A 288,358-nucleotide genomic window follows, 5' to 3' on the forward strand; every position below is an offset into this window, starting at 1 on the left:
TTCCTAACATTTCCTTTCCTGTAGGTCAAGGATTCTTGTTCAGTGCTTCCCAGCACCTGGTCCTCCCCCATCTTAGACTCCTACACTTCACTGACGTGGCCTCATTTATTATTTTTGCTTAGCAAATTGTAAGCACCCTGATTGAGTCTGTTGGCTCATCTTTGTTTTCTATTCCTTAGCACATAGCATATGCTCGATAAATAAGTGTTCAGTGACAGAATTGCTTCATTTGGAATCCTACAAAGTGCTGCAAAAATAATTTTAAGGAGATTTTTGAATAAAAAAAGTTATGCTAGCAGACATAGAAATGGTGAACTATAAAGGACTAAAACGGATGCTGAAGAGGCGCTTTAAAGTGTACTAAAATAGCTGATAAATATTGAAAGCCTGCACTAATTTATTCATTCAATACTTACTTATCAAGCATATATTACGTATCAGCCACTGTACTAGGAACTGGAGATACAATCCTGAGCACAGTCTTCCAGTAAATTTGAAAAACAAAGTAAACAAGGTAATTTTTGAAAGTGATAGATGCCATAAAGAAGTGAACAGGCTGGAGTGATGGTAGAGTGATGTGAAGAGAAAAGTTAGCAGTGATGTGAGAGAATGGAAGGCACTTCATAAATCTCACAATTCAGAATCAATGGAAACTTGGGGTCAGATATTTGTATGAGTTGAGATTGTAAGGATCATGGTAGGAATGAGTGTTGAGTATATTCTGATTTGTGCCGTTAGGTAAACCACGTTGCCAATTAGAAAACTGGCTCATACAATTGTAACTTGGAATGGGAAAGGGGAATATGCTAGTTATTTTAGGGTCTGTTCCAATCTTCCTCCACCTGTCATACACCCCTAGGAGGCTGACATTTATGCAACATAGGCCCCTTTGTCCTCTGGCTTCCATTTGGTTCAGTCAATAGTGAGATACGGTAGAAAATGGGGGAGAAATTCTCCTGGACTCCTTGCCGAGATGTCCCCACAGGTTGGCTGTTTCCTTCAAGTGTTTTTATCAGTGTGGCCTTTTCTACACACATCTCTCCTGGATGGCAATAAACCTTTCCAGCCTTCTCCCTGCAGGCTTAGTGGTGTTAACAGCTCAGTTGTTGCCATACCTGAGTTACTGGACTATGCCTACATAGGTTGTAGGTTTTTCAACTACCTACACCTGTATAAAGAATATCTAAATCAAGCATTCTTAAGAGCCATCCAATTTGAGATAACTTGCAGTTTATTCTAATTGGAGTATGCCATCTGCTTCCTGTTGGTTCCCTGACTGACACTGGTAAATATTTCAAGTTTAGATCAATTGACTTCCTAACAGTGACATATCCATGTGAAATCACCTAATAGTCAACTGGAAAATATGATTCTGGCACTGGTAAGTGGGATCAAGCTAGAACCATTAAATTTCAAGGTGTCCAATATCTTCCTTACATCTCTCTCATCCCAGATGAGAAAGCAGGTTTACCCTTGTGATTTCTGCGGGGGGAAATGATGTAGGAAAGGACAGCCAGATCACCAGGTGGCACAGATCACAGACCTCCCTGCAGAATAATTTGACCACTGATGAAATTCTTTCCAGAGTAGTCTCTTTCCTAATAAGCTTTTGTACCCCTAGCTGCTTCTGCATATTTACCCACAGCCTCTTTCCCTTCATAGAATCCTTTCCATAAAATCCACAGGTGTTCCTGGGACCCGGGAGTCAGCAGAGCAGTACCAGCTGAAATTCCGCAAGGTGAGTCAGAAAGGTCTGTCTGGAAAGGGCTTTAGGGCAGTAAGAAAACAGGGACTTTGTGATTACTCCAAAGCTGAGGCTTGCGTCTGTTCCTACTTTTGAATTCCCTGTGAGAGTCCTGAGAAACAGATCTTGAGGTTATCAAAACATGCATCCCTTTTCATTGCCATGTACAGTGACATGAATACAAATGACGAGTGAATAGAATATTTCTTTTTTATTTTTTAGAATAAAAATGTTCTAAATTTTTCAAGTTGTGAGCTCAACAAATGCAGCAATCAAATCTGAGTGACTAATGGTCAAACAATGGCACCACTGCTTTAAAGGCAGTGCCAGGTTGGCATGTACCCTGTGGGAACCAACACTGCAATTTTTACGTATCCCTGTCTGCTTGCTCTGTTCTTTCACAACTTGTTTCCCCTCAGAACTCTGAGATGAATACCATCTGGGCTGCAATGATTTACTGCACTTGAGTTTCTCAAGTTGTTCCCAAAGTGCCTTTTTGAGGCTTCAATGTCTATTCAGACCACACTGATTGCACCCCAAAATTTAGGGTAGTAGAATTGGTGTTTCCAAAACCTCAGACAAGTCAATTGCAATAAATGTATCTTTAATAAGAGTTTCCATAACACGGTTGTTTATAATCTTGGTTCTACTAAGAAGGAAACGTACCTTGAAAACACAGTGGTTTAAAATTTTATTTTGGCAATATTGTCAGATTTAAATATAGATAACAGAGTCATAAAACTTCGTAAAACTATAGAACTTCTCCATCTAGTGCATATAATTACGTTAATGTTTCTATGAATTATATAACTATCTTGGGTATAATGGACTACTTAATATTTGCATATAATTTTAAAATTACAACAGTGGCAATAGAGACATAATTAGGTAAAATATTTTCTAAATATTTTATGTCTAGGTAAAAACAATTATAAAACAGACATCTTTCAGGTAAAATTTTCATTTGTAAACCCAGTTTGCTTTGGATATATGTATATAGTACATATTAAGCACAGTTTTTGATTCACAGCTTAGTGCTTTTTAACGTAAAACTTACATGTTTTATTTTCTATGGTTATACATGCTTAAAAGAAGTTAAGGAGAACATATTCTCCTGGTTACCCAAAAGCTGTCTATTACTTTCCATAAAATAATATTGGAAGACAGAATAATTCTATATATTTATTTAGGGTGGCAATCAAACAAAATTACGTTAAAATATTTTTGAGATTTCACTTGATTTTTCTAATGTAAGTTACATTGCTGGTTTTGCAGAAATTACATAACTGGTTTTGCAGAAGTTTATTTTTATAAGGTCAATATAATTAAATGCTTAATTACATGTGTTACATTCTTTTAATACTTGGAAACAAATGCAACTTTTACTCTTCTGCCTGAAAATTCTAATTTAGTGAATATTGAAGATAATATGCCTCTTAAGAGTAGCAGAAGGTATTAAAAAGGAAATGTAAACACAAGAAAAGGAGTAGTCATAAATTCAAAGGTGGAACACATATCTACAAACATCACAGACTCATTATAATATAATTATTTTAATCAATGGGATTACAGAAAATAGTAAAAGCAACTAAACTATATAAGATTATTCTACATGTTTTACATACATTATATAGTTTAATCCTGACACAAACTCTCTGCCAATTGTCGATTTACAGAATTAAAAAACAAAAAACCCTGATAATTAAAGAAGTTAAGCAGTTTCCCAAGCTTCAGAGCAGAAAAGTGGTAACTGAGCACACATATATCAGATTTCAGAATCTTCCATCTTAATATTCTAAGCTCTATCACCAGTCATCGCCAGCTGTAATTATGTGATTTCTTATACTTTAAAAAAGGACCAGGAAATACCTATTTTCAATAGTCTTTTCTAAAGTATTAACTTGCATGTCTGAATCACTTGTATGAGTTGGAATACTTTTACCTGTAATTAAAAATCTTAATAAAAAATACATAATTCCTATAACATAAATTCCAGACCAAAGCATCTGTAGGGTTGGTGAACTTAGTGGCTCAATGATATCTTCAAGGACTTGAATTTTTCTTTTCTGCCATGCTTACAGTCACTGAGTGGATGGTACAGTTCAGGATTTATTTGAAGATATAGAAACATAGGAATTCAAATTAATTGACTTAGTCTAGTCAGAATTGACCCTGAATTACCTAGGAGAAGGGTGGACTTCCAAACAAAATCTATTAGCAAGGATGAACAGGAGAGGGCTTTTGGGTAGGCAGCCAATAGTTTATGCTACCAATGTCTAGATTAACTTCATCAATTAGATATGAAGTAAAATGGCTTCAAACATAAATCAGATTAGTTGGGTTTAAGTTCTACTTTTCATTTTGTTATTTGGAACTAAATAGTCCACACCTAAGACAGTGTTTCTCTATGTTGAGACATCTATGGAAGTGCTCAAGTTCTACCAATTCAGAATTTTCTATTTACTAATGAATAAAATTTGTCTATTAGGAAAAAAAAAATGTTGATTGTTTTGTATTAGCAAAATAAATATTACCTTTTAATGAAAACTTTTCCAGAAACTTGGGGATCATTCATTCATTGAGAAGGAAAGAGATTAAAGGCTATGCAGCTGACAGTTGAGTTGCAGAATACAGTGAGTAGTGGAGGAATCACCATTGTCTGTGTTTCTCCTTGATGTGGTTTGGCTGTGTCCCCAGTCAAATCGCATCTTGAATTGTAGCTCCCATAATCCCCATGTGTCATGGGAGGCACCTAGTGGGAGGTAATTAAATCATAGGGGGTGGGATTTTTCCCATGATAATGAATAAATCTCACAAGATTTGATGGTTTTATAAAGAGGAGTTCCCCTGCACACATTCTTTTACCTGCTGCCATGTAAGACATGCCTTTGCTTCTCCTTCACCTTCAACCATGATTGTGATGCCTCCCCAGTCAGGTGGAACTGTGAGTCCGTTAAACCTCTTTTTCTTTATAAATTACCAGTCTCAGGTATCCTCATAGCAGCAAGAAAATGGACTAAAACACTCCTCTTTTCTGAAAATTCCATTCCACATAAAAGTACTCTTTAGACTACTCACCTGTTGATTAGATACCTTTGCCTTAGTAGCTCAGAAAGGGTAAAGGAATAAATGCTTCCCAGGTAGTAAAAAAGATATGCCAAATCGTTTTTACCATAAAGAACAGGAGGGGAGTGTTTAGAAGCCAAAGGTGAGATACAATATATAAAAGGAAACAATGGGAAATAAACTTCTAAAAAGTGGAAACTTAAAACAGTTGTTTGTTAGGCAGTCTTCACAGATACCGTATTCTCTTGGATGAATCAAAATTAGTCTCTGCAAATAAAAAGTGATAGGAATAAAATATTAGAATTTAAAGATATGTAGTAGGAAAGGAAAACAGAATGTGTTACTGCCCCTAACATCTCAATAATAGAGAAAGAACATGGAGATAAGTTTTGAGGAGTTTGACAGAATGAAATGATAGATTGGAAGATAAATATTTATCTAACATTTTCATGATTGCATTGAAACTTGATGGAACTGGGGATGGGGTGTAGGGTAGTGGTGAATAGAACTGGGAGTCCTTATTGGCAGCAATATTGAAATACAGGTGTATTGTTTATTGTATAATGAAGTGTTTTTCATATGAAGTAATCTGTTTTATTGTATTTGTTCTTATTTTAACCATGCAAATAGGTAATAAACAAAATGTTCTATATAATTATTCATTTACTTTATCATCTTAGAAATATTGCAGATTTCTTTCATCATAGTATTAATCTTTTTCTATTTTTCTTCTTCCTTTTCTCTCATGTTTTCTTTTTTTCATAACAATTAGGGAACAAGCTCAAGAAAGTTAGCAATAGGCAATAAATAGAATGCTCTGAAAATAGCTAACAAATCTAGCTCAACTTTTTTAATTTTTTATTTTCATTTTTTAATATGGAGTGTTGCTCTGTCCCCCAGTCTGGAGTACAATGGCTTGATCTCGTCTCACTGCAGCCTCTGCCTGCTGGGTTCTAGCAATTCTCCTGCCTCAGACTCCTGAGTAGTTGGGATTATAGGCACCTGCCACCCCGTAGGGCTAATTTTTGTATTTTCAGTAGAGATGAGGCTTCACCGTGTTGGTCAGGCTGGTCTTGACCTTCTGACCTCAGGTGCTGGGATTACAGGCATGGGTCACTGTGCCTGGCTTAGCTCAACTCTATTAGTCATTTAATACCCAATTATCTTTCACAAATACATTTTGATGGAAATAAACCTAGTGATGCTTATTGATGTAACAGATACAGGAAATGGGGAAAACCTAGGATACACAAGATTTTATTTTACCTTTATATTTATTTATTTATTTATTTATTTATTTATTTATTTATTTATTTATTTTTGAGATAGAGTCTCGCTCTGTCACTCAGGCTGGTGTGCAGTGGCGCGATCTCGGCTGACTGCAAGCTCCACCTCCTGGGTTCAAGTCATTCTCCAACCTCCGCCTTCCGAGTAGCTGGGACTACAGGTGCCCGCCACCACGTCCAGCAATTTTTCTTTTTTTTTTTTTTTTGTATTTTTAGTAGAGACGGGGTTTCACCGCGTTAGCCAGGATGGTCTCTATCTCCTGACCTCCTGATCCGCCCGCCTCAGCCTCCCAAAGTGCTGGGGTTACAGGCGTGAGCCACCGTACCTGGCTTTTAGAGTGTGATTAGCTGAAAAGGATAATATGAGTTTGATCTTTCTGTTTTTGTTGATACCCAGCTATATTTTAAAGTAGATGTAATTGTTCAAATATTTTTAATTGGCAGTTTTTATATGAAAGTAGAGACCCATAATAAAGTCTACCTCAAATTAGTGTATGAATGTTATTTAAAATCATGACAATAGAAGAAACCACTTAACAAAAAAATGTGATAAAAGATAGGAAATGACCAAAAAATAACTTGGATGATTACAACACTTAGTGGTCTGGAAGAGGAAGATCAGAAAGTGAGAAAGCAAGGCTACTATAAATGGTTGGCTAATGAGAAATGAAAGCTAGCAGAAGCAAGCCAAAAGTGTAGATATTCAAGATGGAGGGCATGTTCAACAATGTCAGACATTGCCAAGAGACTGAATAAAATAAGGTCTAGAATTTAATTTTGGCTTTGGTAGAAGCAAAGTCATTGAGATCTTAAACAGATCTTAAAGATGTGGTGGAGACAGAGGCCCAGTTGCAGTAGATTGAAGAGAGACTGAGGAATGAGGAAATGAAGGCAATGAATACTTACAACACTTGTGAGAAGTTTTGCACTCAAGAGGAGCATTACAATGGGTGTTTATGTGGAGTTTCTGTAAAGTATGAGGTCATCAACAGAATTGAGAGGAAGATGTTAGAGATGTGAGAAGAGATAGAATGTGAAATGGTTATCTTGGGGAATAAATTTACTAGGGATATAGGAGAAGCAATATTGCTAAGCCTGCCTGCATTCAAATCCTCACTGACTCATTTGTTTTATGATTTGGGTCAACTTACCTAACTTCTCTGAACCTCAGTCTTTTCAACTAACAGGGATATGTCCTGTTAATTTCCCTAACAAAGAAATTAATTGCACTTACCTTTCAGGGTTTGAAAGGAATAACTTTGTTAATATGTGTGAAGCCTTTAGTAAGAGGTATATGAATTTTCTACTAGGTAATGACTACAATTTCTCAAATCACCTGATATTTTTGAGACTTTTGGTCAAAAACACAAAATATGTCAGTATAGTTGAGTGATTTTTCTCCATTAGATACAGAGCGCTAGATTTTACCACAGCTGGAGTTTTTTTGAAGTAAGTTCGACGGAGAGAAGAAGCTGCAGCAGCAGAAGTTATCTACAAACGCATGGTTTAATGTTGAGCCCTTCTGGTGGATGATGGGAATACAGTAAACGGGTCATGGACAGTTAAAGATAGTTGGGGCAGCAAGGCATAGTGGTCTCACTGGAAATCAAGAGTTGTTGAAAGAAAAATGCTGGATTTGGAACAGGTAGTTATTAGGCATGAGCGGTGCAGGAGAGGGCTCTACTACCACCCACTAAAAATCTCTGTCTCTCTAAAATGATAATTTGGCAGCACCACAGAGAGGCCATTTCCTGATGGTCCACACCTGTTAACATCAGACTGTTAATTAAACACAGGCCCTAAGGAGAAGCACACTCCCTGGGCATGCGCGTCAAGAGATAAAACTGGTGCAGTATATTCTTTCAGGGGTACGCTCCACAGGAAGAAGGCCTCAGTTGGGCCTGCATATAACTTCCTAAACACAAGGCGCCTGCTCAGACCCAAAGGACAAGGAAAGTACTGGGCATGCAGAAAGCCCACCCTATGGAAAGAATCATGGGAAAGAGGTGAGTCTGTAAGTCCCAAGATTAAGGTTAAAGGTCCTTTTTTGCTGTCTTCTTTTGCTCTCTTTTCTTTCTTCCAACTTCAGTTACCTGATTGGGTCTCTTTCAAGAGAATTTTCCTTTCTTTCCTGTTCTAAAGCCTTCTAGATTTCCACTCATGCTCTGAAACTTGCCTTGGTTTCTTTTTCTGCTGTATGCCCCTCAGTTGAATTGTTTCTTCTGAGGAGGCAAGGACTGAAGTTGTGGAATTGGTATGGATTCACCTCCAGTAACTCATGGTAACTCAAATCTCTTCCACTGCTAACAGTCTGAGAAAGCTGGAAAAAATGGGGGATGGGGTAAAATCAATTTCAGAAGTTATAGTCACTAGAAGTGTTAGAATGGTCACCTGAGTTGGAGGGGGCATCAAGAGAAAATATAAGTGAAGTGGACAAGAACTAAGAGGTCAGGGTATGTATGGAAATATTAAAGCCACCAAGGATAAGAGTAGTGATATAAGCCAGGCGCAGAAAGACAAATTCTGCACAATCCTACATGTGGAGTGTGGGGAAAAAAAAAAATCAAACTTAGAAATAGTAAAATTGTGGTTACCAGATACAGGAGGTTGAAGGGAATAAAGAGATGTCAATCCTCAGATAAAAAATTGACAATGCTTCAGACCATGACACATCAATTAAATCAGAACTTCTAGGAAGAGGCATGGGTATCAATGACTCTAAAAGTTTCTCAGGTGATTATAATGGGCAGACAGAGTTGAAAGCCACTGAATCAATGGTACTCAAAGCTTGGCCTCCAGATCAGCAGGGTCAGTATCATGTGGAAGCTATTAAAAATGCAAATTCTCACCCCACCAGACCAATTAAATTAGAAACTCTGGAAGTGGAACCCAGAAAGCTGTCTTTAAGAAGCCCCCTAGGTGATTTTGATGAGGACTAACGTTTAAGAACCATACCACTGGGCCAACTGCAATATGGCTGGTGCCTGGACACTCTACCCCATAGTCCCATTAATTTTTGGCAGTTTCCTCCCACAGCTCATGTATGTCATGACCTTGAGGTGGGTTTTATATTCTTCTTGATTCCCTTTTCTGCTTCCAAAATGTGTCTCCTTATTCTGCTTCAGAATACCCCAAATCATTGAGGAGAATGTCATTAAACTTGGTTAGCTATTTTTTTTCCTTATTATCTACTTCACTTACTGTATTAGTCTGTTCTCATTCTGCTAATAGACATACCTGAGACTGGGTAATTTATAAAGGAAAGAGGTTTAATTGACTTGCAGTTCCACAGTTCAGTCATGGTGGAAGGGGAATGAGGAGCAAAGTCACATCTTACATGGTGTCAGGCAAGAGAGAGTGTGTAGGGGAGCTCCCCTTTATAAAACCATCAGATCTCGTGAGACTTATTCACTGTCAGGAGAACAGTATGAGGAAGACCCACTCCCATGATTCAATTACTTCTCACTGGGTCCCTCCTACAGCATGTGAGAATTATGGGGGCTATAATTCAAGATGAGATTTAAATGGGGACACAGCAAAACCATATCACTTACTATGCTTCCTATAATCTCCTCTCATTCATGAGTCCAGTGTTTGACTCAGTCCACCCCCTAATTCTTGCTTTTCTTCTGTAAAAATTGTACACATTTATGATGTATAATGTCTTGATATGCATACATGGTATGGAAAGGCTAAATCAAGCTATTTTACATATACCTTACCTCACATGCTTTGTGTGTGTGTGTGTGTGTGTAGCAAGAACACTTAGACTACTCCCAACTATTTTCAGTATTCAACATATTGTTAACTGTAGTCACCATATTTAAAATAAATCTCTTGAACTTATTTCCCTTGTATAACTGAAATTTAATGAGAGCAAGAAGAAAGTAGCATGAAGAGGTTAAAGATGTAAGGAAGTTTGCCAATAACCAGGAGTGAATTCCTGAAACCAGTGGAAGGATCTGAAAGGGCAAAGAGGAATGGAAGACAGGATCCTACTGAGAAACAAAGAGTGAAGAAATAAGCACAAAGCAGTGGTTGGTCTGGAAAGCTGGGCCTTCCCATAGCATTTGAGGCTCTCTTGGATTTGTCCTGGAAATCACCATGATTAAAGGATCTTGGAATAATTGATGTAACATAAGCTGGAATGTTGTGGCCTTCTGAAGAATTCAGAGTGGCCAGTCTTGCCCCTCGCTGGAGAGATCATTAGACATGAATTCTTGTTTCCTCATGGGGAGGAGAAAGGAAGTTGTCAAGGGAGAAGGAGAAACAAGCAGTGTCCCAAGCCCCTGCAAACTGTGACCTTGTAGATGTTGCACAATTATATGGTTTGAAGTACTATTCTTAGTAAGTACTAAAAGAAAATCTGCAAGTGATACTCATATTCAAACATAAATACAAAATCCTTTTTCAAAGACAATAGAAATGGATGAACAATTATCTGATTCCCTGATGCCCTGTGGTTGGCTATAATGGATTTGTTCAGTTGAAAATAGGCAACTGAAGGACAGCTAGGTATAAATAGGCGCAGTTTACTAAGCATTTCTAAAGCCTGCTACTACAGGAAGAAAACCATTTTCTTTGGGTCTGCTGATTGGTACTTGTTTCTACATGAAAAAAAAAAGTTTTAGTTAAAATAGGAACTTAGGTCATGTTTTCATCATTTCTTATTTAGAGTAATATAATAGCTCCCTAACTTTTGTGCCCATTTGCACGCTTGTCCCTCCAATCTGACAACTTTTTTTTTTGAGATGGAGTTTCGTTCTTGTTGCCCAGGCTGGAGTGCAATGGCAGGACCTCGGCTCACTGCAACCTCCACCTCCTGGGTTCGAGCAATTCGCCTGCCTCAGCCTCCCGAGTAGCTGAGTAGTTGGCCAGACTGGTCTCAAACCCCTGATCTCAGGCTATCCACCCGCCTTGGCCTTCCAAAGTGCTGGGATTACAGGCATGAGCCACTGCACCTGGCCGACAATTTGATTCTCACCTGTCCACGTATTATTTAAAATGTTTCAGTGGCTAGTCAGTGCTTTCAAGTTGCTGAGTAAATTACTTACCATAGCTCTAAAGCTACAATTAGCATAACTTAGTGATTGAAAGCACAGTCCTCAGAGCAAGACTTCATGGGGTTGAAGTTAATTATTTCATAATGATTAGCTGGGTGATTTGGGGCAAGTTAAACTGTGCCTTTGTTGCTTATGTATAGTGAAGAAATATAGTATAGTACCTCTTTCATAAAGTTGTGAAGATTAAATTGGTACATACAAAATGCATAGAACAGTGTTGGTGTGGAGCAAGAGCTCTATAAATTCTCACTATTATTAATGTTCTTCAGGCAGTTTCTATGTGATTATCCCTATCTGTCTACCCCAGACTCCTCTCCCATGAGGCTACTACTCACTCACTGGGTTCCAGCCATAAAGCACTTGTTTTCATTCATTAGAACAAATAGGATTCTTTTACCAGTGAACCCTGATATTAGCTTTATCATCCATTTGGAATCCTTATTTCTCTCTTCCACAAGTTAATTCCTATGTATCACTCAGAATTTAGATGGTCACTTCCTTGGAGAAATTGTCAATGGCCTCTGTGACTAGTTTGGTAGCCCCTCTTCTAGCACCATGTACCTCTTATTTAAAACAATTATTACATATGTGATCATATATTTGTGTAGTCACTTGATTAAGCTCTTTCCACCTCTATATCCTCAAGCTACATGAGGCCAGAGACCTATTCAGCTTTGCTCACCGGTATATCAGCAATACCTGGTGCAGTTCCTGTTGGAGAAATGCATGGGTTTTGAACAAACTAGAAACAATATTTAGAAATTATTATAAATTTGCAACTGCTAAATTGGGTGAACATGGGTTAAGTTCATAAGTATATAACAGGAAGTTTTGCTAAGAATTAACTTTGCTTTTCAGTCACATCCAAAATGGATTGGATTCTATGTTTGGGTATTTGAATCATTCAGCAGGAAGGAATAAGAAACAGAACTATTAAAACTAATTTACATATTTGTGTATAAACATTCATAAAATTGCTAACTGTAACCCGATTTTGGTTATAGATTATCATAATCATTAGGGACTAAGCATTAAAGTATAGGAATACCACCATTCATCTGAGTTATTTGATGTAATGCCCATTTGGACAGGCAGCACTTGGAGAAGTTGGCTTTTGCTACTGGTTTCAACTTTAGTTTTCCATCTTCCTTGAGTGACTTGGAGGTGAAAGTATACAAAGAATAAAAAAGTTTTAAGTAAATATTTTAGGAAAAGAAGCATAATATTACAAATGGATCTTTCTCTCTGTAAGGTCATCATTTTATAATGCCAAATTCTCATCTTCTGCTTTGCAATATGTTACTTGGGGATTTTTTTTTTTTTATGTTGTTGACTCTATACTTACTACAGTGGCACCTCTAATAATTCAATAACTTGCTGAACACAGGAACATCTGAGACAGTGTAATCAAAGAAATGTACAAAATGAGGATCAAAACATTATACTATTACTTTATAATATATTACATGATGCACCCAAAGATAGTAAATATTTTTCGGTATATTTATTCATAATCTGATCTCAGAAGACTGTTACTCCTGATAAGAAACATATCTTAAAATTACCAAGAAAGGTAACCCGAATGTTTATGCATATTAACTAAATCCCTGTAGAATAATTAACTGTTTTAACTTTGAATTCTCAATTCAAAGTTTTACTCTTTTTTTTTTTTTTACTCATCTCTTTTACTATTCTCCCTCCCCAAGAGGTTGTCTTTGTGAAAGGAGAGAATGCTGAGGTGTGCATGCTACCTTCTGGATCTTTGCTGCTCTCTGCTGTGGGGTGACTGTCTTTTCTGCTCTCTTGTCATACTGCAGCAAAGCCAGCTGAGGAGGGGCTGGTTCATCCTGATAATTGGGGTACCAGGGTTTCTTCTCATGGCTCCCAGTTTTTTGGCTTCTGTATACAATGACTCCTTGTTCTATGACTCTTCTGGCTCTCTGGAGAGGATCACGACTCTCCTGCATTCCTCTGGAGAGTAAAATAGCTACTTTCTCTGCACACTGATATATATGGTTGAAGCTAATTTCAAACCTCTCTCTCAGCTATGGCTTCTTTCCTGCTGCAGTCTCAGTGCCATGTTGATTTGGCAATATATTCAATATCAATGCACAGCTTTGCTAAGAGGCAAGAAGTAAGGCCCTCGTATACTAGAATTTCCCCAAAACTTAGATAGGTTTGAGTATTGGTCTTCATTTCTACCCTGAACCCAAGCCCATGGTGGGATCAACAATGGGTGGGATGGGATGGTGATGGGGGAGGGGGAAGTAATCTTGGAAGGGTTTGGGACAGGCCTACCCTCAATTTCTCCAATATTGAAAGTTCCTATCTACTGCAGTCTTTTCCTGCAACATATCCTCCATGGTTTTTGCACTATAATTTTAGTATGGTTTTACAACTCAAGTCTGCTAGAGTAGGATCATGATATGTACAAGGAAGTTTTAAAAATATAGAAACACTGCTAACTTGCTCTCAACACAGTGTGGCTCTCAATGCTGCTGTTTTTTAATGTTGTTGAAAAGACTAGCTTTTAAGCTGAAACTGAACAACGACTTCTTCATTCTAAGACAGTATGCAGCCTATCCTGGGGTAATGAATACTGTTGCTTCACTGTTTTTTAGAGTTGTAGAGCATCATAATTTAAGGAAAAAATTTAAATACCAATGGCTTAAGATTATCCATTATTTCCTATAACCTACACACAATGGCTCAATTAAAAGCTAGTTCAAATGAAAGAAATGAAATAAGAAGAAGTGAGAAGACAGGAAAAAAGAACAGGGTGCTACAGGGTATTAAAAATTGTACCTCTTTTCCTCTCCTGTATTATCTTAACTCTATTGCACGTAGAAGACAAGAGTGTTATGGTAGAGAGAACCTGAAATATAAAACCACCTGTAAGACAACACTTTTATAGACCTTGTAGGCTAGCTGCCTCATTATCATCTTTCAAGTCATTGTTATTGTCATTGCCACAGATCAATCAGAGAAGACCCCAAATCAAACATTTCCCCACATTTGATTCTATTGGCTGGTCAAATATAATCCTTTTTGTTAAGATCCATAAGAAGCTAAGATTTTTGAACTACAAGTAGTTGGATTCCCTTTAGTAAATGATTTCTTTGTATATCACAGACACTGAATCCAGTATCTAGATATGTTCTTTTTTATTACATAGTTGCTAGAAACCTTAGAGTTCCATTTGCATCTAATTTTTAGAAAGTATTCTTGATTGTACAGATTTTTATTTTTATTTTTCAATATCTGTTTGTATTTGCCTTCATTGTCACCATTACTTATAATAATACTGCTACTAGTGGTAAGTGTATAGAGTAGGATATGTTGGGTTATTCTACAGTAACAAGCAACAATGGAATATCAGTGGATTGCGGTAACAAAGGTTTATTTCTTGCTAACATTACAAGCCCATTACAGGTCAGCTCAGACTGCTCTATTGCCTTCACTGGGAGGCCAAGGCTGACAAAACAACTTTTCTCTGGGATACTACTAGGAGGAAATTAAAGATTATGACCAAGCATATGTTTCATTTTAAAAATTCTGTCTAGGAGTAACACGTCTTCCCTGATCGCACTTTGACCAAAGCAAGTCATATGGCTGTCTAAATCAGCAAGGCAAGGAACTGTACTCTTCCCCCAGAGAAGCCAAGGGACACCAGGGGATAACAATACAGTCAAACAAAATAGATTGCATTTACTTAAGTAATTATTCAATGCATCATTCATGCAATATTTATATATTAATACTCATCAGACTTCTGTTTGGTATGTCCTAGGTTTTTTTTCATTTTATACGTGAACAATAATGAGTTTAGAGAAACCAAGACATTTACTCAAAGTTATACAGTTGGTAAGAAACAGAATTGAGATTGGAACTGGATTTTTCTGTTCTAAACCCAGTCTTTACTCCTGCATATGGTACCTCTCCTGGGATAAAGAAGGGGAATGCATTTTTAAATATAAGAACCCAGTAAGAAGCTGAATGATCTACTTTACCATTCCAGTGTTAAGAAAATCCAGTTTGATGGCAGTGAGTTTTCCCCTAACCCTGCTTGAGGAATCAATTGCCAATGGGTCAAAGTAGCTGCTAATGAGCTAATAACCACTCAGTGGCAGCTAATTAATCTGCAACCTGGGAGCACCTATCAGTTGGTGTTCAGAAGACCAATAAAATAAGGGGTCAGCTGGGATGGCTCAAAGAGGTCAAATCCAGATTTTTGAAACAGAAAAATTATGTACATTAAATTATATATATAAGAAAATACCAAAGGGAGAATTAAGATTAAATATATTGCCTTTGTCTTTTTAAAGATGCCATCCTTTTACGCATGAATACAGAACTGTAGTCATTAGATTAAGTCACTGGCATCCTAATTAGCCAAAGACTTAACTCATTTTAGAATTATTGAATAGGCAGCTGTATAGTTTGATAAGTGCCTCTCCTTTTCCCATACACTGTGGTCCTTGGTTTCCCACTGTTATTCTTCAGAGTGATTTCTTATGGCACCACAGAGTGGATAATGAAACAAATTTTGGGACACTGTTATGTGTCAGTTCTTGTGCTGGACTCGGATGTGACAAAAGTCTGGCCTTTATAGAGCTGAAAGCCAAATGGAGGTGACTTAAACACGTAATTACACAAATAACGTTGCAAATCATTATTAATCTATGGCAGTAATGAAGCATTTTGGCAGCACATTCTATTTAAACTCTCTTTACTTGGTATCCTGAATTGGAAAGAAAATCAATATATGCAAATCATCACCTTGACTCTAATATTATGATTATACCATATAGCAAAAGGTAGGTATTTGTTAGTCTTGAATGTAACAATTCATGCCACAACAATTATACAGCAAAGATTTGGAAACACATTTATCAGAATTGAAAACTTATAAATTGAAGCTTGTCATTTTTGAAGGCTTAAATTTTTAAATTTTCTCATAAAATTTCAATAATAATTCATAAAGCATTTGTCAACATTCAGCAATTATTTTAAATATATTTATAAGTAAACAATAGGAAAATGCCTTTTGTTGATTAAAATTTCTTCCACATTTTCTTATAAGAACTATAATTATGTTACTAATAGACATCTTTTAAGGTCTATCTTGAAAATAAATAGTGTATCTATTTAAATTATTGAATAAAAAAGTCTTAAAATTTTCTGATTTCCAGAATATATGACCATGTATTAAGCTCATCCTTGACTGTCTTGATACATACTACGCAGCTTAGAGTAAAAGTTACAGGCCCTCAAACAGGTGGAACATAATTTTCATTTTCCTAATGTATACCAGAATCTACATTGCATCTTTCCTTCATCTGAAACCCAACCATTCAGTTATGGTAAACTGACTTGATGGGAAGTTTATCTTAAGACTTATGTAATTTTTGCCCCCTTGTGTATCATGGTATTTGGGGAATATATTTTCTGGGTATAACATATGGTGGAACAATCTTTCAGGTTACCTGTTGTGACCCTGAGTTTGCATCATGGGAGTAAAATATGCTTCCAATTAAAATTGTCCTATGGGGATGCTATTTTTTATGAATTCAGGGTAAAGAATAGCAAAGGAGTCTAGGCTGTATTTGACAGCTGGGCTAAAGCACCTTGAATCAATAAAATTCTTATTCCATCCTAAGTACTTGCCATTGTTTCACATTGTCATGATTCTATATAACTAGATTTGGAAACCTCTAATACAGGTGGTTGTCCAGATTAATGCCCAACGTTCTTGAAAAAGGCTACATACTGACAAATAACATCAAATAAATAATTGCACACAGAAGTTTATGGGTTCTGTTTTAGTTGCTTTGAGAGAAACTTAAAAAGATAATTTATTTTTCTAAATGATGCTCCTAAAAATAAGACATACAATTTTAACTTAAGTCTATATAGACCAGAGCTTATGGAAGTCCTATTCTTAAATATATGAATTTACTTTCTTACAACAATGATCCAGCCATGCACAAACTATTTCCTTTGTTGAACTCTGAATAATGCTAAGCCTGCTAAACATTCTACAGAGTCAAGTAAAATCTGATTGAGAGTGATTTATCTTTATTTTTCTTTATTCTTTCCTAAGCACAGTATTTCAGATTCCTCCATATTCAATATATCATTCAGTGCAAAGCAGGACATATTAATATGTTACACAAAGTCATATTAATTATTTAATACAGGCATACCTCAGAGATATTAGGGATTTGGTTCCAGATCACCACAATAATACAAATAACACAATAAAGTCGCATGGATTTTTGGTTTTCCAGTGCTATAAAAGTTACGTTTCTATACCATAGTCTATTAAGTGTGCAATAGCATTATTTCAAATAAACAATTTATATAACTTAATTACAATATTTTATTGCTAAAAGTTGCTAATGCTCATCTGACCATTCATGCAGTTATAATCTTATTGCTAGTGCAGAGTCTTAGCTTGATGTTGATGGCTGCTAACTGATTAAGGTGGTGATTGCTGAAAGTTGAAGTGGCTGTGGCAAATTCTTAAAATAAGACAACAAAGTGTGCCACATTGATCTTCCTTTCATAAAAAGAATTCTTCTTTCATAAGAGATTTTTCTATAGCATACTATGCTGTTTGATAGCATTTTACCCACAATAGAACTTCTTTCAAAATTGGAGTTAATTGGCCAGGTGTGGTGGCTCATGCCTGTAATCCCAGCACTTTGGGAAGCTGAGGCGAGTGGATCACCTGAGTTCAGGAGTTCGAGACCAGCCTGGCCAACATGGTGAAACCCCATCTCTACTAAAAATACAAAAAATGCTGGATGTGGTGGTGGGCACCAGTAATGCCAGCTACTCGGAGGCTGAGGCAGAAGAATCACTTGAACCCGGGAGGTGGAGGTTGCAGTGAGTTGAGATCCCACCATTGCACTCCAGCCTGGGCAACAAGAGCAAAACTCCATCTCAAAAAAAAAAAAAAAAAAAAAAAAAAAAATCCTCTCAAACCTTGCCCCTGATTTATAAACTAATATTCTAAATACTTTTTTATTTCAGCAATATTCAGATATCTTCATCAGATTCAATCTCAACAAACCATTTTCTTTGATCATCCACAAGAAGCAACTTCTCATCAGATCGTTTGATCATGAGATGAGAGTAATTCGGTCACATCTTCTGTCTCCAATTCTAATTCTAGTTATCTTGCTATTTCCACCACATCTGCAGTTACTTTCTCCGCTGAAGTCTTGAACTCCTCAGCCATCCATGAGAGCTGGAATCAACCTCTTCCAAACTCCCAGTTAATATTGTTACTTTTGTTTCATGAGTCACAAATGTTCTTAATCACATCTAGAAGAGATAATCCTTTTCAGGAGATTTTCAATTTTTGTTGCCCAGACCCATCAGGGAAATAACTAGCTATGGAAGCTATAGTCTAACAAAAAAAATTTCTTAATAAGACTTGAACGTCAAAATTACTTCTTGATCCATGGGCTGAAGAATAGGTATTTTGTTAGCAGGCGTGAAAACAACATTAATTTCCTTATACATCTCCATCAGAGCCCTTGGGTGATTAGGTACATTGTCAATGGGCAGTAACGTTTTGAATTTATTTTTCTCCTGACCAGTATGTCTTAACAGTGTGTTTAAAATATTTGTAAACCATGCTATAAACAGCTGTTCTGTCATTTAGTTTGTTGTTGCATTTACAGAGCACAGACAGAGTAGATTTAGAATAATTCTTAAAGGCCCTAGGATTTTTTGAATGGTCAGTGAGCACTGGCTTCAGCTTAAGTCACCAGCTGCATTAGCCCCTAACAGGTCAGTCTGTCCTTTGCAGCTTTGAAGCTAGGCATTTACTTCTCCAATCTATGAAAGTCCTAGATGTATCTTCTTTTGGTGGAAGGCTGTTTTGTCTACACTGAAAATCTGTTTAGTGTAGCTGCCTTCATCAATGATCTTAGGTAGATCTTCTGAACAACTTGCTGCAGCTTCTCCATCAGTACTTGCTGCTTAGCCTTGCACTTCTATGTTACGAAGATGGCTTCTTTCCCTAAACCTCATTAACTAACCTCTGCTAGCTTCAAGCTTTTCTTCTGCAACTTCCTCACCTTTCTCGGCCTTCATTGTATTAAGGAAAATCAGGGCCTTGCTCTGGATTAGGCTTTGACTAAGGGGATGTTGTAGCTGGTTTGATCATCTGTTCAGGCCACTCAAACTTTCTCTGTATCAGCAATAAGGCTGTTTCACTTTCTTATTATCTGTGTGTTCACTGGAGTAGCACTTTTACATTTCGTTTAAGAACTTTTTCTTGGCATTCACAACTTTTCTAACTGGCACCAGGGGCCTAGCTTTCAGCCTATCTGGGCTTTGAACATGTCTTCCTTACTAAGCATAATCATTTCTATCTTTTGATTTAAAGAGAAATATGTGACTCTTCTTTTCACTTGAACATATATAGGCCATTACAGTGTTGTTAATCAGCTTAATTTTAGTATTGTTTTGTCTCCGGGAATAGAAAGGCCCAAAGAGAAAGAGAAAACACACAACTAAGTTTGCCATCTTATGCAGGCATGGTTCATAGCTCCCCAAAACAATTACAATTGTAACATGAAAGATGACTGATCACAGATCACCAAAATAGATATGATAATAGTGAAAAAGTTTGAGATATTGTGAGAGTTACTAAAATGTAACAGAGAAACAGTGTGCACACATTGTTAGAAAAAATGGTGCTGATAGACTTGCTCAACCTCTATGCAGAGTTGCTACAAGCCTTTAATTTGTTTAAAAAATAAAAGAAAAAAAATCTGCAAAGCATAATAAAGGAAAGCATAATTAAATGAGGTGTGCCTATATATGGTCTTTACAATGCATTTCTAGTTTGTTATTATATCCTATTTTTTTCCTGGATCATATTTTACAGCTTTACCTACCGATTCACATCTCAGTATACATATCCAAATATATAGTAATTTTTGTTTTGCTATACTTGCCATACCCCTCGCCTCCAGTAGAATATCAATTGTATGACCAATAATGGGGAAGGAGTTGGAAATTCATCCCCTTCCTTCCACTACAAGAATCTCAAGGTAATTCAAAAATTAAAAAAGATGGTCATGAAGATGGTCATCATTCCAAATGCTCCTTAGCAGCCAGACAATTGGAGGAAGGAAACCAATGTCTTTCCTTTATATTTATTCAGCCCTAAAGAATATAAGTGTTGTTTGAGAAACATTTATTGAACTAATGATATACCATATATGGTAAAATTCCTGCTAAGTAATTTGTCTTTTGTAATTTATGACTTATTTTATTAAACAAATACATAAGTGGGTGAGTGATTGTTGTGTCTCAAACACCACAAGATCATAGAAATTTGAAGCTCTAAACATAATGTCCAATCAGCTGGCTAAATGAATTCTTCGCATATTATAATTTATGAGCTTCTTAATTGGACATCCAGATTCCTCCATTTTCCCCTGTGCTTCAACCACATTAGCTTACTTTCAATTTCCAGAAATGCATCATGCTTTCTCCTTCCAGAGAGTTCTTCCACATGTGTTCCCTTCACAAGAAATGTTTTCTCCCCTTCCTCTTCTACTATTTAACACCTTGCTCTTTCAGATCTCATCTCATGAATCATGTCCTTTGCATGGACATGTTTGGTTATATACTAGAGAATATGATGAACTTAGAGAAAGATGAACTTCTCCTTCATAGCACTTACTACAAGTGCAATTGTGCTATTTATGTCAATATCTATCTTCCTCAAGATTACTTATCTTGGTTTGACTCACTATTTGTCCTCAAACTCTAGCATCTATGGACAATCATGTACCATTTATAGATTTATAACATCAGTTCTCAGATCTTTGTCACAACACTCAAGTTGGAGAAAAATGAACTTAGAGAAAGATGAACTTAGAGAAAGAAGAAATTCTCCTTCATAGCACTTATTACAAGTGCAATTGTCATTGTATCATAATTTTTGTGATTCTCCCATTAGACCATTCCATAAAGAATCACTGATAAGTTTATTCACTGTTATATCCCTAGCACATAGCACATCCTTGCTCCTACTTGGTAAGGTTGACTTAAATAGTTGCTTTACCGGGGTTCAGTCTCACCCATGTTAATACATAGAATTATGATTTTGTTTGGTGTGGCAATACATCCAAATACAATTCTTGAAATCCCAGACTCTTTAACAACTAAGTGATTAGTTGTGATGTGACACAGTTAATGGCCAATGAAACTCAGGGTTCCTGGGAAACCAATAATTTTAGAGATAGACAGCAAGATTGCTATTGTTCCTTCTTCTGGCCATGAACATAAATGTAAAGTTTGAGTGGCAGCTATCTTGGAACCATTAGGAAATTAGTATGAAGATGAAAGCTAACCTCTTCCCAAGCTAACAAGGATGCTGAAGTTGAAAGATGGTGTTTATTATAGAGTGTTGTAAACACTCACATTGACAGGATGGACTTCCCCACAAAACTGGCTCAGATGTTGAGACTGATAATGCCACACACATTCCAAGAGGGTATGAAGAGGTAAATTACTCATGCATTAAACTTTCTGGAAAGAACAGGGTAGAAAGCAAAGCAGATCTAAAAATAGCTTGAGTGAAGGAAGGGGCAAGTGTCCCTGGGCTTTATTGGCTGGGGAATAAAGCCAAGGTGAGGATTCCTGCATAGTTTGAACTTTTCCTGCTGGTGGTCATGTGGTGGTTTGAGCTTCTCACCAGCACCAATGGACGGAGTACCTGGGCTTTCTTATCTTCTTGATCACATGTAGCACAGAAAGAGAAGGAGACCTGAAAGTTGTCAGTGGTTACCTACGCTTGTTACACAGGGCATTAAGACAATAACTGAAGTCATGTACTCTGTATTCTTATTACTTGCAGGTAAACACAATCGTAACTGTACAGTAAGTGCTCAATAAATATTTTTTAAATGATGATGAAATGAATGGGAAGTTATAAGGTAGTCAATGGCTTAGACTCTCAGGGTCTCAGTTTGGTGTGTGTATGTGTGTGCGTGCACACACACACATGCCCTTTAACTTTGGTGTTGTGGCAAAGATATGAGAACTGATATTATAAATCTATGAATACTACATGCTTGTCTACAGATGCTAGAATTTGGTGACAAATAGTCAAAACCAAGATAAATAATTTTGACAAATAGTCAAAACCAAAACAAATAATTTTGAGGAAGATAGAGATTGACGTAAAAATAGACAAGTACATAGAAGTATATAATTTACTAGAACTATAATTAAACTTAACTAAATTCTTTTAGAAACTCCTTTGTATTTTTCCACTTAAGTACCATTGATCTCCAATAATATAGGCTGGTTTAGATCTTGGGCTCCATTTAGTCTTATCTGGAAGACCCTGTCAAGTACATCAGATATACTTTAGAGTTACCCAGTTGCATCTATTCATTTGACCTGTGCATCTAAATTTATCAACTTACAGAGTGCACATAAAACTTGCACTGAGTTATCTTCTCAGCATTAGAGTATAATATCCATCAAGACAGGCATTGTGTCTGCCTTGTTTACCATTGAAATATGAGAACTTAGCAAAATGTTTATTTTATACATATGCATGAGAAACATTTCTTAAATTAATAAAATTCTGAATCTTATAGGCAAATAAATCTGATTTGTATTTGTGCTATTTAAATTATTTTTCAGGAGAACTTACAAATTTGTTCACAATTTATTATCTTGTATGTGAGAGTAGTCTAGCAAGAGTTGTTCAAACATCAGCTATATCTTGGCTACTTTATGCTTTGCTAGGACTCCCCATCTTCAGGTATTTAAAATAGTAATTAAAATGGAAAATTTCAAGAGCTCCCTTAAGAGGAAGTACACTCCGAAATTAGGAAAATGAAGGCACAGCTTTTCAAAACAGAATAATTTAGATTATTCAGAACAGGGCTTATATTTTACCATACACATCTAAAGAGCAACTAAAATTGTTAATAAAGCTTATAATAACATTCCCAATTTCTCAAGATAGCAAAGTCATGTCAATTACTTATGAGATGCTCTAATGTGTTAGACATCATGAGGGATACTGGGGATATACAGGTACATATTATATGGTCTCTGCATTTTAGAAACTCATAGTCAAATGAGCAAGGCTAACAGATAGCAAATAATCACACAAAAGAGTGATCAAATTTGAACAAATTGCCAAGGGAACGTGCTGGGTGAGTACAAAATACCTCAGGGGGAAGACTAGTGAAGCTCAAGAAATGAACATAAAGAAAGAAAGGAACTCAAAACTACTGATTTGTTTTGAGGGGGTTTGAACAGAGGTGATGAAAGGGAGGGTAGAAGTAGATACCAGGAAATTATGCTAGATGGTATATAGAATCTACGTTAGGATTGGCCTTGTGTACCACAAGGAGCTTATAAACTGGGGGAAAGTAAGTTATATTTGATTTAAACAAGATAAGTCCGACCACAGTGATACTTCCTACAAAAATGTTTATTCTTTAAATAGTTGAGATATAAAATGGAAACTTCACTTACCTGGGAATCACATTTTTAATAGTTCATCTTTATTTAGATAAAGAACATGGTATTATATATGGTTTATAAGAAATCTAAAAGTAAAATATGATTTTTAAACTAATATAGAAGTGAATGATACCTTTTCAAAATCACTGCCTTGCAACTCTAGACAACTATTGAAACATTCTGCCAGTAAAGCAAATGTGTTTATTTACTACTTACTGAAATTGTCTTAGAAACATTTGACACATTCTTTTGAATTAACTGGAAAGTAAAAATTTGTTTTTTCTTTGTCAGTCTGGATTTGATTTTTAGAAATAACGGAATGTCATTTGGACAAAAATCTGGTGAATATAGTAGACAAATAAATTGATAAATATCATGTTAACTAAATTAACAAGACAAATATGGTTAATACTGTCTTAACAATATTAGCACAATATAAAAACAAAATGACTCTATAGTAGTGACATTTAGTTTCTTTTATGGAAGAGACTCAATGTAATTCCAATTCTAAAAGATAATGTTATTAACATGAATGCATAGCTTCCCAAAATGACAACTTTGAAGGACAACCATGACTGCAAACATTAAATACCCAATAAAAATGGTGCACTGTTGTAGAAATCCAGAAGTTTCAGGGAACAGCCTCTAGTAAGTTAATAGTAAAAGAAAATTTCCAGCCGGGTGAGGTGGGTCATGCATGTAATCACAGCACTTTGGGAAGCTGATGCGGGAGGATCACTTGAGGTCAGGAATTCGAGACTAGCCTGGTCAACGTGGCAAAACCCCGTCTCTACTAAAAATACAAAAATTATTCAAGTGTGGTGGTACATGCCTGTAATCCCAGATACTCTGGTGGCCGAGGCATGAGAATCGCTTAAACCCAGGAGGCGGAGGTTGCAGTGAGCCACTTCACTCCAGCCTGGGTGACAGAGTGAGACTGTGTATCACCAAAAAAAAAAAAAAAAAAAGTAAAAAAAAAGAAAATGTCCAGGAGGTAGAAGAATACTAACAGGCTTTTAATGTCTGGATGGACGTATCTTCTATACATATGTACAAACCCCTTACAGAAACATGTCTATCCCCACTTACGCTCTATTTGTCATCACATGTTTCTCACTTCTTCCTCATGCCCATAATTCTAGCCTGAACTACTTTGGTCCTCAGATTCTTTGAAGATGTTTACAGTTGAGAAAAACAATGACATACTCTTTGATTAAAGGAAGGTCCATAGATATGTTTTCCTTTATACTAATGTGATAGGTACTGAGCATACAGGCTGTTATAAGAAGGAGATAGATATTGGCACTCTACAGCTTCCTTTCACCTCGGGAGTATACACACATTTACAGTATAAATTTTGTGAGCTGACTATCAGATAATTAAATTTTATCTAAACGAAGCTCCTGCAAAAAGCAGGCAGTGATTCCTTGTAATTCTGTGGACCTCTCCGAATGCTGCTAGAATGTCTGCCCAGCAATCCAATATATTGGCATTAGTGTACAGATAGAGGTCACTGTGAAAACCTTCTGACTGAAGGCACCTTTTCAGGATTCATGTAATTCAGGATAATGGTCTGGCTGGCTACCTAAGATAGTTTGCTCTGCTTCATTAATGACAGGGGTCTTAAATAACCAGCTGGAGAAGGAAAGTTTAGATGGAATGATCATCAGAAGTTTTGATTTAGTTCCTCTTAATTCCTAGAGGGGCATAATCCCTTTCATAAGCCATATAAGTTTGATACTATGGCTCAAGTCAAAGGAAAGGGGACCCTCATGGAAGCAAAGTACTCAACTAAACACATGGTTCTGCTTTATAACGGAACCAGGAAGAACAAGAAGAAAGCGGAAGCTTTCTAAGTAGTCCACCAAATTAATACAACTCATATGAAAACAGATGTCAAAATCTATCTGCTCACCTGTCCAGCTGCCAAAAGATTGAAACAAATTCCTAACATTCATGAAATTTTTGACTTTAGATGCTGCAGGATATAGAGTTGAACCTACTATATTTCTTAGATAAGTGTACTCAACAAAAGTCTCAAAACAAGTTCCTGTAGCAGACTACTGCCACATGAAATGCAGAAAAGAATTAGCTCAGCATGCACACCTCAGTGGTACAGCATAATAAGGAAAGCATGGGACTCTGGTGCCAATTTAAGACTATGTGGTCCTAGGGTTTGATGACGAGCTACCTTTTTGAGAATTATTGCAGGCCCTTTAAGACAACACACATTTTACATGGAACAGGATATAGAAAGAGAGCCTCTCTAATTTTTAACTCACAATGGAGGGGAAGTTCCACTCCAGGGCAGTGCTATAGGAAATGATACTAAAAATTATGATTGTTAACATTTATTGATTACTTTCTAAGTACTAAGCACTTTGCCAAACACTTATAAGCATTACTTCATGAAATCCCTCCAATAGCTGTATAAATAAAGGCTATTATCTGAGTTTTACAGGTGAAGGAAGTGAGGTTTGAAATTAGGTTTAAAGACCTTAGGTAAATTGAATAAGTTTGCATAGCCATTGAGTAATACAGCCAAGACTCAAAACTGGATTGTGTGCTTCCAGAGCCTAAGATCAGATGGTATCAAAGAAGAATCAATAGAACCCTGGTGGAATTTTTCTCAGACTCAAGCCTCCTGGAGAAAATCCTAATGATGAGGCTATTCATATGACTCTTTCAACTTATGAAGCTGGGAAACAGAGTCAAGGGAAGGAATGTGGCAGAGGAAATTGGCATCTGTTTTGTATACTTCACTCCTCTCGCAAGCACTGTTCACATTGGAAATGTAGGCTGGAAATGTTTGCCTGTTTGGATTATATGAGTCCTAGTTCAAAATGATGCTTTGTTGTGTGGATATAGGGCATACAATAAGCTAAATAGTATCCATTTTTTTCTCTACCAATTACAAGTGTGGTAAATCACTGCCTTAGAAGGTCAGTGATTCTCAAACTTTAGGGCTCCTCAGAATCCCCTGGAGGATCTGTAAAAACACAGATTATTAGGCCTCAACCCAGAGCTTCTGATTTAGTACATCTGTGCTGGAGTTTGAAAATTTGCATCTCTAGTGAATCCTAATTTGAATTCTAATGTGTTGATTATGTAGTTTGGATATGTATTTCCTCTAAATCTCATGTTGAACTGTAACCCTCATTGGAGATGAACCCTGGTGGAAGGTGACTGGATCATGAGGGTGGATTTCTAAAGAATGGTTTAATATCCTCTTGGTGCTGTCCTGGTGATAGTTGTTATAAAGTGTGGTACCTCCTCCCTACTCTCTCTCTTGCTCCTGTTTTTGCCATGTAAAGTGCTGGCTCCTACTTCACCTTCCACCATGAGTAAAAACCTCCTGAGGCCTTCCCAGAAGCAGATGGTGGCACTATGCTTCCTGTACAGCCTGCAGAACCATGAGACTCAACCTCTTTTCTTATAAATTACCTACTCTTAGGTATAGCAAGACAAGGATGGGCTAATATAGCTGGTGTCCTCTTACTGTCCTTTATAGTATACACAGATTCACAATCTGGATTTTATAGCTGACTCTGAGATGATGCCGTTTTCTCTGGATGAAGCTCTTGAGAAAAGCAGGTCATGCTGCTGCTGCTGCTGCTGCTCCTGGGATCACACTTTCAAAACCATTGTTCTAAATTGGAGATTTTCAACTAAACTTGCACATGAGAATTGTTGTATACATTTTTTTTTTTAAATGCTGATGCTTGAAGTGTACTACTCCAGATCAATGAAATCAAAATATCCAAGGGTAAAGTTCAGGCATCAGTATTGCTAAACTCCTCTCCCATCCATCCACTGATTAATCTAATGTACAACATGAATTGAGATCACAGAGAATAAGTTTGTTTATGTATCAGCGACAGAAAATTAAGAGTATGTCTCTGCTAAGACTTGACTCTGAAATACCTATAAATTGCTAAAGGAATTTAAGGAATACTGAAGTAATGAGGTCTTGATATCAAATCATTACAAAATTTTTATCTCTTAATAATATAGATGACAGCTGATACAACAGGCTTGCTTTTCTTTGATGACATATTACAGTGGACTTTTAAATAGGCAATGCAGTTCTTGTTTCTTTGATAGAGAGACAGGTTACAGAAGTTTGATGAATAATCTAAATTGTTCTGGCCATATCTGGAATGGTGTATTATGTATGCATGTGTGTGTGCCCGTGTGCATGTGTGTAAGACACATAGAAAGCAATGGCATGCACTTCTTAATGCCCATAGCAAACCTGATTAGTTGCTTATTATAGTTGTTGCCTCTTTACCTCAGGAAGGTTTCTGTTATTGATATTGTCAATTTGTTGTTATCAATTCCAGCAGTTTCACTTTTACTTTATTCTGCTTAAAAATATATGTATTTCCCTTACAATTGTGGTTTATCCAACATTTCTAAACATCCTCTTTGGTATATATATATATGCATTCATTCCTTAATTCAATCATTCAATATATAAACTGGAAAAATCCTAAAAATCTATTAAGGGCTCAGGAAATATATGTGTAGAGTTCATGCAGAATAGTTTCCTTCCTTCAATTCCCAAATGTTTGAATTAAACCCATTTCTATTCTTGACTCCGACTAACATTTATTGGTATTTAGTGCCAGACCCTAGCACTATGTTCTAGGCAATGTGGAACTAACAGTGAAGAAGATAGCAAAACCCTCACTCTCATGGAGTATATATTCTGTTGAAAAAAGAAAGAATAAACAAATAATAAGGTAAAAATTCTATAATTAATAATTAAATGAGTTGATGTGAGAGAGTGTAACAGGACTTACTTTAAACTGAGTTGTCCAGGAAGATTCATTAAGGAAGTAAAATTTATGCTGAGACCTCAATGACAAGAGGGAGCCAGTCATGCCCAGGGAAAAAGCCAGGAAAACAGCTTTACAGGCAGAGAAAAAAACTAAGGTAAAGGAAGGACCTGAGATGGATCTGAGTGTGTCTTGTTCCAAAAACAGAAGACAATGGGGTGGACTACAGAGCACAAAGTGAAAAATGGTACAAGAATTTTGAGTATATATGAAGCTTGAGATGCCTGTTGGAAACCCAAGAGGAGGTGTCAAATAGGCAAGTGCTTCTCAAAGTTCATTTGCATATGAGTCATATGAGGATCTTGTTTAAAATGCAAACTGTGATGCAGTGGATATGGAGTGAAGTCCTAGATTCTGTTTCTCAAAAGGTCCCAGGGGATGATCCTGCTGGTCTTGGACCACCTGTTGAGTTGTAAGGATGGAGGCAACTGTACATTTATGTCTGCAGTCAAACATAAAGAAGAGAAGGAAGAGGCCAAAAAATAAATAAGGCGGAGAAAAGAAAACCAGAAAAGAAACTTTCTTTAAACTGTCAAAGAGATTTAGGTGGTTTGTGTGGAGAAGGATACCAAATACCTACAGCAAGCTTTCTCATACTAAATGTGATTCAGTAGCATCAAGGTATTCATGGAAGTGACTCAGTACACTGACATGGAAGATATGTAACTGTGCTCTAGACTGTACTTGGAGTTTCTGACTACTTGCTCTGCCTTTCAAAGTCCATGGTTTCCATTTCAAAACAGCAATGCTTTCCCCTTAATTGTTACTATAAGCAGTTTGTAACAAGAGACACTTTTCCAAATATCTCAAATTAAGAACTGCATAGCTTTGTAAGAGATAGGAAGTCAGTCTCCTCAGAATATGGTGTACATATCCAGCTGTACATGCTAATTGGAGGTGTCCCATTACTGCCAGTGTCCAGGGTCATGTGCTTCATGAAGAGAGATGCACAGGGAGATGTAACTGAAAAAGATTCATAACCAGCTTTGATTTTTGTCTGCTCCCTGCATTTCCCCCAACCCCCAAACATTAACCCCAAAACAGAGAATTGCTCTTAGTATTCCTGCTCCAGAACCATGCGACATAGTTATAATCAGTACTTCTCTTACTTTCTTGAATTTATTTTTATTTCAATGATTTTAATGAATATTTCCTAGAAAGTTCACAACACTCATTTTTATGTTTCAATTTATATTCAAATTTACTCAAAGATAATATCACCCGGTATTATTACAGAAGTCTATATAAATACTAGAACTGACATTTCAGATCCATGTGTAATAATACTACCCCCATAAAATTTGCATAGGTTACAGAAATGTTTATCTTGAATAGTCCTCCTGCTCCTCATCTCTGTCTTTGATATATTACATCTTGCAATTTCTGGTAATCAATTCTACAATAGACAACATTTCAGCCACTTCAACTTTTAAAATAACCACTAAAAAATACACCAAAAAAATCATGTGATGTAATCAAAGCACCATGAATCAAAGGAAAATAGGTATTTCATTAACCAAAAATTATCTTAATATTCTTAGGATCGCAACGATATTTCCTTGGGCAATTTGAAAGTGATCTGAAAATTATAAAGGTAGATGATGATATATGTATCAACCTATTCTTATCATTGCAATTTAGACATCAGGACAAAAATAATAGCCTACAATTTCTCAATAGCTCAGTAACTCCTTGCTGGTTTTTACTATAACTGATGATAGGTAAAGTATGGTAAACTGGATGCATGTAACAAACATGGGAGGTCGTAATATGTTTCCAGGATATGGCATCTTGCCATTGGCCACAGCCTCTTGGAACCAGATAAAGTCACTGAAATAGTTAACAGATGTTAGCCATACTCGAAATATAAAAGTTCTATTGCTAAAATTATGTAGGGTCAGATGGAGATTTGGCTTTTGGTCCATAACTTAACTGACTTGGCAAATGAATAGTTGAGATCCAGAGGCATAATGCATAATATTGAGGCCACACACTGCATACTATGCAGGAGCTCATAAACTACTGACGGTTATGTACACTGTGTTAAGCCTGCCTGATTAAGTATTAACACAGTATTTGATACTTGGGGAAATATGAACTCAATTTTCCCATCTAAATGAAAAAGTTATTTCTATAAGAGCAAAAGAGACTTTTTTCCAAGTTCAAAATATGACAAGTTTTATTATTTATCCTCAGCTTGCAATTTACCTGATGACTGATATTGCTTTTTGTTGACTTAATCTATCCAGTTATAATCTTTTTTTGAAAAGGATCTCTTTTTTCTCACTCTTGTCTATTCACATATCAGAGCAAGTTGACACTAATGATTTTCAGATGAGTATTGTAACTGAAATTGATCTTCTCAACCGTAGGTCATAAATCCATTCAAGTCAAGCATTGAAGGAGGCTTGTGCTACTTTAGAGTTTGTGGTTTTATTCACAGCTTTGCAAATAAAGTCACCAGCTTCCATCACTTTGTATAGATTCACACCCTGGTGAGGAAAAGAAGGAATATCAGGAAGGCAGAGGGATTAGAGAGAAAAAAGATAAAATATAGCCTTTTAAATTTTATTAGTAGTTACTTAACCATTTAAAATTACTAAACAAAGTGGTGGTGGTCATTATCAATTTGGGGGCAACATTTGTTTTCATGAATAAGGTTAACATTTTAGATTTTTCTGCTTTATTACAGCATATCTTGAATCTGACCCTTGTATAATAATATAGGTAGACACACTTGAAAAACATCATAATTCAGGCTGGTATCTAGGGTCTAGGAAGGGCAATAATGGAACTACAAAAACAGTCTACAAAGCATCAGTGAAGGACAATCAAAATGATAATGTTTTGGAGCAGTTTATAGACAAGAACTGACTTAGAAAAAAGACTATCCTCTTTATGAAGAAACAAACTTGAAAAAGCCATAAGGATTACAGAAAAGGTGAATGCATATATATACACATATATATTTTTTAAACCAAGTTCAGAAACACTATTACTAGTATGATATTGAAGGAGGTAGTTGCAAGTGAAATAAAATGAAATAGTATTTAGTACACATCTGGAACTTATTCGCCTGAGAGGTTGTACTGTCTGAAAGTACAAATAGGATCAACAAAGGCTTAGGTAAATCCATGGATGACAGATATGCAGTTGGGTATAAAGGCCAAGTTCAGGGCATGCCTTTGGCTTTGGTGTAATGAAAGCGTCACTATCAATGTCTCCACCCAGCACTTTTGTTGTTACAGGAGGAGGCAAAGCATTAGGTGGATTAAGCACAAACTTGTCCTTACATGGCATTTCATAAGCTTCTATGCTCTCCCTCAATATGGACTAGAAACAATGTGGGATTAAAGTTGAAAATACTCAATTTTCCTTGCTATTATAAAGTACTTTTTAATATCTGTGAAAACTTGTGACTTTCATAAATAGACAAGTATAAAAACTCATAGGGGCTTTTCATAACAATATCATTTTAGAAATTGGAGACATTTCAATAGCGCCAATTACTTATCTCTTTAAGAATTAAAGCTATTTTATAAAATGATACTTGTAAATTTCTTTTTTTATTATAAAGTTGTTTTCAGGATACTAACATTTGCTTTGGTTTGAGAAATTTAGTTTTGTCGTGGTAATGGCTTTACGTGGGTATCTGTTTAACATCCTTAATCCAATGATACTTAAATTCTGTAAACAATTAACTTTGGATGCCTTTCACTTATAAATTATATCCAGCAAGTGTTGATAGAAATATTTTAGTCATTAATGTCTTTCTTCTCTTTTCAGTAATTCCATTTGTAACATACAGTAGAATTTGCTGATATCACACCAAAGAAGAATTTTGTTTTGACTTTTCTCTACCATTTTATTTAATCAGTAGATATCATTATGAAAACAACACTGCATGTATTCTTAAATCATTTTTCAGGTGCTTAATATGTCTCATGTACTATGATAGATTCTGGAGTTTCAAGAACCTCACATAGAATGTGGTTTCTGCCTTTAAGGTCAAGCAAGCAATGTAGACTCACAACAGAAAATTCTGTACCATAGTTAAAGCCACAAATAGAGATATGCCCAGGTTATTATGGAGGCAGAGGTGTGAGGCCACCAACCAACCAAGGAAAAAAAAAAGCAGAAAGGAATGTGTCAGGGAAAAGTGCCAGGAAGGGTGAAGCCTGATTCGAGGTTTATACAAAATGTATAGAAGAGGATGGAGGATGTATGGGTCACTGTATGTAGGCAGACAGATGAGCAGTTCAAGATATCTTAAATATCCATGGTGCATATGGATAAAGGTAAAATATACCATTAACCCTGGAAAAGGTAATAATAGGCCAGATTATGTGATAGAGCATAGGCTTGCTTTCAGGAAATTAGAATCCACTGATCAGTGCTCAAGCAGAAGTAGAGCCTATTCATACTTATATGTTAGGTGTAATCCTTTGATGGTAGCATGGAGGATGGATTTAAAGGCAAGTCTAGAGCCAGCAACCAGTATAGAGGATGAACACCCAAGAAAGAGATGTGCAGACCTGCATCAATGTAGTCATAGCAGAGGTAGTAAGGAAGGGACAACCAACCAAAATATTTTAAAGTCAAATTAGCAGCTTTGGTAACTGATTGGACATGGAATCCATAGTGAGATTAAATTCTATAGAGAATCTTGGTTTGTTAGCTTGGGTGACTAGTTGAATTGTGGAAGCTACTCAATGTGGCAATTCTTGGATGGTAAAACTTTTGGGAATAGACTGGACCTATTTGCATTTGGACTCTGGAGTTATGGAACATAACTGGTATATATGAAGCATCAGCTATCAGCTATGGAGTTCAATTCAGTCATCTAAATTGCTAAGAAAGGAGCTATTTATGCTCATTTTATGTCATTAGCTTCTGATATAAATGATTAAGATATGATATAAATGAAATCACATTTATTCTAACCAGAGAAAATAGGCAATAGCTGTTGGTGTTTATGGGTAACAGCTGTTGGTGTTTAGTGCCAAGTGAAATCAGTCTTTCAATAAATATTTATGGAGCATCTTTATACCACAGGCACCAAGTATAAAGTATGAATAAGCTGTCGTAATTGCTCTGTGGTTGCATGGGAAGCTAGACACATAAACAAGATAATTATATAACCTTGTGGTAAGTTCAGAGGGAATGCAGAGGAAAACATGAAAACACTAAGGAATGGGATCTAACAGTTTGACTTGGGGGATACACAGGGAGATGCTAGACGGCTTATTTTTAGGATGGTGGTGTCTTACTTTCCAGGCCAAATGGAATACAAGGCATAAGGCCATTTCATGTGGTAGTGCAAACCTGAGCAAGGGGTAGAAGTGAGGAATAAAATGGTATAGAAGTGTAGACCAGAAGCAAGTTCAATGCAGCAGGAGCATCAATGTAAGTAGAGTGAGGAAAAAGGAGGAATAGGAGCAGCAGAGAATTAAAAAAATTGTTTTACAATACAGGTGATTATTTTACATCACAGAAAGAAATTCTAAATGACTAATCATCTGTGATTTTTATTTTTTTCCTAAAGAAATCTGTTCTATAGACTAACAGGTTGTGTTGACAATCACAGGGCAAAACAAGGTGCTGAATTTGTTGGATGTGGTTACATAGCACGTGACTTTTCAGGTACGACTTGCAAAGAGACTATTCTTGCCATCCAGTGTCTCACATGCTAAGTATTACGAAGCTCCCCTCTTTCACTGATCGTTTAAAAAGTGCCCTGGGAGTTCTTCCAGAAGCTGTAGTTGTCACTGTGAGACAATCAAGATCTCAGTTTTCTCCAAGAAAAACATTCATGCAAAAAACAAAACTGCAAAACTCAGCAATCGTAACAGCAAAGACACAGGCTCCAACTCACAAAGTGTATAAAATCAAATCAGATAATACATGAAAAAGTACTTTAGAGGTCATGAAGCACTATAAAAATGTGACTTGGTAGCATTATTGGTGATTGAGCTATAGCAATGAGTTACTTTATAAAGACCCCAAAAGAATTTTTATTGCATTTTCCCACTGTGCATTTTAGCAAATAGCAAAAGTGTAGTAAAACGTTGACCTCAAAATTGCTTCCCACATCTGAGAAGCATTGCAATTTGGAGCTGCAAGGAATGCATGAATATTAAAATATGTTAAAGTAACTTACTGTATTGAGCCCCAGGCCATTAAGCATATATATCAAATCCTCAGTGGCTACATTCCCAGAAGCACCTTTTGCATAAGGGCAGCCACCTAATCCGGATACTGCAGAGTCCACCACATTGATTCCCATCTGGAAAACAAAGCAAACCACCTAAAGCTTGTGTGTTTATGGCATGTAAATTGTTGCATTTCGATTTAACCTGTGGTAAAGAGCAAATAAGCAAAATCTGAACTGGTTATTCAAACATATTCACTTACCCACTGTCCTCTAGAACAGTCCCGGGGGTGCTTATTTCTTTTTTTTTTTTTTTTTTTTTTTTTTTGAGGCAGAGTCTCGCTCTGTGGCCCAGGCTGGAGCGCAGTGGCCAGATCTCAGATCACTGCAAGCTCCGCCTCCCGGATTTACGCCATTCTCCTGCCTCAGCCTCCGGAGTAGCTGGGACTACAGGCGCCCGCCACCTCGCCCGGCTAGTTTTTTGTATTTTTTAGTAGAGACGGGGTTTCACTGTGTTAGCCAGGATGGTCTCGATCTCCTGACCTCGTGATCCGCCCGTCTCGGCCTCCCAAAGTGCTGGGATTACAGGCTTGAGCCGCTTATTTCTTTTATAGCTAATTTTGTCTCTGAGGCTAACAGAAACCCTGCTAAGGCTCTCTGGAACTAGAATAATCTTTGATCAAAAGAAAAATGGTGTTGTTCGTTGGTAGCAGCTCAACTGTAGGTGATGAAGCTCAGAGTAAGGTTAATTTACTCCAGACTTTCACATATTATCCAGTTCTCTAGCTTTATTCTAAAAGCATTTTATAAGCAACATGAAATATTTTCAACGTTCTAATTCAACATCAAAATGCCTTAGATGACTGGTATGTGTAGGGCGGGGGAGGGAGAAGTCACTGAGTTTGAAGTAAGATTTTGTGGGCTCACTTTACCCATTCAACTCAACCAGTCTTTATTGAGACATTCATTGTTTTGCACACAAAACTCCACTGCTTTGGGAGAAGGAAGACATATTTAAGAGACAAAACACTTGCCACCAGCAGTAACACCAGCTTACATTTTTTGGTTCCTCACTAAGTGCTGGATGCTGTTATTAACAAATTATGTGTATTAATTCATAGTTCTCCCCAAAACCCATGAAGTAGATACTCTTGTATCATCCATCCCCAGTTCACAGAAAGAAAACTCAGGTACAGAGGGAATAAACAATTTACCCAAGGTCACCATCTGATAGGTGAAGTCTTCTGTCTCCAGGGAATCTACACTCTGACTTGATTTATATAGCCTCTGGAAACATGAGAGTTGGTACATGATTATGTGCTTGGGGATATCAGAGGTGGAAGAGTTCTCTGTGTGCTGGAGAAGTTATGGAAGACATGAGCACAACAGGGTCTGAGAAGGGCCCCGGAGTTCAAATCTCAATATGAGAAGAACAGAGGCAGACATGTCATTCCTTTGTGAAAGGTAACAATTCAGTAATCAGAAGTTACAGTAAAGCCTAATCTGATTCTTCACTCTTGGGCATTAAAGAAAAAGTAACACGACCACATCTAAAATGAGTAGCACCTGGAAGCAGAGCTCTTGGTCAACCAACTAGATCATGGTTCTCAATCACAGGTTGCTGCTACATCCCCCGAGTTTTTGATTCAGAAGGTCTGGGCTGTGACTTGAGAATTTGAAATTTTGACAAGATTCTGATGGCTGCTGCTCATGTGGGAATCTCTTTCTCCCTTCCTTCCTGCCTTCCTTCCCTTCTTTACTTTTTTTTGATAAACTTTTAATTTTAAAATAGTTTTTGATTTTCACAAAATTTGTGAAGATTAAACAGAATTCCTGTATATTGCACACTCAGTTTTCTCTATGGTTAACATCTGTTACAGAAAACATTATTCAGTGATACTTATTAAAGCACAGCAAGGATGACTTTATTTAGGAACACTGCAATAGGTACAGGGACCACATGCAATGCAGGAGAGAGAGACTGTGCTCAAATCAAATACAGTATGGGCAAGTGAGAATTTATAGTGGGAGGGGGGGTCGGGGTCAGTGGATTAAAAATTACTAGGAGAAAACATCAGGAGTGAAAGCAATTCTGGCTAAACTGACCTACCAGGATTTTTGCTGAAGACAGGTCAGGGTGATCAGACATGACCTTCGGGTTGGTGGAGGAGGAGAGACCTAATCAGGTCAGGTGTTTGGATATTGTGTATAGGGGTTCTTGTTAAACTGATGTAGTAGGAATTGCTAAAACTGGATTTTCCAAGGAAGTGCAGAGGTGGGCTTAGGAGAAGTTTTAGAAACCTGACTAAAGTTTGGCTTGTCAGATCGTATATTATTATGGTATATTTGTCATAACTAAAGAACACATATTGACATGTTTTTATTAAAATCCATGCAATATTCAGATTTCTTTAGACTTTTAAAATGACATTTATAAAGACATTTTTAAGCATCTGTTCCGGGAGCTCACCAGTATACCACATTAGTAGTAAGGTATCCTTAGCCTCCCATGGGCTGTGACAGTTTCTCCAAACTATTTTGAGTAGTATAAGTCAAGTTTTTGTTTTGTTTTGTTTTGTTTTGTTTTGTTTGAGATGGCGTCTTGCTCTTTTAGCCAGGCTGGAGTGCAGTGGTGCTATCTTGGCCCACTGCAACCTCTGCCTCATGGGTTCAAGCAATTCTCTTGCCTAAGCCTCTGGAGTAGCTGGGATTATAGGTGTGTGCCACCACACCCTGCTAATTTTTTGCATTTTTAATAGAGACAGGGTTTCACTATGTGGGCCAGGCTGGCCTCAAACTCCCGACCTTATGTGATTTGCCCTCCTCAGCCTCCCAAAGTGCTAGTCATGTATTTTTTACAATGTCCTTCAGTATGGGTTTGTCTAAGTTTTTCTCCTGTTAAGACTGGAGTTATAGAGTTTTGAACCACAGAAGTAAAGTGCCATCCTCAAAGCATTATATCAAGGATACACAATATCAATATAAATTATGATGGCTGAGATTAACTTTTATTGTCTGGCTGAGGTGGTGTCTGCCAGGTATCTGTACTATAGTCTCCCCCCAGTCTTTCCATATTGTATGTTTTGGGAAAATGTCATTATGCGTAGCTCACGCTTAAAGAGTGGGGCGTATCTACACAAAAATTTGAATTCTTCTGTATGTAAAATTTGTCCATTCTCATATTTACTTATTCTAACATGTATTTATATTAGGGAGGACTCATAGCTAATTATAGGTAATTATTTTGCACTTTGGGTTATAACGTAATACCAGTTTATGTCTTTCGTTGCTCAAACTGTTCAACATTTGGCCATTGGGAGCTCTCTGTTGGCTCCTGTGTCCTCTAGGCATGCCAAAGGGACTGTGGGTTTTCAACCACTTTCCTAGAGTTTCCTTTGCAAGACTGAAAAGGATACTTACAAAGCCTCACAAAGGAAGAACTACAGTCCTTAAAAAGTCCTGGAATTCTTTTAGACCTAAGGCAAGTTTACAAAGGATAGACTGTTTTCTCTACCTCCATTTCTTCTTCTTATACTCTCCAACATGGGAAGTTCTCCATTGCTTTCTTTCCATTACCACATTTCTCACATAATGATCTGACAAGCTGTCATATTCAGCAGTAAAATATTCATACCTTTAGGACAATTTTCATTTACTATGAATCAAAGCAGTAAGAATGGGAATTATACTTTAGAAGTGAAATTTGTGGCATTGTCCACAAATAATATTTGCTTGGAAAAGGCAAATATTAAGATGTTGTCCCATCTCTGGGAGTCTGCCATGATATAAACAGGCAGGGGCATTTCTTTACTTATAGGTTAAAACTGATCTATTCAGTGCACCTGAATGTATCAGCTTAGGAGCCAGAACTTTCCATTATTCTCAATCCTGTCAACCCACTGGAATCACCTGGAGCCCTTTTCAAATGACTAATGTCCAGACTTCTCCATAAATTAATTAAATCAGAATCTCTGTCCTAGAATCTCCTCTCAGCCAGTGATTTTCAAACCCCTAGAGTTTCTTATCTATCTCACCCTTTATCAGTCCGGGGTATGGGTCTGCTTTAACTTTAGAGAAGCTTTGTACCCTGGGGCAGCAAACAGTTAACCAGGACTGGTCAGCATTTCAAGAAAAGCAGGTTTTGAAAAAATACCCAAAAAAGTATAAAGTAGCAAAAGTCAGAGGAATCAGCATGATAGGTGAGAAACGGCTTCAGCCCGAAATGTGGATGATTCACTTTTGGGATCTGGAATCTACATATCATGTTCCTTTTCTCACTACTGAGGATCAAGACCCCGCAACTACAGGAGTCCCAGAAGGGAAACTTGTTACCTTGTCAAAAGAACAGTTTTTAGTCTTAATTGGCCTTTTGGGAAAGAGTGAGGAAACAAAAGTCATTCTTCTATTTTGTAACTAAAGGCCAATGTAACCTATTGCTTGGGCAAAAGTGAAAGATTTATTTACAATAGAGAAACCAGTATTACCACAGAGGAACAATAAATGACCAATGTCACACTAGAGCAAATATAAATAACCAGTGAAGCCAAAGAAAAAAAAAGTTCAACCTCACATCAAATCAAAGATTGTGCGTGAAAACTGTAACACCGTATTTTACACTTTCAGATTGACAACAATTAAAGAATGCTGGCTTTGAAACAGTATAGCATAGAGCTCAAATATATAGAACACTCTACAACTTCAACAACATGGACTAATTTCACAAACACAAGGTTGCTTGAAAAAAGTCAGGCTCAAAAGAAGACATACAGTATGATTTCATTTAGATAAATTCCTAAAATAGGCCACACTAATCAAATCAGAAGTTAATAATTATCCTTCGAAGTGTGAATAAAAATGGACACGAGGAGAGCTTCCAGGGTGCTGGTAATAAATTTCTTGAACTGAGTCGATTACATTGATAGTATCAGTTTGTGAAAATTCACTGAGCTTATAATTTGTACACATTTCCATGTATACATTATAGTTCAGTAAATATCAGTGTCAAAGGGAGTGTTGCTGGAACTGAAGGTAAACAAACTAGTAGGAATATACAGTTAATTGGAATTCTTTGGGTGAGCAATTATTTAATAATAAATCTTCACTTGTCAATATTCTTTGTCCCAGCAGTTCCTTATCAAAGAGTCCTTTCTAGAAATATTTAACAAATCCTAAGAAAATAACAAAAATAAATGCATGTGGGTGACGTATATTGTATATTTGTTTTCTATAGGATATACAACACACACATATCTATATAAAGACTCATCACAGTATGTTTTTTTAAGAATGAATATTTGAGAACCATCCAAATGTCTCACAATGAAGAATAACTTTATGGTGTAGCTATAAAACAAAATGATGCTATTAAACTGTACGATTAAGGGAAAAACAGGTTAGAAGCTGTTATAACAGTACATAGAGTCATGATACAATTTTCTAAAAACAGAAAGGATTTGGGAGATATATAAAGTGCTAACGGTAACGATCATGGGTGCTGTGATTACAGATAATTTATTTGACTTTAATTCTGTCTCTGTTTTCCAATGCCTCCACAATGAATGCTAATTACCTACCTAAGCAGAAAAAGTAAAAAATTAAAAGTTTTTGGAAATTTTAGCCTGTAGTAAAATGACAGTAAATAAGTGAAAATGAATGTAAATAAATCCAAGACTCTGAATGTATTCATATTTTGCAATAATGGATCTTTCTAGGATCTAAGACTACAAGACTAATCTGCAAACATACTCTGGTGAAGGCAGACAGAATCTGAGTAAAAGAGGACTTGTAAAATGGTCTTTCTGACTTTTCTAGTATCAGATTAGCTCTAGACACAGATTATCTTTCAGTAAGCTCTAGTCACAAATTAATTGACTCAATTCTAAAAGCAGTATGTGGATTTAAAGTTTAAGCAATTTTAAAGAGTTTATTCAAGGATATATGACCTGTAAAGGAGAATATTAAGGCATCAGTTCCCTTTAAAGTGTCTCTTTTTTAAAAAAATCACAGTATTTTAAAAACATATTAATGCAATTTCCCCTAAATTCTCTATTAAGTGTATAATTTTCTTCTCAGAAATAAAACTTTTCTCAATGATACTGTTATCCTTATACTAAATTATATGCTTGTATTTCTAAACAAGATGCTTTGGAAATTTCTAATCATAGTCTTCTAAGAAAATGTGATTTCACTGTGTATGTTTTCTTCATATCTACTTCCTTATTTCATCAGAAATAATTTTAATATGATGTAAACAAGTTCTGAAAAAACTAGGAGGAAAAACATTATTTCTTTTTATTATTCTTTGTTACAAAGAGTGGGAAGACATTTTTACTTAACCATTAAAATCATATCATTGTGTGTTTGAAAATAATAGGCCACTTAGCTAATTTTCCTATATGAGAGACTTTCGGTATTAAAGGGTTACTCTTTGAAAGATGTTCCATTTCTCTACTTTTCAAGCACGATCACTACTTTCAGACTCAGGTTTGTGGGGTGTGTGTGTGTGTATGTGTGTAAGAACACAGCACAAACATGTTTGCACCATAGATCACAAAAGCAAAACAGTTATTCTTTGTTTTGTCTATTTTTGATTTTTGTTTTTGAAGAAAAGTCCATTTTTAGATGAGTAACCACAAGGTGGCAATATAGCACCAAAATCCACCAAGTTAAAGTCAAACATTTACAACCCCACTGTGTTACAGTCCCTCAAAATTGTAAATAAGTAAATAGTTTTATATTTATCAAGCAAACAGGTTTTCTGCATTTAAAATAAGGACACTCTTAACCTAATGGTGTAGGACACATGCAAATGTGGTTCAATATATTCAGCATATTTGTATTTTTCCTTTGACTTAAAGTGTTTATTAAGCACACTGTTTGTGCCAGGGTCTAGGGATAAATAAAAGTCCTGTAGCTCACAGAATTTAGCATTATAAATTAAAGTGACTATATATTTCGGCTGTTACCGAGAAGTAGCTTATGATTATCTAATGAGAAGCAACTGTTTCTAGTGCTCAGGGAACCAATACTTTCTAAATTATATACATATTTATTTATATATATTCATATATAACATATGTATCTTTATATATAACATATTTAAATATATAACATGTAACATACATAATATATACATATATTTTTATATAACATATACATAAATTTATATGATTATAACTCTAAGGACTGAGATGTCTTTGGCTTCTCCTTTTCTCAAAGTTCACAATTAAAGCTATTAACCCCGTGGCCCAGGATACCATAAACCTGGTGAATTCAGTTATATGTGCTCTGTCTACTTGAGCTCTCTGCATATGTGCTTGGACCTAAGGCCAGAGGGAAATGAATAAAATGCTAGTGGCAACTTTTTCTGGAGGAGAGCAAATTGCCTGTAGATATATCGTAAACATATCATGTCTGTACTCTAATCTTAGGTGAGCTCTGGGGAGTATTGATTCTGTGTGACATTCTAATGCTCAGATGTTGTTGATGTGCTAACTAAAAGTACCATCACTACTTTTTCTTGTTGCTATAAGATCTTATAACCCAAATAAAATGAATAAATATAACAATAAAGGGAGTAAAAAAATCATTTGCAAAATTTCTAATCTATATATTCATGTTTTCAAAATATTTTATGAAACCTAAAATTTTAGTTATTGAGGTTACCAAAGTCCCAAAAAACAATTAGAGCTGGATTGTTTTTGAAGTCATCTACATTTTTTATCCCCTAAGATCAGTATTTTCTTTAATAATCTATAGTAATGGTAGATTTGATTTAAAATAATAAAATTTCTGAAAGTGAAAATTATTCATTTTAACATGAATATTCATGTAGAATAAAATATCAAAATATGCTTATTTTCCAATATTTTTATTCTCAACTTTTCTCATAGCTAATATTCACTTACCAAAGGATTGAAATTACCCATACATGAAGTATCACTCGTACTCCAGTGGCCAGGCCAAATAATACTAATCTATCACAGCACCCTTTCCAATAAGCCCGGATCTTGCCTTGAGGTGCTTCTCAACCAAGACTCTAAATAGATACTATCTGAGCTATTGTACCACCTGAGAGAGAACCCTACTTGCCATTGATGTGTATTGGGAACATAATATATGTAATATGTAAGCCATAGATAATGAACAGTTAGCATACATGAATAATGTCAATGTTTTAGTAAACAGGAGCATATATAAAAATTGGTACGTAAATAATGGGATTATATATAGACGTAAAGAGAGAGCTATGTTGAGGAATGACTAAGCTAATGTTATTATTAATCAAAATAATTAGACTTCTCATCTTTAAAACCGGCTTTCCTAAATGCTTCCCTCCTCCTTGCCTTCAAAAGGAGATAGATTATATTTCTACCTTCATTGGATACATTCAAATTGAGACAGAAATGGGAGTATCTACACTGAAGGGAGTAAGAAAAAAAAAGCAAGTACATTTTCAATTTCTTTAAAAATATTAAATACTATTAGCGAACATTTGCTGAATTGCTTACATTTTCACAGGGATTGTACCATGTGCTTCACATATGATAAAGCTCCACAAAGTCAACCTGAAGTGGTCAGTAATGCATTCCCATTTTACTGATGAGTAAACTGAGGTTCATGAAGGGTAAGTGGTATGTCCTGCTTCATATGGTTAGTATGAGGCAGGGTAAGAATGCAAATCCAGGTTTAACAACTATGTGCTACTGCACGACATTAATAGTTAACAAAATACTGACTATATGCCACACATATTACTAAACACTTTAGATGCATTGCTTCATTGAATCCATATAACAACTCCAGGGGGCAAGGTGTGAATTAGGAAAAGAACATTGACAAATCAAAAAGCTTCCTTTTCTTATGAGACTTTCTGAAAAGTTTCCACACAAGTAAGCAACATTAGCAAACAACTTCAGACAGTAAATATTTGTTGTCCTAGCGATTGTATTTCTAGGAAGCTAGCCCAAGAAGACAGCCAGAAATACTCAGATTTATGTTCAAGGATGAATTTTTTTGTAATATTACTCAATATTAACAGTGAAAATAAGTTCATAGGTTAAATGTCCAAAAATAGAGACAGAGTTAATAAATTACATAAGATTGACTATTATGAAATAGTAAAATATTTCTGTATAATACAATATTATATATACAAAAATATAAAATATAAATATATAAACAGTACAACCTTATATATACACAAATATATGAAAAAATGAATAGGATAAAATGGAATATAAAAGAACATGATACTAACTATAGTTCCATTTATTTGTGTTTCTAGATTTTTTTCCCAATCCTTTACAATAAATATATACCACACATATATTTAGGACAAATGAACTTTATTAATAAAGGTCTATCTACTTTTTTTCATAGTCATTTCCTTCTTCTGCCACTATCATACCCCCAAAAGCATACTGGTCTATCTCAGGCTCACATGACTTCAATTCCATTCAAATTCTATAGATGATTCATCTCAGAATCATCTGCTTTTGCCTGTTGTTGATTGGATAATGTTCCTATCACTTTGCTTCTGTAGCCATCCATGTTCTCTAACATCTTGGCATAAAATAATTAGACCAGTGCTCCTCAAACTGTAATGAATATATGGTTTCATTTAATAGGTCTGAGGTGGTACTTGGGATTCTGCATCACTTACAATCCTGAATTATGCCAATACTACTTGTCCCCAGAACACACTTGAGTGGCGAGAGACAACAGATCTTCCTGGAAACATCTCAGATGTTAATATATCCAGCTTCAGTCACAGTGGCTCCCTCCTGCCTCGTGCAGTATTTCTTAGAATGGTATCATCCGACTATTGGAATCACCTGATGTCCTAGTTAAAAATGCAAAAAGGTAGAACCTAAAAAGGTGCTACCCCCAAAACTGATTTTTTCTTGTAAAGTATATTTGTTGTTTCAAACTCCAAGATGGTTTTTATGGATAAAAAAATTTTGAAAATTTCTAACCTTGTGGCTGAACTGTTTACCTGTGGCAGATAGAGCTAGTTCATTACCAAAAATCTGTTTCTTCTTCCAGGACCCTCAGCTAGCTGACATTACCAAGCTGCCCTGTACTTAGGTATGGATATGTGACTATAGTCTAGCCAATGACATGCAAGCAAAGTGATACAGGCCATTTCTAAAACAAGTCTTCTTAGAGACTACAAGCATTCTTCTTCTTTAATAGCCAAACGCAGATGACATTGAGGCCTTAGGGCGTGGTGAGCCACAAAGTGGAACTCAGGAAGCAGCCTGAGTTCCTGAATGACCACTTGGAGGAGACAACACACCCATTTACCAGGAACATGTGTGATGGGCTATTAAATCAGTGAGAAACAGACATCTATGTGTTGGAGTCATTATTCATTTTGAGGTGTGTTTTTATATCAGCATGGCCAATTGGAACGGATATGCCAATTGATAAAAGGTTAGATTAAAATCTGCCACTTTGCTAGCTGCTTTCTATGTGTTCCACATTTTTAACTTTTTTCCGCTTATCTGCCTTCTGTTAATTGAATGTTTTATGATTTTAATCTCTTCTGTTGACTTAATATTTAGATTTCATTAAATTGTTTAGTAGTTGTCCTCTCATTTATAATATATATCTTTCATTAACCATAATCTATCTTCAAATAACCAGTCACACATAGGGAAGGAGCTTCTAACAGTATGTTCTCAATTCCTTCCATGTAGCCTTTGTGTTCTTGTCTCCCTATCTGTTACTTTTACATGAATAAAGTCATAATATATTGCTACTATTTTTTTACTTTAGGTAGTCAGTTATCTCTTAGAGCAATCAAAAATAAGGAAAAGTGATCTAATCTTGACTTATTCCATTTCTGAGTTCCCTGAAGGAACCTGGCTAGAATAAAAATGGCAGAGATTCAAATCTTGGTTTTTGGTGAGCACTCACTTTTTGGAGGTGGGAGAAAGAAGATGAGTTAATGAAAGAGACAAGGAGTTCAGGAGGAAGTTCATTGTGACAAGCCAGGGTAGAAAAAGTTTCTCTAAATACATACCACAGTGATGAGTGCAACAGATGGTTAAGGAAAATGACAGCTGCGAAAATCCACTGGATTCATGCCATTGACAAATTTTGAAGTTGATCATTTCAGCAGAGTGGGAGGAGCGGGTAGAGCTGGCAGTAGATTTCACAACAAATGAAGCGCATACAGCCTACTGCTTAAGAAGTCAGTTTCAGAAGACAGACTTCCATTTGAACCTGTTGTGCCATTTTAACTGTGTGATTTTGAGAATATTGTTCAACCTCTCTGTCCCTCAACTGTAAAATGAGTATAATTAGCAGGCTTGTTGAGGATTCTATGAGATCTTTCATGGAATGTGCTTATCACATAGGTTGGCACATAGCAAAATGCTGGATTTTAAAAGTATATGACAAGGATGTAGAGGCAGGCAGAGGACATGTGATAAAAGGAAGAAGAGAGTTGAGGAAGAAGTTGAGGGGGGTATGTGAATAGAGAGACATCGAGGTTATGTGAGACATGTAAGTAGAAAACCATAAAAGACAGAACTAATTAAATGGAAGTAAGGAATGATGCCACAAACAGAGGAGAAAATTAACAAAGAAAAACTCTTATAGTTTAGGATGAGTTTTGGGACCAGGGCAGAAACAAGGAGGTGAGCCAGGAAATTAATAGAAAAAAAACTGTCCTTTGAGTTAGGGTGTAAGGAGAGACAATATATGTCCCTTAACAGAGAGATGTTAAAGGAACAAGGGCCCTGAAGCTTTTGTAGAAAATAACCAATCTCAAAAAGAGTAATTGAGTTCATTGGCTGAGAGTTCTACAAAGAGTTCATCTCATTTCTAGCTAACGCTTACTTCTTTTAGACTCAGCTCTGCCCTGCTCTCACAATAGTTTTCAGTGTGTGCACGAAGAGAGGGGGATGGAACTAATGGTTATGGGGAAGAGGAGTAGGAAGAGAAGGAGTGAGACCATAAACAATATTGTACTGACAATATCTATTCAGGTTGGAGGTCCCCATGTATTTTTCATACTAATCTGCAAATCACAGACTTTTACAACTAGATAATTTAGCCAAAATCCCTTATATGTTTAATGATTGATTGATTTAAAATGAATTAAGCCCCATAGTTCTTAACAAAGTGCTTTTGGAGGTTATCAAAAGTCACATAGGGCCGGGCATGGTGGCTCACACCTGTAATCCCAGCACTTTGGGAGACCGAGGTAGGTGGATCACCTGAGGTCAAGAGTTCAAGACCAGCCTGGCCAACATGGCAAAACCCTGTCTCTACTGAAAATACACAAATCAGCCGGGCATGGTGGTGTATGCCTGTAATCCCAGCTACTCGGGAGGCTGAGGAAGGAGAATTGCTTGAACTTAGGAGGCGGAGGTTGCAGTGAGCCAAGATCGCACCACTGCACTCCTGCCTGGGCAACAGAGTGAGACACCATCTCAGAAAAAAAAAAAAAAAAAAAATCAGTTATGGGCAATTATAGTGATGGATATAGAACTTAGGCCTTTCTGTTCCTGGAATTTCACTAGGAGGTAGGAGGTAAATCACTTCCAGTCCCAAGGTAGATGTTAGTGGGAGACCTGCCTAATGTTGTGAAAATACAACTAAATGTTAATAAGTTTTTTTAAAGTATATTAAAAGACAAAAGAATTGAAAACAGTGGTTCTGACAAAGAATGAGCAATGTTATAAATATTAATAAGCTAGGGATGGCTTGTGAGAATGTACAGACCAGATTTTTAAAAATAGTCAAAGCAACAGGCAGTGTATATTAGCTTCATGATGTCTGGAATTTCACTTTATCTCATTCCATTATACCTTCAGCATATGGCATAATACCCAGAACATAATAAGTTATTATTCAAATATTCTTGAAGGCATAATTGAACAAATAATGAATATGGCACAATACTGTATGTAATATCAAAATTAGGGTGCATATAGGTGCATATATGGTAAAAATTGAAGACTACAGCACTACATGTTTGAGGACACAAAAATAAAGGAACATTTGAGTGGATCACTACCTATCTCATTTTCTCCTTAAACCTTCTTCTCTTGGGAGTGCCTCTCATAAAGAAGGGTTTCTGGAACTGCTCAGTGACTTTTATTAATCTTGGCTGCAGCTGATTGGACCTAAATTTGGTCAATCACAGTCTTCTCACCCAGACTTGGAACAGACAAAGACAGAATCCATCTTTATAAGAGGTGAGATGTACAGCAAATGAGCTGTGGACCAGTAACTTTTTCCATGAATAATGAAGAGCAGAGAAATTCAATCTCTAGTAAAATGAGAAGTGAAGAATAGGTGAATCAAGGAAACATGGCCTGAATTTCAGACAGATTTTCAGTCCTTCCTAAGGTCCAGCTTCATTCCCTCACCAGCTTTGTTTTTGGAAGTGGGGACTATTATTATGCTTATTTTATAATTGAGGAAACTGAGACACAGAATTTTAATATCATATATAATGTTATATGTTTGGTAAAAGGTAAAGCCGAGATTCAGAATCAGGTAAAAAAGACTTCTAAATCTCTGTTCACAACTTGTGTGCATAATTTCTCCAAGAAGTTTCCATGAGACACCTCTGTGTCTTCATAATAAATTTTCCGTTTCTGTTTAAGTTAGCCTGAGTTGGCTACTGTTGCTGGGAAACAAATACTGGTAACTAGCATCATTAAGTTAATGACCTGGCAGAGAAGATATTCATTAATACAAATAACTTTAATATAAAGTAGAATGTGGTAGCTATTATGAGAATTATAAACAAAACTGTTCAGAAACACCAGTGAGATAGTTTATATATTTTGTAGTGGAGCAAGGAAGGGGAGTGGAGGAGAGGAGGGATAGTGAAAATGTTGTGAAATAGTTTGCCTCTGAATTGGGCTTTGAAGGATATTGACAACGGTGGGGAGATGGTGTGGGAAGAGGTATTCTACAGAGAAGAAGCAATGTGGAAAATCATACATACAATGAACATGCCAAGTATGTACTAAGAAGATTTTAATGAGATGTTTATTGTAGGGACTTTGGGGATATGGATGGAACACAGTTCCTGATCATGGGAGGCCCTGTGCCTTGATATAGGATATGAGCTTTATTCCCTAAGAAATGAAGGTCTGTCTAAGGTTTATGAATAATCATGCCATCATCAGCCCTTTGTTTTTTTTCTAATTTTCCTAGCAAGGGAGCAATAATTGAGATGGATAGAGGCTGAGAAATATGTAAGTAGAAACGTTTGTTAGAAAATTAGTGCAATACATCAAATCATTAGTGATGACTATTTAAAATGAAGCAGAAGAAAAAAAGATTGTTGTTAATAAATTGAGATACATTTATAAGGTAAAATACTGTCAAAATGAATGAGGAATGATTGAAGAAAGAAATACCATTAAGAAAGCACTGAGATTTCTAGCTTAACAACAACTTAGTAGAGGGTGATCCATTAACTGGAGTGGGTTATAGAATCATTTTTAGTGAAAGGTGAAAGTTGCTTTTTTGAAAATCATTATAGACATAGAAAACTGACTATTCACCACATGATGTTTCCTGAAGCATTCCTAATTATTCAAAACTAATTTAAATTCATGTTTATCTTTCATTAAATAACTTTTTTTCCACTTCCCCATTTGCAGTTGGAGTGATTTCATGTCTTCAGTAATGTTTACATGTATAGTTAAACATTCTTGTAACTCAAATAATTGGACTCCATTGGTTAGTAAAATAACTTACAAAGTGACACAGTGATTCCTGGGTCTCTAGAAAGAGCACAAGGCTTCCCATTTGCCGAGTACCAGGGGTGGGGGCAGGAATAATGAGTGATAGGAATTTCATATGGGTTTTGTGGAGCCCCATAACAAAGGCGACTGACTTGCTTTCAAAGGTGTATACTGGAGGGCATAGAAGACTCAGAAGCTCAGCATCCAGCTGACTGAGGTAACAGGGCAGCAAAGGCTGAGTGAGATACCTAGCCAGTGGCTCTCAGGTAACTTCAAAGAATACAGAACCCTCAAACCTGGCATAGAAAGCATACAACAATTTCCCATTTTCCCTAGAAGAGCTGAAAGATCACTGGTAGGTATGAGGGAACTAAAATCACAACCAGGATGTGGTACAGAGTATGGGCTAGAGTTGGGTGGATCATGGTTTGGGTACTATCACAAGGACAGAGCTGAATGGGCCAGATAGTCACAGCTCAGGGAAAACAAGGGAGGACTAAGGATGTTTGCAGACCAGGTAACTCCCCACTAATGCCAGGATGATACTTAAGCCCTCTTCAAACTTAGCTCACTCATAGGAGGAAGGGGAAAGAGAATAGGGGGAACTTGAAACCTGTTTTAAAGGAGAAGTGGCTAAGCAGATTTACACATGTATTCCATCATTTATTAGGAGACATCTATTTTGCAAAAAATATATTTTGCATATATTTAAACTTCAGAATTCATTAAACTGGACACTACTGCGTTTTTACATAGATATAAAATATTATTATGTATGATATAAAGTACAAAATATATTACAGGCCAGGCACAGTGGCTCATGCCTGTGTTCCCAGCTACGAGGGAGACTGAGGAGAGAAGATCACTTGAACCTAGGAGTTTGAGGCTGCAGTGAGCTATGATCACACCACTGCACTCCAGTCTGGGCTTCAGAATGAGACCTCCATCTCTAAAAAATAAAAAATAAAAACGTATAGAATATTTTATGATATTACTTCCTTATACGAGTATTACCATTCACATTCTTATTGTTAATTTCAAATAGCTCAAATTCAACTTGATTTCTAAATGACTTACCAAGGACCTTGCTAGCTTGAGACCCACCATTGATCAAAATATCTAACAAGATATTTATGTTAACAATGGTATTAATTTTTTTTAAGCATTGGGTACAACTTGGAGGAAGAGGGAAGACTGTGAATACATAAAATAATTTTTTTTCTGCCACTAGAAATAGTCCAGTTGAAGGCACCCGAAATGGTTCAGTTGAAGCCAGTTATTCAAAGAAGGTAGGAAAATAAACATAAAGTATAATTACAGTTAAATATGTAGAAGAGGAGCAGATTTGGAGAAAACCCGCATATCTAGAAAACATAATCTAATCCATGGTTGAGGCAACTGTGGATATTTGCCTTGGAAAAGGCTCAGAGATAGATGAGAGTTGTAGTTGCATAGTTCAAGATCATTATGTGGTCAAGAAAGCCGACATATTCTGTGTGATTCCAGAGCCAAATAGACAAATGTAGATTTTGGTTGATTATGGGGGATAACTCTCTAGCCATTTAATGCTGCCCAAACACAAATGGGTTAGCTTTCAGAATAATGATCTCCTTGCCACTGAAGTATTAAAAGACAATCTAAAGGTTGCAGAAGGAATCCCTTCTTCTGTTAGTGAAGCCATCGGCTTTGATGGCTCTAGGATTTTCTCCAGTCCTACAGGTTTCTATGAATACATATTGAAGTTGGTTTGCTCAATTTTATCTAATTGTGTCATCAAATTATAAACATACCCAAATAAAATTAGAATATTAAGGGCTTTTGCTATTATAGTTTTGGGGCAACAGCATTATTGTGATAGGTTCATTTCCTTGGCATCTGAAGATATGACATACAAATGCTAAGCAAAAACATAGTGAGAAGGTCACATGCATATAAGCTTCCAAATGGCATACAACCATGATGGCTAGTGCTAACAGTCAAGGAAAAAAAAAAAGTCATATAAGACATAACTTAAAACATTTGCTGAAGATTCTCATTGAGGAGTGCCAAACCCACACATATTTGGTGTTGTAGCAAAGCGGCCAAATCCCACTAGGCTTACAAAAGCTTCTGTATAACCTGAAACATATTTTACGTTTCTGTTTTAACTTCAACGATCCAAAATACCTGAAATTCAATGTCATCCTTACTTAAAAATGAAAATAGATAAGAGAGAACAACCTTTAGATATGAGTCAAATTCAAGTGCTATTTGACTCACAGGCTAGATAAAAAACACATGGGGTATGCAGGAAAATACACAAAATATTAATCATGGACAGATTAATATCTAAGGAACAAGAAGAGTCCTTTCTTGTCCATCACTTCTTTGCTCTTCATCACAGGAGACTGATTCCTTCAGGATGCATTTCCCCATTTCTCATATCAGCTGGATTCCTGCAGAGTTCAGCCAACAGTAAGCTCTGGTGTTAGGAAGAAGTCACAATATTTCCCACTAACAGCTTTAGATGGTATCTCAAGTAGAGCCCATATTTTCTTTGTGGCCTCCAATGCCTTCTGTTGACCATGGACAGGCCCGTCATGGTTCCAGCTCTCTCACAGTGACTCTGGATGCTGGGCTCCAGTAACGCTGCTTCTTTCTTTGTCCATCCAACCTATAGGACTCATTGCAATGGTGGTTTGCTGCTATTGCTAATCTCCAGGAGTGCCTCCTTAACAGTGAGGTAAACAGGGTGCAAATTGTAGGAAGCCACTCAGGAACTCAGTTGGTCAGCAAGTTGAAGATCATCAGCACATGAGAAAGAGTGCCTCCTAAAAGTTGTGTTCTAGTTACCTGGTTTGCCTTACCCTATTCTGGGTCCTGCTAACCTCTGGGATGCTTTTTTTTGTCAGATGTTCAGTTTTATACTTTTCCTCTCACCTGTGTTTCCTACATTCAATTATTTTTGTGTCTTCTGCTTTCTGACTGATCCCTGAAAAATCTAATCAGCCTTTCCAAGGAGTTGAATCTTGAATTATTTTCTACCAAACTCTTATCAAAGGCAGATTGAGCAAAGTGATAATAAACAAAGGCACTTTATGAGATTCACTGTCCATCCTCTTCTAAGTATTTCAGTTCTATCCTTATGCCAATTTCAGCAGAAAATTCTGGATCTTGTTAGCCAGACTCCTGCAGAGATAGCTTCCTTGAATCCCATTTTCAGTTTATTCAAAGTCGTGACAATAAATAAATATATACATACATACATACATAAAAGTCTTGTGAAGGATGACTTTCCATCCCCCCACATTTATTCTAAAAACCCCTACTGGAGACACTGTCCATTTATTGTACTACATTATATATTAGCCAGGATAAGTAGGTTGAGTTATTAAAGCCAAGAAAAGGGCTGGAGAGAAATTCATTGGTTCCCTTAAGTGAATTATAGATGAAGTTTGGTTGGTTAATCTTGGGAAACACTGAACCAGAGACTCCAACATGATCCTTCTTCCTGTCTCTTTCTTCCCTTCTTTCTTCCTTCCTTCTCTCTGTCTCTCTCATCATTTTTTTTCTTCTCTGTGTGTTAGCTTTATTCTTTCAAGTTGGCTATACCAAAAGTCACAGAGTTTTATATAAGAGAAAGGAACTCTTTTTCATAAGCTCTAACTAGAAAACTTTTGGGAGACTGATTTTTATTAACCCACCTTGAGTCACACATCCATCTGTGGACCAGAAATTGAAGGCAGTACACTAGTATACGAAAATTTCCCTCACTGGGGCCATGAGTGTACTTTGTAAGCTAGACATTATGGGAGGAAGGGAGAAGGATGCTGCAATTTCTAGGCCCTCACTAGAACCACAGGTTTGGAGTGATGAAGACATGTTTTCCTAGAAGTGGGGTATATTTTGAACATACTAAACAATAAATATTCACTAGATACCTTTTCTAGAAACTATTCAATATATTCTATTGAAAGTTTAACACCAGAAAAGGATTTATTTGTGTTAAATTCTCATGTTTTTCCTTAATCCTTAAGTCTTTGTTTTTAGGAAATTTAAAATGACATGTAATGCTTGCTAGTGGCAAGTATTCATCATATCATTGAACAGATATTTATTGAGTTCCTATATTGTTCTAGGTGCCACGTATACAGTAGTAGAAAATAAAGCATACAAAATCTATGCTTTCATGGAGCCAGTTTTTAGTGGGGAAGAAAAACACTTATGAAGGCTGAACAAGATAATGACGACACAGGAAAGCAAGTGACAGGGTAAGATGCATGTGTGACTCAAGGTGGGTTAATAAAAATCACTCTTCCAAAAGTTTTATTCAGATAAAGGAGTATTTGAGCTGAGACCTGAATGAAGTGGGAGGTTATCTATGAACTGGTCTGAAATAATAGTATGTTAGGCAAAAATGAAGACGGTCAGAACAAATGCTTTGACAAGGAGGAGTACTGGTGTGTTTAGAGAGAATTAAGGAGACCACTGTGCTTGGAGTAGAGGCAGTCATGAAGACAGTGTTACAAAGTAATATCAGACACATAGCAGGGATGTGTCTTATGAATAAGCATTTACTAATCAAGTCAGTATCATTAGTGAATCACTTTGGAATCCCCACTAGCATTTTTTAATGATAAGAATACAATAGGAAATATTATATATTTGTGCATTGCACTTTCTTCCATATCACAAAAGGCTTTGTTGTTTGATAGACTACAGTGTTTTGGATGAGTAAAGCACATGTACCAGGGAGTATGCTATGGGCCTAAGCTGATACAAAGCCATTAACAAATTAATTTTGGTAATTTGGGTCACATGTATACTTTCTTGTCCTATAAAGTATGTTTAAACAAAAATATCCTGTATTTTATAACAGAAGATTTTAGCTTCTTACTAGAGAACGCAATATGAATTTTGTAAATATCTATTAGTTGAATGAGTTCAAATTTCACAGAGCAGCCTCCTCTCCTGTCAAAATTAGTACAGAATGATAGCTTTTAGAACAGCATTTGTATTTATGTCAGCTAAAGAGTAAATCACGCAATCAGTCAATCTGTACTAATTATTCACTCACAAAAGGCTTACCACATTATCATATTTAAGATGTAGCCCTTGACTCAAAACAACTTAGAAGCTAGTGGAAAAGATACAACGTATACATGAATAATTAAAAGGGAGATTATGAGAGGTGTTGATTCAGGCCAACTAGGAAAATATTAAGAGTTTAATGGAGAAGAAAATTATTTTAGACTGTTTAAATTGAGTCAGGTTTTATAGAGGAAATGACATTTGAACTTGGCCTTGAAAAGTAGGGAGATTCTACAAGCAGAGACTGAGGCATGGGGAGCAGACCTTAAAAAATATAAACAATGTCAATGACTGAACTTGTTAGTAGCAGTTTCCTGTTTACTGATGTTTGATGTTAACTCTGACATAATGCTGGATCCCTCCTGCTATGTAGCACAATTTGGTACAAGTCTCCCAAAATCCTATTTAATAATTATTAAAACATATTTATTAAGTGGTTTCTATGTACAATCCACTGAGAGGGATACAAATAAGAGTAAGATGCAGTAAATTGAGATGTATAAATCAGATGCTCACTAGAATGAGTTTTATATAACCTTATGATGCCTATACATACACACACTTTTCAAATTTCACTCAAATGTTATATTGTTGAATATGCAGATATCCAGATAAATATATAGGTAGATAAATATATATACACACACACATATATATATACACACACACACATATGTATCTGGCTATATAACTCTGTATATGTGTGTGTGTATATGTTTGTATTTTTGTTACATTGTAGAGCAACTGTTTAACTTTGAATTCTCACTTTAGAGAAACTTCATTTCAGCTAATGTCTATAGAACATCTGTAAGTACTATGGCATTTCTTAATAAAAGTACGTCTGTTATTGCTCAGTATTTTAGGCTGGTAACTAATCTTTTATCAATTACTCACAGATCCCATGTGTCCAGGAGGAATATATATCAAGAGTTTTGAACCATTTAACAAATGCATGCGTGCCTCTGTAATATATAGCTGTGTTTTATAAATTTTAGAGAGGTAGGACTCTTCCAGGCAGTCTCTCACTAAGGATTACAAATGTAGAAAACTATACACAAAATGAAGTACAATAAAGTATAGCTATATTCGCAAAGGCTAATTTATTTTAATACATATAAAACCAAAAATGTCATTTATTTTCAAGTTGGTGTTTAGCTCTAAACTAAATAATTTACGTATACAATCAATTTATTTCACATTACTGGAGACAAATGCCCAGAAATTGAAACCTATAGAAAGCACTAAAGTTCAATTTTAATCATATTTTAATCTGTTTTTATCAACCACATCTTTATAAACATTATTACAAAAAGTACATGTTTATTATGTAATAAATCTTCATGTTTTTCAAGACCAAAAAAGCTCTTCTTGTAAATCATAATTCTAAATATTTTGTAAGTCATAGATTCCTCTGAGAACCTGAAGAAAACATGATATCCTATTACTAGGAAAAAATTACATACATAGACACATGCTTAAAATTGTATATGTTTATCTGATACATGGCAAAACACTTTTCTAAAATAAATCTATTGAATTCACTTAATTGTCATCCATATCTAAAGGTAAGGGGGACAGTATTATTCTGTTGTTACTTGAGCTCTATAGTCCAGATATACAACGTTTTTTTGTGTCAGTATTTTTTTACCCAGCAATTTTTGAAATTTAGTATGACAGTAACTTTTAATGTCAACATTGCTTATTTATTGTTATAACACTAGCAACAATGAAATATTTATTTGACCACGTAAAGTAGGAAATATCTAGGAGACATATAAAATATAAGACACAATATCTTTTCATGAAAAGCAACTTAATGTGTTTTATTAAGACTCTTGCCCTTAGGGTGCTGCTACAGGATTTGGAACAAAAATAATTTAACTCTCTGCCCTGAATGTAGGAAAAAAAATCTAACTTGTATTAAACAGCATCTATTTTGGAGTGCTTCGTTGACAAGCAATGTGAACATTCTAAAGAATAATGATCTACTATTTATTTTTTTTAGTAATCTAGACCGTCATCTAAGGAAGTAAAGATTATTTTTTATTGTTAATGCTTTTTTTTGAAGAGTCAAAAGAAAAAAATATGTGGAACCCAATGCTTAGCTTTCTGAAATTTACAACTGGGAGAAACACATATACAGCACTTTTAAAGTTTAAAGAAATGAAACAAGAAAGGCAAATCACATTGTAATTCTCCAAGTAAAATAATACTATGTCCACCAAATAGTATTGTTACCATGAAAGTCTGGCTAGAGTTTCAATGCCTGGATGGGGGAGACTGCGATCAAATATATGAAGATGCTGCTAAATTTGAAATACAGTAAGGTTTAGGCAGAATACTTGGAATATGGTAAGAATAAGAATATAACTGACTTATTTTTTCACGTTGCTTTGACTAGTAAATGTACCTGCTAAAAACTGGTTTGTTTTGGTATTTCATTTAAAATTAAAATCATCCTGTAAACAAGAGAAGGTAACCATGATTTTATCAGAACTTAAAGCACCATGAAATTAGATCAAGATATATGCAAAGTAATAGTTTGTATTTTAAATGTAGGTACACTTGATTTGACTATTTAGACTGAAATAAACTAAAATGTACTCAAGATAGTCAATAAAAAAGTGATTACTCTGGATGTTCCAAAATATATACCTGTGAAGAACTACTCAATAGCACCTTGCTAATGAAAACAATAATATCTCTAATTTTAGAAGAAGACAAGTAGCAGGAAAAAAAGAATATAATTCAGGTTGGTTGTTAACTAATATGGCAGTAGGCTTGTATGATTCATTGTGGTCCATATGAATGACGTTCCTACCAAATACAGCAAATCAACACCAAACAATCTTTCCAGACCATCATATATGTCATATATTCATGTGATTATGGGGCCTTTGGGTAATTCTAATGCCAAATTCTGTCAAAAATTAGAATAAATAAGGAAGACTATATGACAATACCTCATAAATGTGGAAATGTGGTAAGAAAGACTGCTTTGCTTCTCTGTGCTTACCTTTCTAAAACATGAATTACTCATCGTCTCAAATGCTACCATCTGCTTTCTTGGGACCTTCCCTTTCTTAAAACTCTCATCTTTATCTGTTGCAACTACATATGAAATAACTTCCTCCCTTCCTATGCTCACCATGTATGCTGGTTTTCTGTCCTTGGGTTTGCTCCCTTTCTCAATTATACCACATCTTAGCTGTCTCCCCTGCCCCCATGACCTCTCGAATTCTCCTCTCTTCCTCACATATCTGCCTTCACACCCTATTTTGGGAATAACAATTGCATGATTTTAATTTGTCCAGAAATTTAAATTTAAATTTTCTAGAGACTTAATTTTTCTAGCGACTAAAGTTTCAAAATATAACCCATATATATTGTGCCAATAGAATCTTATAAATTATTTAAATGTATCCTTGGACCATTTAATGAAAATGCCAGCCATCTTTACCTGCGCTTAGGTAAGCTGCCATAGAAAGGTCTAATAATTATTTTGAACACACTTAATATTAAACTACTTATACAAACTTCTTATGTTGTAGGTATAACTCACATATATCAGTTTTCTAGGTATTATATTGCTGCTATTCATTTCTACTATAGACTTCTCGGGAGTAGTTAACTGCAGACCGTGTAGACACAGCCCTGACTCCATCACAATTAAAAACATCGTTTATGTAAAGGAAAGTTGTGCATGAAAGGTACAAGGAATCTCCCCAGAACTGGAACAATATGTAGGGTCAAAACTCACAAAGGAGTTATGCTGGGCTTTTGGTGTTGAGTCCAATCTTTTCTTTTTTCTTTTCTTTCTTTTTTTTTTTTTTTTTTTTTTTCTGAGATGGAGTCTTGCTCTGTTGCCCAGGCTGGAGTGTAGCAGCACAATCTCAGCTCACTGCAACCTCCACCTCCCAGGTTCAAACGATTCTCCTGCCTCAGCCTCCCGAGTAGCTGGGACTACAGGCACGTGCCACCATGCCTGGCTAATTTTTTTCTACTTTTAGTAGAGATGGGGTTTCACTATGTAGGCCAGGCTGGTCTCAAACTCCTGACCTCAGGCAAATCGCCCACCTCAGCCTCCCAAAGTCCTGGGATTACAGGCGTGAGCCACTGCACCCAGCCCCAAACAGTCTTTAGCTGAGAAGAGAGATAAATGATATATGAAAAAGTGGCCGTTACAATGTGAAAATTGCATAGTTTTTAAAAAATAAATTAAAAAGATGTTATATTTCATGATTTAAGTTATTTACTCCTACACCTCAGGTTCCTTACTTTAGAACTCTCTACTAAAGAGAAAATTCCAGAAAAGTTATTCTAAAATATACAAATTTTCTAACAGCCCCCTGATGTAAAATAAATTCTAATACAACTGCTTCAAAATACAATAATAGAAATATAACATTTTTGGCTTAAAACATTGGGGCAACTGCAGACCTTCACGTATTTAAAACAAAATGTCTACTTTCTTCTTTTCCTCAATCTAGTAACCCCTAGGCATCTTTCCAGATGGAATAATCACGGAAAGAAAGTGAGCTTTGTTTTTTGTTCTGTTTCTGATTGAGCTGTCCGTTTTTCTGCTCCACATATTCCTGCTTTCCTGAGAGAACAGTTGGGATATACTTTCAGAATAAAATATTTTCAAGCTCTTTTGAATGTTTTAAGTCTCAACTCCAGGGCAATATTTTGTATGTAGAGAATTGTAAAAAAGGAAGAAAAAATGAGAATATAAAACAGGTGGAAATCCAGAAACCACCTAATGCTTTAGACTAAAATATCTTATTTTGATAATAGCTTGTTTCATTCCTCACTTGTTCATACTCTTTGAATTTAAAATATTAAATTGGTAAAGGAGCTCTGTAGAATTGCCTAGAATAACATTTTAAAAGTTATGCATGTTGAAGGTCAATAGCTGTGAATAATATTAACATTAAATTCCAAGAAAATTAATTCTTGTAATTTACTAATGTATAATATCAACTGAAAGCATAATTAAAACTGTCTATGTCATTAGATTTTTATAAAGATAATTTACTGTCTTAAAAAACTCACAAGATTATTTTAGATAAAAATATTAGACTCCTAGTTGCAAACAGAAATCAAATTGAAAAGGAAAAAGTGAAAGATGTAAAAATTCAATCCTGCAACCATAACACTAACTAATGTGACTTTTAGTGGTTTAATTATTTTTTGAGTTTGAAAGGCCATTTCTACTGCTAGGCTTCTGTGTACATGCATGGATTACCACCTACAGGATATTTTTAATCAATATAACCTACTACCAAGTTCTCCAAAACACAAGCAAATTGCATGACAATAATTAGCCTCACAGTTCTGAATTTAATTCAGATTAACAATCTATTCAAGATTAATGATTAAACAACGTCTCCTTGTAGATATCTACAGAGGCTCCCAAAATTTCCTACAGGTAAACTCAAATTCCTACCAGTTTAAGAGTTTTGACTCTCAGAGTCCAGGCCTTCCCCTACCCTTTCCTTCTTTCCAGCCTTTTGGAATTACATGTTGCTCCTCATCTCATCCCAGGCGCTGTGAGCCTACCTTGGTTTCAGGATAGAATCAGTCCTGGAGGCTGCTTTATCATAATTAAGTCTTTCAACCTGATAAGGCAAGTTCTCTTCTCTTGTTCTAAAATGTGTCTTGTTTACTGTGTGCTCTTTACTCCTTTTTGAAGGTTAAATTTGGTCATCAACTTTCACGAACAAGACTGCTAGGGATTTCATTTGGAAGTTTATAAATCAAAATCGGGGCAATTGCCATCTTTAAGATACCAAATTCGTTCATCTGTGAACATTATATATCTAGTCATTTATTCTGATTTATTTGTATTGCATTCAATAACATTTTGGAATTGTGATATACAAGTTTTACAGCAAAGGTTTTAGTATGTATTTGGTTTAAACACACACCTGGTTTCCTCTAGTACTTTATTGTTTTTGCTCCTAACTTGAATGTTATATTCTTGTCTTATGTTTGATTGGTTATTTCTCTGTAGAAACACTGTTATTTTGAATATTTTTAACTGAAATTTTGTCAAATGTTCTTATTACTATAAATATACACATTAATACATATGTCCATTAAATATAGAGCCATTACTGCACACACCCAAAAAACAGTTATCTTTATTGCAAATGATATGATAACCTATATGAAAATCAAAGAGAATACATTTTATTATAGATAATAAATCATTTGCAGATATAGATAATTTTTGTATTCCTAATTATTTTGTGTCATTTATTTTTCTTATTTTAGTACATTGGCTTAAATCTCTGTAATGCTGAAACAGTGATGGGTACCTTGCTTGACTTCTTTAATTGATACTATTTCTAAGAGTTAATCATTAAACATGATATTCATGGTAAGTTTTTGATAGATACCCTTTATGAACTTCAATTGGTTCCCATTTACTCTTAGATTATAAAATTTTGTTGTAAGACAGTGTTTAGTTTAATCAATTTTTTTCTGTGTTCCTTAAGAAATGTTTTTCTCCTCTAATCTGGTAATGGTCTGATTATGTCAATTCTCAGAGACTGAACTAATCTTTCATTTATTTCTGGTATAAACCTTACTTGGCAATGTATTCATCCTTAGGAGATTCCATTTTGTAACAGTTTACAATCAGTGACACTGAAACTCTCTCTTGTTTTCCTTTAGAATTTTTTTTTTCTTTTTTGTATTTCCATGTATATTCATCTGTGCTTTAAGGATTGTCTGAATCCAGAACCACTGCCCTTAATCTTTATTGTATAAGGATATTACTAATAGAAGTTAACAATTTTCCAAAGACATATCAAGGTAAAAATAAAAGTTTGCTGAAAGTATGGCAGACTGTAAGATTCTAGACAACATGGTCCATTTGTAGAGATCTTGATTTCTGAGGCCTGATAGTATTGAGATCCAGAACCCTGCAAGCCTCTATGGGAAGTGGGGCACGAATTTAAGCAAGATTATGCCTGATGGTCTTAATTATTTTGACTAATCAAGAGGCAATATCACTAGCCATGCAGGGGAAAACATGGTTTTGTAGGAAGCTTGAAGAGGGATGAACCTGAGAGCAGTAGTAACTGAAGGGAATGAGAGAGGCAGCATCAAGAACAAGAGCTTCGTCAAGTTCCACAGGAAACTGATGACCAAGTTCCATTTCTTTGAGCTAATTTGAGAATCTGCTTTGAAAATCTGCAATGACCCTTATGCTTTGCCTCTTCTATTTCTCCTGCCCCTGGCATAACTTAGGCCCAAATGTCTGCTCTGGAGGACAGTTATGCATTTAACAAATGTCTCTACATGACAACATTTGATCACTGGTCACCTAGTCACTCATGCAAAAAGTATGCAACTCAGCTGTTTCTTCCCTCTCTCTGGTCTTTCATGTTAAGTCAATCTTGAGTTCCTACTACCTCTTAAATGAATTTCCGGTATGCCCTTTACTCCTCTCTACTGTGCACACCTTACACTCAAGACCTTCAATATCTCTTTCTTGATTAACTGAAAGAGTCCATGATCTAATCTGTTTTGTCCTATGTTCCTTAAATCTACTTTCTATAGATTTACTAGAAAGAATTCTAAAACACAAATCTGAAGTGCAAATAGCATTTCCCTGCTTAAAACTCTTGTGGTCCTCCATCACCTGCTGGATAAAGTTCAAGAGTTTTACCCTTATTAGCGAGGCCTTTGAAGTTTTGGCATCAGAATGTGTTTTTCAGTCTCATCGTATATCATTGTCTTACATGACATAATTTTAGCATTGTTTAAGTTACCATTGTCTTGAACTTGATGCTTCAACAACATAATTATTTCTTGTAAATTCCCCTACACTGTTTCTAACCTCCGTGGCCTTACCATAATGTCTTTTTAGCCTGGAATCCTTGTCTATAAATTAGGTAATTCTTCCTCAACTCAAGGCATTGATTCTTCCAATAAGCCACATTTCTGAAGTGAAATTATGGCATCAACTAATAAAGGTCTCACTTTAAGAAGCTCCTGGACACATGTAAACACATTTATTCTATGTATTCCCACACGTGTAGATGAACTACATTGCCTCCATGTAATACAAAAGATATTATTTCTATGTGAATATTTTCATGTTTTTTGGCAAATGTTTCAACCAAATTCATTTTAGGCTTATGTACAAGCATGTGGAAATAAGTTGCCATGCCACCTGAGTGGATATTATTATATTGCTGTTCCACCTTATATCCAATCCCAACTAGAACTAAATTATATACAGATAAGAGCCAGAGTTCAGTTAAGGAAAATTGGCACACCTAGAAACAGAGAGCTTCTGAATTTTAAATCACTTTGCAAAGACCCCCAGAGTATACCCTCATTAAGTGCAAGTATGCCGTTCATTTTCTATCCCTAGCTCTGATGGCATCAAGTAATCATCTACAATTCCAAAGGGAAATTAAGTGAGTTAAAACAAATTGCTCATCAGGATATAGAAAATGGAGTGTTTCTATTGAAACTATATCTTGATAGTATTGAATCATTCCCTGAAGATAGGTGTTGAACATAAAGCATATACTATATGCTAGGCCCGGTGGTAGAACCTACGATCAACTGTGATGCACAGTCCTTCTCCTTACTAATGGGTGGTGCATTGATATGTAAATAAGCAGTGGAGATACTATGTGAACAGCACACTGTCAGGTGAGGTGCCATGTGGTACAGGAGCACAGCTTAGAAGCACCTCTTCAGGAAGTCTTTCTAAATTATGACTTAAATAGGCATTGTCCAGAGGTAAAGAAAGTGAAGTGCACCATACAGAATGCCTGTGTGAGGCCCCCAGTCCAGGGGATTTGGGAATGAGAAGGAGCATGACAGGAGACAAGGCTGCAGTAGCAGATTGAGGGCAACCTAACAAGGATTGGGATCTCTTTTGCAGACTTGATATTAAGGTCGCAATGGAGCCACTAAAGGCTGTATGCAGTACTTGAGTTCTGTCTAACGATGTACATTATAAGGTAACAATAAATTTAGGTTTAATGCTTTTTGAATTTTTAAAAAATGAATGACCTGATAGCATCTCCCAAATACAAACACGTCCCACCATAAAGTTATAGAACAACCAGTCAAATCTAGCATCTAGCAGAGAACAGTGCCTTATGAGAAGGTGCTCAATAGATGTTTGAGGAATTCCTGTGAGGAATACAAAAATGCTGTCATAATGAGATGTGTCAACTTCCAATTAAAATTCCTATCTTTTAGACTCAGGATTGAGAGAAAGCAGCCTTCTAGTGGAAAGGTAGAATGAGTGAATGACTGTTCTGATTTTAATATGGAGATTAGATTGACTGTTAGCTGGGGAAATGGAGCCAAAGAGAAGGGCAAGAAAAGCTAACATTTCTAGCGCCTAATATGTGCCCACATTCATTTAATCAACACAACAGCTCACAAGTATAAACTTCAAATTCAAATTTTGTTTTTTTTTTTTTTTTTTTTTTTTAAAGACTGAGTCTAGCTGGTCGCCCAGGCTGGAGTGCAGCTGCGCGATCTCGGCTCACTGCAAGCTCCGCCTCCCGGGTTGACGCCATTCTCCTGCCTCAGTAGCTGAGTAGCTGGGACTACAGGTGCCCGCCACCACGCCCGGCAAATTTTTTGTATTTTTGGTAGAGACAAGGGTTCACCATGTTAGCCAGGATGGTCTCGATCTCCTGACCTCGTGATCCGCCCGCCTCGGCCTCCCAAAGTGCTGGGATTACAGGCGTGACCCACCGCGCCCGGTCCAAATTCAAAACTTAAAGATGAGAGAACATGGAACATAGAAAAATTAAGTAATTTAAGAAGACAAAATCAAAATTTAACCATAGACATTTAGATTTTAGAGGTAGCGCTTGTAACTATGCTACATTCTCCTTTTTACCACCTAACATACACCAGATAGAATCAGGAAGAAAAAAAAAATCATGAGTTGATTTACCAGAAGCAATAGCAGAACTTTATTTCCTTTAATTCGCTTAGCTATGCACTTATTTATCTATGTGCATGTTTGACTAGAGACTACAAAAGATGTTTGGAGATAGGGGAAAGAAAATTGGTTGAATAGCGCCTATTTAGCAGGGAACTATGTAGGCCTCTATTTAATTGTGCAGCATTTCCTTTCTTCTCTAATTAGTTTTCTGAGTTTAAACCCAGAACTTTTGAGGTAGTATTTTGAAATTAGAACAAATATTAATGCTGAAAAGAGGAATTAAGTGGAATCAATAACAACTGGAAAAAAAAGAAAAAAGGATTGTTTAAACAACCAAAAGAAAATCATACAAGATAGAGACAACTTCTATAATTTGTTGATCTTGAAGCCTGACATTTATTTAAGAAAAGCCCATAATATGGTAAGTACAATTTTTTTGCTTCCCATCTACATATTCACACATCCTAATATATTTATGCAGTAATCCTAAAGGTCACTTATTGATAGCACATATATATGTGTATATATATGTATATATACTTATATATATACATATATGTATACTTATTTATGTATATATAAGTATGCGTACATATATACTTATATATATCAAGATAACTAACTTCATATACATACACACATATACATATATACGTATACATATGTGTGTGTATATATATGTATGTGTGTGTATATATATGAAGTTAGTTATCTTGATTTCCTTGATTATATGTAACACAATGGAAAGGAGGGAGAAAAAAAGAGAAGGAGAGAAGAAATGCTTGAGCAAGCATGGAAGTTAGCAAAGTCGCGAGGAAAGGAAGAGAGGATGAGGAAAGAGAATAAATGACTTGCTGCTGCTCACTGATTTTCACTGGCCTAATGGAACCAATGTAAAGGTGGACAAATTATAAAACTCAAGTGTAAATAAAGAATCCAGGGGGCTTCTTATGCATGGGGTTGATGCAGGTGCATATTCATCTTTTGGCACATTTGGGAAATGAAAGTTCTATTCCATATTCAAATGCCATTAAGTTATTTACAACTAGATCTGGAGGTTTCATATTTATCATCATGAAGTATAAAGCCAAGTGTCCCTTTTTCAGGAGCACCAAAGATTAACCGATTAGAATGTTTTCCACATGTCCATTTTTACTGTCAAGAGAATTTTAAAGAAGTTTTCCAGCTTCCGCAGCTGAGCCAGATGTCAGTGTGTCCCACAGTGTAATGAAATTGGCGGAGTAGCCTTCTCATGACCCTGGGGTTGTTTTATCAGGGATCACTTTAATGTCTAAGAGTCATTCCTTGCTGAAGACTCTAAAGTTTTGGGTCCAATCTGCCACAATTACAGAAATATGCTGACTTGGTTGAACCACTGAAACCAAGAAATATTTCTTACAACTTTTCTCACATCGCACTATAATTGTTGTTTGTGTTGGCACTAGAATAGTACAGGGTTTCATTTCCACTGTAAGTTTCCGGTCTCTGGTTTCAGAAACATCAGCAGAGAATATTTTACCAGCCACATTTTTTGTTGTGTAAACAGGTCCTGGTGATTTACTCTGTTGGTCTCTTCACTGTGTTCTCAAATGACCATGGTCTGAAAGATATCAGATGGACACTTTCTAAAATAACTTCAGGAGTTAGCACAATGTTTTTCAAATAATGTAATTCATAGCTTTGGTTCAGGAAATCTTGGCAAAAAGTCCTAAAATAGTTATATTGACATATTTCATTTTTTTCTTTAACTTTTAAATTTCTACTACCATTAATATAACAATTATATTTAAGGTAGACACAGTTTAAAAACACAATACAATAAAATGAACATAATTTAGTTACCATGCAGTTTATGAAGTAAGAGTATGTATTCTGTTTTCACACTGCTAGAAAATACCTGAGACGGGGTAATTCATAAAGGAAAGAGGTTTAATTAACTCACAGTACTGTGTGACTGGAGAGGTCTCAGGAAACTCACAATCATGGTGGAAGGTGAAGGGGAAGAAAGGGAAGTCTTATGTGGTGGCAGGAGAGAGAGCGTAAAAGGGGAACTGCCAAACACTTTTAAAACCATCAGTTCTCATGAGAACTCACTCACTAGCATGAGAACAGTATCAGGAAAATCGCCTCCATGATCAAATCACCTCCTACCAGGTCCCTCCCTCAACACGTGCAGATTACAATTAGAGATGAGATTTGGGTGGAGACACAGAGCCAAACCATATCAAAGCATTACAATATTTTAGAATCTCCATGTAAACCTTCCTTCATTGAATGACCCCTCTGTCCCAGAAAATTCCACTTATCATTCTCCTGTTGTACTTTAAAATGTTACAATACAATATGATTGGTAAATTTGTCTGTTTTTGGACTTTGCATCACTAGAATATTACTTTATTCTTCAATAACTTGCTTTGCCCACCCATTATTGGGTTTTTCAGTTCAACCTGTGTGACTGAACATAGCTTTCAGTATTCCTTGTCTTGACTCCATGATTTTTAGTTGTGTGAATATGGCACAGTTTGATCCAATTCCTTTGAGGTGAAAAACAGTTTCCGTTTTTATCATTATAAACAATTCTGCTACAAACTGTTTTTCTATGTCTTCTGCTGCATACAAGAGATTTACCAGGAATATACCAAGGAATAAATTGCTGGGTCATAGAGTACACACATGCTCAAATCACCAATATATGTGAGAGTTTCTGTAAGTCTACATCTTTACCAACACTAGATACTGTCTGGCTTTTCTATTTTTGCCAATATACCAGGTATAACATGAAATCACATTTAAGTTTGCATTTTTCAGATTAATGTTGAACATATTTTAGGTGACATTTGTGTTCAATTTTCTGAGTAATCCTGATGTAATTCTTTAACAATTTTTCTATTTTTTCTTTTTTTAAAATAAGCTATTACGTTTATAACATACATATAGAGAAGAGTACAAATCATAAGTATACAGATCAATAAATCTTCACAAAGTAAAAACACCACCGAGTCAGAAAATAGAACATTAGCAGCACGAGAAGTCCCTCTCACACCTTCTCCCTTATTATCCTACTCCCATGTAAACATCTATAACCATGGATTAGTTTTGCATGTTCATGAATGTTATAAAAATGTAATCAAACAATATACTTTATCATGTCTGACTTTTCTCATTCAACATGTTGTTTTGAAATTCAACCATGTTGTATGTAGCAGTTTTTCATTCTCATAAATGATAAATACATATATCACAATCTATGTACAATTTTTTTTACTAATGTGTATTTGTGTTGCTTCCAATTTGGAGTTACTATAAAGAATACTAGCATGAACATTCTTGAACTTATCTCTTGGTGAATATATGCATGCATATATTTCTATTGGTTATATACCTAGGAATGGAATTGCTGGGTTCTAAAGTATGCATGTTTTACAAAGTGGTGGCACCAATTTAAACTCCCAACAGCAATGTGTGAGAGCAGCATTTGTTCCACATTTTTGCCAGTACTTTGCATCCTCAGACTTTATAATTGCAACCAGTCTGGTGGCTGTGTAGTGGTATCTCATTGTAGTTTTAATTTACATTTCTCTGATGACTGGTGAAGTGTAATGACTTTTCATAACTTACTTGCTATTAATATACCTTTTCTGTGCAATGTCTCTTCAAGTTTTTTTTTGGTTGTGAAGTCCACTTTTTTCTAAAATTAATATTGCTACCCCAGCTTTCATTTGATTGGTGTTAGTATGTCATGTATACTTTTCTATCCCTTTACTTTTAACATACCTGAGTATATTAAATATTTATAATGGATTTTTTTGTAGATAACAAATAGTTGGGTCTTGCTTTTGAAATCCACTCTGGTAACCTCTGTCTTCAAATTTAGACCATTCACATTTGAAATGATTGTAGTTGGATTATAGGTGGGTTAATATCCACTATACTTATAGATGTACTATATTCATTACATTCTTTTTTCTCCACCTTTTTCAACCTTCTCTGGTTTTAATTGATAATTTTATATGATTATTTTGTACTTTATCTCCCAGCATATCATTTATACTTCTTAAAATTTTTAGTGATTTATCTACAGTTTCCAATACACCTTGTTAACTAAAGTCCATCTTCAAATAATACTATGCCATTTCATGTGTACCACCAGTACCTTGTAATAAAGTATCCAAAATTCATTCCTCCCATCTTTTATAACATTATTATCCTTCATTTCACTTGCCTATATGCTACAATTACCCTGTATCTTGTTGTTATTATTACTTTGAACAGTTAATAGGTAAATTAAGAATAAATAAAATAAGATTATATTTTATTTGCATATATTGCATCTCTGATTCATATTTTTCTTTGTGTAGATCTAATTTTCTGATATATACATACATAAGTAACCTTCTCTGTGTAGACTGTCTTTTTAAGTTTCTAGTAGGGCAGATATATTGATGATGAAATCCCTCAGTTCTTGTTTTTCTGAGAAAGTCTTTGTTTCTACTTCACTTTTGAAGAGTAATTTTATTGAATATAGAATCCTAGGTTGGTGGGTTTTTACTTTCAGCACTTTGATTACTTCATTCTACTTTCTAGTTGCTTTTGTGGTTTCTGAAGGACAGTTGAAATGCAATTCTTAACCTCATTTCTCTATAGGTACGGTGTTTATTTTTCTCTGGCTTCTTTCAAAATTCTCTCTTTATCTTTGTTTTGGTGCAGTTTGAATGATATGCCTAGGTGTTGATTTTCAGTATTTATCCTGTGACATTCTCTGAGCTTTTTGGATCTATGGGTTCATGGCTGTCATTAATTTTGGAAAGCCATTAACTATTATTGCTTAAAATATTTATGCTACTGTGTTCTCTGTTTCTTCTCCTTCTGTTATTTTAATTACATATACATAATGATCTCTACAGGGCCTTTTAAAATCATGTAATAGTTCTTGGATAATCTGTTCTGAATATTTTCATCAATTTTTCCTCTTTGCATTTCAGTTTTATGAAGTATCTACTGACATATTTTTCATCTCACTGATTCTCTCCTTAGCCACATCTAGTCTACCAATGAGTCTATCAACAGCATTCTTCATTTGTATTAGAGATTTTTTTTTTCTAGTATTTCTTTTTTATTCTTTTTTAGAGCCTCCATCTACATGTTTACATTCCCATCTCTTTTTTGCATGTTGTCTACTTCTGCCAATAAAGCCCTTCACATATTAGTCATAGTTAATTTGAATTCCCTGTCTCATCATTCCAATATCTGTGTCATATCCGAGTCTGATTCTGAGGGTTGCTTTGTCTCTTTAGGCTGTATTTTTTCTTGGCTTTTCATCTGCCTCTGATTTTGTTTTTGTTGTTAAAAACCTACACATTGTATCCGGTAATAGTAACTTAGGTAAACAGGCTATAAGCGTGAGATTGTATGTTTGTCTGGCTAGAAGTTTGGTTGTGTTTAATGTTTGCTGCAACTGTAACTGCCAGAGGCTTCAAATTTCTCTAGTTTCCCTGTCTTTGCCTTTTCTATATAAGGCAGGCTTTCCTAAGTATTCCTCTTCAGATGGGGTCAGCTTCGTGTAGTTCTTTCTGCTGTAATCCACTGTTACTAGACTGGAGCCCTTTTGGTGTGGTGGTAAGGTGTGAAAGAAGAGAAACATTCCTTAATCTTCTGATTAAATTTCAGACTTGTAGTGGGCCCGTGTGTTTTAAATGTTGACCTTCCCAAGTGTTTCTCCAGTGGTATCAACTTTTGTTTATCCCTTTGATACTACAGGAAGTCTAGTGTGGGCTGGAGAATGATGAATACCATTTCCCCAGCTTGGATAAGGTTCTAGTAATTTCTTTCTATTGAGAATAGGCCTTTGTAATGAAGAATATTCTGATAATATGTCAAGTGATTATTCTTTTCCCTCCTTGCCAGAGTCACAGAAAGGTCTTTCTCAAATTCTCACTTTTAGAACCTGATAGAAGGTAAGACTCACAAAATTAGTGACCCCCTTAACACTCTGGCTTCAAGGGTTTCTCACTTTTATGCTTATCCACACTGAAACTTCAGCAATTTGTCAAAATTACCAGTTAGGGAGATCTCAAATGTGCAGCTCTGGATTTGCCTCTCTCTCTAGATTTCAGGGCAGAAGTTTGCTCTTCAACCTCAGTTTTCTGATGGATCCAAGAAAAGTTATTTCAGTTCCATTTGTCGAGCTTGTCCATGCTATAAAAATAAGCGTGATTTCCAAACTCTTGACATTTAGAGCTAACATAGAAATTCAATGTATCTTTTTATGAGCAGAAAATCCTTATTGTAATATAGCCTGTTTATCAATTATTTTCCACTGTTAGCCTTTCTCATGTGCCATGTAATAAGTCTCTGTGCAAAATATTACTCTCTTGTTATTTACTTCTTTATTTAGACTTATAATCTTTGTGTATAATGATTAAGATTTTGTTTCTATGTGAATATCCAATTGAACTAGTACAATTTATTGAAAAGATCATGTACTTCTCACTGAATTATAGTGATGCTTTTATCACAAATCAGGTGACTGTATATGTTTGAATTTCTTTCCCAGCTCTCTTTTCTGTCTTTGTGGTCTATATGTCCATTCTTGTACTGGTATCACACTGTCTTAATTATTTTCACTTTATATTAAGATTTGTTATCTGATAACTTGTTCATACTTGAAATTCCCCTTTTGGATTGCCTTGGCTATTTTAGGCCATTTGCATTCTCACGTCAATTTTAGAATCCACTTGACAGTTCCATGCACACACACAGACCTACTGAGCTTGCATTGAATCTATGGATCAATTTTGTGAAAATTGATATTTGTTCAATATTGAGTCTTCCAAGACTGAAACTTATCTCTCCATTTACTTATATTTATAAAACTTCTCTTCATAGTGTTATGTTACTTTCTATATAGTAATATAACAAGTCTGTTAAATCTATGCCTTACTATGTTTTAATAATATTGCAACTGGATATGTGTCATTTCATTTCATAATGTATATTTGTTACTAGTATATATAATAGTACTGGTAATTTTTATATATTGTGCTTATATTCTACAATCTTCCTGAATTTATGTATTGATTTTAATAGTATACCTATAACTTATGTTGGAAGTTTGAATACACAATTATGACATTTGAAATAATGATAATTATATTTCATCCTTTCCAACTTGCACATTTTGTTCATTTCCTTTCCTTATTGCACTGGCTAGAAACTCCTACTTTGCTAAGTATGTCAAATAATTTTCTACATCATTTGAGATAATCATAAGATTTTTGTCTTTATTAATGTGGTAATTCTACTGATTGGTTTTATATGTTGAACTAGAATTTCTAGGATAAATCCAACTTGGTTGAAATACATTAGTCTTTTAATATGTCAGTAGATTCCCTTTGAAATATTTTATTAGGATACAGTGAAATAGATTTGGCTATGAGTTTCCTTTCTTGTAATAATCTTGTAGGATTTGTGATCAAGGTTATACTGGACTCAGGAAATGAATTAGGAGGGGGTAGAACAGTGGAACTCAGAGTGACTGCATCTAACATCACACTGGGGCCTCTACAACAACAGCTGCTCTTAAAGCAACTTATGAATTTGCTGTCCTTATGTGTAAGCTTTGTTTTAAAAAATTATGGGCAAAAATCCCCACAAAAATTGAATAGTAAAAAGTACTGGATGCTTAAATGTTTTTTAATGGGGGAATAGATAAGTAAATATATGAGTTACAGTTTATATCTATTATATAACCACTGAGATAATCATATCTTTACTATTTTAGTGTTTTAAAGTAGTGATTTCTAATAAATTTTCTAATGTTAAACCAAACTTGAATACTTGGAACAAAACAAACTTTTTTGTGATGCTATACTTTTATACATTAGTAAATTTGGTTTACTATTTTGTTTAGAATTTGTCATCAACGTTCATGAGTGGCAATACCCATAATTTTCCTTTCACATACTATTCTTATATGATTTTGGAACCAGGAATATATTACTTGTAAAAATCAAACAGAGTGGATTCTGTATTTTAACATTCTCTGAAAATGTTTATATAATACAGAAATTACTTGCTTATTTTACATTCAATGTAACTCACCTATAGAACATCTAGGCTTGATGTTTTTATTGTGGAAAAATATGTGAGCTACTGATTCAGTGAGGTTACGTTTCTTTTTTTAATTTCTCATAGTTTATATAATTTTACAAATTTTACATCTAAGTTTCAAATATGTTGGCATAACCTTTTCACAATAATCTGTTACATTTTGATCTCTGCTACATCTGCAATATTTTGCCCTTTTTCATTCCCTCTACCTTCTCACCTCTCCATATGACATCAAAATTAAGATACTGTGAAGTGGCTCATGAAAAAATTCAAAGTTCTACCAAAAATTAATAAAGACTTTCGAACAGAATTTGGTAAGAAATGTAGCTTACTTTCTACAGACATTTTAAACTGGAAAAGAGAAGTGAAAGGACAAATAAAATAGTATATATGAATAATCCTACAATTTTGACATGGTAGAAATTTTACACATATACTGAGCAGTGACTTCTTTGGAATCATAGATTAAAAAGGAAGAAATATATGTTTTAAAATAATTAAAAATGTATTACCAAAATATTGCATATAATCCAAAAACTAATTCTTAAAGATGAAAATATTTAGCAGAAACCTGAAAACAAATATGGATATGGATGAGTAGCCATGTAGATACCTAAACATTTTTCATATATATATTTATGTTCTCTATAATATAGCAACACACTCAAATCTTTAGTGAGGACTTCAGGTCAGTCTCCTTATCTTATGTGGAGTCAAAGTTTGTACTTGCAGTGGACACCCTGTTGAGCTAATTACCAAACTAATTTTTATTTAGGCTGTTCTCACATAGGACTGTACTGATTGGATGAGAATTTCACATAATTTTTTTTCATGGTAAATAGATACATTAAAGATATTAAGGAAGAAATCTTTCTCTAGAAATGTACTCTTTACTATTATGTTTCTAGCTAAATTCAAAAATGGAAGGCTGGGTGTGGTGGCTCATGCCTGTAATCCCAGTATTTTGGGAGGCTGAGGTGGGTGGATTACTTGAGGTCAGGGGTTTGAGACCAGCCTGAACAACATGGTGAAACCCATCTCTACTAAACATACAAAAAATAAGCCAGGCATGGTGGCATGTGCCTGTAGTCCCAGCTACTCAGGAGGCTGAGGAGAATGGCTTGAACCTGGGAGGTGGAGGTTGCAGTGAGCTGAGATTGTGCCACTGCACTCCAGCCTGGGTGGCAGAGTGAGACTCTCTCTCAAAAAAAAAAAAAAAAAAAAAAAAAAAAGGAATACTATGGGTCTCAGCATCGTTGTGCCTCTGAATTGTTCTCTCTCTCTCTCTTTTTTTTTTTTTTTTTTTTTTTGCCTACCATCTGCCAGTGAATTGAACTCTGCACAGCTTTAAGTAGTTTTAATCTTAAACCAAGTCTAAGCGGAAAGAAATCTCTCATCACCTAGTTGACACTTGCATTTTACAGCAAAAAGACTGAGTTTATGGAGATAGGGACCATCCTCACCAGGCTGGGGCTTCATACAAGGACTATTTACTATGCAACAGGGAAGTCCTGTGGCAGCCTTTCCACACCTGTCATGGGAACTTTAACTGTCAGGCAGTCTAAATCTAGTATCTGCTGAGAGCAGTTTTGCCAGTCCTGTTTTCTTAACCACAACACTTTAGACACATATAAACTACACATTTTTCCTTATTTTATGCTTGTATTTTGGTGCTGCCTATTTTGTTTGCCTTATACTATGCGGTAGGATATATCCGAAACTATGGTATGTGGTTTATTTAAAATATGGAATCCTAATAAAATCTGGACAGTTTAATAAATTTCCTGAATCATTTTCACAGACAAATCAATTACTAATCACGTGCCCCTTTATCCTACCTTTTTCATTTATGTAATCACAAGTGATCTTCATTTAATCTTATTCTTTCTCTTTATATTTTCCTTTATATCTATTTTTCATCTTTTACATTAGCACAGTAGGTCAGAACAATGTAGACACTCACTTAGAGACATTTAATGATTTCCTTTTTAGAATGAAAAAAGAAAACTTGACTTCAGTATGTGAAAGCCTGAAGGTTTAAAGGATAAGCAGAAAGTTAATTGCAAATGTGTGTGCATGCTGATTGCTTTTATTCACTTTAGCTTACCACAGTTCAACAGGATTTGTTATGAAGTCCAATACCCACTAATCAAATCCAGAATTTCTCTGCTTACTAAAGAAGGCAGTCTTTCTAATTGGATCTTGGGTTACTAGGAAACTCAGAATTCTTTCTATGAATGTACCATTTCCCATCCCCATTACCAACATTTTTTTTCTTCAAAAATTTAAAACAGGTTCAAATGCTTGCAGAGGTTAAAGAAGTGAGAGAGTTTCCCCAATGCTTTCTTTTAGTAGTTTCACAGTTTGAGGTCTTAGATTTGTCTTTCTTGAATAATACTCAAGAAAGTTATTTGCTACAGAGTAAAAGTGGACAAATTACATCAACTTAAAATAATGTAATTTTAAGGGATTTCATCTGCTTAAAAAGCTTCTGCATAGCAAATAAAACAACAAAGAGACAACCCACAGAATGGCAGAAAACATTTGAAAACTATCCATTTGACAGGGATTAATAACCCGAATATAGAGGAGCTCAAATAACTCTATAGGAAAAATCTAATAATCCAATAAAAATGGAAAAAAGATCTTCTCAAAAGAAGACATATAAACAGCAAACAAGCATATGAAAAGGTTCTCAACATCACTGATCATCAGACAAATGGAAATTAAACCTATAATGAGATATTATCTCATACCAGTTAAAATAGCTTTAACTCAAGGTAATAACAAATGCTGCTGAGGATGTGGGGAAAAGAGAACTCTCATACACTGTTGGTTAGAATGTGTATTAGTACAACCACTACAGAGAGTGGTTTGGAGATTCCTCAAAGTAAAAATAGAGCTACCATATGATCCAGCAATCCCACTGCTATGTTTATATTCAAAATAAAGGAAATTAGTATATCTAACAGATATCTGCACTTCCATGTTTACTGCAACACTATTCACAATAGCCAAGATTTGGAAGCAACCTGTGTCCATCAATAGACAAATGGATAAAGATAATGTTGTATATAGACACAATGGAGTACTATTCAGCCACAACAAGAATGAGATCCTGTTATTTGCAACAACATGGGTGGAACTGGAGGTCATTATGTTAAGTGAAATAAGCCAGGCACAGAAAGACAAACTTCACTTAATTTCACTTACTTGTGGGAGCTAAAAATTAAAACAATTGAGCTCATAGAGATAGTAGAACAATGATTACCAGAGGCTAGCAAGGGTAATGTCAAAAAGAGTGGGAATGGTTAATGGGTATACAAATATAGAGAGAATGAATAAGATCTAGTATTTGATAGCACAACAAATGACTAGAGTCAACAATAATTCATTGCAGGCTGGGCACAGTGGCTCACGCCTAGAATCTCAACATTTTGGAGGGCTAAGGTGGGTGGACTGCTTGAGTCCAGAAATTCAAGATCAGCCTGGACAACTTGTGAAACCCTGTCTCTACAAAAATATAAAAATTATCTAGGTATGGTGGTCATGCCTGTAGTCTCAGCTACTTGGGAGGCTGAGGTGGGAGGATGGCTTGAGCCAGGAAGGTTGAGGCTATAGTGAGCTATCCAGCCTGGGTGACAAAGTGAGACCCTGTCTTGAAAAATTTATTGTACATTTAAAAATAACTAGAAGAGTAGAACTGGAATGTTTGCAACACAAACAAAGGATAAATGCTTGAGGTGATAGATACCCCATTTATCCTTATATAATTATGTATTGTATGCCTGAATCAAAATATCTCATGTATCCCATAAATATATATAACTACTATGTGCCCCCCAAAATGAAAAATAAGTAAGTGGGATACAAGAGACAAGTGAGATCTACACTCTTAGAGTAGGCTCAGTCTGTGTAAGCTAGTGAAGGCATGCCCTATTTCAAGGGGCTACTTGCAAGTTAGTTCCGATCTGTTTTTTTGTTTGTTTGTTTGTTTTTGCCATGCAATAACATAAACTCGTTTGTAGACAAGTTTAAAATTAAAATTCACAATAAAACAATTTCAATATGAATTTTGACAATTTTGGAAAATAATCTTATCTATATCTATATATCTATCTACCTACCTACTTACCTACCTACCTACCTATCTTTGTGCACCAAGACCAAAGGGTAAAGCAGTATTAATATTTGCCATAAGATATTTATTTACTAGTGTTCTTTTTCAATTGAACATTTCAAGTTAAATGCTCAAGAGAGGCTCCTCCTTCATCCGCCCCTCTCTTACTGTTTCTTCTATTTTTTACCCAGTGAACATACGAATTTCCTCAAAAACATAGTGCTTTTATTTCCACTTCTTCATGAAGTAGTCACATCTTCCCACCTATATGAACTCACCTAGAATTTGAGACAGAAATACACTTCTAATACTCTGATTCTACAATAAGACACCATGATTTTAAGTAAGCAAACAAACACTATTACCACTTTGGCAAACATTAATATTTGTAAATCACAATTATTTTGAATTAACATGGTTTTAGGTATATCCTTAATCCTTAGGGAGTTCTGTGTCTTTTTTAAAAAGAATGCAAATGGGGCAATAATGAATCAGGGTAAAATTTAAAAAGTTGCCTTCACCTCTTTATTGAAGTTACATCTTAGCAAATAAAAATAGTCTTCCTTCTTTTTAATATTTCATATTTTTAGTGGATTCAGCTGTGGATATTCTTTTAAAATTACACTGTTGGCCCCCTTACAGTTGAAGTGGGTATTAACACTTATAACTCTAAGGTCTGTTATCTATAAAGCCTTGTATATTTTCAAAGGAAAGTGTTCCAAAATGTCTATTTAGAAAAATAAATAACATTTTCTTTCCTTTCAGAATAGAAACAGTATTCTTTTAATTTGGACCTTCAACTGAAAGCCATGGGTTTTGGTTACTGAAGCAAATGTTTCCTTTAAGAATGTTTACTGAACTGAAAACATTTTACTGAGAAATGTGAGCTTTATTTAGTTATCTGTAGTTACTGTGAGATCAAAGTAAAAGGAATCTAATTCTCAAAGCATCCTCTTCAAACCTCAACTTTTTTTACCTCAGGAAATTGATGTCATGAAAATATTTTCCATATCCCACAAGGAAAGATTCCCCCTAAGAAATTTCTCAAGGTATTCATATGCTATATATAAATAAATTTAACTTTTATATACAAATATAAGAATGTTACAAAAAATTTGAATGAAGGGAAGAGTGACTGATAGAACTCAAGGAAGATACAGTTCAAATCAGGAAGATAAATGAAACACATATTACAATGATCCCAATCAGAAGAAATCTATGGAATCATGGGCCTCCTATAGGAAAATAACCAAAGATTTCGTTTTTATACAAATAATAATCTGAATAAATTGAAAAAATACACCAGTTTCTTAGATGGGATGACTGAATATTATCATTAAATCAATTCTTTGTAAATTATGTATTTAATATAATGGATATTTGGGGGATGTGGTTTTGAACAAATTTAGTTTCAATTCAATTAGATGAAATATATATATAAATGATCAAGACGGATTTTATTTTATTTTTTGAGATGGAGTCTCACTCAGTCATCAGACTGGAGTGCAGTGGCATGATCACTGCAACCTCCGCCTCCTAGGTTCAAGTGATTCTCCTGCCTCAGCCTCTCGAGTAGCTGGGACTATAGGTGCCCACCACCATGCCTGGCTAATTTTTGTATTTTTAGTAGAGACGGGGTTTCACCATGTTGGCCAGGATGGTCCTGATCTCTTGACCTCATGATCCACCCACCTTGGCCTCCCAAAGTGCTGGGATTACAGGCATGAGCCACCATGCCCAACCAAGAAGGATTTTATTAAAGGACTAAGGCATCATGTTATGTCAGATTTAAAAGGTAATACAGAGACATATTCATTAAAAGTGTGGCACTTGAACGAAATAAATAGACTAAAGAGATGGAAAGAGACAAGATGAGTTGGGTTGAAATCCTGGTTCTACTGTCTTTCAAGTAGGAAACATTGGACAACTTCCCTAACCTTGCTAAGCTACAGTTATGTAATTTTTTTAAATAAAAAAGTTACAAAAATTATTTCATGGGATTGTCATGAGGACAAAATAGAATAACTCAGGTAAGACATTTTAAAAATTATTAATATCAGCTATTATTATCGCAAAATAGAAATTCCAGAGAGAGACCCAATTTAAACACAGTACGTGTCATGGATGAACATGCTGTATTAGCGGGGAAACAATGGGTTAGGTAATAAATGGATAAAAAATGTGTTTATATAGAAAATAGATTCTTATCTTGCACCTTGAATAAAAATAAAGTCCAGTTGGGTTAAATATTTTATTGTAAGAAATGAAGCCAAAGAAAAGATAGGTAGTCATGTATGTCTTCTTGGAGTATGAAAGTTCTTTCTAAGCGTAACTCCAAAAGCAGAAGCCATAAAGGGATGATAATGTGGACAATCCTTGGTCCTCATCATACATGACGCATTTATAGCATCTAACACCTCTTTCTTCTTGAAACCCTTTTTTTTTAGACTCCAGGGCTCGAGACTGTCAGTTTTCTCTTACTTCATAAATCAGTATTTCTCAGTCTCCTCAAACTACTCTGATCTCTTAAGGATGGAATGTCTCGGTGCCCCATTTATCATCTTGTACAGTTTACTGGATTTAAATATGATCTAAATGCCTCTTATTATATCCTCAGTGAAGACTTCATATCCCCTCCCAATTCTTTTATATGCAACTGTCTACTCAAAAGCTCCATTTAGATGTGTAGCAGATTCCACAAGTATAACATGCCCCAAACTGAAATTCTAATCTTCGCCCGCAAATATTGTCCACTCATAGCCTTTTCCATTTTGGTTGATAGCAATTTCATCCTTCCAGTTGCTCAGGTGAACACTTGAATGTATTTGCGATCATTTTCTTTCCCTTTTAGAAACTCTACATCTAATTCATCATGAAATCAATTCAAATTTAAAAATATACTTAGAATATGCTCACCACCTCTATAGCAAACCATCATTATTCGTTTCCTGGACTATTGGAATTGCATTCTTTCTAACTTGTCTCTTAATTCTTATTTTACTCCCTCCTTACAGTCTAGTCTCAACAGAGCAGTCACAATGATCCCTTTTGAAATGCAAGCTAGGACTGCTCAAAACCCTGAATTTTTTTTTTTTTTTTTTTCCATTTCACTCAAAGAGAAAGCCAAAGGATTTACAACAGCCTACAAGGATCCTCTCTTAGTCTCTTCCTTACTCACTTATCTCCAGCCACATTGGCCACATGGTGTTTGTTGAACACACGTTAGAATCTTGACTAACTATTCCCTCAGACTGAAATGTTCTGTTCCCAGTTGTGAAGTGGAGTAATACCCTCATCTTCTCCAGTTCTTTGCTTACATCTCTTCTTAAAATTGCCTTTCCGACCATTTAGTTAATACTGCAACCTGTCCCCTTTCACCACCCCTCCAAATTTCCCATCCTCCGTGTCTTACTGCACTTTCTCTTTATTTTTGGCATAGCTTTTATCACCAATTAATATGCTCTAAACTGTACTTCTATATTAGGTGTATGTGTGTATTGGGTGGGGGGTGTTTTTAATCATCCAAACTCCCCTGCCAGAATGTGAGCTACTTGAAGACATGACAATGCTTTTCATCACGGCTATGTGCCTAGAACAGTATCTGATAGTAGTAGGCATTCAAGATGTGTTTCTTAATAAATTAATAAATATAAATGTAAAACACATATGCATTAAAACACAAAAGCAAGCTTTGAAAAATAATCCTACCATATATACATACATATGTTAGACAGATACCTTAATATTTAAGAAATAATATATAAATAGCTCTTAAAATTTGTGAGAAAAAACATTTCAATACAGAGTAGACAAAGAAAAACAATTTAAAAAATACAAATAATCATTAAACATATGAAAGAACTGTTCAGCCCCACAAAACAAATGCAAATAGAAATTAAAGTGGCATATCAGATGCAAATCGAGTTGGCATACATTTTACATTATAATATCATCTCTAAGTGAGGTTTGCTGAATTTGGCAATATTACATAAACCTAGTGAGTGTATAGGCTGGAAATAGCCTTTCTAAAAACCCTTGACTTACATAATATATCAAAAAACCTCTAATGATCCTACATTTTCCCTGAAAATACATTCTAAGTAAGATGACTAAAATATGAGAAATAAGAATGTTCATTAAAATTATATTAAAATAACTGCTCCCAATCAAAAGTGGGATCAGTTAAATTAACATACACATTTAACATACACCCATGTAAGGGTAGGCTATGCTGGTTTTAAAAATCATGTCTGGAAAGGTTTGAATAACAAGAATGCTAATCATAGTATATTAAGCAAAATAAACATGCACCTCATGATTCCTATAACCTGTATGCACACACATGCACAATATGTATGTGTGTGTATAGACATATAGTCTATGAATATATATGTAATACTTATATATTAATACTAATTTTACTAATTTAGCGTGTTTCCTCTGTGGTAGAATTACAAGTAACTATTTTTTGTGATTTTCCATATTTTCTAAATATTTAAAAAGTATTTTCCAATAATTATTGGAAAACAAGCCAATAAACTCCACTACAACTGCTTTGGTCAACAATAAAGTAGTAGATGTAAAATGTAGGTTTCATAGTACACACTATTTTATTTGGTAGGCAGGCTTTCCAGAAGTCTACTTGCCCAAGAGGCTGAGATACGTCTAAAAATTATTCCCACAATATTTTGGAGGGCAGCTCTGCAGCATGTTTGTGGCCCTGTGGAAGGTGAACTCATAAAATATAGATTATTATCATTAGCAAACAGGTCTTTGCATCTGTTTTCATAAAACTGGCAACGCCTTGGAAAGGTCAATATTTTAATGACATCCACCTATTTTCCAAACTTGCATCCTTAGAGTCATCACTCACTGTCCTTCTCCCAAACCTTTATCTTTTATCACCTCATCTTCCATGCACTCACAAGCAATTCTTACTCTCACTGCTTCTGCATGGGAATAGTCTCTCTCATATGATTCCTCCACCTTGTCTCCCCCCATGTCAGTTTGGGCTGCTATAACAAAGTACCATAAGCGGGGTGGTTTGTAAATAACAGAGATTTATTTTTCACAGTTCTAGAAGCTGGGAAGTCGAAGATGAAAGTGCTGGCAGACTCGGTATCTAGTGAGGGCTGTTTTTAGCTTTGTAGATGGTGCCTGGCACCTTCTTTCCTCCTACCATGTCTTCACATGGCACAAGTGGCAAATACATTCCCTTGGGCCTCTTATGAGGGAACTAATTCTATTCATGAGGGGAGTCCTAATCATCTCCCAGAGGCCTCACCTCTTAATACCATCACACTGGTTGATTTAGGTTCAACATAAACATTTTGGAAACACAAAGATTCAGACCATAGCACCCCTCACCATTTTTCACCAGGAGCAACACTATTGCAATAGTGTTCTCTTTAGTCTCTGGGTCTCTGGTCTTCAGACCTTTTCTTATAATTTGTGTGCCTTTTATTTGTTTTTATTGCTTAATTGCCCCGGTCAATCTAGAAAAAGTTTGTCAGTTTTGTTGATTTGTTTGTTTGTTTGTTTTTATGTATACTTTAAGTTCTGGAGTACATGTGCAGAACGTGCAGTTTTGTTACATAGGTATACACGTGCCATGGTGGTTTGCTGCACCTATCAACCCATCACCTACGTTAGGTATTTCTCCTAATGTTATCCCTCCCCTAACCCCCTACCCCTTGACAGGCCCCGGTGTGTGATGTTCCCCTCCCTGTGTCCATGTGTTCTCATTGTTCACCTCCGACTTATGAATGAGTACATGTGGTGTTTGGTTTTCTGATCTTGTGATAGTTTGCTGAGAATGATGGTTTCCAGCTTTATCCATGTCCCTGCAAAAGACACGAACTCATGCTTTTTTTTTATGGCTGCAGAGTATTCCATGGTGTATATGTGCCACATTTTCTTAATCCAGTCTACCATTGATCTTTACAGTACCCAGAATCATAACAGTCCATCTTCTAAATAAAATTTAGATTAAGTTCTCTAACACAAAGCATTAATCAAATGATCCCTGATTAAAAACTTCCAGTAGCTGTCTACTTTCAGTATAAAAATTAAAAAAAAATAATACAAAAGACAAAAACAAGAAATACCTCGTCCCAGGTTTGCTTCCACGCACCTCCCCTGGGTTATTATGACACTTTAAGTTTGTCTCTGCTCCTACTGGCAACTCTCCAAGGTCAGTAACCTGAGCTTACTCTTGTATGTATCCTTCCCAATACTAGACCACTTTACTCTTTGAATTAGATATATGCATATATACACACACACAAACAAACATACACTCGTATATAAGGTAAACAAACTGTTATGCAGAATAGAAAATTTTTCAATACAGTGGATGAAAATAAAATGTATAACATAATTTTGGGCTAGGAGGACAGAGGGTACTATGATTTTTACATTTCTTGGGAAATCCGTTAAAAGTTCCATTAGAAAAAGACACAATTTTTATAAAACAGTATGACTTAACCTGAAAAGTCTTCAGTAGAAGTATGTAGCCATGCATGATTCTTAGAGTTAATCATATTTACACATTTTTTTTAAAGGTAAGTCAGTACAACAAATTTAGAATGTGGATAAATACAACTTGACTTCTTGACTATGCAATTTGACATGATTTTCACATTTTATTTGATAGATTAAAAAATTATTGAGGAAAAGGATGGTGCTTCATCATGCTTTTTTTAAGTTAACCAGTTTGCCTCACAGCAGAGAGACTGTCACACAGAAGATAACCAATAAACCTTTTTTTGGTTAAATTAGTATTTTTAAATAATTCATGAAATAATTATAAATGGTCATAATTGATGGAAATAATTTATATTGTATATTATGCTCTCTATTGAAGAGAGATTTATAAGTAAATGGAAAAAAAACTTTGTCGCTTCTAGAAGAGGGTTCCAACTGTTTGACTTAAAATTATTAAATTCTCCACATCCTACATTCCATTGGCTTTCATTATTTAACCCAACGTTCACTGATACTATTAAATAAGTCTGGTATTCTAAACTGAGAAGTAATTTTATAAGAATGAGCCACTGTGATCTAACAATATATATTACTTCTATTTAGTCTAAACCCAGAGTTAGAAACATTTTGGCAATATATGAGAAAGTTGTTCAACTAATAAAGCTAAGAGATTCCTGAATTTGAGCTGTTGGAGTTGTAAGTGCTTCTAATTGTGTGTGTTGGGGGTGGTGTGTCTAAGGGCTGGGCATATAACCATTAACTGGTTATATTACATTAAGCTAAAAAAACAGTCATGTGATAATAGTTTATGCTCAACACAACACTGGCCAATTCAAACCAATGTTCCAAAGGAAAAGTCTGTGTTACATTATATTCAGGGGCATGAATGTATGTGCATAAAATTTCCTTGTAAATATGAACTTTCAAGTGAGAAAAATTTGAAAATAAAGAAACGTGAAAAGAAATTTAAGAAGCTTAATGTGTTTTATGCAAACATCATGGCATAACAACAAAACTTCCAAATTAAGGCCATATGTGTTAAGAAATATGCGACAAGTATTTGGTTAAAAACAACATATTGAAAACAAAATTAATAAGATGAGACATTTACAGAATGGGTAAGAGGTGATCAAAAAGATAGTGAGTTTTGAAATTTCCATCTCTTATGCCAAGGGAAGAATCATATCATTTTCTGGACTCAATCCTTACTATACTATAAAAGCCAAATTTAAGCCCCCAAAAGAAGAAAGATTAGACTGAGAAGAAACTAATAATAGTATTAATAGATAAGGCTTTTTTTTTCTTGAAGGTGATAACACAAGAAAAAAATCATTTTAAAATTAAGAATGTTTATTTTTTAAAAGGTAAAAATTAACCAGAATGAGCTGTACTGATTTTAAACTTGCATTATTATGTCTGAAGAAAATAACAGCTGAAACCTAGGATTAATGTCATACTAGGTGCAATTAGTGATAAAAACAAACATCCATATCTTTAATTTTTGGAATTACTATAATCACACTAATTAATGAAAATTGCCAACAAAAGCAAACAGAGTATTTTGATTAACTATATTTGTTTTGAATCTAAGAAATTTTCATGAAAAGGGTATGAGCATATACTTTGATTTATCTTCTAGTGTAACAGAACTCTTTTGCATATGAGGAAATGCAATTATCCCAATATTGTATTCTGTAGATAGTGGAAAAATCAGTGAAAAAATAAAAGTACCCGTTAGGAGGACACTGGAGAATTTTAAGAATATGAAGCAGAAAACCACAACACTTGCCCCATGGAAAGTGAAAAGCTACCAGGCATATTCTCCATCCTGTGATCTCTCAGTTTCATGAGCCTCAGCTTTACTTCTCTGTGTATATCTGAATTCCAGGACTCTGCCTATGACCTTTTCAGCCTCTGGATCCCAAAAAAGATGTTCTAACTATCAGACATGTGTTAAAGAGTTTCTTTGGTCCAGTGAGCTGTGACTTGTGGGAATGGAGATCACAATGTATGTTATTCCCTATGCTTACCCTTTTATCCTTTACCCTTTATCCTTACCCAATTAATTTACCAATGTAAATTAATTGTGCTGATGTTAAGTGTGGAAACAATGATTTACAAACAACAACAACAACAAAAAAAATTGTTAAACTGTGATTAAAACGAAAATCAACAAATAAAAAACCCTTCTACTGATGAACCCAGTGTTCATTCTTTTTTACTTTTCTGACTCAGGAAACACTTGACAGTCAATTTTCCTACTACTTGTCCATTTGATCAGCATGGATGAAGTGCTGTGGGAGTGGCAGGGTGGGTTTAGATGTGTTTACTTTCTTGGTGAGCTTCAAGTTTATGGTCTAAGTATAGTCTGTTGCACGAAGATTAACCACTTTCATTTTTAGCTTATTAGAGTAGAATCAGAACTTTTATATGTGTTATTTTTAAATGTTGATTAACTGAATGTCAGTTTAAAATTTCCTGTAGCTCAGAAACAGCTTTTTCCAACTATCCATTATACCTGTGGATATCTAGAAATAGATGAAGATTATATTATCCCTAAGACAAAAACTAATTGACCACCTATTGCCAAAATCAGAGAGATGCTTATATTAATAAAAAGATGTTGGACATGAACTAAAACTAATAAAAGTATTAAAAGGTTTACCAATTTTTTACCACTGATATAAACAATCCAACCACTTGTAAAAATACATATAAAGGCACTTTGTTCATCTTTGTTCATTCAGACTTCTGTGGCTTAGGAACCTTCGTTATACACACTTGAAAATCCAACAGTCCAACCATGTGTACTGTTATCAAGGCATCATTCTAGAAATTCTGTATCTCATCTCAGTTTTGCACAACTCAGGGAAGTAGACATCATATATCCATTCTTACAAATATAGAACTGAGAAACAAAGAGGTTTATCTGGCTAGTAATGGGAATTTTTAAAATTTCTTCTTGAGAAACTAAAAAACATTCTCTGAAGAAAGATTTGCTATTTGGTGGCTTTTAAACATGGTTTGTTAAGAGTCAATCTAAAAACTGAAAGCTTTTGATGTAAAAATTAAACAATTTGGTTTTTCTAAAAGAGAATAGTAAGCATATGAAAAACATTATGAGAAAAAGCACATTAAAATGTATTAAGTTTAAGAGAAAAAAGGGCACATAGTACTTCTTCAGAAGAAATCCAAATATTGCCTGTTTTTTGTCTTTGTGCTACCAATCAATGTGTAGCTGTTATTTCAGTATTGGATCTCATTTGTTTTCTCATTTCAGTGGAGAAAAATAGAGGCTGAGAAATTAATTAGATTAAAGAGTTTGTTAACTGGCCTTTAACTTTACTTAGGTACTTGGCAGAAGGGTGAAGCTAAATTTTTACATTAAAAATTAAGAAAGTATATTGGGCCACATCCATTTCTTCCGTGACTAAAATTGCTGTACGTTTTGGCACCTCATTTTCTTGCTCTTTTGGTTTTGAGGGATTATAAATATCCCACACTGGGATCAACATGCTCAGAATAATTTCTCTATATTAAATAATATGATAATTATTCTTGAATTCCATACAACCATCTCTGGTCCCATAAATCATATATTTAAGTAATTTAAAAAAACAATAAAACCCAGGAACCCAAGAAAGATCCCTCAGATCCCTCTACTACACTATTAGTGTGTGCTTTCCAGACTGAGGGGTACGTTCCATTTATAACTTTCATTTGTTTCCTATCGTTGTGGCCAAGTTTCCACTTATTACATGTCTGCTTGCCTTAATATTAACTTCCAGTCTGAAGCACTGTAAACTGCTTCTCCACCCCTAAATTAAAGTAAATGATATCTAGTCCATATCCACCACCAATCTTACTAGAAGCCACCTCAAAGATTCCATTTTTAAAAAATGAAGTATGGCCTCTGCTTCCTAAAGCCAAGGTTAGCCCCGTTCATAATGAAGTTAGATTTTCCCTGATTCTCCTTCTATTCAAACACTGACAGTTTCCTTCAGTATATTTTCTTCTTCTCCTCTAAAGTTAAACCTGCTCATTGTGTTTTTATTGTTGTTGGAAGAGGGGTGAGAAGAGAGCACTGGTGAACACCTCACTCAGCGTCACTCAGGACCAGTCCACATGTGTGTTTGCAGTGACATTCCAGTACCACATGTGGTTGTCTTTCATAAACATAAACGTTTCAAAACATGTGAACACTGTCTCAGTTACATACAGTTTCAGGAAAGCAGTTGTGTGTATATCTTTTTTATGATGTCAGTGCGGTATCAAACTCTATGCCCGCTGACGGCGGAATAGACAGAAAGCTCTACATCTCTGCTTTTTGACCATTTTCTCAATCACTCATTTATAGTAGCTTCTCTGGCCTTATATCAATGTTGCTTATTATGCAAGCCACTTTTACTCTCTTATCCATGTATTTACACTGTGGCTATAAATTAAGCTCTGGGGCAATGTAACACAGAGTATACTATTGCTTTCCAAGGCCCCTTCCCCGCTTCTGCCCCAGCATCCCATGGACACAATAGAGCTTCTGCACATGGTAGGAAAACAGAAAACACAGATCCTCAGATCCTGACACTTAGACAGACATTCTTTTATCACAGGAGCCACAGAGGGGTACAGTATCAATCTCTCCCCCGCACACACACATGCACGCGTGCACACAGACACACAGATCTCAAATAGTTTAGTGTAAGCTGAAGATCTGTTCCTTAAAAATATATATTCATATATAAATATATAATACAAATATGCATATAATATATACATATATAATATATATTAATATATATTTTATAAGAATATTCTTCTGGCACCCGCAGTGCTACTAACCCATAAGCATTTGAAAATAACTCATCTGCTTAGGTCTTTTCCAGTTCTGCAGGTATGTGAACTTGAACCCTAAACCCACATGAAGGTCTACAAAACATTGTGTAGTATAAAGAGATACGTCCTATTTCTCCTCTACTCATAGCCGAGGCCATGAGACTTGAATATGCTTGCTCTCTCTCCCTTTATGCGGTGGATCTTTTGCTGATTCACCCTTTGACTGGGGGTGTGGTCTTTTGGGGAGTTCTGCCCTTACATATGTTCTCATTCATGTTCCTCATCTGCTTGGGCCCAAGGTTGTTTCTTGTCCTCTGTATGGCTGTTATAAGATGGAAAAATGGACCAGAATTTCAGTCCAAATCTCTCAGAAAATAGAGATAATGCAGTTCAACTAATATAGCAAATTTCATAAACCTTAATTTATCTGAATACATTAGTCTTCTTTTAGTTACTAGGACATAATCCTCTCCTTCCCCAAGGACTTTTGCTCAAATGATATTTCATCAGCTTAAAACATTCTTTTCACACACGTACACACACACACAACACATACACACCATTTTAGGATTCGTTCCTTCTCATTCTTTAGATATTATTTCAACAATTGCTTCTTCAGATAGGCCTTCCTTAACCATTCAAACTGCATTGGGGTACCAGCAATGTTTTCTTACTTGGACATTTTCAAGAGGCAGATATAGTTCAGAAGCAGAAGTTTGAGGTCCCATATCTTGTTCTATAGCCCTTTATCCTGAAGAGCTAAACTGTCATTCATTCTATAATAAGTACGCTACACAAATAAGTGATTACTCAAAGTATTAAAACACAGAAGATATATTCATACAGAGAAATGAGAGAGAGAGAGAGCCCTTCAGAAACACTTAATAACTTCCAGTTGCAGCTGAACACAGGATCCTGAAGGGCTGCCTAGTTTTCTATTGTTTCAGAAACTAGAATACGTAGGGAAGGAAAATTGTAAAAATTCCTATGCCCCAAAGACCATGAAATAACATTTTCTCTTTTCTCTGATTCAATAGAACGTTCCTTTCTTGCTTCCAGACGATAAATAAGGATTTGTACACATATGTTACAAAGTCAAAATAAGCCCTTGTGGAACTTGATATCCCCATTGTTTTTTAACTTCTGCCAACCAACTGTATACTTTAGGGTTGTGATATTAAGCTTTACATATTGGTTTTCAGCCTCTAACCAGAAAACTTTTATGTAGTCTTATCTTTAGTTGTCAAAATCTTGGGTTCTGAGAATATCAAACAAATCATTTTTAGCGGCATTTAAGAACCTGACATTAATTTTAAAATAATACTATTTTAATGCCACTTATATCTATTCTTTCAAGAATACATTTAAAATAACACAGAATGTAATAAGCAATTCGTAGTCTTCCCACTTTCCAGATCTTTTCACTTTATCATATAATGAAATATACTTGATTAAAAGACATAAGTTCTGTCTAAAGCAAGCTTGCCAACATCAGGAAAACATTTTAAGCAAAATATACCATATTTCAGCACCATATCTTCCCATCATAGAGCATGAAATCACCAAAGCATTAGTTTCATGATTATGATAGTCTACTATTTTTATGTTTTGCACTGCTTAAACTGCCATCGTATTTCAGTCTATTAAATGTTACAGTTGACAGAATATGGGAAGAGAAGCAGACATAACTCTGCTAAGATTAGTACTTTTCAAAAGAAAAGATTACAGATTTTATCAAATCAAATTAATAAGAGATCTTCATTGCCCTAAAAAAATGTGAGATTTACAAATATTTCCCAAGTACCTGTCATGTGAAGACACTGGTTAAAATTATATTCATAATATTTTATAAAAATTGTAACAATACAACTCTCAGTATGTTTATATTACAGATAAAGATGAACACCCTATGCACACACAAAACACACAAAGAGTACAAAATACCTGAAGGGCCGTAAGGATATTTGCTAAGGCTTGTCCGTAGGTGTCATGACAGTGAACAGCAAGAGCACCCAGTGGGATTTCTTTCATCACACTTTCCAACATTCTTTTCATACTTCCTGGAGTTCCCACTCCAATTGTGTCTCCTAGAGAGATCTCATAACAACCCATGCTGTACAATCTCTTAGACACCTGTTGATAAAGGTGAAGTGCTAGTAAAATAATGGAAATGAAGAGACTCAAACCCTCCTGTGCCACAACTAACATCATCTAAAGGTAAAAAATTACAACTAAGACCAGTAATGTCCATGAACAATATATAATGTATTTTCTGGTCCTTTTTTTTTTGCTTATTCTAAACATTATATAAGACTTTGATATTACTGCAATTATCTTTTTCTTGTATTCAAGTTTGCCTTAGAGTCATATCTACCTTATCTTTTTATCCAGCTATTTGTTCCACTATGAAATTACAAGCTATAATGGCAATTATGGCAGGCGTATGTTTCTCAACACTATAATCAAACCAAAGCATTACAGATTTACTTTGGAAGTAGTATTTCTCAAGCTATTAATTTAGGGGTCAAAAGATATCTATATAGCTGACCCTTAAACTCTACAAGTTTGAACTCTGGATCCACTTGTAAATGATTTTTTTTTTTAAATAACCATATTAAATTTTTTTCGGAGATTTTCAACGATTTGAAAAAACTTGCAGACAAATCCCATAGAATAGAAATGTCAAAAAAAGAAAAAGGTATGTCATGAATATATAAAATATATATTAATACTAATCTATTTTTCTTATTTACTATAAAATAATACAAATGTATTTTTAAAAGTTGAAATTTATCAAAACTCATACACACAGACTGTAGATACTGTCATTCTCATTTAAGAGAAATGTACATGTAATTCAATACTAAATCGTAACTGCATAAAATTAATTGTGGTACATACTGTATTACTGTAATAATTTTGTAGCCACCTCCTAGTGCTATTCCAGTGAGCTCAAAATCCTGGTGATACTAATCATCTCTGTATGAACAGTTCATCTCTCCAGTAAATTGCATATCATAGTACAATGTGATCTCCTGCAGTTCTTACGTGTTTTTCATTATGTTTAGTGCAATACCATAAACCTTAACACCATGAAACTCACAAGAAGTGCAACTAGTGATGCTGGAAGTGCTCCCAAGAAGCAGAAAAAAGTCGTGACATAAGAGAAAGCTGAATTGCTGAATATGCACCATAGATTGAGGTCTCCAGCTACATTTGCCCACCGTTTCAAGATAGTGAAAATCAAAATATGTGTTAATTGGTGGGTTACATTATATACATTATATTATATACATTAATATAATATATTATATACATTACTATAAGGCTCCCACTCAACAGTAATCTATTAGTAGTTAAGTTTTGGGGAACAAAAGTTATATCTAGATTTTTGACTGTGCGTGTGGAGTGTGGGTTCCCTAACCTCCAAATTGTTCAAGGATCAACTATATTAAGTTCAGCTCTTTAAGTAGCTTTGCAACTGATAGAGTCATTTAATATTTCTGGCCTAATTTTTCTGGCTCATAAATATATATACTTTGAGGCAAATTGCAAGATCTCTTCAAGCTGAATAACGTTACTTTCAAAGAGCAAGATGAATGCATAAAGGCAGCATGGTATTTTGACAAAGACATGGGTTTGGGAATCAGAGAAACCTGAATTTAAATCTCAGCTCCCACTCATCCTACTCATGTGACACTGGGTGTAAGGTTAGCGTACTTAAGCCTCAATCCCTAATCTGTAGAATACAGACAACAAAACACCTTCTTTTAGCATATTTTCTAAGCCTTGGTTACTTTGTTCTTAAAAAAAAAGATAAAAACAATTTTAATAATGACGTGTTTGGTTGTAAAAGTGAAATGAGAATGTATAAAAGCCATTTGATACACAATCTGGCACATGATACTGATTCATTCATTCATTTCATATGTATTTCTTCAATGTCTATTTTATGGCAAGCGCTGTGCTAGGTCCCAGGATATAATGGGGAAATGAATACTGACATGGCTCATATTCATACAGATCCTTAAGTCAAGTGAGGATAGATCTTAGTCAACCCTACTGAGGAATAAATAAATACTCACAAAAATAAGAAGTTTCAAACAAAGAAACGATTCTAACCTATGTGACAACTTGAAATAAAGTAAGCTTTATTATAAAGTGCTTACTAACTCCTTGAAGAGGGTGAGAAGGAAGGATCTGAGAACAATGTACTAGGAAGAATATCAAATGCAAATGTTAATGGCTTCCAGGCAGCTGACATATAAAATGCAAAGAACATTCCAGGTAGGGAAAAAGATAAATGCAAAGGACAGTGTAATGAGAAAGCAAAAACTGAGGAGGGAGACAATGAGGGGAAGGACCAAACTGTGAACAGAGTAATCATAGTTTGAAGTAGTAATTTCAGAGAGAAGAGAGTGAGTTAAGCACAAAATGTATTAGAATCACACAAAAGGCCCCTTTAAGGTTGCTGGCCCTGAATTATTCCTATTACATGACTCTGCAGTAGCACCTTAGGCATTCGGGTACAGAAACGGAGATCCTCACCCAAGGTGTGTGTGGTTCACTCCTATGTGGTGCGTAGCAAAAGGAAGAAAGCAAGTCTGCTGGTAAGCAAAGATGGATCAAGGTTTTGTGGGGCAAGCCTGAAGTCATACCCTTTGGAGGTATTCTTTAAAATATATATATACAATTGTGAATGCAAATTAATGTCAGAGCCTTGGAAGGTTCCCATGCAAGTGAAAATCTACAAAATATGAATGGTGTTATTTTATAGGATACGTGCCTCTGTGTGCAAGGATCTTGTGTAAATAATGATAAAAGGATAGCTTTCATTTGAGAAATCTGCAGTAGATTCCAAAAGTTCAAATGAAAGCACAAAAGAGGAATGGCTTTAGTTAGCTAAACTGAAAGTTTATCCTGCCTAAATTTGGATTTTCTTATAAGGCCATCTTCACTGCTTTGGTGCCAAATTTTTGACAAATTACTAAACTTGTCAAAATTAACCTTAAAAACAAGTCTACATTAATGTACTTTATATACATATAAATGTCTGAGACAATCTAATATAATCTCAAAGACAGTGCATTTTGTAGTCATTGGTATAAATAAATAATAAAGGACAGGAAGAAAATAAACTTCAGTAATCAGGGCCTTAATGACTATAATCTATTGTTGTAAAATTGTTCTGGAATAATAGCAACTTAATCAGAGCAGTAAGACCTACAGGATCACAAAAGGATAAAAACACAAAAGTAGTGTATACTCTGATATAATGGGCCAAAGTATGCAAGAGAAAAATAGGGATGCTACCTAAGCAACCAAGGCAAAGTTTAAGGGTTTCTCCACAAACTGCCCTGACATTCTGATGGAGATTGCAAAGGCCACTCACTATGTTATAACCACAAAAAAACAAAATAGATACTTTCATCCCTTCCACCTTTGAGCACCCAAATTGTAGGACTCAACTGTCCCTTAATGTTGAAAAGTTATAGCCAATGTACAGGACTTCAGTGTTAAAATGAAACTATTAGTTAAGTGATCAAATATGTCTTCAGGGCTCATCTCTTAATCTATGACTTCATGCTATGCAGATTCAGTAAACAGTAAGAAACTCCACTTTTAAAAATAATATATATCATGTTACCATAAACCAAAAAAGCTGGAGATGTAGCTTACTTCTGTCACTTTTTGCGGTGTAATAATTCCTTCATATGGACAGCCCAGAGCACAAGACACATACCTAGATTAAAAATAGAGCCTTATAAATATGCATATGGTAAATAAGCCATTTCCATTTTATAACAAGAATTAGTCAAAACTGCATCAGGAAAATTTATTTTGCACTATTGCTTTATTATTATTTTATCCTTAGACCAAACCAAATAAAGTTTGAAGCATTTTCAATCAACTCACATTTTTATCTTTCTATAATAATTACAATTTGATACATGTATTCGATGACAGATGGGAATAATTAGTAAGTGATTATATGGTAAAGTTATTCATACCATAGCAACATATTAACATTCAAAGCAGAAAATACTAGTGAAATATATGGTTTTATTTAAATAATTACATACACCCAACTGTTAAATATCCAGGTCTTTGGAAACATACAGGGAGACCATGTAGAAGACTAACTGAATTTTTCTTCTTACTCCCATCTGGATATTTTGGCCTCATTTAGATACAGTCATTAATCATCCAAAGGTCCTGGAACTGGGCATAGCCTCAGAGTTCATTTTTTCTCCCTCTCTCATGGGTTTACCTAAATCATTCCAAACAGAAGAGTGTCTAATGTGTTTAGAAGGCTCAGAATAAAGATATTCCATAAGCTTCTTTGGTAACTCATTCTAATATAAAAAGTCAAGCTTTTCCTGCAAAGACAAAGATCCATTTCAATCTTAAATAATTAAGCTTTAGGAAAAGCCTGCTTTAGCTATTTACAGCTCAACATCAATACCATTTTATTAAACTTACTTCAGAGATGTTTACAATTCTTGTACTGAAATAATGCATAATGAGTATGATATTTAGGAACGAATGAAGCAAGCTACATAAAAGATGGATGGTGGGAAATGAGGCTGGAGATCGAATACAGGGGCTACAATATGAAAGGGTTTAGAAAGCAAAGCCTTTGAATGCCATTCCAAGTTGTCTGGACTTTGAGATCACTCAAAATTGTTTTGAGGCACTGAAAATTATTAGGTAAGGTAGTGGCAAGATCAGATTTCTTTCCCAGAAATATAACTCTGTGGGGGCAGTGGAAGCAGATGCCAGAGAAAAGGTAGGGGCAAAAACACAAGATAATATCCTATTTCCTTAATTCTAATATGCTATTGATTGGAAGATGCACTATGAAATTCCTAACAGTCTTTGGAGTAGAAAAATAAAATACATATTCAATGATTCAGTACATAGCCATTGATTCTAAGATGTAACCAAATTAGGTTACAGAAATTATGGAAGTGTTAAAATGTCAATTAAAGTATGTTTTAGTATTAAGTAGTTTTATAAGCCATTCAAGCAGTTATGAGGGATAGGAAAGGATAAAAGGGGATAAATTCAAGTAAAATTTGAAAGTTATGCTGAACAGGAAGCTCATCCCTCTGCTATTTCAATCACTATAATCTAAGTTTATGCTTTAGATAATCTGTAAATTTAATTAAGATGTGTGAAAATAAAATGTTCTTAAATGAACATAACACTGGAGAAGGTGGCTAAGGATGGAAAAGGAGAAAAAGTTTTAATACAAATGTAATGATTACAATAACATGCCAATATATAAATACATTGATCTTTGAATCCAAAACATCTAGATGTGAGTAAATGGAAAATCCAACCTATTTATTTACATGTTCTCCTTCTAAATGTGAAAAACAAAATAAAACAAATGCAAAACAAAACAAACCTCTCCTGCATTTCCAAATTATTATTTGGCCACAGCTACCACTTTATTGCAGAACCTTAACTTTCTATGTGGGCATTTTTATTTATTCACACTTTCCCTCCAGGACATTTCCATGCCTCTGTCTCTGCGATCTTCACACTCTGTTGCATTTTATGTTCATGTGCTCTTCCCTATCTTGCGAGGGAACACTGCTTTGATCTATTCACACATGGGACTACTTTCTCCAAAACTAAAGCAAAGGTTCTCAGTTATGTTCCCTTAACCGTATACTTTAACATTCTAAAGCAGAGGTTGGTACATTAAGGCCCAGAGACCAAATTCTGCCTATCACTCTTTTACAAATAACATTGTATTAGAATACAGCCACGCCCATCTGTTTGCATACTTATCTATGGCTGCTTTTACACTACAGCAGAGTTCAGCAGTTGTAACAGAAATCATCTGACCCACAACACCTAAAATGTTATTATCTGGAACTTTACAGAAAAAGTTTGCCAACCCTTTCTAAAGAAGTCAAGCTACTTTTCCTGAGTGAGAAAAAGCCTCTACTGTCATGAATATGAACTGAATTCTCTTCTTTGACAAGTGGCCAAAGCCAGCTTCTGGACTTCTGCTCTTCTCTAACAATCTATTACAGTGGTTCTCAACCTTGCCTGCACAGAATCACCTTGGTGCTTTAAAAAAGACAAACACTGACACTCAACTATTAGCAATACTGCATCACCTGGATTGCCCTACTGATTCCTTTGTGTAAAAAGTTATATTACATGGACCTGACAGCATCTAAGTAATCTCAGGAATTTCCTCACTACTATGCCATAATATTTTTGTTCAGCTTTGATTGCCTGGTGGTTAAGTTTTACCCAGACACATTCCAAATAATTTCTACTTTTCTGAAGCTGCAAACTCCTATTGCTCCATTTATTTTTTTCATCTTATCCCTTACTTCTGGTTCAATGTTTTTGATTTAACTGAATACTTTAGTAGTTCTTTCAGCAAGAGTCTGAATGGTAGATGTTGCAGACTGTTTTGTCAGCAAATGGTTTTATTTCATCTTCATTCTTGAACAATAGTTTGACTAGGTATAACATTCTATGTTGACAGTTCTCTTGGCACATTGAATATATTATTTTACTGTCTCTGGTCTCAGTTATTGCTGATAGGAATTTTACTGTCAAGCTAATTCTTTTATGGTAATCTATTTTTTTCTCTACTGTCTTTGGGATTATCTGTTTCTATCTTATCTGCATTTTACTATTAGCTATCTCAGGATTTGCTATATTTCTTCAATATTAACATTAGTGCTTTTCCTAATTTCTAGAAAATTCTCAAGGTACTACCTTTTCAAACGTATTTCTCATATCTATTTTCTCTGTTTATTCCATATGGAAATTCTATTAGGCATTGTCTACTAACCTCACTTTTACAATTTCTATTAATTTATTTTTCTGGGCTTCATTCTTACAATTTTCTCAATACAATTGCAGGCTAAACTGCACTTAATCTGCTGTTCCCTTTGGTTACGTGTAATCTGCTGTTCAATTAATCCATTCGCTTTTGTATTTTAATGAATATATTTCCACTTATAGATAATGTTTCGTTTTGTCAAATACTAATTTTGTTTTCTGTAAAGATCTGTTCTTATGGTCTTCCTTTGCCTCTATGAACATTTCACATGGTTAATTTATAATCATTTTCAGGTTGTTCTGTTACCTTCTGTTCTGCTATAGTTTTTTTTTTTTTTTTTTTTTTTTTTTTCTGTTGTCTCCTGTGTCTGTTTTCCTTGTCTTAAGTTAGCTTGTTTTCTCATGTGCTTTATAGTTTTTATTGTGAGTGCCTTTTCATGGTAATTTTAGTTTCTGTAGGAATTCTATGAGCATCTTGAATTATTTAAATGATCCTATCAAAAGAATCTGATTACTTTCTGCCCTTACCCTGTGGAATTTATCAATTCTTGAACAAATTTCTACCTTAATTTCTCAATTTGGGTTTCCACAATACTCATGTGTCACAAATCCACAACCCATAAAAATAGCTGGCATGGATCTCAATGAGTGTGCATTGGCAAGGAGGTGCTGCCAGACTCCAAGACATGGTTCTAAATTCATACCTTAGCAAAACATCGAATTTTTCTCATGTAGATATTAAAATCCCATTACCACACTACTAGGTACTCTTTCTGGGATAGATACCCCCATATGTTTCTGTGGTATCAGCCTACATGATTGCCACATTTTCATTGATGAAACCTGAGACTTTTTTTTTTTTCTGAGCTAGGTGATATGTTTTAAAAGTTATACAATTTCTGTGTGTGTAATGAGAATGGAAAAGGGGGTCTATGGGTTAGCTAAGTCCTCCATAGTCCCTCTCACTCACCATTATGCCCATAACCCCAGGATCAACCCCAAAGTTCCTCATGTATATTACAAGCTTGATGCATTCACATAGCATATTTAGTTAAACATTTTCTGAAGTGGTCATCGTCCCTATTTCTCTCACATAAACCTGTTTCCCCTGCATTTGCCATTAAAAAAAATTACATAGTTATTCTCAGGGTCAGTCCTGCTAAGTCACTTGATGGTCACCTTTGTGAACTTATTCCATAAGCAAAGGTTAGCTGATTCCTCCCCTCTAGCCTCCACGGCATTTAGCCTCTGCCAGCAGCAGCTTGAGTGCACAGAACCATTCCCAAGAACCCTCTCCTAAGTGCTCTCCTTGTTTCTAGTCCCATGTCTCTCCATTTTGCTTCAATTTCTAATGTCAAAATTATATTCTTAGAGCATGGGTCCGATTACATATTTTTCCACTTTGAAAATCTTTAACGGCTTGCCATTTTTTACTCAATAAAGTGGTGTTCAAGTTTAGCAATCTGTGAAACTCCAATCTAACCTTCTACCTTTCTTTTACTATACATCCACAAAAACTTTATTTCAATAAAAGTAAACTTATTTCTATTACGCAAACCTTTCCTGAGATTTCTCTTCACTGTGTCTTTGCTCTTTGTAGATTCCCTGCCCTGCCTGAAAAAGTCATTATTTTGATTATTTTTCCATATATTCATATATTTTTAATGATTTCATTGTACTGGTAACTTCTTTATGAAATTTCTCTAAATCACCCCAGAGACTAGAATTACTTTAAAATTAAATAGTATGTATCTTTATCTCTCTTAATGTACTTATTGGTTTCGGCAGTACAGTAATTATTTTTGAACATATTATATTTTCCCAGTCTGCTAAAAACTCTTTGAAGTTATGCTGAATTTTCATTTTCATAGCCCACGTGGTATCACAAGACAGTACATTGTTTAAAACAAATATAGCTGCCACTCAGTGTTTGTGGGGGATTCTCCCTGTATACTTTAAATCATCTCTAGATTACTTGTAATACCAATACAATGTAAATACTATGTAAGTAGTTGATATATTGTATTTTTATTTTTATTTTAAATTATTTTTTTAAATATTTTGGATTCATAGTTATCCCTACACGTAGAACCCATGGATATTGAGTGCCTACTGTATTCAATTGCCATTTCTTGTATGAATTAATACACAAATACGTTAGTTAAAATGTCATTTTCACCTTCTGAATATTTGTATAAGACATTCCTAATTTTTAAAGTAAAAAAATAGGTAAGGGTTATTTATGTTCTATATCCTGTAGCCAGAAATAATAGCACATATCTGAGAGATCATAATCCATTTTTTAAACATTATTCAGATGGCATAGTAATCATCAATCATATTGAAATTAATCTTGCTAAAATTAACAAAAAACACAGCATTACAATAAATCTTGTAGAAATGAATATGAATTGTTTTATTTGTATTTGTGCTTGTTGAGGTCATTTTTTAACAGTCTATAAAAACATGTTATAAAACAAGACTTGAAGTGTTTCAGTCTTTAATAACCTTACCTAGAAGAACTAAATCACGAAAAAGAATCTACAGTTAGGTCTTATCCCAGCCTACCTTCTCACAATTATCCCATGTTCCTCCAATCATCCTGGCAAAAATTGAAACAAAAAGTATAAATAAAAGCCATGTATAAATGTCACAAACATTTGGAGTGGAGTCAACTATTGCTTATCCTCAGAAAAGAACAATGCCAGGAGTGATGAAATTACATGTAATCTCAAATAAAGGGAATTAAGATATATAAACATAGGAGCTACTTTGCTACATTCATGTGGAATACACCATTCTATAAGCAACACAAAACAACATGCCATTATTATTAAGTGAATGAACAATACATTTTGAGATTACATTTATCACTGTGGATAATATAAAAATTAAAGACTGTTTCATGGCATCAAGGAGTAATTCTGCTAAGATTCAATTTTTGCTCTAGAATACTTGACTGATTTTATTTCTCCTAAGCCTACTGTTAGAATACCATGTATTAAAAATATCTTCTGTATAAACTGTGATCTCTCTATAAGTATATGCAAAGTTTAAACAAAATTTTCATGTAATACCTTACTTTACATATAGTTTTGTTCCTAAAACTGTATATGCCTGTGAGGTTAATTAATTTATCTGCTTAGTTCCTGATGAAACTAAGAAGTAAATTTGTATTCAAATTAGAATTCAAATTAGAATTTTAGGGTTTTCTTGGAAAGAAAATGGCATAACCTCCTTCAGCAGTTCATCCTTGGAAAAGTTGCTGTATAAAATATTTAAACATATATGGGGCTAGACATTTGCTTACAATTTTGTAATCTCCACAATAAATCCATTTTACCAATGGAAAACCTGAGTCTCAAGTAAATTAAATAGGTTGCAGAATACAAATAGAGTAAACTGCTGAACTAGGCTTTAAAACCAAACTGTCTGTCCAACTTGAAGGCTGGGTCTTTCTACTACATCAAATGAGTTGTTTACAATGAGAAAGCTTCCTGTGTCAAGCTCAGATTTCCACACTACAAGCTTAGACCTGGGAAGCCAGATATAGAGACTGGTTCAGACTAACTTTTAAATTATCTTTACCTTGATCTTATTTTCTGCCATACCTTTTAAAACTTTCTATACCTTTTTGCTCTATTTGTCTTTCCACTCTAATTGATAAACTACCTCATTTGATCCTTTGTGTTTTTGCCTCTTAAAATGATGAATCCTTGGAGTAATTTTTAATTAAATGGCCTCAGTCTCACCCAGAGCTATGTGGAAAGGTATTAAGAGTCCCATGCTGGTAGAGTAGCCTTCCCTTATCTAAGCTTTTAATTTCTGCAGTCTCAGTTACGTGCAGTCAACCATGGTCTGAAAATAAGAAATGGAAAATTCCAGAATAACCAATTCATAACTTTAAAATTGTGGGGCACTCTGAATAACATGATGTAATCTCATATCATGCTGTTTGAGATGTGACTCTTCCCTTTGACCAGCATATCCATGCTGTAGATGCACCCAGCCCATTAGTCACTTAATGGTTCTCTCAGTTATGAGATCAACTATATCTCAGTACTTGTGTTTAAGTAACCTTTATTTTACTTAATGATGGGTCCAAAGCCTAAAAGTAGTGAAGTTGGCAACTTGGATATGCCAAAAAGAATCTGCAAAGTGCATCCTTTAAGTAAAATGGGGAAAGTTTTCAACTTAAAAAATATTGTATGCTGAGGTTGCTAACATCTATGGTAAGAATATTAAACTCCTATCAATAGAATTGTGAAGAAGGAAAAAATAAATTCATTCTGGTTTTGCTGTCGTACCTCAAATTACAAAAATCACAGCCACGGTATGTGATAAGCTCTTAGTTAAGATGGGAAAGACATTAAATTTGTGTGTGGAAAACATGAACAGAAAACATGTTCTGACTGAGGACCATGTGTTGTACCAGAAAGCATTGAACCTGTAAGACTTCAGCAAGGGATCTCCTAAAACTGATGACCCCAAGCCATTACTGCAGGTAAAGGGTATTTACACAGATTCAGGAATAGGTTTGGACTCAAACATACAAAAATTAGTGGAGAGGCTACATCTGCAGATTAAACTTTATTATACATATGTATGTAAAGGATAAAAACAGTATATATAGAGTTTGGTCTAATACTATCCACAGTTTCAAGCATCCTCTGGGGGTCTTGGAATACATCTCCTGCAGACAAGGGGGACTACTGTACTAAATGGGACCTGCATGGCAGACTCCCTGCTCTCCAAGCCCTCAAGCTAAACCCAACTCAAAATCTGAATATGTTCCCAATGATCTGGGCCAGACACTTCGGGTAATATTTCAGGTTCCATTTTATGATGACTTATATTGTTTGTTCTTCAGAAGAGATTTGTAAGATAGTCTCTCTTTTAAATAGCATGATTATGTACAAAATGTTATTTTATTCACCAAATTAAACCAATGTAGTTCCAGAGACTTTTCTCAGCGTTCTGTATTTCCCGGCTTTTGTCTCTGTCTCTAACTAGCCAAGCTCTCAAATTTTTAATGATCCACTTAAATCTCTGAGACCTGAAACCTACATCACTATGCAGTTTGTTCTCTTATGTTAAATATGAAAGACATTTCATTTCATAGCTCCCACATATTTTATTTTATAAACTTCTTTTATGTCTGCTTTTAAAAACAATAAAAAAGCATCAATGTTAAATTCAGCTACTAGAAATGAAACTAATTTTGCCTGTTTGATCTAGTGCTAAAACTTTAATTGCCACTTTTTTTTTTGACCTATCCACTCAAAATATTTAGCTTCTAGGTTGTCTGTACAGTTGATTGATGAGTGTAGAAGTGAGAATTTCAGAGGACTGACCACATAAAATGATGGGTGGAAAAGGCATTCCAAAGATCAGTAAGTTTGAGAAACTCAGTCCAACACAGCCATCTTCCAGCCCTAGTTTAAAGAAGTTCTATATTTGGAGGGCCTGATTAACAAGGATAACCATGTTTAATCCAGGTGTCTGCAAATTTTTGAACCATGAATTCTCCCCTTACCTTTACCTCCACTACTGTTTTAATTTTAATGTAACCCTACTCAACATGTTGAGTAATGCTTTGGGAGAATCTGATTAGATATTTCCAAGGTAGAGCTCTGAGCTTGACCCATTTCAATCCCTAACTACATTTTTAAAATAAGTTTTTGATTCAATTTTGAATTAATTGAGGAATGCCTAAGATTAAGTATGTTTTCTACTGAATTATATTGAAAAAATTGAATAAGATTAAATACAAATTTATCTAATGCTTAGTATTTCCGAACTTTATTCAGAGTACTTCTTCCAGGTATGTTTTGTGTTCTAATTTCATACGAATAGTGTTTCTAAATAAAAGTAAATTTGTAAATGCTTTTAAGGAATTCATAGCAAAGTTAATCTCATGATAAAAACTAAATGTTCATTTCTCTATTTCATATGTTGCACAACTCTCTTTTCATATTTATTAAATTCACTTTGTTACATACTTGTTTCACATTGACATCATATATAATGAAAGAAAAAGCATGTAAACCATAATTTTAAATTATTGCAAGTGACTGTATGGACTATGAACATATACCATTCAACCACTATCTGTACTGAATTAATTTCACACCTTAGGGACACCATTAACTTTCTTGAAATTATTTGCATAAATTACAATTCTACTTCTTGCCCAGGTATGGCAAGGTATACTCTAGCAAGAGAATATTTAATAACAAAAAAGCATTAATGCTAATTTCATGAGAAATGATTAAACACATTCTTACCTCAAAATGTCTAAATGAAAGCTATTTAGACACAACTGCACAAACCCAGCTTACAAATATTAACTGCTGCTGGGTATGTGCTATTCTGGCACACAGCAGTGCCAGAATAATATATAAAGCCTACAAGTATAAACCCTTAAACAAACCATATGTATGAAAGAAAATAGCTTTAACATATGTCTTATTTTTAGAGTTGTATGTACCATATTTTGGTGGTACATAATGATTGAATCATTCTTCCAGACCTAGGCCTCAATTGAACAATAGAATTTGGAAAGGAACTTCTGCAGGCAGCTTCTTGCTGCCCACTTACAAGAATATGATGCTATAAATGCAAGTGTACCATGGAGGCAGATCATCCAATGGAAGGGATTTGATGCTTTGTCATAAGAAATGCTGGCTACTAGTCACAGTGTACTTAAAAATGGAGCCCTAAATAAGGAGACTCATTATCTCACTCAATAACACTGCTGTCTTCAGGGTCAGGATCTGAGTCCATACTGAGATTCTACATTAGACAAGGAGAACAGGAAACACAAACTCAATGCAATGTGACCTAGATGATTTGGCTAACTCAGCAAGTAGGTTGCAAGTTTTTGAATAAATGTGTTTAGTTATAAATTATCTCTCAAAGGGAAAAAATAGTGTTTTAAAGGAGAATACTGTGCTCTGACTTCATGGCACTTGGGAAGATTGCCATTTTAAAGGATGAGAATCACATAGAGCTGAACCAGTTAAAAAAAAAAAAGAAGAAGAAGAAATAAGAAATAAAAAAATAAGAAGTTCCTTACATTAAGGATCTTTCATCAAAGAAATTCTTCATGATTATATGTAATGCAATCCCTTTTGGAAGCATTTAAGACCAAATTAAATTTTCACTGGTTTTGGATAAGAAGAAAGTCAATAGTAAGAAAAATAGTAGCTGAAGAGATGGATAAAATGAAAACCCTAGATTAATTACAGTTCTAGGAAAATCTGACTCCTTACCTCCTCCTAAATACTAAGCTCATTTTATTAATAAATTATAACTAAAATATGACATTATCACACCTGACAATTATCTTTGTTTTCTGTATCTAAAAGTAATCAATGCTTGTCTATATTAGTTGAAAAAAAATTCAACCTGTTACAATTCACTTTAAAATTTTATAATTGTTAAAATGATGAATTAATAATTTTGTGTGGTTCCTACAAAAATTGTTAAATATACTCTTCTTTGAACTTTCAGTATAAGCTTTCAGAAGGTTAATCACAAATCAAATGATTCCAGGCCACTTTATATGAGAAGTATAAGATGTGATTATGTAAAGAAACTTTCATGGTTTATGCTTTAATATACAAACCTGCTGACCTTGTAATTTTATACGTTCTATTTATAATCATTTTAACCATGAAATTAATAATGGCAACTTCCTGAGAATTTTCTTTTTAAATTAACACTCTCACAAAGAGTGAGCATGTGATTATGTCATTTCAATAAAGAGAAGCTGATAATCACTTTAGACAAAAAATAATAAATTCCGAACATCTTATATATTAAAGCACTACTTCCTATCTTGAAGAATTTCAATTTTAAAAGAATCCTAGAAAACCAATAGATATTTCTTTCAATAAATACCATCGATAAAAGGAAAATAATCACATTTGTCATAGGCTTTTATTTTTCTTTGCCTTCTTAACCTTCAAAAATTTAGACAGTTATTAGAAAAATTATCTAGATTTTTAAAAAAGTCACATGGACTGCACCTTAAATAATAAAATCCATACTGCAGATATTTCATTTTGCATTCACATATAATGTATATGTGCCAGTAGTTAGCTGACTCTGCATTTTATGTCACTGATTTGGCATAGTATCTTTTCACAATGTGCCCCAGATGTTATGTACAGTTCTCAGCATGTGTTAAAAATGTGTACATATGCATGTGTTGTGTGTGTGTGTTTCAGTGCGTGTGTGGTGGAATTTAACAATAGCCTTCATAACTGTAATAAAAGCTACTATTTGGACTATATGAAAGTTTACTATTTTATAAAAATTGAAATAGTTTTAGTGAGCTTTTATAAAATGTGTACTGCTTTATGGCCTTCAAAGAGGACAACTGACGACGTAAATTTTCTGGATGATTATCAAGTATATGTTGATGCAGCTGTTGCCACGCAAGACATGCTGAAGCATCTACTGCAGTTTCAACTAGTTGAGCATGGCTCCTTTCCTTAAATAGGTACTAATGGCTTATGACTTACAATGGTGAATACCTAAAATCGAGATTGCCAGTAAAAATAAAATCTTATTTCAACTTCGTATAAATCGTGGGGAGGTAGAAGATATTTTCAACTACACAAATAGCTACTGAACTCAAATATGGAAAGGCATATTTCTGAAAATGATAGTGTTTCAGAAAATTCAGGAATTGTACTCCAAAGGAACAAAATCCACATTGGAAAACATACATGTATCTATAGTATAATTCTACACTAAAGTCTCCACTGTACTCTACTCATTTGGTTTGACCATGGGTCACTTCTTGTTCATCACAGCCTGGAAAGCTTTTTAAGCCACAGCACGATTAGAAGTTGTCATTTTTCTGATGAGGCAATATTATTTGTCAAACAATGAGTATTAAGAGGGTTTAAGATTTTTATTAGCCCAATTATATTAACTATTCCATTTTACAAGAGAAAGCTAAGATGACAAAAAGTTACTTCCTACAACTTATATTTGCATCCATCTTTCAACACTAAAAAAACTGTTCCTATTTTTGAAGAGCAAGCCACATAAGCACTTTACTTCTTATAGTCACATGCTTTTTAACTGTCCAGTGAGAATTACTTTATTCTAAAGTTTGTACTCCACACTTTAAACACATATTGAACTAGAATAGGGTCTTCATCTTTCTCTTTATTTTAAAAAAATTGAGACAACTTATTTATATTTGAATTGAGAAACCGATAGCATATCTCTCCTTTTTGATTGTGGTTATGTAACTTTTGCCTGAAAAATAGATATCCTTTATTTTATGTCTTTGGAAATACATTATCTTGGATTTTATATTTTTCTCATATAGTCCTTACATGGTATGTATTTATCTTAATTACAAAAGTAATTTCAAATTTTAGAAAGTCATGTAGACTTACTATGGAGGACAGGAAAAATAAGTTATAAATAGAAAACAAACCAACAAAATATTTTACTAGGTATAGTCTAACTCTAATTGCTTCCCCAAAACACCTTGGTTGAAATTCCAATCATTTCAATAATACTCTCAGCCAAAATTGACCCACTTGTCTTTCTCATTAACTGATGAATCTTTCCTGCTACTATGAACTTTGCTCACCTCAACAAAGGGAAGTACAGCCTGCACCCAAATCCATCCCCAGCTTTCAACCTTCTGTTACCAATCTCTATACACGTTAACTTGTTAAGATGTGTGTTCATCCTATCTCCATATGTATGAAATTAATAGAAAAAAATACTAATGTCTTAGAAACATTCTTCCTTAAGTAACAAACACACACAAAAATGCATTACAGGTTTCACAGCACATAGGCCTGGTTATAATACTTGAGGCAACTATTGGTCCTGGAAGTAGTCAAGCACCAAGGCAGATTTTTCCCTCTCTCCTACCTCCCTCCCTCTATATCTCTCATCATGCTAGGAGCCTCCTTTTTCCATTTCCGCTTTCTACTACTCTGTCCTGTCACTGATTTGTATGTGGCTCCATCCTAGGAACCCCAAAATAGTGAACTCAGTGACAAAAATCACATAATTTTTCAATACAAGTAACCATGTTTGATATTCCATTTCTGAACTCCTGAGAGAGAAAATTAAGTTTGTGGAAGTTAGATTTGGGTCAGTTTTTCTTTTCCATGTCTTGTAATCAACAGCTCTTAGAATGAACAGCCAATAAGTTTCTACAAGAAAAAGCAAGGCGAGGAGAAAAGGATTGATATCTCTGATACCCCCAAATTTACAGAAATCATATATAATAGAAAATAGTAGAGAACCGAAAGTTTATATTTATCTTCTATAAGCAATTTGTCAAGTATTTTTAAACGGTGTCCTGCAAGATGCTATTGGAGGTGCTTTGGGATCACCTAGAGGAAGTAGAGAAGTCAGCCACTGAGGGGGAGAAAGAATGGGTAAAATGATTTCCTAGAGCAGCTCAATTTTATGTCTGCTGTATTCTATTGAAGTTCTACATAAAATACTCTTTGAAGAAAAAGTCATGTTTTTAAAAAAAATTTGAAAACCACATTACATGATTCTTTTCCAAAAAATGTTGTGAGTTTATACCAACTTATCAGCACATGTAGGCTGAGATGAGAGGGCTGCATTTGGGTAACAGAGTGTTAATAAAATAGTTAATAATGCCAGATTTGCATGCTAGTTCCTCTGATTTCAATTGCATTACACATTCCACAAGCTAGATACTCACTAATAATCATCAATGATGTTAATGAGATGTAACTATATAGTGATTGCCCTGATTAAAGTAGAAATACGATATTCTATGTATATTTTTATAAATGATATAAGAATCTCTAGATAATTTATGAGTAAGCTTTAACAATAAACATTAACAAAACAGAATTTGTGGGATTTCATAAATACCCTCGTGCTGGAATATTCATGTGTCTTGCAGACTTAACAACCTCCTCAAACTTTCCCATACTTTCTTCAATGGAACAGTTAATATTCTTCTTGCTAAAGGATTCAGATGCAGCTCCAAAAACTGATATCTCAGTAGCTCCAGCAGCAACCTGAAAAACATAATTTAAAGCCAAAGCTAATAATTTCAAAAATGTGAATGGTAGTGGTAGAAGAAAGATTAACTACTTTATGAAGGCATACATGTATTCTTTAATATTTGCCTTAGAATTTAAAATTGGATTTTTCTCATCTTGCCACTTACATTCTTTCAAAATGTAAGAATATTTTATAGTAACAGAATAATCCACAAACTGCAATATTCATAAGTCTATGAGGCACAAAAACACAATGAGGATGTTCTATTTAATTATGCCTTTTATAAATTATGTATTATCTTCAGAAATACTATAACCCCAATTATGGAAAATACTAGCACCCCAATAAAACCCTTATCCTCCATGAAAAAATATTTTCAAACCAATTATTAAAATGGAAGATAATAAATACTTTGTTTTTCTTCTCTTCCTACAATCCAACAGAAAAATATTTTTCCAACTCATCATTTAGATTTTGCCCCCAGTTTTTCTTTGATCTCCTAATCTAGCTTTTATTTTTTTGTATCCTGATTTCTACAGCCATACTCTTGTGTACCTAATGCTTTGATCCTTTTGCCAGTCTTTAAATCCAAAATATTAATCTAATCAATTTCCTTTTTGTACTTTTTGTCAATTTTATTCCTTCCTCCAGACTCTCCAGTGACTTGTTTTTCAAATGTCAAGCCTCTTAGTCGTTTAGCTAGATGTTTAAGATCTTCCGTTAATGTATTTCTAGCACTTTGCCTACGTTCTCCCCTCTTGCTAATCCCCTGTTAATACATGGTGGGAGGCTGGGCACGGTGACTGATGCCTGTAATCCCAGCAATTTGGGAGGCCAAGGCAGGCAGATCACAAGGTCAAGAGATCAAAACCATCCTGGCCAACATGGTGAAACTCCATCTCTACTAAATATACAAAAATTAGCTGGGTATGGTGGCATACATCTGTAGTCCCAACTACTTGGGAGGCTGAGGCAGGAGAATCACTTGAACCTGGGAGGTGGAGGTTGCAGTGAGCCGAGATCACGCCACTGCACTCCAACCTGGTGACAGAGCCAAACTCCATCTCTAAAATAAAATGAAATGAAATGAAATAAAATAAAATAAAATAAATACATGGGGAGAGAAAAACCTAAAAGCTATCTTTTCATCTTTCCTCAAACATTTAAAAAATATTGGCTTCTATGCCTGTATCCAAAATAAATTTCCAATTTCTAAAATAAAAACCCTGTTAGTGAACATCTACTATTTGTCTGTTTTGTTTTTAGTACTATGGATGTGCTTTTTGTCATCTACAAACAGCTGTGTAAACTAAGTGTTGTTATGCACATTTGATAGATGAAACAGCTGTAGCACAAAAAAGGTAAATACTTGGCATGATGTCACACAGGGAGTAAAAGTTCTGGAGTCACATCTTGAGCACAGAATTGCTTGACTCCCAAGTCAAGATTAGTTCCACTCCAGTGCTTGCCCCTCTGAGTTAACATGAGAGTGTCCTTTCAGTACCTTCTTCAAGGTAAGATACGTTCTTACTTTGTTAGGATTAGTAGATGACACCAATATTTACAATTTTGTAAATGACTTTTTAAACAATGCAATAAAAATTTTATTAAATCAAACCCAAGGGAAAAATAAATGGTTCTAACAAAATACAGTATATGATTAATACCCCACAACCTCAACTTTACATAATACAGTTTCACATAATGAATATTTTTCATTAATATTCATTAATATCAGAAATAGCTGCTGTAAAACCTATGCAATAAGCCCATATAAGGATAACACCTTAAAATTGAAGAGGATCGTCTCAAATATATAATTATTAGAGCTTTATTTAAATTATATAAATTTTTAAATCACAGAGGATCAAAAGAAACAAACCAGAAGATAAATAGGGAAAGTAACTACAGCCAGATAACATGACAATTAGTTTTCACCCAGAGAGAGAAAATAAGACACAAAAAGCTGATCAACAAAGGTTGACAAAAATAATTACCAAATTCAACAGTAATAATAACTACACAAATTACATTGAAAAATGCTTAAATAGTGTTCTATATTACTTAAGAAGCAGCACAAAATACACTTCTAAAAAATTTCACAAAAATGCAGAATTTTATTTTATGTTTTGACTTTTGAACAGTGAAGCTGGAAGAGCCAGCTATATAGACCACTTTAGTCCTCAGCAATGCTGTGAGGACATGGAGCTCTATGTCTTCATGTTAGTACATCAGCATAGTATTTATATTACAGGTGAGTTACACATGGTACAACTTTAACTTTATAAATATCTTTAAAACAATAAGAGGCATATCAATTTTAGAAATATAAGTAGCTCACTTACAGCACGGTGAAAACCCTGAAGATTAGGAGTAAGGACAGGATAGCGAACTCCTGGATATTGATGAATGCCTTTCATTACTTCAGTGTGATCAGCCATCTTAAATACATAATAGTTACATGTAAATGTGTAACTTTGAGTATGTTACCAAGAATCATTTTAGTTTCAGGTAGGTTATATTTACATAGGCAGAGTCTTTAAATTAATATCTGAAATAAAAAAAATTATGCCAGTGAATGTAAAGGAAATTAGTTCTCAGTCTCGGATGTATAATAAGTAGAGATGAGTTTAACTGTTTTACAGAATGGGATCTGGCAAAATGAGTTATTATAGATAGGAATTCAGAACTTTACTATTTTCACTTGACCAATCTTTATTCCCTTCCTTTCATTTCATGGTCCAAGGCTGAAATATTTCTGAGATTGGGGAGAGTTGGAAAGACAATATGCTATTCATTTACCATCCATATGAAAATTTTATGTCCAAATAATTTTCAGTGTATGAAATTTTACAATGGTTAGTAAAATGTAAATTACACATATTCTTTAGAACAGTTTAACAAGGCTGAGATCCCAGAAAGTTATTTGGTGAGCATTGGTGTTTTAGTTAGTAATAGTTATAAAGCTTTATGTAGCACTATCATAGTATTACCACATGTTCTCATATGTGAACAAATTAATACAGTAGATAGAGTTTTCACCTGAAAAATTTAACCTACCCTGTCAACACTTTGTTTTCTGTATCTCTAAAAAGCTCAACTTTGAATTAAAATATCAAATTTACCAGTTTGCCACAAAGTCTAAGAATTAGCTTCTTAAAACAACAACTATTAATCAGATCCCATAATCATCACACAGAGAAATTACCGTTGACATAACCATGAACCTTGCATATTTAAAAATAATAAATTATGGCATGAACAATAAATATGAAGAATAACATATAAGCAGTGGAAAGTATACAAAATGAACATGGAAAAAGCTGTGAAAACATACCAAACCAAAATTGGAATCCTCAATATAGAAATGCAGAAAAAGCCTTTTGGGTTTTCTTTATATAACTTGGCTTGCTATTATCAGAATGCCCTATTTTTAAATTAAAAAAATTAAAAGCAAATAAATCCAAACAAAAAATGCTTTTAAAATATAGCTAAACACATTTGACAAATATTATAATTTTAAATATAACAATACATGTTATGATATTTACCCTTATTGATACATTCATCTGGTTAACTCTCAAATGCCAGCAGAGTTAAATTTAATGCTTTCAATTAGTATAATTCGGATTACTTAAATGAGTTTTAAAATACATATAAATTTGAAATTAAATAAGATACAAAAAAGTACCTTCCTTTGACTGACATCATGCCTTATTACATTTAAGCTTTCATGTTTCATTCATAAACACATTTATTTGTGTTTACCAGGTGATCCTTTCTCGCTTATTTCTATGATATTGTATCCACTATCCCCTGCCTCACCCATTCCCATCTTTTCCAAACACTATCTACCACATTCACTTATAATGCATAAAAGTGATATCTCTCATTTCATTCTAAATCTATCTGACTTTAATCTAGCTGTTTATTGAGCCCCTACTATGTCCAAAGCTCTGCGCTAGGTCCTGTGGAAAATAAAAATACAGACCTTACTTTCCTTTGGGAAAATGAGGTTATTGTGCTGAAGTAGTTAGTAGTAGAGTTGGGGAGACAAAACAGATACACATGTAAGGTTAACAATTCAAAGAAATATACTGGTTGTAAATGAGATCACAGATTTTAGAGTTCAGAATGAATAAAGGTTGGTATGGTCTATAATAGTCTGGGAGAGTTTGAAAGAGCACATGCGATACAAACTACAGTCCTTGACTGTGGCATTGTTCCAACAAAAAATGGTCACGTCAATATTTCTGGTCCTATATGTTCTTCTGGGATCTCACTACTTTTCACAAAGAGGTAGATGTTATTTACTCTTTTCCTTGAAGCTGGGTAGGCTGTGATTCCTCCAACTCTTAAAGTGTAGTGGAAATCATACTATATGACTTCTGAAGCCAGGTTATAAAAAAGGATACGGCTTCCATATGGCTTTCTCTTTTGGGGAAAGCCACTGTAGGGAAATCAGCCAACATCCTGTAAGAAAGCCCAAATTAGCCTACGCAAAGAGGCCACATAAGGAGACTCTCATGCAGAACCCATGTGAAGAGGAACTGAGGCCCCCAGCCAATAGTCAGTGTAACCCCTAAATTTGTGATTGAAGTAGCCTCCAGATGACTTTTGCCTCCAGCATTTGAGTCATCCAGCTGAGGCCCTAGACACTGAAGACCAGAGACAACCTGTCTCCCATGTCTTCAAATCCTGGCCCACAGAATTAGTAAGCATAACAAAAGTTTACTTACACCACTAAGTTCTCAGGTAATTCAATTACAGCTATAAAAGCTGGAACACTGAAAAATCAATAGGGTTGAAAAAGAAAGATGGACAGTTGCATAAGTGGTAACATATTATTTGGCTAGAGAAGATTATTAGTGAACAATTGGGGATGAGCTTACAAATGAAGAGGAAACCACACACTTTGATGTGTCTTTGAGGTAGATTCACGTTTAGTACAAAGATTCTGATTTATCTTGAAGGCAATAGAAAGTCACGGAGAATGGGTGTTGAGAAAGGAGAAGACTGGACTAAAGGGTACATACGAAATGAAGGCAGAAATAAAGATGTTCTTTGAAACCAATGAGAACAAAGACACAACATACCAGAATCTCTGGGACACATTTAAAGCAATGTATAGGGGGAAATTTATAGCACTAAATGCCCACAAGAGAAAGCACGAAAGATTTAAAATTGACACCCTAACATCACAATTAAAAGAACTAGAGAAGCAAGAGCAAACACATTCAAAACTAGCAGCAGGCAAGAAATAACTAAGATCAGAGCAGAACTGAAGGAGATAGAGAGACAAAAAAGCCATCAAAAAATCAAAGAATCCAGGAGCTGGTTTTTTGAAAAGATCAAAAAAATTGATAGACTGCTAGTAAGACTAATAAAGAAGAAAAGAGAGAAGAAACAAATTAAAAAAAAAAGAAGCAATAAAAAATAATAAAGGGGATATCACCACCTATCCCACCGAAATATAAACTACCATCAGAGAATACTATAAACAACTCTACACAAATAAACTAGAAAATCTAGAAGAAATGGATAAATTTCTGGACACATACACCCTCCCAAGATTAAACCAGGAAGAAGCTGAATCCCTGAATAGACCAATAATAGGCTCTGAAATTGAGGCAATAATTAATAGCCTACCAACCAAAAAAAGTCCAGGACTACATGGATTCACAGCAGAATTCTATTAGAGGTACAAGGAGGAGCTGGTACCATTCCTTCTGAAACTATTCCAATCAATAGAAAAAGAGGGAATCCTCCATAACTCATTTTATGAGGCCAGCATCATCCTGATACCAAAGCCTGGCAGAGACACAACAAAAAAAGAGAATGTTAGACCAATATCCCTGATGAACATCAATGCAAAAATCCTCAATAAAATACTGGCAAACCGAATCCAGCAACACATCAAAAGGCTTATCCACCATGATCAAGTGGGCTTCATCCCTGGGAGGCAAGGCTGGTTCAACACATGCAAATCAATAAGTGTAATCCAGCATATAAACAGAACCAAAGACAAAAACCACATGATTATCTCAATAGATGTAGAAAAGGCCTTTGACTAAATTCAACAGCCCTTCATGCTAAAAACTCAGTAAATTAGGTATTGATGGAACGTATCTCAAAATAATAAGAGCATTTATGACAAACCCACAGCCAATATCACACTGAATGGGCAAAAACTGAAAACATTCCCTTTGAAAACTGGCACAAGACAGGGATGCCCTCTCTCACCACTCCTATTCAACATAGTGTTGGAAGTTCTGGCCAGGGAAATCAGGCAGGAGAAAGAAATAAAGGGTATTCAATTAGGAAAAAAGAAAGTCAAATTGTCCCTGTTTGCAGATGAGATGATTGTATATTTAGAAAACCCCATCCTATCAGTGCAAACTCTCCTTAAGCTGATAAGCAACTTCAGTAAAGTCTCAGGATACAAAATCAATGTGCAAAAATCACAAGCATTCTTGTACACCAATAACAGACAAACAGAGAGCCAAATCATGAGTGAACTCCCATTCACAATTGCTTCAAAGGGAATAAAATACCTAGGAATCCAACTTACAAGGGATGTAAAGGACCTCTTAAAGGAGAACTACAAACCACTGCTCAACAAAATAAAAGAGGACACAAACAAATGGAAGAACATTCCATACTCATGGATAGGAAGAATCAATATCATGAAAATGGCCATACTGCCCAAGGTGATTTATAGATTCAATGCCATCCCCATCAAGCCACCAATGACTTTCTTCACAGAATTGGAAAAAATTACTTTAAAGTTCATATGGAACCAAAAAAGAGCCTGCATTGCCAAGACAATCCTAAGCTAAAAGAACAAAAGCTGGAGGCATCACACTACCTGACTTCAAATTATACTACAAGGCTACAATAACCAAAACAGCATGGTACAGGTACCAAAACAGAGATACAGACCAAAGGAACAGAACAGAGCCCTCAGAAAGAATACAACACATTTACAACCATCTGATATTTTACAAACCTGACAAAAACAAGAAATGGGGAAAGGATTCCCTATTTAATAAATGGTGCTAGGAAAACTGACTAGCCATATGTAGAAAGCTGAAGCTGGATCCCTTCCTTACACCTTATACAAAAATTAATTCAAGATGGATTAAAGACTTAAATGTCAGACCTAAAACCATGAAAACCCTAGAAGAAAACCTAGGTAATACCATTCAGGACATAGGCATGGACAAGGACTTCATGTCTAAAACACCAAAAGCAATGGCAACAAAAGGCAAAATTGACAAATGGCATCTAATTAAACTAAAGAGCTTCTGCACAGCAAAAGAAACTACCACCGGAGTGAACAGACAACCTACAGAATGAGAAAATATTTGCAATCTACTCATCTGACAAAGGGCTAATATCCAGAATCTACAAAGACCTCAAAAAAATTTACAAGAAAAAAAAAAAAAACAAAACGACTCCATCAAAAAGTGGGTGAAAGATATGAACAGACACTTCTCAAAAGAAGACATTTATGCAGCCAACAGACACATGAAGAAATGCTCATCATCACTGGCCATCAGAGAAATGCAAATCAAAACCACAATGAGATACCATCTCACACCAGTTAGAATGGCGATCATTAAAAAGTCAAGAAACAACAGAAAAAAACTGGAGAGGATGTGGAGAAAGAGGAACACTTTTACACTGTTGCTGGGACTGTAAACTAGTTCAACCATTGTGGAAGACAGTGTGGCGATTCCTCAAGGATCTAGAACTACAAATACCATTTGACCCAGCTATCCCTTTACTGGGTATATACCCAAAGTATTATAAATCATGCTGCTATAAAGACACATGCACATGCATGTTTATTGCGGCACTATTCACAATAGCAAAGACTTGGAACCAACCCAAATGTCCATCAATGATAGACTGGATTAAGAAAATGTGGCACATATACACTGTGGAATACTCTGCCACCATAAAAAAGGATGAGTTCATGTCCTTTGTAGGGACATGGATGAAGCTGGAAACCATCATTCTCAGCAAACTATCTCAAGGACAAAAACCAAACACTGCATGTTCTCTCTCATAGGTGGGAACTGAACAATGAGAACACTTGGACACAGGAAGGGGAACATCACACACTGGGGCCAGTTGTGGGGAGGGGGAGGGGGGAGGGACAGCATTAGGAGATATACCTAATGTAAATGACGAGTTAATGGGTGCAGCATACCAACATGGCACATGTATACATATGTAATAAACTTGCACGTTGTGCACATGTACCCTAGAACTTAAAGTATACAAAAAATTGTAGTATTATAGAACAATTAATTTGGGGGAGGTGCACAGGATAGTCTAGATAGAAGAGAGGCCAACTCTCAGGTAATTGTGAGAATCCAGCTTGTGACAAGTTCTGTGGTAGAAAAAAATGGTACTGGGAATAGAACTAAAGAAAAATGAAGAGGACACACTGGCTAATAACACAGAGGAGCACTTTACTCAAAATTGTAATTCTCACCATTTTATAGCCTTCCTTTGTCAATAGTTTGTACATATTTAAACAGAGTTCTTGATTGCATATCCATGAATTTAGGTTTTGTGCTTGATGCTGTTTAGAGTGTGAGCTCTCTCTGTTTCTGTTTTTCTAACATGCATACACAAACGTGCATGCACACACACATTACAAAAAGAAAATAAGCAAATTTATTCCTAATAATAAGCAGAGAGAAAAGCAAAGTTTTAGGAAATTGTAATAAAATGTAAAACAACTAAAGAATAATGTTAATCAAATTATCAATGCTTAAGCCTAAGTAAACATAGTATGTATAAATATTTATTAGAGACATATGTATTTTCATGATAACAAAAGTTAATAAAGAGCATGTTCCTAACAAAATACAGATTTGGACGGAGATTGGAAGTATATCATAAAGTACAATAATGGGCAAATAAACAAATTTTAATTTACAATAAATATAGGTAATGTTAGTCTATATTTAATTCATCCGGCACATAATTTAACAAAAATCTTGAGACAGTGTAAGGAAGCTTATATAAGGAAGCAAACAATATTTTTTTAATAGATGTTTCAATCAATAGATCAAGAAAACCAAATACTGCATGTTCTAACTCATAAGTGGGAGCTAAACAATGAGAACACATGGACACAGGGAAGGGAACATCACACACTGGGGCCTGTCGGAGGGTGGAGGTTGCAGGGAAGGATAGCATTAAGAGAAATACCTAATGTGGATGACTGGTTGATGGGTGCAGCAAACCACCATGGCACATGTATACCTATGTAACAAGCCTGCACATTCTGCACATGTACCCCAGAACTTAAAGTATAATAAATAAATAAAAGAAATAAAGAAATAAAAGGAAAATGAACAGAGATGATAATGAAATTCCCAGATCATGAAAACTAAATTTTGATAATCACTGAAGGTATCTTAATAAAATTATGATAAATACAGAAAGTAGAATCCAAAAAGCACTACTTTTACATTTAAAAAATTGCTCACAATATAATGGGGCCATTCAAGAAAATAATAGTATTCTGTCTTAATTTAGTCAGTAAAGGCAAGTAAGTAAAGAGTTTTAGGAAATCCTGATAGAGTATCATTTTATTACAATGAATAAAAAAGGGCAGGTTCCAATTAAAGGTACAAAGTCCTTGCTTTAATTTTTTTTTCTCTTGGGGAGTTTATGTTATATTTCAATCTTAATGTTGTTTTAATGTCTAAAGTTTAACTATAATTTAAACAATGAAACTAACAATTCATTTACATTACTGTTTTGACATTTCAAAAAAACCCTTCTACATCTGGTTTTATTTAACAAATGTTTTTCAGATTTTGCAGTGATTTTTCAAATTTAAGGTGATAAAAATCCTCATGATTTGGTTAGTAACAAGTTTTGCCATCATCAGCACACAGTCTGGAAATGGCAATATCTATATATCTCTACCCCCCCCCAAAAAAATAGGCCTACCATGGTTAAGAATTGTTTTAAGCATGCACATTTTGATATAGATCCGAATCATCACAATGTTTGTGTAACACTTTGCAAGAGTTTTCAAGATATGCAAAGTATCATGAGAATTATAGCCTAACAAGCTTAGAGATTTTATTTGCTACTAACTCTATCATGATGTAATTAAAGTAGGATAGTTCATGCTATACACATTTAGACATCCTACCATGTTGTAATTACCTGAATACTATAATGTGTTCTAAATATTCAGGCTTTCAATATGTTCTCCAGACAATGGCAATGGCTGAAATACAGTTTAAGTGTTGTTAGTGTCCTCAGCTCACTCAAATTCCCTGAGATTAGTGGAATTTCAAGATAATGCATATGAGAATGCAGTGATAAACAACGAAACAGTTTCTCAAAAACTTCTGAAAGAGAATCATGTTGGAAATTTCAACTGTTTTTTGTAAATAGACTACAGCAGACCTAGCTTTATTCAGCTTTGCTTTATTGTATTTCACAGGTACTGTGTTTTTTACAGATTGAAGGCTTGTGGGAGCTCTGAGATGATCAAGTTCTATTGGCATCATTTTTCCAACAGAATGTGCTCACTTGGTATCTCTATGTCACATTTTGGTAAGTCTCACAATATTTAAAACTTGTTCATCATTATTATATCTGTTATGGTGATCTGTGATCACTGATCTTTGATGTTACTATTGTCATTATTTTGTGGCACCATGAACCACACCCATATAAGATGACAAATTTAATAAGTAAAGGCTGTGTGTGTTCAACTGATCTATCAACTGGGCATTCCCCACCTCTCTCCCTCTCCTCAGGACTCCCCATTCCCTGAGACACAACAATATTGAAATTAAGCCTATTAACCTTAAAATGGCCTGTAATGTTCAAGTGAAAGGAAGACTCACATATCTCTCACTTTAAATCAAAAGCTAAAATGATTAAGTGGAGTGAGAAAGGAATGTTGAAAGCCCAGATAGGTGAAAAACCAGGCCTCTTATGCCAAACAGTGAGAAAAGTTTTAAATGCAAAGAAAAAGTCAGAAGAGAATTAAAAGTGCTATTCCGGTTTACACACAGATAATAAGTGAAACAGCCTTATTGCTGAAATGGAGAAAGTTTGAGTGCAGAAGATCAAACCCGTCACAACATTCCCCTAAGCCAAAGCCTGATCCAGGGAAAGGCCTGACGCTCTTCAATATTATAAAGGCTGAGACTGGTGAGGAAGCTGCAGAAAAAAAAGTTCGAAGGTAGCACAGAAGTTTAAAGAAAGAGGCAATCTCCATAATATAAAAGGGCAAAGTGAAGCAGCAATTGCTGTTGAAGTAGCTGCAGCAAGTTATTCAGAAGGTCTAGATAAGATTATTAATTAAGGTAGCTACACCAAACAACCGATTTTCGATGTAGACAAAACATGGCATCTTCTTCTATTAGAAGATGTTCTATTAGAAGATGTTGTTCTGTCATAGCTAGACAGAAGTCAACGGCTAGCTTCAAAGCTTATCAGGATAGGCTAACTCTCTTGTTAAGGATTAATGCAGGTGAAGTCTTTAAGCTGAAGCCAATGCTCACTGACCATTCCAAAACTTCTAAGAATCTTAAGAATGATGCTGAATCTACTCTGCCTATACTCTAGAAATAGAAAGACAAAATCTAGATGACAGCATATTTGTGTATAGTATGATTTACTGAACATTTTAAGTCCACTGTTGAGAACTACTAGTCAGGAAAAAGGATTCTTTCAAAATATTACTGCTCATTGGCAATGCACCTAGTCACCCAAGAGCTCTGATAGAGAGGTATAAGATTTATGTTGCTTTCGTGTCCTACACAACATCCATTTTGCTGCCCATGGATCAAGGAGGATATTTACTTTCATGACTTCTTACTTAAGAAATACATTTTGTAAGACTAGAGCTACCATAGACAGTGATTCCTCTAATGGATGTGGGCAAAGTAGATAGAAAACCTTCTGTTAAAATTCACCATTGTACATGCCATAAAGAACATTTATGATTCATGAGAGGAGGTTAAAACAGCAACATTAACAGGAGTTTGGAAGTTTATTCCAATCTTCATGGATGACTTTGAGGGGGTCAAGACTTCAGTAGAGGATATAATTGCAGATGTGGTGGAAATAGCAAGAGAACTAGAATTAGAAGTACAACCTAAAACTGTAACTAAACAGCTGCAATCTCATGATCAAACCTGAACAAATGAGGAGCTGCTTCTAAGGGATAAGCAAAGAAAATGGTTTCTTGAGATAAAATCTACTCCTGGTGAAGATGCTGTGAACGTAAAGGGTTTAAATATTACATAAACTTAGTTGTGAAAGAAGCAGCAGGATTTAAGTGGACTGACTAATTTTGAAAGAAGTTCTATACAGAGTAAAATACTATCAAACAGTATCACGTGCTAGAGATACATTTTTCATGAAAGAAAGAATCGATGGAGACAGCACACTTGTATTATTTTAAGAAACTGCCACTACCACCCTGATCAGTCAGCAGCCACCAACAGAAAAGCAAGATTCTCCACCAGCAAAGTGATTATGACTTTCTGAAGGCTCAGATGATTGTTAGCAATTTTTTAATAATAAAGTATTTTGAGTTAAGGTGTGTACATTATTTATTTAGATGTAATGCTATTGTACACCTAATAGACTACCACATTTTACAAGCATAACTTTTATATTCATTGAGAAGCTTAAAAATTTGTATGACTAGCTATGTTGCAATATTTGTTTTTTTGGAGTGGTCTGGAACTGAACCCACAAACTCTCTAAGGTATGCCTCTACTAACTTACAATTGTGGGTATACAAAATTTAACCAATTTTTAAAATATGAGACCTCATAATTGATTTTTAAAATTCATCTCAATATTTAAATACTGCTCCATTTTAATATTTATACAGTTACTACATATCTAACATCATGGCATAGAAAAATGAAGCAGATGCAGTCCTTACATGGATAGAATATACAGGCCAGTGAGAGAAGATATATATGTTTGTATGTGCATGCATGTGTACATATTATATATAAATATATACCAAAATACAAAATAATCAACTATCATGTGATCTGAAGTTCTATGCAGCACAGATAAGAAGCATATTTCTTAACAAACCAAGGTACGATTATGACAAATATTTAAGCCGCACCTTATCTAGGCCAAATGTAAATAACTCAGCGGCCTGTTTTGTAAGAGTAAAATTATTCATAGCATTTGAAACTATTGAAAACTACTTATAGAGCAAAAGTATTTATATATACTCATATGTTTGTATGGTAAATTATTACTTTTTAGTGTATTGCAAAAGAAAAACATTTAATAACCCTAAACTTAAAGCATACTATTTATTAAAATAGTCCAAAAAATTATACGGTGAAATGTTTTATAGGAATTAATTTTTAACATTTTTCCAAGTATACAATTCTTTCATTTTCAAGTCCCACCAAATTAAAGATAAAAATACCTATCACCCTTTACTTCTTTTCAAAATGACAGAGAAAATAGAACTTTCACTGAGTACATTTTGCTCAGTTCCAACTGATAACATGCAATATGGGATGTTCAATAAAGTGAAATAAATATTTACTTTTGATGAAATACATAAGGAACTGAGAGCTCCTATTCAATTTTTGACAAGAATTGACTCCTATTCATTTGTATTTTAATCAGCGATTAACTGCCCACTGCACCGCCCTGAACAAATGCAATTACAATTACAAAGCTACTCCATGTACAGGTCTCTAAATTCCAGAGCTGCATTTGTAATACGCTTTTTGTATGGAATTCTCTCATACCTATTTATCATACGTGTTGCTTCTACGTTTACTATTTTAATGTAATGAGAGATTAGTCCACTACAAGTTTGCAAACTACAGAATGTTTTGGGTGGTTCTGTATTACCATAGAAATTATTCAATGTGCTTTTGTAGCTCTGCTGAAAGTGAGAAAATTTAACTGTGTGATGGGGTGGGAAATATTAAAAGTTTAAGTTAGCCCTGTTGTTAAGTGACAGAAGAGTTCAGAGGAGGATCTGAAATTCATGTGAGAAAAAAATGCAAAGATACTCTATCTTTACAGTAATGATATCCACAAAATTATAGAACTTGACCACCTCTCTTACAATTAGATCTTGTAACCTAAATATAGGACTCTACATTTTGTACCGTTTTCCCTGGCCTGGTCAAGTCGATATGACTGAGTCAAGCATCATCAGTGAGTGATCCTCAGCCATTGTCTCTGTCTCCACTCCACCTATCTGCTAAAGGGCTCAAATTGTTTCCCTACTTTGCTCTCTAACAAGACAGATTTTATGCTTTGTAATAGTGTACTAGGTAAGAAGCTAGTTGAGAAGTCCTAGGAAAACAAGGAAGGTATAGCCAGAAAATCTAAATAATCTAAATAGTCATGGTGTTGGGGAAGGACAGCCTGGGATTTGAAAGGTAGGCTTTACTGGCAAGATGCTTTGACTGCTCTATAGCAGTGAAACGGTGTGAGATGAGAAGAAAAAAGGGGAATTATACAGAGTATTGCTGGGATATATAGAGCCGTTCTCCTGCAATGGTCTTCAAGTAACACATGGCGATTGGAATACCATTTAATTCCTTAGGTTCCTATATTATATTTTTTATGTATAAATCCAGGCCAGACTCTGTCAGTTGGAACAGCTCACAATTGCTGCACTCTTTCAGAATGTTGGTGTAAATATTCTCATACACTGAAAATATAGAAAATCCAGTATATCATATAAGATATAGTACACAATTTTACCTCATATTAAAACTCACTGTAGAGTTGAGCAAGAGTGCATATTCACCATGTTAATGTCCTACACTAACTGGCACCAGAAGTATGTAAATACTTAAGAGAAACAAAATTCAAAATGTATACAGTCAGAGGCTAGTTTGTGCAAAATTCTTCCAAACATTACATACATACTGTTGTAAGGAAATGAATCTGTTTTCATCGATGTGAAATCAAATGGAAATTTTCACCTATCAAAAATATATTCTATATAATAATTATACTGTGCATATGTTTCTATTTTTAATTGCATAAAATTTACAAAAATAGAATATATCAAAATTCCTCCATGTGAAATGTACAAAACTGGAGTAATTCTTCTAAAATAAAGACTATATCTGCATATTGTTACATATAACAAAATTTTCGATACATCTTAAGACAACATTACCAATAATGAAATATTAAACTGAAAGACATTTTTCTAATCTATAAATTAAAAAGTTTTATTGACAGTGCTAGAGAAAAGACTGAATTATCTGTCTATATTCTCCATAGAAAACATCACAGTGTCGACCTTAGAGGTGAACCAAGAATGTATAGTCAAAAAATAAGAGAAAAAGAGTATTACGAAATAACCTCAGATGCTCACTTAAATTTTTTAAATAAATTTTATTTTTCTTAGTTTTGAGATATTTGTAATATGTGTTAACTTTAAAAATTTTCTTATTTCATAAGTTCTTTTTTCTCATTTAAAATTAATATTTATTTTCCTATATAATGTTGTATTTGGCATTTATAGTCTTTGTTTTTTTTTAAAGAGGGTCTTCCAAATTGGTGTAGTCAGCATCTAAAGTTCCCTATGAGTGGCTGGCCATGTCTCCTAGTGATTTCCAGATCTCACCCAGAGACAGGTGGCCCTGAACCATCCAGACATATCAATGAGCAAGAGCACAAGCAGTTGCCTCATTTGGAGTAATGGGGCATAGACAGTAGTAAATTACTCTCAAAACTGAATGACCCCAGAGACTAGCTCAAACTTTGCATTTTGCCAGAAACACGATCCTTGAAGACAAAAGAACCTGACGCATATCTAATGATTGTCCCTTGGACAATTTCATATTTCCTGATTCCGGTGTTTGTGATGAGGGACCTAGACAGATGCAATAAGGCTAAACTTTACAGCACTTTCAGAGGCAGTAAAATAACCAAAAAGAGGAAAAGAGGAATAAACTATAATAGGATGGGTTTTTGAGTAGTGCAATTCATATTAATTACACTACTATTAATAGTAATAGTAATAGTAATTATTATCTGTTATAGAAGTACAACAAATGATCAGAGTAAGAATTGAGGAACAGTATTTAAAGGCTCCTCCTAACCCCAGCAACTTCCATGAGCTCATCATCATTCAAAGACAGCTCTGCCACTGTTAGCATAAGTCTTTCCCTTACTTCAATCCACAGACTTGGTCTCTGCTGGTCCATGCGACACCCACTGGGATATGGAATCAGAAAACTAAAGGATTCTAGAGGGCCTTAGAGGCATAATGAGAAAAAGGATCATTTAGAGATCCTCTAAATGTTTAGGCTCTAAAACAGAGGTGGGGTATAAAATATTTGAAAAGGGAGATTTTTAAAGTCCTATGGTAGGATATGAAATTAGTTCCCTCCAAATATTCCAAATGAAGCATGAGTGAAGATTGCAATGACTTAATTATTTTGACATTTTGAGCATGCCTTCATATATGAAAGGATAGCATGGGGCTCCAAATTTTATTTTAATTACACCTAACTGAAATAATTAAGGTCCTTTATCTTGTTAGCTAAGCCAGAGTTATTGAGACTCAAAGCTGGAAATCTCTTAGAAAACCCATTTCCACCTAGTGGAACTGACTCAGTATACGGCATTTACTGAAGGGTCCAGTGTGCTTAGAGCTGTGCTTCTAAACACTGGCCTGAGGACTGCCTAGGTCAGAATGATCTGGGACGACTTTTTAAATGCTTATTTCTATATTCCATACTGGCCCCAGTGAACCAAAAATCTCTGAGACTGTAAACTGGAAATCTGCACATTCAGTAATTTCCTCCAGTGCTTTATATGCACGGTTTAGAAAAGTCTGCAACTCTTCCCTGGGGTAAGGAGTAGAAGTTTTGGAGTAGATTCCTGTGTAACCCACAGAGACCCTACAAAACAGATTTTTTGCTGTGCTTTACAATGAGCATTATTATGGTCCAGTGTACTGTGGTCAGGTCACACTTATCCCAACTTATTGGGCTCTAAGAAATGGATGTCGCCTTGGATCTGACATCCATGACCAATATACAACCAAGGAAAGCCTTATATTAAGGTTATCCTTACCCCAGCTGGAACTCTGTTATTGTCTCCTCACTACTGAGATTCCAGGATAATTTTCAGCTAAGGCCTTGAAGGTCTTGAGGACTCCAGACCCCTATTTTTTCTTAACAGCTCACCTCACTCTTATTGAAGTGCTCCCAGCTTGCCTTGGATGATAGCAAAATATTTGCAGCATTATGCCTGCTATTTCATGTCTCTGATCCTTTGCATTATTCCTTCCACCTAAAAATCATTTTCCCTTTTTTATTCAGTTAATTGATTTCATTTTTCCAATATTCAACTCAAAAATTCTTCTTACATGACATTCTCAATAACCAACTTGACTTAGATGTCTCTATATTTCCTAACTTGCTTTGTATATATCTATCATTGCTCTTATCATATTCTGTATAAATTTTGATTCATGCATCACTTTCCATTATTAAATCATTAGCTCTTTAAATACTTTGCATGAAATAATATTTAATAAATGATTGTTGAATTGAACTGACATTTCTCTCCCTTTGTGTTAGCCCTTTATTCTAATTCGAATTCACGTTTAATTCAATCCACTTTGAATTGTGATTTTTTCCCACTAATTCTTCTAAAATTTTATTGTTAATAATGATGGTAATAATGGTAAAATCACATTTATTTTATGCTGAGTTACATGTTAAACCTATAGGTATTTAATTCTTTATGTGGTATCCTTTTATACATTTTTAACAACCTAATAAGAGACTCCTTTCCAAATTGCAATCACTTCAGGCCCATAAAATGCGGATTCACCTCTGAATAAAAATAAAATTAGGCTTTCCTTATTGAAGTAGGAGCAGAGGGCCTAGAGTTCACTGGTTTGGCCTCCCTCAAGCCAACCTTGTTGATTCCCAACCTTATTGAAGTCTAACATCAACAGAACTACATCATGATATTAGAAACAAAGATCACCCAGTTAGTGAGTGCAAAAGCCGGGCAGGGACCCAAGTCTGTCTGACTGCAAAGCATGTTCTCTACACCTCCTTGATAAATATATCTTCCATATCTTCTATCTTCTATATCGTCCATATCTTCTATCTTCTATATCTTCATCTTAGTCACTGCTAAAGATTGCGTGTATCAGAATATCAAAGGCAGAGCTCCCAGAGAGAACTTACCTTCAGGCTGAACAGTTTTGCAGCATATTTTATCATCTAGCCCAATATCTCTCAAATTGAATCTGTCAACAGCATTATTTGAGGTACTTTTTAAAAATACAGATTTCTTGGTCATATTGGTACAGATTCTGAATCTGTTCTCCTGCCAGATCCAGGAATCTATAATTACCAAAACTTCTCAGGAGATGTTAGAAATCAACAAGTTTGGGGATCAAAAAGGTTGGCTTGAAGCAGGCCAAATTAGCACATTCTAGGCCTTCTGACCCTACTTCAATAAAGGAAGACTAATTATATTTTTATTCAGAGATGAATCCCAATTTTGTGGCCTTGAACCTAAAGTGACTGCAATTTAGGAGAGAGCCTCCTTAAGAAAAAGAACACAAAAATAACGATTGAACCTTTCATAAAAACTCATAACGGATGATCACATTGATAAGACCTCTCCTACAGTCTGGAAGGGACCTCAACAAATCTTTTATGGTAACTTTCTTGTCTATATCATATACTGAAGTTCTACGCAAAGTTTTACCCATGACAAAAAAAAAAAAGTTTCACTGATAAATACTAACATTTGGAAAATACCAGTTTTGGTAAAATTTCATATCTTGCTCAGAGCAATATCAACAAGATAGTCAAGGATATTTTTGAAATACTCCAGAAATACTATCAGCAAACAAATGAGGTCAGTTTGGTATGTTTTATTATTGGTACATCCATAAGATTTCCGAGTACATCTCATGTTCAGAAATGCTCTGTTTAATCAACTATCCTAAATTTTGCTAGGAAACAGACTTAAACTCATGGACTTATAAGCCCTCATTTTTCCTTCTCTCTAATACAGATTGCTAAATAATTTTTAAAAAATATTTCTGAAGGATTCTTTGCTTTCTTTGCCCCACCACCAACTCTATCACCCAGGACAATATTCATTTCTCTTCAAAATGAGTGGATAATATCAGAAGCTATTTGTCTACAATCTCCAGTAGCTGGATTAGACATAACTGATGGTATTACTTTCTGCATGCAGGCATACAACAGGAAAGAGACATAGAGCATGCAATTTCTTCAACACATGCCATCGATTACTATAAAAATGTAAATAATGTGGTTTCAGACCCTATAACTCAAAACTCAATTTGAGCAGTAACTCCTCTTAAAGGCAATACATTCATAAATTCAGTAATGAGAAAAAATGAGACTAGAGCTCTTCCTGACAACCCTGGGTGAAAACGCTCTAGCCAGCTATGAATAGCACTGTAGCCTGGGTACAGTAACCCAGTCTCATTCACAGACTCCTTGTACAAACCCCATATATCTTAGCCTCAGTAGCACAGAGGAAATCTTGGTCTGCTTGAAGAAGTAAGACAGTTTTAATAAATCACAGTCTTACAATAATAAACACAGGAAATCTCTGGAAAATTGAACATCCAGTTTTTTTTTTTTTCTACCCAATACCCTGTCTTGGCTGCCAAAGCTAAAATAGACTGACACCATATTCACAAAACTTCTTAAGTCCAGAAGCCTTGAAACTAATTTGGACTTGTGTATAATTTCCTGTACTTCTTTATTCAGCATTACCTTTGTGTACTAAGGACCTCTGTACTGCCCTCTATTGGATGAAATGCCTGCATGTATCAAGAGTGACCAAAATAAGAAGCATATGGCCAACACTCTTCTACTGTAAATGCAGGCAAGACATTTGAGTCATGATCCACTAATGTCTACAAGTATTCATTTTTTAAATTAATAAAATAGACCCAAGCTACCCAAATGGATCTGTGAGTTATAAACTGGGGGACCAATATTCCAGATAAAGAAACAAAAGTCATTTGATTCAATAGCATTTCCTAGTTTCCTAAGATAAACATAATAAATATGCATTAGTTATTCTTTGTTCAGGTCAATGCCTTTTGTGACCACGCTCCTGGTCTTCCCATGTCAAAACAATCATGTTCCCAACATCATTCTGAAGTAGGGCAAGAAGTCTCAAAGCTCCCAGTATAATTTTCTTTCTACTCAACTGTGCTGCCTCTCATATATCATGTCTTTATGTTTGATAATAACACTGTCAAAGTTGTTATTTCCCATGCATGAAAACAGAAGTGATTTTTGAAATACTATATCTAATTGTAGTTACTGTATACAGACTGTAAACGAAGTTTCCCTTCTATACTTACACTTCTTTCTGTAACCCAACTTGCCCAGAGTGGAGGGTAGGCCTGGACTGTTGGAAGGAGACTAACTCACTGGTAATAAGACACTGGCAATAAGTAATAAGACACTGGCCGCGGAAAAAAGAGTCTTATTACCGCAACAAGCAATGCCATCATTGCAAATTTGTGGTTTGGCCATCATATGGATCTGGAGAGCTCTGTTTTGATATAAGACAGAACTTTAAAAACACTGGCCAGAGTACTTGATGACAAACTGTTTGACATACCCTGGTTACTAAGTTCTATTTTATAACTCATTTACAGATATTCACTTGATTTTAAAACACCATTTATATGAGTTTGAATTTTTTTATTAATTTTGTTCCAATTATCTATTTTAACTTTACACTTACCTTATTAGATATATATTATGGTTATTGATAGCAACTACTTATTATTCAACATTTGGGTCAGGGGGGAGGGGGGAGGGATTGCATTGGGAGTTATACCTGATATATATGACGAGTTGATGGGGGCAGCACACCAACATGGCACAAATATACATATGTAACAAACCTGCACATTATGCACATGTACCCTAGAACTTAAAGTATAATAATAATAATAATAAATAAATAAATAAATAAAAGAATTATCCATATACAAATGTTTAAATGTTGAGTACCTCTACATTAGTCATTGAATAAAGTTCAATTCAATACAAAGAAAAAAAAAACATTTGGGACCAACAAAGAACTCAATACAGTTTTGAATAGAGACATAATAAAAGCAATAAATGAGTGAGTGAATAAATGGAAACAATCTAAGGCATAGAGAGATGAAAATGCCTTGCCAAATCATATCATAAATGAGTAAGAGTCAGGTCTCAGATTTTGTATTGCTCCACCAGAAAGCATGGGTTAAACAGACAGAAAAAGTGATAACAACCTCAGGAAATCTGAAACCTGGAAGATCTGGCCGGGGCTGGGGGGAGCACGGATGACTATATTTGGGCTACTCAGAAATGTATTTCTTACTACATATTATAAGCAGAATTCAATATAAGATAAGATGCATCCACCCTGACTAATAATAGTGTTAAATTTATAAATAGATTACACATTATAGCAGTATAAGAAGGTCTGAAGTAAGTAGTATTCGTGCTATAAGGTTATTAGCATGAATTTGCTTCAACAAGTTGATATTTCAAAGTTCTTAATTATAACCTATAAGCTTTTGCAATGACAAATTTAAATTTGTCCAAGACATTTATAAAATAAATAGCGTTCTTCAAAATATATCTTGTATATTAACAAAGAAAATACCTAATATCCATAGATGTTACAAAATATTTTACTATTCTAAAAATTATAATTCCTATCAGTGTTGATTTGATAGGTCAAATGTTCAAGATAAGTTTGGATAAAATTTTTAAAAGCAAAATAAAATCAAATATTTTATGAAATATGGTTTTGATTTACAAGCATACGCTAAATAAAAAACATATATTCTTTTTCTTTTATCAAATGTAAAACAAGTGAAACATTTGCATATATATGTTTCGCTAATGTGTAGGTTTTGACATGTAACATCCATTGTCTAATGTGATATTTGGGATACAATATTACTTTTGGCATTCATGTTTATCTTTCTAAGTCTCTATGTTTACTACATATTACTTCTAGAGAACTTTCCAGCAATTTAATCATCAGATAATATTAGATCAATCTGTGTGTACCTAAAAATTAGAAAAGTCACTTTATTTTTTTTAAACTTATTCAAATGACAACTCTTTATGAACACCAGCCAAAACATATGTCTTTAAAACTCATTATCTTAATCCTTTAAAAATAACTGCTATGATATGTTTCATTTTAAGTGCTCAAGGATACATGGATGATGTATTCTTCAAAATAAGTACTCCTAGAACATATTCATACTGGGCTATCCAGACCATGCTTAACATCTTAATGCTTTAAAGTTTAAACCAGGTTTTCAGTAATGGATGTGAATCTCCAAGTGAGCCAGTTGTACTATGGCATGATGGAAACAAGTATTACTAAATACTTTCATTCCCTCTAGTCTAGTCCCTAGGGCATACTCTGCATTTCCCAAAGTGGATTGCGGTTAAGTGGCTTAGGAGTCATATCAATGAAATGAGTTTGCACTAAAATAATATCAAAACTGTTTATCAACAGGCTAATCAGAGTAATGCAAAACAAACAAACAAACAAACAAACAAACAAAACCACTAAAGAGTCAGAATCAAGTCTTCCTGAGCCAACTGGACCTCTACTTGGGTTTTAAACAATTACATACAGACCTTTCAAATGTCAATGCATGCATATAGTTCTACAAGACCAGATTTTAAGATACTTTTAGTCAGATACAAAAGTGAAATTTTAATGTGACCAAAACAGTTTTGAAAGGTTTTTTTTCTCTTTCTCATGGAAAAACTTATTTATAAATTGACAAACATGATGAACTCAATACAGCTGAATAAAAGATGAGGTGAAGCAGTGGTACCCAACCCCCAGTCCACAGACCGGTACTGGTCTGTGGCTGGCTAGGAATGGGGCCACACAGCAGAAGGTGAGCAGCAGGAGAGAAAGTGAAGTTTCATCTGTATTTATAGCCACTCCCCATCACTCGCATTACCTCCTGAGCTCCACCTCCGGTCAGATCAGCAGCTGCATTAGATTTTCATAAGAGTGCAAACCCTATTGTGAACTGCATGCAAGGGATCTAGGTTGTTCACTCATGAGAATCTAATGCCTGATGATCTGTCACTGTCTTTCATCAGCCCCATATCGGACTGTCTAGTTGCAGGAAAACAAGCTCAGGGTGCCTACTGATTCTACATTATAGTGAGTCGTATAATTATTTCATTATATAGTATAATGTAATAATAATAGAAACAAGATATAGTAAATGTAACGTACTTGAATCCACCGGAAACTAACCCCCACTTCCCATTTGTGGAAAAATTGTCTTCCGCAAAACCAGTCCTTTGTGCTAAAAAGGCTGGGGACCTCTGAAGTAGAGTATTTTATTTTAATATTATGTTTTGGTTATATTTATAAATCTAAGAACAAAGAAAACCCAACCTGTTAGTCAAAGTGTAATTGAAGAAATTATCATCCTATTGAAAAGCAGTACATGCTGAGCATAATCTTGCAGTATAATACTTTTTAGACTAGTGGGGGTAAAAAGACCAAAAAAACTTGCATTATATGTTCTGCTTGAAAATATAACAATATTAAACAATAAAATTGCTGACATGATTGCTTTCATTATAAGCTTTGCTTTTGCTTAGGATATAGCTGTGGAACTACATCCCATCTAGAATCGAAGTTGTTGAATGCTGGGTAATACCAAACAAAGTTAACAACAAATATTTTCACCTATTTTATTGCAGATTAACCTTTAAAAAAGTTCAAAGAGAAAAAATAATAGTGGCAGGGCATGGTGACTCATGCCTATAATCCCAGCACTTTGGGAGGCCAAGGTGGGTAGATTATGAGGTCAGAAGTTCGAGACTAGCCTGACCAAGATGCTGAAACCTCATCTCTAACAAAAATACAAAAATTAGCCAGTCGCAGTGGCAGGTGCCTGTAATCCCAGCTACTTGAGAGGCTGAGGCAGAAGAATCGCTTAAACCCGGGAGTTGGAGGTTGCAGGGAGCTGAGATCGCACTACTGTACTCTAGCCTGGGCAATAGAGCAAGACTCCATCTCAAAAAAAAAAAAAAGAGAAAAAAAAACCTTCCACCATCTCAAGGAAAAAAATGTTTGCATTTTCATATTCTTTTCTGAGTGAGACAAAGGGTGTTTTAAACATTTACAAATATGTTTTGGGCAATTGTTTCCCCTATGTGGTAACAGTAGCAATGACATAATTGTACAGTGGAACAGCTTTAAAGTATTGCATTTTGAGTTAATCCCTACTTAAATACACAGAAATTGATTAGCAGCCCCACCTCTTGACCACAGGAATTCAGGAATTTATATCATCACTATTTGCAAAGATAGCGTAAATAATACCACTACTACATAAGTAACACTTGTATAGAACATAAATCAAATATACTGCTACATTATAAAGAGTGTCTAGTATAGTATTCAAAATATTCATTATTATTTTAGTATCCAAAATATGTGCTATTATTATATTATTTTCATTCAATAAGACAAAAGTTTGCAAATTTAGAGAAATATTTAACACTGCAAGTTAAAATAATTCAGGGTATTTGTGCAAACTAAAGAGCAACAAAAATCTAATTGTTACTTTTCATTTCTAAAGTACATTGATATTTTACTCTGAAAAGAGATCCTCCTGGTGTGTATTATTTCAAAAGTAAATAGGTATTCATAAATAATTTAACATACAGAACTGAAGGATGTGTGTATGCCAGACATGTCACAGAAGTTAAAACAGACTCTGAAAAGGTGTCAGTACAGAGTTAAGACTTTGATGAACAGGTCTGGACATAAACACAGCTTCAGAAAGGCATGGACATAATTTCATTCTACATTAAGACAGTGATTTGTGTGGTTGTGTATGCTCACTGTTTTCAACACCTCATAACCTCATTTAGAGCAAAACAAATTAATTTTATAAAGGGAGTGGATAGGAGTGAGGTATGTATTGGTAGCCATGACAGTACTAAAATAGGTATTTTTTTTAATTTGGGAGTTTTTTGTTTAGCTATCAACTGTACTTATTTAACTATTAGTAAGAAAAACATATAATTAAGTTAATTATTAGGCCAGTTTTAAAAACATAAAAGTGGCAGATTAGAATAAGGCCTCAGTGATATTTCCCCTCCCACTTGCTCTTCCAGAATGCTGTGACCCAATATAAAGGTGAGGTCTGTCCTCTCCTTTTGAAACTCTGTAGGCTTTGTAACTACCTCAACTAATAGATTATGAAAAAGTAATGCTATAAAATTTACAAGGCTTGGTTATAAAAGCCATACCACATTTGCCTACCCCTTAAGACACTCATCTTTGGAGCTCTGAGCCATTTATGTTAGGTTAAATCTGTTATGCTGTGATAAAGTCCAAACTAGCCCCTGCAGAAGACTACAAGGAGAGGCTTTGAGAACACAGGAAGAGAGAGGTGGACGGCAAGCCTACAGCTGTCCCAGCCCCCTGCTCTTGCTGTTCCAGCTCTGAGCACTGTCTATCTCACGCAGTACCTAAGAAACCTCTAGCTAGAGATACTCAATTGAGTCATTACTGAATTCTTCATACACAAATACCATAAGCAAAACAAATGTTGTTATTGTTTTAAGCCATTAAATTTTAAGGTTATTTGGTGTGCAGGCAATCAGAAGAACCAACACAAATTTACTAGCATTCAAGGATATGTGGCAATTACACATATTTGAATATATACATTTGCACAAACACATGAAATATTTCCCACAAGCTGCATAGTCAGTGAAAACACGTTAGACTGATTGAAGCAATGTAGAGTCTATGGTTCATGCCATTTAAGTACGGGGAAAAAATGAGGTAGCAAATAGTGTATGCTTGTTTTCTATTTTCTTGAAGAGCTAACATATTTTATCTATGTGGATCTAGCTCTCAGAGCACAATTTTACCTACATGTAACCTTCAATGACCATTTGAGATCATTTACTAAAGAACTAAGTATCTTCATTCCTTCTCTGAGACCAAACATTGGACAAACAGCAATTATTTGTTATATAGGAAATTCAATGTGTTTATATAAGTTGAAAAACAAAATGAGCCTTATATATTTAGAAACAGAAAATGAACCATGACAACTCTTACAAGGGAGCAACACTAGTGTGTATACCTGCTCTATGAATTCAGGAGAAAAGACAAGAATATAAAGACTTCACCAATAAACATTTTCAGTGATTTTAATCGGTGGATTCCTAAGGATAACTGTATAATTAAATAGATCTACTTCTGTCATAAAAACATGCGGAAGACCCACAGTTGCTGAGTAGATCATCAATTAAGTGAGAGCTGGGTCATAATATGGTTTTGACCTGCATGCCAGCATCTTAGTGTGCAGGAGAAAATAGTGTTCTGTGCACAGAATTGAGTATTTTAAGTCAGGCTCATTTGGAGAGAATTTGGTTTAAGTCTCCCTCCCTCTTTCAATTTACATTCTCCTCTCCTCCACCTATCTGGGTAAAGGACTCCTATAGCACCAGCGTATAAAAATTGTGGTCCTGGTAAATTTCACCAGGAACCTCTTTGGGAAGGTGACAGAGGCCAACTCATCTGGGCAATAATGGATGAATCTTACTCTGGAAACTTCCCCAAATGTAAAGTTTTTCCGAATGAACTGTGCTTATAAGCAAGCAATTTGGGGGCTCTCTGCCTCCTTTCTTTCTCACTCTCTTTCAGCCCCTTCGTGCACCCTCACATACACCTCCTCAAAATTACCTCCTTCTTTGACTCTTCTCCACACCCACCTTCCTCAAAAAGAAAAGAGCTAGGAGGAGACATCAGGACAGGACTCGGTAGCAGAAGGTATAGCACCCTGCATCTCATCAACGTAAATCTGAATTTTAAACTTCAATCCAGTAAATGTGTCTTCAGTGCTAATAAAGAGCTACTTGTATCACACACGGAAAGGAGAGCAGGGGTAAGTTCACTCGTTCTGTCTTGCTAATATTGTGCTTAGGCCATATTTGTGAGTTTTAAAGTGACTTGAAAATAATTATTAGTCTTTTACATACATTTCCCTCCACTTTTATAAAGAAAAACTATTTTTATTCCCTGGTGTTGAGACTTGTGACCCATCTATTCCAACAGTTAAAAAATAGCTAATGAGGGAGCAAATATTTTTAAACTAAGCCTTTGCCTATGGCATACATAAATGTACAATGTTATGTATACTTGATGTATTTTTATTTTTAAATAAGTGATACTCATTTTAGTCACTTGGGAATAAAATATCTACAATCAAATGGCTAAATTGAAGATGAATGTGAAACTCTAGTTCACTTTTTTAAAAGATTACTGTATTTACAGTTTAAATAGCTTACTACTAACAGCCACATTCCGAAGTTGCAATAAACTTTATCTATTTTTATAAACATGTTTTCTTTCTGCTGCTATTGTTCATTCCATCTGAGTGAGGGGCTACCTGGACTCATTTCAAATGTTCTTATATTTCATGTCACTCTAAGGAAAGCTTTTTCCAGATAAGTTGTAAAGAACATGTATTTTTTAATGACAGGTATTTTATCATCTCTAGCCATTCAGGTTATAGGTGTGGGATCCTGTTTTATATGGCACCCTGCTACTGTGGAACTCTTATTTTAGCTGTTTGAGTTAGAAAGGCTTTGCCAAACAAAACAGTAGGAGGGAAACTGTAAAAAGGCTTTAAAATCCTAAAAAAAGAAATAAGTGATCAAGCAGCAATCTAAACATAAAGTAGAGGACTATTCCCATGACCTATGTTTGAGGAAAAAAACATAAGATGCAGAGAATTAATAGAATATCAATTTAGATCCACACACATTGTCCTTAAAAGTAGAAATTATTTCAACCAATATATATGTAAGCCGGTGTACTAAAATTATTGTCAAAAATCTCAGACGTTAAGTTAGACAAGTCTGACCTCAAAATATTTTTTCTAAAATAAGAGAGTAATATAAAATTTCAAAAGAGAAATTTTAAAATGATCTGCTCAGACAAGCTTCCTGAAATCTAAAATGAAGTTGCAAAAATAGAATATCCTCAATATTTGCCTTTGACGAACATTTAATGTGTTATATAGTAAGTGACTGATACAACTTTGGAAGATAAATTTTATCTCTGTCTTGGATTCAGGCACATTGATCTTTTACAAGTATGTGATTGATTTAAACCACTTAAAAATTGGAATGTATATAACTAGATGAATATTAACGTAGAATATATAACGTAGTCTTTAGTATTTGAAAGGCAAAATATCTTCAATTATTCAACTTGAGCTCAACTCAATATTGTAAGTATACACATACTTCAATCTTCAGAATAAACGCTAGTCATCAGAAAAGGCTTGTATGAACCCCTTGTATGAACTTGTATGAACCCCAAGAACTATCCGTCAGTTTGTCTGCTAGTCAGGCATTCCCTTAAATAACAGTAGTGAGCACTGGTCAGGAGTCAGGTGCTCTGGGCTGTGGGCACTCACACTCAGGGACCATTTACGTGCCTTAAAATCTCCAACATTCCGGTATTGCAGGCATCGCTGCTGGGATTTCCAAGGTTTAGAGAGGTTAAGTCACTTATTCAAGTTCAAGGCAGAATGTGAACAGGGACACAGTTTTAGAAGCACTTCCTGTCACCACAGCTGTACTCAAAAGCTATGTGGGGGAATTCAGTCGCTTATTCAAGAATACTTTGAGCCTAGGAAGAGTTCATTAAATTTCAGTAGGTTAAGCCCTAAATTCAACTCGCGAACAAACCTAGAATAAATCATATCATTTTATAGTTCCATCACATGTATCTACTTAATGTGAGGTCAGAAGGCATTTTCCAATTACTTCTCACAAAGGGACTGCCTTTTTTTCCCTTCTGTCCATCTTTTCTCTTAACTAGCTATGCAAGAAGTATAGCCTTCTGAAAAGGATTTCCACCTTATCCTTCTAAATTTCACTGGGTATGTCCTAAGTCAGTTTTAAAAATTCTATCATCAGTTTCCACTCTTGCATAATACTAGAATGTGGCCATGAACATTACTATAGGAAAGACTATTTTGTAGGCAGCTTTATAAAACCACTGGGGAAACAAAAAAGAATTTTGAAGAGAGCTAGCAACATTTAGTACCTGAAATATAACTTTGGTTGGTCAATACTCATCAAATAATATTAGCAAAATCTATTCTCTTTCCTAACACTAATTCTAAAGTTATACAAGCCTATTCAGTTTCTCTCCAGCAATAATCAAATATGTGAAATTAGCAAAGACTGTATTAAAGACAGAAGTAACTTTATGAAGATATAAATGTAATAAAAATGTCTAGAACTCCCTTAAAATTAATGGTGGCTAGTGAAATAATAGCTAGCATTTTACAAATTGACAATTTCAAGGAAATATATCTAGCCTAATCAAACTAGTAGTGTTTTCCTAAAAAATAATTTTATGACCTTCATTATACAGGACCAAATACACGAACAAAGTCTGAATCATTGCCCATACCAGAGAATTGAAAGTAATATGGTATTGTTCTCCCAGACTGATTGATTTATTTTTATTTTACAGTTATTTATTGAGCACTTACTTACCATGTACTAAGAAATAGATATACAGTGATAAGCAGAAGATAAAAGATACATGATCACTACTTTTATAATATTTATGGTATAGGTAGTGGCTAATCAAAACAAAATACACACACACACACACACACAGAGTAAACAGTGACAATGGGATAGAGAAAATTAGTTTCTTTTGAGGATAAATAAAAGTAACTCTCTGTGAAAGGTGACATATTGCTACTACTCTTAATCCTATTGTGGCTTCTGTTACTTCAAATGTAATACAATTAAAAAGCCTTTAATGTTTAAGCCTTTTTATCTAATTGAGTTCTAACTGCAGAGAAATGCAGAAATACAGATATACATAAGCAAGTATAGCTAAAGTGCTATATGGACAGAGGCAGGACATGTAAATAGAGGACAAGAAACAGTTTAGTTTAGCAGTAGCTTCCACAAAGTAATACAGTTAACGCTAAGAAGGAAAAAAAACGGGCCAGGAATAGACAGTCTTGAATACCCAATCAAAGTTTCCAGGCTTTGTCAATTCTAAGTTCATTAAAGAACTTAGAATGTGACTTTTTGGCCTAAAGACAGAAATGTCATTTGACCTACCAATCCCATCACTGGGTATATACCCAAAGGAATATAAATAATTCTATCATAAAGACATATGCATGTAAATGTTAATTGCAGCACTATTCACAATAGTAAAGATGTGTAATCAGCCCAAATGCCCGTAAATGAGAGACTGGATAAAGATAACATAGTACATATATACTGTGGGATACTATGCAGCCATAAAAAGAATGAGGTCATGTCCTTTGCAGGGATATGGATGAAGCTGGAGGCCGTTATCGAACATATTATCTAGCACATTAACTAACACAGGAACAGAAAACCAAATACTGCATGTTCTCACATACAAGTGGGAGCTAAATGATGAGGACACATGGACACATAGAGGGGAACAACACACACTGGAGCCTATCGAAGAATTGAAGGTGGGAGGAGGAGAGGATAAGGAAAAATAACTAAAGGATACTAGGCTTAAGACCTAAGTGATGAAATAATCTGTACAACAAAATCCCATGACAGATGTTTGTTTACCTGAGTAACAAACTTGCACTTGCAACCCAGAGTGAAAGAAAGAAAGAAAGAAGGAAGAAAAGAAAAGAAAAGAAAAGAAAAGAAAAGAAAGAAGGAGAAGGAGGAGGCGGAGGAGGAGGAAAGGAAGGAAGGAGGAAAGGAAGGGAGGGAGGAAGGAAGAAAGGAAGGAAGGAAGGAAGGAAGGAAGGAAGGAAGGAAGGAAGGAAGGAAGGAAGGAAGGAAGGAAGGAAGGAAGGAAGGAAGGGACTGTGAAAGCTGATAATTCTGGAAGATTATTTTACAAGGAAAGTATAACGAATGGAGAAACAGTGCTTATAAATACCATTTAAGCGACTACTGCAATGATTATTTAATGAGGGTCTGGATCACTAACATATCAATGGGACTGAAAAGAAGACACAAGTATAAGCCATATTGAAGAAGAAGACATTTCATACATCAGTAACTGTTATGGACTGAATGTTTGCACCTCCTCAAAATTCATATGTTGAAATCCTAACCTGTAACGTGATGGTATTAAAAGGAAGGGTCTTTGGGAGATAACTAGGTGATGGGAGTGGAGTCCTCATGAATGGCATTAGTAACATGATAAGGAGAGGCATGGGTGTGCTCCCTGTCTCTGCTCTCCACCATATGAAGATAGAATGAGAAGGTGGCCATCTGCAAATAAGGAAGTAGGTGTTCACCAGACACCTGATCTGCCAGCACCTAAAGGTCGGACTTCCCAGCCTCCATAACTGTGAGAAATAATTCTCCTGCTGTTTAAGTCACACAGTCTATGCTATTCTGTTACAGTATCCCTAACTGAATAGGACAGTAACCGGATACAAAGTCAGCTCTTAAAATCCAGGATTTTAAAGGAAAGAGTTGCACTCCTGGCATAAAGCAGGATGGACAACAAATTTGATTTTAACCCAATGAGACTGAGGTGGAGATGGTACATACACCTGAAGCTTATCAGGGAAGGCAGGACTAGAAATGTAAATCTGTCATCTTCCTAGAAGTGACTGTTGGTGTTGGAAAGAGAGCCAAAGAAAAGAAGATAGGCAGAGAAAAGCGCTGAAAACAGAATCTTAGGGGAACCTTCAACTAAGAGGTCATGAAAGATGACAGAGATGACAGAGAAAGAGCAATTGGGGAAATAACTGATTCATTAGAATAGAGAATAATGGAAACCAAGGAAATGATATCAGGAGTAGTCAGTGAAACCAAGTGCGGTGGAGAAATTAAGGGATCCAAGGACCGAGAACAGACACTGGAATAGGAAGAGAGAGTGTTTTACTGGTGCTGATTTTCAAAGATCAGAGTCAAGTCTCAGAAGTGATGACTGCTACCACATGCCTGAAAACCCTAGAGAAAGCTCTCTCATCTTGTCATCTTTCAAGGCAAAATTCCAGATGACTTTCTGCTTTATCTTCAATGATGTATTTGACGATGTATCCCTCTAGCAAATACAAGTGTCAAAAAAAAGCAAAGTAAAAGGAGTACGTGTCTCCATTTCTCACTCTCTAATATGGGATTCTAGAAGGAAGCTATCAGGCTACTTATCATCATGTGCCTCTAACAGACAAAATGACTAATGCATTTGGAGATGTTCAGATTATTTAGAAAGTCAGCCATAAAATGATAATGAGAGGGCAGACCCCCTAAAATGCTATTTAACAGCCTTGTCCCCTGTTCATTATATTGAACCATACTCACACAGGCTTAGTATAAAGTTCTAAGTAACTTTTAGGACTTCATCAAAGGGTTTTTATTTATTCATAAAACAGTCCACAGGCTAATATTTTGTAAGAATATGAAAAATTAGTAATGATATCAAGTTAATATCACAATATTTACCAAATAATTTTTGGTGAGGTTGAATCAGGATCTAATTAAGAAATTGTGGGTTTACATACCTGTGGTACCCATCTGGAAGACACAAAGCTAGTCACTTCTATTACAGACAAGCCAGTTTGGGAAAGTCGATTGATAAATTCAATTTTTATATCTGTAGGAACTATAACCTATGAAAACAAAAAATATTTTATAAGTAAACTATATATGGTCTACCAAAGCACAAATAGAAAATTACTTCCTAAGTCAAAGTGAGTATTATTTGTAATTTATACATTCAAGTAGCAATTGAGAAAAGATATATAATCGTGTAACATATGAAATCCACGTATATCTTTATAATCTTAAATCTATTAATATTTAGACAGCATTTGAAGTAAATGATGTAAAACTACCTTTTCATTCTGCAATCCATCCCTAGGCCCAACTTCTACTATTTTAACAAACTCAGGGAGTCCAGATAACTGGGATGTTTCCTGAAATGCAAAACATAAGAACAAGAAAACATAACTTTTAGATTGCTACACTTGCTTATTTGAAAAGTTAAACACCAGCACTTTGTTATACTCTTACCCTAGAGAATTAAAATAGTGAAAAATCAATCAAATGATATGAAATGCACTATTTATATTACTGGCAACATGAAGTATTTTTTCCTTATAACCAAATGATATTTAGTCTAGTTATGATTAAAATTCAAAAGATAAATTTATAAAATATAATTGAAGATTAATTGATTTACTCAGGACCTAAAGAGCAAATCTGTTGGGTGAGTCTGTGTATGACGATAAACTAACTACTGTTAGAGTTCATTTACCATTCCTTCTGAAACTATTCCAATCAATAGAAAAAGAGGGAATCCTCCCTAACTCATTTTATGAGGCCAACATCATCCTGATACCAAAGCCTGGCAGAGACACAACAAAAAAAGAGAATTTTAGACCAATATCCCTGATGAACATCGATGCAAAAATCCTCAATAAAATACTGGCAAACCGGATTCAGCAACACATCAAAAAGCTTATCCACCATGATCAAGTGGGCTTCATCCCTGGGATGCAAGGCTGGTTCAACATTCGCAAATCAATAAACATAATCCAGCATATAAACAGAACCAAAGACAAGAACCACATCATTATCTCAATAGATGCAGAAAAGGCTTTTGACAAAATTCAACAGCCCTTCATGCTAAAAACGCTCAATAAATTCGGTATTGATGGAACGTACCTCAAAATAATAAGAGCTATTTATGACAAACCCACAGCCAATATCATACTGAATGGGCAAAAACTGGAAAAATTCCCTTTGAAAACTGGCACAAGACAGGGATGCCCTCTCTCACCACTCCTATTCAACATAGTGTTGGAAGTTCTGGCTAGGACAGTCAGGCAAGAGAAAGAAATCAAGGGTATTCAGTTAGGAAAAGAAGAAGTCAAATTGTCCCTGTTTGCAGATGACATGATTGTAGATTTAGAAAACCCCATTGTCTCAGCCCAAAATCTCCTTAAGCTGATAAGCAACTTCAGCAAAGTCTCAGGATACAAAATTAATGTGCAAAAATCACAAGCATTCTTATACACCAGTAACAGACAAACAGAGAGCCAAATCAGGAATGAACTTCCATTCACAATTGCTTCAAAGAGAATAAAATACCTAGGAATCCAACTTACAAGGGATGTAAAGGACCTCTTCAAGGAGAACTACAAACCACTGCTCAGTGAAATAAAAGAGGACACAAACAAATGGAAGAACATACCATGCTCATGGATAGGAAGAATCAATATCGTGAAAATGGCCATACTGCCCAAGGTTATTTATAGATTCAATGCCATCCCCATCAAGCTACCAATGAGTTTCTTCACAGAATTGGAAAAAACTGCTTTAAAGTTCATATGGAACCAAAAAAGAGCCCACATCTCCAAGACAATCCTAAGTCAAAAGAACAAAGCCAGAGGCATCATGCTACCTGACTTCAAACTATACTACAAGGCTACAGTAACCAAAACAGCATGGTACTGGTACCAAAACAGAGATATAGACCAATGGAACAGAACAGAGTCCTCAGAAATAATACCACACATCTACAGCCATCTGATCTTTGACAAACCTGAGAGAAACAAGAAATGGGGAAAGGATTCCCTATTTAATAAATGGTGCTGGGAAAATTGGCTAGCCATAAGTAGAAAGCTGAAACTGGATCCTTTCCTTACTCCTTATACGAAAATTAATTCAAGATGGATTAGAGACTTAAATGTTAGACCTAATACCATAAAAATCCTAGAGGAAAACCTAGGTAGTACCATTCAGGACATAGGCATGGGCAAAGACTTCATGTCTAAAACACCAAAAGCAACAGCAGCAAAAGCCAAAATTGACAAATGGGATCTCATTAAACTAAAGAGCTTCTGCACAGCAAAAGAAACTACCATCAGAGTGAACAGGCAACCTACAGAATGGGAGAAAATTTTTGCAATATACTCATCTGACAAAGGGCTAATATCCAGAACCTACAAAGAACTCTAGCAAATTTACAAGAAAAAAACAAACAACCCCATCCAAAAGTGGGCAAAGGATATGAACAGACATTTCTCAAAAGAAGACATTCATACAGCCAACAGACACATGAAAAAATGCTCATCATCACTGGCCATCAGAGAAATGCAAATCAAAACCACAATGAGATACCATCTCACACCAGTTAGAATGGCGATCATTAAAAAGTCAGGAAACAACAGGTGCTGGAGAGGATGTGGAGAAATAGGAACACTTTTACACTGTTGGTGGGATTGTAAACTAGTTCAACCATTATGGAAAACAGTATGGCGATTCCTCAAGGATCTAGAACTAGATGTACCATATGACCCAGCCATCCCATTACTGGGTATATACCCAAAGGATTATAAATTATGCTGCTATAAAGACACATGCACACGTATGTTTATTGCGGCACTATTCACAATAGCAAAGACTTGGAATCAACCCAAATGTCCATCAGTGACAGATTGGATTAAGAAAATGTGGCACATATACACCATGGAATACTATGCAGCCATAAAAAAGGATGAGTTTGTGTCCTTTGTAGGGACATGGATGCAGCTGGAAACCATCATTCTTAGCAAACTATCACAAGAACAGAAAACCAAACACCGCATGTTCTCACTCATAGGTGGGAACTGAACAATGAGATCACTTGGACTCGGGAAGGGGAACATCACACACCGGGGCCTATCATGGGGAGGGGGGAGGGGGGAGGGGTTGCATTGGGAGTTATACCTGATGTAAATGACGAGTTGATGGGTGCAGCACACCAACATGGCACAAGTATACATATGTAACAAACCTGCACGTTATGCACATGTACCCTACAACTTAAAGTATAATAATAATAAATAAATTTAAAAAAAAAAACTACATCTTGGCCAGGCACGGTGTCTCACGCCTGTAATCCCAGCACATTGGGAGACTGAGGTGGGCAGATCATGAGGTCAGGAGTTTGAGACCAGCCTGGCCAACATAGTGTAACCCTGTCTCTACTAAAAATACAATAAATTAACTGGGCAAGGTGGCAGGCACCTATAATCCCAGCTATTTGGGAGACTGAGGCAGAAGAGTCACTTGAACCCAGGAGGCAGAGGTTGCAGTGAACTGAGGTTGCGCCATTGCACTCCAGCCCAGGCAACAGTGCGAAACTCCATCTCAAAAAAAAAAAAAAAAAAAAAAAAAATATATATATACACACACACACACACACACACACACACAGAAAGATAGATAGATTTAGATAGATAGATAGATAGATAGATGGATAGATAGATAGATAGATAGATAGATATTTACATCTTAATTTCTCTTAATTACATCTTAAGCTGGGCGCAGTGGCTCACGACTGTAATCCCAGCATTTTGGAAGGCCAAGGGATATGGATTGCTTGAGCCCAGGAGTTTGAGACCAGCCTGCGCAATATAGTGAAATCTCATCTCTCTTTAAAAAAAAAAAAAAAAAAAAAAAAATTAGCCAGGCATGGTGGTGGTGCATCCTGTAGTCCCAGCTACTCTACTTGAGAGTCTGAGGTGGGAAGATTGCTTGAGTCCAGGAGATCAAGGCTGTAGTGAGCAGTGATTGTGCCACTGCATTCCAGCCTGGGTGACACAATAAGACCCTGTCTAAATAAATAAATAAATAAATAAATAAATAAATAAATAAATACCTCTTTAAGTTAAAAGGCTACTTCTACTTCCATGAAGAGGTATACAGGATGCCACCCTCTATACTTTGAACTTGAACATGAATTTGATTTTGGGAATTGGGCCCAGAAAACTGAGGCTAGAAAAGACAATGTGCTGCTTACTTTTTCTCTAGGTCACACAGCACAGTTACCACCTAAGTGTTGCTCCCTGAAAGACAGACCCACCCCTAGTGGAACCTATACCACAATAACCCGCTGGGAGCAGCCTAGCTCCAGCCAAATGTAGCAACCCCTTGTTCTACCTTTTGCTAAAATCTGAGATGGTAAATGGTCTGGTTTCTGAAACCTCTGCCCCTACACTAGGTACTATGGATCTAGTTTAGAAGATATATTTGCCTTCTAAATATGCCCATTTAGAAGGCTGTTATTTAAAACAGGGGGAAAATGAAAGAGCCTTTGAAATTGTATATTGCAGTTAAAGTCAGAAGCATACTCCATCTTTTCAGACTGTACCAACATAATCTCTTGGTACCTCTGAGCCAAGTTAAGTTTGGGTAACCCATCATCAAGTTCTTTAAGTGGATAGTTGACAGAATCAGCCCAGAACCACAGAACCTGTACTTCAGAGGTTTTTGTTTGCTTGTTTTTGTCTTTTATCAGGAATGATGAATCCAAGCCAACCAGTTTATATTGTCACACTCTGTCCTTGTAAAAATTACAGCATATATGGGTAAGGTGGCTGTTTTGAATGCAGAACCAAATTCAAGTCTGTGGAACAAAAAATATTAAAAGGCCATTTTTAGGGCCCAGAGCTGTTACAGGTTTTATCAGCATTCTGAGCTCTCAGCAAGAGAATCTAAATGGTCCCCATTACAATGTTTACAGACCACTCTCCACAATTTCCATGAAATTAGTCAATTCAATAAGCAAAAAAAAGCAACCTAGAAGAAACAGAATTTTCTTTTCTGCATTTTCTGTGCAGGTTGTGATGCATGAAGTTAACTTGAGAGAGCGGAGGGATGAGAGGAAGGCCTGGGGCTCCTCAGCTTTAGACTCCATTTGGATGACAAAATGAAATCATGCCTAATTTACAAAGTGTCTATAATTTCAACTGAACAATAAATAAAAGGTATGACATAGGAAAGTGAATAAGAAAAGCTCACTCCTCTTTCTTCTTATTTCTAGTCTTCAGTTGGCAGGAATGAAACAAAAACAAAACTAGGCAATCTTAAGCCGTATGGTCTTATTAGCACTGATTGTTTCTTGAAACTGCATTTCAACAACAGTTAGCTTGGCACACACACAGAAGAAGAGTTCTCTTTTCCTCAATGACAACATTTGCCAAAAAAAGAGAAAAAAAAGGTACAAAATGTTTTTTAAGGTACTAACCATATGCCTCCTAAATACAATTGAAGAACTGAAGACCTTTCTTTGCATCAATGTGTGTAGCTGGCATTATTAACAAGTAATCTGAATAAATTAAATTACAGAACATTAACAATTATGGCCACTTCAACCAAAGCAGAATATGTGTTCACTTGATATTGTTTTTGAATCTAATGTTACTATTTAATCTTTCGAGACTATCTGAATTAAGCCAGTGACAGAGTGACAGAAGAAATCATCCAATGTGATCAATAAGTAATTATTGAGCACAGTCCATATGTCATGCATTGGGCTGGGGCTGGGGTATGCCAAAGTAGAACCAGTAATAAACAGTCCAATTATATATAAGAAGAAGGTAAGGAACAGCATGTAGTGGGGAATATCTGGGGAAAGGTATGTTCTGGTGGGGAGATAATTAGCTTATTTTTGAATTATTGAATTCTACATGCTTGTATAATATTTAGTTGGATTTGCCTACTAGGCATTGTTTGTGCATATCTAAGCTCATTAGAAAAAAAAAGTCAATACAGAGATAGTAATGCTTAGGAAGAGACTAAAGATCACTAAGAGAGGGCTCTCAAATCACACATAGTCAACACGTATGAAAGACAACCCATTTAAAAACGAGAAACTAGAGGAGGACCAGGTAACACCAGCACATGCAGTGGGTCACACTGCAGGAGCTGCACTTGGGGAACCTCAGAATTTCATAATGGGCTGTAGGCATACATGCCCTTTACCTTAGAGGGAGATACTATTTCTCTTTCTATGGCTGTTTGCTAGACAAACATATTCTCAAAGAAAGGCAATCAGTGCCTTGCTAATAAAACATGCAGATATGCCAGGGTTCCATAAAAATTGTTTCTCAATACTATTATTACCTCCATTAATACCCAATTATTTTCTTCAACAAAATTCTTATTGATTATCTGAGATTCAATTTGTCATCTACTCAAGAGACTTCTGGCTTCCCCAGATGGAATTAAGTTATTTTATTTCTATATTTTCATAACATTTTGTAGAAGGCTATTTTAAAGCATATTTATGAGTACTTCTTTGCTTGCCTGTTTCTCCTTTTTTAAAACCCTCAGAGTTATCAAAATGGATACATAATAGGCACTTGGTTTATGTTTATTAAATGAATGACTAAATGAATGAACTCACACCTAAAATTTAGACAAGTAAAATTGACCTTTCTTTTAGCTAACACATGCTAAGTAACATTATTATAGTTATTGGGTATAGGAGGTGAATCATTCAACAAAAACTCCTGCCCATGACTAGCTTACAGTTTAGTGCTATAGAGATCTGGAAGCAACAGTGAGGCAGGGATGGGAAGGGACACTTTTCTTACACACTGAATATATGAAAATTAACCAATCATTTGTAACTTACAAGGAATTGTGTTGTGTTTTAATGTAGTCTGGAGAAGTTAGAAACGTACTCCTTAAACAGGCCAATAGTCTAAAATTTATTTTTATAGCATTTAACGTCCTACGTTACAGAGCTCAGTGTATCCTGTTTAATGTGCAGTATAGTATATGATACTAGCGAAAAAACAAAAGATGTTTTATCCAGAGTGAATGTTTCAAAAGGCTATGTTTTGTGGCTGAGTGTATGCCCACGTTTGGCATCAGATTTCTAATGGTTCACTTTCATGGAGTAACAACAAAAGAAACACTATCTTGAATTTATGTTACTTTACTTTTCCAAAGAACTTTTCTATCAATGTTTCATCTGTGAAGCAACTCTGTGAGGTAGGCAGACCTGAAAGAGAGATTAAATGACTTCCTAAGTTTACTCAGCTAAGCTCCCTGGCTCTTATTCTAGTTTTCTTTAGGTTAAGATTAAATACTTCACCAACTATTGAGTTATGGTTGAAGAAAATAATAATGAATCATTCTTTTATACAGAACGTAAGTAATGTGCTTCACTCATATTTTTCAATCCTGCATAAAATTAAATGGAAGGCATATTTTGATGGAGATTTCTCTGAAATCTTTAGAGTGTGTGTGGGTGTATGACAGTGTGTGTAGGCTTGTGTGTATAACATACACATTTCTCAGCAGTAATAATGGATGACTTCTATATATACAATCAACCCTTCTAATGGTGATAGATATGATTGCTTATTAGTCACCCTGCAAGGACTGCTTTTTTCCCCTAGGAAAATAACATCATCTATAGTAGAAATTTCTGGACAGATTTGCTTATGTTTCATGCACTTCATTTCTTGAGGAGTATTATTTTGTGTAAAGAAGGTCTTTATGAATATTGAAATACTCTGTTTCATAGCCAGTATTCCCAAGAACTGCTATGATGTTCCAATCAAATGTCCCCATTACACAGATAAGAGGGCTGAATCTGGAAATTGTGTGACTTTCTTTCAAAATTAAATTAGGCTTTCTAAGGGGGCATTAGAGATCAGCTTTTCCAAGAGAATCTATTTTTGTTGTCTGATTTGAAATATGCACATGGTGCATTTTGTGGTAATGTGAAACTCTCCACATTCTGCTATTTGTTGCTTCTTAGATATTAATTTCTGTTTTAATCAAATATAATGAGACACACAAACTATTATCAGTTATATAGCAGATATCCATAGAAACCTGGGTCCTCTAGAGCAATCAAAAGACATTTCTCTTCCTGGGTATCTCTCTAGAATGGAAGGCTGACTCAACAAAGCTGACAGTGAAACCGTTCTTTCAGAATACCTATTTGCCATTGTTGATTCACAGGCAATTTTGGCAGTTTACTAAGAATTTATTTGTAACTTATGAAAATAAGTTTGTAATGTACTATTACGTCATCTAAGACTCAATCAACAACATGTCTTAATTTACTAAATCAAAAAGTAAAGGAAGGTATCTGATTACTGTTTAGCAGTTTTTGGACAGCCAGAAGAGAAGTGGAGAGTTGTGCTGTACTTTGTTTTCAACAGCCTTCAGTAAAGAGCTTTAGAAGAGATGAAAAACAAGCTCTAAAAATGACAAAACCCTCTCTGTATATGTATACTAATATTAACTCTTGGAACTCAATGGAAAATCAGTGCAGAGTATCAGTGTAGACATACAGCATAACTAAATACAAATTTCTTCTGGAAATATATACATTTCATGAACACCTGAATCAATCAAGAGTAGTTACAAAAAAGCAAAAGAAAATTATACAAGGGGCATTTGCCACATATGACAGATTGAAATGTAGTAGAAAGATGGACAAGATAAGATTATCTAAAATTGTTTATTCAAATTTTTAAAATGAGGTTTTTAGCATATTTACCATATCTGTTCACTTACTAGTTAAATAAATTCCATTTTTTTAAAAGTAGCTTGAGCAATAAATGCATGCAGGTGTTTAATATTCATCAATTATTGTTTTAATATAAAACAACTATATTATTAATACAACAAACTACGAAAGATGAAAATAGAAAATTTAAGTAGATTAAAATAGATAATATTAAGTAGATTAGAGAATATTAAGTAATAGAGAAAATGGAGAATATTAAGTTTATAAAACATGGATAGTAATAAAATAATAGAAAAAACAAAAATGAGACAAAGTACACATAAAAAGAAAAAATCAAAGAAATCAAGAATAGGAATTTTAATGCAGAAATTTAATAAAGCATTAAAATAATTCAAAACAGAAAAACTTCTATGAATTGACAGAGCATGAGATGCTGTAAACATAATAATGCTTCTTTAAGTGGTGGCTGTTATTTACATTATTTAGTTTTAATAAACAAAATTATTATTGTATTCATGGCAGCTTAACATTGAAATAAAATAAACTGAAAAATAGCCAACATGACCTATAGGTGTTTCATTACAATTACAATCATTATTGCTACATTGAAGGTTTAGATAGTAATAAACGTGTTACTTTGAAAATCAAAAGGAAATGTTTGACTTCAAATATTTTATATAGAAAATTGGGAGTTATACCTGATGTAAATGACGAGTTAATGGGTGCAGCACACCAACATGGCACAAGTATACATATGTAACAAACCTGCACGTTGTGCACATGTACCCTACAACTTAAAGTATAATAATAATAAATAAATTTAAAAAAATATATAGAAAATTTCCTCTCCTTAGTGTCTTCACCAACAAAATTTGTTTGATCTCACACTCTCCCATTTTGCAGTCAGTCCCAACATTTATTTTGAAAACTACTAAAATTGTTTTTGCCTTTCGCAAATACAGGTATGTGTGTGTGTCTGTCTGTCTGTCTGTGTGTATTTGGTAAAGCTTAATTTTTCTGGGCTAAAATTGTGGTATGCCAAGTTTCCTCATGGTAATATTTTCTGCGATGATACATTTCTGAAAATAGTGGTTTATAATAGAACAAAAAAACTATTCATATTAAGCCGGTTATACCAGCAGCATGTCCTGATAGTCACAAAGTTGAAGGAAACTATTAAAATGCATAAATTGTCAGAGTTTTCAAGTTCAAACTCCTAAGATGGCATAGCAGTGTTAGCTGAGGACACTTGGTTTAATATTTGGCTATGAAGACATAATTCATCATTCTAAATAGTTATTTAAATTAGGGCTGTTATTATTTACAAAACGCAATTAAATTTCTTTACATAATTTTTTGTTATGCCATGTTGGTTATATAATAATGTCAAGTTGGGAAATCACATCACTGACGTGTTATAAGTTTTTGACTTTATAATGCACTCTATTAAGCACAGTAAGACTACGCAGTCATCCACACAGTCATCAACCCAAATCCATTCAAACTTCAAATAAAATTTGTCAGATATTAATGAAGCTTTCATCAAAATACAGCTTTATGTAATGTTTCTTTTCTGATTGGCAAAAATAAAAATGAGCATTTTCATGATTACAGACACACAACAAAAATTCTCAGAAACCAACAATCTTTAGTCCCTTATACTTCTTGATATGTAAACAGTGTTTTATATTTGTTGGAGCTGAATTATTGAGTGATAAAGGTGGCAGAAGGGGTTGAGAGAAATGTTACCATATCCTAGTGAAGTGAGGTGAAATCTATACCTTTGGACATTTTTATTTATATGATTAATAGACTATAGTGGATGTTGTGACATGCTGCTCAGGTATGCCTAGGACAGAGGAATTCTCAGAAACTAAAGTTTTGGCAGCTGATGGCATTTCACTGAGCCCCTTTTCTGTAACTGCCCTCAGCTACGGTGCCACTTTATTCAAGGTCATGCGCCCATCCTAACTGGAAGGGCCATACCAGCTCCTGGGATCCCTGTGTGACTGACTGAAGCCTCTGTTGTGACTACATCATAGTTCAACTTCTTCTTCCACCTAGTTTTATATCCTTTACTTCCCCACAGTTATTGAATCCAAAGGCAATAACATTCTGCAAACAAATCCTTGTCCAGGAGACTGTTCCCAGGGAACCAGACCTAAGAAAATAAGTGCCAGGAGTGAGCTGAGGAAGTGGTCTCTAAAATGGGATTTGGGAGCTACATCAGTTGCTGGTTAATTTTCAGTTAGTTCATATTCTTCGAAGTAGGTGGGATATTGCTACTCCCTGGTAACCAGCAGCAGTCTAATTGTTAAAATATTCGCTAGTTCTCATTCAGGACAATTTTGCACCCCAAGGGACATCTGGCAATGTCCGGAGAAATTTTTGGTTGTCAAAATTGCTGGGCACTGCTGGCATCTAGTAGGGTAAAAATCTTACAATGCACAAGACAGGACTCCACAACAAAGAAGACATCCAAAATCCATAGTGTTAAGGTTAAGCCATCCTGACCTATACAATACAAATTAATGAAGGATATAGTTCATCAATTAGTTTTGGTTAGCTGCTTCAATGTAAAATCAGGATCCCTTGCCTAGTCTATATATCTTAGCCAATTTTCAGATTAAAAAAAAACACAACTGACTGAAGAAGCAGCCAGATGTTTATGATGAGGACCTTGTAATACTAAGAGAACTATATAAAGTAATTCATATAATCTTTCCCCAAAGAGATCTATAGCCATTCATTTGAGTAAATTTACACTGGGTAAAGAAGAATACCAAAAATTTCAGATTCTTGGATACAAGTTTCAATTTGACAATGATACTTGGAGACCCAAAGTATCATTATATCCCCCTTGTTAAAATGAGAAATACAAGGGCCACATAGTAAGTGGTGTCCTGGGTCCTTATTCCCTGTGGTTATTTCTCAGTCCCTGAGTATATAATTGGAAATAACATATTTAGTATTAGGAACAGCCCTTACCGCTTATTGGTTCCTTGACTTGTAATGTAAGAGCTACTGTAACAAAGAAGGGCAAGTAGAAGCTTCTGAAATCTCTCCCTCCTCTCCTTCAGATGAAATAGTAAAAAAAGAAAAAGAAGAGGAAGGGGAAGTAGGGAGAGGAAAGAAGAAAGCATATTAGGAGAAACAGCAGAGATTATTACCATCCTCAAGTATCCTAAGAAAGTAAAAGATATAGGGGTGATGACCTCATCATAAACTCCCTCTAATCACCAGTACAGCCTCTACCCAAACCAGAAAGATGTTATGATTTTGGAGGATGACACTAAGCTACCATAAAGTAAACCCCAATTATAGCTTCTGTGACAGTTGCAGTATTTTTGCAAAAGTAAATTAACACTGCCTTATTTAAATTATATGCAGCCTCCAATGGATGAATGCTTTCTTTTCTATACCTGAAAGAAAAAACAGCATTAAAATTCCAATTTGCTTGGGATAGAAAACAATGGATTTTATAGAATTCTCTCATTGCTATATTCACTCACCTATTGTCTGTCATATTTCAAGGGGACCTGAAATAGCTGGACATTCTGCAGAACATCACATTGATCCACTGTATCAAGACAAGTTAATCAAAGTTCTAACTATATGAAAGGAAACTCAATTAAAATGAATTGATAAATCATAAAAGTAATTTAAGGGGCCTTTTTAAAAATGCAGGGATCCAAACACACACACACACACACACACACACACACACACACACACACACACACACAAAAGAAAAATGATTGCTGAATACTCATTACAGAATCTAAAGTGTCAAATAGACAAACCTATAGTGATCTATCTCCATAGGGCATATACATGTAGTGTAGAGATTTAAAATCCTAAACATGAATGCTACCAGTCCTCCATTTCAGACTCAGGGCAGACAAGAGTAATTCAATATGGCAGTTTTTCACAATGAGTACAGCTGCATCTTCTAGGCCTTCTCAGTAGAACTAACTACTCTAGTATCTGCTATCCAGGTAGAAACTACTACCTAAATTCAGGTATTTACCACCAATGATTGACTCTATTCTGTAAGAAAAAATCCATTTTCTATCCCTGGTATAATGAAAAATTATATTACCACTCTGTACCTCATTTATTCATCTATAAAAGAAGGAGGTTACAATAGCTAAAAAGAGTTGTGGCAAAGCCACACATAGTGCTATATGTATATATGTGATGACCATTATACAGATAATAGGTACAGAAGATTATTTTTGTTCATTTATTCATCTACTTACTACTGACTGGACATTTAACATGTGTAAGACCCTGTGCTAGAACTTGGTCAAAGAAAGCCTATTTGGATACAGAGATTAATTTTGAAGGAGATACCCTAGTTAAAATATTCCTAAATTAAAGCGTTAGTTTATTTAGCAGCTTTGTTTCCAATAGCTCTACTGAAGCAAATCTTAGATAGGTTTGAAAAATGATGTTATAGGCTGGGTGTGGTGGCTCACACCTGTAATCCCAACAATTTGGGAGGCCAAGGCGAGCAACTCTTGACCTGAGGTCAAGAGTTCGAGACCAGCCTGGCTAACATGGTGAAACCCCATTTCTACGAAAAATACAAAAAATTAGCCAGTCGTGTTGGTGCGTGTCTGTAATCCCAGCTACTCAGGAGGCTTAGGCAGGAGAATCAATTGAAGCTGGGAGGAGGAGGTTGCAGTGAGCCGAGATCGCGCCATTGCACTCCAGCCTGGACAACAAGAGCGAAACTCCATCTCTCTCTCTGTCTCTTTCTTTCTGTCTCTCTCTGTCTCTCTCTATATATATACACATATATATGTGTGTGTGTGTATATGTGTGTGTGCATGTATATACACGTGTGTGTGTATATACATATATACGTATACACACAGACACACACACATATATGTAATTAGCTGGGTGTGGTGGTGCATGCCTATAATCCCAGCTACTCGGGAGGCTGAGGCAGGAGAATCGCTTGAACCCGGGAGGCTGAGGCAGGAGAATCACTTGAACCCAGGAGGCAGAGGTTGTGGTGAGTCGAAATTGGGCCACCACACTCCAGTCTGGGTGACAGAGGGAGACTCCATCTCAAAAAAAAAAGAAAACAAAACATGATGGTATAGCAGGGCATCCAGAGTGGTGATGAAAAACTCTAGAGACAAACAACCTGGCTCTACCGTGTACTGATGAAAAAACACAAGAAAATATTTCAGTCTTCCTCACTCTCCTCTGTTAAAAGTGGGAATCCTAATAGCACTTAGCCCATAGTCTGTTTTAAGGATTAAATGAGAATGTGTATACAAAGCATTTAGCACGGTGTTCAGTGAAGAGTTAATACTTCATCCATGTTTGTCGCTTCCCTTTTTGCAAGGCTAACTTGAAGACATGGGACATTTTTTTCTGGTATTTTGCAAAAAGGGTAGCTTAAATTATTCCATTTATCATTTTAAAATATAACTGCTTGTTTAAAATTTGCAATGAAAGGAATCATTGTTGATAGTAGAGCAGATTACCTTACACAGTTCTTGCCACAATCAAAATAATACCTGGAAATTATTCAAGTTCTTTCAGCAAGGAGCTCAAAACACTTTGGAGACATTATCCCATTTTGGAACCTGCCAACAATTTTATCCACCTCCAGTGCTGACAACATCAACTCCACCCATCCTGTTCCACTTGGCAATGTCAACCTCAGTTTGAACCTTTGAGGGGCAACAGAGGGGCACTCACTTCAACATGAGGATAAATGAGAGCTCGTATTCAAAACCTGGTTCAATAATGCCATAAGTGAATACAGGGGGCACAGATAGTTACTTGCTAGAAATGTTTATATGGAAAAAATACTAATGTAAAAAGCAAATTAAATACATTAATAATTCTGATTGGCATCATATGCTTAGAGGCAAGAGTATCAAAAAAGTCATATCTTCTTCATAAGCTAGGCTTTAATTTCTTCTTTCACCCCAGGGAGTTCCTTTTTAAATTCAAAACATAGTTTTGGGGTATAAAAAGATCTAAAAATTTTAATGCATATCCTCTTGCAGAATATGGAGCTGGCAGATGAATAGTTAGACACTGACATCACAGGATAAGGTTTGAGTTGACCTGCACCCTCAAGCAAAAGAGACTTCATGATTCCTTTAAGCAACCCAGTTATTCATTTATTCATCATTCTTGGGGTACACTAGTGATTCTAATTGCCACTATAGTTAATGCAATGAAAACACTTGATCTCAAAGTGTATCAGAATTTTCAGAAACCATAATATTTGGGACATTCAAATTACAAGGGCAATGAAATATACTGAGAACAATCCCAGCAGTAGAGGGGGACTTAGGCATTTTGAGGAAGCTATGCCAATACACAGGACCCCGTTAGGCACCACGACCAGGGTAGGGGTCCTTCTTGCCCAGGTTTAAGGGGTTTGTTCTAAGATGGATCCTTAATCCATTCCTCTACATTCTGTCCTCCCACAGACTTCCTGTTCTTTGGAAATACACATGAACTCATCTTTGATTCCTCTCTTCTTTTCATATCCTATATCAGATCTATCAGCAGATCATGTTCTATCTTTAAAATAATTATTTCTTACTTAGATAACTGCAAGAACATTATAAGCAATCTCTCTACTTCCACTCTTGCCACCTCCTCTGCAAGGCAGAAAGCAGCCTTCCTAGTACTTTGAAAACATCAACCAAATTACATCACTTCTCTGTTCAATATCCTCTATAACTTTCCATTTCCCTCAGAGAAACATCCAAAGTCTTTGCCATGGCCCTGGAGGCTCCCGTGAACTTACGTCTTACCACCTTTCTGATGCCTTCTACCACTCATCCTTTGCCTCTGTTGAAGCCACACTGAATTATTTGCCATTTCTTGAACACCTGAGCATTTGCATTTGCCCCTGTTGGACTGTTCTTCCCCTACATATATCTGTGGTTCACTTCCTCACTGCCTACAGGGGGTCTGCTCCTTAAAAATAATCCATAAAATAATATCAAAAAGTCAACAACAACAACAAACCCACAACAAAAAGGAAACTTCATCTCTACTCCCCTTACTCTTTATTATGCTTCTAGCACTCTTCATTAGCATGTTATATATGCATCTATTTGTTTATTTCCTGTCTCTTCTCTTCAACTAAGAGGCTTTGAGGGCTCTTAATTTTGTGAGGTTCACTGCTGTGTCCCAGTCTTTAGAACTGAGCCTGGTGTATAGCACACACTCAGTAAACACTTATAGAATAAATAAATGGGTATAATTCATCCAATCAGAGTTCAAAGAAGTGATGAACTTTCTGTCAGCCACTTAATGAAGGATGTTCATATTCATATTATGGCTTTGAAAACTAACAAGAATTCACTATACATAGTGTGCTCTGATATTCTGGGGAAGACAAGTAGAATCATTATTTGCATATTAGTTATTCAAGGGAAGCCTTCACAAACACTTGGAATGGGAGCTGCGTCTGGTGAGGAAATGTCGACAAAAGGAAGGTTGAATGCCTGGATCACTGCTCTTTTAATCAGTAGGTCCCATGGTCTAAAGGAATACATGTGTTTCTGTTGTGGGGGTTCTTTTGGGCAGGATGAGGTAGAGTTGAACATTTCCATTGGTATTACTGGCCATAATAAAGAGATCACTTGGACTCGGGAAGGGGAACATCACACACCGGGGCCTATCATGGGGAGGGGGGAGGGGGGAGGGATTGCACTGGGAGTTATACCTGATGTAAATGACGAGTTGATGGGTGCAGCACACCAACATGGCACAAGTATACATATGTAACAAACCTGCACGTTATGCACATGTACCCTACAACTTAAAGTATAATAATAATAAATAAATTAAAAAAAAAAAAAAAAAAAAAAAAGATTTTTGACCCTGAAGGCCAGTATGCAGGATCTTTGGGGGATTCCCTAAACTGGAAGGAGAAAAGTTGGGATATTTGTTAGCGGCATCAATTACCAAAGGCCCAATGGAGTTCTGTGACTATTGATAAGCTATTAAAAATCTCATCAAATTAATTTGATGAGGCCTGGCAGACAGCAGTGAACAGGACAGATAAAAGTCCCTGTCTTCACAAACTTACAGAAAATAGCAAAAAATGATAATGATTAAAATATATACTATAAGTGTTATAAAAACAAAGAAATCAAGTAAGGAGGAGAGGAACTAGGGGAATAAGAAATAGGTTGACATTTTACATAAGAATTGTGTTTTGAGCAAAGAATAAAACGAAGTAAGTGATGGGGATGGGTACAAAGCTATACAGACATCCTGGGGAACAGCCTTCTAGTCAAGGGGTCAGCCAGCACAATGTTCTGTGAATTGATTGAGGGAAATGTGCCCAGGGTGTTAACTGTTCTAGCAAGAACCAGAAGAACAGTGTTAGATGGGGAAGAGTGAGCAAGGAGTAAGGAAATAGCAAATTGGTATTTGAAGTGTAAGGAGGGCCTGGGTAAAGATTTTTGTTCCCAGGCAGATGGAAAGCCACTAGAGGGTGGGCTCGGGAGCAGGGGGATGCTATGATCTGACGTACATTTGACTGTGCTCACTCCGGGGATTTTATAGAGAATAGACTGAAAGATGCCAGGGCAAACACAGGGAGAGTAAAAAATAGGAGTTCATAGAAATAATCTAGATGAGAGGTGACAGCCGATTGTTGGGTACAAGGGCCAAGGGGAGACCCTAAGAGTACATTAACTTTTCACCCTGAAAAAATAAGTCTCCTGACTCCCAGGCTGAGCAGGGCAGATGCGTACCTTGCGTCTTGATTTCCCTTGGAAGTTTGATGTAAAATGCATAGAAAGTCAGAATACTTATGAGAGGGAAATAGTCCCAAATGTAATAAAAAGTAAAATAAATTGTTAAATGTATTCAAAACCTGCTTCTCAGTTAAACACTTTCCTCCCTTCTCCCAGAATACTATTAAATATTTTCCTAGACGCTTTCTCACACTTTATAAAGATAGATTCAATCACCCTAATGATACCAATATTTTGCTGTCTCCATTTTATTCCCAAGAATCCCCAAACTGAGAATTCATCTACATATACTAATTTATACTACATAGTCTTATACAAAGATTTATTCGTATTTTTTTTTCAGCCACTAAGCTTTAAAGTATATGGTTGTCTTTAATATGATCCTACTTAAGGGGATGAGCCTTTAATCCAGACACTAACTTATTCTGCCTTCCTGCCTGTAACATCTAACATCAGGCTGGTACACTGCAAAATAACCGCACTTCAGGTTGCCTGGCAGCGCGTCTGTGCTCCTAGGCGGTGCTTGTCATCAGCAACCCCAGCTCTGCTCTCAGCCATATCTAGATTGCTTCTCACTCACTGACCCCTCACTTGGCTTTGCTTTCTAACACACTGACCTTTCCCAGCCCCGATTCTAATTAAAACTTGTATTTTGTTTCTTTAGGGCTCTGTACCCAGCTGATGAGGTTACTACTGGCTTTATTATACTTTCCTTTCCAGGTGGCCTATTTCATTTTAGAGATACCATATTTTGAACCCCAGAGGTGTCTCTAATGTTGGGAATGTGAGCAGGCTGGTGAGGGGTGGTCTGGGGCCACTGAATTTCTAATCCTTCTTAAATCACGTCATGTGTGTATTTGCTCATTCCATGTAAACCTAAATCTAGCCCTGCTTAAACGTTCTCCGTATACAAGGGGGAAGGGGGTTAGCAATAAATTATGTTGCCTGTCTAGAGTACAGCTGGTACCCATACTGTACTTAAAAGTACTTCATGTACTTGCAGGCTGTGCCTAATTTGTTCCACAACCTTCTATCCTCAAGCTGAACAAGTGAGAAACAGGATACTTAGATAAAAGTTTAGGTTTAGGTCTGTCTAAAATACTGGTGCCTTACTCAGGCTTGGTTGAAAACTAGCTACAGAACCCCATCATGCTTCAGGCTCCATTTAAATGGAGACAGGGAATTAGGAAAGGTCCACAAAATGATTAAAGCACATCTTATAGGTAGGACAAGCAAGGCTAAAACATACTGGAAATGTGTAACCAGAAGGGTAGAAAACTAACATGCAAATTTATAACTTAAATGTGCAACTTAGTAGGTTGCCCTACTAAGGTTAATTTTTCTGTCAAATTTTATTTAACATAGGATTGAATTTAAACTGTAGGTTGAGGACAAAAGCTTCTTAAAGTGAGGGCCATTAAATACTTACGGGTTATTGTTAAATGAATGCACTAACACTTTTTAAAAGTAAGGTGGTTATACATCTCTGTTTGAGGTGGTCCTGGTTTATAACTGGTTTTGGAGGGTAATTAATCCTATCCCTATATTCTCTCATTATGTCTTTGTTTGGACTATATATTACTTGATTGTTCCACTTAAATTTGCTATATGCATTTACTCTGAAAGAATGCAGGCTTAACGATTTTACACTTCCATTCCAGCTCTCTCAGAATCCATAGCTTTCACAGCGACAGAACAAGATCACTGTATCTGGCTCTGCTTCTAGATCTCATAGTCCTACCATGTGAATATGATGGCCAATAACAATCACAAATAAGCAGAGCCACTGCTCCAAGAATCCCTTAATCCCATACATAGGCCATCCTGGAGACCGAGCCTTTTCCACTTTCTTTTCCAGAGGGTGAGCTCTGGGCAAACATGTGAAAAAAGAACTTCGTTTTCAACCTGCTTCCCCCAGAGCTGCTCCTTGGCTCTTTAAAACAATTTTCTTTCTATCCCTTAATGGTTCCACCATGACCAGAAGTATCCAAACTGCTACTGTTTCCAAATCTTAATACAATTCATCTAACCTTGTTCATAATCTGTCAGGACTATGATTTTGGTTATCTAAATGCGATTTTCACCCCAAGGTAGCCATTATGGAAAGGTAGGCATTTCCATACCTTTCATTTAGCAATGGATCCAACCCTAAGACATATTTTAGCAGACACATTTTGACTTCTCAGAGGCACTTAATGAAACAATCACCCTAAGGGAACGCCAGTCTAAAGAGACAGAAAAGCAGCAAAGCTGGACAGGAGGAGAAGCCAGAGAGTTATTTAAATAAAATTAAAGGAGATTTTTTTGTTCCCCCCAAAAAGTCCACAAAAAAGTTTTGCCCCCCTAAGTTTTAGTGCAGAACAAATACTACAAATATAGTCCTTTATTTAATTTGCCCAAATTTATTTGTCTCTAAATGTGCCCAATTAGCTTAACATTTCCTTATAATCAAGAAAAAGAGGAGCCTTCCTAGAGATTTGACCAGAAAGTTAAGTCTATCTGGCAGAGACTACTATGAACACAAATAGGTAAAACTCTGCTACCACCCCCACATCTGGGTGCGACCATTCAAGTGATTTCTGGACAATGGAGTGAAGCAAAGTCATGTTACTTTCTGAGTCAAGTGGTAGGAAGTGGATGTCTCCTCCCATGGTCTCTTTTCCCAGCAAAATGGAAATGACCTAGAAGAGAGCAGGGGCATAAGAAGGAGCCTGGGTCCTGGAATGACCAGATCATTCACACTGGACTTGAGCAAAAATTCACCTGCAATTATTATAAGCCACAGAGAATATGGGGTTGTGTGTTACAGAGTTTAGACATACTGGCTAATTAAATCTGATTCTTTGATGTGCAGAGATTGAATCTTGTGTTTGCAATATCTCCATACATTTAAATTAAAAGACCTCTCAGGGATGATTATGAAGGAGGACTGGGGCTGGAGAAGAACACTGGCTTCCATAATGCTGCCTTACCTTTCTGTGTAATTTCTCACTTTTCCAGATGCTCAAATGTCTGGCATCAAGAAGAAAAGCATAGATTCAGAGTTTAACTTCATTTTGTTTTTAAAATAAACATGAACCTTTAAGGAAAAAATAAACTACTTCTTATATCATCTAAACATACAGCTTTGTTTATATATTCATTCATTCATTCCTGTATTCACTAATTCATTCGTTCATTCACAATTGAGAGTGGAAATTGTCATCCGGCAAGAAAAATGAGTCAGAAGACATGATTGTTCACAAGAAGAGTAAAACAAAATTTTTGTTCAAAGTAACTTAAATCAACACTGCTGCAGTATAAGTAAGTTATCAAACTTCTAAAGCAAAACCACTCACTTGATCAAAGCCTTGGATTTCCATTTCCAAAGGCCAGTGCTTTCTTAGGACTTTAAAGTCGGGCCAATATAACTAGAGTAAAACTATAAAGGTGTAATGGCAGGATGTCTTTCCAACTCTAGGAAATGATGCACAGTGGCTCTGAATAACTCAACATCATCACTGTCCTTTACTATTCCAGAAAAATACATCCCAGTATATTCTGTATTATGTGAATCTCATGTTCTGTTTCATGTGATACCTATAAGCTCTTCTGTCCCAATTCCAATTCCTTTTTTTTTAAGTTCAGCTGTGATCTAAAGTTCATTCTGTTAAGTCTTTTCCATAATCCCTCCGTTCCATTTTATGTATACACCTTCAGTGCTTCCTTCCCTCCCTCACATCCTAACACCTTCATTTAATCGCCTCTTAATCATTTGCCTGAAAAGTAAACCTTCCAGTCACTTATTGTTTCCTTCCAGATGCTGCTGTTGAATGACTCCCCAAGGGCTTCACCTAACATTCCATCCATGTTCATTTGGCTGTGCAGACTGTGATTCCAGCACACCAAAGCTTTTAAGCTCTTTCTTTCCAAGAAAACTCATAGCTAACACCATTATTTCCTCACAAAAACAGCTAACATCTGCAGACTGAAACACCAAAACAAAGAAAAAAAATTTGCACACTTCTGCTAAACTTGGATGCAAACTTTATCAGCCATCTTAGACAATAAATCAATGTTCTGCTTTTCAATTTCTAGTAAAAAATAAACCACAGTGGTTGATGTCAATTTCCCCTCAAAGGAAGAGTTAACAAACAGGTTATAAGTGAACTAAGCCTCTATTTGGAAAACTAATCTCTAACACAATTCATCAGGTTGTTCAATTATGTTTAATTTTATTCTGTATAATAATAGTTCATTTCAGCAGCATTATTTAGTCAATTCACTAAAATATCCCTGCATACTATATATTATAAACAAATAGTATGTAATGTTTATCAAAATTATTTATTCCCAGAATATTCTCAAATTAATAACAACTTGGAATATATCTAAACTACATTATCGTACAAAAAAATCATCTTTAAAACTTTGATCCTTTTTGTCCTACAATCTCAGGAAATTCAGATTCCTTATCTAAAAGAAGGAAATAGGGCCCTACAAGTAAAACTGAGAAAAGAAACCCAAGCTGCTAATTCCCAGCTGTTTGCTATATAGATCATAAGGCCCTTTATGGACTTATTTGAGAATATTTGTGTTATAGTTTATAATTTTTTCCATCATTTAGTTTACTGGATGCTGAGAAGATCTACCTGGAATGGTCTGAGTGAAGAAAGATAAATCATTTTCACTCAAAAATGAGAGTGGTATGAAATGAAATGAAAGAAAATGAAAGAAGAAATTAGAAAGTGCTCCCCCAACTATGGATTTAGAATAGACAGTAACACAAAAACTGGAATCTAAATTTTTATATTAGCTGCATTATACTGATAGAAGAATTGTTTAAATCAATTTTACAGCTGATAGTGGAGATTCTACCCTATCAATGCCTTCTCATACTTACCCAATTTTCAGTGGTTTCTCTCGTTTCCCATTATACCAATCTCATACACAAATGTCCTTAATTGCTGCAGTTCCTAATTTCTCTTTGACCAACTCATTACTTCCCCTTGAGAGCTCTAACTCCAAGAAAAAAAAAGCTTTGCTATACTACCATTTACCCAACAATAGTAAATATGTTCATATATAAATATATATATTCATATACATAAACCTACATACATAAAGACACATTCATATACTCACAAACATATTTGGATATGGATGCTGTCAATTTCAGTGGATATGTGTATATGCACACACATGGTGATATATAAGAGCAAGAACAAGTCTATAAGCAATAAATGTTTGCTTTTATGAAAATTATAACAACTAAAATTTATAAACACTTAGAAAATATCCAAATGCTTAGTTGATAACTAGTAAATCTATTTTCCCAACAGAAGTTTTCCAGGAATTTTCATATGTATATGAAGTTTACATTACACAATATTTGGTATGAATGTAGTAATACATTTTACATAAATTTGATCTTTTTGATGACTTTGAGTCAACTATTCTCCTATTAGTAACAACTTGGAATATATCTAAACTACATTATCTTACAAAAATCATCTTTCAAACTTTGATCCTTTTCGTCCTACAATCTCAGGAAATTTGGGTTCCTCATCTAAAAGAAGGAAATATCTAAACTACATTAGAGGCTTAGTTCACTTATAACCTGTTTGTTAACTATTCCTTTGAGGGGAAGTTGAAATCAACCACTGTGGTTTATTTTCTTACTAGAAGTTTAAAATGACTTATGAATTTTGTAAGGAAATTTTATAGACTGAAATTATTTTGCTATTTGATAAAGAGGAGTTAGTATTATTCTAATCAGATAATTTTCCAGATTCCTATTAATAATACTCTATTAATGGTTAATATAGTATTTTGTATATCATATATTATTTCATTTGTCCCATATGATGTAAGTTGCAAACTGAGAGCAAGTATGTTAAAATAATACTGCTGCCCTTATATAACACTTTTTAATTAAGACAAATGATTGACATTTTATTTAATAAATTATCACTATATCTTTCCCAACAAAAGGTCAACATCTTTACACTTTCTTCAAAGAGCAAGTAGATTTAAGGGATCCAGCTCTCTAGAGATGAGTGTGCAAGCTTTATGTTCCATCTTTCTTAGTTCAAGCTTTCCTTTCAATATTTTCTAGAACATACATTTAGCAGAATTATATTAAATTAAATATTAAAATATTGTCATAAGGGAATGGGGGCTAAGTGATAGCAGACATTCATGAGTGAAACCTTGAATAACTACATCTGTTCCTCCACAGGTCTTGAAAATGTCTTTTAGACACAGTCCTAAAACTTAGGCAAGCAGAGTTCCAAATTACTCTCAGCTTTAACATTTGACCAGGCCCACAGTTTTCTGCAAAATGCAAAGTTTGAACTGTCTCATATCATTTTAAAAATTAAGGAGTTATCAGCCCTTACATCAAAATTCTCAAAAGTAGAAATTGTGTCTAACAAAAATAAGATTCATATTTTGACTTCAACATTTACCTATGCTCAGCTTCTATTTCACAGTGAAATAAATACGAGATTGAGTAAAGAATTTAAAAAGCGAATGCCAGACTCTGTACACCCAGTGGGTTACAGATGTATGAAAGTGGTGGCAGAGAGCCACTCCACTTCCTTCAAGATCCAAAAACATTTGGAAGGAAAACTCAGAAGGAAAAATGTCTGACAGACATGTTCTCTTTGGGGCTTCCTGCCTCATTGTTTGCCAAGCTTCCTAGACCCTCTTGCTTCTTAATAAAGTTCACCAAAAAGACTTTATGAAATGCTGATTTCATAGAATAAAACTTGTGTTAAAGGCGTTTTTATGTAGTTGAAGTTTTCTGCCATCTGCATTTCTCTACTTCACAAAATCAAGGAAGCGTGACTTGGAAAGTTACAAGCATAAGGTGACATTTGAGGCGCTTACTATTGGTGGAAAAAGAAGCCCGAACACTGAATCCTAAACCGGAGACCATAGCTTAGACATTGCAACAGAGAAGCTGCTTAACCCTGAGGGGATCATTATACCCTTCAATGTTTCTACTCCTTCTCCTGTAAACGAGTCATGTGAACATGCATATTGTGCACTGTGTGAATTAATAGAAACACAGATACAGAAAAGAAATGAAAAGTTGGAATCTAATTTCTCCGATCTTTACAACAGTAGCCAAGAAAAGAAACAAATAGGCTTTTAAATTTTCTAAAAACGCCACCAGTATTTAAAAGTAGGCATTATAGTCTAATATGAAAAATCATAAATAAAAACTAAAGCTACTAATTTTACTACTCAAAGATATATTTGATGTAATTAAATGCATATTTTGCCAATCAGAAAGGCACTTAATTTGGCTAAAATCACCTGAAGTTTAATACCAGAAATGTTGGCTATATTTACTTCCATAAACATTTAATGACGACCTAAGTGTTTATGTCCTTGGGATAACAGAAAACTAAATAAAATATAGCCACACCCCTTAAACAGACCTCAACATAGCAGTGCAAATATTATACATTTAATAAAGAGATATTTCATTCTATTCAACTATATTGTAAAGGGACTATGAAGAAAACAAGGACGGGTATCCTAAGTACTATGAAGTACTGAGGTTGGACCCTGGGAGAGGTGAAGGATACAAAAGAAATACAGTCTCAATACTTTTAAAAAGTGAGTGAACCTCCAAGCTCATCAAATTTGAAAGAAAAGATATACAACAATTTATAAGATTGTAGGGTAGGCCGGGCGCGGTGGCTCAAGCCTGTAATCCCAGCACTTTGGGAGGCTGAGACGGGCGGATCACGAGGTCAGGAGATCCAGACCATCCTGGCCTACACGGTGAAACCCCGTCTCTACTAAAAAATACAAAAACTAGCCGGGCGAGGTGGCGGGCGCCTGTAGTCCCAGCTACTCGGGAGGCTGAGGCAGCAGAATGGCGTAAATCTGGGAGGCGGAGCTTGTAGTGAGCTGAGATCCGGCCACTGCACTGCAGCCTGGGCGACAGAGCTAGACTCCGTCTCAAAAAAAAAAAAGAAAAAGATTGTGGAGTCTTAAAATTATTTTTTGTAAAGTGATAGATTAGATAGATGGATGAATATAGATAATAGTTACAGATTTATACGCATTCTATACACATAAACACACACACACACACAACTAAATGAATAACTCCCATGATTTTGCTCTGTTAATTCCACCAAAATCATCAACCATCTTGCTCTGAATAGAAATGCCTTCTATCTCTCTGAATCCCACCTGACCCTCACATCCACCTTCACCACAAAGATTACTATTGTTATCACTAATTGAATTAAGCTGAATTAAAACAAGTTTATAGGCTTGTGTTTTTAAATGAATTGCAAGAAACAATTGCAAGGAAAAAAATAAACGTGATGTAAATAAACAGCAGAATGGAAAAACGAGCTTTCAAAGGAACACAGCAATGAAGAATGAAAATGTGGCCTGGGCCATGCCCTTGAGATAGAAACTCCAGGGGTTCTGTTTCTCATAATACTTTGCCCCTCCTCTTCCACAGTGATACTTACAGTCCTGCTAGCATTAAAGTGCCAGAACCCAGCTCTTCTTCTCTCTCAACCAGGGAAGTAAACCTCAGTTCCCTGTACTAAAATGTATTTGGAACTCACAGCTCTGGTCCCTTCATTATCGCTTAGAAACCATAGCTTTTGTTTGTTTGTTTATTTATTTATTTATTTTTGAGAGAGTTTCTATTCTTATTATTACTTGGCAGTCATATAAACTACGTGGTGGAAGAAACATTTTAAAAATATAAACCTCCATGAATCTAAATAATTCTAAAAATCATCTTCACATAAAATTCTTTTTATGGTCTGATTTTGGAATGAATGTTTTGGGAACAAGATTCACTAATCGGTATTATTTTCTATAAGAAAAAATGTAAAAATTGGCTTGTAAATATGGCTACAGCTGAGAGGTGAAATTAAGGACACCTGAGTTTTCATTTAGGACTAAATTCTGATCACTTAGGAAAAGGAAGATTGTCCAAAAGGGAAGCTGGCAACCTTCTGGCAATTTAAAGATAATTTCCTGCTTGCTGAATGATAATGAATGATTAGTCTCCACCCTGTTGAAAAATAAGCCAAAGTTCAGAAATGGTCTCATTTAAATATCCCTATGTAATTGTTCATGAACGATAATAAAATCAAACATCTATAAGCACAGGAAGATAATCTTGATGCCCGAGGAAGCTAAGCATATTAATAAATAGTACAAATTCTGTTTAAAGGCATTCAAGTTTACTTATATTTTAACTGCAGTTTCAACCAAACAAAATATTTCAGAGCTTATACTGGGCTCACCTAGGCTGCTAATTTGCAACTCCTACGTAGACTAACAATACGCAGTCAGAACAGTGGTAGGAAACTGGGATTCTAAACTTTGTTTGCATTATTAGGGCTTTAAGCAGGCTGGACAATCCCTTTCAAATATGAATTTCTATAAAAATGATAGCCTCCAATATACAATTTTGCTTTGTATCTTTTAAAAAAAACATGGGTCGTATGAGAGTGACCCATGAAGTTATGGGTTTGCACAGTCTAGCCCCTTGATTAGGGAAAGTAAAACACACACACACACACACACACACACACAAAGCTAAACTTGGAAGGGGATAGACACGGAAAGAAGAAAGGGTCAGGGAAAGTTACAGCACAGAGTGAATAAGCATAAAGAAAGCCAGAAGACTTGGAGGAGCTCAGAGCTAATGAAAAAAACAAGAACATAGAGTAGGGGGAGGGAAGGATGTGAAAGCCAGCTGGAATCTGAGAAAGCAAGGAATACAGGAGCCAACAGAAATCCAAGGACAGAACGTATTGAAGATTGAAGGGAACAGGAAATTTATTGGAAACCAAGTTGTTTTTCCTTTTGTATCCAATGCAATTCTATTCCACGCAGAACTCTAGTCTCAACCTCAAAAAGGATAGAAGGGAAGTCAAAACTCATAGCAGTCTTTTTTCATGGGTAGGAGCCAGGAGCTCTGGAAAGACAGATTAGAGGAAACATGACCCTTGACAGCAGATATAGGGGTAGAGGAATAGCAGCACCATCCAACACAGTGTTTACTAAAATTGGGTTAAGTAGAAGTAAAGATAATTGGGCTCCAACTCAGAGCTACTGAATCAAAATTTCCTCTATATTTAATAAACACTTTAGGTGACTGTTATCACAAGAAAAGTTTAGGAAGCACTGGTATCACGGTAAAAATTGCAGGCTTTAGAATTAGAACTGCCTGAGTTTAAATCCTAGGTCTGCAGTTTATTAGCTATTGATCATAGGCACATTTTTTTTTAACCTTTCTGAACCACAGTTACTAAATCTGTAAAATGGATTATTGTAAGGATTAAATGAGTTATTGGATGTAAACAGGTAGTGCCAGGTTCATATTGAGCATTCAGTAGTGGTAGCTGTATAGCTACAAAAATCTTTATAATAAGCAACTCATACTAAATAACATATGTGACTTGATTAAAAATAAAAAATAAGAAGGGTATAAACTGGGTATATCTCTTATGAAACACCAAGGAACACACAGAGACCAAGACACACTGCCCTGGGATTCTGGCCTTGTTCTCAGCATGCACTAGCCAGCCATTTCCCTTCAGGAATCAAAATGTGAACAGCCTTAAGCTTTCCTTCAAAAGTGCATGTAAGTCAAGTCAAATTAAAGGTGGCTTTAAAAGCTAGATTCTTCGTGTTTCAGAGATAAGGACTCTCTTAAAATGCAGTAAACCCAGGACTTGGCCGAGGATGAGATACCCAAAAAGACTCACAGCTACCTCAAGACTACCAAGATTTACTCACTTGATAAGTCACCTTATTTTACAGTCCAGCTTTCTTTACTCATTTCCCAATATATTATTCCCAAGAATCGTCTACTCCTTCTGTAGAACCCTGCACAGTTCTCTGACTTTCCTGTTATAGTAAGATTCAAGTCTTCTTTATTTTTCCAGCTGTAAACTCAGCTTCATACTTAAAAAGTTCTACCACATTCTCAGTCTCTTTACTGAACAGTCCTATTATCTCCTAGTCTTAAATGAGGTCTCAATTACCCTCGAGGATAAGGCACCTCTCCTCTAACCCTCTCAAGGAGAGACTGCTTAGTCTCCTATTCTTTGCTTAGTGACTAGAATTAAAGAAGGCATCTTTAATTTCCATTACTTCTTGAAGACTCCCACTTCTTTTTTTTTTTTTTTTTTTTTTTTGAGGCGGAGTTTCGCTCTGTCGCCCAGGCTGGAGTGCAGTGGCCGGATCTCAGCTCACTGCAAGCTCCGCCTCCCGGGTTCACGCCATTCTCCTGCCTCAAGACTCCCGAGTAGCTGGGACTACAGGCGCCCGCCACCTCGCCCGGCTAGATTTTTGTATTTTTTAGTAGAGACGGGGTTTCACCGGGTTAGCCAGGATGGTCTTGATCTCCTGACCTCGTGATCCGCCCGTCTCAGCCTCCCAAAGTGCTGGGATTACAGGCTAGAGCCACCGCGCCCGGCCACTTCTTTTTACTAATTTAAAAGGCCGTGCTTTTGGAATCCAAGTGATTTGGCCATATAGTCTTTATCCCTGCTTGATGATTGGTATCCTTCATATATCAAGGCCATTAGAACTTCTTTCACCATCATTCCCTTCATCCCAAATCCTGACACCATTCTGCAGTGTATTCAATGTCCTGGTGGACCTTCCATCCAATATTTGGTTTTCAGTGAAATTCATCAGACTTTTACTCCATTCTGACCATAATCTATATGGTCATAAAAGGGGCATATTATTGCTTGTGGCAGCTCACTGTTAAGTCTGTGACCACAAATACTGCATTAGTCCATTTTATGCTGCTGATAAAGACATACCTGACACTAGCTAAATTAGAAATAAAAAGAGGTTTAATGGATTCACAGTTCCATGTGGCTAGGGAGGCCTCACAATCATGGTGGAAGGTGAAAGGGACGTCTTACATGGTGGCAGGCAAGAGAAAATGAAAGCCAAGCGAAAGGGGAAACCCATTATAAAGCCATCAGATCTCATGAGACTTATTCACTACCACGAGAACAGTATGGGAGGAACACCCCCATGATTCAATTATCTCCCACCAAGTCCCTCCCACAACATGTGGGAATTATGGGAGCTACAACTCAAGATGAGATTTGGGTAGGGGACACAGCCAAACCATATCAAATACCTATCCTTTTAACTTTCTAACTTTATTGTGCTCATGATTCAATCTTTAACCTCAAGTAAAAATTACAAGTCTTTGGAACTCCCTGCCTTCACCTCAACTATTAGAAGCTTTACATCAACAAAAAGAATCATGGTAATACGCCTGGTACATGTTATTTGAAGAATCATCGTGTAATAATGAAACAATCTTTTTCACAAGATAAGTGAATTCATTCTTTAAAATATATATTTTGCTCTAAACAATAGTATTGATATAACTGTAAAATAAGAAAGCTGAAAAGGCATAAACAACCTTAAAAATAGGAAATGTAAAATAGTGAGTGAGCCTGATAGATATGGCAGAAAGTAGGATAAACATAATAGTCAGATCAAACATGATTAAAGTTAAATTCATCTAATTAAAGCTAGAGAGTAATCATATAAGCAGCTTATAAGACATACATTTAAAGCAAAACAATAGAGAAATGGATATGTATAGTCTTAAAGCACTTATTTTTTAAAAAGACTAAAATCAAGTGAGCTAAATGTTTAAAGAAAATTAAAATATTAGTCTAAAAAAGGTAGAGAATAATTTTTTAAAAAAAGAAATCAGTTGCTAGCACATCATCCATATGCATAAACAGATACAAACATATACAAACAGTCAAGAGGATAAACAAGCCTACAAGATGCTTCTGAGTAAAGTGATAAACTGTAGGAAGACTTATAGAGAGAGAAAGAGAAAGAGAATGTACCCAAATCAGAAAGAGACAATGCAAAAGATTGAAAAGAAAGGTAAATAATAACAAGAAAATACTTTTACCAACTTTATGCTAATAAAATGAAAAGATTTAATATACATGTATGTCAACAGAGATAAAATATTATAAAGGAACTACTTTAACAAATTTTATTAAACTATTTTATTAAACTATCAAAATTTTATTAAAGTATATTACACATAAAGAGGGAGTAAGTAGTACATTGTTCTTCAAAGAGCAGATACTAAAATTGGGCATAATATTACTTTTAACATTATTTAAAATATGTATTCATTACCTTTATAACTTGTTCATCATACTAAAAACCATTTGGAATAGTCATTTTTTCCATACAATATTTTTCATGAGGCAGATAATCTTTTTATTCTTTCTCTGGAATTCAAATTGGTAATCTAAATAGCATGTATGCTACTTGGAATATAACAAGTTCAAGTGGTAGGGTAAATGAATATATTTTTACAAATTAAACTAAATTGCACAATTGGTATTTTTAAATTTAATTTCCTTATTATATAATCTTTCAATAATGGCTGACTAGCTTGTTCACAACAAACTGCTCACTGACAACTATATTAGTTAGATAAAATATTAATGAAAAACACTCATTTAATAGTCTCAGAAATTTGGTTAATGAGTATTTCAGCAACCAATATACTATGCAGGAGAAAAAAATAAAATGGTGAGCCCAACAGTCAGCATAACTTTTCTTTTGGAAGCATTTGCCAATTCTGTATGAGCCACTGAGAAGCTGAGACCATTAGATTTTCCAGGAGCCTTGCAAGGCTAGAGTGGAAATAGTTTGAATTCAGGTCTCAGCAAGGAGAAGCAACCCTGGTAAACATTTTAGGTTTTAGTTAGGACCCCTGAATGACTGCAGAATACAAAAAGTAAGGAGGAAGAGAAAAAAGTCAAGCCCTCACAAGTAAAGTAGGCTAAACCTCCTATCAGGTAAGCACTTGATTAGCTTAAAATAAGTTATCTCTACGCTTATTGTTTGACAACGCCAAAGAGAAGTCCCACCTGGGGACAGTATTATTCAGAGTCTCAAATTATGTCTATAATTATTTTCATACCAGGTGTCTAACATATTATTTAAATTTTGTAGGTATACCAGGAAGGAAAATACATAAAACAGACTAATTGGAGATCTAGGTACTGGAGTTGTCAGACATGGGATCTAAAATAATTCTAATAAATATTCAAGAATTTATAATACAATAGAGAATTGTGGCAGAGAACTAAAGCCTGTCTTTTAGAAATCATAGAAATGCTTTAACTCAAAATATAATAACTGAAATTAACTCAATAAATAAGATTAACAGCAAATTAAATGAAGCTGAAGAAGAAATTAGTGAAATGCAATATAAATGAGAAGAAAATATTCAGATTGAATATGGAGAAAAAAGAAAGAATGAAAAAATGAATTTAAGAAATAAATAAGGCTCAGAGAAAGTTCTAATATTCTTCCAATTGTAGGCCTAACTGGAGAGGATTTAAAAGGAAACAAGAAACAGAAACAACATTTGAAGCAAAAATGGTTGAAAAGCTTCTAAAATGTGAAACCCAACAAACATCAAGTGATAGATCCAAGAAATGTTGCACATCATTACCCAGATGAATACAAAAGAAAGTATGCGTAGACATGCCATAGTCAAACTATTAGAAACCAAACACAAAGAGAAAAGAATGAAAGATAAATTATCATCCAAGGACCAAAAATAAGACAAATAGCTGATTTTATTGTATCTGGCTTCCACTGTATCTGTTGAGAAATCTGCATTTTGCACTGCTATCATGTCTTTTAATTTTTTAGATAAAACTTACATTTATAGTAAATATTCATTTATACTTATAAACATTATGTATGTGTATATATATACATTAGTGTATGTGTGTATGTAATTTCAAACAAAGAAAAACTGAAAAAAATCAATATTAGTACTTTTTTTACTAAAGAAAATATTGAAACAAATACTTCCGGTTGAAGGAAAGTAATCTGAGGAAAAAATGGAGATGAAGAAAGGAGAAAAGAGAAAATACGTGCATAAATATAAATGGATATTGACTGTATACATATGTATTGTAAATATAACTTTATAGATAATATATGAAAACAAAAACATAAAAGGCCTAAGACAGAAAATGAAGTTAAAGAGTCATATTTGTATTTTTAATAAGTTACAGTAGTACTAATATATTATTTTAATAAGCCATGTTGTATGTTGATATATTATAGACAGCAATTAAGAGTATAGTAAAAAAAAAAAAAATGTATATCACTAACACATCAATTCAGGAGAAAAATGAGAAATTAAAATGCAACATGATTTCAAAAGAAGCTGGAAAAGAATAAAAAATGGTAAGGAGACAAAGAATACATGAGACAAATAGAAAACAGTATGATGGCAGTTTGGTCCCTGTCTGAAAATTCCTCCTCAATCATCCTAAGATATTTAGTAAACGTACTAACAACTACATAGTTGCAAGCTAAAAGCATAGAGTTACATTATCATCTGATTGCATTTAAACAGAAATATAATATACATTTAAATTCCAGAGACCCTTTAGCACCAAATAACTACATTGAATCATAATTTTTGCTGACAGCAAATGTAACATAAAGGATCAGAATCGAATGTAAAATAACTGTAAATTTAATCTCACATAATCTACCATTTTATTTTAGAAATATAGTAGGTTTGAAACATTGTTTATATTAGAATTTAGGTCCTTGGAAATTTTACTTTTGCAAAAGGGCATTAATACGTGAAGAGATTTAGTTATTGCTTAAGGAACACTTGAAAATCAAAGGGGGATCGCTTCAGTAGGAACCTTAAATTTAATCAAAACTTTAAAACATACCAATTAAGCCAGTTTCGTTATACTCTTTTTAATAGAGACAACTACAGAAAATAAAACATGTCCTAAGAGATAGCTTGAATTATGGAATGAGCAATTTTAACCTCTTGGTCTATTAAGGGAATTTTCTGCAAAACCATTTTCATTAGCAAAAACAGAGACCCAAATAATTTAATTAGTGGACCTGTGATAGAATAAGCCTTTCATTCATATTTACTCTCTTTACATTTGATAGTATTGTTAAACTTCCAATGTGTATATGTTTATATATGCATACACATAATATTTAATTTAATTCTAATAATTCATCAGGTATATACTATCTCTAAAATGTAAGCTGAAAAATGAAGGTCTGGCCATACTGTTGCACACAAAAAACCATGGAATAAGCTGGTAGCAGGAAAATATCAAGGTTTTCAATCTTCTATTGCATACACAGAATTATTTCAAAATACAGAATTTTCTGTCTGTTCTAACTGCAAATTATTTCGTATCACAGGAGTTAGGTTTATTCATGATTCTTTCTGCCAGATTCAACAATAGAGAATTAGTTAAGCTCTCCGCTGTCTTGACAGCCTCCAGAAACCATTTTTATCTCATCTCTCCATTAAACTACTAACAAAAAGGTAAGAGAAAAACAGTAATAATATTCACCAATTGGTGCTAAGACCAAACTCTATTTATACCATGTCCTCATTCTCACAGATTTTCTATTCACTTAGCAAATATATATCATGATGCTACAGTGTGCCAATCATTTTGATGGACCTTGAACAAATGCTAAGAAGAAGTTCATGGTCTTCATAGGTTGGTGATGCTTATGGCCTATAAGGGAAAACACGAATTCATTTGTTCATTCGACAAGTATCATTGGCCATCAAAAAGTAGCCAGACATTCTGATAAGTGTTGAGAATCCTGTGGTGAATTGCTTCCTTACTTTTACTGGGCTTAATATCTGCAAAGTAATTAAATATCAAGTAATCATGAAAATAAATATATAATGTATATTATCTATAATAAATAGGTTACTATGCAATAGAAGTCTAACAAAAGCTGCTGGCATTGAGAGTCTGGGAGAGATTTCACGAGAAGGTAACATGCAAGTTGAGGGCAGAAGATTCATTAGAAGTTAATTTGTTGAAAATAATCTTCCTAGCAGAGAGGAAAGTAAGCAAACACTGTGGTTCCAGAGAGAACACAATTTATTAGAGAACTCAAGGCCACTGTGGCTAAAGTGGCAAGAATAAAAAAGAATAACTTAAGATGATGTTACTGAGAGATGCAATGAAAAGATCATTTGAGGTTTAGAAAACCCATTAAAAGTTTTGGTGTCCATTCTTAAAAGCAATGGAAATTCATAGATGGTTTTGAAACATGGAAATAGTATTATTTTACTTGAAATAGGGAACATTTTCCAACTAGCTATATAGACAATGGATTGAAGAGGGATTCCTGGAAAGTACTACTGCAACAGTTCAGTCATACATATGAGAGATAATGCCATTTTAAAATTGATTGGTGCAGTGAAGTTAGAAAAAATATATTTGAAAGAAATTCAGTAAGTAAAATTGCAGGACTCAGTGATAATTTGGGTGTGAGGGAAATGAAAGAAGATAGTTTCTGGTGTATGGCTCATAGAACTGAATGAATTATAATGGCATTCCCTGCAATAGGAAATATTGGAGAAAGTCCAGTGTTGGAAGGAGTAGAACATTAATAAAATTTTGAAAATTTTGAGTTTGAGTTGCTTTTGAGATACTCAAGCGATGATGTCAAATGAGCAGCTGAACATCTGGACTGGAATTCAAGAGAAACACAGGAATGTAAGTCTAGAAAACAAATGGTACACAAACAGCAACCAAATCAGTGAGTGTAGATTGTCACTCACACTCACACTAGGAAGAGTGTAAATAGTGATGGGGCATCTGGATATTTACCCAGTGGATACAAGCCACCGAGCCTGCCAAGGAGACTGAGAATCCGGAGACAGGGCTGAAAGTAGTGAAGGTTTATTAGAACAGAAATCTAGGAAGATAAGTTTCAAAAAGTCAAGTGTCAGATGTCAGTGCTGCTGTGAGTTCAAATAGGATGAGATAGAAAAAATTACAATTCAACAGTATTGGAACTAAAACAGAATTATTTTTAAAAATTCCTGATAACACAAAAAGAAGCATAACTCTGGAGGGAGCAAACGGCTGAACCAAAAATATATATATTTTTAAATTTGTACTTGAGAGACAAATAAGAGTTTTCTAGGCAACTCAGTTGGTGGCTAAAAAGGTAATATCTAGAGAAGGCTAATATTTCTTCAGAAAGGGCCAAAAAAGTCATTAAGCTGATGAATGTTCCAAACTTTTATTTCTCGGGAATCCTAGTCATTTTCATTTAATCTGCTTCCATATCTTAATAGGGCAAAAAAGACATCCTTACCTGCAGCCAATCTTCTATCATTGTCCATAAAACCCACAAAACGTGTAAATCAGAAAATAAAGAGGGAGAGAAAAATAAAATATTCACTCAAGAAGAAAAGTCATATAAAGTCTCAGACTTAGGAAATATAAGTTAATGGTTCCTGATTAAATAACAGACTGAATTTAAAAAGTCAAGAACATGAAGATAAAATTACATCACGAAAGTCAAAATAGAATGTAGGAAAATTAAATAGACATGTTAACATGGGGGAAGACAAAGGATAACTTTCACCTCTACCACTATCATCAACAGGTTTTGAGTTAGATGACCATGGCCATCTTTTAAGTAACGAGAAATAAAATATCTTCTAAAGACTGAATTCCAATTTATAGCGATAAGATTGCAATTTCACATATGATACACCAAACTGAGAATACACAATAGAAAATTAATATCTTACATTAGAATAGTTGGTTTAAATCCACATGGTACAATTATGCTTACTGACTAAAATATTACAATAACAGAAGTTATTTTGTTCACTAGTCAAATCAGAAATAATCTTGCATCCAGCACCTGTAATTCAACAAGAAGTCCTCATACTTCCCGTCCTTTATTCCATGTTTCAACATTTTCATAACGATTATCAGTTATTTAATATTTTGTGGAATTTTAGATTTTCAGCTTTTTTAAGGAAAAAGTTAATTTCTTTATACACCTTTTCTTTATTTATCTGACACTGGTTGAGAGTGCATTAAATCATAAGTATATGAATAATATTAAGTTGCCTATTGTCTTAACATGGCCTTTCAGGAACAATGTGGGAATAAATTTTAGTCTGAAAGTGCTGTTATTTACACTTTCTTTCAAGTTTGTTGAAGCACAGATACATTCGGGATAATTAATGCTCTGATGGACTATTTCAACCTACTGTGTCTTCTTAACCTTCTACCGGTTTCATTCCTTTTCTGCCTCACATTGTGACAAATTTGTCCTCTTTGTTACACAGTACAAGGAGCACTGAGAATAAGGGCAGTACCCTTGAAGGAATACCTGTGAATACAAATTGTATTACGTAATGCATCCCTTTCCAGGAAAAGACAGAGAAGGAATTCTTTCCTTTAGGCGACCAGCAAATGGTCACAGGCAGGGATTTTGCTGGGTCTGATCTGTAGAGGCGGGTCGATATATTCACCGAAGAGAGATAATGGGAAACCTTTTAAGGGGTGCGGCCTAACACGACAGAACCGCTGCGGGAAGGGTCCTGGGGTGAGGAGGTGACATAAAGGGAGCAGAGCACCAAGAGGATGCAGGGAGAGAGGCTGGCTGTCAGTGCGCATGAGGGTAGGGACACCCTGGGCCGCGAGGTGGTACCTGCGCGGGGTCGAGCGCCCCTGCCACTGAATCCCCGATCCAGAGATGCTCCCGGAGAAGCTGTTGGTAGCTGAGGCAGTGCTTCACCGCGGATGGCACATTCCCCATGGCGAAGCCTGGGGCGGCAGTCGGGAGGGGAGGGAGACTGGAGGAGGATGAGGGGCTGGCACTGCGCTGGGAAACTACGCCAGCTCGGGAGCGCGCACCTCCTGTGCACGGGCTGTGAGGACCAGCGCTGTTCCGCGCACTGCGGCGGCGCCGAGAGGGCGGGTAGCAGGGCGTGGCAGGTGGCCGCGCCCGGGGCAGCGGGTGCGCGGGGCACCTGCGGGAATCGACAGAAATACCGGACGCCTGAACAGGAGAGAAAGGAGCTGAGCCAGAGGATGTTCAGGGGTGGCTCTTTTTCTGCACTACACTGAGCGCCCAGGGCTGACTGTATCTTCACATGCCCACCTACTTCTCACCTGTCTCAGATCAGAAAAGGGGTCTAAAATAAAAGGAAGGGGCATAAGTGTTTGTGTTGATGAGTTCGTTCATTCTCAGCTGCAGCCTTGGGTGCTCAAGTGTAGATTTGCCCACCGTTGAGCTCACGGAGTTTATGCTTTATAACAATAAGCTCTATTTAAAAATGTTTTTGAGGCAACTGGCAAGGTTAAAACATATGCAACAGTTTAATAAAAAGGAAAAGGTAGTCTTAAATTAGGTTAGATGTCAGAGGTACTCTCAGAGGTACGTTTCTAAATGAGAGTAAGCTGTCAGTAAGTTGGTGCTGCAGTTAAGCGCTGAAATGGAACTGCGTGTTTAAGTCTCATGGCACAAAAATTATTAAAGCTCTAAGGACTAGATTTATCTAAACGGAAAATTCTAAACAAGTTCTTAGGATATTAGAATTGGAGACATTTTTAGTGGAAGAGAGGGTTTGAAAAATAGCCTTCGAGCAGACCACCGGCCTACCTTCCCCACCCTACTTTCACATGCACACTTATGTGTATTGTCACAGCCTAATACTCTTCACAGTGGGTTCAGTGGTTTGCAGCTAAAATGACATAGTCATTAAGAATAGTCTCGTGTGGGGTACCTAGGGTCTTCCGGAGACACAGCCAGGATGTCCATGGCCAGGAATACCCATCGGCCCTGCTGGCTGTTGGAGCAAATGTAAACCCGGAGCCAACTGATGCACACCTTAGGATAAACACACAGAAGAAATTTACCATTCAAAGTCAAACCATCCTTACCACTTGTGTGTTGCATGGGTGGGGGTTTGGGGGCGGGCAGTGAGACTTCCACAGGTAATAAAAATAAATGGGTTCAGGGAGGAAAAAGACAAAGAGTGGAAAGGAAATCATGTAGATCCTTCGGTAAAACTGCACTAGAAAGGGCAAAGAGAATGAGGAGGTCATAGTCTTCTCACAGTTAACCAAGGATGTTTAACCTGGAGAACATTCTCTGAACCACTGAAGTGAAGTTATGCAATCCCTGGATGCGCTTAAAACTCTGTAAAGCACCAAAACTCCGGTTGTTGCTTACCTAAGCATGACTATCATATAGGTGTACATCCATAGAGCTAAATTTATTAGCTGTACTAGCAGAACTCAGCTGTTAGTTATTTTTCCACTGCGAGTGAAATGGACCATACTGGTTACAGCTATGCTTCCTATCATTTTTCTCTATGTATTGAAATTCTGCAACAGGGAGCATGATATTTAAAATAATTTTAAAAGATCCAACTTGAATAACAATAGTTTAGCAAGGCAACCTTCATAATGGAGTCAACAATCATTCCAAACCTCAAAAAGGATTGGCAATTAAAATTAAAATGAAGTCTAAACTTTTGGAGAATAAGACCTCTAAGATAAGTCAGATATGATATGATCTTCTGCTACTAAGAACAAGAACATTTAGGGAAAAAAAAACTTTACTGCTTAATCATTTTCTAAATTAAAAAGGTCTGAAGAAAATTTCATATACCAATTAGTTGACCATAGCAATATGTGTTTTTTAGGGAAAAAATCTTATAAATATGGAAGTTTTTTAAAATTTTAATTCATATCATATGGAAAATGTTATGACCTCAAATTTTTAAACAAAATTTTTACGAATGCCAAAATCACAAAGGCCAAATATCTTAAGAATGTTGAATCTAATGAATAAACAGGAGTTAAAATAGATGTGCTTTTAGTGGTAAGTACAGTTTGATGTTAATTTATGAATACTTAAAATTTATAAATTTGAAAAGCATATGTTCTTGTACTAATCTACATCTTTCTGTTTTGATTACTCAAATAAACATTTTCAATATGTACCCCTGTTACTTGCAAGTCTACAAAGCTCTAGATAAAATGAGAATAAAAAGAAGTTTGTGGAAGGTTCTATAGTTCTCTCTCGCCATATAACAGGTTAAGAAGCTTGGGCTCCATTAGAAAAATTTAAAAAAAAAAAAAAAAAAAAAGCTTGTTAAAAACTATGAAGTGAGTAAGTGCCATATCCTGAACCTGCACTCTATACTATGCTTGCTGCATCATATGACTAAGCCATTTTTACTTCATTGCATTTTACTCATTCAAACAGAAGAAGATACGAACATTCACCACAAATTAAATTAAATTTTCTATTTTCTCTAGTGACTTTATTGATGATTTTGCTATGTGCAAAAACACTCAAGTCAACCTGTCTCTCCTAAATTATTCTCGACTTCCTTCTCTCCTTAACCCTAGCAATCTATCAACAAGTGATTTGAGTTAAACATCTTGGACCCATCCCTTGCTCTTTTTCTTTTGCTAAGAACTTCTCTCTGCTCCACTTCCTATCTGTTTGACAAGCAACACCATAATGCAGTGGGGAAGGGCCTAAGAGCTGGTTCTAGATTATCTATGATGCAAGCCAGGTTCTAACAGGGACTGAGTGACCCTGAACCACTTCATTAGCATCTGTATGTGTAAGAGGGTGACAATAACAGTTCTTAATTGTTGCCAAAATTAATAGACAGAATATATGAAATGTTCAACATGTGGTCTCTGGCACATAGTAGGCAGCCAACAAATGTTAGCTATTATTAATATAGTAGTCTGGTTTCCTGGGTTATTTTCCACCCAACAATTCATACTGTATAGCCTGAGAGATTTTGAAAATATGTATCTGGTAAACATTCTGAATTTAAAATTCTTAGAGGTGTCCCATAGCCTCTGGGGGTGGGGAGAAGTCATGTTTCTTAAAAATGGTTCAATTAATATTTTATGATGAGACTTTTAGCAGTCTTTGCAGTCTCAACTCCTACCCATTTTCTAAATTTATCCATAACTTCAGCAATATCAAATTATGTATATTTCCCCAAGTTTTAGGATTATTTCATGTCCTATCACTTTAATTATGTTTATTATAGCAATTTTGAGAAATTCAGAAGATGCGTAAAGATATCAGTGAAGACACCTAGTGTTCTAATTCTAGAAACATTTTAATACATTTTATTTCAGAGAGAAAATAATATTTCTTGTATACACTTTTTTGGTTTTCCCATTTTATTTTATTTAAATTATTTGAAACCATGATGCCATTGGCTGTACAATATCCGTATATATGTATGCATATATATATACACACACACATCATCAAAAGTATTTCTTATAATAACTTTGTAGAGTATAGCATGTTATTTATTTTTTGAGAGGGAAGTAGGTAGCTAGAATATGATCACACAGATGTTCACATTTATAATTAGTTAATTTGCCAAAACAGCATGACAGTGGAAATCCTGCACTGTAGTTCTGTTTCTGTCAATTTCTCTTTATATTTTTAAAGTTTTGCTTTGTATGTGCAAAGCAAATACATATACAAAGCAAAATTTGCATGGTTGGTAATTTGCTTATGTAAACTTATCTTTGATGAAGCCATTTATTTTTCCATAGGAATTTCTCATGGGTTATTGAAATATTCCTGAAGGATGATTTTACTTTTGCTTGACTGGGATATCTAATGGATTTAATTTGGTGGTGCTAAGATTTGTTTTTTGTTAACATCTTAGCTTGGAGTCTCATAACCATATAATAAATATAGAACTTAAAATCATGCATGATAGCACTTGCTTTCAGTCTTCTTACAGAGATTTACTTTCTCACCCACAGAACCAGGTGACCTTTTTTTCATCTCCCATATATGGAATGGCCTTTTGAGGCCAATGGTTCATATTCATGGCCCAGTTAGCTACCGTACTTACACGGCCATTCGCTTAAATGTACGTTTGCATGTGGTGCTTAAAACCTCAGATCCTGACTATCAAGGCCTGTGCCTTCTTGTGAGCCTCTTGGTAATATTTAGCTTCTGAGAATGTTCTTGATATCAGTGTTTGAGGGGAGGGGAAAGAATCTCCCTGATAAGCTCCCTATTTAACAGAACTCTTACTTGAAATTTTCTCTGAGTATTATATTTGCTCCATAATTTTCAATGTATTCTGAAGTTCCTATCACTTCTACAAATAAAGATAGGGAATAGGAGATGCTGAAGAGAATGAAGAACACTGGATTTAACTCAGAGCCTGAGGATCTCATGATATGGTTCTGATGTCTTGACTAATCCACAAGAAAGAAAACTAAACAGAAGCCACATGCTCTACACTTTCTCCCATTCTTCTCCCTATCTCTTCTCTGTATCAAATGACCGCAATAAATTACTACCATATAATAAACTACAGGGCTGTTCATTCTCTATATTCTAGACAAAAGGTCTCAAAAACAGAGTGAAGAGGGATTTTTATTTCAGAGATAAGTCAACCCCAAACTAGGCAGACTGACTAAGACTGACTATATCAATTGTCTCGAGTGGGAAGTACTTGGGTGAGAAGGATCTAGTTAAAACAGGTTGCTATCTTGTGAGTTTCTTTGGTCCCAGAGATGGCTATTTGAAAGTCTCTATGCTGACAGTGTGGATAGAATCAGAAGCAAGTGAACCAGTCAAAGTTCTTATAATAACAAATGCCAAACTGACATGTAGCCAAGATACCTACTGGGCAGGGATAAAAGACACATATGGTGAATCTCAAATAATGATTCCATAGAACTTTGGCAAGCATTACAAAAGGGATGTGCTACAGCCTTAAACAATAAAAAAGAAACAATGAGAACAACCTGGTTACCAATACTAGATGATACCTAAGGGGAAAAAAGTTTTCATCATATCAGTTTTATTGCTGAAAATGTTAGATAACTTCTCACATATGTTATGTCTGGCTGATCTAAATTGATGAGAAGGATAACAGAGTGTTTAAAAACATTCTTGGCATTTGCTTACTAAAATCAAAGTTCCATTAACAATAGCATTGTTCTGAAATACAGCATTCTTTTGAGAATAAGTAATGAGTTCTATTTTACCAAAATAACACCCCACCCCAGGTGATGAGTACCTGGCAGCAAATACTGAAATCAGAACAAAGTCATAAACCACGTTTCTCCAGATGTAGGAGTCTATTTATTCTCTCACTAATTCAGAAGAATCCAAAAGCATTAGCTTTGCCAACTATATTGCAAAACAAAAGACATGGACATGGACTGTTCATTAACTAGTTTTACTTTGTTTGATGGTTGCAGTCCACGTATTTTTTGCCAACAGATGTAAAAGTATCTTTTTTTCCATTAACTACAAACTCAAACTTCACTTGGAAAGTATTTTATCAATTAGTTGAAACATGTTGGTGGGTTATAATAAATATAATCTTAGTAGGCAAACTGTATTATCTCTTATCCAGAAATTATATCATTCTTTGAAACTGTATCAAGTATTATTGAATGAGAACACAATTCAATATCAATTATAATTATAAAGATTTAGTATTTTCCTTTGCACATAATAACTGCTCAATAACTCAGCTTTCTTTTGCCTTTCATTGAATCAAATTCATCTATTGTTAAGAAGACATATGTAACATTGTTTCAGCTAGTGGGAATCTGTAAAAACCAAATTTAGGACATTTGTTTAGTCCACTGCAGGCATTTTTAAAATTTAATACTCAATAGCTAATGGAAAAATAAGTATGAATATATATTTAAGATTAAGATATGTCTTCTTGGCTTTAAATGCCTCACATTCCAGTGCCAACATTTTAAGCAAAATAACTAAAATAAAAGAATGCAAAGCATATCTATTTTAATTAGAGGAGTATAAGAAATTAGATTCTAAAGCTGTAGGATCTATTCACAAAACATTACTTATAGTATAATTTGCGTATTCATCAAATGTGAATTGAATAATTAATGCTTAATAAATACAGGGCCATATAATACTGTGTGGAGGGTAATGCTTAAACAAGGTAGTCAACATAAGAAACTTCTAATTTAATAGTGAAATATAATGTTGCTTAACTAACTAAAATAGGCCAGTATGTTGATAAGTGCCAAGTGATAAGTTTAGAACCATAGAAGTAAAGGCAGTAGGTTCCTTGTTTAGCTATGATAATAAGAGAACACTTCAGAGAAAGAGACCACATTTGAGAGGATTGGGTAGACAGAGCCTACAATGATGAAGAGACAGTGCAGGGGAGGGGTGAGTAAGAGCACCTGTAAACAGTCTCATTATTACCAAAAACTAACAAAACGTGGAAATCAGTTTTTATTTAAAATTTTGATAAAATTGTCTGATTTAATGAGATTTTTATCTTATGCTTATTTCACTATGGATATTACAGGTAAAATGAACATTTTTTACTTCTCCACAGATAAACATAAGCACATAAATTTTAGCATATGTACTAAAGACAGTAATTTTAAAGCATTTATTTTGAAATTCAGCTTTAGATGTCTTAAAGTATGTCATGCCTGTTCTCTAAGGGCAGAAAAGGAAAGATAGTATTCATTAAGTGCCTAAACCTGTGAAGCACTTCAGTGGATATTTCAACCATGTGTATGAATTATCATCCCCATTTAACATATGAAGAAACTAAGACTCAGAGAACTTGAACAAACTATTCAGAAGTAACAAGGAAGTGTAAAAAGTGGACTCAAAATTGTGTCTGTCAAAGCCTTTGCTCTTTTGTTTTCATCTCATGATTTTCAAGAATAAATAATAAAAAGACACTTTTTATATACAAGGTATTTCCTGCTTCTAATAACTTTTAGTGAAAGAAACCCTTGCTCAGAGATGTTAATTTTTTTCCAAGAGAGCTTCTTTAGAGCTAGAACTTGAATTCAGTCTTCTGATTCTTCATTCTAGAGATTCACACACTATGTGAAGGACCCCATCTTGTCCTAAATATGAAGCCCAAAAATGTTTTCAGGCCTGATAATATCGTAAGTACTATCCAGGAGAACATCATCAAGTTAAAAAAACTCTTAATATCTTCAGCAGTGATGTGTATTCTGTCTTCTAGGGTTTAAGCTTTAGTTCTAGGTCTTCGAAGCAAACTTGCAGAGGGGCGCTTCATCCTGATAATCATGCCTGGTGGGGGTGGGACTTCTCTTTTCATAAATCATGCAAGCCATGATTTTTTATTGCTATGTATTTATAAAAACATCTATGTATTGGATAGGAATTAAGATTTTTGAGTTCCTGTTCACTTTTTTTTCCTTTCATTTTTTTTCTCCTTGGTGGCCTGGCATACTCATTAATACATTTTCCCACATATCATGTGGTTTGGTTTTGTTTTCCCAAACTAATGAAGTTTTACTCTACCACTTAAGGAAGGTTTTTTTTTTTTTTTTTCCATTAGGGAAAACATAATTTTCTTGCCAAAAGTTTCCCAGAGTTCCCATGGAAGTATAATTCTCTAAAGAATTCATTAAAATGATTGAATAATGGAATCCTTTTCTTACTAGAATGCAATCACTCCAAGAACATTTTAGTTGAGTACTGTAAGGGCAGAAAGTTATAGGAGTGCTTTATTAACTGGTATTATTCAATGCCCTCTATTTCACTAATCTCAAATCTCCACTAAATTTATACATAGAAATACACCAATATGGAATCATTACTTTTCAAGGCAGTAATCTATAGTTATTTTGTAATAAAATACTAATTTTTATAACTTTCAAATTACATTTGGAAAACTTTTTGCTCATTCACTTAAAGTTTGACATTACCCCAAAATTTATAAGTCAATACTAAAGACCTGGGAGGGAAGGAGGTCAGGGAGAGGTGGAACAATAGGCCTAAAGCAATATTCCTCAGATTCCCGTCTTCCCACTTAATTTCTGCTCCCATTAGAAAGATATTCCTCTAATGTATTTTATTTTACCTTTTGTCCTTTAATTTATTTACTACCATTTATTACCCTAATTTTTATACTATTCTCTCAGAAACTTCCCTACTGCATAATTATAAGTTCATGAAGATATCTGATTCTTGGTAATTCATACTTTGCTTAACAAAAGCTTATAAGATACGGATTTACTAAGTCAGAATTAATCACGGTTATGTGCAGAAAATGTTTGTTGGTCTTTGTGCTTCATCTTCAACAATAGAATAGCTTAAATTGGTGTTTTTCAACCTCAGCACTATTGACATTTTGGACTTGATAATTATTTGCTGTGGGTGGTGTCCTGTGCATGGTAGGGATTTTAGCAGAATTCCTGGCTTTTACTCACTAGATGCCAATAGCCTCTGAGATGTAATAAGCAAAAATATCTTTGGACGTTGCCAGATATCCCCTGGAAGGCAAAATCATTCCTAATTGAGAACCACTGGTTTAAATGATGGTGATGAGGACAACTACTAACATCTGCTGAGTATGTGTCACGTGCCATTCTAAATATTTAAGTGGACACCATCTAATTCATGAGAAGGGTCCTATGATTCCTGCTTTACAGATGAGACCATGTGAACACAGAGAAGTCAACTAAGTTACTACCAACACATGGCTACTAAGTAGGAGAGTCAGAATTCAAACCCAAGAAGTCTGACATCAGAGCCCACTTTTTAAATTGTTGGGCTATAGCTGTCTTGTTGAAATTACAGTAAGCTAAAGTGAAATCTATAAAAAACATGCATCATATAAGGTTAAATTTTTTCCCATGATTTCAAACATTTAAACCTTGGAAAGGAGATTTCCTACAAATTGAAAACCTCCCAGATAAGTAAGTTTCCTTATTCCCTTCATCCTGTTCATTGAGCTGTTGAGAGCCCATCAAAGCTCAGATTCCCCAGGCAGATATTTAAAGACCAGGTCAAGGAGTCAGATTCCTGGGATCACATCCTGACAGAACCATATTCATGAGTATGAAACCCATGAATATCATAAAGCTGCTTACATGCTTTATTACTTCATAACCATCATCTAAATATTAGAAGATGTTTATTTTTTAGTGTCAGTAGTTCAGAATAAAACAATTAAAATTAGTTTTTTAGGATTTATCCTATATTTCTCAGCATTCAAACATCATTTCCTTTTAACTTTTTACAAATAACAGCCAGCAAAATTAAATTTATTTTTCTACCTCTCCATCTGAACTGCATGTGGGAGAAGTGATATTTCTACTATCACTTATATAAATTATGCTGTGGGATAGCAAAAAACTATCCCACAGCATAATTTATAAGGCTTTCATCTTTGTAAGTACTTTGTCTTCAGGAAATGTGATTTAGCTTGTTTTAAACCTCGTTTTAATTAGTTTTGGGCTTACCATAATAACATTTTTAAAGGAATATAGTGTAATAACCAAGGTTTTATATCTAATCAAACACGACTAATTCATGTAACTTGAAAAACATGGTATATATTATCTTTCAAGTTTCTTAGACAGTTGATTGAAATAATAATAACAACCTATAGTTAACTTTAGTTAACATTTCCATGTGCCAGGCACTGTCCTAATAATTTCTCATATATTAGCTCATTTATTCCTCATCATAATCACTTAGGCTGGTATTTTTAAGATCCCAATTTTTAAAGTGAAAAATGAGAACCACGGAGAGGCAAATTACTTGACTAAAGTCACATAGCTAGTAAGTGATTTAGCAGGCTTATAAACCTAAACGGTTTGGCACCAAAGCTGCGCTGGTTATTACTTATATATACTGCCCTCCTAAAGAAGAGAAATTATCACCAAATATATCACTTATCATCTTATTAGATGGATCAAATTAAAATATGTGTCTTATACTGACACAGGAGAAAAAATATATTTGGTCTCAAAATTGTACCACCTATGAAATTCTTTGCAGCAGGGATTAAGACTTTTATCTTATAAAGAAATGAATTCATAATCATAAAAAATTTTGAATCTAATGATTCTGAATTATTACTTAAACAGTTGATTTATTTTTCTTCTTCTCACTAGTTCAAATGTCTGGGTTTCCCCATGTCATCACGTTATCAAGGTCATTGAGACCACGTGCCAGTTTTCCTGGTTCAGGTCTAGTTCACACTGTCTTGGTGTCCTCTACGGTTCAGAATTTCCTGAATTTATAATTTTTCACCAAGAATTTTGCTTAATAATTGCATTAAAATGAGCCAAGGTGAGTTAAGTCAACCTTCACATTGTACTTCCAGGTTCTGCCACAATCGCTTCTTGAGTATGTGAAACATTTGTTCTGAGAATCTGAGTTCTCACTTTAACACATGGTTAAATGCACAGGTAAACCAACAACAAACCTCTTTCTTTACTTGATCGTTTCCAGATCAACATATCTACTATTCCCCTTTCAAGTAGAGCATGCAGGGTGCCAGCTGATAAGTTGTGCTTTGAGATAAGCAACTAGGGACAGTTAACTCCCTCTGGTATTAGGTGGTGGTGGTGGGAGAAGAAGTCTATCCTGTTGCCCTAATGGTCCCTTGGTTTAACAGCAAGTTGTCCCATGACCTGTGCCTAGTGTGATGAGATGCTTGAAGGTGTCAGGACACTAACCCTCTTGGTCAGAGGGAAATACTTAAAATTATAGCTCAGATATACATGAATTACATGAGGAGATGGAGGCTAAGTAGTACTGTTACGAAGTATACAGAGTAGTAAACACTCTGGATATTGTGTTTCTTCAAAAAAAAGTATTGTGCAGTATAAATCTACAACTGTTTTTTGGCTTTTAATTTCTATTAATGCTTTTCATTTTTCAGTGCAATATTTCAGTGGCAATTTCTTGGAAAAATAGAAATGTATATTTAAAAAATAAGTTCTGAATTTCCATTTCTCAAGAAAATTGAAAATGAATTTGCAAGTATTTACTGTCTACCATGAAGGTTGTACTGACCACCTGAAAATCACAAGACACAAATCTACTACTGAAGCACAACCATTTTATGAAGACTATGTACAGAGACAACATCTGAACAAAAGTGGAGAGATGAAATCTATCTTTTTATCTATCTATCTTTTTATCTATCTATTTATCTATCTGTCCATAAAGCCTGAATTTTCATTTAGATAAATGACTATTCTAAGTAAATACTGACAAATTATATTTCAAAAGTTTTTGTTCTCACATGTAAATAGTGAGGAGAGGACTGTTAATATGTCCACTCCAAGAAGAACTCTGTAAAAGGTGACATCTATTTATTACATTACCTTCAGAAGTTTCAAAAGCAGTTTAGCTAATGACAATTAAGTCTTAACATTGATCTTCACCTAATTTATGAAATCAAGGTGAATCTATAGAAATTTTATTCTACTAAGGTAAAAAATCTGACCTTATTGTGCTTGCTACTGTAAATTCAGTTAAAAGTTCAACATGGAAGATAAAATTCTTTGTGTAGTAACATGAATAAAATTTGTGATGGAGCACAGCAGTATAGTAAACGCAGTGTTCTTACTAAAGAACCTATGAAGAAAAAATGTACTTGGAATTGGTTGGGAAACACAAATAATTCATGAATATGGCCAAACTGGGGGAAATACTCTGTTAATCACAATTGACGATAAAGATGTAAAATTTTATATACTAGGAAATATATCATTGACCCACAATTTTTCAACCCAAACTGATGTTAAACACTGCAGCATGATAACATAACATTTACTCTTCAATGGTCATCTTTGATCTGATTTTAGAAATTTTGGAGCCTTTGTGAATGAACTACTTTGTAAATCATTGTCGGTCATCAACATGGTATCAAACGTTTTTAAAAGATTTATCTACATTGTGATGGTGTTTTGTTAAAAAAGGGATTGAAAAGTCAGACTCAGTGACTCACGACTGTAATCCCAGCACTTTGGGAGGCCAAGGTGGGTGGATCACTTGAGGCCAGGAGTTTGAGAGCAGCCTGGCCAACATGGTGAAACCCCATCTCTACCAAAAAATTCAAAATTAGCCAGACGTGGTGGTGCGCACCTGTAGTAACAGCTACTCGGGAGACTGAGGCAGGAAAATCACTTGAGCCCATGAGGTGGAGGTTACAGAGAGCTGATATCACACCACTGCACTCCAGTCTGGGTGACAGCAGTGAAATCCTGTCTCAAAAATACATACATACATACATACATACATACATACATACATACATAAAAAGGAATTGAAAATCTTTTTTTTTTTTTTTTTTGAGACGGAGTCTCGCTCTGTCGCCCAGGCTGGAGTGCAGTGGCCGGATCTCAGCTCACTGCAAGCTCCGCCTCCCGGGTTCACACCGTTCTCCTGCCTCAGCCTCCCGAGTAGCTGGGACTACAGGCGCCCGCCACCGTGCCCGGCTAATTTTTTGTATTTTTAGTAGAGATGGGGTTTCACCGTGAAAGCCAGGATGGTCTCAATCTCCTGACCTCGTGATCCACCCGTCTCGGCCTCCCAAGTGCTGGGATTACAGGCGTGAGCCACCTGCGCCCGGCCGGAATTGAAAATCTTTAGTACATGTATTCAATTAGCACCAAAGGCTTCAGGTTTTGAAACTTTAACAAATTGCAATTGTAGAAAACAAAGCTTGCAGACAGATGGCTTTAATATTTATCTGTAATACAACAAGCTTAATAATGAATATTACATGATGTAAACGATTTAATTATGAGGTTTCATAATATCTTGAATTTTAATTGCAGCTTTGTAAGACCATGAGGAGAGGACTCACTTGAGCTATGCCTAAACTTCTAAGATATGGAAGTTGTAAGATAATAAAAACATAATAAAATTTCGGAACGTCATAGATTAGCAGTTTAAAATCTCAACTACCTTTCTTCATGCATTAAGTATAAATTACATATATACTTAAAACAAACTTTTTGTCTCAAATCTGTTATCAGCAATTAGTTCATGAAGTTTGTATCCCTGGAAGTTCAATTTTTCATTAAGCAATTATTTGCCAAGTTAGCATTTTACGTTTAAAACTGCTGTGACATTTTATTTAATACGTAGACACTGGAAATCAATGAAGAATGCAAAAATATATATGGCCTGTAACTAAAACAAGTTGTTAACTTACCAACATAAAAATGTTTAAATACTACCATGTAAATGAAAAATGTATTAAAAAAACAGGTTATATATAAAAAGTAAAATATAATGCCCAAAACCCAATGATTGTTGTGATCAGCAACCAAATATGTGTATCATTCGCTTTTCCACATTTCATTTGAATTTTATTTCAAGGTTGAGTTGCAGCATGTTGCAGCATAAATAATGTAAGATCTTCCTTAGAACTTAACATATGGAAGTGAAAATATTGTGATTTTTGGCTTCCATTACAAACATCATGTAATAAACTTGATATTTTAATGTAATCATTGTGAAACAACTTATATTCATATATACTTTTATAAAGATTCTAAATGGAATGCCTCTATGAGAATTCTCTTTTCATCATAAGAGTGCTAGAGGCATATTATTATGGCCAGCACAACTTTACAAAAATAAATCACTTTAAACTAAATTCACTTTTTTGACAGACTTATTAGCTTGGTAAGACAAAGAAATAGATTTGAGATCTGTATATTTCACTTTAATAAGACAAACTCATAAATGAACATGATATATAAAAATAAATATTTGGGGAAATTATTGTAGAAGGATTAGACTGGTCTCTGTGGCTAAAAGATTAAAATGTGTATCAGTGGGTGAAAATCAAGGCTCACTGTAATGAAGAGTAGGTTTTCCACAATAAGATCATGATCAACTAATCATAGCTCAAGTCATATAAGGTCCTCATCAGTGGATGTGTTCAAATACAAGGTCTAATAATAATAATAATAATAATAATAGAATAAACTTGTGCTGTAAAAGAATCTATGAGTTGTCTATTGCCACTAGGGTTGCCAAATGTCTTGTATATACAGAACATGTCCTGTATTTAATGATTTTTATCCTGTGTCCTGTTCTTACTTTGTTAAGATCCCCTAAATATCTTTTATTTAGCTTTTGTTGAAAAAAATTATAAAAAATACTAGAGCTATGTTTCTGCCGCAGTAAATTGTGCTTAAATCACCTAAATGCCAACAGTTGAAACCAATACTCCACAAATGAGCTCAATTGCAATTCTAGACAACACGCAGACCGCGTTGCACTACACTGACCATGTTTCTGAAACTTAACCAGTCAATAGCAGCCTTACTCCTGTTGCCAGGCTAACATAGCTGAAAGCATTGAAACCATGCCCACTTGTGAAAGTCCACCAGTCTCCAAATAGCAAGCTTTTCACAACCTTATAGGAGATCAGTTCTGGCTTTGTAGTCACACCTCACAAGTACAGTTCTCTCCTGAGGCAAACGGGAAGTTAATTATTTTTTGCATGAGATATCAAGTTTATTTATTGTTAGTTTTCAAGCTTGCAAACCTTCAGTGGATTAATCACTGATTACAGTTAGTAATGAATTTGCTTTCATGAGTAAGAGAAACACTGTTGTGGCTGTAACATTATCAAACAAAATCTTTCCAATTCATGTAATGATTGCTATTATTTAATGTATGCATATTTGTACCCAAAATGCAAGAGTAAATTTTATGATAAATTATCTGAACAATAACATTTATTAAAATGCAGCCATAAAAAAGGATGAGTTCATGTTCTTTGCAGGGACATGGATGAAGCTGGAAACCATCATTCTCAGCAAACTAACACAGGAACAGAAAACCAAACACCGCATGTTCTCACTCATAAGTGGGAGTTGAACAACGAGAGCACATGGACACAGAGAGGGGAACATCACACACCAGGGCCTGTGGCCAGTTAGGGGGCTGGGGAAGGGATAACATTAAGAGAAATACCTAATGTAAATGACGGGTTGATGGGTGCAGCAAACCACCATGGCACGTGTATACCTATGTAACAAACCTGCACGTTCTCCACATGTATCCCAGAACTTTAATAAAAAAAAAAAAAAAAAAAAAAAAAGAGAACTCTTGAAGCTCATTGAGTAGTATGCATTTGTTAATTCAATGTTGAAAATAATGGAAACTTAGATATAAGCCAGCATTTTCCAGCTATATCTGCAACAAGTACCAAAGTGATAAACAACATTTTATGAAGATAAATTCAGATAAAGAAGACAAGTTGGAAGAAGATTATCCTTCCATATTGGTTATTTTCAACAGTCTTTCAGCCCAAATGGCTAAATGTACTACTACTGAAAGAATTTTCTGATTCCCAAACTGCAAGAACATTTTCAAGTGTCCAGATGAAATCTACCACAATTAAAGAAAAATAAGTACTAACTCCAATTACTATTACAGAGATTATCAAAAATATAAATACCTTGCCTTTTTACAGCACAACCATGGATGCAAGTAATCACAACGCAGAAAACAATTTTCCCTTGGTTCATACATGATTTTTCTTGTGAAAAATTCTTGCTTGTAAGATGAAACAAGAAACAATAGAAAATTTTGCAGAAACACTTAGTGAAAATAAATGTACTACCACTGTGTAAAAGTGACGCAAGTATATATTTGGTGAATGTTTGCTTGAAGGTAAAGACAGTGTTTATTCAAAGCAAAAGCAAAGCATGAATGATTCTGTGAAAGGTGTTAGCTATCTTGTCCATATTCTAATTAAGCTCTCAATTATCATTAGATATTTTTCTGTTGAAATTAAAGTAATTGTTATAAAATTTTTCTCTTCAGCGTTTATTCTGTGTAAACTGAATGATTAAATAATTTTTGCGATTACATTGGCATTAAATATTTTTTAATTCTCTCACATTCAAATCCTGATGACTCTCTTTAACAAATGCAGTTGAGAGAATCTTCAGTTTTTTTAAATCTCTAAAATCAGATTTCAATTCTGAACAAAAGGCCTCCAAAATTATTGTTGACATTTTAAACCCATTAAGTGAAGTCTAGATTAACTCATTAGCAAAATAATTATGCAAATTAAAAGAAGAGCAAACAGTCTTACTGAAGTACTCCTTTGCTTAAATGAACTTCTTGAATGTGGTAAAGAAAGAATTTTTGAAAAATGTATCCATTTAGTTGTCAAAGCTATTTTTAAAAGAGGCAACATCACTTACCAACAGGAAAATAAGCTCTGATTTGATGTGTTAAATTGTTCAGATATTTCTCATGACTATCTTTTGAAGTTAATTACATTTGATTTTGAATAGATTTAATTAAATAATTTAATTCTTATATATGGATGTTAGTAAATACTATTACAGCATGAAAACAAGCAAAATAATCATGTGTATTGTTGAAGATAACAATGTTCTTTGTGTTAGTGGACAGCCTTTTAGAAAGGTATTCATCAAGATACGCGATGTAATTCTAAAGAATAAAAAAAAAAATTGACCTGAAAAATATTTTATGTGCTTCAACAAATCAAATTTGAAAATCATTTATCACAGTTGTCAAATTTACCCCAGTATGTGTTCTGTAAACCAACCTATAATGGCAACGTCGCGTGCATTTTCTCATTAACGCTCAATGAATCAAATAACAAAATAAGTTAGGTTTAACTATTATAGAAGATATGTTACAATGTAAATGGAACATAGACTGCAACTACAAGAAATTCGATAAGCAAATTATGCAAAAACAAGGAACCGTTTGTAGAGCCAAATTATAAGAAAATCATAGCTTAAGAAAGAGGTATGTAATTTAAATACTTATAATTGATTTCCGATAAATAAAAAATAATTTTTAATATTTTATGTCAATGTAATATATCTTATTAGAAATAATTTAGATATACCTGGGCATCCTGCATTTTACTTATTAAATATGGCAATCCTAATTGCCACGAATGACAACACCTCAGTGCCATACAACAATAAAAAGTATTTTTCTTGTGAATTGTGACACTGCACGTCAGTTGGATGGTGCTGCTCATTTGAGACAGGCTTGGCTAGTCTTGATTGGGCTTTTTCCAGCATCTACAGTCAGTCACTGGAAGGTAGGGGACCAGCTGTTCAGGAATGACCTCACTAGTCTGTATGGCTGACAGCTAACTGGTGACTGCAGGTCTGCAGGTGATCGGGCTGCATGACTCACATTATTTTGCAGGACAGCCTTGGCTGGTTCGCACAGCAGTTAGGAAGGTTTCAAATAAAAATAGGGCAAGCACACAGGTCTCTTAACTGGCATAGTATAAATTCCACTGCATTCTATTAACCAAAACAAGTCCTAAATTTAATCTAAACTCAATAAATAAGGATATCAACTTTACCTCTTGAAGCCACTGCAAAGGGCATAAATATAAAAATAAATGTAGAATTGTGGTCGTTTTTTCAATCACCCTACCACACAAGGATTCAAGCTGTTTAGCTCTAAAAACTTTTTTTTTCCTTGTAAGCCCGTTCACTTTCAAATTTTAAAATGTTCTTGACTGAAAGGTAAATTGAATATAAATTTATTCTTTAAAAAATTGACTTGGCTATTAATCATTGATTTTGAGCAGATTTCTTAATTGGTGTAATTTATAATGTTAACTTCACATATTAAATAAAGACTATACAACCCCAATATTTCAAACATAAGTAATATGATTTGAGCTAAATACTTTTTCTCTCTTTTTTTTTAGCAATTACTTTTTTTTTTTTTTTTTTTAAAGACGGAATCTCACTCTGTTGCCCAGGCTGGAGTGTAGTGGTGCGTTCTCAGCTCACTGTAAGCTCCGCCTCCCGGGTTCACACCATTCTCCTGCCTCAGCCTTCTGAGTAGCTAGGACTATAGGCACCTGCCACCACGACCGGCTATTTTTTTTTTTTATTATTTTTTTTTTTTTTAGCAGAAACGAGGTTTCACCGTGTTAGCCAGGATGGTCTCGATCTCCTGACCTCGTGATCCGCCCGTCTCCGCCTCCCAAAGTGCTGGGATTACAGGCATGAGCCATCACGCCTGGCCAGCAATTACTTTCTACACACTTGTTTTCAATCTAAACCAATGCAATCCATTCAGTCCTAATGTGTTCTCCTTATGGGCCTTTTCTTACAGTTTCCACAAAAAATTTCTTCATTTTTAAATATAATAAATAGGAGAAATAATACCTTTTTGATAAAATGCCCCTGTTATCTCTCAGATTTTTTTCTTTGGCTCTTCATCTCTTAGATGTATATAACAAAATATAGAAAGATTATGATAAATAAAAATACTTGGCCAAATAACCTAATCAGCAGAATGTATGAAGAGCATAGTGGGGAGTAGAGGTGGCATTCTATATTTGCCTCTCTGGCTCCAGGAGATACCTCATAGATCTTGTAGCTTGAAGACTTTTTATTGAATGTTATTTACATGCCCACAAAAAATGAACATTCAAAACTATAAGGGAAAATAAAAATGTTTCCATTCCTGGTAAAACAAAAAATATAATACAACCTAAAATCACATTTTCCTTTAAGACACAATCTTAAATGGTGTTTCCAGAATTTCATATATTCTCTTGATTGTTTGTATTTTCTTCTATGATTAAACACAGAATCAATAGGATTAAGTTCTATAAGTATCTAGGTGGGACTAAAAATTTGCAACTTCTGGTGCACTTAGTAATTAACACTTAGGTATTAATCATCAAGTATTATTTTACATAGAATCTGTGAGAATTCTATTTAAATAAGTAGCATTAGCACTTTGGTATTTTTCTGTGTTATACTCTTCGGATAACAAAACAAATAAGATGTAAAAAATGTCACATTCAACAATTGACCAAGCAGATACTTAAATACAGTTCACAAGATGGTCTTGAGGAATGAACCATTGCCATCACCATATATTGAAACCAATTGGAAATGCGTCAGCTAATGTCTAAACCACATGTGATTTAAAATCAATACATATGAAAGTTGAGATCTGTGTATTATTTAATAAAATAACATTTCTTGTTTAAAGGCACGTAATTTTTTCTAAAACAATGGTTATTGTCTTGAGAAGGTTGATGGACCTTAGTCCAGAAATTTTGATTTGGTAGGTCTGCAGTGGGGCTTGAGAATTTGAATTTTTAGCAAGTTCCCATGTAATGATGCTGCTGCTGTTCCAGAGACCAAACTGAGAATTCCTGATTTAAGAGAGACTGGGGAAATAGTATAAAAATGGTATCACCTGTTATTTTTGAGCATTAAGTCTACCATCTCTTCAGATAAATTATTCTAGTTTCTAGGCAACTTAATAAAATTATTCTAGTTTCTAGACAACTTAATAAAACTATCAGTACCAATCTGAAAATAGACACTACTATTAAATATTACATAACCTAAGAGAATGTTTTAACCTTTTCCTTGTAGTAGGTTGATATGCTATCTCTAACTCATTCTTACTTGATAATTTCAGTTATTTGGCACTCTTTTGAATTTCTTTACCAGTCTGAAAGTTTTTAGGACACTGAGCGTAGTTGACTCTGAAAAAACAAAAGTTATATAAGCATGTTTATGTTTCTATAAAATGTATATATGAAAAATCTGTAACTCTTTTTGTAGCTTAGATTTCTGCCACAAGAATGTTTTACTTTTCCTTATGGGGAGAAACTAAAAAGCAGTGGTTCTCTCACATTTTGAAGTTAGACTGTTTTCTCAGCAAAAATAGTTCATAAAGAAATGTAACTTGATTTTATTCCGTAAGTACATACAAAAGTTATATTGATTTAATATCTATTCCCATAGAGAAGTAGTTTGTTGGGTGTCTGGAGAGTCTGGTGGGGAGAAAAGTTATTCATAAAATTGTTTCATCCAAAATTTTCCTTCCCTTTTTTTTTTTTTCTTTTAAAGGAAAGCATTTAGAGAAAAGTAAAGTGCAGCAAGGGAGTTGGCCCAGTTGCTGCAGGCTTCACCACTAGTGAATGTTTTATCTACAGAGCTCTTGCCAAGTTTCCTACTGACAAAGAAGCCCTGAAATATGAACCTTTAAGTCAATTCATCAGAAAACAAATATTACATATAAATTAGTTTGAGGAAAAGAAAATCATATACATTCTTTAACTTCCATAGTTATTTTGAAACAAAACAAACCTTTTGCCAAATTATGTAGCAAGCACACATAATTAGTACATTTTAGGTCTTAATATTGAATTTATATTTCTAGATTAGATTGAATTAACTTTGTGCCTCTCAAGTTTTCTAGCTTTATATATTGTAACTTTAGAAATACATTTTAAATGCTGCATTTATTTCTAGAAGGTTTTGATCAAGACAAAAGAAATTTTTGAAAGTTAGTATATTATACTAGAGGGACATATTAAAAATAGAATGAAAAAAACAGTGGAATTTTCAAGGGCTATTGACAAATAAAGCTTGTAGTTTTAAGTTTTCTTAAGCTTTTTTAAAAGTTTTTGCGTTAATAACAAATGAAATATTTTTCTTGAAAATACTCCTATTGGCAGAAAACCCAAATCTACAGAACAACTCTCATTATTATGATACCAGCTATGAGTATTTTGCTCTCTCTGAATAGAGGGAGCTATATTAGTACTTCCTAATCCCCAACAATCACACAGTGGGCACTACATTACAGGGAATATTGTAAGCATTTTTACATGTATTAATTTTCCACAATCCTATGATGTGCGTGTAGTTTACATTATTTTATTTGTTGCTATTTAAAGTCATAATGCGCTATGCACAGCAAACATGGAGATCTGCTGTCCAGATTCCACTAAAAAGAAGTAGTAGGCACAGCTACCAGAAAAGCACTGGGAAGGCAGACAGCCTTCAGCTGGCAGTACTTACAAAGACTGCCTCAGGGCAGAGAGCCCCACCTTCCCCTGGTGGCCTACGTCCAATGAGTAATGAAGGCAAGAGTAAAAAGACTGGTCGTTCCATCTAAGATGGGCTAACTCTGCCTGGCTGTATTAGCTCCAGAGGCTATTGTCAGGCTTACGTTACACTCTGATTACTCCTTTTATCCCATCCTGCTTCCCTTCCCTCCCTTTCACAGGTATTAATTCCAATAATATTTCCTAATAAATATCTTGCACACTAAACTGCATCACAGTACCTGCTTCCCAGATAACTCAACCTAGAATATTTCTGCATAATAATTAGATACATTTGTGTCTATGTTACACATTTCTAATTACTCTACACAATATTGTAATAAACATCCTTGTAAATAGATATTGGTGAAAAATTCCTGTTCAAATATGTCTGATATTTTTTATTTGATGCCCTATTTTGCTTGAGTTTAGGATTATACTTCTTATCCTAAAAACTCATTTTTGTATATAAAAACTCATTTACGTATCTTGATTCACAACAGCTCTCTAATTATGTATTCCTACCAAGTCTAACAGCAAATATTCGAAGATTGATGGTTCTCTATTTTCTATAGTGCCACATCCTCCGATAATAGTAAGTAACCAGTATCACCACTGCATCAACTCTCTACATCATCTTCCCGAACTCCTGAGTTAGAAATCCACTCCAAATGTTGCAATATATATTTTCATAAATCATTTCTAACTCTTATGTAGATATTGGGGTCATTTTAATTTTCCATCAATGACATAGATGCTTTGCAATTTCCCTCCAGCAAAATAAAAATGTAGTACAATTTTTCCTGCTTACTTTTTTGAAATAGATGAAATAGTGTAAGATATTCTCTTTATCATTTTCCTATTTGATGAATTGAAGATGTTCAGGTTATTGAAGAGCTAGTCATTCAGTACAAGGATCATTCTCCTGTGTACTTCTATTATTACTTTTTAAATGTTTCATTGCTCTGTAAATCCTCTACTTCATTGTGAGCTAAGAAAGGAGTAAGGGAAACACGAAACGAGAATTCAAGCTACAGGCAGAAGTTCACTTTTCCGATTAAAAACATTGGTGGAAGGAAACAACAAAATCCAAACAATAAGTTAAAAACTAATATTTGAGATTTCTCAATGAGTTTTTATGGACATGACATATATCAATTATTGGGACAAATATCCCATTTAGGAAAAAATACTGAGAACTGTGAGTTTTCATAATCAGTTAGTGGCAGAGATAAGATTTGAATGGAAGTATCTGGGCTCCTAGCCCAATATTCTACCATTAGCCAATCAATGTTGCTCAGGCTACCTAGACATAATTTTTCATTTGATCTTCTATACAGTATAAACTAATAGTTTTTTAAAAAATTATAAAAATATTTAGGCAGGTATTCTTATATGGTATGATCTACATTTCTACATCAAAGATGTCACCACAAATGTAACTCATGCTAAAATTAGTTTTATTCTGTGTTGTAAATACAATTCCCATATATATTTATACATGTATACATATATTTATTTATAAAACTATACATTTATTTATATATTTATATTTATATATAAATATATACATACTATATATATATATTTGTCCTTTTGGTCACTCAGATGACACATCTATAAGATGAAAGAAACAAAACCCCTAAAACCCTCAGACTCTTCTCTCATTCTAATCTCACATGAAAACAAATTCTTTAAATACTTCTGTTCTTTTAATGCAGCTAATTCCAGTCCTTTTTTCTGCTACATATATAAACATATATATATATATATAATTTGTCCAAATCCCCAAAACCTGTGAATATGTTATCTTACATGGCAAAAGGGACTTTACGCATGTGATTAAGATAAGGATTTTGAGTGAGGGGATTATCTTGCATTCCCAGGGCCCATTGTAATCACACAGCACCTTAGAAGAGGCAGAAAGTGCCGGGCGCGGTGGCTCAAGCCTGTAATCCCAGCACTTTGGGAGGCCGAGACGGGCGGATCAAAAGGTCAGGAGATTGAGACCATCTTGGCTAACCCGGTGAAACCCCATCTCTACTAAAAAATACAAAAAAAAACTAGCCGGGCGAGGTGGCGGGCGCCTGTAGTCCCATCTACTCCGAAGGCTGAGGCAGGAGAATGGCGTGAACCCGGGAGGCGGAGCTTGCAGTGAGCTGAGATCCGGCCACTGCACTCCAGCCTGGGCGACAGAGTGAGACTCCGTCTCAAAAAAAAAAAAAAAAAAAAAAAGAAGACGCAGAAAGTTTAAAGTCAAAGAAAAAAATAAGGAGATATCAGAGTGAAAGGGAGAGAGAGAACAAGAGAGAGGAGAGAAGAGAGAGATTTGAAGATACTATGTTTGCTTGATTTTAACCCATTGAGATGCATTTTCAATTTCTAACCTCTAGAACCATAAGGTAATAAACTTTTTATTATTTTTAAGCAATTAAGTTTTTGTAAATTAGTTAATCAGCAAGAGGAAGCTAACACTCTCTGCCTGTCTCTCTGATATACTATACAGGTGCATGAGATGAGTAGCACTAGAATAGCTCACTTTTGTTGTTATGCTTTGAGTGGAGATAAGTACTTGTCACAACTCCACAAAATTTGGAGCTAATTTTTCCTGTTAAAAAAAGTTTGAGACAGCAAATTTTGCATTTCTAACAAAAATTACTCTGAGATTTTTCATGAGCATAAGTAGCTCTCAACTACATTTACTTACCACAGTTTGGAAAACCAATTACCAATATTTATAGGACAATGCTTCCATCATTTAAAGTGCAAAAGACGTTTGGATGAGCAGGTAATGTGGTGAATGCTATAATGTGCCTCCAGATTCTCCTTCTGAGAAAGAGTTGCTGCACTAGCTTCTGGGGATGCTGGCAACAGAAAGTCTTCAGCTGTCAGTCTCTTCAGGGACTGCCGGAGCTGCAGGCCCCCTTAACCAAGGTCATGCCCTTTCTCACGGCACCCCACACACAAATACTTGTCCCTGTAAGGAAATAAAGGACCAGCATCTCAGCCCAAATGGAGACAATGCCAAATATCATACTAACAGCTGAAGCTCCCACTGGGATCAGCTATGACTGTCACTAGGCTTGACTTTTCTCTCTACTCACTCTTGCTTTCTTCTCTTCCCTTTCCCAGGTGTTGATCCCAAGAGCCTTCCTTAATAAACATTGTGCAAACTAAACTCGTTCTCAAAAATCTACTTCTCCTAGAGTCCAGACTAGAAGAGGCAAGATTCTTTGAAACCTAGTTCCACCTGTGCCACTAAATATTTGTGAGTTGAAGAACAAGTCATCCTTTGGTCACTCAGATGACATATCTATAAGATGAAAGAAACAAAACCCACTAAAACCCTCAGATTCTTCTCTCATTCTAATCTCACAAGAAAAAAAAAGTTTAAAAATACTTCTGTTCTTTTAATGCAGCTAATTCCAGTCCTTTTTTCTGCTAGACCTGCGTCTTATATTAGTAAACATCTAGGATATACATCTTGGCATTCTCACTTCTTATATAGATTATCCCACTCTACACCGCTTCCTTAACCAACTAGAACCTACTGCTACTACTTTTTCTGATCTTCCTTCAAAAGTCTCATGATGTGTTCTTTAATATGTACTCTGTGGGACACCATTACTTATACAGCTACATGTGTAATCTTTAAAGAAAGTCAACTGTCTTGCTCTTGACGCTGCTAGAGACAAATTCTGCGTTTACAGGATGAATAAGTCAGTGACTCCAGAGAAGTTTTTGGATGTTTAGTTTCTCCCTTGCCTTGGTCCAGACTGAATGAAAGTTTATGTTTCTTAGTTAGGAGAATCAGGCATTTTTCAGATACAGTTCCTGAGAATTAAAAAGAATTTAGGAGAAAACACCAGGCTAATCGGATTCTCCCAAAATTAATTTTAGGGCAGACAAGAAGACCAGTTACAAATAGCAGCAAAATAAAGAAAAAAAGCCTGACTCGTTTTGATAACTCCTCCTTTCTTATCCATTTAATCCAATGTGTGTATGGAAATTTAAAAATAGAACTCTTTTCCAGTCTCACCTAAAGTAATTTATAAAACTAAAACTGTGTAAAACCGAGGGCATTATAAATCTGCTTGAACAACAATTCTTAAAGTTGCATTTAAGCACATTGAAAAGCACTAATGCTGGGAGGGGCCAAGATGGTCAACTAGAAGCAGCATGATGAGAGACACTCACCAAGAAGAACCAAAACAGTGCGCGAATTCTGCACCGGCAACCGAGGCATCCAGGTTCTGTCATCAGGACTGACTAGATGGTTAGTGTGACCCACAGAGAGGAGAGAAGAGCAGGGTAGTGCGTGAGCCGCACAGGGCAGGGGAGCCCCTACCCCAGCCAAGGGAAGTGGTGAGTGAGCGTGCTACCTAGCCAGGGAAACCATGCTTTTTCCTCAGAACTGTGCAATCCACGGATCAAAAGATTCCACTAGTGAGCCCACGCCAACGGGGCCTTGGGTCCCAATCACAGAGCCTCGCAAATTCTCAGTCTCCACTCAGCTGGAATCTACCTAAGACAACAGAGCTCCCTGAGGGAGGGGCAGCCATCACCACTGCCGCTGCCTGCTAAGTCATCTGAGCTCCCTGGAGGAGGGGTGGCAGCCATCACTGTGAATGTTAGCTTCCTAAGACACTAAGTTCTCAGGGGAAAGGCAGCAGCCATCACTGTATCTGAAGGATGTACTTTTCCTCTGCTGGAGCTGGGAAGACTGGATAGCTTGGTCCCAAGAGGTATTCCCCCACAGCACAGCACACTGACTGTGGCACCCCATGGCCACACAGCCTTTTAGGCCAGACCCTGACCCATCCCTTCTCACTGGGTGGGAAGGCAGGAACTCCAACAACTCCAGCCAAGGGCTCAGGGACAGAACTCTGATCTCCCTGAGCCTGAGTCCCTAGGAGAAGGGGTGACCATAGTCTCCATGGACCAATAGACTTAGTCTTTCCTCCTGCAAGCTCTGAGGAAGCAGGGCAATCCTGATGACTGGGTTTCCCCTCAGGGCAGCACACCCTGTCCACCAAGGGACAGCCAAAGTGCTTCATTAAATGGGTCCTGGTTTCCTGGTTCCCATGCTCTCCAACAGGGGCTGCCCAACACCTTATACAGGAGCATTCCTACTGGCATCATGTCAGTGCCCCTCGAGGTCAGAGATCCCAGGGGAAGGAGCAAGCACCCGTCTTTGCTGTTCTCTAGCCTCCTTAAGCGGCATCTCTAGGTGTGAGAGTGACCCAGCTGAATAGGGCCTGAAGTGAACCCCCAGCAAACCCTACAGAAGAGGAACCTGACTATTGAAAGAAAAACAAACAGGAAACAACAACAGCATCAACAAAAAAGGTCTTCACAAAAGGCTCATCCAAGGATCAGCAGCCTCAAAGATCAAAACTAGACAAACTCATGAAGATGAGAAAGAATCAATGAAAAAATACTGAAAACCCAAAATGTCAGAATGCCTCTTGTCCTCCAAATGATTGCAATGCCTCTCTAGCTAGGGTACAGAACTGAATGTAGGATAAGTTAGAAGAATTGACAGAAGTGGGCTTCAGAAGGTGAGTAATAATAAACTTTGGTTAGGTAAAGGAGTATGTCCTAACCCAATGCAAAGGATCTAAGTACCATGACAAAAAGGTACAGGAAGTGTTATCTAGAGTAACCACTTTAGAGAGGAATATAAATGACCTGATGGAGATGAAAGACACAGCATGAGAATTTCATGAAGCATACACAAATATCAATAGCTAAATCGATCAAGCAGAAGAAAGAATATCAGAGCTTGAAGGCTATCTTGCTGAAATAAGACAGGCAGACAAGATTAGAGAAAAAATAATGAAAAGGAATGAATGAAGCCTTTGAGAACTATGGGACTATGTAAAAAGACTGAACCTATGACTGAAAGGAGCACTTGAAAGAGATGAGGAGAATGGAACCAAGATAGAAAACACACTTCAGGATATCATTCAGGAGAACTTCCCCAACCTAGCAAGAAAGGACAACATTCAAATTCAGGAAATCCAGAGAACGCAAGTAAGATAGTCTATGAGACTAAGACACGTAATCATCAGATTACATAAGGTTGAAATGAAGGAAAAAATGTTAAGGGCAGCCAAAGAGAAAGGCCCATTCACCTACAAAGGTAAGCCCATCAGATTAACAGTGGATCTCTCAGCAGAAACTCTACAATCCAGAAGAGAGTGGGGGCCAATATTCAACACTCTTTAAAAAAAGAATTTTTCAACCCAGAATCTCATATCTAGCCAAACCAAGCTTCATAAATGAGGGAGAAATCAACTATTTTTCACATGGCATTTACTCAAAAATCTGTCACATAATTGGAAGTAAAACACCCCTCAGCAAGTGCAAAATAACTGAAATCGTAACAGTCTCTCAGACCACAGTGTGATCAAATTAAAACTCAACATTAAGAAACTCACTCAAAACCAAGAAACTACATGGAAATTGAACAACCTGCTTTTGAGTGACTCCTGTGAAAATAATGAAATTAAGGCACAAATCAAGATGTTCTTAGAAAACAATGAGAACAAAGATACAACATACCAGATTCTCTGGGATGCAATTAGAACAGTGTTAAGAGGAAAATTTATAGCACTAAATGCTCATATTAGAAAGGTAGAAAGATCTCAAATACACACCCTAACATCACAACTAACAGGACCAGACTGAATCACAGCCAAAGTTTACCAGAGGTAAAAGGAAGAGCTGGTACTATTCCTTCTGAAACTATTCCAAACAATTTAAAAGGAAGGACTCTTCCCTAACTCATTTTATGAGGCCAGCATTACCTTGATACCAAAACCTGAAAGAGACATAACAAAAAAAGAAAACATCAGGCTGATATCCCTGGTGAACATTGATGCAAAATCATCAATAAAACACTGGCAAACCAAATCCAAGAGTACCTCAAAAAGCTTATCTACCATGATATAGTCAGGTTAATCCCTGGATGCAAGGCTGGTTCAACATACGCAAATCAATAAACATAATCCGTCACTTAAAAATGACAAAAACCACATGCTTATCTCAACAAATGCAAAAGGCCTTTGATAAAATGCAACATTCCTTTATGTTAAAAACTCTCAATAAACTAGGTATTGATTGAACATATCTCAAACTCATAAGAGTTATTTAAGACAACCCCACAACCAATATCATACTGAATGGGCAAAAGCTGAAAGAATTCCTCTTGAAAATCAGCACAAGACAAGGATGCCCCCTCTCACCACTCCTATTCAACATAGTATTGGAAGTCCTGGCCAGGGCAACCAGGCCAGAGAAATAAAGGTATTCAAATGGGAAGAGAGGAAGTAAAATTGTCTTTGTTTGCAGACGACATGATACTATATCTAGAAAACCCCATCGTCTCAGCCCAAAAACTCCTTAAGATGATAAGCAACTTCAGCAAAGTCTCAGGATAAGAAATCAATGTCCAAAAATCACAAGAATTCCTATACCCCAACAACAGGCAGGCACACAGCCAAATCATGAATGAACTCCCATTGACAGTTGTTACAAAGATAACAAAATACCTAGATACAGCTAACAAGGGATGTGAAGGACGTTTTCAAGGAGAACTACAAACCGCTGCTCAAGGAAATAAGAGAGGACACAAACAAATGGAAAAACATTCTATCCTTGTAGATAGGAAGAATCAATAACATGAAAATGGCCATACTGTCCAAAATAATTTATAGATTCAATGCTATTTCTATCAAACTGCCAGTGACATTCTTCACAGAATTAGAAAAAAAAAAAACTTTAAAATCCATATGGAACCAGAAAAGAGCCTGTATAGACAACAATCCTAAGCAAAAGAAACAAAGCTGGAGGCATCATGCTACCTGACTTCAAACTATACTACAAGGCTACAGTAACCAAAGCAACATGGTACTGGTACCAAAACAGACACATAGACCAATGGAGCAGAATAGAACCTCAGAAATAAGACCACACATGTACAACTATCTGATCTTCGACAAACCTGACAAAAACAAGCAATGGGGAAAGGATTTCCTATTTAATAAATGGTACTGGGAAAATTGGCTAGACATATGCAGAAAAGTAAAATGCGATCCCTTCCTTACACCTTATAAAAATTAACTCAAGATGGACTAAAAACTTAAATGTAAAATCTAAAACCATAAAAGCTCTAGACGAAAATCTATGCAATACCATTCAGGGTCATGGGCATGGGCAAAGATTTTATGATAAAATCACCAAAAGCATTTGCGACAAAAGCTAAAATTAACAAGTGGGATCTAATTAAACGAAGAGCTTCTGCACAGCAAAATAAACTATCATCACATTGAACAGACAACCTAGAGAATGGAAGAAAATTTTTACAATCTACCCGTGTGACAAAGGTCTGACATCCAGAATTTACAAGAAACATAAACAAATTCACAAGAACAAAAACAGCTCCATCATAAAGTGGGCAAATGACATGAACAGACACTTCTCAAAAGAAGACACTTATCCAGCCAATAAAAATATGAAAAAAAGCTCAACATCACTTATCATTAGAGAAATGCAAATTGAAACCGCGATGGGATACAATCTCATGCCAGTCAGAATGGTGATTATTACAAACTCAAAAACAACAGATGCTTGTGAGGCTGTGGAGAAATAGGAGCATTTTAAAATTGTTGGTAGGAATGTAAAGTTCAACCATTGTGGAAGACAGTGTGGCAATTCCTCAAGGATCTGGAACCAGAAATACCATATGACCCAGCAATCCCAATAGTGGGTATATACCCAAAGGAATATAAATCATTCTATTATAAAGATACATGCACATGTATGTTTATTGCAGCACTAGTCTCAATAGCAAAGACATGGAACCAACTCAAATGACCATCAATGATAGACTGGATAAAGAAAATGGAATACTATGCAGCCATAAAAAGGAAAAGATCATGTCCTTTGCAGGGATATGGATTGAGCTGGAAGATAACATTTTTCAGCAAACTAACACAGGCACAGAAAACCAAACACCACATTCTCTCACTCACAAGTGGGAATGGATCAATAAGAATCCATGGATACAGGGAAGGTAATAACACACACCAGGGCCTGTCAGTGGGACAAGGGGAGGGAGAGCATTGGGTCAAATAGCTAATGCATGCAGGACTTAATACCAAGGTGATGGGTTGATAGATGCAGCAAACCACCATGGCACACCTTTACCTATGGAACAAACCTGCACATTCTACACATGTATCCCATAACTTAAAGTATGATCTATAGAAAGTTTAGGTTTTATTATTTTTAACTTTTATAGATCACTTAGTATATAAATTTCTAGCATTTAATCTTAAAGTTATAAAACTTCAAGAATTCTTACAATAAAAATCTGTCATCCAGTCTAAGCAACAGCAACAATATCCAACATATGGTCAGTTTTTCTATTAAATCTTATATGTAAGGCTGGGTGTAGAGGCTCATAGTACTTTGGGAGGCCAAGGAGGGAGAATTTTTGAGGCCAAAAGTTTGAAAGCAGCCTGAGCAGGATAACAAGATGCCATCTCTTTAAAAAAGTTATATGAAAATATATTAACTCTTGCCTCACGAATTATTTTATAAATAGAAATAGTAATTATAAACTGTATTTTGTTGCTATTTACCAGACACATTTTATTTGGATTGGCATTTAGTGTAGACAACATAGACGTTTTCTAACACCAGATTATATATAAATGAATGATAATTTCAGCATTGTTTGCAAAAGTAAAAAGAAAAAGAATAAAGAGGGAAGCATGTCTACTTCCACCACTCCCTCCTATAAAATTATGCTATGATTAAAACCCCAAAAATCATAGGGAAAAAAAAAGAGAAGAAATGATAGCAACAAAATGTTGAAATCTAGAAAGCATACACATGAGGAATAACTGCCCCAGCAGAAAAGACAAAGGTAAATCTAAAGTTAGCAGTTGGGAAAATACTGCAGAAGACTTCAAGGCTCAAAGATTTGCAGGCACTGTAACTGGTGCCTCTATAAAATGTACTTGCAAGTAGAGTGAAAAAGGAAAGACTTGAAAGAAGTTCTTATATGAAGAGTTCCCAGCTCAATTACCTAATCCAATGTACTTAGGATGGCTGGTAAGACTTTTGTGAAATGTCTTTGGTTTAAGACATATTAATTTAAATGTTCAATAAATAAAATACATAGCATTTGAAATTTGTACATCGTGAAAATATTTACCCATAGACTATTTCTGAATAATAGTATCTGGTAAGCCTTGCTTAAAAGCCACTCCATTGTTAACTGCAACTACAAACATCATAGGTACATTTGTTTAAGGCTTTATCTGCTGTCCACATAACGAGACAACTTCCTCTCTACCAACTAACAGAAGACTGAAAGCTTATTCTTTGGGAAAGTTAAGCCAGAGGGTCTATTGATTTATGTCAATAGGCAAAGATGAGTGTAGAGTACCAAAGTGAATACAGAAAGTTTAATAGAAAGTTGGCATAATGCCTGAAAAGACCCTTCCTGCCCTATCCCCCACTTGAAACGGTTGTAGCCAAACTTACATTCTCTTAAAATTTTATTTCTTGGTAAAATTTCTTAAGATAAAATATTTACATAATATGACATTTGAAAATACCCAGTAAAGCAACAGCCGGGAGCCATTCTGCAGTAGATTATAAAAACAGCCATATAGTCTTCTTGCATCTTGCAGTGTGACATTGCCGATCTTCCCATTAAGACTTGGGAACAATTTCCCCAGCCTTTGAATCTATGTTTGCTATGGGATTTGCTTTGGCCAAAGAACATTCGCAAACATGATACAAAATTGATGCTTCATAAACCCTTGCATACTGGGACTTGATCTCTCACTGCACTTGGAATCCTAAGGTCATCATGTAAACAAGTCCAATCTAACCTGCTGGACAAGGAGAGGAGAAAAACAAAGGTTCATTAGCTAACAACCTGCCAATAACCGCACATAAGAACCTATATCGTCCAGCTACCAGCCAACATGACAGTTGATCACAGAAGCATGAGCTAATCCAGAGAGATCAGCTGGGCCAGTTCAGACTCCACCTGAACCATCATGAGCTAAATAAATGGATACTGTTTTAAGCTAGTCATTTTGAAGTTGAGTTGTGATACAGTAACAATGAACTGATAAACCAACTGACCAATCTACTGTAATACCTACCATTATTGAACACAGAATTTCCTACTGACCTTCCAGAATCTAATTATTAACTAGAAAATTAAAGTCAAGTACAGTCTTAACTCATATACAAGAAAAATAACAAGACTGAGAACAAAACAATGAAAAAATTAAACAAACTAGAAGTAAAAAAAAAAATCAGTAAAGAAAGATGAATACAACATTATGAAACTTAGTTATGTCCTTAGAGAGGTGAGAGAGATTTTGCTATATAACAAAATATTAGAATATAAAAATGGAGCCTTCAAGAAAAAAAAAAGGGTCTATTGGAAATTTAAAATACGACGCATAAATGAAAAACTAGGTAGAAATTTGGAAGATACAATTCAAAAAATCTGCCAGATAAAAATAAGAAGACCGAGAAAAAAGAGAAAAAAAAGAGAGAAAAAATAGAATAAAAGATAAGATTTAAAAAAATTTTTCTTTCCAATTTTACTTTCACAGGCATGTGTGCAGGATGTGCATGTTTGTTACATAGGTAAATGTGTGCCATGGTGGTTTGCTGCACAAATCATCTTGTCACAAAAAAACCCTAAAATTTCTTAATGGTTAAGGACTTAGACCACACTCATCTTGCAGACAGACTCATGATGCCCTGTCTTGCTTTCTTGGCAAGTAGCCTGCAGCTGGACATATCTTTGTGATGCTTCAGAATAACTTCTCATTGAGCCTGATTCTCCACACCCACCAGCTCATTTGGGGAAGACAATATTTAGTCTTGGAAACCACATGCTAAAAGAGACCTGGACAAAGTGAAGCATATGCACAGAAGAAGGACTTAGACTGTGAAGAGGCTGGGAACCATAAATGAAACCAACCTATAGACCACTTTGTCACTTGTACAGGAGGGGGCAGCAGTATTAATGGAGTTGCCAGCTCTGCAACGTTGTGAGGAGAGGGCATACGCTGAAGATATCATACTAAGCTTCATAATTGTGTTTTATTAAAAGTTGAGGTGGAAGCTTTTACAAAAACCAAATGTGAAATTCAGAAGTCTTATTAAACACCGTTGGTTGGCGAGAATGTAGAACCACGGCTTTTTCATCCGCTGCTGGTGGAATTGTAAACTGGTACCACCAGTTTGGAAAGTGAATTGTCTGGTAAAGGTGATGATACCCTCTGTCCATCCTTGCAATTCCCGTTCAAGAGAACTCCATGCCCTAGGGAAACAAATACACATATGCCCAAGAATATATGTACAAGAAGGTTCACAGCAGCATGGCTCATAATTGTTCAATGTCTGAACCAAATATCCATCATAGGTAGAATGGATAAATTACGCTATGTTCATACAATGGAACGTTATACAGCAATAAGAAAAAAAACCATTATAGTTAGAGGGAACGTGGATTTTATAACTATAATGTACACATGAAGCAAGTTTGAAATAATGCATATAGTATGATTGCATTTATATAAAGATCAAAATTTAGTCAAGTGAAATCATGATTTTTAGGAATGCATATAGGTGGTGAAACTATAATATAGTGAAAAACAAGGAAGTAATTATAATAAAAGTCAGGATAGTGGGAAGGGAGGATTTATAATTGGTAAGAGACATACTGGAAACTTCTGGGGTCTGGTAACGTTCTATTGCTTGATCTGGGAGATATTATGTGGGCATTTGTATTATAATTACTTGTTAATTGTACATTTATATTTTGTTTACTTTTCTGTATGTATGTTATAGTTCACCAAAAAAAGTAAAAAAAAAAAAAAAAAAAAAAAAAAAAAAAAAAAAAAATTTGACCCTTTGAACAAATGGTGGCCTATAGAGCAAATCATTAATAAAATGATTCTCTAATGGACTACTAGTAAGAAAGAAAAAGAGAAAATGAAAGAAAATGTGAGAGTCAGTGTATTTGAATATGAATAATAAACATTTCAGAGAAAACAAATAGAGAAGAAATTATCAAAGAAATAATTCAATATGTTTTTAGAAGTTAGGAACATAAATTTCCATATTACGGTACAATAGTTTTAAAAAGGCCAACACAGGTACTACGATTTGTAAACTTACAGTTCTAGAAACAAAGATAATATCCTAAGAGCTTACAGAGAGAAGAGGAAAAGAAAAGAAAGAGTTTATATGCAAAGTATCTGGAGAAAGGAAGTTACAAGATTGTTAAAAGTAACTTTTTAGTTACATTTTTAGCAATTTTGTTAACTAAGGGTTTTTACTGAAATTTAAAAGCAAAAAATCATTCAAAGTTAAAAAGAACCAAATGCTAAACACCTTAAACATTCTAAAAGGAAATGATTCTCAACTAGAATTTTACACCTAGTAAACTTAGTTATCAAGTGTGAGAGGAGACTAATGACATTTTCAGGCATGTGAGATTTTAAAGTGTTTACTGTTCATGCAATTTTTCTTGGGAAGTTACTAGAGGAGGTGTTTCCTCCAAACATAAGAAAAAACAAAAGGAGGAGAAACATGGATTTCAGGAAACAATGAACCCATCTCAGGATGATAGAAATTCTCAGCAGGCTTCCAGAGCAAGCAGGCAAAACTGGGGTGGGAGGAGGGAGAGGTCAAAGACAGGAATCAAAAAGAAGATGAAGTTGGTAAGCTATCAGATGGATGAATTTGGAACATGTGCAGGGGCATGAAAAAGAACTTTCATGTTTGGTCTGTGTACTCATGTGTTATGTAGTTGAATACATGTGATCTTGTTGTGAAAAAATTTGTATCAAAAAATTAGGTTGTAAAAACATTAAATGCACATTGCTTATAAAATGGCATCAAAATATGGATTTGTTTTTACCATAAACTTTCTTCAGAGTTAATAAGACTACTGATTCTAATGCCTTTTCACATATTTCAAATTCATGATGCAACATCAATAGTGGCACAGGGGAGGAGGATTCTGTTGACTACTTACATTTAAAATTAGTCAATTATATTTATTTGATTCTTCAACAAACCAAGAAGTTAATAAATACTTATTTTTCAAAAAAAAAATTAATTGTTATTTGTATGTGTTAGGTGTATATATTTATGGGGTATGTGAGATATTTTGATACAGGCGTACTGTGTATAATAATCACATCAGGGAAAATAGGGTATTTATCCCAAACATTTATCACTTCTTTCTATTATGAACATTCCGATTATACTCTTTAAGTCATTTTTAAATGAACTATAAATTATTGTTGTCTCCAGTCACTCTGTTGTGCTACCAAATAGTAGATCTTACTCATTCTATTTAACTATATTAGGTACCCCTTAACCATCCCCACACCATCCCCCCACCACTACCCACTCCAGCCTCCATTCTACTCTCTATGTCCGTGAGTTCAATTGCCTTAATTTTTAGTTCCCGCAAATATTGAGAACAGGTGAGGTTTGTCTTTCTGTGCCTGGCTTCTATCACTTAACATAATGACTTCCAGTTCCGTCCAGGTTGTTGTAAATAACAGTGTCTTATTCTTTTTTCTGATAGTACTCCATTGGGTATAAGTACCCTTTTTTTATTATCCATTCATTTGTAGATGGATACTTAGGTTGCTTCCAAATCTTGAGCATTGTGAATAGTGCTGCAGTAAACATAAGAGTACAGATACTCCCATGTTTGATACACTGATTTTTTTTTCTCTCTCTCTCTTTTGGGAATATACCTATCAGTGGAATTGCTGAATCACATAGTGGTTCCACTTTTAGTATTTTGAGGAACCTCCCTACTGTTCTCCATAGTGGTTGTACTAATTTACATTACCACCAACAGTGTACCAGGGTTCCCTTTCCTCCATATATTTGCCAGCATTTATTATTGCCTGTCTTTTGGATATAAGTCATTTTAACTAGGATGAGATTATATTTCATTGTAGTTTTCATTTGCATTTCTCTGATAATCAGTAATGTTGGGCACTTCTTCATATATGTTTACCTTGTATATCTTCTTTTGAGAAATGGCTATTTGAGTATTTTGTACATTTTACTTGGATTATTATGATTTTCTTTGCTGTACAGAAGCTTTTTAACTTAAAATATCTGATTTGTCCATTTTCATTTTGATTGCCTGTGCTTTTGGAGTGTTACACATACTCGCAAACAAATTTCCCAGACAAATATACTGGAAAGTTTCTCCAATGTTTTCTTTTAGTAGTTTTATAGTTTCAGGTGTCAAATTTTTAAGCCATTTTTATTTGATTTTTGTTTTGTTTTGATTTGATTTTTATATATATAAAGAGATCTAGTTTTATTCTTCTCCATATGAATATCCAGCTTTCCCAGCATCATTTATTGAAGAAGCTGTCCTTTCTCCAATGTTTGTTCTTGGTACCTTTGTTGAAAATGAGTTCACTATAGATGTATAAATTTATCTCTGGGTTCCATGTGCTTTTCCATTTGTCTATAGGTCTGTTTTTATGCCAGTACCATGCTGTTTTGGTTACTGGAATTCTGTAGCATAATTTGAAGTCAGGTAATGTGATTCTTCCAGTTTTATTCTTTTTGCTCAGGATGACTTTTGCTATTCTGGGTCTTCTGTGGTTCCATATAAATTGTAGAATTTTGTTTCTATTTCTGTGAAAGAATGTCATTGGTCTTTGGATAGGGATTACATTCAATCTGTAGATCGCATTGGGTATTATGGACATTTTAACAACATTGATTATTCCAATACATTAACTTGAAAATGTTTTCATTTTTGGTATTCTCTTCAGTTTCTTGAATGAATGTTTTATAGTAGGGGCTCCCCAACCCCTGGGCCAGGGATGGGAGCCATGGCCTGTTAGGAACTGGGCAATACAACAGGTGGTGAGTGGTGGGTGAGTGAGCAAAGATTCATCTGTATTTATAGATGCTCCCCATTACTCACATTACCACCTGAGCTCCGACTCCTGTCAGATTAGCAGCAGCATTAGATCCTCATAGTACCACGAACCTTATCGTGACCTGCCCATGTGAGGGATCTAGGTTGCATGCTCCACTTATGAGACTCTAATGCTGGATGATCTGTCACTGTCTCCTATCACTTCCAGATGGGACCATCTAGTTGCAGGAAAACAACCTCAGGGCTCCCAATGGTTCTACATTATGGTGAGTTATATAATTATTTCATTATATATTGCAATATAATAATAACAGAAGTAAAGTACACAATAAATGTAATGTTCTTGAATCATCCCAAAACCATCCCCCTCACACCAGTCCATCATCGTTGTGTTCCAGATCTTAGAGCAAAGGCTTTCAGTTTGTACCTATTCAGGATGATACCAGCTGTCCATCTGTCATATATGGCTTTATGTTGTTGAGGTATGTTCCTTCTAGACCCAGTTTTCTGATGGATTTTATCATGAAGTGTGTTAAATTTTATCAAATGCTTTTTTAGCATCAGTTGACTTTTCATTGTAAAGAACTTTCTCTTCTTTGGTTAATTTTATTCCTAGGTATTTAATTTTATTTGTAGCTATTAAAATGGTATTACCTTCTTGATTTCTTTTTCAGATTGTTCATTGTTGGCATATAGAAATGCTACTGATTTTTGTATGTTGACTTTGCATCTTACTTTACTGAATTTGTTTATAAGTTCTAATACTTTTTTGGTAGAGTCATTGTTTTTCCAAATATACAATGATGTCATCTGCAAACAAGGATAATTCGACTTCTTCCTTTCCAATTTGGATGCCCTTTATTTCTTTCTCTTGTCTGATGACTAGCTAAAATTTCTAACACTATGTTGAATAATTGGTGAAAGTTGGCATCCTTGTTTTGTTCCATATCTTAGAGAAAAGGCTTTTCAGTTTTTACTCATTAGGTATTATACTAGCTGTCAGTCTGTCATATATGGTATTTATTATGTTGAGCTATGTTCCTTCTAAACCTAGTGTTTTGATGGTTTTTATTATGAAGTATGTTGAATGTTATCAAATGCTTTTTTAGTATCAGTTGAGATGATCATATAGTTTTTGTCCTTCATTCATGTATCACATTGATTGACTTTTGCATGTTGAACCATCTTTGCATCCCAGGAATAAATTCCATTAAGTCATGATGAGTGGTCTTTTTAATGTGTTCTTAAACTTGTTTGCTACTATTTTGTTGAAGATTTTTGCATCAATATTCATCAGATAAATTGGCCCGTAGTTTTCTTTTTTTGATGTGTTTTTGTCTGGCTTTGTTATCAGGGTAATACTTGCCTCACAGAGTGAGTTTGGAACAATCTTTTTTCTTCCCCTGTTTTTTTCAGTGTAGTTTCAGTAGGATAGGTGTTAGTTCTTCTTTAAATGTTTAATAACATTCAGTAGTGAAGGCATTGGGTCCTGGGCTTTTCTTTGCTGGTGTACTTTTTATTGTGGCTTTGATCTCATTACTTTATATTGGTTCACTCAGGTTTTGGATTTTTTCCTGGTTCAATCTTGGTAGGTTGTATATGTCCAGGAATTTGTATACTTCTTCTAGGATTTCCAATTTATTGGTATGTAGTTGCTCACAATAGTTTCTAATGATTCTTTGAATTTCTCCAGTATCAATTATAATATATCCTTTTTCATCTCTGACTTTGTTTGATTCCTCTGTTTTTTGTTTTGTTTTGTTTTGTTTTTTCTTAGTCTGGCTAAACTAAAATTTGTCAATTTCCTTTATCTTTTCCAAAAAAGCAACATTTAATTTTGGTGATTTTTTTCTGTTTTCTTCACTTCAATTTCATTTATTTCTGCTCTGATCATTGTTATTTCTTTTCCTTTTCTAATTTGGGGTTCGATTTGCTCTTACTTTTTCAGTTCTTTAAGATACATTGGTTAGGTTGTTTATTTGAAGTTTTTCTACTTTTTGATGTAGGCACTTATTGCTCTAAACTTTCCTCTTGGTACCACTTTTGCTGTATACCTTAGATTTTGGTGTACTCTATTTCCACTTTCATTTCTTTTAAGAAATTTTAAAATTTCTTTCTGAACTTCTTCATTGACTTATCAGTCTTGCAGGAGCATACTGTTTGGTGTTCATGTGTTTGTGTAGTTTCCAAAGTTCCTCTTATTATTGGTTTCTAGTGTTATTCCATTGTGGTCAGAGAAGATACTTGATATGATTTCAAATTTTTGAGTTTTTTTAAGACTTATTTTGTGGCCTAAAGTATGGTCTACTCCTGAAAGTGATCTGTGTGCTGAAGAGAACAGTCTGTATTTAGTGGCCATTTGATGAAATGTTCTGTAAATATCTATTAGGTGTGCCTGGTCTATAGTGGTGATTAAGTCCAATATTTCTTGTTGAATTTCTGTCTGGATGATAAGTCCAATGCTGAAAATGTGATGTTGTAATTCTCAGCTACTAGTGTATTGATGTTGATCTCTCTCTTTGGCTCTAATAGTATTTGCTCTGTATATCTGGGTGCTCCACTGTGGTGTGTGTGTGTGTGTGTGTGTGTGTGTGTGTGTGTGTGTGTATATATATTTACATTTGTTATGTCCACTTGCTAAATTGGCCCCTTTATATTATATAATGACCTTCTTTGTCTCTTTTTATAGTTTTTTTTTTTTTTTTTTTTTTTGAGACGGAGTCTCGCTCTGTCGCCTGGGCTGGAGTGCAGTGGCCGGATCTCAGCTCACTGCAAGCTCCGCCTCCCGGGTTTACGCCATTCTGCTGCCTCAGCCTCCCGAGTAGCTGGGACTACAGGCGTCCGCCACCTCGCCCGGCTAGTTTTTTTGTATTTTTTTTTTTTAGTAGAGACGGGGTTTCACCGTGATAGCCAGGATGTTCTCGATCTCCTGACCTCATGATCTGCCCGTCTCAGCCTCCCAAAGTGCTGGGATTACAGGCTTGAGCCACCGTGCCCGGCCTCTTTTTATAGTTTTTATCTTAAAATCTATTTTTTTCTGACATAAGCATAGCTATTCCTGCTCTTTTATAGTTGCCACTGGCATGAAATATATTTTTTCATCCCTTTCTTTTCAGTCTATGTGTGTCTTTGTAGGTGTAGTATGTTTCATGTAGGCAAAAGAAAGTTGGATTCTGTTTTTTAATTCATTCATCTCTCTGTATCTTTTGATTGGAGAGTTTAGTCAACTTACATTGAATGTTATGATTGACAAGTAATGACTTACTCCTCTTATTTTATTATTTGTTTTCTGGTAGTTTTGTGGGTCTTCTCTTCCTTCCTTTCTTCCTGTCTTCCTTTCTGTGAAAGTCATTTTCTCTGGTGATATGTTTTAATTTCTTGCTTTGTATTTTTTTTTTTTTGTATCTGTTGTAGGTCTTTTTGAATTGATGTTACCATGAGGATTGCAAATACCATCTTAGAACCCATTACTTTAAACAGGTGATGACAATTCTGATTGTATAAACAAACAAAGAAGCAAATAAAAAAGTTATAAAAACTCTACACTTTAATTCTTCCCCTCACTTTTCAACTTTTTCTTGTTTCTATTTAGATCTTATAGTATCTGTCTTAAACATTTATTGTAGTTGGTATTATTTTTGATACATTCATCTTTGAGTCCTCCTCCTCAAGATATAAGTAGTTTACACCCCACAATTATGGTGTTATAATATTCTGTATCTGTCTGTGTACTTATAATTTCCAGTAAGTTTTTTTTTTAACCTTCAGATGATTTCTTATTGCTCATTAACATTCATTTATTTCAGATTGAATAACTACCTTTAGCATTTCTTGTAGGATATGTCCGGTATTCATGAAATCTCTCGGTTTTTGTTTGTCTGGGAAAGTCTTTATTTGTCCTCCATGTTTGAAGGATATTGTCACTGGATATACTATTCTAGGTGTGATGGTTAATACTGAGTGTTAACTTCATTGGATTGAAAGATACAAAGTATTAATCTTGGGTGTGTCTGTGTGGGTGTTGCCAAAATAGATTAACCTTTGAGTCAGTGGGCTGAGGAAGGCAGATCCACCCTTAATCTGATGGGCACCATCTAATCAGCTTCCAGTGAATATAAAGCAGGCAGAAAAACAGGAAAAGGAGACACTGGCCTAGCCTGCCAACCTACATCTTTCTTCCATGCTGGATGCTTCCTGCCCTCGAACACTGAACTCCAAGCTAATCAGTTTTGGGAATCAGACTAGCTCTCCTTGCTCCTCAGCTTGCAGACAGCTTATTGTGAAACCTTGTGGTCATGTAATTTAATACTTAATAAACTCATATATATATGTATCCTATTAGTTCTGTCCCTCTCAGAGAACCCTAACTGATACAGACTTTGGTACCAGGAGTGGTACTAGAGTAACAGAATATTAAGGATGGAGTTCTTTCATTGGTTTTTGGGTTTCTGGAGTTGGCTGCTTAATATGATTAGACCCCAAAGTGCTAAGGACCCTACTTCTAATAGTATGGAGAACACTGAAAGTCCTTGGCACGAACTGTTTAGAGAGATATACAAAACAAATGCATTTGACACTCACAAGAGGCAAGCAGTTCAGTGACTCTATGCATAATACCTTTGACCGTATGTCCATATGTGGAGAACCACGGAACATAATGAACCTAGTTGGTTGCTCCTAAGTTCAGTAGATAAAGTGATGAAAGAAAATAAAAAACTCAGGGATTCTGTCTTCTGTCTTCAGAAGCAGATACTGAGCCTCAAATCTGCTAAGACTGCTGTGAGGGACAGACTTATCTGTTGTAAAGAAAGAGCTGAAATTGTGGAAAAAACAGACACAAGCTCTTCTCATGCGAGTGGCTGGCCTGCAACAAAAGATGCATGTACAGCCTTGCCAGGTGTCTACTGCTAAAGTGAGGGCATTGATTGGAAAAGAATGGGACCTGCACCTTGGAATGGGGACATCTGGAAGGACCCTGATGAAGCTGAGGATGCTGAGTTTGTAAACTCTGATGAACTTCCTTTGCCAGAAGGAACAGCTTCCCCATCCCCAGTAATGGCAACATCCCCTCACCAACCCATGCTGTCATCAGCCTTTCCACCTTTGTCTAAGATAAACCCTGCCCTGCCTGAGGCAAAAGTTATGGCCTCGCCTGAGGCAGTTGCCAGGCAAGATAATGTGGATTCTCCTCAGAAACCACCCCAACACCTTTGCCTCAAGATCTACAACTAGACTAAATTGCCGGCAGGCCCCTAGAGGTGAGGTTGAGAGTGTGACCCATGAGGAGGTGCACTACACTTGAAAAGAACTGTTTGAGTTCTCTAATTTATATAAACAGCAGTCTGGAAAAGAGGAATGGGAATGGATATTAAGGGTATGGGATAATGGTGGAAGGAACATAGAGCTGGGTCAGGCTGAATTTATTGACTTGGGCCCAATAAGTAGGGATTCTGCATTTAATGTTGCATCTCAAGGAGTTAAAAAAGGTTCTAATAAACTACCATCAGAGTGAACAGGCAACCAACAGAATGGGAGAAAATTTTTGCAATCTAACCATCTGACAAAGGGCTAATATTCAGAATTCACAAAGAACTTAAACAAATGTACAAGAAAAAATCAAACAACCCCATCAAAAAGTGGGCGAAGGATATGAACAGACACTTCTCAAAAGAAGACATTTGTGCAGCCAACAGACACATGAAGAAATGCTCATCATCACTGGCCATCAGAGAAATGCAAATCAAAACCACAATGAGATACCATCCCACACCAGTTAGAATGGTGATCATTAAAAAGTCAGGAAACAACAGATGCTGGAGAGGATGTGGAGAAATAGGAACACTTTTACACTGTTGGTGGGACTGTAAACTAGTTCAACGATTGTGGAAGACAGTGTGGCGATTCCTCAAGGATCTAGAACTAGAAATACCATTTGACCCAGCCATCCCATTACTGGGTATATACCCAAAGGGTTATAAATCATGCTGTTATAAAGACACATGTACACGTATGTTTATTGTGGCACTATTCACAATAGCAAAGACTTGGAACCAACCCAAATGTCCATCAATGATAGACTGGATTAAGAAAATGTGGCACATATACACCATGGAATACTCTGCAACCATAAAAAAGGATGAGTTCATGTCCTTTGTAGGGACATGGATGGAGCTGGAAACCACCATTCTGAGCAAACTATCGCAAGGACAGAAAACCTAACACCACATGTTCTCACTCATAGGTGGGAATTGAACAATGAGAACACTTGGACACAGGGTGGGGAACATCACACACTTGGGCCTATTGTGGGGAGGGGGGAGGGAGGAGAGATAGCATTAGGAGATATACCTAATGTAAATGATGAGTTAATGGGTGCAGCACACCAACATGGCACATGTATACATATGTAACAAATCTGCACGTTGTGAACATGTACTCTAGAACTTAAAGTGTAATAATAAAAAAAAGTTCTAATAGTTTATTTGCTTAGCTGAAATGTGGATTAAAAGATGGCCCACTGTGAGTGAGCTGGAAAAGGCTGATCTGCCTTAGTTTAATGTAGAGGAAGGGATCCAAAGGCTTAGGGAGACTGGAATGGTGGAGTGGATTAGTCACTTTAGACCGACTCATCCCAGCTGGGAGGGTGCAGAAGATATACCCTGACCAATGCCTTGCAAAATAGATTTGTGAGGCAGCACCTGCATCTTTGAAGAGCCCTGTAATTGCTATTCTCTATATGTCAGATCTAAAGGTGGGAACCACAGTCACTCAATTACAAAATTTAAATACAATTGGAATAATTTGATTCCAAAGTGGCAGGGGCCAAGTGGTGTCACTCAACTGTCAAAGGTAAGGAGGGCATAGCTACTGTAATGGACAGCAGAGGCAAAATGGCAATCACAATAGTTTGACTTCTGTAAAGCTGTGACATTGGCTGATTTGTAAAGCTGTGACATTGGCTAATTAATCACGGTGTTCCTATAAGTGAATTTGATAGGAAGCCTACTGCATTCCTATTTAATTTATACAAACAGAAAACCTCTAGGTCAAATGGACAAAAGACTAATTTACATTATAAAAACAGAGAATCATGCCCCCTCAATCAATTTCCAGATTTGAGCCAGTTTACAGACCCAGAACCCCTTGAATGAAGGGGAGGCCAGGTCCCCTTGAGGAAAAACCCCACTACATTATCCACAACTTATGTAGTAAATCTATCTTCCATTCTTCCCCAAGGAGACCTCCAGCCTTTTACCAGGGTAACTGCGCACTGGGGAAAAGGACATGATCAGACATTTCGAGGACTACCGGACACTGGCTCTGAGCTGACGTTGATTGCAGTGGACCCAAAACGTCATTGTGGTCCTCCAGGTAAAGTAGGGGCTTATGGAGGTAGGTAATTAATAAAGTTTTAGTTCAGGTGTGACTTACAGTGGGTCCCTGGACTCATCCTGTTGTCATTTCCCAAGTACCAGAATGCATAATTGGCATAGACATACTTAGCAGCTGGAGAATTCCCTGACTGGTAGGGTGAGGGCTATGATGGTGGGAAAGGCCAAATGGAAGCCATCAGAGCTGCCTCTACCTAGAAAAGTAGTAAATCGAAAGCAATATTGCATCCTTGTAGGGATTGTGGAAACGAGTGCCACCATCAAAGACTTGAAAGATGCAGGGGTGGTGATTCCCACCACATCCCCATTCAACTCTCCCATTTGACTTGTTCAGAAGACAGAGGGATCTTGGAGAAAGGCACTGGATTATCATGAGTTTACAAGTGGTGACTCCAATTGCAGTAGCTGTACCAGATGTGGTTTCATTGCTTGAGCAAATTAACACATCTCCCAGTACATTGTATGCAGCCATTGACTTAACGCATATCTTTTCCTCCATTCCTGTCCATAAGGCCCACCAGAAGCAATTTGACTTTAGCTGGCAAGGCCAGCAATATACCTTTACTGTCCTACCACAGGAGTATATCATCTCTTTAGTTTTGTGTCATAATCTTATTCAGAGGGACCTTGATCGCTTTTCACTCCTGCAAGATGTCACACTGGTCCATTACATTGATGACATTATGCAAATTGGATCCAGTGAGCAAGAAGTAGCAAACACACTGGACTTATTGGTGAGATATTTGCATGCCAGGGGATGGGAAATAAATCTAACTAAAATTCAGGGACTTTCCATCTCAGTAAAATTTCAAGGGGTCCAGTGATGTGGGACTTGTTGAGATAGTCCTACTAAGATGGATAAGTTGCTGTGTTTGGCCCCTCCTACAACCAAGAAAGAGAGGCACAATGCCTTATGGGCTTATTTGGCTTTTGGAGGCAACACATTCCTGATTTGGGTGGTTATTCCAGCCCATTTATTGAGTGACCTGAAAGGCTGCCAATTTTTAATGTGGTCCAGAACAAGAGAAAGCTTTGCAACAGGTCCAGGCTGTTGTGAAAGCTGCTCTGACACTTGAGCCATATGACCCAGCAGATCCAATGGTGCTCGAGGTTTCAGTGTCAGATAGGGATGCTGTTTGGAGCTTTTGGCAGGCTCCCATAGGTGAATCACTGTGGAGGCCTCTAGGATTTTGGAACAAGGCCCAGCCATCTTCTACAGATAACTACTCTCATTTTGAGAGACAGCTCCTGGCCTGTTACTGGGCCTTTGTGGAAACTGGATGTTTGACTATGGGTCATCAAGTCACCATGCAACCTGAATTGCCTATCATGAACTAGGTGCTTTCGGTACCATCTAGCAATGAAGTGGGTTGTGTACAGCAGCATTCCATCATCAAATGGAAGTGGTATATAAGTGACAGGGCTCCAGAAGGTCCTGAAGGCAAAAGTAAGTTACCTGAGGAAGTGGCTCAAATACCCATGGTCTCCACCTTTGCCACCCTGCCATCCCTCCCCCAGCCTACACCAATGGCCACATAGGGAGTTCCCTATGATCGGTTGGCAGAGGAAGAGAAGACTAGGGCCTGGTTTACAGATGGTTCTGCACAATATGCAGGCACCACCCGAAAGTGGACAGCTGCAGCACTACAGCCCCTTTCTAGGATATCCCTGAAGAACAGTGATGAAGGGAAATCTTCCCAGGGGGCCGAACTTCAAGCAGTGCATCTGGTTGTGCAATTTGCATGGAAGGAGAAATGGTCAGATTTGCAATTATATACTGATTCATGGGCTGTAGCCAGTGGTTTGGCTGGATGGTCTGGGACTTGGAAGAAGCCTGATTGGAAAATTGGTGACAAAGAAATTTGGGGAATGGGTACGTGGATGAGTGGTCAGAAACTGAAGATAATTGTATCTCATGTGAGTGCTCACCAACGGGTGACCTCAGTGAAGGAGGAGTTTAATAATCAAGTAGATAGGATGACCCATTCTGTAGACACCACTCAGCCTCTTTCACCAGCCACCCCTGTCATTGCCCCATGGACCCATGAACAAAGTCGTCATGGTGCAAGGATGGAGGTTATGCATGGGCTCAGCAATGTGGGCTTCCACTCACCAAGGTTGACCTGGCTATGGCCGCTGCTGAGTGCCTAATTTGCCAGCAGCAGAGACCAACACTGAGCCCTTGATATGGCACCATTCCTCGGGGTGATCAGCCAGCTACCTGATGGTATGTTGATTATATTGGATCTCTTCCATCATGGAAAGGGCAGTGGTTTGTTCTCACAGGAATAGATACTACAGATATGAGTTTCCCTATCCTGCACACAATGCTTCTGCCAACACTACCATCAGTGGATCATGGAATGCCTTATCCACTGTCATGGTATTCCTCACAGCATTGCCTCTGACCAAGGCACTCACTTTATGACTAAAGAAGTACAACAGTGGGCTTATGCTCATGGAATTCACTGATGTTACCATGCTCCCCATTATCCTGAATTAGCTAGCTTGATAGAACTGTAGAATAGTTTTTTGAAGTCACAATTACAACACCAACTAGATGACAATACTTGCAGGTCTGGGGCAGAGTTCTCCAGAAGGCCATGTATGCTTTGATTCAGCATCCAATGTATGGTACTCTTTCTCCCATAGCCAGGATTCATGGGTCCAGGAATCAAGGGGTAGAAGTGGCACCACTCACCATCACCCGTAGTGATCCATTAGCAAGATTTTGCTTCCTGTTCCTGTGACATTATGTTCTGCTGGCCTAGAGGTCTTAGTTCCAGAGAGAGGAACACTGCCACGAGGAGACACAACAATGATTCCATTAAAGTGGAAGTTAAGATTGCCACGTGGACTTTGGGGTCCTCCTACCTTTAAGTCAAGATGCTAAGAAGGGAGTTACAGTGTTGGCTGGGGTGATTGACCTGGACTATCAAGATGAAATCAGATGAAATTAGTCCACTGCTCCACAATGTAGGTAAGGAAGAGTATGTATGGAATACAGGAGATTCATTAGGGTGTCTCTTAGTATCACTATGCCCTGTGATTAAGGTCAATGGGAAACAGTAAGAGCCCAATCCAGTTAGGACTACAAATGACCCAGACCCTTCAGGAATGAAGGTTTGGGTCACTCCACCAGGGAAAAAAAAAAAAAAAAAAAAAGCCTGCTGAAGTGCTTGCTGAAGGCAAAGGGAATACAGAATGGGTAGTAGAAGAAGGTAGTCATCCATACCAGCTATGACCATGTGGCCAGCTGCAGAAATGAAGATTGTAACTGTTATGAGTATTTCCTCCTTCTTTTGTTAGAAACATGTTTATGCCTTTATAGCTTGTATTAAGAAAATATCTCTGTTACAATGTGACATAAGATTTATTGACTTCATATCAGCATTTAAGTATTGTTAACTTTATGTAATAGTATTTGGTTTGGGGATTGGTGCGTTTCTGGTTGTACAGAGGATAGTTGTATTATGTTAGACGTAATTATAACCTCATTATTGTCTTTATTTGAAGATTATGTATGATCTCAGGAGATGTGTATGGGTTCACATTGACAAGGGGTGGACTTGTGATGGTTAATACTGAGTGTCAACTTCATTGGATTGAAGGATACAAAGTATTAATCCTGGGTGTATCTGTGTGGGTGGTGCCAAAAGAGATTAACATTTGAGTCAGTGGGCTGGGGAAGACAGGAGCTGCCTTCCCTTAATCTGGTGGGCACAATCTAATCAGCCTCCAGGGAATATAAAGCAGGCAGAGAATCCAGAAAAGGAGACACGGGCCTAGCCTCCCAGCCTACATCTTTCTTTTGTGCTGGATGCTTCCTGCCCTTGAACACTGGACTCTAGGTTCTTCGGTTTTGGGCCACGTACTGGCTCTCCTTGCTCCTCAGATTGCAGACAGCTTATTGTGGGACCTTGTGATCTTGTAAGTTAATACTGAATAAACTTCCTCATATATGTATATATATATAGTTCTGTCCCTCTAAGAGAACCCTGACTAAGCACTAGGATAACATTTTTTTCTCCTTCAGCACTATATTCTTGTTATTTTTAATTTAATTTAATTAATTTATTTTTTTGAGACAGAGTCTTGCTCTGTCACCTAGGCTGGAGTGCCGTGGCACAACTTGGGCTCACTGCAACCTCAGTCTCCCAGGTGGAAACAATTCTCCCTGCCTTAGCCTCATGAGTAGCTGGGATTACAGGCACACATCACCACACCTGGCTAATTTTTGTATTTTTTAGTAGAGATGGGGTTTCACCATGTTGGCCAGGCTGGTCTTGAACACCTGACCTCAGGTGATCTGCCTGCCTTGGCCTCCTTCAGCGTGTTAAATATGTTATGTCACTCTCTCCTAGCCTGCAAGGTTTCCACTGAAAAGTCTGATACCAGACTTATTGGAGCTTGATATGGTTTGGTAGTGTCCCCACCCAAATCTCATCTTGAATTCCCACGTGTTGTGGGAGGAACCCAGTGGGAGGTAATTGAATCATAGGGGCAGGTCTTTCCCATGCTGTTCTCGTGATAGTGAATAAGTCTTATGAGACCTGATGGTTTTATAAGAAGGAGTTTCCATGCACAAACTTCCTTTGCCTGTTGCCATCCAAGTAATACTTGACTTGTTCCTCTTGCCTTTTGCCATGATTGTGAGGCCTCCTCAGCCATGTGGAACTGTGAGTCCATTAAACCTCTTTCTTTTGTAAAGTGTTCAGTCTCAGGTATATCTTTATGAGCAGTGTGAAAACAGACTAATACAGTAAATTGGTATCAGTATAGTGGGGCACTGCTGTAGACACCCAAAAACGTGGAGGCGACTTTGGAACTGGGTAACAGGCAGGGGTTGGAACAGTTTGGAGGGCTCAGAAGAAGACAGGAAAATATGGGAAAGTTTGAAACTTCCCAGCAACTGTTGAATGGCTCTGGCCAAAATGCTGATAGCAATATGGACAATAAAGTCCAGGCTGAGGTTGTCTCAGATGAAGATGAGAAACTTGTTGGGAACTGAAGCAAAGGTGATTCTTTTTATGTTCTAGCAAAGAGACTGGCGGGATTTTGCCTTGGTCCTAAAGATTTGTGAATTTTAAACTTGAGAGAGATGATTTGGTGTATCTGGAAGAAGAAATTTCTAAGCAGCAAAGCATTCAAGAGATGACCTGGGTGCTGTTAAAGGCATTCAGTTTTATAAGGGAAGCAGAGCATGAAAATTCAGAACATTTGCAGCCTGACAATGTGATAGAAAAGAACATTTCATTTTCTGAGGAGAAATCCAAGCTGGCTGCTGAAATTTGCCTAAGTAACGAAGAGCTAAATGTTAATCTCCTAGACAATGGGGAAAATGTCTCCAGGGCATTTCAGAGGTTTTCACAGCAGACCCTCCCATCACAGGCTTGGAGGCCTAGGAAGAAAAAGTGGTTTCTTCAGCCAGGCCCAGGGTCCCTGTGCGTGAGCATCCTAGGGATTTAGTGCCCTGTGTCCCAGCCACTCCAGACATAGCTGAAAGGTGCCAACATAGAGCTTGGGCCATGTCTTCAGAGGGTCCAAGCCTCAAGCTTTGGCTGCTTACACATGGTGTTGAGCCTGTGAGTGCACAGATGTCAAGAATTGGAGTTTGGGAACCTCCGCTTAGTTTTCAGAGGATGTATGGAAATGCCTGGATGTAGAGGCAGAAGTTTACAGTAGGAGTGGTGCTCTCATGGAGAACCTCTGCTAGGGCAGTATGGAAGGAAATGTGGGTCAGAGTCCCCACACAGTGTGCCTACTGGGGCACCACATAGTGGTGCTGTGAGAAGAGGGCAACCATCCTCTCGACCACAGAATGGCAGATCCACAGACAGTTTGCCCCATGCACCTGGAAAAGCTGCAGACACTCACACCAGCCTGTGAAAGCAGCCAGGAGGAGGGGTATACCCTGCAAACCCACAGGTGTGGAGCTGCCTAAGGCTATGCCTAAGAGCCTACCTCTTGCATCAGCATGACCTGGATGTGAGACATGGAGTCAAAGGAGATCATTTTTGGAACTTTAAGATTTGACTGCCCTGCTAGATTTTAGAGAAGAATGGGGCTGGTAGCCCCTTTGTTTTGGCCTATTTCTCCCATTTAGAATGATTATATTTACCACCATTGTATCTAGGAAGTAACTAACTTGCCTTTGATTTTATAGGCTCATAGGCAGAAGAGATTTGCCTTGTCTCAGATGAGACTTGAGACTGTGGACTTTTGTGTTAATGCTGAAATGAGTTAAGATTTTGGGGGACTGTTGGGAAGGCATGATTGGTTTTAAAATGTGAGGACATGAGATTTGGAGGAGCCAGGGGTGAAATGATATAATTTGGCTCTTGCACAGGCTGTCTTTGCCTGGCCCCCTCCATGCAAGATATGACTTGTTCCTCCTTGCCGTCTGCCTTGATTATGAGGCCTCTCTAGCCATGTGGAACTGTAAGTCCATTAAACCTCTTTTTTTTGTTAATTGCCCAGTCTTGGGTATTTTTTTTTATCAGCAGCATGAGAACAGACTAAATCAGAGCTCCTTTACATGTTAACTTCTTTTTTTCTCTTGCTGCTTTTAGAATCCTTTCTTTACCCTTGACCTTTGAGAGTTTGATTATTAAATGTCTGGAAGTCATCTTCTTTGGTTTAAATCTACTTGGTATTCTATAATCTTCTTGGACTTGAATCATTAATATATCTCTCTAAGTTCTTGGACTTGAATATTAACACCTCTCTCTAAGTTTGGAAAGTTCTCTGTTATTATCTATTTGAATAAACTTTCTATGCTGATTTCTTTCCACCTTCTCTTTAAGGCCAATAACTCTTTGATTTGCCCTTTTGAGACTATTTGCTAGATTTTTAGGCATTCCTCATTCTTTATGAAGATTTTTTTATATGCATAGTTGTTCAATTTGGTATTCCTGAAGGGTGGGTGGTAGGCAATAACTTGAATGTTCTGTTCAGCCATCTTCTCTAAGGAATTATTTGTATCATTATAACCCAAGAACATTTTCCCCAGAATGAAAAATAATGCCAAAAAGACACCAAGATCATGGTTGTCTGCCAACATCAGGATGTTGAGACAGACTTTCAGAAACAATGCAGTCCCAGGAAAAGATAGTGCCCTGCTTTGGTGTCTACAACTCACAGCAATATGTGCATTTTTCATCAAGCCTCATGATCCTAAACTAGAACTAGAGCACACTGTTTCTAGAACAATTGTCTTAGAAATTTAACTATGCAATAATTCATTGATTACTACATAATCAATTAATTATATACTTTCTCTGTAACATTACTGGGCACCTTCTCCACAATTTACTGTGGAATTGATATATGTATTCTAAGTACAGCATGATAAATTAATGAACACATTTTAAAAGATATGCAAGGTTTGATTTAATAAAGTTTATACCCTTCCCTCTTGGATGTCAGGTAGGTCTGACTCTGATAATGTAGACTCAAACCCCTGCAGAGCAGCAAAGGCAAAAGGCACAGCACTTCAAGGAAGGGTATTCTATGCGCCTTACCTATTTTCTCATTTTCTGGAAAGTTTTTCTAAGATTAGTTTCTGTGAATTCCTGTGCTTGCAAAGTATTGAGGTTTTTTTGTTTGTTTTGCTTTGTTTTTAAAATTTTTAAGTGAAGTCATGAGTGAAATGGATTAGTTAATTCTTTAAGGAGACACCTAGATGAAGAACCAGTGAAAAGCTAACAACACTTGAGTCAAGATGAAGGTTATAATTTGTACTTAAAAATAAAACAGCTTCAGAACCATTTTTACTTGCCTCACATTTCACCTTAGTAAAAGCATACAATAATATTCACAATTTAAAACATATTAAAGAAACTTGTACTCAATTACATCTAAGGATTCTTATAAAGAGAGGAAATGGAGAATAATACAGCTATTCATAATAAGCTAAAATAATCTGCTATGGTCATGACATCTAATTGAATGAACATATTTTAATACATATTTTATATATAATTTATTATTAATTAATAATCATTATAAATGTTAGTTTTGTATAAAGTTATATATATAATTTATGATTAACAGTTTATCATTAGGCCAAAATGTATTACTGTTATTTATTAAATATCAAAAATAGCAAGCCTGGTATTTTGAATCAACCTACTAGAACAGATCTGTTCTGTTTTAGATTTTTATAATACAACTTATATCAGTTTAATATTTTTGAAGTATTCATGTTTTTAGGGGCCTACTGATTATATTAATTGAGAGAAAAGTGAATTTTGTATATACTTATATTGTAGCACATGTCATATCATCATGGATGTTGAGCTCCTGAAGTTGAGTAAAATACTGGCATTAAAGGGTACCATGCCTGGTAAGTAAGCAATACATTTTGGTTTAGTAAAAGCATAATCATATTCTTCCTTGGACTCTGCTAGATTTGGAGGATAGAAAATTTCAGTGTATAGTTGATTCTCCTGTGAATTTTATTGACTGGCTGGGGATACTAGATACCTATACATGAAGCAATGAGAAAACCACATAAAAAGCTGCATATAGGCTCTTGACATCTCGGAGAGAACTGTCTTGAGTTCTGTTTGACCCTCCAGACTGGCAAGAATTTACATTTACAGCAGATGTTATTTTTTACATGGGATAAAAATTGTATTACTTTGAAAAAGACTGTAAATGTGAACATAAGCAGAGAAGTACAGTGCTGGCCAATTCACTCACTAGCAGGTGACTCACTAGCCCACACCAGCCTCAAAGCATATGTCATTCAAGTTTATGGTTCACAAAATTACAAGGGAACTTACATGAACTTTTATGTTCTTGAAGAAGGTCAAAACTGGTAATGTAAATAAGAGAATACCTGTGGTTAATATGTGGTCAAGCATGCCCTTTAGTTACAGGAATCAAAAGAAGGGGTAGTCAAATATGGTTGGGCTGATTATTAATTGTTCATGGAAAAGGGAAGTATAGAGTAGCCTCAGGAGAAATAGGCAGAGAGCGAATTTCATATCGATGAGTTAGCATAACACAGGATTAAAGATTGAAATGAGAATAGTGTGTTCACAGAATAATAAAGAAACCAATCTAATTCAAGCACAAGGTAGACATATGAAAAAATGGAAAATAAGGTCAGAAAAAGAAGTTTTCTCTAAACCATTTTATGCAAAAGCAAACAAATGAATGTTAATGTTAATTTGGGAAATTCAGACATCAGGAAACCACTGTTAGTTTTTGGCAAGGTAAAGTAATATAAGCAAATAGTGTTTTAGAAAGAGTAAACCAACGTTGATGAGCAGAACAGTCTAAGAAGATTAAAATTTTACAGCAGGAATAATCATTAGGAAGCTCTTTAGTGACGTTAAACTGTGGGCAATGGGAAATGAAGAGACATGTACAAATCTAAAAGATATTTAAATGATATGTTGCCACAACTAAACAATAGATATCATAAAGTAGAGGCAAAAGTGCCGAGCAATTGTTTTTAAGTCAAATACCTCAAGTATCAGAAACATTCTTCTGAATAAATTTGTAAATATAAACACATTTTATTTATATTTGCAAAAATTTCACTCAAATCAATTTTGTATTCTTATATCATATTACTTTCAACCCTTCTTTTTATTGGTCTATAATTTGACATCACTTTTTTTTTAACTGAAAGAAGGCAAAGTTTTTTTTTTTTTTAATAGCATAAGCCTCATCCTCAGTGATAGAAAATATGTAAAGTTAATGTATATGTTATACATTATGTTAACATGATATGTTAATATGTAAAGTTAATGTAATGCAAAATGGTGTTCTTGATTCAAAGTGTCAACCAGCAGTGGAGAGCAGGGAGGTCATTAGCCAGATGACAGATATTAATAAAATTGATAGATTCAGGTCTTTGCTGAAAATGTGTGTGGAGGGGAATGGGGAGGAATGTTTGCTGAAACATCTGCTCAGCCACAACATCCAGCAAGAGTAATAAGAAATGAACAGGAAAGAGAGATCTGAAAAAGCCTGCACACTGTATGTCTGAAACCTCAGAATCCCTGAGTAAGCTTTTGCTACTTGACTTTAGCACTCTTTCTTCAAGACGACTACTGTGAACCCAGCAGGAATTTAAGACAAAGAGGAATTGGAGAGATGACTTGAAAGATCTTAACCCGGTAACCAGAAATGATAAATGACATTTCTAAAATGACTGAAGTGTTTCTTCCCAACATTCTTGCAGTTGAGTTGTCCATGATAATGAATGTGCACACATCAAATCTCTTTCCCACATAGATCAGTCTGTTGATATGTTTCCCAAATTCTTAGGACCTTACTTGATCGAAATAATAAGAACCCTGTGGCACACTGAGTAAATTATTCACCCATATATGGTCCGTTATTCCAATCTTGGAAATGGAAGATTCCTCAGAGGAGTATTTTAGGCCCTAGAAGATGTTTTACTTCCTTTGCTCACCATTTAATTGGGCCTTTTGTGAATAAAATCAACACTGCTTAATGTGAGGATGGAAAATCGTACTCTTTATATAAAAGACATTTAAAGAAAAGGATTTCTAAATACTTTAAAAGCAACTGAGCCGCTTATTATTGTTTAAGGGACACTTATCTTGATTTTTCAAGTAAATAAATCCCTTAATATAAAAACTCAAAAAAATCTCCCTAAAGGAGAGTTGGATGTGCCTATAAACTGCAAATAAAGTGACTTAGACAAAGCACTTAGAACTATATTGTCTGGATAGACAATATGACCTGATTCAAATAGATCTTTTTCATGTCATTCTCAAGAGCTCTGAGTAACTTACAGCAAAAAAATCATATGCCCATGACAACAAAAATAGAAAATATTAAGTATATATGGAATTTATTTAAAGTAAAGCTTATCTCTCTGTCCATATCTAATGGTAGGGTAAATAGACGACTGAAACTTAGCTTTGAATTATATACACTTATGTCACTAAGACAGACACCCATTGGGTCAAGCCCTAACTCTTAGTATGAAACGCTGCAGAACTAGGGACTGTGAAAAATTAGTTATGACCAAGACCTGACTGTTTTGAGGGTCCAGCCAAGAATTCTAGATAAAAAATTCCTTCATTTTAATGGAATATACCACCTACAAACAAGGAATTAAATTTCATATGTATTATATGCAATATTCTGTAGTTGAACAGATTATCTTACAAATTAATAAAGACTATGTACTTTCTTTCCAAGGTGCAAGCTAGTCATCATTTAGATACCATTTTTACTGACAGTTGATTTTTGCTTTTGCTTAAGTTCGTGGAGAAGGTGCTGCATTATTTTGAATCATCTGCCAGACACCTTCAGCAGGCTTTCTCCTTTATGACATCACTAGGTGAATGGGACAAGAATGAAAGAGTAAAGAGAGCTCAATTGGTAGGACAGAGGGCATCAAAGAAAAATTTATTGTTCCAGCCCTATTGATGCTGGCCACTGCTGCACACAGAGAATAGTGACATTTAATAAGAAATGTGACCAGAAAAGTAGAGTTAAAGTTCTGGGCACTTGGTAGCGGCCATTAGAACTGAACACAGAAGCTGCTCTGGGAACCCAGTCTTGTCTTCCAGCATCATCCACCCTCTGACCCAGATATTAGCCTGATAAGAAGTAGCTGGAAGTCGTCCAGCGGCATAATGAACGTCTCGTGTTTCCACTCAAACACTGAAAATGTCAATCTCATGATCAAGTATAGCACTAGACTGTAGGGTACTTGTTTCATTTTTACAACTGATTAATACAACTTAGAACATCACACAGAACCCATTCCTACATGCATATTAATAAAGTGGAGGTCACATCAAAAGGGAATATAATTAAGGCATTTTAAACTAGAAAAAAAAGCCAACATTTTAAAGCATATTTTGAATGCTGATGTGTTCAAAATATCCTGCAAGTATTATGGAGGGTATATATAAACATTCAGATAAAGATCATGATGGAACATCAATGGAACTTTGAAGGTTAATATGAAAAATTAATAAAATGTACAGTAACTTGTTCTCACTAAGAATAAAGGGTCTAAGTTTCCTGGCTATACCAGTGGCAACTCACTCAAATTTCCATATGTCCTTATTACTATACATGCTTTGTTTCCAGTGTTACAGCTAGACTCACAACCTAAATCTTAAATTCAATTGCTGGTAAGCTAAATAACTTATGGCTTAGTGTAAGGATTCATATTTCTTAACTCTAAGCAATGAGCTGTTGCCTGTGGGGATGTGTTAAACTAACATATGAGTAATACGCCTCTGGAGAGTTCAAACAAAGGAGGCGTCTTGCATTCACACCAGGTCCCCCATGTATTTTTCTCATTGCAATTACAGGCAAAATGATATCACTTTTAAATCTAAACAATAATAAAGGAAAAAGTTTAGGGTCAAGGTGATGAACTGTTTAACAAATTTAATAAAATGAAACAAGCTCTGTGAAAAATGTAGATTGAAGAGAGAGTTCCTGGTATCATTATTCACTTCTGACAGACCCACCTGGAGTACAGGACGGTACAAAGAGCTTCCTGCAGTGATATAAACTTTTAAAACCTTGACTTAGTTGTCCCTCCAAAGCCGAAATAAGTGTGATAATAAAGTTACTTCCTCCACATAATACGTTTGAAGATTGCCTTTCAAAGAGCCAGCTAAAAAATAAAAACAAATGGATCATTATTTTTGACATACATATTCAAGGAATTCCTTCTATTTTCAAAATACCTTATTCCTATTTAAGATGTTTCAGCCAAGGAACTAGCATACATCTGTCAAAGACAAAATAATGACAGTATAGCTATAGACTTAATGAGCTTTTATTTGAGATTCATAAATCGGCACAGTCTCCATTCTACAGAACAAAATGAGAGCTTCCTCTGGGCAATGGTAGGACATAGGGTTTGTAAAGTGGTGATAAGGAAGCAGAATATAGAAAACAAAAACAAAAACCAACATTGGTGAACATCAGGTTACTTCAGGTTACTTTTTGTAAGAATTAAAGCTGAGGGGAATAGCATATTATCCTGTGGTAGACTAGAATCTCATGTTCAGGAAAAATTGGTCTGTTCTGGGATTTATCTGTTCTCTTAATGTTTCAGTTTGATTATGTGGCATTTAACATCAGTAACTCCATTTGACTTGGCTTGATTTGTTAGGGCCTGGTGTATAAGCTCAATCCAAAACAACGGTCTTCCATAATTTCATTTGATACACTCTCCTGATTAGAGATCATATCTAGTCATAGGCCTCCTGTATTCTTCCTAGATAGTGAATGCTCAGTATGAACATCAAAGTGATATACATTCCCCTGGTCTTCCTTCTATAATTTGATGTGTGTGTGTGTGTGTGTGTTTTCCTATCAGCATCAAATTGATACCATAGTTACATGTATGTACAGCATAATTGATGGAATTATTCATTAGAGAATGAAGACTAAATCATTGTCACAACAGTGGCTTTGTGAATCCAAGAGGAAGGGCACTAAGAATATATATAAGAGAAGATCCACAATGGATGCCCAAAGCATAATTTATTTTATCCATATTACTGTCAAGTGTTGAAACTACAAAACTCACTTTGAACATGATCGAAATAGCTGTGACCCTAGAATTTGATGCTTTAAAAATGATATAATTAAGTCTCCATTGCAATTGTGATAATAAACCAAAATGGCAGAATAGGATGGGGATAAGGTGATATTAGATATTAGAAATAAAAAGTTATAGCTGGGCATGGTGTAATCCCAGCACTTTGGAAGGCTGAGGCAGGTGGATCGCCTGAGGTCAGGAGTTCGAGACCAGCCTGGCCAACATAGTGAAACCCTGTCTCTACTAAAAATACAAAAAACTAGCTGGGCGTGGTGGCGGGCGCTTGTAATCCCAGCTACTAGGGAGGCTGAGGCAGGAGAATCACTTGAACCTGGGAGGCAGAGGTTGCAGTGAGCCAAGATGGTGCAATTGCATTCCAGCCTGGGCAACTAGAGCGAAACTCTGCCAAAAAAAAAAAAAAAAAAGGAAATAAAAAGTTATTTAGAAACATATATTTTCCCCATTAAGAAAGAGTTTAATATGCAGCTTCCAAAACTACCTCAAATGACAAAAGCTTAGTTTAGACAGAAGCTAGGTACACCTAAAAAACAAAAGCAAAACAAACAAAAAACACTTTCAGTCCGAAATGAGTCCTGGATTCTTTTATTTTCAACCTTTGTTATGTTTTCAAAGTCACGTTAACTTCTTGAAAACTTCATTTACTCATTTGTATAATGTAGATAAGGCTGCCTAATCCACAGGATTCTCAGACAAATGACAGGAGATATGTCAAGTGAAGAAATCTGTTTTGATATATTCCTAACCTTGTTTTGTTTAAGGTAGCTTTAAAAAATATATACAGTAAAAGAGATAAATTAAATGGTTTAGGGAATTAAGATAAATAAAAAGTGGAAACAGGGGAATAAAGCCAAGAGTATAATAAACACTAAATTTATACCATATGGTTCTAAATATTGCTAAGAATAACTTGCAAATTTAAATCTGTGTGTCCTAGCAGCCCAGGCAAACACAGGAAAATGACAATATTTACACATCTGACAGATAAACAGACTAATTATTTAGTTACTATGGTATCATTCTGTAAACTTTAGTTATAATTAGTAGTAATTACTTACACTTTATTTGCTTTAGTTTTCTTATTCATGAAATAATGGTATTTATACTTGCTGCAAAGAATTGTTGAACTATTAAACTAAGTAATTCATGTGACTGACATATAGTACAATCTCAATAAATGTTAGCTACTATTATTATTCCTAATAACAATAACAGCATAACCACTACCATTACTGATAACATTTTTGCTGCTACTAGCAGGACAGTACTTTATTAGTAAACATTTAATGAGCATTTGTTATGTACCAACACCTTGCTAAAATAGTTATTTCATGAATTCTTTATTCTGTGAATATTTATTGAACATCTACTAGATAGCAGCACTATTCTAGACACAGGAAATGCTTTCCAAACACCATGTTTCTGAACCAAATACTCATATTTCTGGTCCTTCTGGAGCTAAAACTCCACTGGAGAAGATAGGCATATTTATTTTTGTTTATTGATAAGGAAATAGAGATGAACAGTCGATGCAAGGGCATGTCATATAGACAAGCAGTGCTGGAACTAGAACTTAAGTTGCTGCTCTCCACACATAAGCACCATACACTCTAATTTGTTTAAGTGGTTTAAGGCTATAATCTCCTAATAATCACATAATTGTTCTCTATTCTCAGTTTTATTCCAGTTTTCCTTCACTAGTCGCATAAACCAGGAAAAGGAAGGATAATGACAATGAAAATGATGAAGGAGAAAGAAAAGAAAAAGAGAAACGTGGGTCAGGCGCGGTGGCTCATGCCTGTAATCCCAGCACTTTAGGAGGCCAAGGCAGGCAGATCACCTGAGGTCAGGAGTTCAAGACCAGCCTGGCCAACATGGTGAAACCCCCTCTCTACTAGAAAAAGTAAAAAATTAGCCAGGCGTGGTGTGCGCCTGTAATCCCAGCTACTTGGGAGGCTGAGACAGGATAATTGCTTGAACTCGGGAGGTGGAGGTTGCAGTGAGCCCAGACCATGCCATTGCACCCCAACCTGGGCAATAAGAATGAAACTCCATCTCGAAAAAAAAGAAAGAAAAAGGGAAATAAAAAAGAAGACGAGAAAGTGGATAAGAAGAGGAGGAGAAGGAGGAGCAGGAGGGAGATAAGAGGAGGACAGATAATGGGAGGAGGAATTTTGCAGTGTCTCCAAAAGTTGAAGATGTTCATGCAATACTGCAGCAATTTAACTTCTCAATACATAAAGTAATGAACAAACTAAATGTGCATTTACAGAAGAATAAGTAAATGAATTTTATTTATTCGTTGAAAACTATGCCCAAAAATAAAAGCTAATAACAATAACTAGACACTTGCCTACTACAAGAATGAATCACATAAATATATACAAAAAAGAAGATATAGAGTGCATACAGCATCATTCTTTTATAAAGCTATACAACTTGTGCTGTATAAAGAAATAAATTAGTTAATTAATTTAAATTAATAAAAACATAAAAATTTAAAACCTCACATTCAAGATTGTGTCTATCACTAGCACTATAACGAGGTGTAAGAAAGAAAGGAGAGAGTTATATTTGAGAAGAGATAGAGAAGGCCCTTCAAATGCATTAGTGATATTGTATCACCATGGTAGGCACATGCTACAATATTCTTTAATACATTATGGCATCCTTATATGTATTATATGTTATATATTTTGTAACATTATATATTATAAAATTTATATTCTATGTGTTATATATACTATTTAGTATAATATTTAAAAATTTTACTTCTATGAACTAAAGTTTATCTTTCTTGTTTGAATGGAATTCTCCAAACTCATGACTGACTTAAAATATTTTTGGAAAGACACAGTTTTCATATGTTCAAATATGTCCACTGTATCCTTATATTTTGTTTATAAATCAAAACTTAATAACAAACAAATTCACATTGATGAAAGAATGGGTGAAAGAATCAAAAAATGTCTAAATTATAATATAAAGCCATTAACAAACAAATTAGAATAATGTCACTGTATTTGGAGAGATTTTCACAAGATATTATTGTGAAATGAAACCAGACAAATTGTTGGTGGAAAAAAATGGTAACAAAAACTAGGTATTTTTAATTGTATATATTATAAGCTATTGTAAAAGACAGGAAGGAGGGGGAAGGAAATAATAAAGAAAAAGAATGAAAAAAAATTTAGGCCGGGCGCGGTGGCTCAAGCCTGTAATCCCAGCACTTTGGGAGGCCGAGATGGGCGGATCACGAGGTCAGGAGATCGAGACCATCCTGGTTAACATGGTGAAACCCCGTCTCTACTAAAAAATACAAAAAACTAGCCGGGCGAGGTGGCGGGCGCCTGTAGTCCCAGCTACTCGGGAGGCTGAGGCAGGAGAATGGCGTGAACCCGGGAGGCGGAGCTTGCAGTGAGCTGAGATCCGGCCACTGCACTCCAGCCTGGGTGACAGAGCGAGACTCCGTCTCAAAAAAAAAAAAAAAAAAAAAAAGAAAAAAAATTTAAAGCTAGCAAGTATTGCATAATTTCTTATGTATAATTAATTTTGTATTTATATGCATTAATGAATTAGAGCAGCAATAGGTTAAAATTTGATCTACTGACCAAAAATGTGGGCCCATTCCAAGTGAAAAAGCAAGTTGCATAGTAATAGATATATTAAAGACTATCTATAAATAACAACAAATGATAAAAATGTTATATACGTGTGTGTGTACGTGTGTGTGTGTATTCACACACATGCACAAATAGATATGTTTTTCTGATCAAGGAGAAATAAGTAATAGGATATACTCTGTAGTTACCCTAGGAAAATGGAATTGGAGAAGGGAGTAGGAAAACAGTAGGGAAAACACAACTGGAATAGAGAGTAGGGAAATGAATAAATTTTTTTTTGTATGGGTCTTATTTTCCATCCATTCAGCCACTCTATGTCTTGACTGGAGAGTTTAGTCCATTTAAATTTAATGTTATTATTGATAAGTAGGGACTTACTCTTAGACAATTTTGCTATTTGTTTTCTGATTGTTTTACAGTCTTCTCTTCCTTCTTTCCTGTCTTCCTTTTAGTGAAGATAATTTTCTCTGGTGGTATGCTTTAATTTATTGCTTTTTAGATTTGCTTATCAATTGTATGTTTTTTGATTTGAGGTTACCATGAGGCTTGCAAACACTGTCTTATTACCCATTATTTTAAACTGATGATAACACTGACTGCATAAACAAACATGCAAAAAGAAAGCGAATAAAAACTCTACACTTTAACTTTATTCCCCCATTTTAACTTTTTGTAATTTCTCTTCATGTCTAATTGTACTATATATGCCTTGAATAGTTGCCGTAGTTATTATTTTTTATTGGTTCATCATTTAGTCCTTGTACTTAAGTCAAGAGAAGTTTACACACCACAATTACAGCGTTATGACATTCTTTGTTTTTCTGTGTGCTTACTATTACCAGTGAGTTTTGTACTTTCAGACAATTTCATCTCACTCATTAACATTCTTTTCTTTTAGATTGAAGAATTTCCCTTAGCATTGCTTGTAGGATAGATCTGGTGTTAATGAATTCTTGAGCTGTTGTTCATCTCATAAGGTCTTTATTTCTTCTTCATGTTTAAAGGCCACTTGCATCACAAATACTCATATATAGGGTAAAAGTTTTTTGTTTTTTGTTTTTTTTCCTTTCTCCGCTTCAAATACGGCATACCACTCTCTCCTGTCCTCTAAGAGTTCCACTGAAAAGTCTGCTGCCAGCTATATTGGAGCTCCTCTATATATTATTTCTTTCTTTTTTCTTTCTGCTGTTGGGATCCTTTCTTTATCATTCTTGGCTGTCAGGAATTGGATTAAATGCCTTGAGGTAGTCTCCTTTGGGTTAAATCTTCTGGCTGTTCTATAACCTTCTTGTACTTGAATGTTGATACCTTTCTCAAGGCCTGGAAAGTTGTCTGATATTATCATTTTGAACACACTTTCTATCCCTATCTCTCTCTACCTCCTCTTTAAGGCCAAAGCCTCTTCAATTTGCCCTTCTGATATTTTCTAGATCTTCTAGGTGTGCTTCATTTGTTTTTATTCTTTTCTCTTTAATCTCCTCTATATATTTTCAGATAACCTCTCTTCAAGCTCACTAATTCTTTCTTTTGCTTGAACTATTCTGCTCTTCAGAGATACTGATGAATTTTTCAGTTACATTTTTCTACTTTAGAATTTCTGCTTGATTATTTTTAATTACTTCAATCTCTTTATTAAATTTATCTGATAGAATTCTCAATTCCTTCTCTGTGTTATCTTGAATTTGAGTTTCCTCAAAACAGCTATTTTGAATTCTCTGTCTGAAAGGTTATATATGTATAATATGTGTGTGTGTGTATATATATATATCTTTCTCCAGGATTTATTCCTGGTGCCTTATTTAGTTCATTTGTTGAGGTCATGTTTCCCTGGATTAAGTTGATGCTTGTAAATGTTCTTCAGTGTTTGGGCATTGAAGATTAGGTACTTATTGCATTGTCTTCATAGTCTGGGCTTCTTTATGCCTGTCTTTCTTGAGAAGGCTTTCCAGGTATTCAAAGGGACTTGGTCCCCAAGCCTAACACTGTGGTTGGTGGTCTTGGGTAAGATCTGGAATAATTCTCTGAACTACTAGGCAGAGACTCTTTGTCTTTTCCCTTACTTTCTCCCAAATATATGAAGTCTCTCTCTGTCTTTCTCTCTCTCTCTCTCTCTGTGCTGAGCCACCTAGAACTCGGGGTATGATGATGCAAGCAACCCTGTGGCCACCACTACTGGAGCTGCGCTTCATCTAACATGAAGCTGGCCACAGCACCAAGCTACCTTGCCTTGCCAAGGTCCTTCCCTTCAGCATGGCAAGTTCCCCTAGGTCCTGGGTATGTCCAGAGATGTAGTCTGGAAGCCAAGGATTAGAGAAAACAATCTTGGCAGTTTGTCTGATGTTCTATTCTACTGTAGTTAAGCTGGCTCCCAAACCACTATACAAAGTCTTCTTTGCTCTTCACTCCCATTTCCACAGGCAGAGGAGCCTCTCCCTGTGGCTACCATCACAACCTGTCCACAGGGTGTTCTGCCTGGCCACCACCAATTTTTACTTAAAGCCCAAAGGCTCTTCTGTCAGCTTGTGGTGAATGCTACCAGGCCTGGGACTCACATTTAAGGGAAGTAGGCTCCCTGCTGGCCCAGGGTAGGCCCAGAAATGCTGTCCAAGAGCTTCGTCCTGGACTTGGGGACACTCACAGCCTGCTTGTTGCTCTACCTTACTGTGGCCAAGCTGGAACCTAGGGTGCAAGGAAAAGTCACCTTTACTTTTCACTCTGCTTTTCTCAAATAGAGTATTTCACTATAGCCACAACAACTGCAAATGTGCTGGGTCTCCCCTAAAGCCAGCATGTCTAAGAGCCCAATTCCTGCAGCATACTCCTTCAGTATCACTGATGGTAAGTCAGAGCTCAGCTCTGTAGTCAGCACGTGATAAATCTTGCCAAGACTGCATCGGCTTCATGTCAGATGAAGCGCAACTCCAGTAGTGGTGGCCACAGGGTTTCTTTCTTTAAGGCAGTGGGTTTCCATTTTGGCCGAGGCTGTGTCTAGAAACGTTACTTACAAGCTAGGGCCCAAAATGGGACCTCACAACTCTGCCCAATGTCTTATCTTACTGTCACTGAGCTGTTATCTAAGATACAAACAAAATCCTCTTTACTCTCCATTCTCCTCTTCTTAAGCAGAAGAAAGGAGCAACTTTCCTTGCTAAGAGCTGCACTGCCTGGGGTTGGGGGAGGAATGGCACAAGCATTTCCTTAGCTGTGCCAGTTGGTTTCTCCCTAGGTCATGGGCCACCCTAGTTCACTGGCTCTAAGCCCAAGCTAGGCCTAGGAGCTGCCTAGGAATTGTAGTCCTTATGACCTAGACTGTCCTTCACGTTTACCTGGGAACCCAAAGCACTTCAACCCATGGTGGCAAGGCTTGCCAAGAAACTCAAGTTATGACTACTGGGATAGGTGATGTTCTTCTGACTAGGTCTGGTCAAATGTTGCCTCCATGTACAGGTGCTGGCTGAGCCTAGCAGAGCTCTACTTTCTGCTGTGAGAGAGCAGCACTGAGTTCAATGTAAAGTCTGAGTCACTCCACTCTCCCTTCCCAACGTGCACAGCTTCTCTCTCTGGGCCATGTGGCTGCAGGGCAGATGAAGGAGGGGTGATGTTGTTGATTCAAGGCTGTCTCTCCTGCCCTCCTCAATGACTCTTTTAGTGATATGAAGTTAAAACCAAGTACTGTGATTGCTCGCCTGATTTTTGGTTCTTATGGTAGTCCTCCTCTATCTGCAGATAGTTGTTAATATTTGGAGTTCCATGGTGACGGGGAGGGGAGATAAGTGGTGTGTACTTTTATTCCACCATTTTACTCCATCCCCTGAATGAATTTTTGATCAGCCAGGTTTCTTATGCTTCTAACAAGAGATCCATTTTTGTGACTTTCTTCCATCCATCTCTTATAAAATCTTTTTTTTAGCCAAGAGGACTTCAATGTTGTCATACCACTATTCGTACATCAATATCAACACTCATGAAAAATCTGGTAGACATTTGTAGATAAATAAAAACTGATTTCGAACGTGTAATGTCTGGATATTGAGAACTCTGCATTTACACAAAATTTAGACACTTTAGTTCATTATGCAGACAACATTTTAAGGAAAAAAATAAACCCTAAGAGAATAAACTGCTGTGAGGATAGAGAATACAATGTTCTCCATGAGATAGAAAACAGGTATCAGTGTCTGTGCTGAGGAACTCCTGAATGATTCTGTGGTTCTGCAGGTGGTTCTTCAGATAATTTGGCTTGTCAGTGATGTCCGTGTTCTGCAGTTTGTCTAACATTGTTCCTCTTTCACAGAACTTGAAACTCATACAGCTCATGGCCAGGGAAATTTCATGGCCTTCCCAAGTCATTTGCAAATCAATCTTTTCTGTAAATCTTGTCTACTTGGGAAAACAAGGGCTGCCTTTGTCTTTCTTTGTAGAAATTCTCTATCATAAAAACAAGAAAACATCCATGAAAAAATTGTCAAATTAACAGTGGATCTTGGATTGTTACTTTCCAGGACAGATTTTAACACACATGTCTTAAATAGCTTCTTATTTATCTGTTTGCAAATGTGTTGTTATTATTTGCTCACCTGAAGAAACAACGAGTACATTCCTTATTTCTTTACCTACTTGCTTTAAATAATTATGGCTTGATTCTGAAATCACTATTCTTTCCCAAAATGGTGATTGTAAAGGAAAAAACTCATGTTTATAGGGAAATAATGAAATCCATATCCAACTTGATTTCTAAAGTCCATATTATATCATTACCTTTTCATCGCCATATTAAAAAAACAAAAAAGTAGCTTTACAAAAGTTCATACCATTCAGCTTCTTTGTTTCTTTTATGGCAAGAAAAAATTTCTTAGCTACTAACAAAAAAAGTTCCTCCCCAGTATTCTTCTTGTTGTATAGCAATAATCTTCCTGTGAGACAAAGGTCTTCAACACTCTAGGACTAGAGCAAACACAAAAATGAAATAATTTTAAGAAGTCAGTTAAATTTTAAAGTAGATTTTATGAAACCTAGAACAGGAAAAAAATTTAAATACAAAACAGTTTGGATTTTCAAGTGGCAGATGTTTGAGAAAAAAAAATATTTTTTATTACCAAATGACATGCTTTCAAATAATAATGAAAACTTCAAACTACCCTATAGGTAGAATTCATATCATAAAAACAGGACTAGGAAAAATGTACAATATCTAAAATAGACAAAGTCAATGCAGTTTGAGGAAACAGAAAATATTAAAAAGATGAGCAATAAAATTAAGTAAGCCTTTTTGAGAATCCCTAAGAAGATACTTTGCTCCCCATCTCAGCAACAGGCAGAGCCCTTGAGGTATTACCAATAGGAACCCTGGACCAGGTCAATGGGAACCCAGAGCAGAGCAACACTTCCTAGTATGTGTTCTGGGAAGCCCCTTAGGAAGAGCTAACACCCCAGAGAAGTTTCACTTTCAGCATAGCACCAAAGTACCTGATTACAAATGGGACACAGTCCATCTAAGTGAAGAGAAGACCTGTGTTAACCCTCCCATTCCCCTGGGGACTTAAAAACAGTATGAAGAAAGACTTGAGAATGTTTCATATCCCAAAATAATTATGTTGGGTTTGATATTGAGATGAAGCACCCATGGAGATTTCTTATGGTGGGAAAAAGGTCAGTATCTTAATGGTGAGCATAGCAAGATGGGAATCATCATCTGATTATCAGCTTGGAATCATCATTTGAGTATCAGCTAAAGAGGGTAAATGCCAACAACATAAGGCCAACCACCTAATCCTTTATTTCGGCAAAAGCCTACATAGAAAGTACTGATAATTGTGAACTAAAAATGTCTTCCCCAGATAGTAAACATATATAATCCTATGAAAGGGATAGAGGAGGAGACTGAACTGACTGAATTTGACTGAATTAATAATGAAATGTTTTGAACACTCACCAATTTAACTGTGTTTGTCTTATAATAATTATATATATAAATATGTATTATATAATTTATTATTAAACTTTCTGTTGCTGACTCAATAAGGACTTAAAGTCAAAATTTGAAGTTATTCATGAAAATGAAGAACATTATATTTTGCACAACAGAATAAGTTGCTTATGAGCATATATCCACCATAATGTCATCTATCGACTAACTCTGGTTCCTTGAAGACTTTAGCACGGAGTACTATCTTCCTGGCAACTAAAAGTTCCGCCATCTCCTAGGTGATTTAAAGGCCATTGAAGATAATATATGCAATAGCGTAGCTTATCAGTTGTTTGACTTCCAGTAAGTGCTTGATCAGCAGTTACTGTCCAAACTGGTACCTGGAAAACAGCAGGATAGCTCATCTCTGAAATATTACATTGAAACATTATATTGGTCATCACAACTTCTCATCCTTCAGCTTGCACATATCACTTTATCTAATTTCTTCTTCCCTGTCAACCCTTTCCAGGATTCATTTCTTACAGTATTCATTTTAGACTCTGTAGTTAAATCATGTAATCAACTCTCCTCCTCATAACCTTAAATGAGGTGTTCTGTGGCCTTGCAATGATCCATTCTAAAAATCCCAATCATGATTCAAATGGTGAATTTCTCTTGCACCTACACATACAGGCACTGAGCACTGTTGGAGAAAATTTTAAACCACATAGATTAGCCATATTATTAATTTCTTTTCTCCAGCCTAAGTTGAGTCCTCAATTCTGCTGATTAGTATTTCTCTATTTCCCAAATAAGCTATGTTCACAATTCTCTACAATGTATTTTCAACCTACTCTACTTTTATCAAATCTCTGATCTTTCTACTTATTTTACTTTAGTAGATAGACTTTTCTTCTACTTACTAGAGAAAATATATTCTACCAGTGAAAAATTATATCAATTTACTCACCAAACCTATTCACTTACCTTAATACATATGTATTATTTCCCCCAACCTCCATCCCCCTCCTGTTACAATTAGATAGAACTCCTTATTTTAAAGTAAATCCTCTCACGCATACTATGGCTCTGTGTCCTCTCTTTTATAATTTACATTTCTACTGGAGTCTTCCCATCAACATTTAAATATGTTGCAGTATTCCTTTACAATGATAAATAGATGATAGAGAGATAGATGGATAGGTAGGTAGGTAGATTGGTTGGCAGATAGATAGATAAATAGATAGATAGATAGATAGATAGATAGATAGATAGATAGATAGATATCCTGCCTCCATCTCAAGTTTCATTACAAATACCACTCTAACGTATCGAATGAAATATGTATTGACTCTTTCTCCACTTAATTACCCATATTTATTCCTCAGTTCACTAAATCTGTCAAACACCTTCATACTTACCAACACTTCTTTATACTATGATCTTGGCAAAGTTTTCTACAGCTTATCTTTGCTAAATTATTGAATTACTTTTCATTGTTATCTTAGGTGACCTCATTAGGTGAGAACATTTGAAGTATTTAACAATTTCTTCTTATCAGAAACATGTATTCCTATACATTACCCTCTCCTAATTTAATTCCTGTTTTAACTCTCTTCTGGTTACACATTGGTCATCCCTTGATATTTGCTGAGTTCATTTCTAGAGATCATTTCTTCTTAATCTCCCAAGGTAGTCTCATATATTCTCTTGATTTCCATTCATATGCATATATTGATAATTCCAAAATAATATATCTATCCAAGATCTCTCTACTGAACTTACCATTTAGAAACCTAACTTCCTACTGGGAATTTTTTTCAATATCTAATTAGAATCTCAACTTTAATATATTCAAAAAGTTTCATTTCCAAAGATGTCCCTCCTACCTCACTGAATAACATCATTACTTAACTCATTTCACAAGTCGGAAATCTAGATATGTTTTACCATACCCTCATCCTAACATAACCCTAAGTTTCTCCAGGTCTGACTTTATGGATTATGGTGAAAATTTTAGACTGCACTCTCAGCATTATAGGAAACAATTGTGAAAAGACAATGTGTTCATCAATCTCTATCTTTTTATTTTTCTTCCTGATCACACAGCTAAGCATATAACTAACTTACCAGGTGAAAATTTTAGGCACCATTCACAGGCCTGGCCACATAAACATCTTGTGTACTTCCCTCCACTCCTTGATATCTCTCTTTTTATCCAGCTGCCAGCCAGATCCAGAAGACCCAGTGGAAGACTCGGAGTCTCTGTCGGGTAGTGGAGCCACAACAAAGAAGGAAACTGGGTCTCTGAAACACCACAGTAAATAATGCCCACTGAATTGTGATGCACTAAGACATAAACTATTGTGTTAAACTATTGAAGTTTTCTTTTTTTCCCCTAAAACAAGCAGTTTATCCATTGAAAGTTTCTAAACATAGTAATAACACAATATGATTTCAAAGACTGCTGACTTTTCTGTGTTGAGAAAAGGACTAGAGGGCAATGGGTGAACGTTGATGAAGGGAGACCTGTTAAATTTTTATTGCAAAAATCTGGGTAAAGAAAAATGGCTACTTTGACACTGTATTACTTGTGGCAGTGGTGAGAAGTGATCAGATTCTGAACATATTTTGAAAGAAGAGACCACAGAATTTGCTGATGAAATAGATATAGAAGTGTAGTATGTACTTTGCCCACTTTTTATGGGTTGCTTGTTGGTTTTTTTTTTTCTATAAATTTGTTTAAGTTCCTTATAGATGCTGGATATTAGACCTTTGTCAGATGCATAGTTTGCAAAACTTTTCTCTCATTCTGTAGGTTGTCTTTTCACTCTGTTCATCATTTGCTTTTGCTGTGCAGAAGCACTGTAATTTAATGAGATCCCATTTTGTCACTTTTTGCTTTCGTTGCAATTGCTTTTGGTGTTTTCATGATGAACGCTTTGCTTGTGCCTATGTCCTAAATGGTATTACCTAGGTTGTCTTCTAGGGTTTATATAGTTTTGGATTTTGCATTTAAGTGTTTAATCTGCTTTATTTTTTGTATATTGTATAAGGAAAGGGTCCAGTTTCAATCTTCCACACATGGCTAGCCAGTTAGCCCAGCACCATTTATTGACTAGGGAATCCTTTCTCCATTGCTTGTTTTTGTCAGGTTTATTGAACATCAGAGAGTTTTTAAGTGTGTGGTTTTATTTCTGAATTCTCTATTTTGTTCCATTGGTCTACGTGTCTGTTTTTGTACCAGTACCATGCTGTTTTGGTTACTGTAGCTCTATAGTATAGTTTGAAGTCATGTCCATTGTAGCACTATTCACAATAGCAAAATATGGAATCAACCTAAATGCCCATCAATGATAGACTGGATAAAGAAAATGAGGTGCATATACACCATGGAATACTATGCAGCCATTAAAAAAGAACAAGATCATAACCTTTCCAGAAACATGGGTGGAGCTGGATACCATTATCCTTAGCAAACTCATACAGGAATAGAAAACCAGATACTACATGTTCTAACCTATATGTGGGAACCAGTGATGAGAACACATGGACACATAGAGGGGAACAACACACACTGGGGCCTTTTGGAGAGTGGAGGGTTGGAGGAGGGGGAGGATAAGGAAAAATAACTAATGGGTACTAGGCTTAATACCTGGATGATGAAATAATCCGTACAACAAACCCCCAAGACACAAGTTTGCTTATGTATCAAGCCTGCACTCATACCATGAACTTAAATAAAAGTTTTCTTTAAAAAGGTGTAGGATTTGTGACAAGAGGGGAATTAATAAAAATTGTAACATTCTTGAGCTCTCATTTACTGAGCTGAGGATAAAAGATTGATTTGAGAGAGGATTGACAGGACTTGATAATAGATGAGAAATTTATGGATCAAAATGCCATCTGGACTTAATCTTCTCTCTTTGTCGGCCTTCCACCTTGACAGTCTATTCTCACTTCCAAGTAGAACCCCAGGCAAATTCTGTTTCAATGTCTTAGGTTAAATTCTACATAAAATGGTTGCTCTCTTTTGCTAATACTCCCAACAAAAATATCATCTCTGATCCTAAATTGAATAATGTGCCCAAACCTGAAACAACATCCTCTACCCCCAACTTAATGCAAATACCATTGGGAGTGATATGGGAATGTGTTGTGGGGCTTGGGCTTCTGTCACGTGGGCACAGAAATAGAGTCATTCCTCTGCAAACCCCATGGGCTGAGATTTAAGAAGCATTATAATATTATGGAAATGTGGGATACATATATCTAAAGAAGGTTAATGGATATGGGGAACCCAACAAGAATGACAACAAAAATATACAAAACCTCTTTATTTCAATAATCTACCATAGGGAGTAAAGATGGTATATAGCAAAATCATATCTTTATTCAACAAATACTTTTGTTAGGTATTGGGATATTTTCTGGTAATAAATGATAAACAAAAATAGACATGTTCTGTATTTTCATAGAGTTGAATAATTCAATGAAGAAGAGAGACTTGAACAAATAACTCACTAAGCAAAGTATAATTATAAACTTTGTAGGTACTATGAAGAAAGAAGCATATTCTAGGATAGAATATCAAAGCACAGTGACCCAGACTGGGGCATCAGAGGATCCTCTATGAAATATGTAAAGATCATTCTGACTTCAATGTGGAGAATGAACTGAAAGAGGGGGCAGTCTGTATATGTAGACAAATTAAAAGGCCATGTTAGCAATCTAAGTAGAAGTTAATGGTTGATTTAGCATAATGTTAGCACAAAATGAAGAGAAGGGGACAGAGGCAATGGATATTTATGAGAAATATCATATCATATATGGGTGGATATAGGTAACAAGAGAGAGAGAAAGATCAAGGGTTACTCCTAGGTTTCTAGCTTACGCAATTGAGTGGATAGAGATGTCATTCCCTGAGAGAGAGAATACAAGCAAAAATCCCCAGAAAATTAAGGCTGGAAAGAGCAATAATTTTTTGTTAGATGGATAATTCAGTAGAATATATAACATGGGCCCTAACTAAAATCATTTATGACTTCATTGGGTATAGTCTCAAAGATTCTCTGGGCTGAAAATTAAAATTTATTTCACCCTTCTCACTCTTTGTCTCCCTGAAGGACAAATTGCCCTGCGGAGATAGAATCAGAAACATGCGTCTTAAATGTCAAAATGAATGTCAAAAGAAAATAACTGGCATAATTGCTTAATTGCTAGCTGTCACGCAACTGAAGGAAGGAAATGCAATTAGAATAAGGTGATTTTTCTAGACTTCTCATATCTATCATACTTTTCCTTTTACTGTTCAAGAGGTGTATGTAAAGTATAATTTTTCATTGGCTTAATTATATGTTTAAAATTCTCATGTTTTCTGATGTGTTCATTTATTTCTATTTATCCTGAAGTTCTACAGATATGTATCTTTGTTCTTCACTTTATGCTGTATTCAGCACTAGGTTATTCCTTCCTGAATACAATGAAGAGGAAATTACCCCATCCTATCCTCTAAACATAAAGTTACCAAAGTATTTCCCGCTTGAAATGTCAGTCTATATTGTAGCTGCAAGTTATAAATCTTCTTGTATTTCGGACATATCAACACTCTGAACACATGCCAGAAAACTACAGAAGTTTGGGATTCATTGAATTCACTACTTCCACAGAGTGGAAGTCCAATGAGATAGAGGTGCCCAATGAGATAGAGGTTTCCAATGGGATAGAGGGATAATTATACTACTAAAATAAATGCCTCCTTCAGTGTTTTTATCCTGGCTAGATTGTCTTCAAATTCGGGAGGGAGTCAACTCGATAATTGGTTTGTGAGCTGAATTATCTAATTTATGCACCTCACACCCCTGCCTTACTGGCTAATATTTAGTGTTTTCCAGACTCTGTCTATGGTTTCAGAAAGACAGGAAAAAACCAGGTACAATCATTTTATTTAACTTTTATTTTACTTTCATCAGTACATATGCAGGTTTGTTATACAAGTAAACTCATGTCACAGGGTTTTTTTGTGCAGAGTATTTTGTTACCCGGGTACTAAACCTAGTACCCAATAATTATTTTTCTGTTCTTCTCCCTCCTTCCACCTTCCACTCTCAATTAGCCCTGGTGTCTGTTTCTCCCCACTTTATTTCTGTGTGTTCTCATCATTTAGCTTCCACTTATAAATGAAAACATGTCGTATTTGGTTTTCTGTTCCTGTGTTTGTTGGCTAACAATAATGGCCTCCAGCTCCATCCATGTACCTGCGAAGGGCATGATCTCATTCTTTTTCATGTCCATGAAGTATTCCATAGTGTATATGTACCGTATTTCCTTTATTCAATCTATCACTGATGGACATTTAGGTTGATTCCATGTCTTTGCTATTGTAAACAATGTTGCAATGAACAAACACATACATGTGTCCTTGTGGTAGAATGATTTATATTCCTATGGGTATATATCCAGTAATGGGATTGGTGGGTAAATGATAGTTTTGTTTTTAGCCCTTTGAGGAATTGCCATATTGCTTTCTACAATGATTGAACTAATTTACACTACCACCAATGGAGTATAAACATTCATTTTTCTCCTCGACCTTGCCAGCATCTGTTATTTTTTGACTTTTTAATAATAGTCATTCTGACTGGTGTGAGATATCTCATTGCAATTTTGATTTTCCCTAATGATCAGTGATACTGAGTTATTTTTCGTTTGCTTGTTGACCTCATGAATCTCTTCTTTTGAAAAGGGTCTGTTTGTGTCTTTTGCCCACTTTTTAATGAGGTTGTTTGTTTTTTTCTTGTATATTTGTTTAAGTTCCCTATAGATGCTGGATAGTAAACCTTAGTCAGATGCATAGTTTGCAAATATTTTTGCTCACTCTGTAGGTTGTCTATTTACTCTGTTGATAGTTTCTTTTGCTGTGCAGATTCTCTTAAGTTTAATTGGATCCTATTTGTTAACTTTCACCTTTTTTGTGATTGCTTTTGGCATCTTCATCATGAAATTGTTGCTAGTTCCTATTTCTAGAAGTCTATTGCCCAGGTTGTCCTTCAGAGTGTTTATAGTTTTGGGTTTTACATTTAAGTCTTCAATCCGTCTTGAGTTTAATTTTGTATATGGTGTAAAGAAGGGATACAGTTTCAGTCTTCTGCATACGGCTAGCCAAGTATCCCAGCATCATTCATTGAATAAGGAGTTCTTTTCCCAATGCTTGTTTTTGTCAGCTTTGTTGAAGTTCAGATGATTGTAGGTGTGGGGCCTTATCTCTGGACTCTCTGTTCTGTTTAATTGGTATACGTATCTGTTTTTGTATCAGTACCATGCTGTTTTGGTTACTGTAACCCTGTAGTATAGTTTAAAGTCATGTAGCACGATGCCTCCAGCCTTATTCTATTTGCTTAGGATTGCCTTGGCTATTTGAACTCTTTTGGGTTTCACATGAATTTTTAAGAAGTTTTTTATTCTAGTTCTGTGAAGAATATCATTGCTAGTTTGATAGGAATAGCATTGAATCTGTAAATTGCTTTGGGCAGTATTGCCATTTTAGTAATATTGAATCTTTCTATCCATGAGCATGAATTGTTTTTCCGTTTGTTTGTGTAATCTCTGATTTCTTTGAGCAGTGGTTTGTAGTTCTTCTTGTAGAGATCTTTCACCTCCCTGATTAGCTGCATTCCTAGGTATTTTATTCTTTTTGTGGCAGTTGTGAATATCTCTTGGCTGTTGTTGGTATATAAAAATGCTAATGATTTTCATATGTTGATTTTGTATCCTGAAACTTTGCTGAAGTTGTTTATCAGCTGAAGGAGCTTTGGGGTTGAGACCATGAGGTTTTCCAGATATAGAATCATGTTGTCTTGAAACAGGGATAGTTTGGCTTCCTTTCTTCCCATTTGGATGCCTTCATTTCTTTTTCTTAGCAGATTACTCTGGCTAGGATTCTCAATATTATGCTAAATAGGTGTAGTAAAAAAGGCATCCTTGTCTTGTGCTGGTTTTCAAGGGAATTCTTCTAGCTTTTGCCCATTCAGTTTGATATTGGTTGTGGGTTTTTCATTGATGGCTCATTATTTTAAGGTATAATCCTTCAATGCTAGTTTACTGCAAGTTTTTAACATGAGGGATGTTGAATTTCATTGAAAGTCTTTTCTGAGTCCGTTGAGATTATCATGTGTTTCTTACTTTTAGTTCTGTTTATGTGAAGGATCACATTTATTGATTTGTGTATGTTGAACTGACCTTGCATCCCAGGGATAAAGCCTATTTGATCATGATGGAGTAGCTTTTTGATGTGCTGCTGAATTTAGTTTGCAAAAATTGTGGTTGAAATTTTTTGCATCAATGTTCTTCAAGGATATTGACTTGAAAATTTCTTGTATTGTTGTGTCATTGCCAGGTTTTGGAATCAGGATGATGATGGCCTCATAGAACGAGTTAGGGAGGAGTCTCTCCTCCTCAGTTGTTTTGTGATAGTTTCAGTAGGAACGGTACCAACTTTTCTTTGTACATTTGGTAGAATTTGGCTGTGAATCCATCTGATCCTGGATTTTGTTGTTGTTAGGCTATTTATTATTGATTAAATTTCAGAGCTAATTATTGGTCTATTCAGGGAATCAATTTTTTTTCTGTACAATATTAGGAAGGTGTAGGTGTCCATGAGTTTATCTATCTCTTTTAGGTTTTCTAGTTTGTGTACATAGAGATGTTCACAGTAGTCTCTGATGGTTGTATTTCTGTGGAATCAGTGGTAATAAACTCTTTGTTGTTTCTGGTTGTGTTTATTTGCCTCTTCCCTCTTTTCTTTCTTATTAAACTAGCTAAGGATTTATCTTATTAATTTTTTTAAAAAAACTCATACTCCTGAACTCATTAATCATTTTAATGGTTTTTTTGTTTCACAGTCTCCTTCAGTTCAGCTCTGATTTTGGTTATTTTTTGTCTTCTGCTAGTTTTGGGGTTGATTTGCTTTTGCTTCTCTAGTTTTTTTAGTTGCAATGTTCGGTTGTTAATTTGAGTTATTTCTAACTTTTTGATGTGGGTATATAGTGCTATGAATTTCCCTCTTAACACTGTCTTAGGGGCAACCCAGAGATTCTGGTATATTGTATCTTTGTTCTCATTAGTTTCAAACACCTTCTTAATTTCTACCTTAATTCCATTATTTACCCAAAAGTCAATCAGGAGCACATTGTTTAATTTCCATGTAATTGCATATTTTTGAGAAAATTCTTTTAGTATTGTTTTATATTTTTATTGCTCTGTGGTGTTTGGTACTATTACAGTTCTTTTGCATTTGCTGAGGATTGCTTTACATCCAGCGTGTGGTTGATTTTAGAGTATGTGCCGTGTGGTGATCAGAAGAACGCATATTCTATTGTTTTAGGTGGAGAGTTCTGTAGAGTTGTATCAGATCCATTTGGTTCAATGTTGGGTTCAGGTCCTGAGTATTTTTGTGAATTTTCTACCTCAGTGAGATCTGCTGCTGTCAGTGGAGTGTTGGTGTCTCTCACTATTATTGTGTAGGAGTCTAAGTCTCTTTGTAGACCTCTGAGAACTTGCTTTATGAATCTAGGTGCTCCTGTGTTGGGTGTATATATTTAGGATAGTTAGGTCTTGCTGAATTGCACCTTTACCATTATATAATGCCCTTCTTTGTCCGTTTGGATCTTTGTTGGTTTAAAGTCTGCTTTATCTTAAATTACGACTGCAATCTCTGCTTTTTTTCTGATTTCTATTTGCTTGGTAGATTATTCTTTATTTCTTTATTTTGAGCCTATGCATGTCATTGCATGTGAGATGGGTCTCTTGAAGACAGCATACCATTGGGTCTTGCTTTTTTATGCAGACTGTCATTCTGTGCCTTTTAAATGGGGCATGTAGCCTATTCACATTCAAGGTTAGTATTGATATGTATGGGTTTGACTCTGTCATTTTATTAACTGGTTGCTATGCGAGCTTGTTTGTGTGGGTGCTTCATAGTGTCAGTGTTCTGTGTATTTAAGTATGTAACTGTATTAGCTGGTAATGGTCTTTCCATATTTAGTGCTCCTTGCAAGATCACTTGTAAGGCAGGTCTGGTAGTAATAAACTGCCTTACTATTTGCTTATCTGAAAAAGATCTTAGTTCTCCCTTGTTGAGGAAGCTTAGTTTGACTGGATATAAAATTCTACCCTGTACAATTTTCATATGTATACAGAGATTAATAATATATGTATGCCTTAGTAAAAATGCTATTAAAACTATGTCTATAAAGTAAAATCCTATTCATATTTTTAAAGTCAAAGTTAAGTATTTTGATTTAGCTATCTATTATTTTGTAGCCAACTTTCTCAACATGTAGGGCCTTAAAACAACAAACATTTATTATTTAACAATTTCTGTGGGTCAGGAATCTGGACAAGGCTTAGCTGAATGCCTTTGGCTCAAGGTCTCTCATGAGATGCATTCAATTTGTTAGTCAGGCTGCAGTCATCTTGAAACTTTGCTAGGGCTAAAGGATACACTTCCAGGCTCACTCACACAATTGTTGGCAGCCCTCAGTCCTTTGCTCCTTTGGCTTCTTCACACATATGGCAAATCCTCACTACATGGCAGCTGGCCTCCCCTAGAATGAGGGATCAGACATAGAGTGAGAGTGAGGTAGGGAGAGACAGAAAGAAAAAGAAAGGGAGAGACCAGGAAAATTCATGATCTCTTTATGAGCCAAACTCAGAAGCAGTATACCATCACTTCTACCCTGTACAATTTATTAGAAGTGAGTCAACAGGTTCAGCACATACTCAAGGAGAAGGAGTTTATACAAGAGTCAAATTACTAAGGAATAGGAATTATTTCCCCTCCTCGCTTAGAATTTGCCTACAACCTACGTGTTTTTACATGTCTATGTTAACAGGATAGACATGTATCTCAATAAAGCAAGAAAATTTTGAAATTATCTTCATGGGCAAACTTTTTGTTGTTATTGGTTGTTATTTTTAGAGGCAGGCAAGTGTATTTTAAAGTAGATTCTGCAGACTACAATAGATATTCAAGTTACGTAATGTTATTTTATCCCAAATAAGGGTGTGACTACAAAGTAGGAATACACTCCCTTGTTGAGTCATTTATAAATTTTCATTCATCAGGGAAGCCACAGGTAATTTAAGTGCACACGTTTTCTTAATTAGGCTGTTCTTTTATGTTTTAAAGGGACATGTTAGTAGGATTACAGTTGATTGGGGAATATAAGATTAGGAAGAGATTCCAATGCTGAAACAAGTGGTACTCCCTCTCTTGGTAGTTTCACTAAGTGCCTTATCTGCCTCCTTCCCCACCCCACAACTGTCCAGCTGTTGAAATTGCTTCTTCGCCCAATGCCAGCCCAAGCCTTTCTTTTTATTCTTGTTGGAAAATTCTCTTGGGCTTTTAACTGGAATTAAAACATTACTGCAAAGTCATCTGTCTCAAATCTCTGCTATGGTACAAAATACCTTTATGTTAACTGAGTTAGTTACATGAGGAAATTATTTAAATTATTGCTAAAAGTCCTCAATACAGTCTATTCTAAAATTTCTCAAGATAAGTAGATGAAACATCTCATTGAACCGTTTATTTTTCTGAACTCTAAGTTATGTTATATAATAAAGATAAAATGATATACCTACTATAAAGTTGGACAAATTGATAAATTATTAGTTATACAACTGAAACCTACAGGAAGGGCCACATATCGTCTCACAATAACCATAAAAAAAACTATGGTTCCCTTGACTAGAACATAAACTTCTGAGTATGAAGTAACAGAGAGAGGCAGAGGAGAGGAATCCCTATGCTCATAACTTTTCAGCTCACAAGCTTTTCCCCTACAGGAATGTACTTCTATAAACCCTCTTTTTTTTGGTTCTGAATCAAGCGTGGACACTAAAGTCCCAATTGTATGCTAAAAAGTAATGGAACCAGCATGATCCAGCCGTGCAAATAATTTTATAAATAGGGCCTAGAAACAGCATTAACTAAACAGGACTATATGCCAGAAACAGTCTCCCATTTCAAGAATTAACCCACAGGGTACTCAGTAATCAGTTAACCCTCTTCAAGGAAAACCACATTTTTATCCACTCAAGTTTCAGAAATCAGTTACTGTACTCTGTGAAGTGCCCAAGTTAAAGTCAGGGTAGGCAATGACCTTAAGCAAAAGCAGTTATATTTTCTTTCCCACTCCTTGCCATGTCAAAGAAAAAAAAAATTACATGTTATTGCATCTAATATTACATGTTAAAGCCTTGTAAAGATTAGAGTTTTTATTTTTTTATTATGAGAGACCAGGCCACAAATTATCATAGATTCATAGCAGGACTCATTTATTTTACTCTAATATTTTCTAGCTAACGGAGCATGAAGGACTCACACAAATATTCTTTCCAAAGCAATAAAACTCAAATTATTTTCTCTGAGCTATCATCTTAAATGTTTGATTTATACCAAAAGGAAACAAATCCTACTGCATGGGTAGCAGCCAGTTTAGAGAGCTGCGCCAGTTAAACATTTCAAAATTTTTGGACACATCATCTGCCAAAACTGCATGGAACATCCCTTAACCAGACATGGGAGGAGAGTACCGAAAGACATTGCAATTGAGTCTCTTTTACAACATTATACGTAGAAGCCAAGAAACATTCACAATCTTTTATTTTTTTTTTCAAAAGTTTGGGCTCCTGCACACCATGTTCTTAAACAGACTAGGTTGTAAAAGTCATGAGTTTCCATTGACCTTTGCCCGGCCTTCTTAACTTTGAAGAGCATTGTATCTTATGTTTGAAAAGAAGCGTAAGTGGGTTTCCAGTAGAGATATCCCAGATTGTAATTACCTTCTAAGTCCATCACATACAAGAAAGTGGACAATATTTAGCATTGAGAAGTCCTTTAATTTATGAATCTCTTGCAAAGATTGCATCACAAATCACAAAATATTCACTAGTTGTAACAACTAATTTACATTCTACTCCACATTGAAGATACTTTTGATTATCTTAGAGGGCAAAAATAAATGACTTTATTTTATTGACATATTAAAAAATTAATAATACTAAGCATAGCTGAAGTTACCAAGTGTTTACTATGTACCAGTGTTTATGTTTACCTCATTTAATCCTCTCAGTAATTCTATAGGATTGGAACAGATATTATCACCCTCATTTCAAAGATAAGAATCCTGGTTGCAGAGAAGCTAAGTAATTTATCCAAGCCTACTCAGCTAGTAAGTGACAAGAAACAATACAAAGGAGGCTTTTTCTGTACTCTGTGTTCTGTACTCTACACATTAAGACATAAATAAGCCAGTTTGTGCTTTGTTGTTGGTGGTGGTTATTTGTTTATAGCACAGAATCATAAAAAGGAATCATATATAACATTATAAATTCTAAGCACAACTAGAGAGAACATTATCTATAAAATATTTTCCTTATCTACCAATGTTCAATGCCACAATAAAAACACGTAAATATACTAGTTAATTTTACTGAACTTTCTATATATACAAAAAAATGAATGATTTTCCCAGCATAATCGATCACATATTATTAGTAAATAAATCAGGACTGACATTTCTTATGCAATATACTCTAAATGCAACAGATTTTTTTTATGTTTTTTGTTTTTTATGTTGTTTTATGTTTTTTGTTTCTTGGTTGCCCAATACCTTTTGAATACCCTGACTATGCTTGGAGAATTTTCCTCCATGAGGTAGAACCCACAGAACTCACTTCTATGGCACACTTTCACTGTTAAAAATATAAGTATACGACTTGGATTGCACAAATTAAACTCACCTATGAGAGACTTTGATTTAGATGTGAGTGACTTGAGTAAGAAGGCATTTCAGGCTAAAATGAATGTTTGTTTGACTTCTGGCTTCAGAGATAGACTCACTGCTGATGGTGTGGCTGTTGTGAGAAAGCTGAGTTTCTGGTAAATGCCAACTTTGTTCTTGTAGCAGGTGTTCCCTGATCCAGCAGGATCTGTGACAGGGTTAACAGAATTGTCCCTAAAATACAGCTTTCTGGCTAGTTCTTAACACTCTCAAAACTTCTGGAAATTACCCAATAACCTTTTAAAAGCTTTTCTTCTTTAGCAACCAGAGTCAGCTTCTGTTGCTTATGTTTAAGAACTCTAAGTTGGGGCTCTGGTTCTGGGTTAAATAAAGTAAACACATCCCATCCCATCCCGTCTTTCTCACTTTATGTAACTATAAAACCTAGGCAGACTGAATGTACTGGACTATGAGGAGTCTGAAAAGAAAATAGCAATATGTGGATAAAGAAAAGATACCAAAATTCTAATCATCACTAAGCCTGTGTGAGTTTACAATTTTTCCCTTTAGTATCCTTGACCTGAACTCAAGGCAGCCAAAAACCCAGAAGTGAACATTGTGGTAAAGAGTGAGCTTTAAGAGAAGCCTGGCTCAGGGAACAGGGAAGGAAACTGCCAGATCTCAGAGAAAGTAGAGGAAATCAGCCAAGTAGTTATTTTTCTTTCATTTTTCCTGTATTCGCTCATGACTTATCCCCCAGGCAATTCATTGGTACCACAGCAGCAGTAGCAGTAGTGGCCAGCAACAGGAATCAGTAGGGTATACAACTCCGGGGAGGGAAACCTTCCTTTCCATTTGGTAGAGCTGTGTCTTCAAAAGGGTGAGGACAAATCCATTGCTTTTTTCCTCTTCTCCCTGTCCTCCTACCACATGGCCTCAGACTTGGCACAATAATAGAAGTGGACAATTTCTGGCCAAAGAACCAAAAACTAGAGCTTGTGGAAACCAGAAAGTTCCAAGAAAACAGTAGAGAAGGAAGGAAAAAAAAAAAGCAAAATGTTTCATTAACTCCTGGAGTCACTGTCAACCTGAGCATGCCTGGATCTATCATTAGTAGCATACAAAAAGTTTGCCAACTGAGTTAATGGATCAATTTCCTTTCAGGTCCCACATGGAACAGTGAATGATGTATACATAAAACAAATTTGAATAACATTGCAACAACTTTGGAAATTAAACTGACTTTGGAAATAGCTTACAAAAGATGGGTTGATACATGTAGTCTGAGCCAAACCAGTCAATTGCCTACTGAACTAAAAAACATCAACTTTCTCTATGAGATTTAAACAAGAGTCAGTCCCACAATATTCAAAATGCCCAGTATGTAATCCAAAATTACTTGGATTATGAAGAAAAAATAATCTAAAATGACATAGTAAAATAAAATCCATAGACAGCAAAGACACCAACACAGATGCAAAAGGCTTTAAAATACCTTTTATTAGAATGTTAAAAAAAGCCATCACAAAGTCTTGAAACAAATACTAGGATACGAAGTATCCTCAAATAAATAAAAGAGACAAAGAAGAATCAAATGGAAGTTTCTGAGCTGAAAAATTCAGTAACCCAGATTAAAAGCTCACTGGATAGATTAAAAAGCAGAATGAAAATGACAGAGGAAAGAGCCAAAAAACTTGAAGGTAGATCAATAGACATTGTCTAATCTTAAAAGGTAGAAAAAAAAATTTAAAAATGAGCAGAGCCTCAAGGAAATGTGGAGCAACAGTAAATATTTAACAATGATGTTGTTGAAGTCCCAGGAGAGATCAGAATCTAGAGGTTTAAAAATGTGAAAAAGTAACAGCTAAAAACATTCTAAATTTGGTGGAAAACATAAGACCATAGATTTAGGAAGTTAAGTAAATTACAGATAGAATCAATCCTAAGAAATTCACATTCAGATTCATCATAATGACAATACTGAAAACTATATACAAAGAAAAATTCTTGAAAATGGTCACACACTCAAAAAGACGCATTACCTACAGGAGCAGAAATATGAGAATGACTATGGATTTCTTATTATAAGCCATGGAGGTCAGGCAGGTGTCACAACATATTTTTCTTCAGTGTGGAAAGAGAACCGTCATTCCAGAATTCTATCTCCAACAAAAATATCCTTCCATAATGAAAGGGAAATAAAGATATTCTCAGATGAAGGAAAACTAAAATAATTCAATGCCAGCAGGCCTGCTATTTAATAAAAAATTGTTAAAAAGGTACTTCATACAGAACAGAAATTATACCAGAAGAAAATACCATGAATAAACAAATAACAACAAAATGGTCAACATCTGAGTTATGTTACATTTTTATTACATTTGAGGTCTATTAAGTATATTCCATGCTTGAAAACAAAGAACGTAACATTGTTAGGATTTTCAATATATGTAGATGTAATGAAGAAGACACCTACATCATAAAGGGGGAATGTAAAGGAATTTATATAGTTATGTTTCCATATTCCTACTGAAGTGGTAAAATACAAATTCTTTTTTTTTTTTTTTTTTTTTTTTTACTGTGAATATATATTTTATTTAGTCACTTTTGTTTACAATTGAAACTCTGGGAATTCAAAATTAACATCCTTGCCCGTGAGCTTCTTATAGACACCAGAAAAAGTTTCAACCTTGTGTTCCACATTGTTCTGCTGTGCTTTGTCCAAACGGACCTTTATGAGCCAGCTGCCATCTAGTTTCACGCAGATTCTCTTGCCCACAATTTCGCTTGGGAAGACCAAGTCCTCAAGGATGGCATCGTGCACAGCTGTCAGAGCACGGCTCCTAGGACGCTTTTGTTTATTTTTTTGTACGGCTTTTTTGAGTTGGCTTAGGCAGAATTCTCCTCTGAGCGATAAAGACAACAGGCTTCCCACTGAATATTTTCCTCCAATTCGCGTACTAGCCGGACTTGGATTTTCTGGAAAGATTTCAGTTGAGGAACAGGAACAAAGATAATGATAGCTTTCCGACCACCACCAACTTCAATTTCCTTAGCTGCCGTAATATTCAGCTCCCTGAGCTGAGCCTTGAGATCCGGGTTCGTCTCCAGCTCCAGAAGAACCTGGGAGATGCGGGACTCGAACTCGTCCGGCTTCTCGCCATTGGGCTTCATGATCTTGGCGCTCAAACTGAACATGGCCTTCTCCTGGGAGAACTTGCCGAGCGCCGGCTTAGGAAGAGCTAAAATACAAATTCTTAATAGACCGTTAATAGTTTAGTATGTATTTATAATCCCTAGGGCAACCACTATAAAACATTGTAAAAAGATACATTGTGAAAATTACAATAGGTAAATTAAAATGGAATAAGGCAAAAGAAGGCAGAAAAGGGGAAACATAAAAAAGTAGGAACCAACAGAAAGTAAATAATACAATGGTTTGCTAATAAACAAATAATTGCATTGTATGTAATTGCAACATCAGTAATTGCATTATATGTAAATAAATAAATTGCAACAGAGATTACTGGTGAATAAAAAGCATGACCCAACCAGATGTTGTCACCCAAAAACTCACTTCAAATATAATGATAAGGACAGATTAAAAGTAAAGGAAATCAAAAAAAGCTGTAGTAGCTATATTAATACCAGACAATATAGGCCTTAGAGAAAAGAAAATTACCAGGAATAAAAAGGAAAATTACACAATGATAAAAGGATCCATTTCAAATGTGTATTCACTTCTGATAAGTGAAATTCGAAGAACGATCCTTGACCTTTTGCCTTTGTATAATCTGCCTTCCTTTGAGTATGGGCTGAAGCTGTGAATAGGATGAAATACCACTCCCACGAATATGTTATGTTCCTTGGTAAAAGGAATGTTTCAATTGTGTTGAGTTTAAAGTGGAAAGTTTTCTCTGCCTGGTGGGATTAGTCAGAGAGATCTGAAGCATGAAAACGACTTTACGGAGGGGGGAGGGATTGCATTGGGAGTTATACCTGACGTAAATGACGAGTTGATGGGTGCAGCACAGCAACATGGCACAAGTATACATATGTAACAAACCTGCACGTTATGCACATGTACCCTAAACATAATAACTATTCCCCCCCCAAAAAAAAAAAAAAAAAAAAGAGAAAACGACTTTACATGCCATTGCTCTTTGGGACCCAATAGAAACCACCCGGACATCTGACTTACAGAACTGTGAGGTAATAAATGCAAGTCATTTAAGGCCACTGAGGTCGTGATAATTTGTTATTCTGCAAAAAAAACCAAAAAAAACAAAAAAAAACAAACAAAAAAAACACTAATACAACCTCTAACAAGAGTTTTTACATGAAGCGAAACTAACAGAACTGAAAGGACAATATGAGATTTTAGTTGGCGACTTCAACACTCCTCACTCCTCTCCTAGTAGTAGATACAACTGGTAGAAAACCAGCAAAGACATATAAAAACTTAAACTTGAGATTTTTTGTTTATTCATATTTAAATGTTGGAGGTTCTATCAGCTTGATCCGTTGAGAAAGAGCTATGTGGTTAGGTACTTAGGAAACCAACAATGGACATGCAGCATGGATGAAAATTAAACTTCTATTGTATAATCTGCTGAAACTTGAGGATTTTTTTTTTTTTGACGGCAGCCATATCTTCTTCTTCTGGTTGATACAGTCCGTTAATAGGATATTGCTTAAATAATTACAAAACATAGTGTAATGAAATATATTATGAATATTACATAACTAATATAATTTTTAGATACATTGTAGGTTGAAAAAGATATAATACAAAAGAAAGTGAAGAATATGCTAGCCTAGAGGGTATGATATGTGTTTGTAGTGGATATATGTTTGTGTGTTCATATGCTCCTGATTAACCTTGAAGGGTGCATAAACTGATAATACTGATTACCTCTGGGAAGAGGAACAGGGAACCAGGGGACAGAGGAAGATTTTCAGTGTCTATCCTTTTGTACCTTTTAAATTTTAGTTTTTGAGAATGTATTATTTTTTCAAATATCAATAACTGATCTTAATTTTTTTACACTGCATAGATTAAATTATGTTTAAAAATACATTTACAGAAAAGACAGCAAAAAGAAATAAACTAATCTCTATTACCCTTTAAAGTTAATGACTGCTTAAAATGTTATCTGCAAACTTTTATCTGTCATCTATATTTTCTAGAATAAATATAAATTAATTTTGTGAATTTAAGTTTTATAAAATGAAAATTTACTTATTAAGCTCAAATTCTCTTAAAGAGTAAACTTTTAATCCCTTTTTATAGCATCAAATCCTTCACCATTTATATCTAACCTGCTTTCCTAACCTATACTATTTTCCTTTATAATAATCAAATATAATATAATCAAATTGAACAGCATTCTCTTTACTTGAAGACAGGAAGAATCTTGTTTGTTTCTAGTTTGAGGGTGTGTAATAACACAGAAAGAGCAACAAAGGCAAATTGGAATACTTTGCAAATCACTTTCACCTAATTGTCTTGTTACTGAACATTAGCCTTGAACATAAGAAGTACTATTCAAACATGCATACACCACGCACTAAAATTACTATTATATGTAATTGCAAAATACTATAATAATATATAGAGTCAACTCTTGATAAGAGACTATATTCTACTTGAGTTTTCCATTGTGTGTTATTAGTAATTAGACTTCTGCATATGTAAAATAAAATGGTTGATTTAGCTATAAAAACTGATCACAAGTTAAGTGCATGTTACGCGTTTGCAAGGAGAGCCTTTAGGCACACTAATATTGGAAATTTTTCCTAAGTATGTCAGAACTAAGATTTCTCATTTTCCCATTTGACAATCATTATTAACAACTCAGTTTATATACTGGATACTCCTTACAGCTCTTTCTAAGGAAAAATAAAAAGAGGTGCCTTAGCAGAGACCTTCAGCTGGTGATACCTACACAAACTTCCTATGGAATCAGTGTTCAAATATAAAACATTTCTCATAGCAGCAAGACTTTAAACCTAATTTTAAAGCTCAGAGATTTCCAACTCTGTAGGTGAGGTGTGCCTCCTCATAGCTCCTGTGTAAATATGCAAGGAGGCAGGAAACTGGTTCCTCTCTTAGTGGAGAATCCAGCTATACCTAGCCTATTGGTATTGTCTGGAAGCAAAGTAAGCACAGCATAAAAAGCCATGTGCACTTATCAGCCTCAGTTTGCAAGCATTACTGAGCCTGTACTATGTATTTTATACAGTGACCATGCTCTCCTTGTGTCCAACGATTATCAATATTACAAAAAAATGAAATAAAGACCCAAACTATTTACATAAAGGTAAATGATGCAACGTGACATAAAATAAAATGTAAAAGCAAGCTGGAGATAATGTTTTAAACCTACACAAGGGCAAACGAACATGCTTTGGAGAAAATAGCAAACACCTATTAACAGAATTAAGCAAGCAAATAAAAACAAGATGGGATTAAAAAGCAGTCACGTTAAAATATTACTAAGAGTAATAATTTGCTACAAATTAGATACAAATAATGCATAACAGCAAACTATTTTGGTAGTGATGCCCCTTAAAGGATGATGATAATAACAAAAATAATATAATTGCAACACTACTATTAATACTTTTGCCTGCTCATTGTGTGTCAAATACTTTACAAAGTATTTCAAATGTATTATCACATTTAATATGATGTTAAAGGGTCCATTTTGTTTTGACCCTAATGTTACGATCAATTTTGTTGTTTACCATTTTATAGATTGAGAGACTTAGGTTTAAGAACATTCAGAACTTTCAAAGACATCAGAGAGATTAAAAAAATGCCAGACGTAAAACTAAAACTTATTATCTTAACTATTGTACTATAAAAAAGTGTTGATATCAATGAATACAAATTGACTAAGACTGATAATTGGTAGGCTGAGAGTAAAGAAGGACAAAAGGGATTGCTTCCAAAGGACTAGCATGTCGTAATGTTTCCAGTTGAAAATGATGTTGATACACGTTACCATTATCAAATTATTCTCTAGATGCCATTATCTTTTTATATTCCTGACTCCCACAGGACTTCAGGGAATCAATAGGATATGGTGTCAAGTTATATAAAGGAAAAGTAAGCTGTTATATAAAGGAAAAATAAAGCTGGCCTTTATTTACAAAAGTGATACCTAATTTAAAGTAGAATAAATGTTTTGCTGAGCGTGGTGTTGGAGGTTATTGGTGATATGATCGTGCCTGTGACTAGCCATTGCACTCCAGCCTGGGCAATAAAGCAAGAATCTGTCTCTTGAAGAAAAAAAAAAAAAAATCTGAAAAATGTTCAACTTAATTTAGGTCAATGGTAACGAGAATAACTAATTTTAAAATACGCAACATAAAAGTACTAAATTGTGAAAAGCAATTAAAAGATCACAAGGAATCTGTAAATTTACCTTTACTCCATATTATTATCATAACTACCTACAAGGTTATGCAAATGAGCTAGATAACCATACTTTTGCTGTAATTTCTGTCTTTATGAGACTACTCTTCCTGGTTTGGGGCTCCACATATGTGGGGCAATGATAATGTTACTATAGGATTTCATCCAACAAAGTTAGCAAGGATAATAGGACCTGTGAGGAAAAATTCAGGGCTTGGGGCTTTTAGAGGAACTGAAAAACAAAACGTTAAAGAGAGACTTATTGTAAGAGCATGATGTCCAACAGCTGTTCTCTTTTTCCAGCAAACCAAGAGGAAGAGGAGACAGGCTTCAATTAAGGCAAGAGAAATTTAAATTAGACATCTGCTGAGTTGGCATAATGATCCCATATTCTTTTGGAAGTGGAAAGAAATGAAGAAATCCATGAGTTTAATGTTTGAAAATATTATTTAAACAATTTCATAAAAGACAAAAATCCAGTCACACTGATACACACTGGAAGAAGGAAACAAAAACATTTACTTTTGCCTAAGAAGTATTTTGTTGCATCATCCAATAATGTTCTAAATAAATATTTTTGATCAAAGGAATTAAATCAAAAATTTCATGTAAACATGGGCATAAGGTAGAATGCAATCACTGGAAGTTGTACAAGGTGTGCTGAAAATCCTATTCACCAGAAGTTTCAATAGTAAATTTTATCTTTGTATACAGGCAAAAGAAAAAGTACTAGAGAACACACACATTTTTATCCAATGTATTCTTATCCTTTCTGAGTATACTGGTATTTACACTGCCAGTAACAATAAAAAGTTTTCCATTTTTGGAATAAATTATGTCTTCTCAGGTGTCAGTGGCCTTATTCAAACTGACTGAAATGTCAATGATTGATTCTTTTCTAAAGGATGTAATGCCTAGATATCTTACTGTGATTCTTGGAATTCTAGGTTTCAGGTTCCTAAGGCATTTGAGAGAGCAACAATGTGAAATAACAAGTAATAAATGAATTTAGGCAGGAAACATTTATGGTGATGATCACTGCCTCTCTCTTCTGTCATGCGCTACTCTTTGAAAACCTTAAAATTCCTTCAGTCCATGTAACCTTAATTACATCACTGTGTATGTGTGCTTATTTTTATTCCATCTGAATGCAAAATGAAATGGGAATGTTTTATGTTATTGCTCATTTTAATACCGTAACTTTAATTACATCATTCTTTGTGTTTGTGTGTGTGCTAATTCTTATTATATTTTAACACAAAATAAAATAGGAATGTTTTTTATTACTCATTTAAGAATTGTTGGTAATACAATCATTTCCCATTTGCATATCAAAGCTCTGAGCTGCAATGCTTGGAATCAAGAATTGGATGCTTATCTGGCCACCTACAGCCAATTTTGCCTGAAGATTGGCCTTATGTGTTTGATTATTTCCAAATAGTTAAGGCATATGCTTTTTGAGAAAGCACACTACATATTTTTAGAATTTCATCACTCAAGGCCACAGCTGGTTAATAGCAAACACCACTCATTTTCAAACTTCTAATAACCATTAAAGTAAAATCCTGCACATCACAGAACAGACACTGTTATGCTCAATGTACAACATAAAAACAAGCAAAGACAAACAAAAAAACAAGGGGCTGTATGTCTTAGCTACTATAAACTGCTGACACTAGAGACAGGCATAGCAAATTTTCCTTCATTTATCTTCCTCCCTCTACCATTTTATGAGAAATGGCATACCAAAACAGGTCAATATTCAGACCAATGTCTTCCAAAATTTTAACACTATATTGCCTTATAAAAAAAAAAACCTGTGGATGCTAAGCTCATTAAATGGCCTTGCACTGAGGAAGTAATGATAGCAACAGTATGGCCTAAATTTTTCCCTTTTCCTCACCACTTCTCCATGGCCCTTTACCAAGCATTCCTCCCACTTATTACACATTTGCCTACACTTAATAATGTCAGTGGAGGGACAGCATGGCATCTAATGCTGAGCATATTATTTACAGTATCTGAAATCTCCAAAGTTGTAATAGTCTTCATAGACTTTCTTTCAAGCATGCTTGAAACAAACACTGCACTAAAACTCTTCAGTATGCAAATGTTTTGATTGTCCACAGTTTCCATAAAAGAACCAAAGTAACAGCTTGGTTTTAAGAATAAAAAGAGTGTCTTAATAAACGCAGTGTAGAAACAGTTCAAACTGTCTATCTTGACCAAAGTTAAGTTCATAAGAGATGGTTCCCACATGCAGGGAAAAATGCTTTACTTGCTTTTGCATTTGCTTGGCACTTGGGGCCTATTTATTACTTCATATACTTGGACGCAACAACAGCTAGCACATACTTATAGTTGTGGAAAGGGGTGGTATCGTGGTAGATATACTCTGAGTGTTAGCAAATGTCACATAATTGTTATTTGTAGGCTTTTTCAAGCCCAGATAACAGGAAAGTTTAAAAATATGACTTTACAAAATACTTCCGGCTGGGCACAGTGGCTCACCCCTGTAATCCTAGCACTTTGGGAGGCCAAGGTGGGAGGATCACTTAAACTCGAGAATTTGAGACCAGCTTGGGCAATATGATGAGACTCCAACTATACAAAACAATTAAAAATTATCCAGTCATGATGCTGTGTACCTGTGGTCCCACTACTTGGGAAGCTGTGGTGGGAAGACTGCTTGAGCCCAGCAGTTGAAGGCTGCAGTGAGCCTGGGTGACAGAGCGAGACCCTGTCTCAAAACAAAACAACCCCCCAACACGTACACAAAATATTTCCTACAATAATAATCTATAAAGCCTGAGAGAAATTGTGAGGAGAAATTTACTCTGTTAAAATTCACACTTTTAATATCCAAGTTTGTTTTTCTTATGATATTAAAAACTGATTTATACATATGGGTTATTATTTTAGGACAGTCAAATTTTTTTTTTAAGATTCCTTGGTTTGGGGATTCCACTAAAGTAATTCTTCAATTACAGTGTGTGTGTCATTAATTTGTCAGAGAACACTATAATTCCTACATTAGGGTGATACCTGTTATCAAATGACTACACAGAAAGGAACTTATTTTGCCAAAAAACTTAATTCAGTCTACTTACAGCTCAATTTTACAGTTCATTGAGAGTAAGTGTGAAATAAAACACAACCTATAAGTGATAATATCACAGTAACATTTGCTTCAAAAGCCATTCATATTTATTTCACCTAATTTTCACATTTATCCAATAAAGTAACTGTGGAAGACATTGTATTTTACGCATCTTGGCTGCCTCAATGTCTATCTGTAACGTGTAAGAACTTACTATTAGTGTCTGACAATAACGCATGAGGTTGATGTCGATTACTCAACCCCAGGCACTCAGTGAGACTGTGTCATTGTACAAACTAGATTCATGGACATACTCTAGCCTCCAGACTCTTCTCATAATGCCATGCTGAAATCAACTATAAGGTTGTTAATAGTCAGGAGGCTACCATGTATGAAGAATTATTAACCACTCTAGATCAAGGTTTTGGCTCTTATGGCTGGCATTTTGAGAACCAGAGCTATGGGTGAGGTCATATTAAGTAGGAATATAAATATTCAGCACTTCCAATATCTAGAAAGATCATTCAGGGCATCTTTGCCTTTCTCCTCCAAATCCTTTAGCAGAGATACAGCTACACAGATTTTTTTAATTTGCTAAGGATTAATTTACTAATTTTACTAATAAATTACTATTTTACTAACAAAATTAGTAAAATTAGTAAATTACTAATTTACTAGTTTTAATTTACTAATTTACTACCAGGGAAAGATCATTAGCGCAAACTTTAGTTTCCATGAACATTATTTAAACACAACATAATCAAGAAATAAAATGAAATACAGGGAACAAATAAACAATAAGCTACTAATAAGCCTGGTTTATGATCTTAAGGGGGCCAACCTACGTGTAATGACTGGAAGTGATGTAATAGTAAAATTGCATCTAAGCTGTCAAGTACATTGCCTATGAAATCTGATAAGCTCACTGATATTGAGCAAGAAAAAAGAGGAACCATCAAGAGAAAGGCACTGTTTTTCCATGTGATGTCACTGCATTAGCTCAGTTAGTCAAAAACAAAAACAAACAAACAGAAAAGCCAGTTTTATATCATTCAGAAAACCAATAATCCCGTTGACTTTCCAGTTAGATGCTATCATTAGGCATAGTCCAAGGAAAGAAACAAGGTTGTAAGAGAATTTTAAGAGAATTATATTTTTTAACCAGTTAGAAAACAGATGGAAGTGGGAGGTGGAGGAGTAAGGAGAAACAAAAGGGCACAGACAGATTCCCAACATATAAGCATTATTAAATATTATTGGTGTTTTGTTGAGTATACTTACTCCTGTTAACATTAACTTAGTCAGTGCTTGTCTATGAATCAGACTCACTGAACTCATGTCCATGGTGTACTCTAGAGCAATAAATTATCATATTGTAATGGGCATTGATTATGTGGGCATGGTGTTAACATGCAAGCTCTGATTTAGAAGGTCTGGGCTGCTAGGAGATGCTGCAGATCCAGGGACCACACTCTGACTAGCACTGCTGCAGGCAATCCATATTAGCTAAACTGAAGGTTTTCATAACAGCTTTCTTCCTGTCCCACAATGGATTGTTATGAAGAGGTTAAATATTTTCCCTAATTGTGTTTCTAATCCTCAAATAATAAGATCCCCATTGTAAGCAGATAATATTATCAACGTGACTTATGCCATAAAGAAACTGTGCTATAACAGTTTGTGCTATAACAGATTGTTTCATAATAGAATTCTCAAACAAAGATGATGAAGTTATAGAATTTAAAGTTATCTATCTACACACTGGAGCTCTATAAACATATGATTTTTTAAAAATGGGTTTTAACGACAGATGTCTTGTTTTTCACATGAAACCCCTCATGCCTCTCTATATTCAATATGTGAATATGTGAAACAGATAAATGAGAAAGAGAGTATCTTTCCTCCGACACTGCCTGTGTGTAATGACGCGGGGAACCTTCTTAATACCTCTGAGAAAGCCCTTGGGTATGAAAACGACTTTTCCAGGGGAAAAGTCCTGTCACCTTAAACCAAACCTGAGACTAAGGCCTCACACATAAAGTAAACCACAGAATGAGTCTTTGCTCTCTTTGCTCGTCAGTACTGGTTTTCAGCTCAATTAACTCTGTCCCTTTCAGTCCATTTACCATACTGCCAAAAGTAATTTTGCCTAAATATCATATTTCTGATGTTACTCTCCTGTCCAATAAAATCTTCAGTGATTTCTATCTCTTTAGAAAACAACACATTTACTAGCACAATGTTCAAGATTTAGAATTAAGCATGAGTTCTAATTTACTCTGTGACACAAGTCCCTTAAGTATTGTCTTATTTTCTCCAACTACAAAATAAGGACATACAATTGGGTTGAAAGAAATTCAGAAAAAACTAAAAGAGCTTTTGGTCAAAATGATTATTTGGTAAGAAATTAATCAAAATAGTCACTCCCCCACTTCCCCTCGCCACAACAAGCTAGTTACTTTGAAGCATCTTTGAGAAGTTTTATAGTCTTTTGATTTTTGGGGGAAGTCTTTCATTCTTTTATTATAATATATATATGCAGATACACACACACACACATACACACACATATATACATATGCAGGTCTATTTTACATACAACAATTGATCCCATCATATAATCAGATGAAGGTATTCTACTGGTAATTTCTCCCCAAATCAATTCAGGTAAAATTAGATATTAATGTACTTAACAGAATATTAAAATTTGAGAATTCATGATCAATTTCAGTTCTGAGACCATACGCACAGTTCAAAATATACATTAACTGAGTTAAGGCAATACAAGTGGGTTAAAAGAAACCACAGGTTTCAGAACAATTAAACTGTATTTTGCTTGCATTAGAGTCACAATGTGAAGAGCAAATATTGTGTGTATCTCACGGCTGTTTTGTGCAGTGTGAGCAGTTTCTGAACACCTAAGGTGATTACACAGCAGGTGAGCAAACAGCTGGTGTGGCCTGCTTAAGGCTTCTCTGAGGGTACATTTCTTCTCCACATCTCCTTTCCTGGGTCCTTATTTGAGTTTGTAACCAGCCAGGTGGCCTTGGTTGCATCTTCAGCCAGCAGGGAGCAGGCAGTCAGAGGAGGACGGCAGGGCTCCTTGGTGATGTCTATGTTTTTGATGGTATAGGCTTCCTCTATCATATTCTTTTTCACCCAGTGAGTGGCTAATGGGCTGGAGGCAACTGCAGAACTGCAGCCAGATGCTTTAAACCTCATATCCACAATCTTCCCCTTTTTGTCCACTTGAATCTGTATTTCATCACCTCATGCTGAAGCCCACACCAATCCAATTCCAATATTTTTAGATATCTTATCATGGGACCCCACATTTGTAGGCTTTTCATAGAAACAATCTTCATTTGACCTTTTGTTTAATATTTTTGTTGGTTTTGAAGCGTTTTGTACTTGTTTGATGTTTTTCTATTTTATTTTCTTTCAAATATTATTGCCTTTCCCTATCTATATTAGTCATAGTAAGTTAGTTTCTAAACCAGTATGTGTGTTCCATACAAGAATCATAGAAGATGAACTTAATGGAAATAAAATCAAATGAAAATTTTTAACTTTTTAAAATGTTAACGTATTATTAGAAGAGATACAATGGGATGGAAAAACATGTGGAAGACAGAAGAAGGAGGGTTTGAATAGGACAATCCTTCCAAATAAGAAATGTTTAAATTATATTATTTAGTTTGATGACCCCATTCAGTTACTGTTGTTGGAATTACAAAAATGTAAAATAAAATAAAAATTATGATCCTATCACACACATACGAAAATAGCAAATACAAGAAGAGAATTAAAAAATGTATAAAACTGTTCATAAATTCAAACATAATCTGCACAGTTTCATATAATTCCAAATATATTTCTATGCACATATACATGAATTTACAGAATGGAGGCTTGCTTTGTCCCAGGCATTGAGCTAAACACTATTCTTATATAACCTCATACAATCCTCATAACAACTTTGAGGGGTAGATATTATTCCCATTATTTTTTATATAAAGTGAGGTTTAGAGAAGTTACAAATTATTCCACTGCATTGTTATGTCATAATGTATTTAATCATTTATGTTTAAAATTCAGATTTTAAAACCTTTTAACTACCACGAAGAGCTCAGGATAAGAATAATTGCCTAAAAATGATTTCAAATAATCAACAAGAACAAGAACAAAACTTTATTTTACAGTTTAGCAGTTCTTGGGTAAGTGTTCACATCTCTACCTTAGCTTCTTTTTGTCTAGTACAATATTGCAGCTTTACTATCAGACTCTGCTAAACACCTTCTGTGTGTGGGTGTGTGAGTGTATTTAGTTTCCACAATAACTCTATAAAGCAGATACATCATCCCCATTTTACATAAGAGGATACTATAGGTCAGTGGGGTTAAGTAGCATGTCTAAGGTCACAAAGCTACTGTGCAACACATTTAGAATGCAAGCCAGGTTTGTCTTGCTACCCAGCTTTTCACCATCAGTTCATCAGATTGCTTCTCACCCCACTAGAGTCTCTTCAAATAACAGAAACGGTGAACATTAGCAAACTGGCACTCTGCACCCTCCCTTTTGAACCCCCAATTCTTGTGTGCCCCTACTAAAATAAGGTCTGTATCCTCCCAATACCTAAGAAAACCTATCGTCTGTATAGACTGTTTTCTGGGTTTTATTTTTTTTTCTTTTTGTTTTGTTTTGGTTTTGTTTTTGTTTTCGTTTTGAGACTGAGTCTTGATCTGTCACCCAGGCTGGAGTGCAGTGTCGTGATCTTGGCTGACTGCAACCTCCCCCTCCTGGGTTTAAGCGATTCTCCTACCTCTGCCTCAGGAGTAGCTGGGGTTACAGGTGCATGCCAAGCCCAGCTAATTTTTTTTTTTTTTTTTTTTTTTTCTGTATTTTTAGTAGAGATGGCGTTTCATCATGTTGGCCAGGCTGGTCTCCAGCTCCTGACCTCGTGATCCGCCCACCTCAGCCTCCCCACGTGCTGGATTACAGCAGTGAGCCACCTCACCCAGCTGGACTGTTATCTTTAAGTCTGTTTTTAATTTGTCTTTCCCCATATTCTAGATTTCTGCACTATGGGCTCATGCTTTATGTGTTCAGTAAATATTCAAATTGCCATGAAGATGGAGGAAATGATCAAATTACCTGTTACTGTTATGTTGTTTCCATCACAAACTGCAGACCAAGCCTTTTTTCATCTCTTAATCATTTTATTTTCTTTTAAGTAAACACATTGCAAACAAAAAGTAACTTATTAATAGATATTTAAAGTAATTTCTTGTTAATAAAATTTTTTTTTCTATTGAATTTCTTATTAATCATTAAGTAGTCGTTGCCTTTAAACCTTGGGTCCCCAACCCCCAAGCCACAAACCAGTACAGGAACCCGGCTGCAGAGCAGGAGGTGAGCGGCCTGTGAGCAAGCATTACCGCCTAAGCTCCTCCTCCTGTCAGATCAGCAGCTGCATTAGATTCTCATAGGAGTGAAAACCCAATTGTGAATGGCGCACCTGCGGGACCTAGGTTGTATGCCCCGAACGAGAATCTGATGCCTGATGATCTGAGGTGGAACAGTTTCATCCCAAAACCATCCCTGCGACTTCATCCACGGAAAAATTATCTTCCACAAAAACCAGCCCCTAGTGCCAAAAGGTTTGGGGACTGCTGCTTTACACATTTTTTTAAATTTATAATCTGTCAAAGATTAATTTTGCCACAGCCATTTTCCTTTGGTTAGTATTTTTCTTTCTCTTACCTTCAAACAATCTGTAAAGTGACTTCTAGAGATGTCTTCTGTAGAAAGAATAAAACATGATTTTTTATAGGCCAATCTACTTTCTGTTTTCACACTTTAGAAGCTAATGGCAAAATATTACAATGATAAAACTCAAATTTAAAAAAATTTTATTTTGGGAAATTTTGAAAACATACAAAAATAAAGCAAATTATATAACAAACTTTCATTTATCTATCACCCAACTCCAACTAGTATCAACAATTAATTCAATTTTTTCAATGTATCTCCCAACATATTATTTTCTTGAGAAAGTATCTTTTAACATATACCCTTGAACTTTAACATTTTTTGCAATTGATAAATATGGAAACTATTTCTAAGACTTTTTTTTTTCCTGTTTTTCTTTTCTGTCTTTTATTGAATCAAATTTTTACGTTCCTTTTCATCTTTCATTTATCACAGATTATATTTCTATTTCTTCAGTAACTGCTCCAAAAATTATCAGTTTTTAAATTAACAAAGCCTAATATTGATTAATATGTGTTTTCTGCTACTGAATACCTTTGATATGGTTTGGCTGTGCCCCCACACAAATCTCATCTTGAATTATAGCTCCCATAATCCCCACCTGTGGAGGGAGGTACCTGGTGGCAGGTAATGGAATCACGGGGATGGGTTTTTCATGTGCTGTTCTTGTGGCAGTGAATAAGTCTCACGAGATCTGATGGTTTCATAAAGGGCAGTTTCCCTGCATATATTCTCTTTCCTGCTGCCATGTAGGACGAGCCTTTTCTCCTCCTTCACCTTCCATCATGATTTTGAGACCTCCCCAGCCATGCGAAACTGTGAGTCTATTAAACTTCCTTTTCTTTATAAATTACACAGTTTCGGGTATTTCTTCATGGCAGTATGAAAATAGACTAATATAACTTTAAAAAGAAGTAACTTTATATCCTAACCCAGTTACTATTATTTAATATTTTATATTTACTTTCTATATATACTCAGGCAATTATTATTTTTAATTTACATAGTCAATGTTACTTTTATGTTTACAACTTGTTACTGCTCGCTTTCTTCTATTGCTTCATTTTGGGTGCAATTTCCTTCCTCAAAGTACTGCTTTGGTCGTTCTCAGTGATGGTCTGGGAATGGTAACCGTTTGAATTTTTACTTTCTCTGGAATATGTCTCTACCCTCAAACTTGAATGATAGCTTAACGAAGTAGTCATTTTATTCTCCTAATCTAACAGTATCACTAGAAAAGGAAAAGCTGTTAAGATTTTTAAAAGGTACAACTTGTCAATATTTTCCTTTTATGTATCACACTGTTGGTGTCATATCTAAGAAATATTTACCTAACCCAAGGTCACAAATATTTTTGTCTTATACACTTTTTTTTAATTTTAGGTGTTTCATTTATAATGTAATGAATGAATTTTTTGAAATGGATATTTAGTTGTTCCCCCACCATTTGTTGAAAAGGCTATCATTGTTCTCTGAATTTCCTTTGCATTGTGAAAAACTAGTTGTCTATACATAGGTGGATCTGTTTCTGAATTCTTAATTGTTTGAATGACTTCAAATTCTTTTTGAAATAGAAAATCTTGATGCCAGTATCATGTCTTGATTACTATAACTTTATGCTTTTTGAAATTATCAAATATGAATTCTTGAACTTTTAAAATCATTCTTGAAGTTGTTTTGGTTATTTTTCTCATTTGTATGTCCATACAAATTTCAGAATATATCGATTTGGAAAGAATTAACAGTATTGACTCTCCCAAGGGGTATCTCCTCATTTATATTTTTTAAATATCTCTCAGTAATGTTTTGTAGTTTTCAGTTTAAAGGTTTTGTACAACTTTTGTCAGATTTCTCCCTTGCACTAATATTTTCAATGTATGGTTTACTTCTAATTTCAACATCCCTTTGTTCATTAGTAATAGATAGAACTGTGCTTGACTTTTGCATATTGATCTTGTATGCTATAATATTGATGAAATACCTTAACAGTTCTGGTAATTTTTTGGTGGATTTTGTGAAAATTCTGTGTAGATGAACATGTTATCTTAAATACATGTAATTTTCCTTCTAATCTCTTTTTGCCACATGGTACTAGTTCCAATCTTTAGTATAATGACCAGAAGTAGTGAGATCTGATATGCACGTCTTGTTCTTGATCTTGGTGGGAAAGTAGTTAACACTACTAAGTATAATGTTAACTTTCCGGATTTTTGTTGCTCCTCTTTGCCACTTTTAAGATGTTTTCCTTTTTTTCTTATTTCACTGAGAGGTTTTAAAATTTATTTTAAAATCAGGAATGGAAGCTTGATGTTTGTCAAATACTTTTGATGAATCTATTGAGATGATCATATGGTTTTTCTTTTTTTTACTTACATAGTGAGTTATATTGATTTTTTTGCAATATTAAACTATCATTGCTGGTATAAAATATCTTTGCCTGAAAATGCATTATCCTTCTTTTTTTTATTCAATTTACTAAAATTTTGTTCAGAATTTGAGATTCAATGATTCTGAGGAAGAGTGATCTGTAATTTTGCTTTCCTTAACTGTTTTTGTTTGGTTTTGATATTAATGCACTACTAGTCTTATTGAATTTACTATGAATTTCAAAAAGTCTGTGTAGAATTAGTATTTTATCCTTAAATGTTTAGTAGAACGCACCTCTGAAGCTATCTGAACTTGAAGTTTTCTTGTAGAAATTCTTTTTACTACGATTTTGATTTATAGACATAGTACCATTCAGGCTATTTTTTTTCTTGAATACACTTTTGTAGTTTGTGTTATTCAAACAAGTGTCTATTTCGGCTGGGCATGGTGGCTCACGCCTGTAATCCCAGCACTTTGGGAGGCCGAGGTGGGCAGATCACCTGAGGTCGGGACCAACATGGAGAAACCCTGTCTCTACTAAAAATACAAAATTAGCTGGACATGGTGGTACATGCCTGTCATCCCAGGCATGGAGCTACTCTGGAGGCTGAGGCAGGGGAATCCCTGGAACCCGGGACCCAGAGGTTGCGGTGAGCCGAGGTCATGCCATTGCACTCCAGCCTGTGAAACAAGAGCAAAACTCCCTTTAAAAAAAAAAAAGGGGGGGGTCTATTTTATTTAATTTGACTAATCTATTAGCATACAGTTGTTTACAATGCTCTCTTACTATTGTTTCAATACTTGTAGATCTCTAGTGTGCCATCTTTACATTCCAGATATTGGTAATGTGTGTCTGGTAAAAAGTTTTTACATTTTAAAAACATCTTCAAAGAGACAGTTTTTGGTTTCATTGGTTTACTCTCTTCATTTTGTTTTCTCTTTCATTAATGTTGACTGGGTCATTATTTTCTTATTTTTTTTGCATGTTTGTTTCTTAAGGTGGAAACTGAAATCATTGATTTGAGCTCTTTAGTGCAGTCAATTTTCCTCTTTGTAGTACTGTTTCAGTATCCCACAAATGTTGATATTTTGTGTTTCTATTTGCTTTTTTTCTTCAGTTAAAAGTAATTTCTGACCCCAGTGTGGCAGCACACACACGTAGTCCCAGATACCTGGGAGGCTGAGGCCAGAGGACAGTTTGAGCTTGGGAGTTCCAAGTCCAGTCTGGGCAAAGAAACAAGATCCCATATCTTAAAAACAAAAAAACAAAACAAAAAAACTTCTACGTATTTTTTGACACATCAGTTATTTAGGAGTCTGTTAATCTCCTCATACTTGGGGATTTTATAGATGAATTTCTGCTATTTATTGCTAATTTAGTTCCACCATGGTTAGAGAATACATTGTGTATTCCCTTAATGATTTTGTATTCATTGAGAGTTGTTTCACACACCAAATCTATCTCATGATTTATCTTAGTAACTATTTCATGCTCATATAAAATGATATGGATTATGCTATTAGATGAAATGTTCTAGAAATATTACTTAGGTCAAGTTGTTTGTTAACATTATTCAGTTTTCTGTGTCCGTGCTGATTTTCTGCGTATTGTTTCTATCAATTATTGAGTGAGGGATATTAAAATCTCCAGCTGCAATTATAAATTTGTCTCTTACTCATTGTACTTCTACTAGTTCTTGCTTTATGTATTCTGAAACTCTGCTATTAGGAACATAAACTTTAGGATTGTTATGTCCTTCTGAAGAATTGACCACTTTGTACAAAATGACTTTCTGTACATGTAAAAGTGGTTAAAATGGTACATTTTATCTACATTTTATGTTTGTATACTTTACCAAAATTAAAATAATTGAACATTAAATAGGGTGAAAAAATAATTTAAAATCAATTGTTTGCAAGTTCCTCCCATAATACCTTTCTCTTTCTCCTTTTGTTCTTAATATACTCTAGATTGTAATGTTATGATTTATCCCTTTCGCTTCTGTTGCAGCCTACAGAATTAATTTCTCCTCTATGAAACATGGAATTTCTTAGGTTTATAGACTATTACCATCTCATCCTTTGCAGTCTAGTCTAAACACACTTAGGTGACTTATCTTAAATTGACAAAGAAACAAAATTGAAACATTCTGTGCACACTAAGGTCAAGTTATATTTTTTATCTAATTTATACTATTTGCCAATTAAAATAAGGAGCATTGTCTTCATGAAAGAACAATTGATCTGTTAATGGTTTTAGGCAAGGAGAAGTTTATTTTATCTTAATGCAGCCTGTAGAAAAGCATTTCCTTTTCTTTTATGTGGTCTAAATTAAGTAAAAACATCATACTCTGAGCAAAGAAATCATGGAATGGGCCCCTCGCTATTGTGTGCTGATGTTAATATAGAAGAGAGACTTCCTGACTGGAAGGCATCCATGATATTAAACAGGCCATGGTGCTGTGAAGTGCTGAGAGTGGTCATGCCGAGCAACAGGCCACAGGAATGCAAATCATCCACAAAGCCAAGAGTGGAGCTAGCAGGTGGCCTCGCCCATTCATCTGATGTCAACACTTTATTCAGCTCAGGCCCCTTTAACATCTGGGAAGGCCCACTATTGCTTTTAATTAAGTAGAATACAGGCCGTGCAGTGTTCCCTTCATTTAAAAAAAAAAAAAAAAAACCAGTCACAAAAAGAGGTATCTTCTATACACTGAGGGTCACTCTCCTTATATAAATAAATATGGGCATTTAACTTAGATTGTATGGAGGTTTTAGTTTCACAGATTTTTCCCTACATTATGTCAGCATTTTATAGAAAATATTTATTTGGCTTTTGGTGACAGATCAAATTTTCTTTTGGGGAAAAATGAGTTCTTTTAGTTCTCTTATGATTAACATTTCAGACTTTTGAAATATTTCTACTTTAAGGAGTTTTGGGATAACCATAACATATCATTTCAAAATGAGTTTATAGAAGATTAACCTATAGCAGTGGAAAGTGTCAGGTTATGGAATTAAGTCATTTTCTGAGGTCTGAATCTGAAGCCAAAGCCATTTGTAAGTGTAATTCTGTCTGTAAGTGCATAATACATGCACCCACATGCATATTGAATATTTCAAGTCATGTAAAACAAGTCACTGTCAAAAACTATTTAAACCACTACTCTTTAAGAGCCTTTTAAGTGTGAAATTTCTTAAGATACTCATCATGTATAGTAAATATTTAAATTAGAAAGGCCAGCCAAGGTACAAAGTATTTAGAAGGTTCATTTAGAATTTCATAACAAAGATCTTATAATTTAATTAGGTTGGTATTTTCCTCCTTTAGATGTCTTTGAAAGGCAAAATTTTGCTTTCAGAGGTAAAAGTGTTCCATGTCTTCATGGGAAAATATTGTTTTCTGTTGGAAATAGGTTAAACTTTCCCATACACATAACCAGTTGTTATAAATTCTACATTGTTAACCATGGCATAATTTTTACAGAGTCTAGTAAAGTATTAAGAGAATCACACTAAGAAATTCTTGAAATCATAAATCATGTCTTTATATCCACATCCTTACACTTTTGTCTAATATATAATAGGTATTCAATATGTGTTAAGAAATAAAGGAAGAAAGGAAGGAAGTGGGGGTGGTTCTAAGTGTTAAAGATGAGTGACAATATAAAATACAAAAATGATACATATTCATAAAATAAAATAGAAAGATAAAACTTTCTTCATTCAAAGTCCTAACGTTTGAGCAGATTGTTCAACAGTCTTGAAAATCCAATTTTATCTGGATTTTGACTGAAGTATTATTCTTTTCTGCTAATTTAACCTTCTATCCTTATGTTTTTCACCTTTTTGAATGCAGACACACCTGTAAAACTTCTTCAAGATCTACATCATAGAGTCCTATTCCAGACATACTTAATTCAGACTATCCTGTTTAGGAGCCTGATATACATACTATCTATGGAAACATTCCAGATTGTTCTTATGCCCAACAAATACCAGTAACCACTGCTTTAGTAGCACCAAACGAAACGTTTTTGTTTCAACATACTTCTTTTAACCTCTCTATTTTCACTTATACTCTCCCCTCATCCTCAAGTGCTCTTTTCTCCTCCTATTTCTAATCAAAGCTTAAGGATTTCTGCTAAGTTCCATAACCCTTCATCCGAAACTAAGGCCCCCGGAAAAGTAACTGTTCTCTGACCTCTCCTAAGTCATTTCACTTGTAGTTAATAAGGTTGGTTACTCGAGAATATTTTGCAGCACATTAAATTTGATTCCACACTCTCAATGTCAGGAGATCCCAATAAAAGCCATTATTAGAGAACTGCTGCAGTCATTAAGGATTTGTAGGTATTTAGACTGGGTAGACAAGGGTCACCTTGCCTTCGTTGAGAATACCCAGGCCCTCAGGCTCATTCAAATGACTCTCTCCATGCATGCAAAGTAAAAAAGTCTCAAGCTCTCTAATCATGGCTGAGTGTCCAGGCTCCTTAGGCACAGTACATAGCTAGTCCTCTTATAACCCTGGGAGGGAGGAACCCAGGTTTGGCTTAAGTACTTTTTACTAATTCAGTTCCTAGAGTGAGTTTCCCAATGGACTTCAACCTCTATGATATAATCTGAATAGGGATTATTATCAAGACATTCCCAAAAATACATAGGAGTTCTTATTTTCCAATCCACTAAAAGGGCATCTAGAATTCTGAACACAGATCTATACTTTTAAACTCCTTTAAGAAAGCAAATGTACCTGCTATTTTTTGCTGTCCCCGTGGCAACAAAGATGAACCACAAAATAACCTGTCTATATTACCCCACTACAGAATTTTTAACCTGTTCATAGATGTTTATTTACCATGTCAGTGATCTTTTTTGAGATTTGTAATTCATTCATCTTCAGTTATGTATTAAACTGCTTGGTTATGAGCACTGTGCTAAATGCTGGAGGTAAGAGGGAAAATAGAAGTTATCAATCCCCACCCTCATGATGCATATAATCTGGTGAACAACTCAAGCAAAGTAAACAGGCAATTACAATATAGCATCCTGTGATGTATACTTGAAAAGTATAGGAGGCTATGGGGGTACATGAGAAGGGCTGTCTAACCAAGGTTTTCACCTTTAGAACATAGGGCCTGCAGATAATTGGTGATTAATATTTATTAACTGAATAATTTTAGAAAAAAATTAAAAAATACATTATAAATGTCATCACTCATTTTTCAAGGTTGATAGGCCTCCATTGTGAAGGCATTACTTTTAAAATTTATGAAATGCAAAGATAATTCTTTCTCCACTATAATATTATACTGCTTTGAGAAATATTTATCTTCAGAAAGGGGAATACTGTGGGGGTCTACTGCTATTATCTGGACTACAGGAGGAGTAAATCATATAAAAATCACACTGATGAAAAATGTCAATGGCATCAGAATTATGTTCAAGTCTCTTGCTAAGAATTAGGAAGACACAGCCCAGCACCATTCAGAAAGACTTGGATTCTTAAGACCTGGAGTCCTTCATCTCTAGATTAAGGTCTGATGGTGAGAGGATGTTGAATCCTGGGGCAAATCAGTACTGTGCAAGTTGAGGTGTCCTAAAAGGTGGTGAATATTTTTGCACAGTACAGATTAGAAGGAAAAAAAGATTAGGTAGAGTTGAGCAGGTACTACTTGGTTGGCAATGGAGAAAGCTGACTTTAAAAAATGGGTGTTCCCAGGCCAGGCATGGTGGCTCATGCTTGTAAATCCAGTGCTTTGGGAGACCAAGGCGGGCGGATCACGAGGTGAGGAGATCGAGACCATCCTGGCTAACACGGTGAAACCCCATCTCTACTAAAAATACAACAAATTAGCCGAGCGTGGTGGCAGGTGCCTGTAGTCCCAGCTACTCAGGAGGCTGAGGCAGGAGAATCACTTGAACCTGGTGGGGCGGAGGTTGCAGTGAGCCGGCATTGCGCCACTGCATACCAGCCTGGGCGACAGAACAAGATTCCACCTCAAAAAAAAAAAAGGTGTTCCCCAAAATAGACTCATGGGTGTACAGGGAAGCACAATTTAACAATGAAATTTTCAATTCCCTATAATTAGTGCCAAACTTTGAGAAAAGTTTTACAAAACCATACCATGTTGAATGGTGGTGGTTTGAGGAAAGAAACAAGGTAGCAGACTGAAGGTGCCATGCCCCACAAAATACTCATTGATGCTTCTCCTGTAGGACAGAAATATCTCTTTAGAAAATTGGGTCTGGAAACTTAAGGCTGCGACCAGTAATACAGTGAAAGTTTTCCCATAATGAAGCTGTAAGCACCGTGGAAGGCCCAGAGACTGAGGTATGTGTTTACAGTACACAACCCAGCAAGGAAATGAAATAGCCTCCTCTCTTCCCCTAGTATTTCCTTGAAGAAAGGAGAGGAAGGCAGATGATTAATTATTCTAATTAACCTTAAGCAAAATTCAGACTTCTCTCTGTTTTCTAATTAGAAACATGATGATACTTTGCCAGCTTCAGTGGACTGATGTGGAGAAGAAATCAGTAAAAGAAGTAGAAAAGTTCTACAAAGACCATTAAAAAAGACTTTATCACTGTACATATGCTAGATTATTCTCATGATGTGTACCAAAGATTAGGATCAAGTTTTAAATTGTAAAGTTCAAGTGGATCCTAAATCAACTTAATAAGAATATGTTGGCCTGTTAAGAATTTCATGTATGTTGCTGTGATTATTAATAAATAACTAGAAAGAAAATTTATGGAATCCTGCCAAAAATGCTGTAGAAAGATGAGCATATTTGAAATTGTTTTCACCAAAAAAGTGTTCTGAATCTCAAATCCGTATGCTTTTAAAAATATTATATTAAAATTATGTTAAACTTACCTCCTAATATTACATCTCTGCTTGTCTTTCATATTTATTGTTACAGAAGATTCCATGTCTGTTTAACTCCTAATTAGCCATGGTTGGTAGGTCATACGGACTTCTGGAAGAGGCTATTATTAAGGATATTAAAGAATATGTATAATAGATTTTTTTCTGAATATAGCAATAAATATCCTCAAATTTACCATTATAAAAATAAGGTTTTTGCTCCAGAATTCAAGTATTTCTTCAGAAATATTTTCTAGTTGACTAATTGAAAGTATTAGTGGAATTTCTTCACCTTATTCACTGCAAATTGGAACCTATATCATTTTATTTACCCATTCATATTAACACTTTTCAGATCAAATAAGAAGGTTGGTACTCAACTCTAATTAGGAATTTATTTTGTACGTTTAAAAATGTATTATGATTCAAAGTGTTAATAAAAGATGCCTCTACCAACTTAAATTGAAGAGAGTAGAAAAAAAAAACTTGATTTAAGATGTGTAGTAAAGGTGAAATAGTGTCTTCTAATTTCTATACCTTTTCTCACTCTTTGTGGGGAAAGACAATCTTTCCAACACTCCCATCCTTGCTTTTCTCTAGTTTTTATCTGAATCTATTGAAGGACTGAGGGGCTTGGGCCATCTCAACATGGTGGAGAAGTGAGCCTTATGGCCACAAGTTAGCTTCTGAATCCATGCTGCAGTCACAGGTCTGATCCAGCCCCTGCTCATTGTCCATTTAGATACAATTATGATACAGTAAATAGAGGCAAATTTTATTGGAATAAAGTAATTGTCAGGGAAGAGCAAAGGGGAATAGTATGAAGGGGAAGTGTTCACAGTTTAAGGAAATGCAACGTGACTTCAGAAAGAAGACCCATTTGAGGATGGTGATCATTAATTTATTGAGAAACTAGCAAACATAGCCACATTTTTCCTCCCATTGATTCTGGGGCAAACAGTATACAGTTGAATCCAAGTAGGGTTGGGTTTTTGCTAAACTAGTTAAAGGTAGAATAGCAGGTCAAGAGAGTCTCAGTCCAAGGAGTTATTGTCTTGATGGAGTCTTTGCTGGGTAAGGGGAGAGAGATCAAGACTTGAAGGAGACATAGAAGAGTAAAATGTAGTGGGGTTGATGAATAGGGAAGCATTACTAGAATTGCAGTGTAAGCTGAAAAGTGGAAAGGAGGCATGACTGAAATTAGATTTATACAGATACTACAGTTATAATAATATCTAAATATGACAATGGATGTTGGTGAATTTGGTAATTGATAATTTGGCTACATATGAATCTGGAGTTACATATCAAAACAAATATAAAAAATTGCAGCATATATAATAAAGGGCTAATGTACTAAATATCTTTTTCGAATCAATAAGGAAATGAGAAAAATCCCAATAAAACTGGCAAATACAGGCTTAGGCAAATCTCAAAATAGAAATACAAATTAATAATAAACATATGAAGAACTATCCAAGCAAATTAAAGCACCTGTCAAACTGGCAACAATATTTGCAAATTATAGTATCCAATGTTAGCAGATCTATAGTTATAAAATCACTCTCATACAATGCTGGTGTAAAGGGTAAATCGGAACAACTTTCTCAAAGTCACTGGCCATTATTTTTAAGAACCTAAAAATGTGCATAGCCTTTGACTCACTAATTCTGTATCTAGGAGTTTGTTCTAGGACACAATAAGAAGTGTGCTTCTGATTAGTTCAGCATTTATATAGCATTATATTAGTGAAACAGTGAAACATTGGAAATATCTGAAAGTTGAAACATCTTACAGGAAATGATTAATGATAGAATGAAATATTGGGTAATCTGTGAATATCATTTTCAAATAAAATTTAATAACCAAAATTATTTAGGATGTACTAGGAAGCAAAAGCAGGTTACAAAATGCGCACAGAGATTGTTCTCTGAATAATTATGTGTTCCTGTGCATGTGTGTATGTTCAGGGTGTTATGTGTGTGCACAGTAGCATGCATACAGCCTGGAAGACAACCTCAGTTGTCCTTATATCTGGATGCTGGATGACTTAAAAAATACTTTCAAGCTGGTCTCAAACCTAGCAAAACCTCATCTCTGCACGAAAAGAAAATTAAATAAAAATTAGGAAAATAATTTTAGTAGTATTCATGCCCAATACCATATGCGAACACCCAGCTACAGCCTGAGAAAAGTCAAGTAGGAGGACGGGTGAGATACAAAGTTAGAAAAAGGAAGTCTTGACATCATTTGGGTTTCTGAATCCAGTCATGCAGAAACAGTTCCCTATTATCCTTCCCATGATTTTATTCAATATACAAATATGTTGCTCCCACTGTTTTGTTGTATTTTGATTTTCCCTTATATAGGTTTCAACTGGGTTTCTCTCACTTGAATCAAAGAGTGGTAGACAAGATTAATATCACTATTAAAAATTACATAACAATGAATTACTGGCACATATATCTTTGTCCAATTTTATCCATTTTCTTAGATTCCTAGAAGGGGCTGAATGTATCAAAATCTTACTGGCTGCTGTGGCAGTTAAAAGAACTATAGCATAGAGATGTCAGCCCAGGGCCAGCCAGCCATATAGGCAGGGGTTCAAACCATGACCATAGGTGAATAATGTGTCCACCATTTATTTCTCTCTCTTTCTTCCTTCCTTCCTTCCTTCCTTCCTTCCTTCCTTCCTTCCTTCCTTCCTTCCTTCCTTCCGTCCCTTCCTTCCTTCCTTCCGTCCCTTCCTTCCTTCCTTCCGTCCCTTCCTTCCTTCCTTCCTTCCTTCCGTCCCTTCCGTCCCTTCCTTCTTTCTTTCTAGATGGAGTCTCGCTCAGTCGCCCAGGCTGGAGTGCAGTGGCTGATCTCAGCTCACTGCAAGCTCCGCCTCCCGGGTTCACGCCATTCTCCTGCCTCAGCCTCCAGAGTAGCTGGGACTGCAGGCACCTAACACCACGCCCAGCTAATCTGTTGTATTTTTAGTAGAGACGGGGTTTCACCATGTTAGCCAAGATGGTCTCGACCTCCTGACCTTGTGATCCGCCCGCCTTGGCCTCCCAAAGTGCTGGGATTACAGGCGTGAGGCACTGTGCCTGGCCGAATGCATCCACCGTTTCTAATTTTGAAAGTTAAGAAGCTGAATTTTCATTAGTGAAAACAAGTCTCAGAGATAACAGTGTCAACCCTAATAGGAGTGCTAAATTATGGAGTCAGAACTATTACCATTATGCCAAGTAAAATACCTGTGGCATTTGATCAGTGCAACTCTTTATACAGGGAAGCAGAATTCCCCCCACTCACTCTGGTGGCGATATCTGAAGACATGTTTTGTTGTCACAACTGAGGATTGCCACTAACATCTAACCAGCAGAAGCTAAGATGCTGTGAAACATCCTATAAGGCACAAAACACGGTTCCCATGACAAAGAATTATCAAACCCTAAATGTCCATAGAGCCAAGATTGAAAAGCCTGCAATAGAGACATGTGCTTGACAAGTGATTGTTTATCCCAACTGATCATTTTTATATATGGGAAATACTAGACACAAATGAATACTTTTTTGACCATTATGATCCCTATTTCTAGGTTCCATGGATCATTTCCTAATACAAATGCCTCCAGTAAGGGTACAACAGTTGATTACATTACAAATTTCTTGGTTGCAAACACATTCTGCCTCTGCCTCCCTAGAATTACAACCAAGTCAACTTGATTGCAGTGCTTCATTCACACGGACATAGCTTTATCATAGTATATGCATATTTCAGGTTTTCCAGAAATAGTCAAGTTTGTGTCAGTTGACACTTTCCCAACAGATTTGTACTCCATAAACTAACCAATAGCTGGCAGTTCCGGACTTCAAATATTTGTCAATCCAGATATAAAGTTGTATTTTATCATTATTTTAATAAGCATTTTTTCTGAATTCTAGGTCAGTTGAGAATCTTAGCAATAGTATTATAACCATTCTGGTTTCTTTTATTAAAATTTATCTGTATATTCATCTTTTGTAGTTTTTTAATGTTTCT

General features: G+C 35.5%; 1 protein-coding gene and 1 pseudogene across 2 annotated transcripts; both read right to left on the reverse strand.

Moving 5' to 3' along the window:
* Positions 1–29,569: 29,569 nt before the first annotated feature.
* HMGCLL1 (3-hydroxy-3-methylglutaryl-CoA lyase like 1) lies at positions 29,570–177,757 on the reverse strand. 2 transcript variants are annotated; one of them, XM_008013669.3, is made up of 9 exons: positions 177,513–177,757; positions 140,771–140,851; positions 140,438–140,545; positions 110,154–110,249; positions 107,674–107,822; positions 93,634–93,697; positions 89,899–90,087; positions 34,683–34,808; positions 29,570–31,014 (listed from the first exon to the last, which is right to left on the reverse strand). In XM_008013669.3, the coding sequence occupies exons 1-9, from the start codon at positions 177,618–177,620 to the stop codon at positions 30,913–30,915; spliced, it is 1,023 nt and encodes a 340-aa protein (XP_008011860.3). In that variant the 5' UTR covers positions 177,621–177,757; the 3' UTR covers positions 29,570–30,912. The 2 variants fall into 2 exon arrangements, with proteins under 2 accessions (XP_008011860.3, XP_072862179.1); XM_073006078.1 differs by lacking the exons at positions 29,570–31,014; positions 34,683–34,808 and adding an exon at positions 49,558–50,345 and having other exon boundaries at positions 177,513–177,756.
* Positions 177,758–261,344: 83,587 nt separating this feature from the next.
* On the reverse strand, positions 261,345–262,008 carry LOC103243988 (small ribosomal subunit protein eS7-like; annotated as a pseudogene).
* Positions 262,009–288,358: the final 26,350 nt, after the last annotated feature.

The sequence above is a fragment of the Chlorocebus sabaeus genome, chromosome 17 (assembly GCF_047675955.1).
Source record: "Chlorocebus sabaeus isolate Y175 chromosome 17, mChlSab1.0.hap1, whole genome shotgun sequence".
NCBI lineage: Eukaryota > Metazoa > Chordata > Mammalia > Primates > Cercopithecidae > Chlorocebus > Chlorocebus sabaeus.

Coding starts and splice junctions, on each gene's coding strand:
- HMGCLL1 (XM_008013669.3), bottom strand. CDS start 177,620: ATGGGGAATGTGCCATCCGCGGTGAAGCACTGCCTCAGCTACCAACAG. Junction 140,852..177,512: donor GGGCGCTCGACCCCGCGCAG/GTACCACCTCGC, acceptor TTTGCATTTCAG/GAAACATCCCAGTTATCTGG. Junction 90,088..93,633: donor CACCGCAAAAAGTGACAGAA/GTAAGCTACATC, acceptor CTTTATCAACAG/GTGTCTAAGAGATTGTACAG.